The sequence below is a fragment of the Tympanuchus pallidicinctus genome, unplaced genomic scaffold (assembly GCF_026119805.1).
Source record: "Tympanuchus pallidicinctus isolate F22 unplaced genomic scaffold, pur_lepc_1.0 scaffold4, whole genome shotgun sequence".
Classification (NCBI taxonomy): domain Eukaryota; kingdom Metazoa; phylum Chordata; class Aves; order Galliformes; family Phasianidae; genus Tympanuchus; species Tympanuchus pallidicinctus.
Window position 1 is genome coordinate 36,687,025 of NW_026294758.1, and position 226,803 is coordinate 36,913,827.

General features: G+C 38.1%; 3 protein-coding genes across 6 annotated transcripts; 1 reads left to right on the top strand and 2 right to left on the bottom strand.

Moving 5' to 3' along the window:
* Nucleotides 1-2,030: 2,030 nt before the first annotated feature.
* On the bottom strand, nt 2,031-17,056 carry PSAT1 (phosphoserine aminotransferase 1). The gene is made up of 9 exons (XM_052700779.1): nt 16,940-17,056; nt 14,770-14,830; nt 13,121-13,190; nt 11,938-12,143; nt 10,275-10,447; nt 9,621-9,790; nt 6,053-6,181; nt 3,536-3,673; nt 2,031-2,921 (listed from the first exon to the last, which is right to left on the bottom strand). Exons 1-9 carry the CDS (start codon nt 16,997-16,999, stop codon nt 2,816-2,818), a joined length of 1,113 nt encoding a protein of 370 aa, XP_052556739.1. The 5' UTR covers nt 17,000-17,056; the 3' UTR covers nt 2,031-2,815.
* Nucleotides 17,057-22,219: 5,163 nt separating this feature from the next.
* CEP78 (centrosomal protein 78) lies at nt 22,220-45,685 on the bottom strand. 4 transcript variants are annotated; one of them, XM_052700770.1, is made up of 16 exons: nt 45,549-45,685; nt 43,292-43,565; nt 42,922-43,097; nt 42,282-42,354; nt 41,646-41,746; nt 40,127-40,301; nt 38,433-38,546; nt 38,094-38,158; nt 34,415-34,523; nt 32,849-32,984; nt 31,873-31,918; nt 31,104-31,247; nt 27,868-27,945; nt 25,570-25,736; nt 23,895-24,048; nt 22,220-23,039 (listed from the first exon to the last, which is right to left on the bottom strand). In XM_052700770.1, the coding sequence occupies exons 2-16, from the start codon at nt 43,542-43,544 to the stop codon at nt 22,527-22,529; spliced, it is 2,304 nt and encodes a 767-aa protein (XP_052556730.1). In that variant the 5' UTR covers nt 43,545-43,565; nt 45,549-45,685; the 3' UTR covers nt 22,220-22,526. The 4 variants fall into 4 exon arrangements, with proteins under 4 accessions (XP_052556730.1, XP_052556729.1, XP_052556731.1 ...); XM_052700769.1 differs by having other exon boundaries at nt 41,646-41,749; XM_052700771.1 differs by lacking the exon at nt 45,549-45,685 and adding an exon at nt 45,385-45,533 and having other exon boundaries at nt 41,646-41,749.
* Nucleotides 45,686-71,564: 25,879 nt separating this feature from the next.
* On the top strand, nt 71,565-184,700 carry LOC128089400 (guanine nucleotide-binding protein G(q) subunit alpha). The gene is made up of 7 exons (XM_052700781.1): nt 71,565-71,977; nt 117,674-117,858; nt 157,470-157,624; nt 164,229-164,357; nt 165,323-165,452; nt 178,468-178,621; nt 179,924-184,700. The coding sequence occupies exons 1-7, from the start codon at nt 71,842-71,844 to the stop codon at nt 180,112-180,114; spliced, it is 1,080 nt and encodes a 359-aa protein (XP_052556741.1). The 5' UTR covers nt 71,565-71,841; the 3' UTR covers nt 180,115-184,700.
* Nucleotides 184,701-226,803: the final 42,103 nt, after the last annotated feature.

Sequence of the window (226,803 nt, forward strand, 5' to 3'; positions counted from 1 at the left end):
ACAATGATAATCTAGCTCCAACCCCCTTGCTATGTGCAGGGTCGCCAACCAGCAGACCAGGCTGCCCAGAGCCACATCCAGCCTGGCCTTGAATGCCTCCAGGGATGGGGCATCCACAACATCTTAGAGCAACCTGTTCCAATGCATCACCACCTCTGTGTGAAAAACTTCCTCCTAATATCTAACCTAAACCTCCCCTGTCTCAGTTTAAAACCATTCCCCATTGTCCAATCACTATCCATGCTCATAAACAGCCGTTCCCCCTCCTGTTTATATGCTCCCTTCAAGTACTGGAAGGCCACAATGCGGTCTCTCTGGCGCTTTCTCTTTTTCCAGCTGAACAACCCCAGTTCCCTCTACCTTTCTTCATAGGAGAGGTGCTCCAGCCTCTGATCATCTTAGTGGCCCTCCTCTGGATCCACTCCAAGTGCTCCACATCCTTCTTGTATTGGAGGCTTTAGGCTTGGATGCAGTATGGGGCCTCATGATGTCCAATTCACTCAAATATTCTTACCTAGGTTCCTCTTTGGGTATCGTGTGCTTTTTTCATTTTTCCCTTTTCCCACCCACCCTCCTCCCTCCTTAGACTAGGGACTTTTATATTACAAACTAAATAGAATGCTAGCAACTCCTTTTGTGAAATCATAAACACCACATTTTGCTTTTCCACAATGTCTGCCCATGTGATTTAAAAAAAAAAAAATTGCCAAAATGTTCAACACAATTCAGAAGAAGCAAAGAGGTTCTCCTTTGGGTCAATGGATCAGCCACATACAGCCATTTTAGCCTTTCTTTTTTTCCTTTTTTTTTTTTTTTTTTGTCACCACACAGGAAACTCTACAGAATAGGAGGCTCAGAGGCTTTTGAAGCAAAGAATCATTTATTAACTTTCAAGTCACAGTTAACGTTGAAAATAAGTCTACAGAACTCTGTAGGAAACTGAATTCTAATTAAATGTTAAATAGCTTTAATATAAGACTTGAGTTAAATCTTCATGAATGGCATGAAAAGCATCCTTTAAGCCTATTGTGCAGTCTTTTTTTCCATGGTAATTGTAGGAAATATTTTCAGAAAAATAATAGGTGAGGGAAACATTAATAAGGAAAAAGGATGATACTGGAGTCTAAAATTCTAACACATACTAGGCATGGAGTTCTCACCCTTTTGCCACAAAAAGCTTCAAACACACTGTGCTTCACAGCATGCTGTGAAACGTTTTATTTTCTTCACCAACTTTATTTAATTATTTTGAGTTACATTACATTGATAAACATCTCCTAACAGCAGTCATAAAATGATGACAAGAGGAAGTCACCCCTTGCCCCTATCCCCTTATTTGCTGTGAGATTTCACAAGAAAAGGAGCAGTCCATCATTGATATTATTAGATTATTACTACTGTATTAGTGTTACATAAAACAAAAAGACTCAGTTCTTTACCAGAAACACAGCAGTCTGAAATCAGTTGCAGTAACACTGAATGTTATAATAGGATCAGAGAGCGTTTATGTAATTTAAAATAGGAAGCCAGTATCAAAATACATTAATTGGCACCAAATTCACAGGCCAAGAAGGAAAAGTAACCCAAGTAGGGTATTACATAGAAGATCTTCTGAAGATCTTTGCATTAACATAGTTCCTCCCCTACCCCAGAGTATCAAAGTCTGGAATAAGCCATAAGATTCAAGTAAGAAAAACAGACCTAAAGTGTGATGTATTGTCAGGAATAATCAGAAGTCAAGACTTACAGCAGCTGGGCAGAATCCCACATACAAAAGCTGACAGAACTGAAGCAACGAGAAGGCAAAGAAAATACTTAGAGAGGAAAGACACTTTGGACTAAGAAGTCAGTGCAGAGAAAGTCACAGATTCATAGAGTGGAATACAGCAATCCAAATTGGCACAAGGGTAGCAAATTAAAGCAGGTTTTTGGTAGGAGCAGCAATACTCACACTCCAGTATAAGAATACAAAGTTAATAAACTGAAGTTTAAAATAAGTTTCTCTTATGAAACTTATTTTATAATATGAACTCTATGCAGTTCATATTATATACTAATTTAATTCTAAGTCCATGCATCTTAGGTCTCAACCAGTAAATAGAAATACCAAAAAAAAAGACCCAGTCACTAGTGTGTACTACTGCATGGGACTGTCCTAAAAACTCATGCAGGGAAACAAAGTTTTGAACACAGTGGCCTGAAGTTCAGAAACTAGATATTGACTCCTGAAAACTATTACTGAAACAACTGATAAACTAACTAGACACCCTTAGAGAACACTTAATGTTAGTTTGCCACTCACTGTTCAGTCGTATAGTCTGTGTAAAGCTCTATAGAAAACTTGTAAGAAATTCTGCCTTTAGGAATTTACTGATAACAAGGTATATTTGAAGAAGTCATTTTCTAACTAGCAACAAGAGACAGCTGAGATTTTTTTTTCCAAAAAGCAGTACTGATTCCTATTCTGCGTTTATGTATAATTAAAGAACGACTAGTTTCAACTGAGCATTGTAGTGACATGTCTATGGTCAGAACTGAGATCCATAGCATCTCACAATGCTTTAACTATACATTAAGACTGTTGCTTTGCAAATTTTGGTTCCAATCTTGATCAGTCTAATACTCTTCATCTTCAGATAGGAGCCAAGACTGCCAAGCCCCTGGAAGGCCTTAATTCCATGCAGATAACTAAAATAGCTACTGGAAGTACAAGAATATGTAATTTGTGCGCTATGTCTGTGCACAAGCACAGTGATTTCCAAACACTTTAGCTTTTATTTGATAGACATGCAGCATGGCTCTAACACATGTGCATTTATGACTGATGCATCTGCATGAAGCTTCTCATGAATGTTGCAAGCTTCTGAACATCTTCTACAGTCACTGCATTATACAAAGAGGCACGGATTCCTCCCACAGATCTGAATTGAAAACAGGAGAGAAAAAAAAAAAAAAAGTTTTGTATATGCCAAGAAAAGACAAATATCATTTACAGTTACTTTTCCCCAACTGAACAGAAAGAAATTCATATTTTATATGAATGAGAGGCAAAATTTTACTCAAGGTAAGCAGGCAATCTAAAGCAACTTAGTATTTGTTGTTATAGCTTTACACTGTAGCCTTATGACATCAAAAAAAATCTAACTTTTTTAACTCCACAAATACCACTGTAACACGGGAAGGAATTCTTTCCATCAGCTAGATAAGTAATGTAATGGAGACTTTACGCAATGACAGAATTTGACAAAATGTCACCTTCTTTGGCATTTGAACAGAGACAAGAAAGGTTAATCAAGTTGAGAGAAGGCAGAATTAACAAGAAAGCTGTGCCCCATCACACCTAAACTACAGTTGATTCACCACCGGTTTTTAATTACAGTCTCAAGACTGCAATTCCCAGTGCTCCCAAACCAATATGAAGAACAGCTTGTAAGCAAGAAATGCTGGTAAGTCAATACACAACGCCTGCTGCTGTATCGCTGTAATAATTTTTTATTCTGCACAGCAAGGGGATTCATCTCAACGCAGCACTTACCGATGTCCTTTCAGAGATATCATGTTAAGTTCCACAGCTTTCTCAAGGAATTTCTTTTCCAGGACTTCATCACCCTTGATGCTGCCAATGCGGAAGGGGACGTTCATTCTGCTTCGGTTCTTCTTCTCCACTGGACATCTAGAAAAGTTGCAAAATTAATGATTATCCTGCTTTTTGCTAAATTTACATTTTCCATTACAAACAATTTCAGAAAGTGAATAATTGCATCCAGCTCAAAAGTCATTGCTCCGTAACTAAAGCAATCATTACTTTCTGTGAAAGAAAGCAAAAATCCTCTTTTCAAAGTATAATTATGGTAATAAGAAGTGGAAGGCCTTTCTGACATACCCAAAATTGTCTCTGACAGATATTTCTATTCTGCTGGCCACAACTGCTACTAGAATTGAGTTCGACCCATCTAAACAGAGGTAAAACAAACAAACAAACCACCACAGTATAAGGAAGCTTCCACTGGAGACTTTAATTAGTAGTTTCAGTCCCTCTTATCAATGTCTTATTTGGTGTTATTAAGAATCATGAACACAGAGAGGAGAGTGATCTCTAGAACAAATTTTACATTACATACGTGGCCACAACATTTTCCTTTAATCTAAAGCAGAAGATTTAAGATGCATTTAAAGCAAAATTACTCTTCATTTTTTTCTAATCTGTGTTTGTTTTATGGATTCTGTTTCATTTGTAATTATTGTGGACAGAAAAAACATGGCAGGGCAAAACGTAAGGGGAAAATGGAGGGAAGCATTTAATATTTAAATACTTGTCCTTAGTGCTTCTGGTTACAAAAGAGATACAAAGCCACAGTATTCTCCAAAATTGTGATGTAAATTCTTGCATACATTGCATACATTCACAAGGAAATATTTTTTATTATTCTATTTTTGACACGGTTGTGGGTTGAGTTTAGGTTGGACTGTTTTTTGTATGCAGCAGGGGTGTTGAGTTCTCCATTGGTTCCTTTGTGCAGATTAAGTAGTAACTAATCATAATATTAACATATGTAAGTTCTCTGTGCCATCTGTAACCAGGAAAGCACTCTTTCAAAAGGCCTATGCTTGTAAGGATTCTCACATTTGGATATATATATATATGCTCCATGTAAGATGACCCATTTCCATTCAGGCAATCTAACACAACTCAAGCTGTAGTGCAGAGTCTTTAGAAAGCAACAAACTGCAAATGGCACACAGCACTTTGTGGAACAGTCTCGATTCACAAAAAGCTTGTCACACCTCTTGCTCAGTGAAGCATGCCATGGATGGGTGGTACATTACAACTAGGAAGGCAGCTTCAAATTAGAATGGATAAGAATGGATCTGTGACTAAAAAAATGACTTGAACTGTGTTGCTATGCAAGATGCATACAGATCACTTAATGAAGTTTTCTTTGCTTTCCTTATTTGCCAGTTCACCATCCTACTTGCACTGGATTTGCCTATCAAGTCCCATAGGCCCACTTGCCAAAAACAAAGATTTTTTATTTGCCATAAAATGTTTTTTCAAAGCTTGATTTGCTCACCGTTTTATGAAAAAGCCCTCAGGGTTTTAATAAAGTAGGATCACAATTCTAATCATTGCAATGCCAAAGGCAAAGTTGCTCCCATCATGAAAATGGATCAGCAGAATGCATTGAATATTATGAACTATATCTTTGCCAATTAAGGTTGAGGCCAACTTAAATTTAAAATCTAAATTTAATTTCTCTATCCTAACTTTGACTCTAAAGTTATTTAGGTCCCAAATTTTGACTATATACTGAAGGCAAAGGAAAATATTTTGCAGTCTGTCATTTGACAGTTTTTGAACTTATGGGTATTGAAACCATTGTTGCTTTTTACAACACCAAGATTTAACTACACATTTTGGGTCCTGTCCAAGGAAAAAAGCCTTGCATCCATACACAAACTGTCAAATCTGTTTTTAAATAACATCAAAAACAGCTGAAAACAAAATACTTTCTTTATGCACAGATTTTTATGCACAGATTACATTCTGACTAATTCAGCAAGTGTTACAAAACTGACTACAATTAATACAGATACTCTTCCTGAGTGTACTAAAAAAAAAAAAAAAAAAGAAAGAAAAAAAAAAAAGTAGAGGTTTTGATTTCTGGAGAGATGGTTAGAAAGGAGATGATGCAGAACTCCTCTTACCAGCTTCTTACCAGCCACCTTTTCGGTTTTGGCCTGTAATTCTCAAAAATGCAGTAAGCATACTAAATAGTTGCAACCTGCTTTCAGTACACGTCTCCTAGGCTCCTGTGTTTTACTAAGGGCTTCTCAAGTGATTTGTATAGGATAATAGGAAATAACATCCTACTGGAACAAAACTCACCCTTGGAGAGTTACCAAGTGAATTATTTGCATAAATAATCTCTAGGATTTCAGGACTCCTCAATTTCAGTATATTGAAAAAGTAACTTAAAAATGAACTTGAAGTTATGCTTTAACTTTAGCTGCACAATACATTTTTAAAGCAAGGGGAAAACACACAACTTACACATAGAATCCATTAGACCTATCTATAATATCATAAATCATTTGTGATTTGATTAAACTAAGTTTGTCCATGGCTGCAGCTCCACCATTGTTCTTTATCCACTCCAGCACCAGTCCCATGATATAGATACTGCAACAAAAGAAAATATTTGTTGTTTCTTTTTATCTGACTGAAAAAACAAAAACAGTCATGAATAATAGTACATTAAAGTTTTAACTGTGAAATGTTGTATTTATTTTTAAGGTATTTGTTACAGTATGAGACCTGTACAGCTGCTCTACTCAAGACGTAAGAACAAACCTCAAATCTACATGAAGTAAGAATGCCAGAAATCTAATCATGTTTTCACAACTGTTAAGAATAAACCTACAATCCCATTTCTGTCTAAAAAGATCATTTTTCCCTCCTGAACAGTGATGTTTGACGAAACAAATAATTAATGTATTGCACTTAGTTATTCATTACCATTGAAGTTTAAGCAGGGTCCTGGAAGCCTACTGAAATCACGTCTAGAGACCAAGTATTTCAATGCCAGTTACACAGAGCAACATAAAAAAAAAAAAAAAAAAAAAAAGTCCCCAAGGCCTTTTGCCTTTGTGCTTTTGCTATAAAACTCAGCTTGTTCAAGTTCAGACATTTCCCACAACTACAACATTTTGCATTAATAAACTGTTCACAAGTTTTTATGGCACCTTTCCAACAGATTTGTTTTTATTTTATCCCTTCATTACAGATTCCAAGGGAGTACTCAGAGAACATTACCCTGCAAGTTCCCCTAACACAAGTCTAACAGGAGTTTGTTTTAAACTTCACTCCTTCCAATTTCTCAGGGGATGCTATTCTCAAATCTTAGAACACTTCAGAAAGACTGTAGAATAAATCAGGTTACAGATTGCCTTTTACAAATACACCTTATAGATTTGAGAGCACAGCCTTGCTACATTTATGACAGCAGGCTGCCAACAGCCCCATTAAATGAAGAATTGCCTAGACTCCTGACAGGTACACAGGGCCACATTCATCTCGTGCTTTCATTTCCTCAAGTGAAAATTTTGGACAAGTAATGTTTAAAGAAGTTAGGCCTGGAATCATCCACAAAGGTCAGCCAGATTAAACCCTTAATCCATGTTACATGTCAGCCAAAATAATGTTTCAGGAGCAATTTTAAATGCTAAACAAACCCTTGTAGCTTGAAATTAGTCTTTTTTTTAAATAGGAAACGCATTGCAGATTTTAGCAAAGTAGATCAGGGTCAAAGAGTTAAGCGCTGTAGCACCAAAATGTTAAATCCATTGGCATCCTTTAAATTTAACTTATCATCCTGCTGAAATAGCTGCTGTATATTCTGTTAATATTTCCTGCCTGTTTGCCACAAACCCTAAGAGAGTGCAAGGAAAAGAAGAGAGGAAAAAAAAGTTAAGAAGTTTTGCCAGTTCCTTATAAAAACTGGAACAGGCACTTAGAACCAAGCCAAATAGACAAACACCATGCCAACATTTCTGTCTGCGTTACATTTTGGATTCTGGAGCACACTCCACCTTGAGTCTGCAGCATCAAGTGAAATAAAGCAAGGCAGCAGTCAGAAAGGAGAAAGGTTGTTAGACCAACTTTATTTTCCATTCTTTTAGTTCTCCACTATTCTATTAGTGTTCTTGAAAGACACTGAATTACAGCTGAAGCTGCATTTGCTTTTCAGAATTTATTCACAGTGGTTAAAATTAAATAAAAGACTGCAAAACTTAATTTTGGTTTTTCTTTTCAAATCAGAGAAGCAGCACTGCTGAAGTGTTGAGAACTTTGTTTCTTTAAATGGAAATAGCTTTGCACTTGGAAAACATGAATGGCTGGATTTGAAACCCAGCATGTGCAATGCAAGCACACAGTGTCCAAAACGGTATGCATGACTTGGCAGTCAGAAAATAATCAATTACAAGAGAGAGGCTTTATCAGTTGTTGAAGAAAGTGCTCATACTGCCTGTGTACTGCAGAGAGGAAGAGAATAATCTGGCAAATTTAGGTTAATTTTTCTCTTAAATGCAAATCCTAATGATAGCGGCTATGCTTAGTCAGTAAGGCAGTCTTCAGATGGCTGCAGGAGCACATCATTACAGTACTACCCACTCTACAGTGGCCATATTGCTTTGGAAAATTCCAGTTATGCAACAGAATATGAAATAAACATATAGGTACAGGATTTACTTTTCCTTTTGATAAATTAAGATCAACTATACGTCTATGCCTTTCCACTAATACACACCTTACGCGCCACACTATGAGAAACATAGATTCAGTAACGTAATCTGTATCTCAAAATTCTACTGAATTTAAATTATAAAGGTATTAAGGTAGACTTTATGTGCAGGAATCATTGTAACTCATTTTGATACAGTGTACATGAAATCTGCTGGATATCATTAGGTACTGTAACTTCACAAACTATGGCTTGTACTAAATGGAGTCTAAGAACTGCAGTTAAACAATGTCAGCATGAAACAGAATTTCCTGTTGATAAGAGATGATGCAAACTTTGAAAAAAAGAAGTTATTTTTTGACATATTGCAAAAATACTTTTTAGGAAAGGAAGTTTCTAACTTAAGATTTTATTTTTTAAAAAGCAGCTGTTTTAGTTGGCATTGGTATAGTATTTTTAATTATTTCAGTTTAGAAGTGCCATATTAAGTAGGGCTAAATATTACTAATTTAATGCCTAAGCATTCCTTAGCAAGGTATCATCTAACTAGGTATCAGAAGATGAGAGACACTGCTTTTAAAAAAGCAAGCTATAGTCTGTTTTACCTCATGCGTACATGAATTCCCTGATAACATGACTACTTTATTACCTTGACTGCTACCAATAATTACAAAGATTGACCAATTTTATCTTTTAATCCCAAGCCAAGCACTGAGGTAGTACCTAAAGAAATATGGAAAGTCTTACTAGAAAAGAAGGGAAAGCAATGACTACACCACTCTTTTTAAAACTTTTCTCTGGTTTCATTTCAAAACTCATTGCAGTGAATGGTTTAGTTCAAACTAGAAATGTTCCAAGAAATTTTAAAATATATCTCAAATTTCATATTTTAAAAACATTTAGTAATGATGACACCATTTATTATTTCCTAGCATGAAGGCAGAAATGGATATGAAGGTTTAATTGCTGACAGTGGTTTCAGGTAGAAATTAAATGAAGTCTAATGAGTGCTCAAGCAGCAAGACTAAATGCCCCAGTTACCTACTCACAGTCTTAGAAGCATTAGTATTGTAGCAGCTCGAGTCATGTTTGTTTAAGCCAAAGAACTAGATCCTGAAATTCAATGATGAAATTATGGCACACAGTCTTTAATTCTAAAAATATTACATCCTTTATGTCCAAGTCCCATTCATTGGGCAGCAAGGCCTACTACAATCATTTCAAATATTTTCAGCAAAATCACATGAAATCCTTTAGCAGATCAGTTACTTGAAGACAAGCAACTCTCTGTTCTGAAACTTTTTTTTCCACTAAGCATAGCAGATGGTAATGCAGAAACTTCCTGAATAACAGATATTAAAAAGCTGGATAAGTTACCTGTAGCATGGAGGAGTGTTATATAAAGAGCCATTCGCTGCTTGTGTTTTGTAATCCATCACTACAGGGCATTCCTTCAGTGCAAATCCCAGCAAGTCCTCACGTACTATTACAACAGTAACTCCAGCACAGCCAACATTCTTCTGAGCACCAGCAAAAATCACACCAAACTGACAGAAAGAAAGGAAGGGATCACAACATACATCAATTAACTGAATAAGAAACCAGTATTTTTATATGGAATTATACAACTGAACAGTTTGGAGAACATGTCATAAGTAAGTTGGTCAAGGACATGCCAGCAGAAGTTCTAATTTCAAGGTGTGCTTCCAGCTATAATTGTTATCCCATGTATATCTTCATTCAACAGGTTTTCCAGTAATTTGCCAAATACTTAATAGTCACAAATGATTCTCAAGGCAACTTGTCCCCATTTGCACACTACTGCAAGCAAAATCTGCGAAAAACATGTAGACAAAACTATTTTCAATCAGTTTGGTATTTCATGAGAGGCATCATATAATCCACCTGCTCAAGGGAAAGCAAAACAGGAAAAAAAAAACAAAAACAGTTGAAGATGAAAGTACTAGTAAATCCCACTTCTCCTGAGTCCTACTCCTTCCATCCTTCACCCCCTCCTTAACTGCACTGTACCTTGGAAATATCCACAGGCCTCGACAGGAAATTTGATGACATATCACAAACCAAGACTGCTCCTTTGACATCGGGTACAAAGTCAAACTCCACACCATGAACAGTCTCATTAGCACAGTAGTACACATACGATGCATCTGGATTGAGATTCCAAGTGCCTGGGTCAGGAATGTCTAAGACAGACAAAAAGAATATCAAAGGTCACTACACAGATGTAATTTTCCTGGCACGCAGTTTTATTTTAAGGCTAGACCCTCAAGTATAAACCCAGAATGATTTTGCAGCCTGAAATGAAAAGCTGCATTGTAGCTTCCTGGTAAGGTATCCACAGAAGAAATATATCAGTACATCCCCAGTATTCTGTGGTGGGCCATCATCAGGCTTACAAACATTCATCTGACTTTCAGTCCTTTTTCCTTAAGGAATCTTCATCAGGCGGAATCTTCTACATGTCTTTGAAACTACTGAAGCATCCAAATTCTTACTGGTAAAGTTACTGGAATCTCTGTTTACACGAACCTCTAGAAGCATTTTTAGACCTCTCAAAGTAAGTATGTGTTCAGCTGTCTCCTATCTAAACCTTATAAGGGATCTACAAAATTAAAATTAGCCTCAGTCAATAGGCCATACACTGGCAAGCCCAAACAGAACAGATTTTGCATAGAACAAATGGGTTTCCCTCTCTTCTCCTCTTCTCCAAAAGATGCGGGGAATAAATGCTGCTATTGCCTCTCCCATTGTTTATTCCCTCTTACTTTAATTATAGCTGCCAAATACATTCCCCTATAATAAGTCATTGGTTTAAATAATTCCTGTGTCTTAGAGGATTTATTAACCTGGAAGATTATATAAATGGTAATCGGGGCACCAACTGGTTTGGGGAATATTCTTTGTCTTCCCTGCTGCCACTCTTTTGACTTTAAATTGTGTATCACAGACCAGAGAAAAGAAATAAAAGCACAATTAACAGAAGAATTTAGATATCCCTAGTCCAATAATTATTTATTTATAACCAGTGACCACTTAAAGCATACATGTAAAATGTCCTGAAACAGATTTTCTAACAAAAAAGTTACACATAACCTCTCTTCTTTGTACACAGTGGTCATTAAAATTATGTCATGTCCATACGCTCTATGAGATGAAGTTAGAAGTGCCTTTCCTATTTCAGAGCTAACTAACAAATGGTCAGGAGATGAGTGTTTGGGAACCCCTGAAAGACCATAAAAGAAAGCACCCATCACCCATCTCCTGGGCCAGTACACGTAAGATGCCAAATATATTTCTTAATTTCATAATAATTTATTACTGAATGCATAAGAAATTGAATTACTTCAGCATATACCTGCAAATACCTTAAAATCTAAGTTAAAAAATAAAATTATTCAGACAGCCCACATAATTTCCCTGTCTTCTTCCTACCGCTCAAGTTCTGGAACCCGGTCATTCTCACCTCAGAATGCTTGCCTGGTGGAGGCCACTAGGCTACCTAACCAATCTCCTAGTCATGGATGTGGAGACATGCAGCAGACAGTTTTTGAGTCCTGGCCAGTCAACCATTTAACTAGTTAATGCTCAATAACACAATAGCTGAGACAGGCCAATTTTTATAGCAATTCAGAAAAGCAAGCATTCACATCAATATGTGTAATCATCAACTTACTTGTATAGGCTGATAGTTTCGGATGAACAATATTCACTTTGGCATACTTCTCTGCTTCTTTAGCAGCTTTTGCTGACCAAGCTCCAGTAACCACATAATCCGCCTGTCTACCCTCCTTTAAGCCAATCAGGTTTAGTGGGACTGCACTGAACTGACCAGATCCACCTCCTTGGAGGAAAATAACTTTGTAGTTTTCTGGTATAATTCTGCAAGCAAGAAATTACCATATTTTATTCTCAAAAGACAAAGGACACATACCACTTACATACATTTGACTGCAAACCTACAGAGAAGGAGTACTGCTATTTCAGTAGATGTCTTTCAGAGGTTAAACCAAATCCTGCCAACTTACCTCAAAGCCGGTCGAATAAGAACCTAAACAGTAGGAACAGTGCTATATTGGATTTAAAAACGTTTACTGGAAATAAGCAAATTTTGACCCAAACTATAAGCAAATTCATTCCTGAGAAGCTTCTATCACAGCACACAGGCTCAAACAGTATTCCAGCAGAGCTAATGCTCACTTGAAGTTTTGTCTCTTAAAAGCTTCACGACATTTCTGAATTGAGATGGCTTCACAACAAAGTTCTCGAAGCACAATTCAGTTTTTAGACTCTTAATTTGCACATGCAACTGCACAGTACATTGTACATGCGGAGCATGTGGAGGAGCTATTTACATCATCACAAAAATTACTTGTTCGAACTACTCACACTGGCTGTGACAAGGAGTCAAGCTTTAAAAAACAAAGTATGGTCCTTTCATATAAAACTACTGTGAGAATAGTACACTAATTCTAATGCATGATATAAAAACATTAACCCTAATCCATGATCTAAAAATTTTCTACTTGAAACTTTTTTAAGCATTACAGCACATGTAAGAAAGGGGCTCCTGACCAGTTATTTCTTATAAATATTATGTTAGTAAAATAAGGTAATGTATGAATCAGCAATATACAGATCACCTGCATGCCATCAGAGAACATATTTCTGTTATTTCCACTTATTTCTTAAAACAGATTTCTTAAGAACTAGGCAAGTGGAAGACCGATATCCTCTCCATTACTTAATCAGATGCCTATCTAAACAAACTAGGAACCTTCAAGGAAAAGTCTCCACATTTGGCAATTTTAGTGCAACTATCACAAGTTTAATTTAAAAACAGGAAATAGTTCACTTACAGTAATTCACGCAAGAGATTTTCAGCTGTATTTAAAATTTTTGAGAAATCCGAGGTCCGATGGCTCATTTCTACGGTAGCGGAAAAAAAAGCATAGCATGGAACAAGACAGACAACTATGAATGTGATTTTACCAATTGTGCTAAGCTTTAACATTTTTACACTCACAGACCCAATACCCAAAGGCTTCCGTTCCCAGTTCCAACTCCTGTTTTTGTTGAGCCCTTCCAAATGCCCACAAAACCCTTACTTTTCAGATTGTGTTCGATTCTGTGCAAATCCTCCCCACTAATATTTGGCAGCCACATGACCTAACTACTCCTCCCCCTCTCCCCTTTCCCTCTCCCCTCAACCCCCCCCCAAAAAAAAAAAAAAAAAAAAAGCAGGCATATAAAAACTTTCCCTAGGAAGGTGTAAATTTCTTCACTCTAAAAACATCCTTAGTTATTACTTTACTCTATACCTGCTAAACCAGTACAGGGGGTTGTCTTAATATCTTATTTCACAAAAAACTTAATAATGCAGTAGTCCAAATTAGAACTTCAGGCTACTGAATTTTAATTTCTTTTATTAAACCACAGTCTTCCTTCTGTCTAGAAGAGCAAACAATTTTAACACAAATCTGTACCCCAAAGAGACTGCTGTATATGATAAATTTAGCAATGAAAAATTTCAGAGGGGGTAGTAAAATGTTGGGCATGTTTGCTCTTAAATGTTTTATGCCTCTGGGACTGAATAATGACTCAGCCATGCAAGTAACATAAAGCACCTCATCTTTCTGTCTGAATAGCACAGACTTCCTAAAGGAAAGGACACTAGACATCAAATACATCTGAACTGTTTTGCCAGGTGGTACATGAGATAACGAGTGCAGACATACAAGTGCACAGTATGTGTATATCCACATATAGCATTTTAGGTAAATAAAAACACAGGTAATTTCTTAAAGATCCAGAAATAATAGGGCTTTAATTATGATTAATTAGGTTGAGAGAGCTGGAGCTGTTCAGCCTGGAGAAGAGCAGGCTTTGAGGGACCTTATAGTAGCCTCCCAGTATCTGAAGGTTGTCTACAGGATAGCTGGGCAGGGACATTTTACAAGGGCATGTAGCAACAGGACAAGGGGAAACAATTTTAAACTGGAAGGAGGTAGATTTAGACAAGAAATCAAGAAGAAATTCTTCACTCTGAGGCTGGTAAGACAGTGGTACAGGTTGCCCAGAGAGGTTATGGATGCCCCCTCCCTGAAGGCATTCAAGGCCTGGCTTGATGGGACATTGAGCATCCTGGTCAAGTGGAGCTGCCCTGCCTAAGCACGGGGGTTGGAACAAGATGATCTTAAAGGTCCCTTCCAACCCAAACCATTCTATGATTAGTTACTTTCATCCATAGTGCTTTATGTTGGATTAGTAAACAGCAACCTGTGGATCGTTTTATGATCCCTTGAATGAATAAAAAGCAAGGAAAGAACAGCAGTTTACAAAAGGACATAACCAAACATAACCAAACAAAGTATTACAAGCTGTTACACAAGAAAATGAGGTATTCAGTTGCAAATATCAATAGCAGAAGCCTTTTTTTCTTTTTTAAGAAATTGAATTAAGAATCTACACTCCGAAAATCATACAAAAATTTGAAAGTCTTACTTACCAAGAACACTAATGCCAAGTCCTTTGTAGTCCACCAATTCTTTTTGTGCTGCTAATAATACCTAACAAAACAAACAAACAAAAAAAAAAAAATAAAAATCCACAAATAAATTGAGAATTTTCTACTATGTGGAATCCCTAATGTATCATACATATACCAGCTGCTCCATAGTGCAGTAGCCTAACACTTCTCTAAGGAAATTAACAAAATAATAGGCTCCATGTAATTTCATTTTATCTAGTAGCTGAAGGCTTGTCTTAAAATAGCATAATTAAATCCTATGCTTCATGTAGAGACTTCACATTTCAAGTCATTATTTCAATAGCTGCACTTCCAGATTACTTTAGAATGACTTTCAAGTGCTGAGTGGAACTCCTAAATGCTTATAGAAGGCTTAATGTTCAGAAACATGTTTTTTCTATTCTTATTTCCCCCATCTTGTGTTCTTTCACTCACCTCCCACAAATAGGCTAACTGAGATATCGAAAGAATAATCAAAAAAGAGCATGCAGCACTTGATACCTCACGGTGATTCAATGCCACAAGGCCTGGTTTCATAGAACAAAGTCCTGCACTTCCTAAAGATGCATGTTATCTGTTACTGAAAGTTAAGAAAAGAATTAAATGAAAACTCTGAGGCAACAAAAATCAGGTTACTTTTAGCAGCCTTGGCAAGCTGATCTGCTGCTTCAAGCTTTTAATTTGCCTTTCTCTCATAGCTCTTACATATCAACAAAGCAGAATTAGATCCTAACCATCTGTTTCATCATTACTTCTGGTTTCAGTGAATTCCTGCATGAGAGGCAAACCTTTCTTAGCCCCTCCAAATAGATGCAGGAGATGGAAATCCAGTAGAAAAACCTCCAGAGCAACTGCTGTATGTGCACATCTCGGGGTCTGCCAAGACACCACATGCTTCAGGCAGCTGCAGGAGCTTTGCTGACAGGGCATTTGTGTGATCTGTCAGCTGTAAAGCTGGTCACCTGCAGTTCAACCATGAATAGCGTGCTGCTTTTCATCTCCAAGATCACAATATTTTAACAAATGTTTTTCACGCTATGAACATACCGATGCCAAATAAGTTTAATAAGTTAGAGCGAACTTGCAGAGCATCAGAAAGGGCTTGTTAAACTGCTGTGTAGAATCCAGTTCTGTTAGTAGCTTTATCTGAGAAGCTGCACACGCCTCACTATCAACACTTAAGGCTCTTCCTAGAAGGCATGAAGAGCTCAGTCTTCAGACAGTCTGAGCACCCTGCATGCAGCATCACCTCAAAATCAAACAACATGAAACAACTGTGGCAGCACAGCCCATTCCTGCTGCTGTGTTTTTGAAGGTGCTTAAGTGACCAGCAGCTTGGAGCACAGCAGGGCCCTCCTCAAACACCCAGTTAACTGTGACAGCATGACCAAAGTTGCTGCAGTCACGGCAAGAGCTCCTTTTGGAACAAGCAGCTCTACCATATGGAGCAATCAATGTCCTTGCAGTGTGGTCTATAGGGGATGTTTCCAGGAGGAAGCTCGTAAATAAAATCGCTGTAAAGCAAGCTGATTTACCTAGTAAAACTGGTAAAGAAAAAACATAGAAAATAAGTAAGAAAACTATGGAGGAAACCAACACAAGAAGCACGAACTCTCACGGTACGGCGCCCCTACGCCGGCAGCCGGATGCCTGTGATCCAGCTGGAGACACCCTCGCTCCATATGCAACTGTGTAATCTACGGCTGCTGATGCAACTTCCCACAGAGTTGAGTCTGCACTGCACTCATTACCATTTCTTTAAACGAAGAGATGGCACCGGGTTGCTATGCCCTCTATCAGCTCATAAGCATCAAACTCGACACGAACACGCAGCGCACCGACGGGACTCCAGCGCTTCACACAGAAGCCGCCTGAGCGCCGGACAACGCCAGCACGCCGCGCTGCAGCGCCGGCGGAGCCGCTCCGGGAGAAGGGGCAGCGGCTCACGGCACGCTGACTTGTGACTGCAGCCGGGATAAAGGAACGGAGAGCTACGCGGTCGACTTTATCGCTCTTCGTCTCAGCTTCCCGGCCCTCGCTCGGCAGCGGTAGCCCCACAGGGCCACACCGGGAGCGCGGCCAAAGCGAGGTACTCCCAGCGCGCCCCCCACCTCGCCGCCAGACCTGGCGGCTCCCGGCCCCTACTCACAGAGCGCGGCAGCTTGGCCGGCCCAGCGCCGAAGTTAGCCACCTGCCTCCCCCCCTCCATGATGGCGCCGCTCGCCCACCGCCGCTCGCCGCCCCCGGGCCGCCGCGCCGGTATAAACCCCCCGCCGCCCGCTCGCCGATTGGCTGCTCTCGCTCACACCCCGTGGGAGGGGCCGCTGCCGGACCGCCCCGTCCATCGGCCGCCCGTGGGCAGCGCCCCGGCCGGCTCCTGGCGGCGCGGCCACGAGGCGGAGGCGTGATCAGCCGGGAGACGCCCCGCGCACGCCCCGCGCACGCCCCCGCGCTCCCACTGTCCCCCTCTTCCCCTCTCCCAATCCGTGCGCCCCACGCAAGGCCGAGCGTATGATTAATGTTGCGGAGCCGGGAGCAGGGCCGGGTCTGGATCTTCTAGGCCGATATGCAGCATTCTTTCCACAGATAGCTTGGTCAGAAACACGGAGTTAACACGGGATTGTTGCTGCTGAGGGAAAATCTTTTTAGCTCATTCAATTTCATCTCATAGTTTTAGTGAGAGAACAACTGCCCCACACTCCGTTTTCAGAAGTGATTTTAAAGCAAATGGCAGTAAGTCGCTTGTGACAAAACAAACTATGAAGTATGATTGAAAACAGATGGGCTCTTAAGAGCCCCATAATTTCCAAATATCTAGAAGATTTGCTGTTCTCTTGCACAGTTGCATGAAGTGCACACTCTGGACCCCCCTTTGCTCAGCAATACCCAAGAGCTCATGCTGCCTCAGCCTGTGCACGCTGATCTTCTTTCTCAGATACAATGATATTCTTGTTCCAGCACCTGAGCACTCATTCAGAGAATTATTTTTTCCTAATATCCAACCTGAACCTTCCCAGCCAATTTAAAGCCATGCTCTCCCATTCTATTGCTGTTACCTGGGAGAAGAGGCCAAACCCCACTTCATCACAACCTCCCTTCAGCTAGTTGTAGAGTGCAGTGAGGTCTCCCCTTGATCTCTTCCAGACTGAAATCCCAGCTCCCTCAGCTGCTCCTCATAAGAATTGTGCTACAGACCTCTCACCAGCTCCACTGCCCTTCTCCTCACCAGCTTCACACTACAAGGGCTCAATGTCTTCCTTGCAGCAAGGTGCCCAAAACTGAACACAGAACTCAAGGTGTGGTTCCACCAGTGCCAAGTACAGAGAAATAATTACCTCACTAATCACTATCCATTACAAATTTTTTTCAGTGAAGAAATACTCTTTAATTTGTTCATTTCCCTGTTTAACCAAGTCAATCTGGTACTATGAAAAAAATTTTCTGGCATAAAAACATTTTCATCTTGTGCATGTTAATTTGCTTAAGAAAGGTTAACAGAGATGGCAGCTTTACAGAAGAGATGACCTTCATTCTGGCCATGGACATAGTTTAAGAACTTCACCAAACTTGCATTGAGGCACCAGAGCCCTCCTTGGTTCTGAAGAACTAAAAGCAAACTTGAGAAATGTTGATCTGATACATTCTCTTCAAAACATCAGGGTATTTTTAAAGTTCTCTTTAGGCCACAAGACCCAAGACAACTAAATTGCTTCTAATTATTCAGACTAATTCTAACTGAATGGAAATCCCAGCTGAGCTGTCCAATAACAACATAAAAGGTGCCACAATATAATTGTCTTTGTTAGAGGCTCTAACAGAAGTGGGCAAAGAGGTACATGATCTTTCTACAGGCCAAAAGTACCTCTGTTTGCCTAGAGGATCAACTCTGAACTTGATGGGAACAAGGTACCCAAGGAGGGGTGGTGGAAATGATCAGAAATAATGCAGGTTGGTGGCTCACATCAACAAACTGGGCCCTACCATACCAAGCACACTGATGTCCAAACAGCATCAGTCTTGAATACTGTGTGTCACAACCCAAAATGTAAATTAAAACTTTGGAATTAAATGTTGTTCACATTTCTGGTAACTGCTGCTAGAACACAAAAGTAGAAACTATCAGCTCCGAGCACAGGGAGTAAATACCAGCTACTGTCTTCTTTCACTTCAGGAGAGCCCCATCATGACCAAGAAGATAAAAATCAGCAGCTCCCTTGAGTTTGCTGAAAGACTTGCCACCCAGTGCTTTAAAAAAATCCATTACATCCTGTGTGCTGAAAGGGAGTAAATAAAATTGATAAGGATGAATAAACCTGACAGTTACCTGAACACAGAACAGTCCATTTCTATTCACATGCAACTATTAAGCTTTTGCAATTGGAGACAATGCAGAAAAATGGTGAAGGTCACATCAAAGTTTTGTTACTTTTAAATTGAGATTTCTGTTATTTTAATATTTTGCTACCAACAATTATTATCTTTTTATTACGTCAAAATCCATACATTCATTATGCCAGTATTTATAAGCATCCTGCATAAAACATAGGCTTTAAAAATCACGTCTTACAGTACTACTTCTGGCTTCCAGTATTTGATTTGTGACCCTGTAAGTACCACAAGCCCCTGCAAATGTGAATTTGTATAATTAAAAACTTCAAATCAGTGAGTGCTGTTTTTACTCTGAGGGATACTAGAAAAAGCAAATCAAAATTTAGAGAAATTTAAATCCCGAAGTTTCCAGTGAACTTTCATTGGGTTCATCATGATTTAATATCATGCTAGAGAGAAAAACTTTCACCAGCTACTGTTGGAAAAGAATTGACTCACTCCAGGAGACTGAGTACACACGTGTTCTCTGTCTAGTCCAACTATGAGTAAACTGACGTCATTATTCAAAGGCAAATAATGCTGACTACATAGCAACCTGGCATCCATTTCAGGAGGCAGGCAGGATGTCTGGCCCAGCAAACTAGCCAGACTGGCAAATTTTGATGAGACTGAAAATAAAATGCAGGTAGTTTAGAGGGTATTTTTTGTTTTGTTTTCCTCAGAGATTTGACTTCAAATAATACAATTACAGAATGTGTGTAATAATTCCTGGGAAACTAAGAAGACGACTAAAATGCTAGAGCTTTATAGTTAACAGTAATGCATTCTCTAGCAAATAGCTGGGCTACTTATTGATTCTAGATTTTTATGTCAAACAAGAACATAGACAAGTTATGTAAAACATTAACAAATAGCAAGTGGTTGAAACAACCTAGAGCAAAACTCAGTGGTAAGGTGCTTAGGTAATCCTTTGAGATGCATACCAACAAAATACTGTAATACTTATATTACTTTCTATTAAAATACTTTATTCACATTTTTGTATACCAAAAGTTGTGTTTGTTTGTTTTTTTTCCTTAATACTTTTTAAAAATAATCTTGAAATTTCTTAAGTATTCACGATAGCCTTAAAAAAATGCTTTTCCCCCTTGCAACCATTTTCTCTACTGATTTCAGATGCAACATTCAACTGTAAAAGTATGCACACCAGATTCTGACAGTAGGGCAGTTACAAAACAGTTCCTCCGACAAGATGAAGACAAGAAAGACCATCTAAATTATGTACCACCTGATCAGTTTTGCTTTAAATGATTATTTTTGACATAAATAGACACCATTAGTATTTGCTTCTAAAGTATTAACAGTCATCACTTGTGCCGCCTGTTAATAGAGACACGATGCATAAACTGTTCGAAGGTTTTGATAGTATTCTTAGAGGCACATAAAAGCAATTCCTAATCCCACACAGGTGGACACTTCTGAAATTTTGTTATACATTATTTCATAGTAATTAGCTGTATCGTTTTTGTTTTAAAATGATCACACATAGCATTTTACTGCTGAAGAATCTGATTTCATCAACAAATGAGACAGTCATTCCAAAAATCACAAGCAGTGAATCATGACTGAAGTCACAGATTTCAAACGTTTAAGAGAATATCTAAAACCACATAGATTAATATATTACTCTGCTATTCTGAAGACTGTGTAAATAGTGCACTTTCATTGTGCAATTACTTGTGCACTGTTGCAACAGCCAAGGTGATCTGCTATTTGCTCAGAACAAAATTTGAGGATTCATGTGTATGTTCATAATTCTCACGGAAACAGAGACAGGAATTTCTACAGATCTTTTGCGTTACAGAATTCTCTCAACACATAACAGAAAGAAAAAAAAGATTACATGGTAATTTTTGCACCCCTCAGATCAGCCCAAATTATATTGCCTAATTCAAACACGTAAAAATCAGTCTTCCACTGCTCTACTTCCTTGTTCCTCCTAGCTCTCTGGAAGAAATCCCAAGGTCAAGAAAAAAATAAAAATCTTCATCACTAATTGGTAAAAGTTTTTGATGACAGAAAACATCAGCTATAAGGAATGAAATTAAGATAAAACTTCAACATTTAATCTACTTTTAAAAGAGGCAGTTTTTCAGAATCAAGACCAATGCAAGCACATGCATGTGAAAAAGCCACAGGAAAATTCACAGAATCACAAAATGGCCAGAGCTGGAAAGGACCTCAAGGATCATGAATCTTTTAAGCAAAGAAAATTGACTGGCTTATTCAAAGTGAAAACTAATTCCTATTGCTCAACAACCAAGTGACCTGGGCTGTAGTCTAATCTAGAAAAATGTAGGTTCTTCCATTCTTCCAAGTGCAAATTTCGCCTTGCTGACAAAAATTGTTCAGAGAACTTGTTTAAGTGTTCAACAACTTCATTTCTATGACCTGTCCAAAGAAGTTAACTTTACAGAACTCTGTATGAAGAAAACAATAATATATCTCCCCCCCAAAAACCCAAAACATTGTTAAAATTAGCGAAGAAAATTACAATTACAGTACAAATCATACTAGACTCTTAGATTGCCTTTTCCAAGTGTATAGATATAAAAAAAAAAAAATACTGCACTATTTTTCAGTGCCATACTGAAGTGCATCTACTGTGCAAAATGATACTTCCTGCATTGCTGCATGCAAGTGAAAGTCTGTTACTACATGCTGTAGTTGGAAGTTGCAAGGCAGCTGCCTGTGAAGAGACAGGAAGAAGTAGCAGGAGGAAAAATCCCAGGAGTTTCAAAACAATGACAACTCTTCTAGTTTTATCTTCTCATATTTCTCTAGCTTCTGAGAGCAACCTGAGTTGGAGTGCACACCCTTCTGAGGTACGTTCCACAATATATTATGTTTTGAATTGCAATCACAGCCATAATGACAGTATTTAAACATTTCAGAGATGTTTGTGTTCACTTTCATATCCATTATGCTTCCATTATGCTTGTGAGTATCATGCCCTCATAGTTAGGCATGGACTGGTGTTTCCCCCAAAAACCACTGTGTCCACTCCCACTGCAACAGACTAGAAGTAAATTAAAAAAACTAAATTTAAACTGTTTTATTAGCAGAAAACATTTACACTCTATAAAAAGATCAATGACAAAAGCATACTCCAGGAAATTCTTTTCAAGTGGTAAAAAGTGAAGGGTACCAGTACATAATGCATTTCAAAAAAACACAAACCTGTTGAAAAGTGCTGTAAACATGAAACAAAACTATTACTACATACTACTACTACTATGGAATGCTAAGTCTTCAAGTCTACATTGCTTTACAGAAAATTTCTCAACTTGCACAGAACTTCAAAACTTATTTTTAACCCTGCATATGTAATGAACAGTCCAAACATTTCAAGTGTTGGCAATGCTTTGTATACTTTCTTGTATTTCAGACACAGATTCTACAATGTCAGTTCCAGAATGGTCTACCATTTGCAGTCTACTTTGTTCTCCTCTTTCTTCATCATTAGCAATTACAGTTTCAGTCACTTTAGGAATATATTTCTTTGAGAAACAATTTTTGCTTTTTTCACCAGAAGAACTGGATGTCCCGCTACCGTTATGTTTAATATTTACGCTCGAATCAGTAAATGCATTCAGACTAGTAACCACCTGCCTTGTTGAATGATGTCCTTTTGCTTGTTCATTCTGTTTGACTCTCCTCTCAGACAATGCTGGAGTGCCATTTCGAGTTTTATCCTCTTTAGTTTGGTCAGTTGCTTGAGCTTCCTTTTCTTTCCATAAGGCTGGCTGCAGCTGTTGCACAGCAGTCTGATATTCATGCATTTCTTTAAGAGCAGAGAAGTTCACAAACATCTGAGATTGAGATGCGCCAGGAGAAAGATGGATGTTCCCATCTCTGTTCTGAAATAAGAGATTCTGGTAAAGATTGTGATAGAGAAAATCCAGCACTGCAACTGTTATATGCTAAAATCTACATAGCAAAATAAAGTATTCACATAACATAGAAAACGTTCAAAGACAAGAGCAGTCTCTTATATATTATAAGAGTTATTACCTTATAATAACCTTTATTACTTACAAAGCAATCAAGTTTCAGAAGATTGCTAAAGTGGTCATGAGAAAGTAGGTATATTTCACTGTTTCCCTATTAGCTTGAACTTTATGCTACAGAAATGAGTCAGTCACAGTACAGGAGCCAAAGCACATTCTCTACAAACGTTCTGAAATACTTGAAATTCACTATGCTATGAGTTTACAGCAGCTTGATACCAGTAACCTATCCCACAATACTTAGCTGCCAAAAGAATCTAAACCATGCAATCCTAGGAGAAAGTATGAGATAGTGTAAAAATTAATTGGAGGTTTTTGTACTCATCTTTTGCCACATATAACTTAAATACTTTCAATTCAGGCTTCTAAATGTAGTGGAATTAGGAAAATCATGGTTAGGTCTGTGAACAAGTTAACATCACAGAGAAACCACTGTTGCAAGTGGAACAACAGCTATGTGAAAGAACTATGATAGAATTACTCAATTACTCCCATTACTTTTAACATATTCCAACTGCAAATGTGGAAAATGCTGATTACTTAAAAAGCTGAAGCACTGATTTGCTATCATCTGTAAAATACAGCTACAGAAAAAAATTGTGATAATTGGATCACTGGGTAATCGTCCGGAGTGGAAAAACTGCTGGAAAATTCGTTAAAATTGCATCAAGTACACCACAGCTAGAACTCCCTCGATAGACTGACCTGGCTGTTTTGAGCATGTTCTTGTCTTCCTTCTTCAAAGGACTTCTCCTTTAGCATATTAGCAGGTTTACTGAGAGTAGAATTCATTTGTGGATGTCCCAAAAGACCAAAATCTGACTGGTCTATCCCAGCTAATACAGCAAGTTGTCCAAGTCTGTAAAACAAAGTTAAATAAGACTAAATTATTATCCATGTAAAAGATCTACAAATTTCAAACCAGAAGAAACAGTAACTATTTGAACTTTTGAAGACATTTTTCCATTTTTAAGAGGCCCAAAACAGACTACAGAAGATCAAAACAGGTGGTGAAAGCTATTTTCTCATCTTCGCACTAATTAGCTTGCATGTACTAAACTGTCAGTTTTGACTCAGTGTTACCAGGGCAAGTAATGAAGTTCTTCCAGTTAGCATTGATCTCAGAGCAGGATACTAGCAAACATTCTCCCTATCAGGCAGAACAAAGACTAAAACTGTATCATTCAAGCAGAAACTTTGTGCACATCTCCCAAACTAGCATCACCTTTAACAGCCAAATGCAATTATATGCTTCACAAATACAGTCATGTTGTTGTATCTGCCAGCTTAGTAGTCAGCCAAACCTGTCAATATGAGGTTTGCTTGCCTAAGTCTTAGTAAGTGAGAAGTTGCTGCCCCCATTTGATAACACAGCACATCAGAGAAGCTTACTGAGGAAGCCAGTCTTTTTGATTGGCATTTTATAAGTTTCAGGGCAGCTCCCTATGTGAAAGAACCTACGATGAGCATTATTCAACTACTCCCAGTAATTTTAACAAATGCTGACTGAAGGTGTGGCACATTTGAAAAACATATCTTTGATGTAAAAAAGAGAACACATTTCCCTTTCTCCAAAGTTTGACATTCATCCTAGAAGTAATGGTAACTCCACTGATTGGTTAAAAAATAGAAAATTACTTCACAGTGAAGTCTACATTGAGCTTCATTACTGTAATTTGGAGAACGGAAGGGGTGGCAGGAGGCAAGGAAGGCAAATAAAACTGTAGCCTTCTCTGAACATCTGAGTAGGCTACAGCATATTTTCATGTCTTTCCCTCGTTCTACCAGGCAAATATGCCATGGCTTGCTAAATAAACCTTACAAGAACAGGTTTAAGGACTTAAGTTTGATGAATGAGAACGGTAAACCAAACTCTGAGACACTACAAAATATGTCAGAATATTAATATAAACTTTAATCAGTGTTCTCTTGAATATTTCAAGATCTAATAAGCAATCTAAAACTTAAGTACAGAGGATATTTTCATCCATCTTCCTTTCTATCAATCAGCAGAAAGGGGCCCAAAACTTTCTGAAGCCAGATCAACTGCACTCTAAGCCTTTTGAACCACAGGAATGCTAAAAGCGACAGACAATCCAACAAAGATTGAGCAAAGATTTTTTAATAGCAGCTTTCTTGCTCTTGGAAACACGTTTCTTCAAAATCTTTGTGAGGGACAGATCCTTGAATTCAGTGGGACAGTGCTTGTGTCACTGAACAAAGGGAACGAACGCAAGAATGTACAGCAATTCGTTTTTTCCCTTAGCTCTTTACTACTACAGTTCTAGAGAGCTGAAGGAAGGCCACATAATTAATTCAGAGCATAACTATAATAAAATCTCAACAGAGACAGTTAAACTCAAGTAAAGCGAGAACTTACCCAGCATCTTTAAGGAGGTCTAAAAAAGCGTGAAACTTTTGGAAAGAGTTCTCAATGCTGCCTAGAACACCTTCATCTTCCAAAATCATGTTGGTTACCGACTGTGCATGAAGAGCTTCAGATAGAGAAGTATTTAGATTCCTCAGCCTTGCATTTTCAACTTCCAGCTAAAGAAAAAAAGTAAAGCCATTCCTATCATTCCCAGTTCAAAAAATAAGCAAACATCTTTGCAAGCTTGTAGAGATCACAAAAAGAAATACGCAAAATAACTAATGGCAAGCTTCCTGTACCAGAACTATTCAGAGCACTGCCACATGGAACAGGTTTGTTTGTCTACAGATGCAATTCTATGCTACCATATGTGAACTTGCGTCAAGAACTCAAAACTGATGATTCAGCATTATCTGCAGTATGCACTGAACAGTGCAGAGCAAGTGCAAGCAAAAAGCCATTATTTTTAAATCACATAGCTCCAGACATATAATACATTCACAAATAACTTATTTTTACTTATAAAAACCATAATGAAGGCCATCATTCTCCTATATTCATCTCTCTGTATCGTAGGGAATGCATATTATCTATCTTACCACCTCTGCGCACGTCAGAAATGGAACTAAGATAACCTACATTTTCTTCATATTCAACATGAATCACATCAGTGATTATCTAGAGCTGAATGACAGCTGTAGGATACACAGGGGTTTTTGTATGAGAGAAGCATTGTCATTCACTTATTTTAGCTATATAATCACGGCTACCACAGGCTCTCTTTCATCTTTTACAACAGAGAACAGAAAACAGAGATCTAAGTAGTATACTCTAGCTGTTAAACTAGTAAGTGAAAAACTTTAGATATTGCTGCTACTTAGATTATCCCTTCCCTTAAGGCAAGGTACAACCCCAGGCAGTCTAGCATGAGAAAGACAGACATCCTGCAGGGGATATTTAACCTAGAAAATATATAAATACAACTATCAGAGCCCACTGCACATGACAGAATAGGAATATCCACAATGAAGAACAACAATGAACCTTATAAAGCACAGATTCTTTTGGGAGAAATTTGCTCACCGTACTGGGCACCATTTATTGTTAAAGTTCAAAAAGGTACCACCACTATCAGAATCACAGAATGGCCTGGTTGAAAATGATCTCAGAGATCATCTAGTTTCAACCCCCCTGCTATATGCAGGGTCACCAACCACTAAACCTGGCTGCCCAGAGCCACATCCAGCCTGGCCTTGAATGCCTCCAGGGATGGGGCATCCACAACCTCCTTGGGCAGCCTGTTCCAGTGTGTCACCACCCTCTGGGTGAAAAACTTCCTCCTAATATCTAACCCAAAACTCCCCTGTCTCAGTTTAAAACCATTCCTCCTTGTCCTACCACTATCAACCCAAGTAAATGGTTATTCACCCTCTTGTTTGTATGTTCCTTTCAACTACTGAAATACCACAATGTGGTCTCCACGAGCCTTCTCCAAACTAAACAAGCCCAATTCCCTCAACCTTTCTTCATAGGAAAGGTGCTACAGCTCTCTGATCATCTTAGTGGCCCTCCTCTGGACTTGGTCCAAAAGCTTTCCATCTTTCTTATACTGAGGGCCCCAGGCCTGGACACAGTACTCCAGATGAGGCCTCACAGTAGAGGGGTACAATCACTTCCCTCTCCCTGCTGGCCACTCTTTTTTTATTCATCCCACTGCAGATCACATCTAAGAATAAAATCTGTTTATTTTACATTACTTTAACTCTGTGGCAAAGAATTCTGCTTAGTGATTACCCTTAAATTGAAAGGGTCTTATCTAGGTCAGCAATAGTAACTCATAACTATGGCCAACAAGCTAACTACCCATAAATGCATCTGAGATTTTCATCATCAACAGGAATGGTTAAATAAATAAAAGGAACAGCATAAGTAAAGTATATATTTACAAATACACAGCTTCTCAGTGCAAATCAAAGAACTGTAACTGTTAGAACTTTCAAGCAGAACAAATCCTTTTCTCAAGGAAAAACATGCCAAAATGCTCCTGTTTGTAACTGATAGACCTAAAGAATGAAGTACATTGGAAGTTCAGCACAGCCAGGAGTTCAAGGTTCTGGAATAGGATCAACAGAACAAACACATTACTAAATGTAGGTTTCATCATTGTCCTTAGGCTAGTGAATGATCCATATAACTTTGAACTGAAGTTCTGGAAGCTATGAGTTAGGAAGTTACTGAAAATTACTCCAAATACGTAAGTGAGTAGTTTGATTGGTGTAAAGATGGTAAATAGTTAAGAATTACTACCTCCATTATCCGTTCCTCAGCAGTGACTCTTGCTCTTTGTTCTTCCTTTAGTTTTTCCATGCATTCTTCCAGCTCCAGCTATCACAAAACAGAAGATTTATTTCCAAATGTATTACACATGAACACAACATGTAAAAGCAACAACTTTAAGATCCGCAAGTTCCCTCAACTACATTCTCATCATTAAGTAGCTCTGACAGCTCAAATTCCCTCTAGTGGAAGGAACAAGTATTTATCAAATCTTACCTTCTATTTAAGCAGAAATTAAAAGTTTGGTATGTCAAGCATTTTTTGTGAATGATGAAAACAAAACTGTATTTCAACTGAATAGAATGCTTAAATCCTTTTCTTGAGCAGAAGGATGCTAAGTTCTCAAGGTGTCGCATAATGAAGTCAAATCCTAGTCATTCAGTCACATCAAAGATGTTTGATCTTTTCTGGCATGCTAGCTGTGTAAGGAGTTTCCATCTTTTACTGTTTATTCCTATTTTGCAATCTCATCATTGTGCTACCCACACGATTGTCCCACTTCAGTAGCAGAACATGACAAATCCTGCTACAACTGAACATTTTGATTGCTTCTCAGCTAGATCAACTCCTCAAGCTAACTCTTGATCCCAGCATCAGTGTGATAACTGCTGATTAACAACCTAAGTCCAGTCACGACAGCTGAAGTGTCCATCACTTCCTGTCTCACATTATTAGCCACAGACTTCTGCCATTCGTCTTGATCTATTTCTGAAATTCAGCCAGTCACACTGGCAAGTACGAATCATCAACATGGCTGAGCACTAACCTGGAAAAACATCACTTTCTGCCAAAACAGCATGTTGAATCATCTCGCCATATGATAAACAGAAAAAGATACAAGATAGGAAAGGAAAATTAAGAAATGGAAGAATATGTAAAGATGCAGGGAAAGTAGACCTCACAATTAATTGCTGGCAAATAGTTAGTTTCATTCTCTCATGGCGTGAAACACTGCTTTTACGTCAGCATAACAAAAAGATATGGGAACTGCCCAATATTGCTTAAACAGCGCTATCAGATACATAACTATGGAACTCGGAAGTGTTTTGTTTATCAAATATAGAAAACAACACTACAATTATGTTCTTAATATAACTAAAAAACAATTCAAAACAAAATCAGGAAAATCTAGATGGTTGCATTTGGAGCCAATTTTGATATATTTCAAATATATCCCTAAAATTTGTAGTTTTCTCAGGAAACAAATTAATCACAAGTTTTCCCTTCCTAATGGATGCACTACACGTAATCAAAAGATTACTTATGTCAGTGCTTGGTTACCCTCACAGTAAGAAGTTTCTCCTGATGTTTTTGACGAAATCTCCTGTTTTCCAGTTTGTGTCCACTGCTTCTTGTACTGGCACTTGGCACTGAAGGGACTAGCTCTGTGTTCTCTGCATTCTCACTTCATAAATTTAAACATGTTAATGATTCCCCCTGAGCCTTCTCTACCTTAGACTGAACACCCTAATAAACAGCCTTTCCTAATAAGAGAGATGCTCCAGTCCCTTTGTTACTTTCATGGCTGTTCCTTGGACCCTTCACCAGGATGTCCATGGTTCTGTTGCATTGGGAAGCCCAGAACTGAACACGGCACTCTGGATATGGCCTCACCATGGCTGAGGAGGAGAAGGGCCATGTCTCTGAACTTGCTGAGAACTCTTCCTAATGGAGCCCAGAATACTACTGACCTTCTTTGCTGGCCTTCAGCATTGGCTATTGTTCAATATGACATGCACCAGGAAATTAAGGTGCTTTTATGTGAAGTTCCCTTCTATAAGGGCAGCTCCCTTTATCTACTGGTGCCTGGAGTTGTTCCTCTCCAGGAACAACAGGACTTCAAAATTCTCCTTGTTGAACTTCTTCACGCTCTAATTATTGTGTCCTGAAATTAATATTCCACCCTCTCCAAATACCGGGAACAAAAACATCAAGTAGTTCCTGAAAACAGTGAGGTTCTTGCTGCATACAAGTTTCTGGCACAATATTAATATGACATGGATTTCACAATTCCAACAATACTCTAGCTGAGAGTGTTGAAATCACTGTGCAGCACAATATCAGTGTGCTGCACATGCACAGTATTAATATGAAACCACTTACAAAGAAGAAAGCTCCTACACAACTTTAACTCAGGCCCATGGAAAACATTCCTGAATAAAATTTCCAGAGAAAAATGACAAGCCTGAAGTATACACTAGCTGAAAAAAGTCACAGTATTATTTACCCTCTATCTGTAGTCATTCTGCTTTTCCTATTAACTCTAAGCTATCCTAACTTTGCCACTGAATGCAGATCTGCAACAGCATGAAGTTTTGACTTCACTGTGGCTATCTAAAGACAGCTCTGTCATCCTCATATTTACAGACCTGAGCAGTTTGTCCACTAAATGTTGTGCACAAGACAGCCATCATGAAAACCAACTGCAGGTCTTATTTTAAGCAGTATGTACTTGGAGGCAATATAGCTTCTCCATTCAAATTTCAAATCTTAACAACACGTGAGATTATATCTCTGAGTGAGCATGTTATCTTTATAACATAACTAGAATAGGACAGTAGAGTTATGGGCTCACTTAAACATGCCCTTTGTTTTAATTTCATTAGAATGTGCCCTGGGAAGATATTTGTACTCTCACTGCTACTCTTAATTTTTTATTTATTTATAACTACCAAAGTAGCAGCTGGAATAAAGAACAAATATGCAAAAGCACACAGCTGACTTGTTAAGTTTCCCATCAGCCAGGACCCTTAAATCCTTCTTGGCAGGGCTACTCTCAAGTTCTCCCAGTTTGTATACAGATCTGGGATTATCTCGACTAAGTGCAGAACCTTGCACCCTGCTTTGTTGACCCTCTGTAGGATCACAAGGGCCCACTGTTCAAGTTTACTAAGGTCCATCCGGATGGCATCCTTTCCTTCTGCTCTGTCAACCACTCCACGCAGCCTGGTGACATCAGCAAACTTGCTGAAGGTATGCTCAATTCGATCATCTATGTCACTGGTAAAGATGTTGAACTGTATTGGTCTCAAGATGGATCCCTGAGGGACATTGCCTGTTACAGGTCTCCATTTGCACAGAGAGCCACTGACCACAATGCAATCATCTAACCAACTCCTTACCCACCTAATATTCCACCTTTCAAACATAGCTGAATTGATATCACTGGTATTCATGAAATTTAGGGCACAAAACATGCTTCTTACCTGGAATTGTTGATACTCTGTTACATTAACCTTATCTTGGGATTTTGTCAAAACAGGATGATGGATTACATCTTCTAAATCTTCAGTCTCTTCAGTTTCAGATGTTGAAGCACTTTCTACAGTCACTTTCACAGGAATACCCATCTGATCGCGTCATAAAACAAAACCACGTCCAGCAGCAGTATCAATCCATGCAATAAAATAAAAAATTGAATAGCATCAAAAGCTTTATTTAAATGTAAAACTTTCCTTAAGTCCATTAAAATGCACATTCAACCTGTCCAACTATGCAGTTTCTTCCTGATGTACAGGGAAGAAGAGAAGGCTGGGAGAGGACAACAATGGAATAGGAAGATGAAAAGGGAAGAGATTTCTTCCCTTCCTCCACCTACCTCCCCCACAATTTGGTAGTTTCAGATAGATTCAAACTCAAGTATGTAAAACTAAATAGTTCAAAAGCAGAAGGAAGAGAGGAAAGGAGAAAGCAGCATCTCCAAGAGAAAAAAATGTGAATTCTCCTTATAGCCTCAGGATGGACCAGCTTGCCAATTAGAGTAAGATAAAAAGCTAGTGATAAAGAAGTGGGAACAAACTAAGTACCAAATTTTCAACCGAATGCTGAAGAAAACTTACTCTGCACTTCTATGAGACAAAGAAACTAAGTTATAATGTTTCGTTTTCAACTGTTAGATACTAAGATTCTAATGAGCACACATCTTTTTATAGGCACTCATCTAAGAGATAAACTGCCATGAGAGTAAGAAAGTACCTGAATCTTCACTGGTAACTCTTCAGAATTGTCCACTGGCTCTCCCCTAAAAAGTCAGAAAAGAAACATTTTGAAAACAGGAATTTATCTTGTCATCATTGCTACTTCTATTTCCTAGGGTTCTAGGAGATGTGAAATTCTAGGGAAAAGTCTAACACTTAAAACAGTGTTAGACACTTTTAGCATTCCTTTAACATTCATTACATCCACAGTCTGTTCTGCTACTATTCCTACTTAATCATGATTAAGGGCAGCATTACTGGATGCTAACAACACCTTCAATAGGTAACTTGCTCAGTTTATTATAAAATCAGAAGAATTTAGTGTCCAGAACCTCTAGAAAAAAAGGTTTAATAAAAATAGTAACGATAAAGCATTAGGTAAATTTTTTTGTATGCTCATTTGAATGACCTCAACTTTGAGCATGCAATATCGAAGGATCTGTGGTTATAGTTTTTTTGTGTGCGCATTTTTTTCCCCCCATGCTGTTGGAAGAGAAGCATAACAACAAGTATAACAACTTCCAAGTGTTGTTGTAAAATTAATATTTTCTTCAACTTCATACTGTTAAGATAGTTATTAGGCAGTAATAATACTGACAGTAGGGAAACAAAGTAGAAAGAAAAGACGGGCAGACTACCTAAACAGTTTGAACTGGACCCTAGATCAATTATACATTTCCAAGCTTGCAGTAAATTACATTTTCAGCTACACAACGTTGATAAATCATGAGTAACAAACGAACAAGTCAGCAAGATTTTTGTACACTTGTTGATTCCTATGGTGTATATTTTCAAAATTTACTTGAGCAGGATTTGTAACACCCTTAAAGAATTCTCATATCTTCAGATTTTTATTTTATTTTTTTTTTAAATGTTCAACTTTCAAACATGTATTTAAGAGAAAAAAAAATGCTGTTCTCTCCTACATGCAGGTTTTTATGCTTTAGTATTCTCCCCTTGTAGTAAGGTCTCACCTGCACCTCTTTGCACGTTCTGCAGTGCGCCAGGGAAGGAAGTCTTTTGTGCCTGGTGGTTGTGGCTTTGGTGAATAACTGTCTTTCACAGATATATTCTTTTTCCCAGGACTCACAGATTTTTTAGAGGTTAATCCTGTATTGAATAGCAAGAATATGAGAAAATTCATGTTACCTAGGGATTTACATATAAAATCAGAGTTTATTATTTATAAGCAAAATCTCTGAAGTAGTAACAGGGGCTGTGGGAAATCCATCTTTCAGTCTTATTTTAATGAAGTGTTCAAGAACTAACTTTTGTTTTGTTTCTCAAAAGGAGGGCTGGCCAGCTAATGTGTTTCCAGTCTAGTATGCTTAACTGTTGTATCAGAAAAGAGTGCAAAGTTCCACACACAGAGAGTTTTATTCATATGAGTAATCTGAGTTATTCAACTAACTTCTCTGAACTTGCAGCTCAGACAGCCCAATGTTCTTTAAATAGCCCTCTAGTGGTTCAAGTGAGAAAAGTATTTTTTAACTTTTCCAAGATGGCCTAAAGCTGGGATTTGTTTTTGTCACTTCCACAGACCACCAGCAATATCACCACTTAACAGGAATAATAATGAAAATTCATATTCACTGCTTCAACCTTTTGTCATTGTTCAAGTCTTATACCGTAATGCAAAGAAATTTAGAAGGTAGAATGATCACCAAAGCATCATGTATTAGTAAAAGTAACCAATTCAAAACTGTTAAACGGGAGCGGACTGAAGTTACTCATTCTTTGAGAACATGCAGTAAAGCAACCAATTTTTTTTTAATGGTGCAGAAATACAGAACTCTACTAACTGTATTCCAAATTTCAGTTTGTTCTCAGCAAGTAAGCAAGGCAAGAGAGGTTGGCTGAGTTTGTTTATTTTTCAACATTCTTCTCCCTTCCTGGATCCTGTATTTGAGTAAGGTATTTTCTTCTCCCATTACTCTGCTCAACCAGAGTTTATTTCTACAGATTTTAAATGGAATTATGCTTATCTCTCTACTTCCAGATAACTGGAGCAAAGATGAAAATGCCAAATGTATTACAGTAAAGTTTTCAGTAACATATTCAGAAATGGTGTATTGCAACTGTATTTATAAATATTCACAACACCTATGTTATTTTAAATACACTGCTTATAATGAGCTTATATGAAGTTAAAAAAAAAAAAGAACATTTTTTGTACAACAGTAGAAGAAAAATCATTCTTGTCTGTTTTGGCAGAGGACAGTCTGCTACAGAAAGACTACAAAAATCAGAAAAAAATAGACAACTCACTACAGCAAGTGTCCTAGAAGCAAAGACTTGTGGGGAGAATGCACTCAGAATTATGTGATTCACCATATTCAAGTCAGTGTATTCTCCTGTTCTGCCAGCCATATATGTAGCAACATTAAAAGCAAGAGTAAATTCGCTATACAAATTTCTAACAGTAAGACACTATTAAGTATAAACTATTCTTTAAAAAAAAGATTTTGCAGAACACTGACGTTTAAACACAGACTGTAATGAATTTATGAAATGTTTAAAGAAAATGAAGACAAAATTACCAATACGAATAGTAGCTTTTCCTTTTCGACCACTTCCTAGAACAATAGTTCTTTTCTTTGGTCTAGCTTTCAAAGCATCCTTGGAAGACAGGGAAGACAGCCACTTATACTAGATTTATAAAGAAAGAAAAGTTATTTTAGAACCTGGTATTTAAAAAGGTGCTCATTTAAGACTAAGTGATTTTTTTGTTAGATATATGTAGGCCTCTGCTCATTACATACAACTTAATAAAAAAACTATAAAGCAAATAAAAAATCCCACAACGCCCCAACTCAGCGACAGATTCAGTGCAAGTCTGAATGCTGTATTATCAGCAAAACACTTTTCCTTTTATAGAGAAAATAAAAGCATCAACTCCATAAAAGGAAACTCTGGCTCTTGCTTTTCATTCTCTAAAGCAAGCTGTCTTACTAAGAATGACTAGCTCAGGCCAGGGTTCTCCAAAGTAATAAAAACTTAACTTACATGATTTTTTTTTTTTAAACCAAAGTCAGTAATTAAAAAAAAATATAAAGTTTAATTTTCATTGCCTCTAGAATATCCAAATTATAATTAAGGCAACAATAACCAAAAGCAGTTGTTTACTTCTTCACAACAACAGCTTTATGCTTTAAAGGTTCCTCATCTGCCAATTAGTTTTATTATTAGTTATTATTTATTATTATTCCATGTAGATAATCAAGCTACTATGTCACAAAGCTTTCAGTATGCATAATTGATACAAAATTCACTAATGAAGCAGCCATCACAGGTAACAAATACTAATGCAAATATTATTTCAGACAGCCCTAAGCCTACATCAGAGTACTATGAACAGTAAGCTGATGTCATCCCTACCTATTGCACAGGAAAGATGCACTTACTGTGTTTTAACCAAGCAATTCCAGCACAGTTTTATCACTGGTAGGACCCTTTCCTGTCCCACTGCCTTCCTCCCCACTCCCCCCTCTTTTTTTTTTTTTTCTTTTTTTTTTTAAAAAGAAAAACCTTCAGACTTAAATAAACCTTATATAAGCTATATTTTGAGCTAGCTCTTGACATAAGTAAGCTGCTCATTTCCAACTACGAAACAAAATCAACTCTAAACTTTTGAGAGTAAAAGTAACTTTGCTTCATGTTAAACAGCAGCTACTAGTATATTAAACTTGACATTCATCTGTAACTGAGAAGATAGCTACCTGCTTCTAGATGCTTCTGTTGTACAACACCCAAGAATAGAGACAGCAAACATATTAAGACTGTTGAAATATGACTAAGTTCTTAAGCTCAGGCTATGGGAATAATTTATTTTATAGGAATTTTCAGTGAATTTTTAACTTTTTCTGTCTCTCCTAGAAACTACACAAACTTTCAGTATCTGTTACATACAATATCTGCAATTGCAGTCCACAATATTAGAGTCATACAGTGCTGCTAGGATAATACAACTTCATTTGTTTTAAGGGTCCCTTTATATTTGTGGGAAAATTTCTTATGTTTAGAGGCTTTAGTTAGCAACCCACCTTGTAAAACTGAAAAAACAACACAAACAACAAGAATGTATATGCTACTGAAAGGCAAAGAAGTGATTCATCCTTTTCTTCGTAAGAAGTGAGGGACTGTTGTGACTGATAGCCAATGAGAAAGTCATAACAGTACATTAAAGGCTGTGACAGCCAGTACATCATCTTCTGTAATTAGGCTTATTATTACAATGCCATTCAAAAGTCCACAACTCCACTTTAGGAAGCAACACACCAGCACCTCATCCTTTTTTCCTGTCTGGACAAGCAGGTTAGGCAAAAATCAGATTTCACATAGTAGGCACCATGCTTATATAGTATAGAGCAGAGCTCTGTGTATATCTGAGGGGTGGCTGATTCCACATTTTCTGAATTTTACTCATGGAATTTGTAGCAGTTAGCCTGGCAAGTTAAAAAGCTGTAAGCAGAGATAGATGAATGTGGAGAACGTCCTAAGGACAGTCATTCAAGGAAAACTTTAGTTGGCTCCACACGACAGGTGAGTTAGGAAACTTATTAGAAGAACAAACCATTGACTAGTTTCAGACAAAGTTACACAGTGATAGGACAAGGGAGAATGGCTTTCAAGTAAAAGGGGAGATCTAGGTTAGATGTTACAAGCAAATTTTTTACTCAGATGATGGTAAGATGCTGGCATAGGGTGCCTAAAAAAGCTGTGGGTGCCCCATCCCTAGAGGCAGATGGAACCCTGGGTAGCCTGTCCAGTTGGATGCCAACCTTATCCACAGGAGGAGGATGGAACTGGGTGATCACTGAGCTCCTTCCAAACCAAGTCATGATGTGATATTCCTGACAACTTCTAAAGTTTATTCTTTCAGTTTTTATTGTTTAAAAAAAAAAAAAAAAAAAAAAGCACCAAATCCTATGCAAAACATAACACATCAATACTGTTGTTAGTATGTACTACATCAAGATACAAGATGATCTCTGGAGGTCCCTTCCAACCCCTATGATTCTGTGATAACATTAAGGCTTATGTAATTGAGCTTAAAAAAAAAAAAAAAAAAAAGAAATCAACTATAAAAACTGAGCTTAGGATAGTAAATGTTTCAGTTTCAAAAGAGTATCAACCACAACGTCAAATGTTTGTATTCATCTGGCTAAACAGGATTATCCAACTTTGAATGTCTCCACTGTCACCATGATAAACAGTAAATGCTACTGACAACAGACCACCCCCAGAGTTTTTGAGATAATAGTTATAGTCTGGTGTGTTGTAATTTGTGGAAGAAGCTGCTATTTAGCAAGCTGCTGATGTGTTATTTTTCATTTATATTGTTAACTGGACATGTAAGACTGTTAGCAGTGACAGTAAGACACAGTATACTGAACTATTTTGATGAATATAAAACAAATGTCTTGAGTAGAGCGATCTCAGTAAATGGGACATTCCCCAGACAATTGCTTCTTTTCATAGTTCAACTTTCCAATCACCTTGAGCTACATTCTCACTAGGCAGATACCAATTTTCATGTCATATCTGCAACATTTTTAAGTGTTGACTGCATTTGCCGAGGAGTCTTTCACAGTTATTCCAGAAAGGTAAATAAGACATTGAAATGGAAAACCATATTAATCCAAGAGATGCCAAAATGAAATTCACAGTTAGTTAAATTCTCACTGTAGAACCCATAGCTCTGACTTTCAAGCTTTTTCAAAGCCAAAATGCAGTAAGTTCCAAAACAGGATCTGTGATTGCTGCACTTCTCAGAAAACAAGAGTAAACTTATTTGCTTACTAGCTCTTTGGGCAACTAAATCAGATTTTTATGTTATGAACAAAGGATTTAGTATTTAAATGGTCTGGACATTTTATGGAAGTTACTCTAAGCACTGTACACAGTATTACATACTAAGATGGCAAAAGGTGCTGTACATCTCTAGAATTTTTTATTTTTTTTTAAGATGGTTAATACTGGAAAGAATAGTCTTGAGTAACTTAAAAATTGATTATGTAAATTATCAACAATATTAAGTATCAAAATAAATTAAGGTTTAAATTAAGCGAGTTTTTTAATGCTTAAGTGTCACTTCCCTATTTGTAACTAGAATAGCTGCCTTAGATTAAGTCTGAACAAAACCTTGCCAAAAAAAAAAACAACAAAACAATGCAAAGCCAGGTGCAAGTAAAACAAAACAAAATGCCTATCACATACCTCTGAATTAGCACTATTTCCATTCACGAGAACTCTTTCAATGATGTTTTTCACCAAAACGTGATCTAGAATGAATTAAGAGGTCTTAAGAATTCACTTTGAGAGAATTTCCTATGAGACAGGTATTTATAAAAATAGATCACTGTATAACTAATGGCTGCCCCCTCTTGTCAGCCACTTTTAAATGCTTAAACAAAGTACTGTTGCATGCTTTTTTCTTTGATTGTATTTTCCAAATACAATTGTATAAAATTGTATTTTCACCCACTCAAGTTACTAAGAAAAAAAAAAAAAAAAAAACCTACACGGAAGAGGACAGAGGCAGCTACAGATACATACCAATCAATGGATTTTTTCTTATATCAAGAATCACTAATGTTGTATTAGTTTGAAGAGCATCTAATAGTGACCTTGCTCCTTCATTGGATATTCCACACTGCTGTAAATCAAGTGCTAAAATATTTAGGGAGGTTAAAAAAAAAAGTTAGTGAGTGGCATAACTTCTAGTGAATATTTAATACAATCTAATCCATACCTTTCAAAGACCCTGTTTCACAGAACATGAATGGAGAACATTGAAATTTCTACCTTTCACTTCTGAAATTAATAATCAGTATTACAGACCAACATTAAGAAATGACTGCTAAGCAACTGCAAATGAAGGAATACAAAATCACAGTTAAGTCACTGTGATTGAAAATTCCCAGTAGATATATTTCCGGATACCAGTTAATTCAGCAGCCCAAAGTAACATAATATACACAATCTGAATAGGATGCAAGATTTGAATCTTTTTTTGAAGATTTCTAAGGAAGGAGCCTACACAACCTCAGTGGACAACCTGTACCAGTGCTCTGTCACCTTCATAGCAAAACATCTCTCTTAACATTTCTGATGGAATCTCCTGTGCTTCAGTTTGTGCCCATCGCCTCTTTTCCTGTCAATAGACATACTGAATAGAATCCAGCTCCATTTTTTTCTCTGCCTCCTCTCACACAGCTGTACATTTGAGGAAACCTGCCCTTAAGACTTCTCTCTCCATGCTGAACAGCAATAGCTCCCTCAGCCTTAGCTTTCAGGACATATTGTCCTGTCTCTTGACCATCTTCGAAGCCCTTTGCAAGACTCTATCTAGCAGATTCATCTCTCTCCTGCACAAGAGTGCACTACTCCAGGTGTGGTGGCCTTACCAGTGCTGAGCAGTGAGGATTTTTCCTCAAACTGCTACCAACACTTCTAACGTATGACAGCTTCCTTGTCACAGAGGCAAGCAGCTGGCTCACAGTCAACTGTTTACAAAAGGACACCCCCATGTACTTCACTGCTAAGCTGCTTTCCAGCCAGTCAGCCCGCAGCATGTACAGGTACATGGGATTATTCCTTCCCAGGTGCAGCACTCTGAACTCATCTTCACTGCACTGAATCTCTCCAGTTTGCTGAGGACCCTCTGGATGGCAGCACTTTTCCACCTTCCCAAAAAATCAAAATAAGGCTCACTGGCCAACAACTCCCCAGAATTCTTTCTGCCCTTCCTGAAAAAAGTAGTATCGTTTGCTTTCCTCCTGTATTCAGGCTCCTCTTCCAATCACCTAGATCAGTCAAAGATGGAGACAGAACTCAATGACATCAGGGATCTCCTACAGCATTTGTGATGTATCCCATCAGGACCCATAGTCAACCATATGTCCAGTTTACTTAAGTAATCCCTAATTCTTAAGCAATCCGTAATTCTTATACCAATATGCATGTTATCTGTACATCTGGCTCTGAGGCTTAGGTATTGAAATAGATTCCATGTACAGAATGCTTTGAATTGTACTATCACTATTAGTCATTTTATACATACGTAGTATAGAACAAAGTACTTCTCCAGTATCCTACAGGACACTTTCTCTAAGAAGACACTGCTTTCCAAAGAGATTATTCTTTCCTAGATAAATACAGAATTGTTCTACTGCTTACATTTGCTGTAATGGGTAGCAAATTTTATTTCCCATCTGTCTCTACTATATCACAATACAGTATCACAATACCTTTAAGCCACAGGTCTTCTCCCAGACAATCTGCAAAGGCACTTGCTCCTCGATCTCCAACAAGCATGTTGCAGTTGAAAGTAACACGCCTCAAGCCTGTCATATAGTCAAGGTCTGGTCTCCTGTAACGTAAACTTTCAGCCCAAGCTTCACCATGTCTTTTCATTGCCTGGTGCTTTGAAACAAAACGTTACCAAATGCAAGAAGACAAAGCCATTACAAATAACTAACAGATAAATACTAGTACTTAGTAGTTTGAGTGTAGAAGCATTTATAATACAAGTCATGCATCAAAATTACAGTTAAGTCATGTTTGTTCACATCATCCAGTTCCCAGTGAAGTTATTAAATATCAACTGAGAATTCTAAACGCCTTACCACCTTCTTTGCCCACTCACAATGCATCTTGAATAAGACATACACAGTAGGAAGTTTTGTGCTTTCATGCAAGCCAATGTTAACATTAATTAGAACATTGTGCTAGTCACAAGCTTATTAATTAGTAGTTTTTCAACAGCAAACAATTACATTATTTCTACTAAATGCTTCAGAATACTTAAAACATTTTGAAACACTTGCGACAATGATGAAAGCACTTCTCAGAACAGCTATCATTTACAGCCCTAATCCCCATCTGAAAAAAAACAAACACAGTCTAAACTGTTATTTCTTTAAGCAAGACCATATTTAATTTCCCACACCACAAATACGCTTCTTCTGAATGCAGTTTCACAAACTTCAGAAGGACTGTTCACACATTTAACATCACATATGCTTTGATGGGTTAGAGCTTGAAAGAAAAAAACAAACAAGCGCTCAATAGCACAGGTTAATTCTACACTCAGAGTTAAGGAAATACATAGCAACCAAAACAAAAAACACGCCTGCACATTCACTGCCACTTAGAATGACAACTCATTCGTTATTCAATCCTGCTATATATTAATATATTGGGAAAAACTTGGAAGAGGATGTAAAAGAACTTACTTCCAAAACATACTGCTTCCTTTGAGCTCAGTCCTATTATAACACAGTGATCAGTATGGGCTACACAGCATAGCCTATACTTTCCTTATTGTTAATCAGAACATTTTCCTTTATTATCACTTGTGTGATATACTAAGTTGTTTAAATCTACTTCAACAAAAGTAACAAATAATTCAGTCTCACTAGACAATCACTTGTAGGCTTATGAAATTCATTACAATAAAAATTAGCTCAGCATAAAAAAAAAAATAACATGGCAAAAGCCCTCTCACAATGAAACACAGTTTTCAGGATATATATATACATATATATCTTAAGAGGGCAATCTGTGACATAGCTGCCATAATCTCTCTTCCCTGAGATTTAAAGTCATGAACCGTTCCTTGAGCTCAATACAATACATGGACTAGCACTGCTTTTATGACCAAATTAAAAAATGGGACAAGGATTTGTTACAAGCTGAATTTAGTTGTTATTCTTAGTTATTTAAGTTACCGCAAAAATTTAGTTCCCAGAAATGAGATGAAATTACCTTTAATACATTTCCCATGTGTTCTGCTCCTCGCCAGGTAAGGCTACATCCTGTGAAGTTAACATATCTGATAGTAGCTGAATTCTTCACACTCTGACAGACTGCTGGAAAAAAAAAAACAAAAATACAAAAAAAAAAAAAAAAAAAAAAAAAAAAAAAAAACCAAACCAAAAAAAAAACCTTTCATACTAAGTACACACACCACAATAAGGCTATCAAAACAAACATCTTTTCACTGTCATATTAAGAAGCTGAATCAATTTTAGTGGGCAAATGCCATGTCAAAGATGCCTTTAAGTTGTTGTAAGATTATATATTTCAGTGCAGGTGCTTAGCAAAGATTATCTGAACATGCAAAAAAAAGTGTTATTTCTGTTTACTTATCTCAACATGATGACATCATCTCAAACTTACATATTACACTTACAGTTTTCTTTCTAGCAGTTGTAATTATTAAGTAGTTTAGCTATTTGCCAGTATCAAGAAAGGACATTCAAGTCTAAATAGCGTAAACTCATGAATAAAGTGTATTTTAATCACTACAAATAAGTTTAGTAAGACAAATGCTTCAAAAACTGATCTATTTGAAAACTATAAGAAAGAAGTATATTGACACATTTTTGATTCTCAACTTACTTTCTAATCCTCCATCTCCAATTGGACAGTGGGCTAAAGAAATGCTCTCTAGAGATGAAGTTGTGGCCAAGCCCTTCAGAATAAAAACAGTGTTTTTTACTGACTCAAAACTCAAAAATACAAATAAATAGAAGTCCAAGACTACAAGAAATCCTAGGGAGCTGGGAGGAAGGTCATTGTAAAGCTCACTTTAAGATGGTTCATTTTGTAACACAGGAGGAACCTAGCCTATGTGCAACAAGCAGCACTTCCTTTCCTAAAAGCCATTCAAACACAAACTAGAGGACGTATTCTAGTTAATACACCTTAGAGACCTGCTTTAATCTTGGTTTATCACTTTTCTTCTGCCATTCACATTAAATGTAGATACAGCCACATACAACACAGGAAAGTTGTTAATAACTTTCATATAAGCCTTCCTTAATCAGGGCATAGGAAATCTGTGTGATTTTGACAGGTTTTGACAAAACAAACGTTACACTAAGTATCTCAAAAGAATCATGTATACACAGTATAACACAGACATGTATAAAAATGTGCCTGTTTTAACATGATCTATTTGTCACAAATAAAGTTTAGTTGCTGCTCCTCTTAGGCTCCAAGCATTTTTTCATTTATTTGCATACTAATATAGTCTCACCTTTGTAAGAAGTATTAGATCTCTCTCCCTCAGAAGCAAACCTTGCAGTTCCAAATTTTTTAGTACATCTGAGATGCTGAGACAGCCTTTGACAGCTTTGCATAGTTGGCCAGTCAAATCTTTTGATCTAATTGCTGGAATTCTCCTTCTAAAGTAGGTTTTATATCTTTCAACACCTAGTAAACAAAAATTTATACAGTGATAACCCCCAGCCTTTACTGACTTGAAACTAAGCATAATTACAAAACATTTTGTTGCTGCTTTTAAATAAAAATAATTCCTTGGATGGTTCAATCCTTTTCAAGCACTTAATCACACAGAAGTTTTACACAATTTTAACATACATATCAGCAGAGACACTCCTACAAACCTGATTCTCCAAGACCTTGTTGATGAAAACTTCTTATTCCAACAGAAGTCAGACTCTTATCATGCCTAATAGCATCTAAAAGTGGTGTCCAGTCAGCAGCTTTGATGCTATCTACAGTTAGATCAAGGGTACCCTGAGTCAGGTTAACTTTCACAGCTTTCAGTGGGACAGAGCCTTGAACTGCACAAAGATGTTCATAGTGTGAGTAGAAATCCAGCATGCATTGTCTTCTTACTTGGACAGAATCAATCATTTTTCTACTTGATAAATGTTCCTGTAAAATAAGGAAAAAATATATCAACTTCTTTCAACAAGAAATTCATTTAGCATCAACCTCCATTCAGCATGCATACTGAATTAGTTGAATAAAACCACAAAAATCTAACATACAAGCACAAACTACTGATAAGTTCACATTTTCATTTTAAAGCTTAATTTAGTTGCATCAGGATCTGCAGATTCCTGAAAGCCTTGAAAATCTCCTGACCCAAAAATCAACAGATATAAAGGGCTATTCCTAGCAGAACTACTTGTTATTTTCTCTATCAGAACTATAGAAAAGCCTGGGTTGATAAGGACCACAATGATCACCGATTTTCAACCCCCCTGCTATGTGCAGGGTCACCAACCACTAAACCTGGCTGGCCAGAGCCACATCCAGCCTGGCCTTGAATGCCTCCAGAGATGGGGATCCACAACCTCTTTGAGCAACCTGTTCCAATGCATCACCACCTCTATGTGAAAAACTCCCTCCTAATATCTAACCTAAACCTGTCTCAGTTTAAAACCATTCCCCTTGTCCTATCACTATCCACCCTCATAAACCGTCTTCCTGCAATCATAACTCTAAATTCCCATTTGGGAAATATGTAAAGGCACCCCATGTTTTTTTTTTGTTTTTTTTTTTTTTTTTTTTTTGCCTGAGGGCTGCAAATTGACTCAAGATGGAATTAAGTATCCCACACAGAATACCAAATTTTTGTTTGTACTGTTAAAGGCTACAAAGCTTCAAGAACCTTCAGAAAAGGAGAATTAATGGATGTGTGCAAGCCTGCGACGACTGCTACTTCTGAGAATATAATTTGGGATTAAAAAAAGTTATTACTTTAATGATTGAAATTGTATAGCGCTGTTCTTAGTTCCTCTACTCCGATTTATTCACTAGTTATTATTATTTATTCCCTTTTACTTCAGCTCTCCAAGTTGCTAGCATTAGATAATTTGCACATCGTGGTCACTGGAACTGAAATGAGTGAACTGCAGTCCAATACTTCACATTCAGAAAGTGACCATCAGTTGTAAAATCATCCAGAGATCAGGAGATGAATCAGTGTACAGCACCACAGCTTTCATCTCTGGTACTTCATCACTATTCTTTCTCATGGTTCATTTTGCTCCAGCACTTGCCCATCACACCCATGGAGCTCCTGGCCCTAGCATTCAATGTAGAAAGGCCATCCAGGTTCCCAACTGAGCAACCACTATGTAAACCAGCACTCTTCTGCAGAGGGATATCAACAGATCTAACAAAACTCCAGAATGTCTTGACTGGCTTTGAGAAAGTAAGGAAAACTAATTTACATTTTTGGTACAGAAGCAAGAAGTTATCAAATATGTATATATAGCAATATGTATATTTGCTATCGGCTAGCATTAAAATAGAGCACATAACAAACCTGCGATACTCAGCTGCACAAAGCTTACAGTAAACAGAAAGTTCGTACGGATTCAAAAAAAAGACGGGGGGGGGGGGGGGGTCCCACACGAGACGCACTCACAGAAGCACGGGCTGTGCCCAGCACCCTGAGCTGCAACACGAGCTCATGTTCACCCCGCCGATACACTTCCTTAAGCACCTCCCGGTCTCCGGCAGGGCACAGCGGACTGACGCGGCCTGCACCGTCAAGCACAAGCCACGCGCTTACAACGCCCAGCACAACAGAGCCCCGCTCACAGCGCGCAGACCGGTGCGTTGCTGCTCTCACCCCGCACCCGGCCCCCGCCACCAGGGGCGCTGCCTCGCTGCCTCGCTGCCTGCCTGCCTCCCTCCCGCCCTCTGCGCCCCGCTTCCCTGACAACGCGCATCGCCCAACCTGCACAAAGCGGGGCAGAGCCCCCGCCCGACGGGTTATCGCAGCCGGGCCGCCGCCTCCTTCCACATGTCTCCTCGCAGCTGCGCCCAGCACGGGCACGGCCGCCTCCTTCCCCCGCCTGCCCAGCCCCGAGTTCCACCCGTACGAGCGGGTACGGGTCTAACCTCGCAGCTCCTCCCCAGCCTGCCAGCTCCGCCGCCGCCCGGCCCGCACGACCGCCCCTACACGCGCGGCCGTTCCCTTGGCAGCCAACCGCCCAACAGCCCGCCGCCACGTAGCGCAGCGAGCCAGCCCCAATAAGTCGCCGCGGGCACTCCTCTGCCATGGCCCCTCCATGCGTTCAAAATGGCCGCGCCCACCGCCCGTCCCGCCCAGCCCCGCCCCGCCCCGCCGGCAGTGAGGGGTTGCGCGGCTTGGGGACGCGTGCGGAGGGTTGGGTGTGCAGGCGGAGCGCGGCACCTCGGCCTTAATTGTGCGCCTTGTGAGAGGCCTGCTTGTGCTCGGGGCAAACTGCCGCCTGGAGAACGATTCGTGGAGGTTTTGCTGTTAGTATGTCACAGCTTTTCTAAAAGAGCTTTTAAGGAAAGGCCAGGAAAACAGCAATCCTGTTGCCTACCGTCCCTGTATCTGCGCTACCAGAGAGGCGTGTTGTGGGCACTGTGAACTGAGTTCATTACACCATTTTGGCTGGCAGCAGTAGCTTCCGACAGCTGGTCTGAGCGCTTGGAGAGCAAATAAACCCTTCTTCCCTAGCCACGTTTCTCATTACCTTGCTGGCTTAATTCAGAAAGACCTGATCACAGTCCCTACTGGAAAGCCCTTGTTAGCACACAGTGGAGGGCCCTAGATGTACCTGCCTTCTAACTCCACCAATTCCACGTACTCAGTGTCCCAACCCTGGAATTGCGGGTCATTCACTGAAAGGCGCACCAACCACTTAAGAAAATGCCTGCTGTAAATCGGTGTCACAGCAGTTTGCTTATTTGGCCAGTTAGTGTTTCTAGTCTGCTTGCAGACAGCAGGATTAAACTTCAAAGATAGGAAATCTAAAGAAATTAAGCAGATCAAGGCCCTTAGAACATTGTCTGAACGCTTTCTGTTCACAGAGGTGTAATACAATGTACAGCTGATGTTATCAGCATCAGAAGTAACCAAAGCAGCCCAAGTGATGCAATGAAGTGTGCTGGAACGAGAATTATTTCAGTAAGTCTCAGGTCACTGTCTGTACAAATTGTTTCATCATGACATTTTGTGAATTGAGCATAAAAGGCAAATTGTGCAGGGCCATAAGCATCCAAATGGTAACAGAAGATTCTGACTATAACACAAAATATTCCCAGCACTTCTAATGCCTCTTATGGTCAAAGACAAAACTCAAGCAAACTCAAATCTATGGCACATCTAGATAAAATGCTGCCTGTGCTGTTTTGGTAACTCACCATTAACAGAATAGGAGTTATAATACATCTTCAGTGCTAGTCTGCAAGCATTGGAAATTGTTTTTGATTAATATGTCCTTTATCACTTTTTTTTTTTTTTTTATTCACTCCTGTTAGGTTTTTGAGCTGTTTTTTCTTTCAGTCAGAAATCTGATTTTGTGGAGGGTGGTGTCTACAAATCTTAACCCTACAAATCGAAGGTATGAGATGAATTATAACCCTATCTTACCACATATGAGTTGAATGTATAATCGTTTTCCCATTTTCTTTGGGAAATTAATCTAAAGTACTTAATCTATTATTTCAGTTGTAACTTGGAATCCTGTGCATTCTAAGTCATGGAAGATAGAAAGGATCTCTGAAGATTCCAGGGGAGTGCACTTGGTATCTAAAGATATTATCTACCAGAAACACTTCAGCCTTACGTTTTGTTGTCAATTCTGGTGTCAGTTATGCTTCAGTTGTAAAGACTGGAAGTTCAAAACAGAACTTGAATCATAGCATCCCTGTCGTTGCTATATGGATGAAGAAAGAAACGTGTCTGTATGCAACTGTTACATATACAGTGTCATGTGTTTGCATCAATATTAAACCTGAAAAAATCAAGATGAGGAGTGATCGCACTGTTACAGAGCTCCTGCAATTTTCTATCATGTTCTGTCAAACAATTGCCCTAGATCTTGAAATCTGCAAGTTACTAAGGTCACAATCAAGTTATAATTAAAAGGGAATTTGTTAGTAAATAGACATATTCAGATTGGAAATTCAGAATATTGCAGAGAATCTGATGCAGGTTGCTTCTCACCAGACTTTGTTTCTTTTTTTCAAATCAGAGCTGAGTATCCATTTTGTCAACACTGATTTATTGGTGGTAGGTGGACAGCTGGGCTAGATGATCTCAAAGCTCTTTTCCCACCTCAATGATTCTGTGATTCTGTAATTCACTGGTTTTTCATTCTACTTGCTCCTTTAAAGTGTTTTTTTTCTTTTTTCTTATAATCAATTTTGGTTAATGTAGCACAGATCTGCCCAAGATCTTCCTCAGCTGCCTGGGTGCTGAGGAAGCATCAAAAATGTTCTGTGCATGTGAATCGCTGTGAAGACTTTCAGTGTGGGCTTTATGCCCTAGGCAGCAGCTATAAATATACATAACAATGAATCTGCCATTACTATCTCAGTTCCCATCACAGTTTTGCCTCCATGGTGTTTCCACAGCATACAAACTGCAAGTGATTCAAGTAACTGTAAGTAACCGAAGTAATCCTATTTTATGACCACTGTGTGCTTTGAAAATAGCATGAAGATTTGGATTTTTGGTAAGTCAGTAAAAGATTTAATAATGTAATGTCATTCAAGAACTGTTCTGGATGTCCAGGAAAATGAACACATGGGCAAGCTTTCGCTACTTCAGTCCTAACCACACAAAGATTTGACCTGAATATGTACTGTATTCTCTCTGGTTTTGCAAATAAGAAAAAAAATCCATATTATATTCCAGCCATTGAAAAGTATTCTGAAGTCTTTTGTTCTCACAGATTTCCAAGTAATTGTGCCAGCCTCCTGCATTTAATCTGGAAAGAACAAATAAAACATGAAAAATAAATGTATCAGAGCACCCAACTTTTCTGCAGAAAAAATTATCCAGGGTGTTAGAAAATAATTTTTGCATGTACCCTTAGTGGTTGACAATATTATTTTTTGTATTTTATGCCTGCATTCCTTGAGTTTGTTCATTGCTCTGTATTGCCCAACTCAGTCAGTATTGAAAAATCTCTGTTTTTATTAACGATGCGCTTAATACTATGTTTTTAGATGTATAATAAGTACGAGATGTTTGTAAAAACATATATGCACATAGGTCTTGGAGATCTAAGCCATTTTGCTGTATTGCTTTCATTCGTGTTCATTCATTGCCAGCTTAGCAATTCTGACAATATTCTGACAATGCTGTGGAAGCTATTTAGATATTTGGTTTCACGAGAGCATTAAAAAAAAAAAAATGAGACTTGGAATTTTTACTGTAGTGCTTTGTGTTTCCTCTGGCCAGATTTCTCATTTTTATGTAGAACATCCTGTATTTTCTAATTGTGAATATAACCCTTGCTTTTTCTAGGCAGAGACATTTCTGATTACTATGGAAAGTTTTAGGTCTTCAGAAGTATGAAAAGGTTTGATGAGATACTGGGTATCTCTGCTATAGAAAACAGCTCCAAAACAGATCCTGCTGAATCAGCCATCATCTTGATGAATTTGTGAAACTAATTGATTTTTCTAACTTTTCTTTTGGTGGGTTGGTTTTTTTTTGTTTTTTTTTTTTTTTTGGGGGGGGGAGGGGGGCTTGTTTGGTGTTTTTTTTCCTGTATTTTTCTAGGCTTCTTGTTTTGCTTTCTTTAGTTTTTATCATATACAAATTCTAATTTTTAATCAAATTTAACATTACAAGCAATTGTCAGTTTTACACTGGAGCTGATGTTAGTCTTTTTATTGACAACATGGAGGAAAAAAAATGTACAGTTAATCTTATCAGGTAACCTGTTTGTGCAGCAGATATTGTCATATTTTCTCTTGGCTTTATAAGGATATGTGGACTGAAAGTCAGCCTACTTGATGACTTAACATTTTGGGGTTTTTTGTTGGTTTTTTTTTTCAGTTTCTTTATCTTGCTCTCCTAAGTCTGCTTGTAAAACAAAATGGTTAACAATTTTGCCATGTTCTGCAGAAGACTATCTGGCGTTGAATTCTACTCAGCAAAACAACAAAAGCTTTGTTTCCTAAACAACGTGAAAAAGTTTTAAGAGCTGCTACTAGGACAGTTCTTTTGTCCAGAAGTGAGAGGGAAACTTTGTTGCTAGGTGGCAGTGTTCCTCAAGAAAAGATGTATTGGTGGAACTTAAGAATTTTGTTTTAAGCAAGCAGAAAATAATTAGAATCACAGAATGGTTTAGGATCTTAAAGTTCACCCAGTTCCAATCCCCTGCCTGGTTGTCTCCCACCAGCTCAGGCTGCCCAGGGCCCCATCCAGCCTGGCACCCTCAGCTTCTCTGGGCAGCTTTTACCAGTGCCTCACACCCTTGATGTAAAGAATTTCTTCCTGGTAGCTAACATGAGTTTCTCCTCTTTTATTTTAAAATCATTCCTCTGTTTCCCTATCACTATCAGGTCTTAAAAAAACTATGCCTTTCCTCCTGATTGTAGTTATTTAATTTGTGTCATCATTAGACGCTTTATCATGTTATTCTTGGAACTTCATGATTGCATGAAGACAAATGCACAGTATTATTTATTATATGCATTATACCGTAGAAGGACATGGCACTTTAACACACAGGAAATATTTTAAAGAAAGCTCAAAATCTCAGTATTTCTCTCAGGACAGTCCAAAGGCATGCCGATTAGAAAAAAAATGAACTACTGTTTGTGAATTTTCATAGTAAAGCACACTGAATGATTAAAAGAGTTTTGAAACTCTGTTTGAGTTAATTTACTACTAAGTAGTTGTACAAAAGGTCTAGAAACATGGGGTAGACATGGCTGAAGCAGTGTTAAGGAAGTAACACTCGGGACAGCCTAAAGGGAGAAGAGAGAGAAAAAGCTGGGCGAGATGGAAATATAAAATATGTATAGACTGAGGAAAAAAAAGAAATGCCGAGACCTCAAGGGTGAATATTCTTTGTTTCAGAAAACGTTGAGATGGATATAGGTCATTTAAATTCTGTTCTTTTGTCTCTGCAAATAACACCCTATCTTATTTTTATGGATAAGCTTTCATTGTAGTAGAGTATAAGACCTGGCTGAGTGCAAAAGAGTTGTTTAGTAGAAATTTTTTTCTTTTGTGTACCACTGGCTTCCTTTTCTGTTGTAAAAAGCTACGTCCTTGCAGTCTACAGTACAGTCTTGTAACTCCTTTCTGTCTCACTGTCAGGAATGTACATAAAATCTTTTTTCAGCCATCTAGGAAGAAAATTCTTAGAAAATAGAGGGCTGGAGCACCTCTCCTACGATGACAGGCTGAGGGAGCTGGGCTTGTTCAACCTGAAGAAAAGAAGGCTGCGGGGTGACCTCTTTGCAGCCTTTCAATACCTAAAGGGAGCCTACAAACAGGAGAGGAATCAACTCTTTGAAAGGGTTGATAACTGCAGGACAAGGGGAAATGGTTTTAAGTTAAAGGAGGGAAGATTTAGATTGGATGTCAGGGGAAAGTTCTTTATAGAGAGAGTGGTAAGGTGCTGGAACAGGCTGCCCAGAGAGGTTTTGGATGCCCCGTCCCTGGAAGTGTTCATGGTCAGATTGGATGGGGCCCTGGGCAGCCTGGTCTGGTATTAGATATGGAAGTTGGCAGCCCTGCCTGCAGTAGGGAGGTTGGGGCTTGATGATCCTTGGGGATGCTTCCAACCCAAGCCATTCTGTGATTCTGTGATTGATTCTGAAAGTCGTGCGTATGAGAAACCACAAGGAAAAATCATCCAAGAAATTAAATGCCCGAGAGTTAGGAAGTGACAAAATAATGAATGAAGAGGATGTAGAAGGACAGTATGAAAAAAAAAAGCTACATTCTGTATTCTATTTGCATATGTACAAAATACGTTATCCAAAATGTACTATATAGTACTTTATTGTGCATTATCTAAAACTTGCATCTGTGTACTTACATGCGGCTGTATTTATAAGGATACATATGTTAATTTTCTTTTTTTTTTTTCTTTCTGATATAGATAGTTATGTAGGTAAAATTCATGGTATAAGGAACGTATAAGACAGTAATATACTTTTATCTAACTCTTCCTATCCTCACATTTCCTCCTAGCTTAGGAACCATTTTCTAGACCTCATTGCATAGAATTAGTCATAGTATTTTGATTCAGTGCAGAGACCAGCCCAGGCTGAACTGCCACAGCGAGCTGTGGTAGCTGTACCATTAGTACGTTAATTTTGACATATACAGTAACTTTCTGCATTTCAGTACTGAAGTAGGGTGAAAAATAGTCTGTTTGCATTATGATAAGTTTCAGAAATGCTTTTTGTCTGTTGGAGGAAGATAAAGATTACAAGACTCAATCACATAGAGTTAAATGCTTGAAAGGACAAATGCTTTCTATTCTCCGTCCAGCTTGGTAATGTTCATGTGTAAGATGATATTGCAGGGGGATCTCCAATGCCTGAGGAACACTGAATTTTCCATATTAAGCATAAGGGGCATAGACAGGAACTAAGCACTGTTATTCAGCACTGCTGCTAGACATCTAACTAGATGTTCCCTCACAATGCCCATGCATCTTAGCCTGAGGAACACTAAGCAGAGTTAGCTGGCAACACAGAGTGCAGCAGGCTGTAATTCTTGTACAGCTTTCATTACCAGAGCTGTACTTAGCTATACATGGTCAAAGAGCTAAATTTATTTTGAAATGAAATTTCAAATGAAATTGGATTAATTCATCAAATATTTATTACATAATTACAATAATACATTTATTTCTTCTGCTCAGCTTTTCATCATTACTAGTTTAATCATGGCTGACATTTTACTCAATGTGTAATGACATCTTAGTTTCTGTTAATAGCATGTCCTTCTGTGACATTGAATGAGGCTCGCTTAGACTCAAAGTTCTTGCATACTTTTGTAGGTCTTTCTGTCTCTTTAAGGAATTTTCTATTAGGGCAACCCAAAGAACATTTTATATTTCTTGATATTTGTATTTCCAGAAAAAGTTCCTTTCAAAAATGGAAAATTAAAGGATAGGCAGATACTTTTGGAACTAAAAAAATATTTGGTTTTTTATAATCTGGAGTAAAAATTGTTGAAATACAGAACTCTTACACATTTTTTTTTGTAATATTTTCCCGCACGTATATCTTTTTACTAAAAATTCATGCTGAAGTACAGAAATTCAGAATTTCATTAGAAAATATTGTTTAGAGTTCTGAGACTTCATGAAAACAGTTAGAAACATATTAATCATTTTCGAGTAGTAGCCACATATTTCTATAGCTAATTTATAATTTCCCAAGAATGCACTAACGTTTCATTTTCTTTTCTTTTCCATTTTAGTTTTCTAGGTGTATGTGGTTGTCCATTAAATTTGCTTGTAAATTTTCAGAACTAGAACTTTAGATCAGTATCTTGGAAGAATTAAGCTCTTCAGAAACAAGTGCTGGTGTTACTGGTACTGCAGATGCATTCTATGCAATCCAAATTCAAAAAGTAAATAAAAAAGAGAGTGATAGGGAGGCCTCTTCTCTTACCCTGACAAAACCCAATGACTCACTCAAGATTCTGCAGTAGTTCTTGAACTTTCTCACATAGGGAATTGGAAAATTGGGTCTGCAGCAATTTATTGCAGTGTATATGTGGTTGATGGCATTTAGAAATACTAAGGAAAACACTGTGTTTGCTCAAAAAGGTATTTTTTTCAGACTTGCAGTCAAGGATGAAATTATTCTCACAACTGTGATGTATAAAGACAAAGTAACATTTGCTGGGCTCTGTAAAGTAGTTTGGCAGCCATCCAGTCTTAGGTGTATTGTTAGCAAAATGCTAAAGGAACAAAATCCAGCATCACAGTCAGGCGTGTAGAAGTAAGAGTGCAGTGGGGTGGAATGAGGAAGTAGCAGAACAGAACTGTGAGTACAGGAGGAGTATAGACTGTAATATGTAAGTATGAGCGTAGAATATGCTGTTCTAATTCTGACATATTTGTTTGATGATAGTTAAGAATTCAGTGTATGAATATTGTTGATCTACATGTAAATATTTTTTACCTGAATTTCACTGCCAGTAGCATCTCAGTCTGAAAGTAGATTGTTCTTTTCTCATGTATTTTTCCAATCTTTTCCAGAGCATCATTTCATGTAACTTACCTCTATTTGCAGCATCAATGCCATGTTTGGATTTTCTCTTTAGAAGTCATAAAATAAATTATTGTGCTGGCAGAGAAAAGAACCTCTCAAGAATGGTACTTCCATGTATTCTCTAAAATACATTAACTGCTGAAATTAAATTTGGCATATGAATATAAATGTACACTTTAATGTGTTTTACATTTCTTTATTAGTAGATCACAATGTTTACACTATTGAACACCAGCTAGGTAGTCTGCAGATCCTTGTCCACAAGGAACGCTGTAGATACAAACTATGCTTGCACTGTTTGTTATGCAGTTTGAAAAACGTATAGATGTAGTGATGCAGGAATTTTTGACCTTTATTTTAATTATTTAATTACAAATAGTGTGTGCTCATTTTATATTATCACCTAAAAAGTCAAACAGGGATATAGGTTTCGCTAAAGCAGTTGGCCTAATGCAATGTGCTATACGTGGTAAGTTGACATCAGATGGCTGAGCAATGCCTGCCCAGCCAGTCTCTCATTCCCTCTCCTTCATGGGACAGGGGCAGAAAAAGTAAGAATTAAGAGCTTAAGGGTTGAGATAAGAATAGAGAAATGATTTACCAATTAACATCAAAGGCAAAATGGATTCAACCTGGGAATAATGAATTTACTGCCAATAAACAACAGAGTAGGGTGGTAAGAAACTAAGAAAAAAAAAGACAAGCACTTTCCCCTCCACCCTGCTTTCTTCCCAGGGTCAACTTCAGTCCCTCATCCTCAATTCTTCTACCTCTTACATCTCTAATGTAGGAGTTAGTCCACAGGCCTCTGTAACAGCCTCTGCTTCTTCTTCCCAGTGTGAGGTCTCTCGACGGTGTCTGCGTAGGATACAGTCCTTTGCACCAGATGCAGCTCTTCAAGAACAGCTTTAGTCCTCTCCACAGGTTTGTCTATCAGGAACTAACTACTCCAGTGCGGATCCCCCTCGGGCTGCAGTTCCTTCTGCCATATGGTCTCTCCACGGGTTGCAGCTTCCTTCAGGACATACCTGCCACAGGGTAGAGTCCTTCAATGGCTGCAGCGTGGACCACTGCTGTGGCACAGTCCTGTGTGGGCCAGCACCATGGTTCATTGCTGTCCTATCCACAGGCAGCAGCCAAACTGCTGCTCAGTGCCTGGAGCTCATCCTGCCCTCCTGCTGCACTGGCCTTGGGGGCTGCAGGGCCATTTCTCTCATGTTTTCCCTCTCCTATCTCCCAGCTGTTACACAGCATTTTTTACCCTTAATAAATGTTTCACAGTGGCACCACCAGTGCTGCTGACAGACTTGCACATGTCCTGTGGTGAGTCCGTTGTGCATTCACTGTGTCCAACACAGTCCTACACCTTGTCTCACAGAAGCCACTTGTGCAGGCACTCTTTTCTGCCAAAATTTTGATGTGGACTCCTGGTACACCAGAATGTATTTCTTGTATCAAGAAATTAAGTGGCAAACAGCAGGTAAAATTTATACACGCAATTTTCAGGGTAATGTGAGGCAGACATCCTTCTGAGTCCTGAAAGGCTATTAGCATTTCTGAAAACAAATTAAGTGAAAATTCAAGAATATAAGTAACTTTTTTAATAGTCACAAATTCTTCAATATAATTGTTATCTGAATAACAGTAGGCAAGTGGACACTTGCAGAGACGGTGTTCCCAAAGACAATATACAATAATTGGTAATAATGTAATTTTCTCTCAAAAGAACAAGCTACTGCCTGTTGCATTTCTAGCCAGGTGAAAATAGCAAAGCAATCCTAGAAATTCAATCAATGAACAAGATTTAATGTAAGTAGAAGTAACAGTCTGATTTATGTATAAAATGTTCTTGACAGCAAGGTACATACAGCTGGCACCAAAGTTGTAAGAGAATGCACTGCTAATGACTCAGTGAGTACTGTACTCAGGAAAGTACAAGATGACCAACTACTAAATAGAAGCTCAAAGTTTTTCTAGCAGAGGTTTCATTTAAAATAAAAGCAGAGCTGTGGAACAGAGCTGTAGAGACAGCATGCTGTCCTGAGTGGAAAAGAGTAGTAATGGAGAAATGAATCAAATCTCCTAAAGCAATTCCAGCGAAATAGCTCTCTTCCTGACAAGTAGCCCAATTGCAAAGAGAAGCCTGGCCTCGTCCACTGTCAGAGCAAGAATTCCTTATGGAGACTACCTGTGATATTTGCTGATACCATGACATGAGGTGCTCAATCCAGATGTTTCCAAAACAGCTGTGGAAACCCATGAGCAGGCAAACCTATTTGGAGCCATGTTTGTGCAATGCAGTAATAGTCTTGGTTCGTACTTCAGTATTTCTTTACCATTAAACTTGCTTTCTCACCTTACATTTTACTAATCAAGTTAATTTAATTAAGAGACTAACATTTAATTCTGTGGAAAATCAACAGCTTGTTTCTGCTTATTTGTACTGGGAGTTATCCTAAGGAAAGGAACTTATTTTCAGATTGTTCTTGTCTGTCTGCTCTTTAAGGTATCCAGCGGATGTCTTCTACATGGAGACTTGTGTTTTCACATAATGGCTATCTTTGAGTTACCCTTGAGTGCCCACACCAGATGTCTGAATCTTCCAAAATCCTGACATAAGATGAACGGTATTAAGACCATATTAACCGTATTATTAAGAATGCTATTCAAGCCCTTTTACTTCAGTGTTTGGCCTTGCAGCTATACTTTGCAAAACACTTGAGAACTCAATTCACCATTCATTCATGTGTGTAGCTCTGTTGGAGCCAACAGCAATCTGCACCTGAGCACTCCGGGATTTCACGTCATATCTGATGCCTCTTACTTATCCGTAGATGAGACATAAAACATTTGAAAAAAGATGAAGAATAACAGCTTACTACAGTATCATATGCAGTAAAACATTTTGATACTTAATACAGGTACATGTATTAATATGTAAATACATATTAACTTTCAAAAATAAATGTGTATTATTATTCATTATTTATTGATACTTAGGGAGTAAAATGACTTCTAAACAGACATACTGATTAGAGTTTGCTCTTAAGAAGAGAAAAAAAAAACACTCTCTTCACGGCCCATGTTAATGTAGATTATCAGTTAGAAGCTTTTTTCTAAGCAGAATCTGTTTTGAACATTCCTGAAACTCTGGAATATTAAACTGTTCATGCTTACCATTAGCTGTTTTCCCAGTCTTCAAAATAATGTTTTAATTGCAAATGTAACCCTTGATTTCAAAAGTTGTCTCATGAAATGTAGTGCACACAAGTCTCTGTGAGGCTGCAGCCAGCAGGTATTTGAGCACACTGGAATACTCCTGGTAACTGCTGCATTTTACATCTGAGTATCACGCTGATGTCTCAAAGTTAAAAATTCACTTTGTGGCATGCACACAAAAATCTGTTTGTGACAGAAAGATCTTTCTGATCTTTACTATAATTCTTGAATAACAAATTTAAGTTAGGCATCTAGACTTTTAAAAACTCCACTGCAGAGAACATGAGACAGACTGTGTCCAGCAAATACGTTCCTTCTAAGGAGAGAGCTTTTAGGAAGTTGTGAGGGTGGTAATTGCTAAAAAGAAATCCAAAATTGGACAGACAGAAAGAAAACAGATCCTAAACACTGATCAAGGGCACGATGTCCCACATCAGACCACCAAACAAGTTGTATTGGCTTAGTAATACAGGAGTTGCTAGCTGACGGTGTGATTTCACTAACGGTGATACATTTATTGAATGTATCACTGAATGTTCTTGTAACTGCTCAATGTTCTACTCTGCATCTTTGCAGAAGGGCTGAAGATTTCTCTGAATTCAGTTTGTGCTCACACTGGGTGATATACAGTATACCTGCAGAGAGGGCTTTGCCATGGTGAAAGAAGGAAATGTATCCACTGAGAAAACTAATTTCTCTGAAATACCTACATTATCATACAGAGCTTCTCCTGTGTACTTGTATTACAGCTGATTTCAATTAGGACTGCGATAATGCTCTCTGAACACTAAATTACAGAATTACAGAAAAAAGAAAAGCTACTGTTCAACTGTTGTTTGCTGTCTGCCTGCATGCATTACAGTTCAGATCTGGAATAACTTACAAAAAGATGCAACAGATGAACAAAGCATCCAAATGAAGCAATGAAGGCAAAAACAGAGTGTAAGAGAGATTAAGCAAATGGCAATAACTAGTATCTATGATTTACAAAAGAACTCAAATGACAAGCAGTACTTTCAGCTCACAGCTAAAACAGGCAGCTCCCAGCATGGCCAGCTGTGTAAGAACTGTATTAGATGCAATCCTCACATACAAGGACTTGATAAGGCCTGGTAGAGGCTGCAGAGCTGGATTTTTTTCCATTCATAGAAGGAAAAGAGATTGAAATGGTAAACGCATATAAGAAAAGTATTAACTGGGTACTTGCAGTTTGATCCAGCAGGTGGCACAGGACTGGTCATGAGAGTCGTGGCATCAGAAGGTTTAGAATAATTGTGGGGTCTGTCGAAAAGGTCAGATCAATTGCAGGACCCGTTGCAGGGGTTGGATGAACCACAGGTTGGTCTAAGCACGGAGCACCTACTTTGGGAGGACTTTTTTTTCTCATTGCAATACTTGCAACAGCCTGTAGCAGGAGCAACTGCAGGGCTCGTCATGAGGGATGAGTCTTTTGCTTTATTATCAGACCTAATAGGTATCTCTGTTCAGTTCAGGCCCATAGGGATTCTCTTACCCTTGGGGATGCTGAATAATGTTGGACAGAGCTCAGCAGGCATGGGCCAGGCCCCCGCATGCTGCCATGATTTGTGCTTTTGTAGGATTGCCAAGGCAACAGGAGACCTTTTCCAAATATTCTCCCAGTTTTTAATAATTCTGCAGTAACGAAGAGGTGAAGTTCCAAACCACTCCCAGTTGTCTGGAACTTCAGTCCACTGCTCTACGCACCTGCCCATAGCATACAACACTCCCCGCCACTCAGAACTATCCCACCTCTGGGCAGATCTCTGCAGATCTCTGGATTATTTCCTTAAATAATTGTTTAATTTAAAACATAACTGGAAACACATTTGTGACACAGTAATAGCAGCACACTGGTTTGAACATGGATACTCAAAATTATCAAGCAGTGTTGTATAGTTCTAGAGCTCTAGGGAAAGAAGGAAAATTAGAAGGGAAGTTGAGTGTCTTCCCCTATCTCCTCCATAGCGAGGCTCCCTGAGGAGACAAGGGAAAGAGTTAATTACTAATAGTATCAACAATATGGCTTCCAAAACCCAAAGATGACTGTAATCACTAATATGCACAAAGCATTAGTTTCTTGGCAGCCAATTTTTTTATGATATAAGCCAGGGCCACACAGCATAGCAAAATAAAAACCTTAATCCAACCCCCAGAGATGATAAACAACGCAACAAGGAAAACAAGCAGTGAGTAAAATGCTACACAATATAGTTCCATGAGAAGACTCTCAAAGAGCTCCATACATAGGGAAAATATCAACATCATGAGCAGCAAATATCAAATTACCACAACACCCTGCGTTAACATGCTCCACTCAGATCAGCTGTTAACTCAAGCCTTTGAGCCCCAGATTGGGTGCTAATGTTGTGGTTTAACCCACACAGTAATTCACTTACTCTTCCCTTCCCAGTGGGGTAATGGAGAGAGTAGGAAAAAAAGAACTCATGGGTTGAGATTAAACTATTTACTAAGACAGAGAAAAGGAAAAAATAATAGTTCCGACTAACAAGTGATGCAGAAGCAATAGCTCACTGCCCCACAACTGATGCCCAGCAGTACTCCTGAGCAGTGGAAGGGAGCCAGGTGCTCTCCCACCCCCTTCAAAATTCCTTCTGCTTGGTATGAAATATCGCTTTGGTGAATGAGGTTAGAAGCAATTCCTTTGTGGATCTTGGAGCAGTATCTAATGAAGCCACAAAGTGGTAGCAAAACACAGCCTTTTGGTTTAGCAGTTTTATTTAATCAGTAAGCAGCACAATGGACAGAACATCCAACACCATCATTTTGGAAGAAATACTGGAAGATCATGTGTTGGGAGCCTTGCAGAAGACTGCATTCAGAAGCTGTTGATCTTGAATAGGACATGTCTTTTACACTGGGACCTGTGCTTAGGGCTTGAGAAGCCTGTATGTTATTAATACACTCTGTAACTTACATCTCTGGGGAAGGTAACCAGAGTGAGCAAGGGGTGAATATATTGATCCTGGCCATGTTGGTGACCGTGCCCACACTGCAGTTAACCTGGGGCGATGCAGAACCAGCTGTGCTGTGCTGCATGTGCTGGCTGCCTTTGGGCCGCACTGTGCCATGCTGTCCACATTCCAGGCTGCAGGACAAACCCCACCTCTCACGGTACAGGAGCAGCCTTGCATCCTGCTCTCACTTGGCACCAGCAATGGCCTCACCTGTGTGGCCCTACCTTTACTTAGCAGGGAGGTATGAATGGGTTCTCATGAATCTCCTTTGGGAATACAATTGTGTTCTTGTAAGGAACTTAAATGCTACCTCTTCATGGACAGAACCTACCCTGAAAAACGTGTTGTGGGAAAATCCATCAAGGCTCTATCCAGTGCTGCAGGCAGGTGGGCTGCTGAGCATCTGAAAGGACACAGGATTTAGTCACTGACTAAATTTGTCTTGTTAGTCTTTTAAAAGCAGTTGCTTCAGTAAGCCATTTGCTGTTGGGCCTTTCTTACTGGGAGCTGGGAAGATCCTGCACTGGCTTGCTCTCACTCTATAACTGCTCCAGTGCAGAACAAATGGGATTTGGGGTTATGAGCCCAAATAAATAGAGGTTTGCTGAACTATTTTAAACATGTCAGCATGACCAAAAAAACAAAAAACAAAAAAACCCAAAAAAATAGGATGGTGATTTCACTGGGGAGCTCTGAACTGAACAGAGAAACTAAACCATAAGTGCCAATATATATGGGATACTGGAGAAATTTACCTTATTTTTGTGTGTACAACCCTACCACTTCCAGGTCACCTATGAAGAGTCTGTAAGAAACTTTGTGATGTTGGCTGCGATAACAATGCTTGATGCATCCAGCACATTAGTATTTTGGATCTCTCAAATAAATGAAAATATGGCTCAGCATATATGTAAAGGTAGGCCGACGTGTCTGGCTTTTTTTCTCCTAGAAAAGTTAAGTCTTATTCAACAACAAACATGCTAATGGCTTGTGAAAATGGCTTTTGATTGTGGATGCTGATAGTGATCTTGAAGCCAGAAATTGCAGAATAAGCAAAACTGGCAATTATGGAATTAGAAAGATAAATTCTGTAAAATGTATTTGCAATGTGAACAAACATATGGATTAGGCTTTTAATTGTTACAGTACTTTTCATTTATTACTTATTGTGACAGTAAAGTAAATGACTTCCAAAACTAGATTTGATAATAGTCAATTTATTAAAAGATTACAGTCTGTGAGAGTTCCCCATCACTTGCTAAAAACAAAAAGCAATAAGTCTTGATTTTTGAAAGCTGTCTGGAAAAGTAAATTCAATTTATTACCTGTGTGAATGCACCAGTATTTACTGATTTGTATGATGCACAAATTTCAGACAAACATTATCTTTTTTTTCAGAGATCTGATTGCTGGGACTGATGGAAATTTGTTCTGAGGTAAATTAAAATGATTGAACCAAGTACTAAAAAAACCACACACAATTAGCTAACAATTAGCATTTGTTGCTTCAGAAAAAGGGGAAAATCTTGCAACGTTGTAAAAGATCTCCAATGGCATAGAAGGTTTTGTACCTCTGACTCCCTGATTGTTCAATTTTACTGCTACTTCACTGCTGAGTGAGATGTAAGGAACTGGTTATTCTGTAAATCTCTCCTAGCACATCACAAAAGCAGAATCAAACATTTTAAAGGGAAGTCTGTAAGTCATTTCTAGTCTTCCGGTCTTTATCTTTGCACCTTCCTGTACTATAACACAATAATAATGTTGTGTATCTCAGTGAACAATTTAATTATTTCTTCACCAGAGCTGCCAGAGTACTCAAATTGTCTCAGAAAGTATTTTCATTTCATTTAATGTTGTCTTGTGACAAATTCATATAATTAGAGCTCTGCTTATGAAAGTATCTTCTAGGGAGACAAATATTTCTAGTGTAATTTTTAGCTATATTTGGTCCTAATATTACAACATATTCCTAAAAAGTGTTAATGACAACACGTTTCAGCAGGAAACACAAAGCTGCCAGCTTAGGTCACGGCAATTAACGATTTAAAATATGTGCTAGCATACTCACATTAAAACATTAAATTCCGCTTTTCTAATTCAATGACTACTGAAACTTATTCAAGCCAATCCAATACAAAAGACATTGTTTGTGCTCATGCATGTACCAGAACAGGTACTCGTTTGTCTCTACAGCGGTTTTCAATATCAGCTACCATATGTGAAGAGTGTCACTCCTCTAAGTCCATGTTTGTTTCATTACAATTAACTACATTTAGGGTCTGACCATTACATTCATTTACTTAAAGCTGTTCACACATGGAAAACAAAGTGCGATGTTTTTCAAAAAGGTTTCGTGAGTCTGACAAAGAGCCTGGTATCAAGCCAAGTATATAGAATAATGGAGACAACTTTTGGCTTTAGCAGCATTTCTGTGAAATATACCAAACCTTTTTCAGAATGACCTCCATCTACTAAGTGTTGTACACTACTTGCTTAAGACACTGCACAGCACTTTTTATTTACCAAATGAAAAAGAAACTAAGTGCCTAAATATTCAATGTTTTAAAATTTGTTTTATTTATTTATTTTGTATTTCAGAAATAATTTCCAATGGCACCAGATGGTGCTTCAGATTTGAAAAGCTGCTGTAAACCTTGGTATTCCACTGCACCTTAGAACTGATGATTTTCTCAGAATTCGGTGTTGCTGGAAGAAAAGGTAAAAATTACATGACATACACGTACTATTTTCATTTAACCTGTGGATGGGCAAAATCTACAGGAAGAGGTAGTATTTTCTGCTAGAACAACAAATGCACACATAATTGAAAAAAAAGGTAAGTTTTAGGCTTAGATTCTAAGTTTTGGCAGGTTGCAGACCGTACTGTTTTAAAGAAAATATGGGGTATAGCACATACCAGAATTATTTGTGGTTCGTTCAGTAGAGCAAGTACATACTGTTCTCTTCTTTACAAAAGCTTAAAGGTTAAAAAAAGGCTGACACAACTTCACTGCTGCTTGCATTACTTCCTGTCTTACTCATAATTACACATTAGGACGTTCAATTAATAAAATGATAAGCAGTTACTAAGTTCATAAATAAAACAGAATTTTAAGTGTTTTTGTTTGAAATGAAGAATGCTATGTGGTGTCCTATATTCTCTCCCTTTTAAAGAACCAAAATTTAAGTTATCTTTGTATATTACTGAGGTAACATGTTACGTTCCTGTTTTCATGTTTCTCTGACCCATTGTTTGGTTTACTTCTAAAATAAAGAAAAACAACAACAAAACCCCACCCCAGAACTTAGTCATGACGCACAAAATCTCAAAATCGTAGGTATGCATGCCAGAACACACTTAGGGTAATTTTTCCCCATGCTGAGGCCCTTTTTCCAAGTGCCAGCTCATTTGAGGTCATTAAAAATAGAATATTTGACTTGAGAACATCAGGAAGCAAGGGGGAGGACAACCACTTATAATTACCTGAAATAGGTTAATAGCGACATCGTCACTTCTGAACAAATAATGAAGTGTGGCATTTCTTACAGACATTGAATTCATTCTTATTGTAGGACCTGTGCTTTTCCAAAGCAAACTGCAAAACACAACACAAATGCTTGCAATGAACTTTTCAACTAAGCTTTGAATGAGGAACATTAAAAGCCGTTTCTCTGATGCGTTTAGGTTTATGAGGGATATATTATCCAAGGAAAAGCACTGCTTCTTCACACATTGTGCAAAAAAAAAAAACCAACATGAGGTCTCAAATTCTGTTTTTCAGTATATTCACAGGGCTTCTCTTCTACCAGTTGCAGCTTTTTACCTGAATGCCGGGTTAGAAATGAGCTGTAAGTGAGTGCTTGCAAGATTTAACCCTCACCAAACATCCGGGAAAAGAAAGTAAGGGTCTCTATGCAGGAAAACATGCAGATGTGTTCACATAGCATTTTGTACCTCTGGAAAATAAAAAGATGATCAAATAGGACATCCTGTCCTGTTTCCACCTAAATCTTCTGGAGGATTGAAAAATCTTATCCAGCCCTAAAAACAAACCTTTCTTCTTAGTGGTTGTCTTTTTGCTCACAACACATTTAGAAATAACAGTGTTACTGGTGTAAGGTTGTCGGCTTCCTTCAGAGATCTGTGCACTTGTATTTGCTGCCACTTATACCTATCGGTCCTGAATTTTGAATGACTTTCTGCACAAACAGCAGCATATCACTACACATTCTAGCATATATTACAAAGTGCAGTTTCTTCACAAGCAGAAAAGAGGCATGTGGCTCACCAGCATTAAATCACTGCCTGGGTTTTTATTTCAACACTATGCTTGAATATAAGACTGAGTATGCAACTATTCTTATATGAGATAGACTTCTACCTCTGCCCATGAAATCTTCCCACGGAGTGTTAAGAACTGGTATTCAGCTCTCTGTTTCATTATAAATTGACCAAACATGGAGAAGGAGGGAGAGGAGAGACATGAGAGTAAGAGAACCAGGAAACTTCTGCCATATTTTTAAGAAAGAACTGTAGCTACTAAAATGAAAATTTGAATTATGCCAGAAAATTAGCAAGTCCCCAGAAGATGTCCTACCTACAGCCCTGTTTCAGGCTAGCGACAAACAAGGATCCATATAAAAATGTACATATTCATGCTAGTGCCTGTCTCTACTGAAGCACAAGCTACTTCTGAAAATCATATAATCATAATGTCACCAAGGTTGGAAAAGATCTCTAAGGTCATCAGGTCCAACTGTCCACCCATCATCAATATCTCCCACTGAGCCACGTAGCTCAGTACGTCTGCATGTTTCTTGAACACTTCCAGGGTCGGTGTCTCCACCACCTCCCTGTGCAGCCCACTCCAGTGCCTGACCACTCTCTCAGAGACAAAGCAGTTCCTGACCTCCAACCTCAATATCCCCTGTTGCAACTTGAGTCCAGGAAGAGGTCCCTAGTTAGTTACGCTCAGTGTAACATGTATTCTCTCACATACCCAATTCAGTAGCACCTTTTAGGTTTTTTTTATCTTTGTGTCTTTTGGGCTCTTATCAGTGATAATTCCACAGAGCAAAAGGAAGTCATAACAAGATGCAACTTTTTCCTTTAACTTCTAGGAGTCTCATCCGAAACAAGTAGGAGGGAGTCCTGTGAGTCCACTAAGATGATCAGAGGGCTGGAGCACCTCTTCTCTGAAGAAAGGCGGAGGGAGCTGGGCTTCTTTATTTTAGAGAAGTAGGGTAGCATGGTTAGGTTGTGGTAGGACTTGATGATCTTTAAGATCTTTTCCAACCTGAGCAATTCTATGATTTTATGATTTATCTTTGTGGACCCATCAGGACAATCCAGCTTTTCTGCCTAATTGTATATGATGCAACTGTGGCGAGGGGAGCACTATGCTTTTTCCATGTAAATCCCATAGATTAATGACTTGTTTCTCAGCACAAACAGGTACGAACGGAAAAATGTTCTCAGCATAAATATAAGGGCTTTGAATATACAATGCAATCCAAAACATAGTTAGAATTTTCTGTGTATCCAACCTAAAGTTTAACCACAAATTCTGAAAAGGTCTCAAATTTTCATTGAGAAACAGGTGCATTAAACATCTTGGAGTAAAATAAAAAATCACCTTCTGCAACATCTTTAAACATATCAGCACCAAAATAAAAGCAAGATGTCATATTATTTTTGTTAGTTCTCGTGTTCAAAGTTAACTGGCTTTGGAAGCAGACTAATGGAAGTACAGAAGCCTAAGAGTATGCTTTATTATCATACTCTGCAGTAATAAATATGCACTTAAAATAATACGTATATAAAATATCTTGCCATTCAATGCCCTGTATATGTCCAAGGCAGAATTTTCAAGTGTTCAAAAGCCTCCTTTCTCTCTTTCTTCTCATAAATTAAAGGAGTCATGTTGCCCTTTCCCCACCAGTGACTTTCTGTATTTCCCTCAAGTACTATCATATATTCACTCGTCTCCTTCCTTGAAGGAACATTATCTAAATTCAGTGTTAGGTGCCAAGGGAATTTTACTAATATACAGCAGGCACTGCACTGCCATCATTAGCCGTGCATCTCAGGCATGAGAATCTCCACGCCAGATGGGCTGAGGCAACATTCTAACTGGCTATCTGTGATAAACCAAGTTTCACAACACACCTGCATTTTTACTTTAGTACATGATGGAGTATCTCATTTCCTGCAGAAGTTCTAAATGGATGCCAATTATCTGCTTTCTGCTAACTCAGTCTTTTCCACCATTTAAAACAATGCTTGCAGAAAACATACTTTTTTCAAGTATTTGTGATGGTTTCACGTAAGACTTCAAAAATGTCTATTTTTCTTAGTATTACAAGATTTTCTGGTAGATTCACACAAGAAGATAGTAAAGTACCTTCACTGTTACTGTATTTCCACTTAGAAAAAGACCTTGATTAGTCATTGCCTCAAGTTCCTTCTCTACAGTCACTTTAAAACAACAAAGACTGGAAATACTCTCCTGATGGACACCTACTATCATCTTATAAAATCACATGTAACAATAAAAAACATTTGATCTCTCATCCAAAAACACAATTGATCAGGTCATCATTTTAATCCTTCTATCACTATCACTCAGGTATCTCTTTTTTTTTTTTTTTCTTAGATAAGTAATCGAAACATCTAATTTCATTAACATTTGCAAATCAATGCAGCAAAGCATTAGATGTCTCTGTGACAAAACCAAACAAAGCAAAAAAACCAAACAAGATATCAACACTATTGGTTAATAGGTAAGAACAATGAAAAGTCTAAGAGTAACTTACTTGGGATTTCTCAAAAAATGTTAAGTTCATAAGAATAAAACATCAGATCAGAAGTTGCATGAAAAATATGATTGAATGAGAACATAATAAAAAAGCATAAGAGGTATCTTGGCAGAAATAGAAGTATTCCCATGTTGCCAAAATACAGGTTTCATTTTAGGTGGCAGCAGTAGAGGAATGATATCGATTTCTCTCCATCCATTCTCCCACCAGAGAGAAATACATTGTGAAAGATTTTGCTGAGGAGATCTTAAGGTATGCAGTTAACAAATCCCACATCATACAAATACAGTAGTCTGATGCACAACTATCATCCATTTCTTGATAAAGACAGCTGATGAACGAGAGGACAGAAGCCATCACGTGGGTCACCGACGGTATCACCAAACACTTAACCACTTTTCTTTACTGAATTGCTTTGACAGCATGATATGGAATAGTATTCTGTCCATCTCACAAAGCTGTATTGTATTAAGTGTTATTCTTTCAATGCTGTTCTACCAGCAGTTGGCTGATGCATCCAGTCCAGGAGGTGACTGCCTCCTAAGGTGGTCCTTACCACTCTCAGCTATTTCCCAGCGCCAAAAGCCTCAATTAGCAAGGTAACTTGGAGAGATACGCAGTGTCATTCTGGGTTGAGTTCAATCAGCTGGTGAGGACCGGAGCCTATAGAAGAGAGGGCAAGGTGGGGTGGTGCAGGGGAGGGCAGGGCAGGGCAGGGGATCACAGGGTGATGGAGGGCATTGGTCTCCCTCTGCTTCTTCTGCCCCACGCGCCCACAGAGTGAGCAGCAGACGCCCTACCCGCAGCAGCCATCTCGCTCCCGGTCCCGCACTGCGGACCCCTCAGCCCGCGGCCTCAGCGCCGAGCAGGGCGCTCTGCGTGGCGGCAGTTGCCATGGTTCCCTCCTGCTCTTCAGCCTCGGCTCGGCCTCTCCCGCCATGGAAGAATAAACAGTGGAGATTGTAAGCTGCCTGGAGCCCAGTCTCGCACAGACATCAAAGAGAAACACCAAGCCGTACGGTGTGGCACGCCACGTCCAGGCGCGCTCCGTTTGGTGGCCGGGACAGGCACGGCGCTGTGAGCGCGGCCGACGGCGCGGGGACCCGTTCCCGAGGCGGCTCCGCGGAGAAACGACCCCGTAGCGCTCGGGGCTGAAAGCGAAAGGCAGCGACGCCGGCAACACCGCGGCCCTCGAGTGAGGGACGGCGGGCAAAGCCCGCCACTTCCGCTGCGGCGCAGGAAGGTGCAGGAAGCGGGAGCGGCGCCCGGCCCCCGCGGACCCCTCGATTCTCAGCGCCCCGTGCAGGGCGCTGCGCGGAAGGTGCCGGGGCGGCGGGGCGGCGCGCCTTGTTGCCGGCAGAGGGCGCCGCGGCTGCACCATACGAACTCCTGCTCCGGGGGTGTCGCCGGGGTAGCGGTGCCGGGATGGGACGGGGCTGCAGAACGTGGAGACCTCGCCCTGTGAACGCCCGAAAGCAGCCGCGTGTACAGGCGACCTGTAGACGAGAACGATTGTCGGGTACTTTAGGTTGCAAAGAGCGCTAAAAACGCTGAGCCCCGTGACCGCGTGCCGTGCGATGCTGCAACACGCGGGGCGCGCACAGCAGCGTCCCACGGGTGGTGGTAGGCAAAGACGGCGTTTGGGGAACCATAAAAGGTTGCACAGCTTTTGCACTTCCACTGAACTAAGTCATCAGTAAGAACTTCTTAATGTGCATTTAAGTAAAAGGAAATATACTGCACAAATGTACTTCATGTAAATTAAATGAAGAAATGCTTTCTTAAGCCCTACTCTGGTCACCAGTCTGACCATCAGGACTTCGGCAGACACGTGTTACCTGTCAATGGGTATACACGGGGAAATGACAGGAAGGTGGGCTGACAAAACAAGGCATACTGGAACGTTTCAGCTGAGTGTAATGGCAGATGCTGGACGTCACATGTAGAGAACCCACAGGTACTGTTTTTTCTTTTTCTTTTCTTTTTTTTCATTTCTTTTCTTTCCTTTTTTTTTTTTTTTTTTTTTTTTTTTCTAGCAAACAAACAAGCAAGCAAGAAACTCACAGCGGCAACGGATCAGGAAGGTATTCTGGAAGGGCAATTTGACCTGTGCTTACGCCGATGGTCTCTAAATTAATGGCAAGTACTCAGAAACAAGGCTGGAATGTTCTTGTACGTGGCATTTTGAAAACATCCGGATGCTCTATGGCAACAAGAAGCACCTGCGAGGCACTCCATCGCTAAGGACAGGATGCTGCTGCAGATGATTTGCTGCGGGAGCTGTGGGCTCAGGTGCTGCTGGATTCTGTCAGAACATCACAGAGAGTATGTCTCATGCAGAGAGGACAGAGAGTGACAATAAAAATCCTTACACCTATGAAAGGAAGCGATTCAAGTCTGTGATATAGAGATGTAAGGAGAGATGCGGAGATGATGAAGTGGTTAGTGGTTCCCCAGCTTCTGTTGGCTTCCGAGCAAGAGTGCTGAGGGCTCAGTGTGCTTAATGATGTGCTCTACTCCCCCTGTCCGCCTCACTTTTAATTTCCTGTGGCAGCATGTAGCACTAAAATGTCTCACAGACAATGGGTTGCTATGAGCCATGAGCTGGAGATGGCTTGCATAGAGCACTATGAAATTATTAATGTTATGGGGAAAGCTTATCGGGAAGTATCTCTGCAGGATTAGGTGGCTCTATGGATGGTGTCTATGGATCATAATTACCTGTACGGGTAATAATGGCATCTGTCATTTACTCATAATTCCTATTAAGATAAAATATTTATAAACGGTATTTCATGTTTCAAAACAAACGCTGACCATTATGAAGATGAGGACTGGAGAGAAACTTCCTCATAGGTTTATTATCATGTAATTGTCCATAATGGGGGTTCTTCTGCTTTCCACTAAGTCAGAGAGCATGGGGCAGAGCAGCTCTCAGTGACTCTCTGCTGGTGCTGGAGCCAGGCAAGAAAGCACCTCCATTAGAAACCTGAAGATACTTATCCAGTAGAGATTAAAATTCAATGATGTCAGTGGGAACTGCACATACAAATTACATTTATGGCCTCCTGGGTGTCTTTTCTCATTAAAAATGCAGAATTAAATGACAGTTTTGTGTTTGAGGTACACAGAGCACTGTGCATAGAACAGAGTTGGTTAAGAAAGTTGAGTCAGACTTCATCACCCAGGGATTGCCTGATGACTGCAGTGCCCTCAGGCCGATGGATGAACGGTTCACTTGTGGGTCACAAACTTATTGACCCATTCATTCGGATCCTTGGTGCAGCCCTGGTGCAGACGTTGCTAACCCAAACACTGTGTGCCACGTTCTATGCTGCACTGCTGCACATACAGAAAGTCTCTTGCCACCTATTTTCAGACTGTAGGTCTGGTCTTTAGAGAAGGGCTCTGATACAATTAATATTACAAAGAATTTCTTCCCCTTTGGTCTCTTGTTAACATTATGTAAAAAAAAATGCAAGTTGTATCTAAAATTCAATCTCTAGAAATCTTCACTGAATTTAACATTAAGACATTAACCCAGGGACACTGGGTAGACAGACACTGGGTAGACAGACAAATACATTGCTATACTTATGTACACATAGGTTTTGTAATAGTATCATTTCTGATTAATAACTGAGACATGTTGATTTGCAGGGACAGAGAATCATAAAACCTTTCTGAGTTGCACTGACCATTCCTATGTATCGGACATAAAATCCTACCTGAAGCTAGGTAGAAAACGTTCTTTTTCTAACGCAATGACAAACACGTTTTGGGCTCTCCAAATTAACTGACTGCATTATGGGGCGGATGATTGTGCTCTCCGCTTCCATCTCCACCGTGTCCCGCACAATGCTTGCACTGCCAGTCCGTGCGCGAAGCGTTCGGAACGCGCCCGCGGACCCACAGCCGGCGGTGGGGGTGCAAAGGGCACCGCGCGGGGAGGGTGGAGGAAGGCCTCGCAGCCGCCCCGCAGCCGGCTCGGAGCGGGCACGGTGCTGCGGCGGACAGCGCGCGGCGCGTCCCTCCGGGAGGGCCGAGGGCCGACGGCGGGGTTTTGGTGCGGGCAGTGCGCGGTGCCGCTGGTTTGCGGCTTTTCTATGCCGCAACACGACATCCATCCCCACGCTCGCGTTTCCCTGTGAAGGGGGACAGGCGGCTTCCCCCCCCCCCCCCCTTTCCCTCCCCGGGAATTTCAGCGTTTCCCCTCTCCCGAGAGCCGCAGCCGAGAAGGACGGTGGAGGATCGCGGTGGAAATGTCCGTCAGCTCCCAGCACGAGGGCGGCGATGCGCCCGAGAAACCGCGCGTCCCCACAGAACGGGCCGCAGCGGCGGCTGGCCGCCAGCAGCCGCCTTCCGCTCGCCCCCTTGTCTTTCCCCTTTCCTCCTCTTCCTACTCCTCCTCCTCCGCTGCCGCCAACGCCGCGGGGGCGCCCGGGGGCAACGGGGGGCCACCAAGCTGCCCTGCGCTCCCGGCCGCTCGCCCCCCGCGTGCGGCGGTGCGGGGGGGGGGAGTGCGTGGGAGCGGCGCTCCGCCATATTCCTGCCTCACCACGCCCGCGGAGCCGAACCATTGAAAAGCCGGGCGAGCCCGGCCCCTGCTGTCTCCTCTTCCCCTCCGCCGGCTGCTCTCCTCCCACCCCTTCTCCCGTCTTCCCTGTCAGGGCCGAGCCGAGCCGCGGTAGCTCAACGGCAGCGGCCGTCCCCGCCAGAGGGGCGGGCGAGGAAGCTCCCCCGCCGGGCGCGGCCGAGGTCGCTGAGCTCCGGCTCCAGCTCCAGGGCGAGGGCAGCGGCCGGGCGATGCCCGCGCGGAAACTCGGCGGGCGCTAGCGCTCGGCTGCGGGCGGGGTGGGCGCCGGGGAGTTCGGGGCTCGGCCGGGGAGCGCCGCTGCCGCCGCGGTGGAGGCGTCCTCGCTGTTCGGTGCACGATTGAGAGGAAAGGAGGTGTTGGGAGCGGTGGGGATCCGAGCCGCCCTGCCTCTTTCTTCGCCCGCGTGCGGCATCGAAGCGGTCTCCGCGTCTGCCCTGCGGTGCGCGGTGCGGGCTCCGGCCGGTGCGGGCGTGCGAGCGAGTGAGTGAGTGCGTGCGATTTTAGGGGGTGGGGGCTGTGGGTGAACCAGTTAGGAAGAATGACTCTGGAGTCCATCATGGCGTGCTGCCTGAGCGAGGAAGCCAAGGAAGCCCGGCGGATCAACGACGAGATCGAGCGGCAGCTGCGCCGCGACAAGCGGGACGCGCGCCGGGAGCTGAAGCTGCTGCTGCTGGGTGAGTGCGGCTTGGCGCCGGCAGGCCTGACCCGGCTTGGCGCGACGCGGGCCGTTCCCGGCTGCCTCCGGGGAGCGCACCGGGGTCCCCTCGGTCGGGCCTGGGGCGGCGGCGGGGCCGACCCGGCTCGCCCGGGCTCTCGCCTCCTCGGCCGCGGCCCTGCCAGAGAGCCGCCGGCCCTGCCCCCGTCGCCGCGGGGCGTGGGTGCCCGCCGCGGTAGGCTCGGTGCGGGAGGGAAGCGGCCTCCAACATGGAGCTGAGAGCGAGGGACGGGAGGGGCGGGAGTCGGGGTAATGGGGAGCACGGGGGGAGCTGCCCTGTGCGGCGCCGGGAACAGGCGTTCGTTTCGCGGCCGCTGGCTCGCTTGGCGCATTTTTGTTTGTTGTGATTTGTATTTAACGAGGTAAACTGGGATAAGGGGTTGTGCTGGGGTTGTAGAGCAACGTTACAAACGGAAAAGAAACCACGAAGGCTAGCGTGCAGGCGAGGAGATGGGAGCAACCTGAGGCGTGCCGAGGATGACAGGATCCTGTAGTACTTTTGGAGCCCACCCACCCGTCACGAAAGAAAATCCTTGGCGCTGTATGTCTCTCATTAGAACGGTAGCTGTTGTTTTGGAGCTCCAAGTATGCAGCTGCGATACTTATCTAGTAGGAATTTGGCTTCTGTTAAAATGAGCCTTTTAAATTAAAATGTGTTTATCCGCATCCTGTGTTCTGGCTGTGCAATCGCTGCCCGGGGCTCAAGATGTGCCCTCACCAGTGCCAGGAGTTCTGGGGGAGGGCTGCTCTCATGACCTGTACGTGCGGCAGGGAGCGGGACAGAGTTAGCCGGTGCTTCCCTGTGCAAGTGCCGTTTGCTGCTCTGTGAGATTCACTGTGTCCTCCCACACGGTGGAAGGTTTGGGGCTCCTCAAACTGACACGGACAGTGGTGGAGGTGGATATGACTGGCACTCACAGTAATGGCATTCTGTTTTCTTTCTGGGCTGGTTCTGCCTGGTGACTGTTGTGGCTGGTTGGGAATTCACAATAAGAATGAACTAGGCTAGATACCATCCATACAGTTGAACAAATGCAAGCTTAAGTATAATTACTGGGTGATGTACATTCACTACAGCAGAGGCAACTGGCATACCAGGCTTGTTAACTCAGGTCCAAACTTTTTAAGTGTTTCCATGCTTTTGTTGCAGTTTTTCTCCCAAGCTTTCAAAGCTGCGAAATGTACATTGAGTGACACCTGTTATCTGCCCAGAGAGCCCACTTACCCAATGCCACAGGATATTTGCTGACACAGGGCAGACAGGGAGCTCCCTGGGCAATAGTGGCTCACTGGGCTGCTTGCAGGAATGCTTTCTGCTGGTATAGGTATATTGTAGAACCACAGAATGGCTTAGGTTGGAAGGGACCTTAAAGCCCATCCAGTTAGAACTCTCTGCTGTGGGCAGGGCTGCCACCCACCAGCTCAGGTTGCCCAGGCTCCATCCAGCCTAGCCTTGAATACCTCCAGGGATGTGGCAGTCACAGCCTCTCTGGGCAGCCACTGTCAGTGCCTTGCCACGTCTAATCTAAATCTCCCCTTTTTTTTTAGTTTAAAGCTGTTCCCTTTTGTCCTGTCATTATCTGCCTGTGCAGAAAGTTGGCCTCCCTCCTGTTTATAAGCTCCCTTCAAGTACCGGAAGGCTGCAGTGATGTCTCTCTGAAGCATTCTCCAAGCTGAACAAGCCCAGCTCCCTCAGCCTTTCTTTGTAGAGGAGGTGGTGTAAGCCAGGTGTTCTGATGTGCCGGGAGAGATGTAAGCAAGAGGTGCCAGAGACTAGGAGGGGTGGGTTCGATGTTCCGCTGGGCAGCATCTCTGGCTGTCTTTGGGTAACAAAACTGGAACAGACATCATTACTGTGTGCACATATATTTTTTTTTTTTTTTGTGTGTGTGTGTGTCACGCTGTTGTGTTGGGCTGGAAGTGTGTGTGCCTCTGCAGCTGTGTGGATTAACACTTAATGATCTCATCTTGTGAAATGCAGATAGTGGTGAACCACTGTTGAAGTCGTGGCATTGGGTAGAGGTTCAAGCTTCAATTTATAAACAAATTTTGAGGAGAAGTTTTCTGAATAGTGGTTTATTTTAGGTGCATGACTGGACTCTTTCTAGTCACTCTCACCGCTTCCCCAGCATCAGCAGTGCCTGGCTGGTGAGAATGTGGTCTCTGTGTGAGTTATTCATAGGAGAGTGAGAGAGACGGAAATTTTATAAGTAGAAAATATTTATTAAAAGCTGTGAGACCGGCAGCATGACAGATGTCTGAAATTAAAGTTCTGTAATGAGACAGTAGAGCTCTTGCTAATTTAAAAATAAAAGGTGTCTTTCCCCCTCAAAACCAAAAGGACTAGCATGCTAATATTGCTTAATTTTGTTATATTTAAACATAAGCAAACTCTTATTTTTTCTAAAAGTTCCGACGTCTGGGTCCCTCTGTGTGGTGTGGAACTGAGAAGCCTAAGTGGGTTAAAGGCTTTTGAAAATGAGACTAAGGTGTATCCCCTGGCTCGAAGGAGAGAGCTAGCCCAGCTTACACTGAGCTGTGCTAATTGGCCACGCATGTTCTTCTTCACTTGCAATAAGCTTGTGCTAAAGCTATTAACCTAAAAGGCTTTAAGGCACAGATAAGCAAATCTGTGCTGGATTTTTGCTTCCACGCTTGAAAGTCAGATGTATGTACAATGTGAGGGGAAAAAAAGATAGCATTTTTGGATCAGAGGAGAAGTTCTGGGTTTTCTGGTGTTCTTCACACATTCTGCCCACTCACCCCTTCACCGCACTCCAGCTGTTGGCATTGCAGTGCTTCCCTGCAGAGTGAGTTAGTTTTTTCCTTTCTCTCCTGGCTGTGCAAGTTACCATTTCTGAGTGGCATGCACATACTGTGCCAGGTGTGCCCTGTGTATGTATTAATAATGATATCTTTTTTCTTTTTGTGGAGTCAGAGTTCAGTACGCTAAGTAATTTCTGGAACACTTTTACTGCATACTAAGATTATTTTTAAGTGTTAGTTTAAAAAATAAACCTCCTCTGCAATCAAACATTAAAATACGGCATCTGGGTGCTTTACTGTACATCTTTGCTTCATTTTTGGGACAGGTGGGAACAGGAAAAAGTGTTGAGTTTCTTGTTAGTTTTTTACTGTTGTAATTCTAAAGAGACAGAACTTGAAAAGTACACTGAAGAATGTTACAACAGCATCATAGTAGTTCTGCTAACAGAACTTGGCTGTAATATTTAAGGCACTTTGGAACAAAATCAGTCTTCCACTGAATTTGGTTTTAATCCCATGTATTTTTCAGATTCTTCTGGATTTCATTACTGCTGAATGCTTTGTACAACTGTATGATTGTTCTCCAGAGCTTTAAGTTGTTAATATCCATCCATTGTTTGCTGCTAGCTGTAAAAACACTTACATTAGTTTTATAAGTGGGAAGAAACGGGGTGTTTTAATGCGTTGTATTGGTATATGCCAGACAAGATGCAGAGCATTCTTCATGTTTGTGTTTTAAGTGTGCATTTACATACTTGAGCATACCTAAGCTCCATGTTTTCTGTGTATTGTTTTGACTGTCATCCATGGAAATTTTGCTGGGTCTCAGAAAGCAGCACCTGAGGCTAAATGATTGTAGCCATAAGCCTTCAGTTCTGGACATCCCTGACTGTGTGCTGCATTTGTTTACACTACATGCTGTTTTCTCAGAGCATTTTCTGAAATGTTTTTAAATGTCTAAAAAAGGTAATTCAACACTACCATATTAGCTGGCTATCCAGAAACCTCGGCCAGGTGAAGTGTTGGAGGGGCTGACAGCATATCTACTGTTTAATGTCCTATTTGCTGGCAGTGTTAAGTGCAAAACACATTTTTAAGAAGTGGTTGTCCCTTCTGTCCGAGATAACAGAGGTGCAGTGCTGAGAGCTGACTGATATTCATTGTCTGTGTGTTGGAAAGGAAGCAGGTAGAAGATAAGCCATGTGCCTTAGCATGGATGGCAGCTGGTCTGATGTGGAAAGGAGCTTCTGGGCACCTGGTGAATATCCAGTAAGCATGCAGGATATATATGTATTTGCTTTCCTAGGCCACTTTCAGCTGAATTAAAGAATCATGTGCTACTCAGTGAATTAGCAAGGGCTTCAACTTTCTTTAGATAACTCCAGGAGGAAGTGAGCCCATTAAGTCAACAATGAAGCACGCTGGTCTTATATAATCTTTTCCTCAGCTGGAGAAACAAGCAAGCTTCCTTATTTTTACTGTAGCTGAGCTGCTCTGTGTGGTTTAGTTGAGCAGGACAGGGTGGCAGTTTCTTAACAGATGTTGCAGTAAATCTCTGCTTGTGCATATATACTCAGATGTGTGTTTAGAAGTATGTGAAAATGAGAATTCTGTGAAGCCACACATAAATGAATTTCCTGTTTACATTATATACATCGACTAAATCTCAGAGGTCTGGTCACACTGTTTGACATGTTCTTTTTCCCTTTTTTCCTGAACATTTGTTGCAGATACTAAGCTGCTCAGAAACAGATTTCTGCTATGTGAAAATATGACTAGCCAACTAGAGCAAGTGACATAATAGAAATGTGAATATTTAACAGACATACTTTGTATGGCTGTAGATGTAAACCTTCTTACCATTGAGCTTGAGGACATAAATCTCAGACAGTAATTTTCCAATCACATTCATTCAAAATTCTTCGAAGAAAAAGGTCAGAGAATACACACAAGTGTAGTTTGAGGTGTTATTTTTATAAACCTCTGAAGTAATCAAAGACTTTTTGTTGTATCTGTTTCAGTGCTTTGCTCTTTGAAAGAGCATTGTACAGTAGAGAGGCTCAAGTACACCTTGAGTATGTCAAATTATGTCCTCCTGTGGTGAAGATATTAACTGTGTTTGAGAAAATGACACAAATGTACTCATTCTCTGTGTTTTTGGTAGGCTGTTTTGCAGCTACTTATCTCGATATCTTCAACAGCAAAACTGGAAAGACAGTGAACTGTGAGGTAGGTTCACACATTTGCTATTAACCTAGAACGCTGAATGTTATTAAGAATCAGTGAGGCAATGAGTTGAGATCAGTTTCAGGAGTGCACTTGTGACCAAGCATTCTGGAGAACTTTGGAGTCTCTTTTACAGTCCTGTCTTGTGTTTGGCTGCATCTTCTTTCCCTTGTACGGTCTGGAATCCTTGTGCAGGTAGGCAGTATACCCTTCTTACAGATGGGAGTCAAGTGATAACACATTTCATTCCTATTCTCAAAGGAAACAAGCACTGATATTGGGTAGTACATTCTGATTGACTACTTTCCATGCTCTGTTAAAGTATTAAAAAACAAAACAAAAAAAAGCTAGAACTGTAACCTAATTTGGCTACCTTGTATGTACTGGTCCATCCTCCCACTTGCACTGCGTACTTTGAAATTAGTTTGGTTAGGTACCACAGTACACATTTACAATAGTAAGGTGAGCAAGTACTGTATGTACACATCCTGACGTGTTGTAACTGAGTTGATAAGTACCTCTATTCAGTGTATCTTCTAATGCTATCCTGGATGCAAAACACCTTGATGTATTTTATGATATATAGTTGTGTATGCCTGTACATAAATATCATTTTTTATGTACACATATACGTATAAATATATAAAAGACATAATCTATTTTTTATTTGTATCTATTGTAGAGAGATTTTGTTTGCAGTGCTTTAAAAAGGTTTTTTGCTGCTGCTTTGGCTTTATTTTAGAAGTGATCTACACCCACTGAAACACATAAGAACTAACGTAGGGTTTTGATCGTCAGTGAATTTTATTCATAAGTCAGAGAGCCAAGAGACTCCAAATTTTTCTCTCACATTATAGAACTATATGAAATTAGTGCAGGAGTGAAAAGCATGTGCTGAGAAGAGAATCTCTGAAGAAAGTACATTTGGGTGTATGCTGCGATGTTAAAAAGTTATAATTCTGCTTTTTAGCTTCTTAACATTATTTTGCTGGTGTATAATGCCAATGCAGGTTTTATAAGGGAAAATATTTCTTTTGAAATGCTATGACAATCTGCAAAATTAATCCCAGGAAGGTGTAAAATAACTTGGTACAGTGGATGTGATTAATGATTATTAGCTTTGTTGCAGTAACAGAGAACTGTAAACACTGAACATTTTATTATCATTATTATTTTTTTGTGTGCTGAATGGTGTAACACTCAGGAAAGATCTGTTTTTGCTGTGTATGAACAGCTCTTACGGGTACAATTATGGAAGTATTTTCGCATTCGCTGCTTATTTGGTCTAATTACAAAATGTCTGACTGGCACGAACCACGAGCAGGAAAGCAGTATGAAACAGGGGGATCCTGAACATAGGAAACACTAGCAGGCCCTGTATGCAGTGTTTCTGGCATCAGAGTTGGAAGCATGAAGTAGGCTGTAAATATGGCTAAGCCCTTCTGAAGAAACTAGATGCATTAATGCCAGAATACACAAATCTAAAAGATACCACGGTTTTAGTAGTTTGAAAGTTACATAGGGAGTTCCAGGAAGATCCAAAATGTTTTTTGATCAAAATTGAAGATTAAATCTTGAGTGTTCTGGTTGCAAATTGTACCCCCAATAAGTAGTGTTAATATAGGGACTGAACTGAAGAGTTATTTTCTGAAGATGTTGTCTTTTGTGGGCTTGTGGAGGACAGATTGCATGGAATACTTAAACTGTTTAATTTGCGTGCTATGCTTAGTGTTCAGAGCTGGGTCTGGACTGCAGAGTTTTATCACAGAGCCCTTGTGTAGATGCAGTTGCCAGCAGAGAAGTGCTGTTATGCTGTTACTTTCTGTGTTTGAGAGGGTGGTGTGTGGCTGTGCCAGAGGAAGAAATGAAACACGTCAAACAAAGGTTCTGCCTTTCAGACAATCCACAGTGGTGGTTTGCCTCATCCTTCCCTGAAGGGGACGTGATGTGTAGTATGTATATAGCTTGAGTAAAGCAGCAGGACACCAGGAAGCTTCTGAAAAACTCACCCTCCTTGTGAGGAAGGTGAAAAAGATAGCAAAGGAAATACCACTGCTGCTTTTGTGCAGCTGATCTGTGGCCATGGTGTTTGAAAGATGGGTTGACCTGCCCTGCACTTGGGAGAAGTGGTTAGGAGTGGGTCTGAACAGTTTTGTATAGTGCCTGGGACTGGGCCTGATTTCATCTTAGAATAAACAGATGGGGTAAATGTTCACCCAAAGAACCATCCTCGTTGATTATGTATGCCTGTTGCTTTATGTTTTTGAAAATGAGGTGGTGGTTCTTGTCAAAATACTTCAGGATTCAATTCTAGCTATCAAAAATACATTGTCAGGGGATTTATTTGTCTTTGAAGAAAATAGTGAAAAGAACAGTTAGCATTTGAAATATATTTTATTTACCTTTTTAATTCTGAAATCTTCTACAAGAAGCCAATTCAGTTAGAACCTTAACTTTTCTAAAGCTAACTGAAAGTAGAGCTCTGATCTTGGTAATTGTCATCAAATGTTCATCAGAAGGTGTGTTTTTCCTGAATGTGCTTACCTGTCTTCAGGTTAAGTATTCTGTAGGCATTTGGTATGGTTGGACATGATAGATACCCGACCAGTTTCAGATTATTTCAGTGAACAAGAGTCAGGAGCTTAGAATTTACTATTTTAGTTATGATACAGCCATGAAATCAAGAAAATCATAGAATCACAGGGTTGGAAAGGACCTACAAGATCATCCAGTCCAACTGTCCTCCTATCACCATTGCTACCACAAGCACTACACCATACCTCGCAGCTCCTCATCCAGACACCTCTTGAACACTGCCAGGGACAGCGACCCCACCACCTCCCTGGGCAGCCATTCCAGTGCCTGACCTCTCCCTGGGAGAAAAAGTTTTTCTTAGGTTAGAAAAAGTTTTTTCTAACCTAAACCTCCTCCGGTACAACTTGCAGCCCTCAGGTCTTGTTTGTTACCTGGGAGAAGAGGCCAAATCCCTCTTCACCACAGCCTCCCTTCAGGAAGTTGTAGAGTGCAGTGAGGTCTCCCCTGAGCCTCCTCTTCTCCAGACTGAACAATCCCAGCTCCCTCACCTGCTCCTCATAAGACTTGTGCTCCAGACCCCTCACCAGTTTCGTTGCCCTTCTCTGCATACGTTCCAGGGCCTCGATGTCTTTTTTTGTAGTGAGGGGCATAAAGTCACTTTCTTACTTACAGATTAATGAACTGGTCTACCATGTAATAAAAATGTCTTAGATATGTTTTGCCATTCTCCATTAGAATAAATATTTTGGACTTGATAGTACTTAAATTTATGGCACAGAAAACTCATTACTGCATTGTCTTATTCATATGTCTGTCCCACTACCTGATCTGGTTGCTCAGTGGCTGCTGGTGTACTTCCTCATGGTTCTTCTCTAGTTCTATGCTCTACCAGCTCCAGATTCAAAACTAACAAGATAATCTTTGGTAAAAATCCTTACACCAGATGAGCACATTGATATAAGTTAAGGTAACTTGCTTTTCTTTCTTTGTTCTGTAAACCTGTCAATGGAGATTTTTTTAACTCTTAGTTTTTCTGTTAATGATAATGTTAATTATCTTGCTTAGCTCAGAGAATCTTCCAAAAGAAGGCCTAGGACTATTCTAGCCCATGCCTCTGGTTAAATGACAGTCATCTGGAAAGTCAAACAGTCTTTCTGTAGCAGCAATGGTTAACTTAGATGGAAGAAAAACTAAAATGTATATAAATAGGAAATGATGCCATAATTTCTGGTGATTTTGAGGAATTGATGGGCTTGAGAAACTTAGGATAAAGTACGAATTTTTTATTACTGTGATATTGGATTTACTGAGATGAAGTGTAGTACTTGTGTCTTAGCGAGACTATCCGTGTATGTGGCCAATTTGATTTTTCCCGTTTTGGTAAATGTCATTTAGATGGCACTGAAATCAGCATGTGGTTGATAGTGAAGACCTTTTGAAGGTGTTTAAAAAAAACAGGTTTCAGAAAAATTTTTTTTTTCAAAACCACTTTTGATGCAGGTGCAACTGGACTCAGTCTTTTAGGAGAGAAAAATAATGTGGATTTATACAGTACTTTTTACTTCTGCCTTTCCTGTTTTGTGTGTAAAAAAGGAAATAATAGTATCCTGGAAACTGAGATACTCTATAGTTGTGCTGTTGAAAAAGACCCATAAGCAAAACAAATGGAGTCTTTAAATAGCTTTGCTTAAACTTTCTTTTTCTCTTTTTTTTTTTTTTTTTTTTTTCATGCTTGCTTGTTAACAGATCGAGACACTTCAGAGAATTTTCAGACTGGCTGACGGTATTCTTGCTGTTTTGGTCTCTTCTGTCCTGAGGCTGCTTTTTCTTTTTTTTCTTTTCTTTTCTTTTTTTTTTTTTTTTTTTGCACCTGGCCGTCATTAAGGAAGAAGAGATCTTCTAATGCAGGCCACCAGATAGCTGTCAGACTGACTTCTTGAGCTTTGCAGACCTGGCCCATTGTTGAGAGAGATCAAAGTGTCTTTATCTCACTGCCGTTCTGTGTATCCTCCAAGTGGGACACTTAAGTGAACTCTCGTGGAGTTTCCATATGGGAAAAGCATTGGACATAATACCAAAAGAATTTCATGCAAATTTCCTATGACAAGCGCTTTTGATATGTAAAATATGTGTTTTTTTTATAACCCTTCGGGATGGGGAAACATCTATGGCAGCCCCAAAAAACTCAGGTTGTATTTTAGAATGTTTTAGTAATAATGAATATCCTGAAATTAAACATTTTATACTACTTTAGCACCTGATTTCTGGATATAATAGTAATTTTTTTCCCCTCTGAAACTGCGTCTAAACATACTATTTTTCTTAGTGAGAATGTAGAAAAGAAACTGAGATTTTTGATTTTTGTGCTTTTTCCTTTTGCTTTATTTATCTCAACGTTGAAATGATAAACTGAGGGAGATAATAAACATTTATTCTAATCTTTGAGAAGATGCATTTCACTTAAATGACTATTTCTCTTCACTTAGCTGATTTCATTAAAAGGCAGAGTGAGCAATGGAAGTAAATTTGTTTTTATCAACATTTATAATAGAGTATTTCCAGAAAATTGGACTGAAATTCATTGGAATTACTGAATTTGTGTATTGACCTATAGTTAGGCATGTTTGATCTAGTTTTGATGTTAGTATCAGTAACATTTTATTCTGAAAAATGTTTTGGCTTGTGATTGTCTTGATCTTGGCTGGTAATACAATCTCTGCTCATTGGAATCTAGAAACATTCTATGTCCAGAGTAATTTTTGTTCTCTTTGGGTTTATTTGCTTAACTCCATTTATTCTTGCTTCTTATCTATGAGACAAGATAATAATGAATTCTGAGTTTTGTTCTATACTGAGTTGTACTACAGAGTAACTCTACTATTAATTATTAAATTTAGCTAAGGTTAAGAACTAAACTTAGGACTATCTCTGAGGATTCTAGCCTTTGAACTGAAGCCAGATAAACACTGTGTACAGAATTTGCTAATAGCTTAATTGTGGCTGTTCTCCCCATGACAAATGCAAACCTCTGACATTTAACAGGAGATTTAATACGTATGCCATAAAGTTGTTTCTCTTAAAGAAACTTCAGACACAAGCATTCCCTGGATGATGATGTACTTGGGCTTGTGGTTTGCTTAAAATATACTACTATGTTAGTTTTGCTAGCGCAGTTTTCAGCTGGATATTCTTGCAAAAATAGGTGTGCTGAATCTTTTGATTTGTAGACTTCTTTGTGTACAGTTTCATGTAATAATGTCAGGAGTATAGTGTTAAAATTTTATATGCAATATTTTTTTTTTTTGTCTGGAGGGGGTTTCCATTAGTGTAAAGCCAGTAAAACAGGAGACATGAACTCTTTGTTGTTTAAAGAGGGAAAATATGGTGTTTATTTTTTTTTCCCCCACATGTACCCAAATACAATATATGTGAGTTATCAAGCTGGTAGGCTGTATTCTTATGTTTGAATAGCCTAAAGAAGAGGGTGGGAACATTGTGGCTATATTTTTGTAATGCGTTTGTTTTCTACTTTGGTTGTTTCTATCTCCAAGGAATGATGATATTTTCTGGAATAATCCATAGCTGGAGAAATGGGTCATCACCTTTCATGCCTGTGTGTTTTATTTGTCTTGTTTGCATGATACCAAGCTACATGGAATGCACTAATACCTTCCTGTTCCTTTACAGGGTTTTTTGTATGTGCAAAGAGAGCCAGAACTCTGGGGAGTGGCTAGAAATACAGCTATAAGCAAGATGTTTGTTTTCATTGACTTAATATAACTGGTTTCTGTTTTCTTAAACAATGTTTCAACCTACCAATCTAGACTGTAGTTTACATAAAGTGTTGTATTTTATGTAGCTTTTGGGTTTGCCTATGTGCTTGTTTTTTCCTTTGAATGATTGGTTGACTTTGGGGATGTAGTGGTATTTTTTGTTTTACTTTTGGAGCCAGAGTATAAATCTGTTCCACAAAACATTAGCAACAGTTAACCTATTTATTTATCGTGGAATGTATTGTCTGACTGTAGGTAAAACATTAGAAAACAAAAAAAGCCACTAAATAAGTCATGGTATAAATTCTTAATTTTCTTGAACCTTACACTTACTAACAACCTTAAGAACAAAAGGAAGATGTTATTAAAAGAAAACAAAAAAACAAAACAAAAAAAAAAAACCTGGAAAAGATAAGCACACAAAAAAGCCCTGTTCTTAGCTTGGCCTGTATGGCTGCAGCTCTGGGATATTAACGCTTAATCTGAACTGTAATTGTGGATTGGGTTTCCTAGTTCTTTGGTCATTAGCATCTCTTTTGATTCCTCATTAGCTCTTCACCATCAAGAATTAAACACTTGTGTGTGGTTGTTGCTTTTTTACCTTTTTTGTTTTTTTCTTCTTGTTAGTACAAATAGAGAAATAAATTTTTTTTTTCTGCTAGTTGAGATACTGCTGCTGAGATGTGCCTGAAGAATTCAACGGCCTTCCTAGCCATCGCATTAAAATAGTTGTTGTGGGGTGATAGTCTGCCATAATAGAAAAATTGTTCAAAATAATTACTTTACAGGGTTGATCCAGTCATCAGTTGACAACCTTGGATGTAACAGTATTCAGTGTATTCAGTATTCAACAGTATTCAGTATTCTATGTCTTTGCCCCATTTACTGGTTAATTACGTCTGCATCATAACCTTTCCTTAATTTACCAATCCCCTGCTGCTATGTCACATAGTTTTTGATTTTATTCTATTTCACAGTTTAAAAATCTTTCTTATACTGATGTAGTATTGCTGAGATCTTCCTTGTAAGAGAACTATGAAAGAACTTTTGTGTGTGTGATTTAATACTTACTGTTTAAAGAACTCTAATTCATTTAATGCATGCTGTGTTCGGTTGTTGTATGACACCAAGTTACTGAGCAGATACTTAGTTCCTCTACTTTGTACTCCAAACTATTGAAGCTCAGTATGCAGTCTCTCCTGACCCTCCTCTTCATTTATAATTTCTTTTTCTTTAGTGATATTTCAAAAATTACAAGGCAGGGTGACTTCCTTGATACTTATGAGATACCTGAGGTATCTAGATCTGCTGAGTAACAATGTTCTAACATTACTGAGTCCTCTGCCTTATTTGTCTTCAGTGGGTACAGTGGAGATGCTTTCATTGACATTGTAATGTTTCCCACAAGTGATTTTTTCCCTAAAGCAGAAGCAAATATTTGCTAATGATGCATGGATTTTCCTCTGGTCATACTAAGTGTTGTATTATAATTTAGTGAGGAATCAGTGCTGTTTTAAGTGCTTTATGATATAGAAATATGGGGTCTCATGTGGAACATTAGAGTTCTTGATTTACTATTTCTCCTGGAAGTTTTTGAAATTTTCTATGCTCTTGGCTTACTTATTCCAATTTTCTATTTTTACCTCCTCTCCTATCAAGACTGCTTTCATTATTTTTTTCTTGTTCTGTGGAATTTGGGTTGTCTGGCTATTCAATAAAATGTTCTGAGATGACTTTCAGTTGCATTTTATGTCTAAATCCAGCTTTCACTTGTAACTCAGTTGGTTTTCACTGAAGCAGCTCTTGTGAAAAAACATGCGTGTCACGTACCAACACTACTGGTTTTGGATTTCTTTTGTTTACATAACATAATGGAATTGAGCAGTGATCATGAGCTCTGAGTGCTACTCTTAATTGTCGCTGATGCCACAGCTTCTGTTTTTTGACAAGTATTTCTGTGTGGTGCTTTTCTTTTCTATTAAAGTGTAACTTGTAAATTAAATACCAAGGTTATTCTTTTTTAGAGTGAAATGGAAAATGTTTAAGTTTGGTATCAGGGTATTAAATGTGGGTTTTTAGATGTTTACAGTTTGCAGGATACACATCAATTTGTTTCATGGCAAATGGGAAGTGTCATCAGTAGCTACTCAGTGGTGACTCAGCAGGTGTTCAACTTCGGTATCATCATCTGTGTTACATACAGCAGAGCATGTCCCTTGTATTATTCACACCCAAATAGTTATTTGTTGCAGATACCTTTGCCTACACAGTGGGGTATCTGCAGGCTTCTCCTTTGTTCTTTTGGCTTTGGCTCATACACCTCAATCACATTATAGGATTGAATGCCAGCTCCTTTGTGTAAGGGGCAGCACTTGGTGAATGCTTGGCAACAGCTGCTTAGCTTTATTGTAAAATTTGTGTACAGCTTCAGATTGCACCTTGAGACAGATTGACTGCAGAGCTCTGTATAAAGGTTCTGCATCTCCTGTAAAGGGATGGTGCCTCCTTCAGAACTGCATGATTGTTGTTATCCTTATGGCAGTATATGAATGTGCCAGGACTTAGCTGAAGTTGGAAAGCTGGTATGTGTATGGGATACCTTCTTTCACTTATCACAGTCTTACCTTCAGCCTTTAATGGAGAAAACAATCTCACTGAAAAGAGAATTTGAGGGTGATGGGGCTAGTACTTGTGAGAGTAAGTTCTCTTGTGTGCCTGTGGAGACCAGCAGGTTTTGCAAAATTTTCAAACATAGGCTAACACAGCTGGAGCATGTTGGAGTTTGGCTCTTCTTCTCCAGTGCTGACTCATATGTAGCCTGAGTTCCTCTACCCCTGGAAAAATGTTTTCTTCATCTAGTAAAAATCTTAGGCCTCTGCTCATTCTGTCAGGTGAATAGTGAGTTTAAGATTAGGCTTTCTGTTACAAGAGAAGCATGGACATCTTGGTGAGAGTCCAGTAATGTTATGTAGATGATGAAAGGATTGGAATGTCTGTGCTTTGAGGAGGGGCTGAGAGAGCTGGGCTGCTCAGCCTGAAGAAGAGGAGGCTCAGAGGAGATTTTGTCAAGCCTGTAAATACCTGAAGGGAGGATGCAAATAAGACAGAGCCATTCTCTTTTCAGTAGTGCCCAGTGACAGGAAAAAGGCCGTGAGCACAAACTGGAATGTAGGATTCTATCTGAACACCAGACAGCACTTCTTTACTGCCTGTGTGTTATGGAGCACTGGCACTAGTTACCTGGAGGCTGTATGGTTGGTCTCTTCCTTGGAGATTTTCAAATGCTGCCTGGGCACCTTGCTCTGGGTGGCCTTGCTACAGCAGGGGTTGGGCAGAATGAGCTCTACAGACACCTGCCATCCTCAACCATTCTCTGATTCTGTGAAGTACAGTGAGTGTGCTGCAGATAGATATCACCAGTTCATCTAGACCTTTAGTGTGGGGGAATTCTGTAATATTCCCATCTCTTTGTGCTGCCTTTCACTTAACAGTTGCTCCTATGCTTACGAGCATACAGGAATTATTTTGTAGATGCTTCTGAGCTACATGGAGGAAAAGTAGTGAAAACATTGGTTGTGCAACTTGGAGGTCTTCCAGTAACATGACAGTGTTTCTTGGGGAGTAGCAGGCCATGTTGCTTAAGCTTGTCTTCTAGGGTGGGCAACAGGGTAGTTTGTTACCTTGCATTCTGGACCTGTTTTTCAACAGTCACTGAACATCTGCAGGACGGAGGCAGGTTGTAGATTCAAGGCGTTGACTGTAAGCAAAGGGTGTACAGGCCTGATCCAGTGTCAGCATCCCCAGTGGTGTCAGCATTGTTATGCAAGGTAGGACATTACAGTATAATGAATTATGAATCGTAGTCACAGCAGGGTTGAATGTGCCTGCAATTCAGGCACACGCATTAGGCAGTGCCCTAACGTGACACGAGAGATTCTCATAAGGTGGCAGCTGGGCAAGTCCAAAAACACCTTGATAAATAAACTTGAGTGTAGTCATAAGCTCAGTTGTTCTGCCCTGTGCACAGTTTCCCTGGTGGCGGGAAACTCCCATCTTATCCTGTATCAGCACTCATCACTAACAGAGGTATGCTCAAGGTGAGATCAGGAGATGATTTTCAAAGACGAGGGTCAATTGTCTACACAAAATAGGTATGTGAGGGAAAGATGCAAAATGCATCTGTCTACTGAGACATTGTGTTTCAAACAGAAGCCGATTTTAAAATACATATAAATGCTTGTTAAATTGCTAGTTTGTCCAGGGGCTATCCTGAGGTTATGTGAGAAGGATGGGAAGTGAGGAGAAATTGATATGCCAAAATGCATTGGAATAGGAATCTCGGCCTATCTGCAAGCCTCTTCTAATGTAAAACTGCTACTCAGTGTTCTTGTGGTAAGTGAGCAGTGAAACTCTTGGCAAGAGGAGAGGATTGGATCTCAGCAGAGGGTAAGCCTCCTTTATCTGTCGAGTAGTAATCTCAGTCAGCTATATGCCATTTTTTTGTAAATGTGCAGGCTGTTTGTTTTTTTCTTAATAACCTGGTGTGTTTGTGGATTTTTATTTTTGTCTTCTGAGCCGCCAGCATCTAGGATTTCTTTGCATCTTGCCCTGAAAAAGCAAATGATGTTTCCCAAGTTTTCCTTAGCTGATTCAAATAATGGTAGTTATCAGTGGAATCACTAATTTGAGGCTTTACTATTTTCCTGAATTTCTTAGTGAAGATTAAGTGAAAAGAGGGACAAATCCATTTAAATGATGGGCTGTCTTTGCCCTTTCCCAGTAGTCTGCTTCAAATGTATTGTGCCTTAGAGCTTTTGCTATGTGCTCTTCCAGCAAGCAAGTATGATGATTTTGTTAGTTTTCTGGTATATGGTGCTCTGCGATGAGGTACACAAGAATATCCAGATTTCCTCCACAGAGAAGACCATAGTGAGGAATTCTAGAAAGGAATGTTTAAATTTAGTTTTGAAGCTGTAAATGAAAATTCTTCCCTTTTTCCCATTTTTCCCTTCCCACTTAAGACTTTAACCGTTCCGTTTGTGGATGGCATAGATCAGAGCCATTCTCTCTTTTCCAGTTTGGACAGTTAAAGAGACTAAGCCTATAGGAAGGCTACTCAAAACCAGAAAGGAAATGCTTAATTGTTATCTCTACCATTTCCTCTCAGGAATAGAAGGGGAAAATTATCTTCCCTTCAAGTCTTCTTGAAACAGAACACATCCTTGACCAATTGGTAGTGCAAATTCAGAAGTTTAATTCATTCACTATAATTTTGTTTTGGACTTCAGACAGCCTTTTAAGTTTGTCAGGAAGCAAGGCTGTTTGTTTTTGTAATTTCAATTCTGTATTTGACATAAATATTACTTTAGAATATTTCCTCTTAAGCTAACAGTCGCTCTATAGTGGTAAGTGTCATAGGCTTTATTTTCTTCCCAGTAATCTCATTGTAATTATAGTTCTAAGAGTTATGTTTCAGCAAAGTGCTGGAAATGACACCAAGCTTTGTTCCTGGATCAGTTAATAATTCATACTCACCATCATTTCTCAAATGAAATGATGATTTGGGCTGATCTAGACTTTGACTTCTGGTTTTTGTTTGTTTCACCTGCTATATAGTGCTTTAGATGCTGTAAATTATCAGGGAATGACTGCATCTCACCAACTGTGCTTTTGTAATCCACTTAATTATTACAGCTTGGATCCTGTGGGATGATTAGTTACAGTGAAGCTGGTGAGGCACTGGAACAGATTGCTCAGAGAGGTGGTGGATGCCCCACTGGAGGCACTGAAGCTCAGGCTGGATGGGGCTCTGAGCACCCTGTTCTAGCTGTAGGTGTCCATGTTGATTGCAGGGATGGATGGCCTTTAAAGGTACCTTCCAACTCAATTCTATTACTCAATTTCTATGCACAAAGGAGATTGCCTTCAGTTGAAGACTTTGTGGGTCATTGTCTTCATACAAGATCTTTTCTGTTTGAAAGAGTGTCATACTGAATCTCAGTGTTCAAGTTGCAATGGAGAGAGGCATGATACGTTACTCTGATAGATTATGCTGTTCCCCTTCTAACCCATCATCCAGTCTATTGGCTGAGAGAGCAAAAAGGCTGAGGTACCAAAGCTACCCAAGACACAGATTTTAGTAGTTGCTACACTGGAAATACTTGCCTAGGCACAGTAGGATTTTCAAATCTTACTCAAGAATCTGTTAAATGTCTGACTTAAATGTGAAGTTTAGTTATCTTGGGAACATCTTCTCATAATTCTGTAAAAAAAAATCATTTATAGAAGTTCCTTTCCATTCTTTTCTACTGAGTGCAGTGATGTACAAATATTTTTTTGGTGGCACCAGTAGTTGATTTGTTCTGAAAAACCTTAATGTGAGTTGTCTACAAAGGTGCTGTTACATTCTGTCTGGATTATGGCAGTGGTTCTGTTTATTCAGAAGTAATTTTGATTTGTATTTTTGAATGTGTATATGGGAAGTCCAGTCACTCCTTTCTCTAAATGTCTATTTAAAAGCAATGAAATCCAGTAATTTATTTTTGGTACACTTGTCTTCTTTAACTATTGGCTCCTCATACCACAGTGATCAGCAAGCTTGCACACCTGACTACATCTGTTTACTGTCCTTATGCCACATCATGTAGATGAAGAATTTATTTCAAGTGACTGCAGGGTTCCTGGAGAGAATTGCAAACACTTTGCCAGCAGACACTTCAGTGCCTAGCTTGTTTCCCCAGTGACCTGGTTTAGGAGCCCAGGCAGAATAAGATTAATAAGTATGCATGTGGATACTCAGAGCTATGAGTCCATGGCAGAATTGACCTTGACTTTTTGATTGAGAGTGATAACATGATTTTTGTTCCTACTTATCTAATGGAGCTGTTTGGTTGCCCACATGTGGATAGTAGGTACACCACAGTGCATACTGATGGCTACTTTCTTGAAATGCTGAAGATGAAATTTTGACCTGAAGTGATCAAAAAAGAGAAATTAAATCCTTTCTTCATCCTACAAGACTTTGCTGAAAAATGTGGTGTTTTTAAGGATTTCTTCTCTGTCTGCATTTTGAAGCACAGAATGTCTTCACACTTCATGCCTGAGTTGCTCTGGCTGGCAAACTTGCCACAAGAACACCTCTCTGAAGAGATGTACTCTTTACATGTGCTGATGGCACTTCAGAATGAGAGACTAAACCCTTTGTTTTTGCCAGCTGCTGAAGCTTTTGAGTAAGTGAGAAGCAAAATCCTAAGCAGCTGTGGAACCTAAATGTCAAAAAGTGAGCAAGTGTAGATTTTTCTCATTAGCATCTAGAGAAAGCAGCAAAACACAGATGTAGAATTCTCACAGTTGTGGAGTTTGGCCTAGATCCCAATTCATTCTTTATTTTCATGTTGATGCGAGTTGAAATCCAGAGAGTATCTTACAGCCACTGAACTGCAAAAGACAATTATTAAAATTCTCACAAACAGCAGTCAAGTGTTGTCTGTGGCCTAAGCTAAAGCCTTAGTTAAAAGCTCTAATTTCCAAGTAGCAAGAGTGTTTGAGTCTCATACCTAATAGGTGAAGTTTTCTAGTAGCATGTGCATCTTTTGCCTTGGTTTCAGAGGCCTACAAATTTGGTTTTCAAATTCACAGTGGATCATTCCTGTACTGCCAAGTCTGTAAGGAACTCTTGGTAAGGAACTCTGGAAACCTGCATATATAGTCCTAAATAAATATTTTAAAGATATATAATAATCAAAGTGTCTGTCTCCAGAAGAGAACATCCATAAATTCCATGCACTGTCAGCACTGAAACCAAGCAAAAGTGTGGGACGGAAACAAGCATACCAGCTGGTACTTCTGCTTGTGCTGTGTGTAGTAATTACATGGAGAATGATCCAGTTAATAATTTCGTGGTCTTTCTGGATTCTGGTTGATGAACACTAAATGGCTTTTTTTTCAGATTTATAAAAGCTTTTACTATCTAAAAGAACAGCATCCTAAATAAAATCAATAAATATACTCTGAGTGAGCATGTCAGATGACTGTCAATCTGTATAAAGTAAACCTGCTGCAATCAGTTGCTTGATCAAGTGGAGCAATGTTTAGCTGCATAGAAATGGAGACTTCCAAATTAATTCTTGTTTCTATACTACTCTACTAGATACAAGAGCATTTGTAATAAGAGGAAGAGTTACACAGCACTTCCTATTTTCAAAGTGCTGTACACCCACTATCTGATCAATCTCACTGTCACCTCTGTGAGGGAGGAAGCAGTTAATTATTATTATCCTTGTGATTGTAGGTGGGAGAATGGAGACAGGCTGCATCTATGTTAGCAAATCGTGTGAACTAAAGAGTGTGTCTGTAGGGCATATCACTAGGTGCTGAGAACCTGATGTCCATGTTAAAATTTCGTTTTGTTTTGAACCAGATAAGATCTTATCCTAGGGGCTAAGTGTTTGGCTGCGGCTTGACGCAATAGGTGTGGTCCTGTAGTACTTCCATATCCTAGTTTGCTTTCATTGGTTTCATTCTAAAGAAAGAAAGCTCCTTGCTGGGAGATGTTTTGATGATAATGCAGGTGAGCACAGGGAACTTGAAAGATGAGGAGTGTGTTCCTGTACCTAATTTAAAGGCTAATGTGTGGGTACCCAAAGGGACAATCTGTCAGAGGCTTCAGGTGGGAGATCTGCCATTGCTATAGTGTAAGGAAGCCAAGTCTTCATTTTCAGCATTGCTAAGGCTGGAAGAAAGGCTGTTTGCAGACATCTCTAGGAAGTGTTTTATGTGGATGGAATAAAAACTTTGCCCTAGTGGTTGACTGCTGTGCTGCACAAAGTTGTGAAATTGACATTTCACCTTGAGGATTTTTCCTTCCCTGTTAGTGCTGAAGCTAATAAAATATTCATACTTCACATAAGTTGGTTCAGGATTAGAAACATATTTTAAATCTGATTCTCATGAAGATTATTATCTATGTATTCTTCTGTGTGTCAGTGCCATCATCGACTTGTTGAATGAAAAAACTTTAAATATCTTTGCTTTTTTCTGTTTTTAATGTTGTATATTTTAAATAGCCTGAACATTAACAGTACCTCATTTATCTTTTGCATTACTTTCGGTGTTGGACTGTTCAGGAAGCTTGAATGGTGACATCATTGATTAAGAAATGATTGCTGTTTGATTAAGCAGTGTCAAAACTCTCCAGTTATTATTTGTCTTTGTAAGCATCTAAATTGGTTGTCTTTTTATTTTATTTTATTTTATTTGGCTTTTTCTTTCAGTTATTAGTTACAGGTACTGTCTTTTCACTGAGTTCTTCAGTGGAAGCTTCGTCAAAGCAGGAGTTGATCACAGTAGAAGTTTCTGATCTTAAGAAGTCAAACTGGGAAAAATGCAAACAACCTTTTAGACTGTCTTTTTGTCAGGAACAAAGAAAGACAACTTCCATTCTGCATCTTTCTGCACGTGCAAGGATATATGGCCTTTAAAGTAACTTAGACCAATGGAATATATGTAGCTGCACAACATTACTGTAAGAGTGAGAGGTCTGAAGTCAGCTTTTTTCACACGTCAGTTCTAAGTCTTCCAATATTTTCTGTGCATTGGCTGAGCCAGATGCTCAGAACTTGATATAGAAGATCTTCTGCACATCTTTTGGAAGGGACTTATGAAGGTTACTGGCCACAAATAAGAGTAGCTTTTAGAGGGGTAGTTGCTACTCTGTGCTAATTCAGAGGAAAAAAAATCTGTCAGCTGAGTTTGTAAAGGAGCAAACTATTGCACTGTAATGTTGGAGGAGTCGGATGCTGCTCAGATAGTGATCTTGTGTGTTGATGAAGAAGCTCCTGTCCTTACTTATGCTATAACTCACCACAGTAGATCTTGTACAAGTAGCAGGGAGAAAAATGTTGACTACATAAGAGGAAGAAGACAAAGCAAAACATCTAAAAACTCTGAAACGATTGGATTTGAAACTATAGAATTTGCTAACCGAATTCATAAGATATGGAAATACAAAACGTTCACTCCCTTGTCCAACTTAATGGGCAAAGGAAATCATGATTTCTTGTCACCTGGCCTTGAAGAAAATTAAAATATCTGAAATTTGATTAGAAATATATCATTTCAAATAAGCAAATCCCGGTGTGATGCATTACTTTCTAACTAAGGTTGCTGGCACGTAAGTAAATGAAATATAAAAAGATAAATCTGTTGATACAGCATTATTAGCAAACTTTCCTAGTGAAAGCCAATACAACACTTTTGTTTGATAAACTTTTTTTTTTTTTTTGACTGTACAGTCTAAAGTCAAGTCATTGGTGTGCCTGGTTGATGTTGCTCTTAGAATGTAAAGAAGCCAGCAGGAGGCATGAAGGACTTGTCTCTTTGGTATAGAAAGTCATTTTGGTGGTTCAGTATCTGTCAGTAATGGGACACTCTTTCTGAATGAAAATACCTGATGCTGTGGTGCTTAAAACACCAACAGTGCTGGGTTGGTTAAGCCATTTACTCTTCTACAGAGTGTTTATTTATTTATTCATAGATTTCAAAGCACTTCACAAGATTATTTATTGTGCTATTCTAAAGGTAGAGAAACAGAAAGAAGGACTGGTTTGCCAAAAGCTACTTGCCAAGTAAAAACGGTGCCAGACATAGAACAGTCCAGTTCTTTTTCCAGTGAGCCATTGTGGTTCACAGTCAAAGAAAATAATTAATAGCTAGTTAACATACATAACTCCTTTGCTTGTGGACTAAGTAATGTACCTCTCACGGTAAAAAATGCCATGTAGATCCAAGTGTGAAGGGAAGGAGAAGCCCTGGAGCTTTGTTGCAGTCAAGCATTGTGTAACTTGGAGTGAGGACAGAGCACCAAGCCAGCAATCTGCTAACTAGCTATTACTTATTTTCTTTGATTGTGAACCACAATGGCTCACTGGAAAAAGAACTGGACTGTTCTATGTCTGGCACCGTTTTTACTTGGCAAGTAGCTTTTGGCAAACCAGTCCTTCTTTCTGTTTCTCTACCTTTAGAATAGCACAGTAACATACATATGTCCCTTTTACTTGCTTTAAAGTTAGTGGTTGATATTTCTACTTGTTTTGTGACATTTATACTTGTTTTGTGACATTTACCTGACATACGTGTGAGTTCCGGCCGTGGTGTGTTTTGGTCCCTGTTTGTCTGGAAAAGGCCTTTAGTGAAGGCCAGTGCCTCAAAGGAAGCTTGTAGCTCAAAAGAAGCATGATGTAGGATTATTCAATGTATGCTGAGTATAATTTTGTCCTTTCTGAAGTGCAGAACTTCAGTCCATTGGGATGTTTTAACATGGACTCCTGCATATGCAGGCCTGGAATAATCAGTGAGTCAGTTAATTGTCCTGAAAGTGATTTCTGCACATGAATGTTGTTACAGGACCCACTCATTAGTTCAGCGTGTTCAGAGTAAAAGTAGTACACGTTCTCTATTGACTATACACATGCTAAGTAAAGACAGTGTGTTCTGGGAGTGCCAGGTTTACTGCGTGCATGCCAAAAGCATGTTTGCATTGTGGTTGTGGAACAAGCACAATGACTTTATAAATGTATCAGTCATGTGGGCTGTATACAGCTCTGGTAAATAGCCTCTGGAAACTTCTCATTTGCTGCTTATTTGCTGCAGGTCCTTCCCTACCCTAGGGAATGGTCATGGCAGATAACCATATACCACCCAGGTAATAGATGGCCTTCTAACATCAAGTTTGTCTTCTGTTCCTGTGCGAGAGTAGGGATGGTTGCGTTGCAGTGCTGCCAATCTGGAGAACATCAGAAGAATATCTCAGACTCTTATCTCAGGCTTTAGACCACTGTATTTACAGCTGTAAAAAGGCAGATCTTTTTTCAAATTCCATATACATTCCAGACTTAATCACATATTAGATTGCCTGCAGTCATCTGTTTGAGACACGAAATTTGTAATTGGAAGCTGGTATACTGTGCAGAATCACTTTGTTGGAGGCTGTTGTCAGAGCATCTGTGTTTAATGGAAGATAGCTAACACACCTTCTGATGGAGGGGGTATGTCAAAAGGGAATTTGTATAGTTATGGAACTCCAACAAACAAAGCTTTAAAGAAATCCAGATGATTGTTGTGGTTTAATCTAGCAGGCAGCTCAGCACCACACAGTTGTTTGCTCATTCTCTCCTCTCAAATAGAGATGAGAGAGAGAATTGAGGGTAAAAAAGTTGAGGTAGAGAGTATTTACTAAGACTTAAAAGGAAGGGAGAAATAATGGCAATGGTCATTATGTATTTGCACACATTTACAATACAAGTAAGTAATATCCCTTTGACCAGTTTGGGTCAGCTTTCCTGGTCCTCCCAGCCTCTCATGCATCCTGATCCCCTGTACTAACAGGATAGTCAGACAAGCTGAAACGCTCTTGGCTTGCTGCAGCAACTGCTCAGCAACAACTAAAACATCGATGTGTTGTCAGCATTGTTTTTCAATTAAATTCAAAACCAGACACTATGAAGAAAAGCAAGTCTGTCCCAGCTGAAACCAGAACAATGCATTGTGCAGAGAAGTTATTTGAATATGGAATAGCTTGTCTGCCCAGAGACTGCTCTCGGTATCTGTCTTCTGTTTTTAAAAATTTATGAAAGAACTCAGGAACAGTATAGGCAACATTTTATTAACTGTGATTTGAAACCCATAGCTCAGGAAACAGATGTGTGGAATTAAGGAAAAAAAAAAATCAGTAAAATCTAGCATACAGACAGGATTGATGGAGGAATAAAAAGACTGACAACAAAAAAAGCTGTCTTTAAATTGCTTCTAATTGGTGCTTATTAATAAAGTACAGTTACCTTGAAAAGTAACACAGGAAAATGTCACTGGTATTTGATGTTCTCCTTGCTTAGAAGTAAACACCTTCTGTAATGACAAATAACAAAAATAATGTAAGTGCTTCTGTGAGCAGTATGAGAAGTGTAAAGTTACATACAAGGAGTGTGGCAACACTGGCCTCGAATATGTTACTGTTTAGTTACATTTTACTTCTGTGTTGAGAAGGAGTGGGATCATGACCTGCGCATCTAGTTTTGTGCTGTAACAAGGTACCCTGCAAAGAATAGTTTCTCAAATAAAATGAAAAAAGGCATTAGAACAGTTAATAATAAACTTGTAACAGTACAGCTGCATTAGACGGAATGTAGGGAAGTGGTGGGAAATAATTCGTTCTGCTTCTGTCACTTCATCGTTTAATTTAATAAGACAGCAGATACTAGAAAAGTGTAGAAGCAACTTTTAAACTTGCCTTTATTTCTTAGCATGCTATAGCACAACTAAGGTCACTTTTCAGGTCAGATTTTTGGAATGTTTAATATTCTTGTTAACCACTCCAGATTTACTAGAATAAAAGGGGACTAATAATTTAATTCGATTTTAAGAAATGACACACATAATTGAGGTTAGCCATGCACGAAAACATTGGAGTAGCTGTTGTGTGATATCAACTCACACCATGGTAACTTTGTTCTTCAGTTTCCCTCTCTCAGTGCCTATTTAGCTTGATCACATATAGAAAATTTCTAAACGCACTTAATGTTTTTTATTCACCATTTTTAAAAGTCATATTGGAATGTACTCTTTTTATTTCTACTCTCAATTTTCTACCCTCATGCATATTAATAAGGCTATGGTGTGCAGTAATCTATTGGGAGTATGTAAAGAGTGAGGATGGCAAAATAAAATACTTAAAGGGCTTATTTTTAACCTTTCCTGAAACATTATCTCTTTTCCTGATTTCTTTTTTCAAGCTGTTCAGTAATTTAATTTTTTTGAACTTACCGTTTTTTACTTTTTTCTTTACTATTGAAATCAGTGAAACTCACATAAGAGCATGTCACAGTTAACAACAAAAAAAAAAAGTTTGTTTTTTTAATTGCTTTTTTTTTCTCTTGAAAACAGTCTGAACATACTGATTTGCTGCAGTACGGTGTACAATTTATTGTAGCTCTAATAATATAATCCTATTTTTCTCTAAGCTACGCAGTGTAATAATGCATGTTTTTATACAAACAGCGTTCTTTTTATGTAACTTGAATTATAGAAATAACTGTACTTAACTCAGAAACCTATCTTTTCTAGAGTTTCCATATTTTGGAAGTTTTTAAAATCTAAGAAACATTTTCACTCATATTCTGACTTGACAAGTTGTTTTTTTGGAAATGTGAGTACTTGGCAGGTTGAAGTCAAGCTATATGATACCCAGCATAAGTGCTAGTGTCTGCAACACTGCTGAGTTTTGCAGAAGTCTTTAAAATTTATTTTTTGTTAGGAGGCAGGTGAAACTGTGCAGTACAAGAAGTTATGAAGGTGATGCAATGAATCTTGATTGTCAGATACTAAGACTGATCTCTGATGGCTTGATACTTATCTAGGTAGAAACATTTCTTTTAGTTATTCAGGGAATAACAGGGCATGTGGGATTCATTTGTATCTTTTAACATTTCCCCAGTTATACTTATTTACAGTTTTTATTGTTTGCTATAGTGAGAAATGAACTTAGAGCAACTTTGTTTTTTGTTTGTTCGTTTTTACTGGACTTGACTAGACTAGACATACTTCTTGCCCTTTATACTTAATAGATTTCTCAACAGCTACAAATTGAAGGCCATTCCTAAAAACACTTTATCTTTCATGGAATTGTTCCTGCAAGCCAGGGATTAGAGGACCAGCCTCTTTCCTCTGACAGTAAATGTGGATAATCTTGCAATTTTTGTAGATCGTGTTAAAAAGGGAGCATTAACTGCAGCTTCTTGACAAATGTTTTTTGAGGACGTAAGTGCTAATTGGCAAGAGGTGTTGCTTGCACTGAATGTGCATACATGAATCAGCAGCTGCTGTGTACTTATCTGGGAGGGTGCAGTGGTTAATTTTTTACTAATGGGCAAAGCTTTCGAGCGGTGTTTGAGTCTGTAGTGCTGTAGCATGGGAGCAGCTGGGATTTTTCTTGCTTTTCTTCTGTGGCAGATGAAACAGCTGCATTCAGTTAAAAGTGTCCTTAAAGTTGGCAGCCACACAGAAGAATGAGCTCTTAGTTCTGTCTAGCTATTGTATTGGCTTGTGCTGCCATCCTTCTTGAAAGTGGCAGCGTTAGGAAACATTACGTGATGCTGTCCTCAGGTGCTTGTAAGTGTAACATCTTGAATCCTTTTTCAGACACTTTCTGCTCACCAGCCATAGCTTCACATTGATAGTGTTTGACTGTTTGAGAAGGAGCTTGAAGTTAGAAATAAATTCAGCTGTGAGCCTCATAGGGAGCTTCCTGACTGCTGCTGCTTTGCCACGATAGGAGAATGGCCTCCTGCCATGTTTAACCCTTCCAGGTTTTATCCTGTGCATGCGCTTTGAAGAGTGTGCTGCTAAGGCCTTGGGCAGGCAGTGTTTGGGCTACTGTGCTCCATACAGCTTTCTTCTGCTGACTGATGTGGTGAAAGAATGTGCAGTGGGCAGACTGGGCAGTTACTGGGGAGCAAGAGGGAATTGCATCTGAAGACTGGCTGTGGATGCAACACCTCCTTTGGTGATGGGGATCTCGAAGTTACTGATTCTGCAAAATATCACTGGCTGTATGGGACACCTGTTGACCAGAAATTGTGAATGCGGTGGAGGAAATAGTGCTTATAATAATATTCTTCCTGCTCTTGAAAAATTCCAACATTTGGATTGTCTGTAAAATGAACTTCTACTATATGAAGACTGAAGACTTTTAGGATGTAGTTGTTTTGGGGTATTTTTATTTTTTTTTTTTTTTGAAACATACATATATAAATTTTAAATACATATAAAGCGACTAAGCTGTTAAGCTATCATCTGTATATTCATAGTTCATTCTTTATTCCCTTCCCTCTAGAGCAGGCTTGAGAATGATGAAAACATTCTAGCAGTTTCTGTTGTATTTCCTGAAGCTTTTCACGAAGTACTGTCAGACATTCTGCTCTTTATAAATTGCTGTCCCTAAACACTCTTTACTGATATCTGATGCAGAGGCTGCACTTCAATGAATAAAATTCTAAATTTTCAGTCTGAAAGAATTTCAGGCCAATTGTTTCTTCCATATACTCATGGATATTGGCTTCCTTGTTTCTCCTGTGGGAAGGACTTAGAGGCCTAATGCAACTCCAAATAAGCCATCCTTCTCTTTTGTTACTGTGTTCTTTCATATGAAAGAGCAGTGAAAAATAGAAGTAAATGTGGAAGTGTCAGATATAATCACTTTGTAGACTTTACTATCACAATTGCTGAAAGTAAATCCTTGTTTAACTTTTGACAACTCATGGTTTGTATTGACAGCTGCATGTGTACTTGGTTATTGGACTGGTTTTTTTTTTGTTTTTTTTTTTTGTCTTAGCTGAACTGAAACTGTAATACATAATTATGTGAAGAATGTTGACTCGTGTGAATAACACTTTAATAGCCTAAAATATAAACTAAAAATTTGGACTGGAACACTTTTCATTTGACTATTGTGCAAAGGAATGACGTGTAAAATAAATGTTTACTTCCTGGAAGTAAAAGTTTCCTCTGGAAAGAAAAAAAATGACAAACAGTAACCGGGACTCCTTCCCCCCACCCGCTCACCCCTGTGTGAGCTGTAGTTATATGAGGGCTCTCTGCTTTGACAGTAACATCAGTTTGTATTTTGGTGTACAGCATCAGAATAGGGACTGACCGTCTACTTCAGCACGTCCTTAAGTCTTGCTGCATAAGCAAGCAAGATAAATGTCTGGAAGTATATCTGAATCATCTCTGTGAAACATGGATAAAATGTAACTAGTAACAACAGAATTATGTGAACGTCTGTAGAACCGAAACTGAGCTCTGGAGAACTTAATTAGCCCCAGGCTTCAGTGAATTTGGAACTTTCTCTCAGATGCAGAGGTAATACAGGCTTGATAACGCCAGTAGCTTTGCTGCCAGTGGGCAGCATGTAGGTTTTTGTTAGGCAGGAAGCCACATGTCACTTTGAGAGGTTGCAACTATGTAGACTCTGGGATAGAATGGAGGTGGCATTTTATGAAGCATGTAGTCTCATCTATGCTGTACGTGTTAGTTGGATAAAGTTGATGCTGTACGTGTGGAACAGTAGTTGTAACTCAGTGTATGTGGTTTGTGGGTTTCCCAAAGAAGGCAGTTACTTACTAATTTAGCCCTTCTTGGTCAATATTATGTGTGTGTATACAAATTGCAAATAATACAGATATTGCAAAAAAATTCTAGAAGCTTTCTGAGGAGTTTCCAGTCTGGTACATAAGTGTTTATATATATATATATATATATTATATTAATTATATATTATATATTAATTATATATTATATATTAATTATATATTATATATTAATTATATATTATATATTAATTATATATTATATATTATATATATATAATATATATATATATTTGTTTTGTTTGAGATGCAGCCAGAAATGGATCTCCTTCAGACGGCTGAGTTGAGCTCTGTGGAGGAACTCTGCTCCAGCCTGGCAGCCCAACCAGCATATCAAGTGCACACTGCCTGTGTGCTGCTCATGGCCTTGCTCCTTCTCTGCTACTGAGGTAGTGACATGTGGAAACATCACTCTGCTTGGCCATGGGAAGCGGCTGGGCATGCCAACACTCCAGGCTGTTAATGAAAATGAAAAGTGACTGGATGCTTTGACCAATAAAATCTGCCCCTTTGTCCCTGGCATCTTCTAGTATCATATTCTTAATGAATCTTTTGGCCTTTCTTTCTCCAGAATCCTATTTATTTTTTTTTTTTCCAGTTTTTCAGTTATTTCTGTGAGCAGGTATTTAATCTGAGAAGAATTTTATGTTCCCATAATCATGTAGTAGGCATGAAAATGCCCAATGGTTGTAGAGGATATGGCTGGCAAGGATGTCCTCTCTGAACCTTGCTATTCAATTTACTTTCTATTTTTTTTCATAATAAAATGCAGGGATTTTTTTTTTTTTTTCATTTTGTGGGGAATCTAATTATAATTTTTTTAATTATAAACTTGTTCTTCGGTTCTGTTACCCTTGACCTGATTTCTTAAGCTCAGAGAGTGCCAGTGATAAATTTGTGTCTGCAGAGCCTTCATTATTGTGTGTGTGCAAGCACACAAAGTGTGCACATCAGTGTATTAAAATATGCTAGGAGCCTAGTTAAAATATGGATTTGTGCTGTGGAGGGGCTGCCTCCTGTCACCAGAGATGCCTTGGGAGTGCTCAGCACGTTATTCCATTGAGATGATGTCAAAATGCAAGGGACAGAGAAAAACAGTAATGCTGTCCAAGGGAAACTGCTGTTTACGAAAGCCCCCCAGCTTAATGACAATCTGCCATAAGCAACAGGAAGTGTGCTACAATATCTGGAACTATGCTTCCCACTGGGTGGATGTATAACGCCGCTGGCCTAGGAGCTGACATAGACTGCTGTCTGGCTGCATGTTTGGATGTACACATGTACTGGTGCAGCCAGAAGCACATAGCTGTAAGTGACACAGGCCACTTGGGGAGAAGGAGAACCTAGATTTGGAGTATCTCGTCTATTGTACATCAGAAAGTAAGTAGAGATATTTTTGTTGTATTACTGCAGTGTCAGAGCTCTTCACTCAGCTGTCAGCTATGGTGGGCACATTTGCTGGGGGAGGAGTGAGGGAATACTATTAGTTTTAAGGGACAAGTCTTTCAAGGATAGGGCCATTTCTTGATATCCAATGAGGGACAGTTCAGTTGTGTGCACAGCCCAGGAAGTGATGGCTGCCATCCAAGAAGTTGTTCAGGAGGAGCCTTGCCACTTCCCTTAGAGGAAGGGACCTCCCAGTGACTTTTTGAGGCTGCCAGTTGGAAATTAAACCTGTTGTGAATCCCACCTGCCTCAGGTAACCTCTTCTCTGTTCCTCCTGCAGAGGTGTTGATGTTCTCTAGGTCAAGGTCTCAAGACCTGTGTGGCTCCCAAATGGAGTTTCCTGCCCTTACTTGTCTTGTAGTGCAGTGTTTCCTGTTCTATCCCTATGAAATGCCTAATTCCCACACAGTTCAATCATGTACTAATTGTAATGACATTGAGGTCTGAGAGAGCAGCCAGGATGCTTGTACAGGGAAGTGAGATGAATGCTCTTTGTAGAAGTGTATATGAGTGGACTTGGAACCAGGCAGATATCTGTGTAGTTACCACTTGTGCAGCCTCCTGAAAGAATAAGGAGTGTCAGGGAGTTACCTTTGTGCTGGTATGAGGAAAAATGGTTAAATATGAGACAAGCATACTTTAGATTTCGTGTTCAACATACACCTTGAAGACAGTATTGCATTTATGGTACTCTCAGCATAAGTTTTCTCTGGAAGCTAGGAAGCGTGCAATGTGTAAAATGTAAAATTATTTTTAAAAATCATATGTTAACCAAGGAGATTCCTCACTGCTTACAAGATCCTGAACTTTATTTGGACTCATTTGTGATTTGACTGATGTAAAAATTATTTTATCGTTTTAGTACTGGTTGTGTATTTGAGGCTTGAAAATATTCCTTTCTATCATGACTTACTGAGTGAATGGATATTATGAATCAGGAAGAAGAGTAAGAGTAGAGATAACTGCATACTGACATTTGATATATTGTGTTGTGTTTCTAAAATAACATTGGACAATAATACCAATAAGTTGACTGTTGTCAAATTATGCAATCAGAAACAGCTGTCACATTAGTGTTCAGTAGTGCAGTCAACAAAAAAGTACTAGCAGATGAGGCAGCAGAGAATAGCTTCAGTATCTTTCCCATGGGTACATAACAAAATACTGTGAGATTTCAAATAGCTTCACAGGAAAAAATGTTCTTAACTTCATCATCTGTTAGAAGAAGCATCATGATCTGCATCTATCTGCATTTATTTTTCTTGTGTCTGAACTTTTGTCTAAATCTTTACGAAAAATTATTTCTGTCTGTGGCCCTCTTAGAGAGAATGCTCCATGGTATTTGGGGAAAAAAGCTTAGAATGCAAGTATCTTTTCTGAAACAATGATCAAACTTTTTGTGTTATTTTTAAGAAAAAAAAGAGCCAATAAAATGCTATGAAATGCTCTTCGTTCTTTATCTCTAATGTAGGACAGTCATACTCAGTGATACCAGAAGTGTTGCCTGCACTGCATGTTGCATTGGATGTTGCACTGTAGTGGAAGTGTGACTATTCTTGTGACTTATGTTTTCAGTGAAGACACGCTTATACAGGTTTTGTCAGAGTGACACACTTCATTTGAAAAGAGTTTTCACATTCTGAGAAACCATATGCTTTGCTGCCTCCTTTCAGCTTGTGTGGAGGTCTTCCGTGTGTGTGTAAGATCAAGTGTTTATGTTGGAGTCTGAAAACAGACCTCAGAAAGGTATAGTAGGCTAAGTATTATTGTTAAGCAACAACAACAGTGAAAGAACCAACACCCTTCTTTCAAAGTGATTGCATGCTCTTGCACCTTGATAGTTAACAGATTATTATGAAATTTGTTAATTTTTAACAATGTTTTTCTGATATATGCAGATAAGCATCAGTGTAAGTATAATCACCAGGTATTGCAGTGCATCTTTAAAATACAGCTTAGACCACAAGAAATGCTGCCTACACCTCATGAAAGTAGGGCATACAAAGTATAAGACTGTGTGAGTGGCATGTAGGACTTCTGTTTTGTAGATGTATTCGTGTACATGATAGTTAGGTTTGGTAATAGAATATACTAAAGAGATTCAGATTCTACATTTCCAGTTATAATGGCTGAAATTTCAGTTGGAGAGAAGAGCTTAAGCCTGCAGAGGGGAAACTAAAAAACACTGTTGCTATATCTTGTGCAACAACATCTTTTTATAAGAGGTTTTTTTGTTTTGTTTTTTGTAAGGAGTAAGAAGATTTACTGGCTAATATGCAAAAAATAAAGATAAAATATTGGATAATATTGGATATTAACAGTATTTGTCCTTGTTTTTGTTTAAGCGAAGTGGTTTATGCTCTCAGCAATAGCATATCTCAGAAGTTGGTAGGAATAGAAATTCTGTCCATAATCCCTTTGAATAACAGAAGATGCAAGAGACTTGAAAGGAACTTCAACAATGAACTTTCCCATAAGAATTCAGACTTCTGAAACATAAACTTGAAAAGTAGATGCTATTATTTCATTTTACAAGTGTAATCTGTACTTGCATATTATAATACATTTATGATGTCTAAATTATGTATTAACAAGTCATCTTGATACTTTTGATAGCGTTTTAGTGTAATGATCTTGGTGATTTTTTCCCTTCCCTGATTTAAAAACAAAACAAACAAACAAACAAAAAAAAAAAGCAAGAAAATAGAAACAACTAAAAACAAAAAATGGATATTTGCAATACTTAGTTTACGTTGACCAACTTATAAACTTTTTAAAAAATGTGATTCTGCTTTTTTCCCAACTTCATTCTAAACCCTTATACTAGATAGGGTTCCTTCGTTAGTGCCTTTTTCCTGTACTTCTGTCTTACTTAATGGTTTAATAAAGTTTTGAGCTGTCTCAAGCTGTTAATACCTGCAGTGCGGGAAACTGACTAAAGTCTCCATGAAATTCAGCTCCTAGAGGTCTATAGGAAGTAATGTTTGTGTTTTCAACAACAGATTCAGAGAGTGGCTGAGGCTAGCAGGGTTCTCTGGGTCACCTGGCCTGACTCCTGCTCTAGCAAGGCCACTGAAGTGAGGTGCCCAGGCCCATGTCCAGGTGGCTTCTTGCGGTTTTAAAGGGGAAGACTCAGCTGCCTCTGGGCAGCCTGTGCCAGTGCTCTGCCATCCGCACAGCACTGAAATGCCTCCTAATGTTTAGGTGGAACCTCCTATGTTTTATTTTTTTTGTCTGTTGCCTTTTGTCCTGATGCTGAAAACATCAGGTTTTTTATTCTTTATTCTTTACACCCTTTTTTATATTTATATACCCTTTTTACACCCTATTTTATATTTAATTTATATTTAATTTTTATTCTTTACACCCTTTCTTCAGGTATTTTGTGAATCGTTCTTATTAATATGTGCAGGTAAATGACCAAAAGTGAATTCTAAAAGGTATTTAGGATGTTTAACCTCCTTCTAGTCATCATTCAAATAGTAGATAAATCAGCTTGCTGAGAAAATCAACACCAGAAATGTTTGAGTATTTTAGTAATGATAATAATTGAGTTACAAAAAACATAGTTGGATGCATATGATCTTCCTCCCAAGTATATGGCAATCTAAAAGACTAGTAAGGAAAAATAAAAGGTTGTGTGAGGAAAGTGTCAGCTCACCTACCTGGATTTGTATTCTGGGTTTCTTCCTCCTGTGAAAACACAGTGGTTTTCTGTTGATCAGCTCTGATACTTTTGTGTCTTAGAGGATGCTTAAGGGACTCTGCTGTCCAAGGCTGTGTTCTAACCCCAGTTGTGGATGTCAAAACACACTAGAAAGTGATTAGACGTGAATTCATAGAGGCAGGTTTTGCTCTTCATTTGGCAAGGTTAATAAAAACATGTATCATACCTGTTCTTCCATTGGTGCTTGTCTTTGCTTCTGATTTTGTTTGTACTTTTTCCGAGGAATAGCAGCATTAAACAGACTGGTTTTCAGCCCTGCTGTCAGGTAGTGCAGTGAGAAAGATAAGGAAAATATTTTGTTTCTGGCACTTTTCTTTGTGAAGGAAAGGTGTGGGCAAATTTTGTTGAAGCTTCCTATGGTTATCTGTTTTCTTCAGAATGCATAAGCATAGTGTAGAGAGTTGTTTCAGTTCAGGTTTTTCAGAAGGATCCTTTCAAAAGCCAGGGAGAAGAAAGTCATGCAGGGTGGAGTTCTGTCCTTATTTGAACCCTTTTACAAAGCTGTGTAAAATCTTCAGGAGTTGCTTTTCCTCTGAGAAGGCAGCCAATTCTTTTCTCACTTCGTTGCTTATAAATTGTATGAAAGCCACAAGAAGATAGCTCTAGAATTTATAGCTTGAAAAGATAAGAGGTTCTGAGGAGTTCTTTTGGATGACTTTTTCTTTTTTCTTTTTTCTTTTTTTTTTAAATGTGTGGTTTTTTTGTGTTTTTTTTTTTTTCCCTTTTTCAGAATCAAAAGTAGAGGGAGGAAGACACAGACTTACTGTAATGGGTTGTGCCTGGTTGCATGATGTGGTTTTGATTATCTGGCACAAAGCTAAATTTGATCAACTAGATTTCTTCTTAAGGGAGTTTGAGAGGTTCTGTTTCAGTAAAAACCTTGAGTTAGTATTCATTTAAGAAGCTAAAGAGCATAAGCTGAATTTTAAATTTTAATTCTATCTTCACAGTTGTTGGAAGTTCACTGTCTTGTTCAGCCTTTATTGTAGTAGTTACTTGGACTGTTGAATTGTGTCACTGGTACAATAAGGATGGGTATTAGTTTTATTTCTTTGTGTTTGGTGGCTATACTTGAATGATAAGCAAAGTTTATTATCTGCTCAAGCATAGCCAGATTAAATTTTTTAAGAGGATTTCTCTGCTTTAGAGAAATGCTTTAGCATTGGGGCTGTCTACATAGTGGAAAGTTTTTTTTAACCTTTTTTAAGGAAGAGAATTAAGCTCTTGCTTTGCTCTATAGAAATTCATTAGTACAGTATATCTGTCATAGAATGGCCTGGGTTGAAAAGGACCACAGTGACCATGTAGTTTCAACCCCCCTGCTGTGTGCAACCCCCCTGCTGTGTGCCAACCAGTAGATCAGCTGCCAGAGCCACATCCAGCCTGGCCTTGAATGCCTCCAGGGATGGGGCATCCACAACCTCCTTGGGCAACCTGTTCCAGTGCTTCGCCACCCTCTGTGTGAAAAAACTTCCTCCTAATATCTAACCTAAGCCTCCCCTGTCTCAATTTAAAACCATTCCGCCTTGTCCTATGACTATCAACCCAAGTAAGTGGTCATTTACCCTCCTGTTTGTATATTCCTTTCAACTACTGGAAGACCAAAATGTGGTCTCCACAGAGCCTTTTCCAAGCTAAACAAGCCCAATTCCCTCAACCTTTCTTCATAGGAAAGGTGCTCCTGCTTTCTGATCATCTTAGTGGCCCTCCTCTGGACCTGTTCCAATAACTCTGCATCTTTCTTCTTGGGCTGGGGCCCCCAGGCCTGGACACGGTACTCCAGATGGGGCCTCACAAGAGCTGAGTAGAGTAGGGAGAGCCTCCCTCTCCCTGCCGGGCAACCCTTTTTCAATGCAGTCCAGAATACTGCTAGTCTTCCAGGCTGCAAGCGCACACTGCTGGCTCATATCCACCTTCTCATCCACCAGGACCCCCAGGTCCTTCTCTGCTGGGCTGCTCTCAAGGAGATCTTATCCCAGTTTGTATGAATACCTGGGATTGCCCCGACCCAAGTGCAGCACTCTGCTCATTAGGTTTTAGTCTATCATTTACCAGTGAGGTAATTATGTATAAGATAGCTGATACATATACAATTTTTATAATGCGTGGTAATTTTACTGATCTTCTGTAATGGGTAACATTTGTGTATTTTTTTTTTTTGTAAGCATTTAAGATATTCAGGACTATTTTTGAACCAATTCACTGTGGATTGATGTTGATGTTTGACATGGTTATTCAGTGTGATTCTTCACATTCTAAGCTGTGTTAGTAAAATTCTGTCAGTTGTTTCTTTGGAAAGAGTCTTTACTTATCTTGCCAGCCTTTTTTGTTGTTGGTACATGAGTCAGTCATAAAATAATATTTTGTTTTCTTTCAGAGAACATGGGTAGTCATCTTTACTGTGTGTTTCTAAATTACTAAGATGATACAAAGTAGGTAATTTAGTGAGCAGCCAAATGATGATGTGCTTTCTTTTTTGAAACCAGATGGAGTATGCAAATGGTGGATTATGATCAAACTAATAGAAGGATGAGTACTTACCAGGTTTTTGTCAGTGTCAGTAGAGCAATATGACAGCTCTCCCAGCTTTTTTATTAATGGGTTTTAGTTTAAACTTGTAGTGTATCAAATTGCAAAATTCACTCCAGTTGCTCTTCTGGCTTAGCTCTTTGTAGTCAATTGTACTCTTTTTATCATAAAAACCCTTGTTCTACTGTTGCAGGAAGATACATTAGGAGAACTTAGCTTGTCTTTGGTTTTGTATTCTTGCCTTGAAACTACTTTCTTGCCTCAGCCTGTTTCTTTTTTGTATCTGAAACATAACTGAAATTGCTTCCTAAGATCAAGTATCTCTGGTGAGATGTAATCCATTGAATCAGTCAAGGAGTTTGATAGCCACAGAAGAAAGAAACTGTGGTCCTACTGTTCATTTTGTAGAAAATAGAAATATTTTTTATATTCAGGAATCTTAATATTTTTCTCATAGCAATTTTATTTTTTTCTCTGGACAACTTTTCATTTTAATTATTTCATGTTTTATATCCGTTTTGTAACTAGGATGGAAATGGTCAGTTCTCAAAATTAATTTATAAATATATAAAATCGTTGAAGGCATAGAGTGATGCTTTATTATCTTTTAAGAGTACTGGTATGAAGGAGATGCAGTGTGTTGTAGAGTGATTTTTTTTTTTTTCTAGCAATGGACAAAAGAGCCAAACTCAGCTGGACAGGAGTGCTAGAAGACAGCTGCATTGTCTTCAGTCACAGTCTCATTTGACATTGGGGTCTGTGCAGTCACAGAAGTATGCATCTGTTAGTAGAGCTTCAGCACAAGGAACCTGTGACACTTCACAGTCAGCTGGGCACAGCCTTCTGTTTGCTCAGCACCCTCTTCCTTCAGCAGCTGAGAAGAGTGGCTGTGGCTCAGTTCCAGGGCTTGCAGGCTAGGAGGGTGCTTCACAGAGCTCAGCTGCAGCCCGACAGCCTTGTCCTGGCAATGGGATGGGTCAGCTGCCCTGAGGAGCTCCAGGGGTGACCTCTTGCAGTCTGTCTTAAGTTTTGTGATATTTCGGCACTTAGAGAGCCAGACCCATTCAGAGCCTGGATTCTGCATGGTTTTTGTGTTTTCATGTAGGACGTTACTTGGTTTCAGCAGAAATGTGATCCTTTTGCATTCCACCACTGGAACAGGAACAACAGAAGTAATATTTGTTTTTTTTTCTCTTCGGCTGAATTAGTAGTAGCAGAGAGGACATAAAGCTCCCTTCCAAGTGAAATACAACTTTACAGTTGAAGTCAAACGTTTTTCTTCTTGAATTTCACACATCTCTGTTATTGTTTTAGTTCTTACTCCACAAAGGAGTTAAAGAAATCAATTTACTTAAGCAGTAAGTGTGCTAATTTACTAGTTAATATCTGATGAGTTTGATTTTTACACTTCTCTTTGTGTTTGGAAGACAGCTTGCTACAGTTTGTTTTCTTCTGAGTAAATATGATGAGACTGTGTAGTTATAATAGTACCTCAAGTTGAAAACTAGTCAGCAGATAGAAGTGCCATGGTGGGTCCAGACTGCTTGGGATGGTGGTTCCATTCCTACCTGAGAATCTGCACTTCCCAAGTTCCTCTGGGCTCATCTTTGTCATGGAGTCCTAAGGTAAAAGACAGTCTTCTGTGAGTGTTTGTGTTGTGAATTCAGTGGGCTCTTAGTAAACGTTTCATGGTGACTAGCAAGGTGGCAGGTTTCAATGACTTTTTACTTTATTACATATTAAGAATCTCTTTTCTCCCCTCTAGACCTATCTAATTTTTATATAACATTTCAACCAATAAAATGTTGTTTTTTTTTTTTCCCTACTAAAGGTCAAATTTAGGAATAAACTGGATCAGTTTTTGGTTAGCAGCATTTGTTCACTTAATAGGTGCCAGGATGCCAGGGTGGATTTTGCTTTGAGAATGGTATCGCTGTGGTTTTAGTTTAATAACAGGCTTGTGTATGATCCCACAAAATATTGTACTTCAGATTTAAGTAACTTATAATGCAGAGAAATGGGAAAACAAGTATACATGTATATTTTGTGTACCCATATGTAAGAAAAGTTTGCCTGCCTACCCTTGTAGTTTGAGTTATTTTTAAATTATTCTCCTGATTCCTCCTTGGCAGCCACCACGTAAATTTTAAAGCCATTCTGCCGGGAGATGCATCACCGCTTATTAAAAATTGAATGTGCTGTATGTTTTTTCAGGAAGTCTAGCAGGGTAAAGAACACTGTTTTTCAACATTTTGTCGTTTAGTGTGCATTAGGAAAAACAGCAGTCATGTAGTAACTTGTGCACAGTGTGTGTGTAAGGGGTTACTGCTGCATTTAAGTGACTTGACTTCCTTCCTGGTTTTGCTTTTGGATAAAATACTGCTGAGAGTCTGGTAGATCTCTGGTTTTAAGAATCCTTGATGATTCAGTAGTACTTATTGCTATTATTGTTCAAAGAAAAAAGCTTCTGGGAGGTGTTTAGAGATTTGCCAGGCTGTAACATGCTAAACTTTCACAGCTCCTAAGTTCTGATAATCCTCTTTGCTGTGTTTGAGTGGGTATTCATAACTGTTTAAGATATTTACTCTGTTTTTGTTTTTGTTTTTCCAGTCACACCATAGATTTCTCTGCAAAGTGCCACATAAGAGTTATATTAAGTCATGTTTTGGGAGGAGAGTTATCCTTTTTAAGGGATGCAGAGGTGGTGGTTTTTTTTTGTTGTTTTTTTTTTTTTAAGATTTCTTACTTACTCATTTTGAAGTTTCATATATGTTGTGTGGCTTTCAGCTGTTTGTAAGACTAGCTTCAGAGAATTGATCCAAGCCTTGATTAGTTTAAATGTGCAATAGCATCAGCAGGAAATTGACCTCAGTGTAGTTTTTCCACTTTGTGCTATTCTGGTGTTCTTCTTTGTTGCCATTTATCTTTTCTGTCTCCTTATTTCATCTAGAACTGTATCAGCTCAGGTGACGGTAGACAGCAGAAGCAGTAAGGCACATTATCTAGGCACATGTGTCTTTTTCGAAACCACTTTTAAGTTTTCTGTTTTTCACCAAGCAAAACAGACCAACTAAAGAGACTTTGTTTTATGGTACAGAGATGCAGTGTGTCATGGAGATAATTAGCCTGTTATCTGTGTTGTTTTGTATAGCAAAAAGTAAGATTTTAGGCATGTGTTCTCAACTTGCTCTGTAATAGATGAAGCTGTAGAAAACACAGTTCATGTGTAATCAGACACTTCTTTGATCTTCTCGTTGTATAGATAATGAGATTTTAAAAGACTAAAAATATATTAAAAAATTAAAATCTAGATTTGACTGCAGTGCTGTAACTGTTATGCCCTCTCTTCACCAGGAACAATGCTGTAGTGATTGCAGTTTTTGCTTAACTAACTCTGGTAATTCATTAATCCCAATTTTTCCCTGTTTCCCTGTCTTGCTTGTTTTTTTCCCTAGTTATTTTGGCTTGAGTGAAATGTCTGAGCAAATCTCTGTAGACATAAAAGTGATGTTTTATCACTATTAAACAGTTTTCATATAAATAGGACTGCTTTACAGAAAGACTTGACTCAATTCTTTTTTAAAAGAAAGCTGTGCCTGACATTTCTTTGTCTGCTTTTCTTGTCAACGACAATCTTAAAAGAATAAAAGACAACTTTCTTTTCCTTGATTGTGACCATGTAAAAGAAACTATCAAGTTTTTGTCAGTTCCTGTGTATTGAAAACGGGTGTCTTCACTTTTGAGAAATTCCTGTAATTTTTATTGTTTTCTATCATTTATGCTTTAATCCTATTTCAGTGTATTCTCGGCAAGAAATTTTCCATGATTTCCTATTTCAGCAGGGCTCCTTTTCACCTGTTGCCCCTGTGTAAGCAACATGCTGTGCAGTTGAGCATTAGAAATGTTCTCATTGTTACTTAATCAAAAGATTATTTTGTTGGAGGTCACAGGACAATTTGAGCACTGACCTGAAGAAGGACAAAGTTGAAGGTATTTTTTTTAACTATCCTCAAAAAAACCAGATTTTTTGTTTTCATATGGATAGTGGTTTGCCTATTTTTTTATTGAAAAAGAATTCACACTTGTGAATGTGTTTATATATTGATATAGGTAGAAGATATAAACCAGAGCAAGTCTGTTTTGTGGCTGTGTGTGTTTATACACTACACATAATAAATATTTTTCTCATACATATACATGTATGAAATATATAAAATATATACACACCAATGAATCTTTAGGTCTCCAAGGGTAGTGTATTTCTGGTGTTCAGCTGACAAACCTAGTACAATACCACACAACTGAACAACCACGTAAAAGGATAGGTTGCATCTGACCTAGGTTTTTTAGTAGATGTTTTACGTTGTGAATAATCTGAAATACTGTCTTCCACAATGTGCTGCGGATGGCTTTATCAACATTTTTTCTTCCTGTTTGCGTGTGATACTGCACTCCTGATAAATAATTATAAGATACTTCGTCTCTTAAGGCAGTAGTACTGGAAGCATTTTCTTCCTATCTCAATGCTGAATTTGCATTTGAGGATTTGAAAGGAATCTGGGTGATCCTACAGGGAAGTGTCTGGACCAAAAATGACAGCTGCCTTTGTATTCTGTTGATTCAGAAATGTTTGATGCAAGTGGTTTTCTTATCCATTAGGGCAGAATTTGTTTAAGAGTTCATTATGTTGGAAGGGCATATCACTCACAATTCTGTGCTTTATAGGTTTAAGTCAAACAGACTTTTATATTAAAAGTATGACATTTCTCAGAAAAGCTAGAAAATTGTACCAAAATATTTTAGAATGTATAATATGGCATTTTATGTCACTTATGAAACAGAGTCATGTTCCTATGTATATGTGTCAGAAGAATAGAAAAAGTAATGTCTTCAGAGTGTAGCCTGTGCATTCTGTTGGATGAGAAGGTTGATGTAAGCTGGCAGCGTCCACTTGCAATCTGGAAAGTGAAGGCGTATCCTGGGCTGCACCAACACAGAAGTGGCCAACAAAACAAGGGACTAGAATGTCCTGCTGTCCTGCTCTGCTATGCTTCTGTGACGTCTCATCTGAAATACTACTATGTCCAGGCCTGGGACCCCCAGCACAAGAAAGATGTGGAGCTGTTGGAGCAGGATCACAGTGAGGCCACAGATGTGATCACAGGGTTGGAGCACCTCTTCTATGAAGAAAGGTTGAGGGAATTGAGCTTGTTGGACTAGGTGATCTTGTAGGTCCTTTCCAACCTTGTGATTCTATGATTGATTCAGCCTGGAAAAGAGAATGCTTTAGGGAGACATTATTGCAGCTTCCCAGTACTTAAATGGAGTTTATATTCAGGAGGGAGACCAACTTAGGAGAATGATAAGATTGCTTCTCCCAGGCTTAACAGGTCCAGCTCTCTCAGCTTCTCTTCATAAGAGGGGTGCTCTGGTCTCTTTGTCTTCCTGGTTGCCCTAGGTTGGACCCCTTCCAGTATGTCATGTGTCTCTGACTGGGGGGCCCAGAGCCGAATGTAGTACTCCAGTTGTGGCCTCACATTCTGAAAAGAGGAAAAGGATCACATCCTCCAACCTGCTGCTGTTATCCTGAGTAATACAGTCAAGAATATTCATAGCTTCTTTATGGACAAGGGTACAGTGTTTGCTTGTTTTCAAACTGGCTCCCCATAGTCTTTTCTACAAAACTGCTTTCCAGCTGGGTGGCTTCAGCATGTCTGTGTGTCTGGGCTTGCTCCTGTCTGCATGCTTCATGACTTCACATGCTTTTCCTCATTGAACTTTGTGGAGCTCCTGTCAGCCCATTTCTCTGGCTTTTTGAGGTCCCTTAGGATGACCCTCTGACTTCTCATTCCTCTCAGTTTTCAGTCATCTGTAATTTACCAGCTTGCATGGGGAGAGTTCTGCCAGGGCTATGCAGTCCCCTGAAGATGGTCAGAGCCTTTGTTGCTGGACTCTTAGGATTACTAAGGTTGGATAAGACCTCTGAGATCATGAGGTCTGACTTTGCTAGTATGCCTGCTAAACCATGTGCCTGTGTGCCACATCTACAAATTTTTTTTAGACACCTCCAAGGATTAAATCACCTCCAAGGTGATTTAATCACCTCCATGTGCAGTCTGGTTCAGTACCTCACCATTCTTTCTGAAATTTTTCCTAATACCCAGTCTGAACCTTCCTTCATGCAACTTGAGGCTATTCCCTCACGTCCTATCTCTAGTTACTTCAGAGAAGAGACTGAACCACCCGTCCCCCCCACCTCACTACAGCTTCCTTTCAGGTATTTGTAGAGAGCGATCAGGTCTCTCCTGAGCCTCCTTCATACTACACAATCCAAGTTTCCTCAGCTGCTCCTCATAAGATTTGTTCTCCAGACCCTCACTGGCTTTTTTGCCCTTCTTTGGATGTACTCTGGGCCCTCAGTGTCTTCTTGTAGTGCGGGGCCAAAAACTGAACACAGAACTTGAGGTGCGGCCTCACCAGTGCAAGTGATGATACAGAGGGACAGCAAGTCACGTCCTTAGTCCTGCTAACTGCACTATTTCTTACACAAGCCAGAATGCCATTGGCCTTTTGGTGACTCACATTCAGCTGGCAGTTGACTAATATCCCCAGATCTTTTTCCTTACTGCAGCTTTTCAGCTGCTCTGCCCTAGGCTTGTAGTATTGCTTGGGTTTGTGGCCAAAGTACAGTACTCAGCACTTGGTCTTGTTGAACTTCATCCCACTGGCCTCAGCCCAGCTATCCAGCCTGTCAGATCCCTCAGGCAGATCAACAGTTTGTACCGACTTGGTGTCATCTGCAAACTTACTGAGGGTGCACTCAATGCCCTCATCCAGGTCATCAGTGAAGTATTGAAGAGGACAGTAATGATCCCTGGGGAACACCACTCATGACTGATCACGAACTGCATTTAATTCCATTCACCACCACTCACTGTGCCTGGCCATGCAGCCAGTTTTTTCACTGTAAAGCAAAATGTACCAGCAAAATGTGTACTTTTCCAAGCAATGGACTGCCAGCTCCTCCAGGAGAATACTGGAGTAGAGAGTGTAAGAGGCTTTGCTGAAGTCTAGGTAAACTACATCCCCAGCCTTTCCCTCATCCTCAGGTGGATCATCTGGTCATAGGAGATGAGGTTGGTCAAGCAGTAGCTGCCTTGCATGAGCCCATGCTGGTTAGGCCTCATCCTGTTATCCTGTACGTGCCATGTGATCTTCCTCTGGATGATCTGCTCCATAACTTTGCTCAATACCGAAGTCAGGCTGACAGATCTCCAGATCTTCCTTCCAACCCTTCTTGTAAATGGTTGTCACATTAGCAAGTCTTCAGTTGTCTGGAATTTCCCCAGTTCACCAGGACTGCTGATAAATGATGGAAAATAGCTTAGCAATCACCCCCACCAGCTCGCTCAATACCTTTGGGTGGATTCCATCCAGCCTCATGGACTTGTGGCAGTCCAGGAAAAACAACAGGTTGCTGTTTCCTTCTGAATTATGGAGGGTTTATTCTGCTTCCCATGCTGGTCTTCCAGCTCAAGGGATAGAGTATCCTGAAGAAAACTTATGTGACTATTAGAGACAGATGTAAAAAAGGCATCGAGTATGTCCATCTCACCTTCAGAGGTAAGGTTCCCTACCACATCCAATGAAGAATGGAGATTATCCTTGGTCCTTCTCTTACTCTGTATGTGTTTGTAAAAACAGTTTTGTTACACAAAGTCTGGTGATGATATGAACTTCTTGCTGGGCTTTTATCTTTCTAATTTTCTCTCTGCTTATCCTAGCAACATCCTTATACATTCCAGTGTTATAAGCTCTCTTTTTATTTTTTCTCAGAGTCTGAGCAAAAGCTCCCCCCTCAGCCAGGCCATTCTTCCCAACTGACTTTTCTTACTGCATATGGGGGTGGCCTGTTTCCATGCCTTTAAAATTTCCTCTTGAGCAGTATCTAACCCTGCTGGACTCCTTGCCCTTCAAGACTGTCTCCCAAGGACTCTCCCAGTTGTCCTAAACTGTATTGACCACAGTGTTATCTGAGTGCTAGTAAAAGCTGTGTGTATTAGCAGGCTTGATCTCACTTTTCAATTTCGGAGCGTGTGCTTTTTCTTTACAGCGACAGTCACTTGTCTCCGCGGTGGGTGTAAAATAGGTCAGGATATAGCACTCTGCTTGCAGCTTGGGAATGTGTGTATAAGGAACACTTGGGGTAGAGGTTTGTTTTGTGGTTAAGAGTAGTGGTGCTGAAGGTTTCACGATAACGCATGTGTTTAGAGCTTTGAAGTCATGCAGTGTGCATGCATACTTAAGGGTTGCCAGTGCAGCATCATGCTTTAGTTGTGCATTACACTGCCGTGAAACACGGTTCTCTGGTAAGACACTTAAAATATCATGTAATGTATCAGATTGCCTTTGTCGTGGGATGCGAATATTGTAGTATGAGACACGAAACCTTTAGAAAATGATTAAAATGAAACCCAAGCTGGAAGGCTGAAAAGCAATGCAGCCTAGTGAATGTGTTGGGTTTCTGAGTATCCAGGCTGGCTATCTCAGTGAATGTAAGGTTCATATGGCTGTGCAACTGTTAATTTTAAATTTCAACTCCTCCTTTTAAGCAAACATAATTTAGATAAGCTCTTCTGATCACGGAGGATGAGCTCATTGAAAGGGGAAAAAAAGAGTGCGATATCCTGCATGAAATTTCCAACAAAGAGATCTTAACTTCAAATAGACAAATACTAAGGAATGTTCAATTAGAAGAAAATCACTTGTGCTTTGTCTGAAATTAAAAAAAGAAACAAAACAAACAACAACAACAAAAAAAAACAAAAAAAAAACAAAAAAACAAACAAAAAAAAACAACCAGAAAGAAATCTGAGAAATTTATGAATTTCTCTGTATGAATATGAACCAAATTTTAATTAAGATCGATTTCATATATTTCTGAGTTTGAAGTTTGCAGGACAGTGCTTACTGTAGTACATTATTGTTATTACTATTATTTTAAAATTAACTTATCTGGTGCTTTTACACTGCTGTTTATCGTAGTGTCCTGCAAGTTGGCTAAACATGATAATTTTTTTTGTGACTTCTTGAATTTTTGTGATAACAAATCTCATAGTAATTATCTGAAGTTAGTTATTTTTTAAACTATTTCTTGAAAAGCTGAAACTCATATGTTTTTAAATAATAGATCAGTAAATTTATATGAAGTTTTGTTTTAGTTACCAGTTTAGTTGGTAAGTCACCCTATTTTATCATATCTTCCAAATTCAAGTTTTAGTGTAGTTTCCTCGTTTCTTATACTGCTGTTTGGTATTCAGCTGGTCTTTGTAGATACTGTAGAAGCAGCGCTTCACCCTGTTCACCCTGTGCTGAATAAGGTGTCAGCTTTGTACTGAAAAGTCATGTTAGAGTCCTGTAACTAAAGTATATCTTTCTTACTTCTCTTACAGGTACAGGAGAGAGTGGCAAAAGCACGTTTATCAAGCAGATGAGAATCATTCATGGATCAGGTTATTCTGATGAAGACAAAAGAGGCTTTACAAAACTGGTGTACCAGAATATATTTACAGCAATGCAGGCCATGATCAGAGCCATGGATACTCTCAAAATTCCATACAAGTATGAACATAATAAGGTGAGATTTTAGTTTATTTCCATAGCTCAAGTTTTTCCTCTTTTTATTTCTGTGAATATAGTGAAAGTCTTCAAAAAATGCGTGTCACATACAAATTATACTCAAAGTTATGAAAAAGGGGTCATCCTTCAGTCTTATCTTTAGTTGTCCATTCTGTGTGCCGTTCTGACGACACAGAGTTGCTGCTGGCTCCATGAGAGCCACTCTTAAAAAGATGTTTTGGGGGGGTTCACTACAGGAAGAGTTTCAGTGGTGTTTCTTTAGAGTTTATCACTTCTTTTCTTTTCCTTCCAGTGCATACTGTGGCCAGAGCACAGTTAATTTCTCTGGTCCACACCAGCACTGCCTAATTAATATGACTAATATAACTAATTAACTGCCATTAATAAGACACATGGAAAAATAGATGAAGATAACTGGCTTTGGGCATATTTTCAAAAAAAATTTTACATGAGATCTTAAAACAGATTCTTCTGATACTGATGATACTATTGAAATTTAAAAGGACAAACTGCATTTGAAATGTAAGGTTTATCTTTGACTAGCCTAACTTCTTTTTAATCTTTTCTTTTTTTTTTAATTTAATATTTGCATTTTAAAAGAAAGATATGTAAAACATCTAAAGCATTCCTTGAAGGAGAGTTAAATGTTTAATATTTACTTGAATAGATGGATTACACTGCTTCATATCCAGCTGCTGTTGAACAGGGAATACATGATGAAATATAAACATATTTGTGTTAATACAAAAATCTTTCGTCTATGTATATGAAGTTTAATTATTATAATTTAACTGCTCTGTACGTATCAAGGCAGCAAGTTTAGAAATAGGACAGTTAAAACTCATTATCAGGTAAAAAAACCCTGAAACTTAGTTTCTCCATTTGCATCTGCCAGTCGTGTCTGGTTATCCTTTTTATTGGTGACAGAATGTTGAATTAACTCCAGAATGTTGAAGGGGTGTGGAGTTATGCAGTGGAAAACTAGAAGAATCCAGTCTGCCAAAATCCATATTGTTATCTGTCTTTAATAGGAGTTAGTGTTTTGAGCACATTGTAGAAAATTGTTCAAAATAATGAAACAGACTGTTGAACTTCCTAGTTTGACTGTGTGCTGCAGCTGTCTGGCTTTCCCTCATCTTTCAGAAACCAAAATCAAATGAGTAACTAGTATTAAAAAGAAAACTGCATTTTAGTGTGAATTATAACTTGTTGAGTGCATACTTTTGCTGTGTGCAGTATGCCTACTTTCCTAGTATTCTGACTTGAAAAGTTTGTTCATTGTGAACACAGGTATTTTTTTTCTTTAAAAAATTGATATTGGTTGTCACTTTGCTGTGTGTCTGATAGTCCTAATCATAGGTTAGTAGAAAATAAGGAAAAACAAAAGACTTCAGAGTATGTGTTCTATACTTAATGTTCCAATTTAGAGTGTTCAGTCTATATAGAGTGTTATGTATGGTTGGAGTGAATATTTCTGTAGCTGTACGTGTTCTACACGTGTCCAAATCTGTCTAATTAAAGTTGTTCACTTTCTGCAGATAAATGACTTCCCCTTAAGTGAAAATCCATCTTTGTGCTTATCTCCTTCGCAAGCATTTCTATCAGTTTTGAATAGGTCTAGATGTAAAGTAAAAGTCACCAAATGACATGGTCTTGAGGAGTTTCTTTAAAAATTCCTTCTGGAAATATAAGAGAAATGAAACTTGCTACTATGTGATGCTAGGCTAGAGAAGATGATGCGCATATACTTTGTACACTGTGTTACTATAAAGTAGTGACCACCAATCAGTTAGGTAATCTGTTCCTTTTTTCTTTTTTTTTCCTTTTTTTTTTTTTTTAAAGTCCACTGAAAACAAACCCATTAGTCTAGCAGTCTAGAAAACACAGGAAGAGTACTTCCTATTAATTTGAATATCATATCAGGAAATCCTATCTCTGGAGAGAATATCTCAAAGCTTGAGTAACAGCATATTTTTAGCACTTTAGTTCTTGTTTAGTATAGGAAACTACAGCTTGTTGATACTGATGCAGCTGGTCCTAAAGAAATGAAGGTAAAGTGCCTCTTATATCCAATTCCTCACATTCTGGGAAGCTACTGTAGATTGGGGCTACAGTATAAATGCTCTCCTCTTAGTGTAAGAATTCTATTTCCTCTAACTAAGAATTGCTAAAGTTGAGTTGTTTTGAATGTCTGCTTGTGGAATTTTGAAGTCTTTAAATCTATCTTAATACTAAAAAAAGGACAGCTAAGTAAGCACTTGGGATTATTTTAATTTAGTGTAGAAAGAAACAAGTTTTAAGTCTAGCAGTTTAATTCTTAGAAAGTGCTGTTGGCTTTATCATCTCAGATACAGCTAGAGAGACTGAAATGCATTGTCCCACACGATAGTAATCTGGACTCTTTGAGTGATTTGTTACCAGAAAAGGTGAAGGCAGTTGTAAAATGTAACTAACGGTATTAGAAGTGAAGTGTCCTGTCGCAGAACAGATGTTAGTCTGCAACATATGGGATCTATGGAGTTGAAAGACCATAGGTGATGGTGATCTCTCCTGTTAGGAGTTTGTTAGGAAATGGTGTCTTATAGAGTGTTTTCTGTTTAGGTAAATGTTACTGTGTTTCTGTTGTTTCTTATTTTAACTACAAATTGTGAAGTTATCTTCTGCCTCTTCAGTTTCAGAGTAGTTTACGAAAAATAGAAAAGCATTAGTTTTTAATGAAAGTATTCATAAGCAAATTTCAAAATTGCCTGTCTTTGCAGAACTGAGTGTACCGTATTAAGTCATGTGCAGTTACAAACATTTAAGTACACATTTCTTGACATTAAAATGTACACTGATTTTTTTAATAATCTGTTTTGACAGTAAACTGAAGCGTATATCTATGCTTCTATCGTATGTCTCAAATAATGAAGAAAATTAGCAATTTTAATCTTTTAAATTCTCAGATTTCTTAACAGTGTCTCAGAAGACTTTGTTTCAGATAGCATAGTCTCAATTTCTTCATTTCTAGCTTAAAATAAGCAATACAACAAAACATGTCTAATATTCCTAAAGGTGGGAGGGTGGGAGTATGTGGATGGCTTTCAATTTTTTCTTTGCTGTTGTTACAGAAGTTGCACAAAATATACACTGCAGCAAAAAAAAAAAAAAAAAAAAAAAACCACCAAAAAAAAACAAACAAAAGACCAGCACAAACTGTTACTGTATTGAAAACTTAATACCACTGCTACACCTTTCAATGTAACTACCAAAAGATTAGTTGCTTTTTTGTTCAGCAGACTTTTTCAGGAAAATGTCACTCGGTAGTGATTAACAGGCAGGAAATCTGGCTTGAATCCCATGTCCATAAGTTCCCGTGAAACTTCTTAAATAGTCATAACAACATAAGTGGTATGAGGAACAGTAACAAAACAGACTACAAAAAAGGGTTGTTCAACAGACTGAAAATATAACAATAATTTTTATTATAGATCTGGACAATTGCTGTTATGTTTCCTTCAAGTGAGTCTGCTGCTGGAGTTGTTTCAGTATTTATGGCTTTTGGATTTGGAGAATGCTTTACAGTGAAAATATGCAGGTATAGGAAATGTGTTTCAAGTCACGTCATCACGGACATCATCTTGAAGCCATGTTTATCTTGCTAACTTGTTTCTTCTGGGACAGACAGATGTACTGGAGCAAACATACAAAAGTGGGGACAAGAATAGATTTGGAGTCAGATTTCATACATTCTAATATTGCGTAAACACATGGGGATGTTAAATGCACTAGACCTCTTCAGTGAAAATGATATTTTATCAAAAAATAGGTTACAGAAAGTGGCCTCCCTCATGTGCTCTGCCTGATATATGAATAATGTGAAAGATTCAATCCTAAGCAGAATGAGAAGTTTGAGGTATATTGGCCCTCAGATGAGGCACGTGTGCTTTTTGTGATTTCTGACCTTTGGCCAGTGGCTTGGTATTGTTTAAGAAAAGCAGAAATTATGTTTTTGCTATATTGAAATGAAGTGCTTATTGTATTGGAACACAAGTAACAAGGTGGTTCTTCAGGCAGGAGGAGACACCAGGAATGTAGTATTGGCACAAACTGTTATTTTACATCTCCAACCTAAAGCAGAGGCCTTCAAGCAGGTTACCAGAAAAAAAAAGAATCATAGAATCATAGAATGGTTTGATTTGGAGAAGACTTCTAAGATTGTCTAGTTCCAACCCCCGTTGCTATAGACAGGGACACCTCCCACTAGACCAGCTTGCTTAGAGCCCTATGCAGCCTGGCCTTGAACATCTCCAGGATGGGGGCATTTACATTCTCTCTGTGCAGTCTGTTCCAGTGTCTCACAACGCCCACAGTAAAGAATTTCTTCCTATTATCTAGTCTAAATCTGTCCTTTTGCTGAGGGCATATTTGATCCCACTGTCCACGTCACCTACAAAGATGTTAAATAACACAGGTCCCAGCACCATTCTCTGAGGAACAAACATCATCACTGATCTCCACTTGGACATTGAGCAGTTGACTACATCTCTGGGTGTGACCATTCAACCAATTCCTTGTCCAGTGAATGGTCCATCCATCAATTCCATTTTTCTCCAATTTGGTGACCAAGATGTTGTGCAGTACACTGTTCTTTGCGTAAGTCCTGACACTGTAACTTCATCATGAAAGGCCACCAAGTTAGTTAGTCATGACTTGCCCTTAGTGAAACCATGTTGATTTCAATCAGTCACCTCATCTTTGTTTTCCATGTGCCTTAGTGTGGCCTTCAGGAGAATCTGCTCTATGAGCTTGCCAGGCACAGAGGCGACACTGACTGGCCTGTAGTTCCCTGGATCTTCTCTTCTTTTCACAAAAGCATTGGTGTGGTGTGTGATGTCCATGTCTTATCCTTCCAGGTTCACCTTTTTGCTCTTTCTGCTACTGTGGAGAACAAGCGTTAGTAATGCTTACAGATTCCTCTCTAACTTTTTGAAAATATATCCTTCCTCTAATCAACGTTTCTGGAGAACTGTGACTCATTCAGTTGTTTTCTGTTTATATTATGTAGAAATAATAAAAATCCTTGAAATTTATTGCCTTCATTGTTCATTTCAAGGTTGCTTGAAATAGGATTTACAACAATGAACTGAGGAATCTTCAGAAAAATTCCTCCCCCCCTCCTTTTTTTTTTTTTTTTTTTTTTTTTTTTTTGTAGATTTTGGCAGTCTTTCAATTTTTTATATATTACAAATGATGATGTCCAAGATAAAGAAAGTTTTATCTTATAGTAAAATTCAGCTTTGGCTGAGGGTTGAGCTAGTGTTAACAAGAGATTTAAGAAAACACTTTTTTAAAATTTCATTTGTTTTGAATTTTGAGATTTTGTGTTTGTATTCCTTTTTCTGGAAGTTCATCTGCACTTTTTTCTCCCTGATTGAAATAGGTATGAAGTCTGCACACTTTGTTACCTCAGTTGCATGTCTACCTGTTCTCAACACACGGTCCCACACTGTTTGGCTCCTAGACTTTGTATTCACTGCAGGTGATTACATAAATGTGAGTCATGAGGCAGGAGTCCGTTGATTTTTTTTTCTTCTGGATAACAAGGCTGCCAAAAGAAAACCAAAGCATGGTGTTATCTGTATCTTCTTTTATTTTGATTTTTTTTCAGTTTTCTTTTCAGAAACAAAACTCAGAGCTACTGTTTAATAATTTCAGCTTCTGTAAAAATGTGTACAGATCATGACTGTAGGTTGCTTAACAGTATGGTGGACTTAAAATTTTGGATAAGTAGGAAACATTTTGTGTGAGCAAGCCACTTTTGTGAACAGCTTTTAATCCTTGTTCAGCTTTTATGTGGCTTTCAGTTTCTTTAGTCTCTATCATGCAGGAGAGCGATGGAGTGTGTGCCCTGGCTGGAACAAGCGATACTATGGAAAAAACTGTTTTCACAGAGGGTTTTTATGCTAATTAAGGTTGTTTCAGAATGTTTCATTTTAATTTGTGTGACTTATGGGCAGAGTTAGCATTTGGTTTGTTGTTTAATTAACCTTTCTAAACCATTTTCAAGATACAGTAATAATTGTATGTATATATTTTGCTGATTTGAAGCATTATTTTATACTTTTCAAATTGTAGGTTCTGTCCTGAGTAGTCTGTTTGAAGATGCCCTCTTCTATTTTTTTTTGTCTAGCTGTAGCTGCTAGTTTGAGAGCTTATTCTCTATTGCTGGCCATACGAGCACATAAATGAGTGTGCTTGATAAATGAAGACATTCTTTGCATCTGGTTTCCAGACTCTGTCCCGCTATTAACCCTAAACCGAATGTTGCCAGTTTGACAGGCTGGATGAAAAAACGTTTGTCACTTTAGCATGAAAAAGGTTTTGGCTTCCTTTCTGGACTCCCTACAGCCATATGCTGGGTGGAGGAGTAGTAGGGATGATGCACTGCAGAGTAAAAAGTGTTGACATAATGCTTGTGTAAGCCTCATAAATCCTATTGTGGCATTTGGGGTTAGTAGTTCTACTTCTTGGCTATATATATATATATATATTGAAAATAATATATATAAAATATATATATATATATATTTTCAATTTACTCAAAAATGATAAAAAACACTGGGTTGACATTTAACGTTTAGTCAAGTTTTTCTCATCTAATCTGTATCTGTTGAGATTATACTAGATATGTTGTAGAAGAAAAGTATCAGCTTGACCTTGGAAAATCTGAATGCAGACTTGTTCTTCAAACTGTACCATTTTTAAGGACATACTGTGTCACTGTATTTGAGAATTGCTTTAGAATGAGGTAACAATTAGATTTTTATGTTCACCTTTCTATTACTGCTTGTTTTTTCAATTATGACTATTTTTGAAGTAGCCCAATAGTTTATTTTTTACTGCTTGTTCTAGGTACTTGAAATTGGAGAAACATGGTACCACCAGTTACTCAGGGCTCTTTCAAGGATCATTTAAGGCAGAAATCTGCTGAGTACTGAAGAGGTAATCAGTAGCATTTATACCTGCAGTATAAACTGAGTAATCTCTCAGACAATTCTGGCAATTTGAGCAGAAGCAGTATTTGTGCCTTATGTAAGAATTTTTAGGGGTGTTCTCATACTGTAGTATTGCTTCTAAACTGAGTATCAATGCAAGGGTAGTACCAGCTAGCAGTCCACTTTCTCAGGTACAGAAAAAAAATAGTTTGTATGGGAGAGTTGTTTTTTTTATTTTAGTGCTTTATTGAATGTGTGAATTAAAATGAAAAATTGCATTCCTGTGACTTGAACCATAGCAGCATATATTGAAATACCATTTGAGAATAAAACTCATGCCAAAATAATTCATTATACCAATGTCTGAAAGCTATGTTTATTCCTTAGAGCGCATGTTCCAATCAAATAGGAAGTATATTGTGCAATTCTAAGTTCTTGGAGTGTTGCCTGTTGCCTTTTCTTCCTTTTCTTGAACATGTTAAAGCTGCTTTCACTTAAAATTTATTTCCACTCTATTAAAGATGAAGTGGTTTGCTCTGAAGCTTTAATTACTTAATTCCCATAAAATTAAACTTTCTGGATTTCCTTTAGTTATTTCCTCCTTTCCTTTCTTTTACTTTCTTAGTCATTCTGGAGCTTTTCAATACTGCCTTGACCTTTTAACAATTAGAGACATAAAAATAAAGGATTGAAACTAAAGCCACTTGAAACAGTGCAAAAACATACTAAATATTATACATTTTCTTTCCGTCAGTCACCTGCAAATAAAAAGAAGAGCATAGAATAGTAGGAGGCGTGGTGACTTTAAAAAAATATTTGTGGGTTTTTTAATTTAGATATTTGCTAATCTAAGTGAGATTTAGATATTTGCTAATCTGAGTCAGAAAATAACTTCAATATTTATTCTCTTTTGCGAAAAAGCAGGAGTTTTTTCAATCGCTTGTTACTATATAATCCTATGGAAAAAAGATTCCTCTGAATAAAAGAAGTTAAGTGATGCTTTGATGCTAACAGTGGTGCTGTCAGTGTTAGACTGAGACATCACTAAAAGACATGTAGAGTGTTTGACCAGCACATGTGTATACTGTGACATGCAGAATTATAAAATGGATGTTATAAAGAAAATTGTAGTTGCTTACCCGACTCAAGCCTGGTCAAAGGGAATGTTTGGGATATTTAGGAGAAGGCTGAGGAAATCGTGAATGGACAGATTTTCTCAGAGGTTGAAAAGGAGACTACACAGTGACAGCAGTGAGGGGATTTCCCTGGAGGAGAACACTGACTATGCAGGTAGTTTCTCAGTTACCGACAAGAAGTTTCTTGGGGCTGTCTGTGATTCAGAGGGAGCAGGTCTATATGTGTAGGCCCATTAGTTCACAGAACGCTGTTCTTTCAGAATCTGTGTAATGGTACCTCTTTGCTTATAGTTCTTTTGCTGCTTGTGACCCAAGTCAGCTCTTGGAAAGGAATCTAAGCATCTGTTGGCATTTTTCTTAACTGAGACTTGGAATTTTTTGGATTTAATCAGTAGTAGTGCCACTGACCAGGAAAAACTGTGCAACTTTGTTATAAGGTTCATTCTGAACAGCCTCATTTCAAGCAAGAAGTTCTTCAGCAGGACAATACTTATAAATAAAATTGTCCTAATCAGAGAGGGGCATGGCAGTGCAGCCTTGTAGCTCATGTCATTCTTGTATGATAAACAATGACTTGCACTGGCTACCCTTGCTGTGGCAGGGTAGTCACTCACTGCATCGCAAAATATTTTATACAGCAACTCTCTCCTGTGAAAAATTTAATAATTTTTTCACTATTTTGGAAAATATGTTGTAAATTTATGTTTTGGGGTTCTAATTTTAATCAGAGAAGCTGTAGCTCAAAAGCTGTCTTTCTCTGTTGTTTCCTGATTCCAGTGCATACTTACTGTTATGCTTCTGACTGTCTGTCCCTTTTCGATGCCTGTCATCTTTTGTGGTCTTCCTGTAGAGCTTCCTGTGTACTGCTGTCTGATGAGACCATATGAATCAGCAGTGTGGGTGGTGTTTTTACCCTTCTGGCAAATGAGAAAAATGCAACAATATTTTTAATTTTTCATCTTTTAAGTTAGTCTTATTCAAATAATTACTTTTTAATACACATGAGGATGTATCTCAGTAGGTTTCATTGTATTTTTCTAATTTGTCATCTACTAACCACGGTATGTAGTAGAAAAGAACCTTTTATGAATGCATCCCAGCTCGATGATATAAACCTCTGTGTGCATAAAAACAGACACTGTCTACAGAATCTTTGTCAACATAAAATGCAGTCAAATTGTGTCTATTCAACACATGTTTTAATGCAGATTGTTTTTCTGTGTTGCTTTAGTGTTTGAAACTACATGAGAACGAGATTGTATAATTTCTTTTATCTTGGGAAAGAAATGACAATTAGATTTCTCATATGGAACTGTCACAATGAGAAGAAATTTAAATAAATATGTCTTGGAGAGGGCTTGTTAGAACCACATACGTTGTTATGATGGGAGAAATACAGTTGAGATATAGGCTGAATTGACAAGAACCTACTTATAATGGTTAATTCCTGAATATAGATTTGCTTAGTAACTTCAGTGTTCAGTTAGTGTCATTAAATCATTCTTCTTTGAACATGATATAGTTATTTCTCAGCAAGGTACCAAATAAGCTTTTTTTTCCCCCTCAATATATTTTTTTTTGCAATTTGATAGACCACTTTCATCATGTCAAGGCTTTTTTTTTATTATTTTTTTCACCTTTGGTATTCTACTTATCAGATATTGAGCAACTGTATTTTGCTGAAGAGTGTAAGAGAAGGATAATATGTAAGAACTGCAATGCTTCTTTTACCTGGTTGCCATTTTTCCTTTAAACTTTCGATCTTTCATAAACTTGAGATGTTTCTCAAGATAGTCTTAATTTTCTTCAGCAGTGCAAATTGTGGAGGTAATCAAGTGGGGTCATTATTTGGCGTAAGTTCATTTTATCCAGTTTCGTGAAGCTGAAATGGCATTTGAATACAGACTTCCTGATTTGGTGGCATTTCCAAACATCCTGACTTTGTGGAGTCAGGGTTATTGCAGCTGCAGAGTTCTGGAGGTGTTAATGGAAGGCTTGCTGAAAATAAATATTCCAAATGGCTGTGGAAGCAAACAATGCCATATTACCAGATCTGCAGTTGATGGTGTTGACCAAAGTACAAAATATCTCGTTTTTTAAATAATTGTAAGGAAGGGGCAGTAACTATCCCTTTATGATGAGCAAAAATGTAATGCATGCTTTTACTGTGGAGTAATTTTGTCTTAGAGATTGGAGTTCATTGACACTCTGAAACCTGGTTAAAAATGTGCGTAAGCAGAAACCTATTGCACCCAAAATACAGAAATATCCATTCATCTCCCATCTCCTCATCATGCGTGAGCAGCTGAATGTAATGAGAGAAATGAGGGTAAATCTTGACTGTTATGATATCTTATGGGTTCCAGCGTAGTTACAGTTTATAAATAAAATCAGTAACTCAGAGAAGCATTTTCCTCTGCACTTCATAGTTTTTTTTTCTCTTCACAGCTAATAACAGAATAAGGTAGAGGCTCAGACCCTTTAAAAAGTTCTTTTTTTTCTGTTTTGATGCAAGCTTGTTTGCTGTTTTGTGTGTGTCTGTTATTTCATGTTCTTTATGCAACATCTTGCTAAGCAGATGCCGGTGCAAGACCAGTAAGTAGAAAAGGTGGAATTATTTCTCTCTTCTTTCCAGCATTCTGTACTGTGGCTCCATTGTGGAGCCCAATCCACTGCATCTCTCGCTCCACTTGCAGCAGAACTCTCACAATAGAGAATAACCCCATATGTGAATTATAGTGCAGAGTCATGAATGGAAAGTGATAATATTATGCCTAGTGCATGCCACCCTGGATGATTATGAACTGTAAAATCTTCCCCTGCCTCTGTATGTCAGCTGTTTGTAGGGATCATGGCTTTGATCCCTGTCTTTTTCACTCGTGTGGCTACAAGAATATCAATCCTATCAGAAGTGAATATCAGAAATATGCTTGTTAAATTTGGATCATTTCATCTAAATGTTCTATAGCAGTGCATTAATTCATTTTATTTGCTTACTGAATTTAGTTTCAGTAACATAGCTGCCAATAAGTGAAATTGAGCTGCATACCTACACAGGCATCTTGAACTGGATTCTGCTGCAGTTAAATTAATATAAATGTTATTTGTCAATATAAAAAAAAAAAAAAACACCAATCTAAAATCGAATGAATGAATTTGAATAAGGCTATTGTCTTTTCTTTCTTTTTTTCTCTGTATAAGAGAAAACCATTTCTTCTCTTTGTAAAATCATTGTATCAAAGTGTTAATCATACTGGTATTAGCTTTCTTCAGAACATATAGTTCTGAAGTCAATACTGAGCTAATGTATTTGTGACACAGAGACCCACTGCCACCACGCAAGCAAGCAGAGGTACCTGCTCTGCAAATACAAGAACTGGTTTAGATAATGAGTTGCAATTTTTGGCTATATGTAGCCTACTGCCAACCTGTGGATTTCAGCAGTTACCTCCAGTCTCATGCATTATTCACATTAACATGCATGGAGATGTGAGCTTTGATGAAGAAGAAAAAGTGGAGTAGTACCTACCAGACCCATTAGCAGCTGGTAAGTTTGGCCAGCCCTGAGGATGTTCTGTCTTAACTTGGAGAAGTGCCTGAAGCTAAAAGCTTTAACAGTCAGAAGGGCATAAAGATGATATATTTCTACCTTATGCTCAACTCTCTTTTTTTCTTTTTTCTTTTTTTTTCCCTTTTCTTTTTCTGTCTTGCTTTTGGTATGTTGTTGAATATAGATCACTTCTCTGGATTTCTTGCTTGGCCTCATACCTCATATGCAACAATAATATATTCTAGAAAATGTCAGTTAATCAATATCTTCCCATTACCTGGGTTTATTTTTAATGTACATTATTCAGTAGTTTCTCAGATATTACAGGTAGTTAAATATGCTTTCCACTTGTTAAAAGAACAAACTATTTCTCTGGGCTAAATCAGAAAGCTAAAGTAACAACTCAGTTTTTGCTGCCAGGTCTCATTTCTTTCATAACTGATTTAAGACTTCCTTTTTTTCCTTCTGTTTTATAGAGGTCAACACTATTAATTTATCTCCAAAACCAGAATAGAAAAATAATTGTTTTTTTCCTGGTAAAAGATGACATACACTTATATCCTCATTTAGAAAGGATTGAAAGTATAAATTTTTGCCTGTCCAGTAATTTATAATGTTCTCTATACTCTGAATTGGAATTTCACACACTGTCAAGGGTTTTAATTTTTTTTTTTTATTTATTTTGGCAAAGAGATTTTGGTTTAATCACTTTAATGAAATTTCAATTTTTGGTTATGAAACAGCAGTGATTTAACTACAGTTCAATTTGTAAGGAAGGGAATTTCTAAAGAACTTTGCATATAAAATACTTCTAATATTGACTATGTAAATGCCAGTTTTTAAGAGATGTATGGCTTCTCTGAAGAATCAAGTCAACTGCCGTAACGTTTCTTTAATCTGGTGAAATAAATGTTGCCTCTTCTGGCATCAGTTCTTTTAAATATTTAGAAGGAAAATTTCAGTTCTCTGACAAAGCAGGTCTAATGGCATTTTAAAGCTTTTTTTTTTTTTTTTTTTTTTTTTTTTTTTAATGGATTGCTAATTGTACTGTTTCTGGGCCCAGGGACAGTCCTTTGATGTCTTTATTTTTAATTCCTAAGTCTGTATTCAGGAAGAGGACACCTAACTGAACTGCTATTTCCACTTTCAGTACTTCTTTAGTCCTAATTTTGGAAATTGTAAGGTTATGAATAGTTGTAAGTAAGTACTAATGCTTTTGCTCATCATATTCCTATTTTTTTCTTCCTTACCTTCTCTTTCTAATGCACTTGGTTTTTAACCTTCTACTGTCACTATTTCAATTCTCTAAAAAAGGAAGAATTCATTTTTGCAATGGAATAGATGTCAGTCTTACTTTATTACACAAGCAGCACTTCTTTCCCTTGTTTCTGACTTTTCTAATTGCGGGCTGCTAATCTGAAGTATATTTGTGCATAGTTGATGGGCAGTAAAAGTGTAGTGACTCTTGAAAGAATGCATCTTAATTGCATGACCTACCTTGCTTAAGTGGAAAGAGACTGACTCAGTTGAGCAGTATTTTCCTCCATCTCATCTGTCTTGACAGCGTCAGTATGTGATGTGTATTGTTAAGGAATATGACTTCTGTATGGTTAGTGCAATCACAGAAGCATCATTACAACTCCATAATGCAGTTAATTTGGATGTACTGACAGGGTGAGGTGTACAGGGCAGTTGCTTCTGGTAGGAAGAAAGCCTGGCTAGAGAAACACCCATTTTTTATGTCTCAAATCTGCAGTACTTACTCATTGTTTGTGGGTATTTTTAAGCAACAGCAGCCCAGACCAGTGATTTGGTTAACTGCATAGTGAAGTGGAATGAATAGTTCACCCCAGAGTTCTTTTTCCTGCGTAATATCTCTGATTATCTTTGGTAGTAGTTACTTTTTGAAGTTAAGTAAGTGAATCATCCAGGAGCCTACCCATTTATCTCAAGAAAAGAATAAAAATGAAAGATGTGGTTGAAAATGTAACCAAAAAATGAGTGCTCTTTCTGTTTGTTCATTTTGCAAGCATACTCTTGACATTTTGCATCCATCAAAGCATGCCTCATGAGTCTAGTGGTACAGGAAAGCTTTTTCATAAAACTACGTCAAATGAATATTTGAAGAAATCTTTAAATTTTGTAATATAAAGTGAACCATATTTGGCACATCATTGTTTTTATTTCTTCCTCATAGGTACTTATGACTCAGCATTAATTATGCTGAGTCCAGTGGTTGTCCTTTTAATCATGTTGAGGAGCTCTTATACAAACTAATACTGGATTAATCAAATAAGAATTCATGAACATGAATACATAATCAGGCACAGTTTATTTGAAATGCCTGAAAGATGTCTTATTGATCATCGTCCTCTTTCAAATTGTGGAACTCACTAGAGGCCCCCATAGACGTGTATTTTGTTTTTTTAAGCTTGTGTTGAGGCTAAGTCTCAACATGCTGAGTGCTGTCACTAATAAAATCTTATTTGAAGAGCTCTGTTCAATTCAAGAAACTCTTCTGTAGTATATGCTCATTATATACAACAATCAGTAAAATTTAAGCTTCTGTGCTTTAGACAGACCTCAGATAAAATGTATAAACAAAAGTCTTGAAAAGTATGAGGAAAAAATATCTAGAGAAAGATTGCCAGTAGCAAGTAATTGGAATTCATTGTGTTTCACTTAATATGTTCAATACCTTTTTACTTTAATCATTCAAATCCATGTTAGGGTCCTTAAATTTGTGCTTATTCCCTATTTTCCCTCATCGTTGCTATGTTTTAGGGCACCAAAAAGAGCATCCCGAACTGTGATACCATGATTAATTTTAGTCTTCTTTCAAGAGCATAACAGCTGAAATACTGTTTCTTTTTCCATTAAAATACAAAAGTATTTTGTATTTGACAGGGTTTGTATTTGACAGGGTTTTTGTTTGATTGGTTTGTTTGTTTGTTTTTGTTTTTAAGTAAAAGGTGTTTTTAGTCTGTACAGACATAATCTTTTTGTAGACATCCTTCCCCAGAAATAACAATAATTTGTTTCAATGTTACTTAATGCATAGATATGTTGATCCTCTCTAGTTCATGGAGTTCTTTTCATCAATTCCTTTCATTACTCTTGCATCTTCTGTGAGATGAAAGTTTATTGTATACCTTGATGGAATGAAATCAACTAATGTTGATGAGTAAACTGCATAATTTCAGCACTTTGACATCTTTTGTTTTTTAGTTTCTCTTATTGTTCCTAAGGCTTACATCTATGTAGCTAGCAGATGAAGTTTGAGGGATTTTCTGGTTATCTGGCAGTCATGCACTTTATCTTGGTTGAGTTAATTTCCATGTCAGTCGTTGACACTGCAATCAATTCTGACTCATTTTTGTTAGTTCTTCATATGTATTCCACCTAGCAGGAAGGCTGAAACTGACATAAAAGAATCAAACAAGATAATCTAAAAACACACCAACCTGCAAAGGGCAATGCTTGATAAAATCTCTGCAGCACCCACTGAAGAGCTGGGAGAAGGAAGGATGTCTTTCTTTTACTTGTCTGTGATACAACCTAATGGTGTTAGACTGGAATTTCTGGAAGTCAACTTTATATTAACCTCTGATTATAAGGTGATCAGAAGACCTGTTCGGTATTGCTTACTGTAAGAAGAGAAGGAACCTTTGTAGTTGTAAGCCCATATGTGTCCCTTGATGACTCGTTTAGGTTTTCCTTCTCCTCAAGAATGCTACTTTAGAAAAACAGCAGCTCTGCATTCCATAACTTCCCTTTACATTAGCAACATAATACAATTAACATAGTTTTTCAATTGGGTAGCTACTACTGGAAAAAAAAAACAAAAAAACAAAAAAACAAACAAACAAAAAACCAGTGGTAAGGCTAGTTGTAAATTTGTTGATTCCTTCTTTGGTGCTTGTCAGAGCTTCATACAGTAGCACAAGCATTAACTCAGGAAGAGAACTCTGTTTTAATGTGCGAGTCATGATTGTTATCTTTGTAAATACAAAAGGAGGAGGCAAGCAAAGTAATAGTACTTCATTTAGAGCTCAAGTTATTCATGAAATAGCCTTGAAAACTGAACCAGCACAAACACTTTAAGGGACTTACAGAAGTAGTTGGTGCTTGTTACAAGCCAGCTGGGTTTTTGCCATGATAAATGGACACAATTATCTAAATTGTGAGATAATATCAAGCAGGCACTTTACTTCTTGAGGGTAAAGGGCCTTTCCAAAGTTCTCTGTTCAATTCCTTTTATAGCAGAGCAAATCAGTGCTTTGTTGTCTATGTAATGTATTGCTACTGTCAGTGTCATCTTCTCTTCCTGACTGCTTTCCACTCACTGTAAATGCAGCAGACAGAGGATGCTTTGTCAGAAAGACTTACCTCCTTAATTCACAAACTCTGCCTTTGTGTGAACTCTGCTTGCACCTTGCATTAGATTCAGATGAGCCCGTTAGCTCCAGGCTCTCAAGATTCCAATTTCAAGTGGAGAATGAAAGTCAAAGCATTGTTTTGCCTCTGGTCCCTGAAACATAAAGGGCAGAAATGTGAAGAACAAAGCAGACTATGTGAACATTGTGTGATACCACATTGATGGGATTCATCACAGTGATTTGTAATTTTTCATTTCTTAGCAAGACAACAACAAAGCAGTAAGTTATTGCAAACAGATGGAGGTCAGAAAGCCCTCCGTACAGCTGACTAAGCCATCACTAGGCTATGATGACATAGCTGTTTTTTGTGGGTGAGGTGGGTTAAAATGGGTATATCTCAGTCTGCCATTCATACTGCTCCTTGATAATCCTGTTTTGCCAACACTGGAAAAGAGACTTGGAAAAACACTTTTGTATTTTTTGTCTTGGTTAGCATTACTAATCATGTGCATTTTTAAAGAAGAGTATTATCATATTGTGTTTGCATTTCTTTCTTTAAAAGTTAAAATCTCTTTTGAAAATCTTTATCAGTTACAGCATATCTACTGACAAACGATTTTCTAAGAATCATTGTTCTTTCCCATGCTGTTTAAAATATTTTGTGGTTAAAGTAATTGTTAACTTGTTTCTAAATGTGTCACTACTGCAGTAGATGAATTAACATCTCAGATGATACCAGAAAAAAAAAAAAAACACTGAGAAAGCTAGTATGCCATATGAGGAAAACAACAATGAAAATAAAATCAGGATCCAATTCAGGTAAAATAAAATAAAATGATACTGGTCTGCACAGTACCTTTGCATAAAAAAATCTTCATAATGCAGTCAGGCACTAAACCTACTCATCCTGCTCAGAACTTCGCAAAAACAAGCACAGAATAAACATTGTATTTTTCAATGCTAGCTAAAAGGAGGAAAAAGGAGGTGAAGAATGTAGTTTGAAGCCACATGGGAGACTGTGGGATTATACTGTACAGTAGTGAAGCTTACATAGCTGAATCACTAGAAGTCCTTCCTGCAGTGGAGCAGGATGACCCACGATAATAAGTTGTTTACGTCCTTTTGCTGATTGTCACATTGTTGTTCAGTGTGAGCATGCATTAAACTTATCCTCATGTTGATTTGCAGTCAAATAGGAAAGTTTTTCTGCTTACAAATAGAAGCTTATTTGACTCTTTTTAAAGCTAGAAATAAAAGTTAACTTCTTCAGAGGTTCTGTAGAAAGCACAAGGTAATATTTTTACGAACAGCCACCAGTTTTTGTTCAAGTTGTATGTTACACTGATCCACACTAGGTTTGCAGATCAAAGAAAAGTTACAGCTTGACAAGACTTTATCTAATGTTTCCATTTAACTTCATGTTGGTCTTACAGTGTTTTATCATACAGAGGCACTCTTTACATAGTTAGTGTGCAGGAAGTAGCCAGCGGGGGATGATCTTTGAAAAAGTTGCGGCAGGTGTTTTCTTTGTTCTGTTTTGCTAAATCTTAAAAAAAATGAACTGAAAAATGAAATCCATCAGCTGCTCCGTCCTACTCAGGAGTGTCCCCTTGGGAACCAGGATCTCTGCTGGCATCTCCTCTGCCAAGATTCTGGGCTCCTTTGGATGAGTTAAAGGTCTGCTGCTCTAAATGGAAAGGAAGTGTCTTATTTCCTATACCTTGATCTTACAGTGGTACAAAACATGCATACGTATGCAGCAAATTTCAAATGTAGACATCTTGAACTATGTTTCATTATTTTCCACTCCGTTGAGAATTACCCTCTGTCAACTTTAGATTTAGTAACTGTAAAGAGGTAGATATCCATTAAAACTCAAATTTAAAGTCTACGTGCCTAAACAGGATCTTACTGAATGTATAAACTGTCTTAATAAACTATCTTGAAACAAAATGGCATAGACCCAAATATATAGGTATTTTCTGTTGTTGATTCTCAGTGTTTTACCTAAAATTGGAATATGGTTGACTTAGTAGATATATCTAGTAAGCATCTGCTTTCGTATCTTTCAGAGGCAATGTAGAAGCATAGAACTTTTTTACAATTATTATTAACTTGTATTGGACACAGTTAGCATTGGAAGTCTCTTATTTGTGAGGTTCAAGTACGTGAGCAGTTGGAAAATGTAATGTAGACAACAATCATCAACACAGATGTAGATAATTTCCTTTTGCTTCTCAATTGTTTCTTTCAAGTTGAGAGATGGATCAAAGGTAGGTTTTTATAGTAAGTAAACTGTTATAATAGTGTACCACGGCAGGCTCATGTCAGTTACAGGTGCCTTAACTGTTCTGACTGTCTCCCTGGGAAACTTGATGTGACCTAACCTAGATGTTCCTACTCTGGCAGGGGGATTGAACTAGATGATCTTTCAAGGTTCCATCCAATCCCTGACATTCTGTGATTCTTCTTACGTGTGTGTGTCAACTCTGCTGACCTTTTCTTTGCTTACATCTAAAACTTTGAGTTCAGCTGATTCATAATCACTGTAGCCAAGACTGCAACAGTATTTGTGCAAGTGAATCCTGTCACATTTCGATCACTTCTGTTCTTGTGTCTGTTCTACTTTATTTAACTTCGTTTTAAGTACCTAAAGGAAAAGTTGTAGGGAGACATGTTGTGTTTTATCATTACATTCTTACTAAGGAAAACTATTTTCCAATATTTTACATAGTGGACTTCCTTTTTTCCTTTAATTTATGGAAGTCTACATCTCTAGGACACTTTCATCTGTAGCCTGCTTTTCCTGCAAGTAAGCTAATTCCATAGAAGCCCCTGTAGCACTACTGAAACAATTGAGGCATTATTAATTCTACATCTGTATTCTTAAGATTTGCATTGGATAGGTATGGATTCCAGTGTTTGCACTGAATGCACAATACCTTTACTTGTACAACTTTGTAGGACTGAGGAAAGGAGCCTGTCAGCTTTTTTGACAACTGCTCTGTGGAAACATATTCTTCCTTTCCTGGTTGAGTGGTCTACTTGGAGTAATATACTGTAAGATAAGATTACTTTGATGTAACATTACTGTGTTATAGACCATTAACTAACATAATTTTGCTCATATCATTTGTCTAATTTCAGAGTCCTGATGGAGAAAAAAAAAAGCTTTGTGTTTGCTGCCTTTACTTGGAGTAGTCTTACTATTGTATCGTGTTTCATTGTCACTGATTATTTCTGAATCATATTTTTATGCCTCTTTTAGACTAATGTGTTCTTAATAAGTAAAAGAATATATTTGAATTCCAAAGTTTGGTAGTATACAGGGAGAAAAGCACTTGTATTCTAAAGATAATTTGCAGATATTGGAAAAAAATCAGAATTTTACGAAGCTTTACAGGAATCTGTTATTCTCTTTATTTTTTTTGATCATAACACCTGTCGTGAACTCTCATCTGGTAATTACAGAACAACCTCACTCACCTTCCTGTCCCTTTCAATGTCATCTTCGTTCTCTTTCCTCCTGAAAGTGTTTCACATTCCTTGGTTATGCTTTGCTTTGTATTTTTAAATCTATTTTAGTTTTTATAATTTTCATGTGGTTGCAATTTGTCCATTAGAGTCTTCCCACTGAGAAGGTTCTCTGTGAGTCTGGTCAGTCAGTATAATTTCAGCAGTAGGACCCATACACAGCTGAGAAAGAGCTGTATGAGAATCATCACTTACATTGAAATGCTTTCTTTGGAAAAATGCACGTTGCCTTTCCAATCTTATCTAATGTTTTGAGTTGTATGCCTGAAATTTCATGGGGTTTCCATTCCTGAAGGTGCTCTAACTTTCAGACAAGGAAAAGTTGATAGTGTTGAAATGATTTTGCTGTTCTTAATGGGCAGAAACAAGAATGTGACCCATGGGAAAATTTGCTTATTTCTTTTCCTGTTTTTCACAAGTTTTATGTTCTGGTTGTATGATTCAATTACTGATGAGCAAGAATGAAAGAGATTACATTTCAGTTTTATTAACTGCTCACTGAATGTTTGCAAGCGAGATTTTGATAAAGTGAGATTATGTCTTCTGAAAGTTTAGGAATCTCCTTGAGAATCATTGGTCAGATTACAATTTAAAAAAAAAAAAAAAAAAAAAAAAAAAAAAAGATTTTGTGCAACTTCTCATGTGTTCTGATAGAGGCAAAGTTTTGTTTCAGACTTGATTAAAACTTTGTATCTTTCTGGCATTCCTTGACTAGGCTAGCAAATTTATTTTGTGTTATTTGCAAATAAGTGGGAGGGTGGATGCAGGGTACAGTTAAAATGGAAATACACCTAATGTGTACATATTGCAGTAACAGAAATTGGCACCTTTTTGCACTTTGTACCCCCTCTATTCTGTCTTTCTTTCTTCCTTTGCTTTTGCTTTCCTTCTGATTAACCTTCTTTTGAACCTGTTGTGCCCTCATTTTTAAAATGTTATTTACGTAAAGGCCAGGCTTGGCATGTGTGCATGAACATCCACAGTCAAGAGCCTGAATACGACCTGTTCTCTGAAAACTGTTCTTCTCTTCTAATAGTCTATCTCATTTACCAGGTTAGGAAGCAGAAGAGCAGAGCACTTTTTGTACTGAGAAAAATGCAGACCTTCTTCATATTGCTTTCTAGGATAGCAAAAGCTACTTTGATTTGTTTACATTTCTCATTTTAGTTGCACCTCCTCTGTAAGAGAAGCACAAAACTATTAGTGGAATAAACTGAGAAATATGTAAAGAGTTATATAAGGAAATCCAAATTGATATTATTTCCTTAACTTCCCTCTGAGAATATTTATGCTTACTTACCACATATGAGGGAGTTGTGGTAGTATAGAAACATGGCTATGTATAATTTTCTTTATGCATTTGCAGTTCTGTCATCTGAAGTACTGAAGTGCCTTCAGATTTTTTTTTTTTCAGTCCATTTAATTTATCCAAATGCACTGGGTAAGCAATATTATAATGCCTTACTGTTCTACTAGTAGTATCATAATTCCAAGTTGCTTCAATAGAAAATTTTTCTCTTGTTTCAACAGAAAATTATTGATAGCTCAGGTAATTGTTAGGTTTTGGTCATCTGCCTTTCTAGAGGGGAAAAATATGTAATTGAAAAAGACCAGAATGAAGAAAACTCCCCACACATGCTGTTTACTATTGTTCTCATAGTGAAATAATTTAAAATACATAGAAAAAAAGAATAGGTGACTTAATTCAATGTTTAAATTAAAATTCAATAGTTAATGATATTGAAAACTGAAGTTGGATATGATTTTCTTAGAGCACTGTGTATGTCCTCTGCTGATGATTTTAAATTCCATATGATTTTCAGAGTTATAATATTTCTTTAAAAATGCAGTCTGGGAAACTTTGAACTTTGAACTTTGTCTGTGAGTCTGTGATATTTATTCGTTTGCTGTTTGTAAGCTCACTGACTAAAAGAATTCATTCTTTTTGTGTTTTTCATTGTTTCATTTTCTTGGTGTACTAGCAAGAACAACACTAAACATTTGCTTTTCTGTTTAACTTTGTATCTTACCCTGAATTAATTACTTTATAAAATTGTCCAGAATCCACTCTTCTTAGTAGGAATTAATTTCCTGTATATTTCATTATATATCTTTTGATCATCTAACATAAGATCAGACTTAAAATGAAATATTAACAAGGTTGAAGACCGATTGGTATATTTTTCAATGTGGGATTTAGATCAATAGCAGTCTAGATGGCTTCAAAAAGAAACAATTTATATATAATCACTTTTCTTTAACTTTTTGTTTCAAATGTCCAGATTTTCATTTTAAAGTGCTAATTAGCATTTCCATTTCCTTTTCTGAATATATTTCACACGCAGAGTGTTTCCAGCTAACTGCTACTGTAGTACATATAAAATATTATAGCACTTCCTTTTCCTGCCAAATTAAACAACAGTGACTGAACTGTCTCATGGACTTGGTAATGCAAGGAAACAAATCACAATCTCCAGCAGAGTCTGGTTTTCTATGAATATAGTTCCAAGACCATTTTCAGTTCTGTTTTGCAGTTTTATTATCTGCTTAGTTGTTAAGTAATAAATGCTATTAAATAAATGCTAAATAAATAAATAAATAATGCATAAATAATGCCGTAAAGTCAAACTTAGAAATGTGGCAACTCTACCCATAGCAGGAGAATTTGAACTTGTTGATGGTTAAGGTTCCTTTCAACCTAAACCGTTCTATGATTATGTGATTTAGTCAGGGCTTACGAAATAGGCTGATTTGTGAGGTTAGTGTAGAGAATGCTCAAATCATCCAGCTGTGCCTTTGTTATGGAGATGTTTTTCAGCTGTATTTTATTAGATTTGACAGATCTGAATACTACCAAACGATTGCCACATGTCACTTGATGTGCTTCTTTTGTTGTTGTATGACATTCCATGAAAAATGTTGGTAGCATATATAGGGGAAGGATCTGTTTCAGTTGCAGGATTTCCTGAGAGATCCTAGTAAATACTAAGAACACTTTGACTTCATTTCCTTTGATAAAGAAGAGTAGGAAAATGGACGTAGAGTTCTTAGGACATGTACTGAGCAGATTTAAATTATGCTGTAATCTTTTAATGCAACAAACATAATAAATCTCTTTAAATTTTTAAGTTTCCAGATCTAAATACTTAGATTTTTGAAGTTTAAAAAGTACATAACTTCTGTTTATTTGGAGAGGAAGTAGCAGTAATGACATAACAATAAGTCTTATTAAAAAGCTGCAAGCACGGTAACTGAAAGATTGATTTAAGGAGTAAGTCTTTGGCATACATGAACTTTAGAGAGAGAGTTTTCATTATGATTACAAAAAAGGAAGTGTAGTCAGTCTCAATTCAAAAATTACTTTTGTTTAGATATTAGAAATTGGTAAACCTATGAAATTCAGATAAGGATTGCACATTTTAAATACAATTTCAGATTCTATGATTCTTTCAACTCAGCAGGTATGTCCCGAGAAAGACAAAACTCAGTGGGAGGTGTAGACACCACAGAAATTTGTTGGAGTTTGACTCATTGATGTTCCACACAGTTATTTTTGCATCTCTCTTTTTTTCTTGTCACTGGATTGGCAAGAGCTGTTGCAGAGGACGTGGCAGCATGGGCATACAATACACCAAACATTCCTAGTTGCCCACTCTTTCCATTATTTTCCACAACAAAACAAGTTTAAGATGCCTGGAGCTATTGGCCAGGTCTACTGGCAAACAGCCTACCTCCAGCCTCCCCTCTGGATGATTACCTTTGCAGTGAAATTAACTCAAGAGTATGTGTAGTCCAATGTGTGTTAACTTAATGACCTAATTTAGTTACAAACTCGGGAACGTTTATTCTAATGTGCTTCAGAAGTAAATCTCTTACCTTGAAAATTGCAGTAGTTCACCCTGTTCCCTAGAGGACATAAATTGCCCAAATGGCTTTTCCAGTCTTTTATTCCTGGAACATGGAATTGTAAAATATGGTAACTAACAATCTCATTAAACACTTGTCATCAGTTAAAATCTCAAATGCTTCACAGTCAGGGCTCAAACTAGGGCAGAGCTGGAAAATTAACACTGGAATGGGGTAGGGAGATACAAGCTGAGTCTAGATTTGAATACATTTTGTTTGTCTTTGTTTATTTACTTAACCTTTCAGAGAAAACATAGTTTCCAAAATGAATTTGGATGATCTGGGTGAAAGACTGTTTACTGAATGAGCATGCCTACACTTACATTAATTGTAAGCTCTCTGTTTTACGAGTTTACATATGAAGAAGCCATTGGTTTTGATAGTGAATCATCTAAGCATCTGAAATGTGGTGTAATTTAGATTATTTAATAATTCAAGAAAAATACAGGAGCCACTTCATTTATCCTTAAGGTAAAACTATACTCTGGTAATATACTTCTCATTGTTGATAAAAAAAATGTGTACAAGTACAAAAGATGATGCCAAAATAATAGTGATTAAAATCCATGAACAGTATTGTAAAGCTATATCATTTGTGTTGGGTAGCAAGATACTTATAGCATCTTTCAGAGGGATACAGGTGTGTAGTTCAGGAATGCCTTTGCTTGTTACAGACACTACTATGAGCTGTTACAGACACTGAAACCCTCAGGGTTTCAAAATTATTCTGTGAGTATAATTGCAGCAAATGTAGCAATTAACTGATTTTTTAGTTCTTATATAAAACACTGTGGACAGTATGCCACAGGGAAGCTCAAAGCGCTTATTTCTAGCCCCGTTCCTCAAGAAATATACGATAAATACATGCAGGTTTAAAATCCAACAAAGCTAGTGAGTCAGTAAAATCTCTTGTATTGCCAAAGAATGATCTCAGTTTGGATCTTTGTTTTTTATGCCCAGAAAAGAAAGTAGTTGCGCCAAATAAGCTTTGTTGTTTTTTTCTTTCGTCTTTTTTTTCTTTTTTTTAATGTGATAAACAGAATAATATGATATACAGAAAATCTAGCTGCTAGATGTCTTCCAGGCCTTCTAAAAGAGCTCAGAACAGTTTAATGTCTCAAAGGGAAATCAAGACTTACATGTCTGACTCTTGGACTGTGTTTCAATAGAAGGTGAAATAGCTTCGTCTTGCAGTGCAGCAGCAAGCGAAGTCTTTGTGAAGGGAATTGTCAAATTTATCAACTCACGCACAAGGCCTCCAGCAAATAAAAAAGTTAAAAATATCTGGGTAAGTATAAAGTGCTTAATGTGAGATAACAATAAAGAAAGCAGTGGTGGCTAACAGAAGGTTGTCATGAGGACAAAAATAATGGAGCCTGATATGTGTGAAAAATACAAATGATACTGATAGTAAAGATTCAGTGTTGAAATATACATGAATGGATTCATGGATTGTTTTTTGTTCTTTGTTGTTTTGGGGTTTTTTTTGTATGTTTTTTTTTTTTTTTTTTTTTTTGTATGAATTTCATTGTTTGTTCTCTCTGCAGCTCTTGAGTTTGGTTTTGTCTATTTAATAATTCTACTAACCTCCACAAATTTTTGTCTGGCTCCAAAGTAGCTGAAAGATTGTCATTCTCCAGCAGCCTATCATTACATTAACACAATCCCATGTGTTTTCTTGATAATTTTTTGTGGCTAGCTCTTTTTTTTTTTTTTTTTTTTTTTTTTTGCTGATTAGTAGTAATGATAGTTTAAATACTAATCTCAGTGTTAACTGTGATATAGACAAGGTGATCTGTTCTAACAGCATTAGTTCAGATGTTTAAAGGGAAGACATTTTTTTATGTTAATCAGAATTGTGAAATTGTAGATTCTACTTCTAAATAGAATGTCGGTCATCACCAGTATTGCATGATACCAAGGAAAACATTTTTTGTCAGGAAGGTTTTTGCTTAGCTCTTTTTCCTCTTTCATTTTTTTCCTAATCTTACTTTTTAGACTAAAAGTGTGCGTGTTTCTTGTGATTCAGGAAGTACAATTTATTTTAAGACCTACTTAAAGTCACTGGAGCTTATTTTGTTGTGGCCTTTTGAAAGTTGTGTAGTGCACATTCTGATACATGACATAGTCCATTGTGTTCAGTATTTGCTGTTTTCTAATATAGTTCCAAGTTTGTACTTGCACTGGGAGTTTTGAAGTATTTCCAATTACACCATTTAAAGCAGTGAAGCATATGTGCTCTACTTGGCATTTATTCTATGAACTCATGCTTTTTTCCTTCTCTTTATGTCCATTCTCTTCCTCTATTTTTACAACTTCCTGAACTCATGTTTTCTCTTCCAGTGTCACTGCTATCATATTGACCTTGGTGATGATAAAGATTGCACCAAAAAAAGTCTTCTTCAGATAAATATGGTCTGGCAAATATGGTTTCGTGATGTGTAACTCCTGAAAATTAAGATTTGTATGAACCCGAAATGACCCATTTGCTTTAAGTATGCAGAACAATCTGTAATATATAGTAGTAAAATAAATATAGTGGTAAAATACTGTAGTTGGAACACAAAGGGTGAGTTTTTATTCACTGCAGCATATCTAACATGTAGAGAATGGTTAGAATGTATGTAATCTGAATTACCTTTTAGTAAAGCACATTCCTATAATGTATTTTAAAACTCTTCTGAAATACTTTCAAGTCATATTGTGTTGTTTCCCTCTCGTTTAGTCATATTTTGGGGTATGACTTTAGCGTGTGACTATGTAACCAAATTGATAGTGTTTATGTCTTGAGGATCAGCCAAATGAAATGTTCATAAACTTTTTTTGGCAAGCAGCTTTGTATTTTTTTATTTAAATCTAAGTAAACCTTAAGTACAAAAAGTTAAGATTTAAGAGGTACAATTAGGGTTTGAGATGGAAACTGTAACAGTGATGTTTTTGTATCAGTGTTAGTCTCAGCCTTTCTTTCCCCAGTTTAAAGGAAAACTGCTTAGAACATCAGTCTAATGAGCAAGACAATGCAAGACAATGAATGCAAGAATGAGAAAAAGAGATTTTCTCTCATTCATAAGTCAGCTTTTCATATGTCAGACTGCTTTCTGGTTTCTTTTCCAGTTCTAAACTTACCAGGTTCTTCAGATGCAGCTTTTCATTTGAAGCCTGACTCGCATGACATACTTCAGTGATTGCCAAAGGTAGTCTACAGTCAAATTCAATATTCAGCAAAGGCAATTCACAATTTAATACATAAGAGCAGTGTTAGGCATTCATATCTTCTTGTTGTGAAGAACCCTTTAAGCATCTCTTACATTGTTAAAGAGCTTATGATGGGCAGATGTCTTCTACATTGTTTGATGCCATTCTGGTACCGCTCACAAGTTCATGGCAAGCTGCCACTGTGACACTTGGATGAGTAATATGCTTTCTCCCAGACTGTTTTTTTCTGCCTGTTGCTTTTCTAACATCTTTATTCACTCATGTTGGAAGGAAGAATCAGCATTTATACAGGCAAAGCTGCTAGATAAAGAGAAAAGGGCAACTTAAAACATCTTTCTTCAGTTCTTCACAGAAATAGGAACCCTTATCAGCCGTAAGGCTCAGTGCTTCAGTTTCTGTGTTGATGATGGTGCTATTGGTACATCTTTTGAACATGTAGTCCTAGAAGTGGACTTATCTGTAAAGTGCTGTGTTTTTCAGTTATTTTTATTATTCTGCATTTCACCCTTTGAGTATATGGATAATAGTAAGTTGACTAGGATAGGCACATCAGCTCTAATGTACTTCTGAAGTACTGGCTTAGGAATATTTTTGATAATTCCTTTGCTTCAAGGGAACAGCCTGCCCAGGGCAATGGGCTTGACCCCGCGCTGTTGAAGTTCAAGGAGCATTTGGACAGTACTCCCATATGTAGGGCTTGATTTTTTTGTTCTGTGTCATGCCAGGGATTGGATTTGGTGATCCTTTGTGCATCTCTTCCAACTCTGGATATTCTTTAATCCTGTGATTCATGGTCTGAATGTTTGATTCAGAGGATGTTTAAGGACAGCAGCAGTAGCATACCTAAATAGAGGGACTGTCAGGTGCTGAGCAACAGGACATCCAGTCCTTACAGCAGCCATCATTTATTAGAGTTGCTGTGTTTTTTGCAGAAACTGTAGAGATCAACTTAAAAAAAAAAAAAAAAAAAAAGTTATTTTGGTTGGCAGCATTTTAATTCCTTCCTTCCAGCTCTTCTCTGTTTAGCTTGAAAATCATGTCCTAGCCTACCTACAAACATGTATCAGAAACTCTGAAAGTGTTGTTGTTTTTTTTTTAATGAGTTCAATTTCATGAAAGCAAAGTAGTATAATGATTGAATGAGGATAAATATTCACTGTAAGAAGAATTTGTGATTAATTTTAGACCTGAATTAAATCATGTAGTTACTTTGTCCAAAAAAAGGCACTACAGACTTTTTTTGTCTTTAGAGGGAGATTCATGCTCACTGAGGGAAATAGAAATTATGATAATAAGATTGACTGGTATTGGATCAGAGCACTAGTGCTGTGCTGACTTTTTCAACATCATCCTTTCTTGTTTCTTAAGGGAAATTAATGCTATCTTCAGTTTTACAGACTAATTGCAGACCAGTTCTGTTAACTGTCAGGTTCAATATTACTGTAGTAATTTGCATTAATAGTGTAATTCCAGTTCAAAAGTAATTGCGTGGGGCAACAGTGTCCTAATTTCTTAAGTAGTTGTCTATGTCTGATAGGACATGTGAATACAGTAGATAACGCCTTTGAATGCTTTTTTTTTTTTTCCCCTGGGTAGCAAGATGTAGCACAAACAGCCTATCTGCTAATACCAATAGCTTTGCTAATTAGCTCAATAAATTTGTCTTGAAGATTTCCTGGGAATCTGCTTTAGACATTTCTGAAAGAATGACAAAGGTGCTACATCTGAAGTATTTATGGCTACACAGAACTTTTTGTCTCCAGGGGATTTGATGTGTTATGTCAGTATGTGACTTTTGACTTTGTCGCTCCAGAGCAAAGCAGAATTAGATGACTAAGTGTAGAAATCTTTCTGCATTAATAAAAACAACAGTTTTCCCCTGTATACAATGTTGCCTCTTAGCTGCCCTTCTTACTCAGTTACCAAAGCCTGTTTCAGGTACAATTTCATCAAATTGTAGAAAAAAACCCTAGGTTTTGCTTTCCTTTACATATGTTTAACTCTAACTGAAAACATGGGCTTCCATAAGCCATTTAGGTTACTAAAAACCAAACCAACTATAGACCAAAAAAACCTGTTTTCTCAAATTTAACGATTAGTTGTACAGTTATAAGGACCGTGTTCTGTTTTTGGCCAACCTCTTGGGAGGAGAATCCATTTATGCTTTGGCAGATATAAGCTGTCCCAAATGACTACTGAAAGAACTTTGTGACCTTGTTCTGTAAATATTGATTATATAGTAAACAGAATTAATCATTTTGAGATACATATTAATTATGTTAATTCAGAGTGTCAATTTTATACACACCAGATAATAATAATTAAAAAAAGCTTTTCAAGCTCTTATTTGTTCAAAATTCATTTCTGTGATTTCTCTGATGGAGTGTTGTGTTTTTATAGGCTTTTTGTCATCCTTCCGAATGGTTGAAGTTGGCACTGTGTTTCAGGAGATTGGTATTTTGCCTTGAAAGAGGAGTCAGGAGTGCTTTGCTGTCCTTCCTTAAATAAACTCTTCTTGGCATCTGATTAGAGCCAGTAGAAATATGGTGTGTTTCTAGGAACAAAAAGATCATACCTACTTTATAAAGAAGCTGTCACTTTTTTAGGTCACACATGGCACAAAACCTCTTTTCTTTTTCTTTTTTTTTTTTCTCTTTCTTCCCATTTTATTCTCCCTGACGGCATGTTTCAAATAGTTACTCATCACAAGGTTATATGTCTGTGGTTCCTCTTGAGAAAATGATGTTGGGTTGCTATCTTTAACAGCTTGGGGCAAAATTCATTCTTGTGTGACCCTATTCAAAAGAACAGCTTTTCATCTGAGATTAAATGTTGCCCCTTTCTGCAGTTTTGCCAGTTCATTACTCTAGGTATCAGGAGGTTAATGAAAGCCTCCAAAAGAAGTAAGTGATACTGCATAATGTAGCTTTGTGCCCAGAATAAGACTGAAACTCATTTCTAAAAATTTTGTGTCTAAGAAATTAGATAGTTGTTTAGAAAGACGATCTTCCTAGCTGAAGAACACACAGTTGCAACCACTTAAGTTTGTTGCAATTTTTTGCAGAGGAAAATTTCTGCTGAAGTTCTTCATTATTTTAAAAGGGACCTCCAAGTCTTCTGATACTTCTAGAAATGCTTTTGAAATTACAGTGTTCTTTGTTTTGTATTAGTCAGCAGAGGGCACTCTTTTCCTTTAAGAATAAAAGATAGTATGACCTGTTTTTCTTTTCAGTGTCACTTTATATAAAATTAGAGATTGTATGTGTGAAACTGAAAACTGATACAGTGTAATTCTGTAGAAGATGACTTTTAATGCAAATACTTTAATGTGTTACTCTTCTGAGTTGAAACGCAAGGATGAGGACTTGATTTAAAAAAATAAAAATAAAAATCTACCTTTCCCCTAAATATCAGACGGTAGAACTTTACGCAGTTCCTTCATGAAAACAACTGAACGAGATCAAAGAATTTCTAAACTGTCTGAAAAAAGTAACTGTTACCTCTATTACTTTTTTTAGTTCTAGCTACCCAAATCTGTGAAGTCAAGCAAAGTTGTTATTCTTCTGATCCTTAAGTCTCTGTGTTGTACAAGGTTCATTTAGGCTTTGCACAGGAGTGAGGCTCAAGCAATAGTTCTGTGCATGTGTATATTCTTAAGTAAAGTTCACTTGGATTAGCATTGTCATTTTTTTATGTTCTTACTCTTGCATTGCAGTGTTTGACAGAAGTAGTGAATTGTTACGGAGTTGTGAAATACAGCCAGTTATTTTTCTTGAAAATTAAATGAAAACTTTAACACACTCATCTTTGTAAAACTTATTCTATCATAGGTACTGCTACATCATGTGGAAAAATATTACTGAAGAAAAGTTTGATATTTCTTGTGGTATTATTATCGACCACCATTCTTCAAAAACACGTAGAAGGTCATGAAGACTTCTATCAAGCTCTCGTAGGGAAAGCATTAGTTAAAAATTGCAGTTATTTATCCTAGATTCTTGTGAAGTCATTTCAGAGAGACTGGCAGTTGAATTCACTAACTTGTCATGCATGATTTTTGTATCCATTAGTATTTTTATCTTTGGGCAAAGTTTGTAGGAGATGCTCCTCAGGAAGGGCTGTGAGTAAGCAGTTTTGGTTTGTTTATTACCATGTGGTCCAATTCTTCAACTATTGTTTCGTGATTAATATCATGTCAGATGCGTGTTGTTGAACTGTGTGTGTTAACAAGCTTTGGTGGACCAGAAAATACATCCCTGATTCTGGGATTGGCGCTGATCTCTGTTCAGTGTTGCTGAAAGCTATTCTATGCCTGTCCCAGTTTGTACCAGCTAAATATAACGGAACACGTTACTTGAGTTTTTTAGCTTCAAGTGTAACTGCCTTCTGCCTCTGTCACCTTATTTACTCATGTAGGCTTTATGCAGTAGTTTTACTAACATTTACCTGGAATGTTAGCTGCTGTAACACTGAAAAGCGATCCATTAGTTCCCATTTATGTTGTATATATAGGAACTGGTTTAGCTAGTTCAAGAAAAGATTGTATATTTACTAACATGTTTTTATCATAAATATTTGTGAAGTTAATGCATGATATGGATGTACAGAACTCAAAAATATTCTTCAGAAAGGTAAAGCCTATAACATGGAATTTTTTTTCTGAAAACATGACTGTATGAGCATTGTTAGGTGTTTGTGAAAACAGTTGTGCTATCTTTACATATAACAGAAATGTGGTTAATTTGTGTAAGCTAAAACTGTGGTTGAGGGGAAAGATCTTGTTGCAAGTTCTTGCTTAGATTGATTTAGATCTGAAATGTTTTTAATTTAATTTCTGTCACTGCAGATCTGAGTTAATTAGAAAATAGGTTTTACCAGTAGAAAAAAAAAATATACACACTTGGATGCACCAATTGTTAATTATGAGGGCTTCAGTAGGATGCAAATAGCTGCTGGTAGCTGCATCCAGGAAAAGAAGTTTGGATTTAGTTTTATGTTCAGATGAGCAATGTCAAAACTGATATGGCTACAATTCAGTTTTTTTCTAAACTTCAGTAAGGGATTCTTGACCAATATTTCCATTATTTCCTTGGGAAACTTATTGCTTATTTGAATTGGGAGATTCAAGAGATTGTCAGTACAAGCTGGGGTAAAAAAGAATTGCATAGCCCTGCAAAGAAGAATTTGGAGATGTAGATGGAAAGCTGGACATGTGCCAGCAGTGTGCCCTTGCAGCCCAAAATGCCAACTTTATCCTGGGCTGCATCCTGCCCCTCTGCTCTGATTAGACCTCACCTGGAGTATTGTGTCCAGATGTGTTTTACTTGCTACTCGTTTTTTTGGGTTTTTTTTGTTTTTTTTTTTTTTCCAAAGTAAAAATCCTAAACTTGCTGAATTAATGTAATAAAATGGCAGTTGACTCGATACAAGTTTCTGAAAGTAATTTTAAGTCGCTAGGGGTTTTATTCAGGGCGTAAAGCAGTTTGTTTTTCTGGAGTCCCCACACAAGAAGATGAAATCTTCAATTCATATATTAGAAAAACAGTGGTTAGCTGTGCAATTTCAGGTCAAATGTATAAAAATTTCAGCTGGTGTGGTAGGTGATTATAAAGCCTAGTTTACAAATTATCCCACTTACGCAGAGAGATTCCTGGATTGCTAGAATGTGTTAGGTCAATCATATTGTGTGTTCTAGTATAGTGACACTAAATTGTTACATGTTGTTATGGACTAGAATTCTGATTCTGTGCCAGTCTTTTGGTTATTTGTGGTGAAATAGCTTTCTGTAAATTAATCTCAGGTCCTAATGAGTTTCATTTCACCAATTTCAGATTTCACTTATACTTTGAGAAAAGAATACGCTTGTGTTATCAATACATTTATGTTGGTTTTATTCACTAGAAAAAGCTTAACAGTGAAAGCCAGGTAACCACATATTTATGTGTGGAATATGAGAGCTGGACAGTAAGTGGAAAAATGATTATGCCCTTTTGTTGTCCCATAACGTCGTTTGCATTAGCAGTAGTCTCTGTGTTCTCTGGGTCTTTAGACATCGTTGCTTTTACACAGTGCAGTGTGCTTCTGTAAATTGTATCCTCCAGTGCCTTTCCTTTCCCTAAAGAATACATTCTGCCTTATTGGAGAGCATCTCATTTTTCATAAAGGAAAACAACATAGAAGGAAATAGCCTTAGGTTGTGCTACGAGTGGTTCAGGTTGGATGTTAGGAAAAATTTCACCCAAAGAGTGGCCAGGCTCTGAAATGGGCTGCCCAGAGAGGTGATAGAGTAACTGGCACAGGAGGCGTTCAAGAAATGTTTAGCTGTTGTTCTGAGGAACATCATGTAGTGGGAAATGCTGTTAATAAGGGGGCAGTTGGACTGGATGACACTGGAGGTCTTTTCCAACGTTGGTGATTCTTTGAGTCTGTTTACTTAATTTTCTAACTCATATTTCTGATAGAGTTATTCACACAGGATAAACTGGTTTTCAGGGAGTAACACAGCATTTTACTCTTCGGCATAAAGACATCAGAAAAAAAATGGTTTTGTTGCTTATGAAGGCTTTTGTTTATAGGGAGAGGATGGGAAGTTTTAGGAGAGACTAGTAGGATAGTATCTCTCTCAGACACTTCCAGGAGAACCTTCTAGAAGGACACAAAGCTCTGTGAAACATTTGTTTCAAGGTTTGTAACAATCATACCACTTTCAAAATAAAGTTTCCAAAGGCTTAGCAATACTGTGTATGTAGAAATTCTGATACAAATCTAGATAAAATCTCACTCAAATTTTCTGTTTGAAGCCCTATAGCAGTGGCATGTTTGTCTTCCAACTCTGATGCAGCTTATCTAAAGTAAGTTAAAAAAATCAAGAAAAATCAGAGCTCTGATGGCAGTGTACAAATGAAGTTCTAATTTATTATGCTTCTTCCAGAGGCCTCTCTAAGCCTTAGTAAAAGCAAATAAATATCCTCATGTCTATGCACATGACTTTCTTTCATTATTGCAGCCTTTTAATATTTAAAATTATTACAGCTAGAGTTTAATGATGCATTTTGAATGGATTTATTTTGCAACTTAAGTCATAAGATATTTTATTTAAATTCTATTTTTTGTAGTGAGTCAGGATACATTATCTTAAGCTTTTTACAGAAAATGACCAGTGACAGAAAAGTTTTCCTGGACCAAACTGAATTTTTCAGATTCTGTTTAGTGTCCAGGGAATTCTTTTTCAACAAGCTAATGCTATTTTTAATTTTCTCAGATCAGAATGTGAAACATGAAAAGATACAACTTCTTACTTAAGTAGTTTGATACCCTATTAATCTGTTTCAGTACTTGAAGGATAGTTAAGGATGTACTAAGCCTTCAAGAGCACTTCATAGCACACTGTACTAATTTATATACAATTCTTTAGTATTAGCACATCATGAAACTTCTTCTCTGTTTAGCCTAGTTCTGTGCTCCAGAGTTGCTCAAAGGAAGCAGTGTTCTCTTTACAGTCCTCTTCCAAATTGTTTTTGTTAACGCTATGTAAACACGCTTTCCTACCCGGAAATGATTATTATTCCTGTTTTCTGGCATGGTAAGGAACATATCCCACAGGCATTTAGTTTTCAAGAGAGTGAAATAGAATAGTAGTATTATGCTTATTGAATGTTATATCTCTTTGAAATATCTAAAGGTTTACAGGATACTCTCAACTACGGCATGCCTTGCTATACAGTCCTGTAAGAGAAGAGAGGGTATTGCATACACATTTGTGTTAGCCACACTTGTAGATGACAAGTCATCAGATTCATGAGTCATAACTTACACTTCCTATTAAACTAGTATAGGTGATCATTTCGGCTTTTAAGCTGCATTATCAATACTTGTTTTGTTTGGCAAATATGTGATCATGGTTGCAGCTTTGTAAGAAGTTTGATTCAGCTTCTAGACTTCTTGGATCTGGTCACAAGCCATTGCACTCAGTGTAAACTTTAGCATTCAAATCTAACTTCTCTATGACTCATCCCTTAGTTATTGACCACCAAACACTTACAGCCACAGACTTCTTCTAATGGGGTATGAAATCCTTCTACAAAACAGAAAAATATGTTAAGATGATCTTTGCTATGTGAGATAATTCTTTAAATGAGCATCTTAGTATCAATTAGTTCTCAGAACTATCAATTAGTTCTCAGAAACTGTCAATAAAAAACAACCTTGCCTGCTGCATCTCAAGTATACTTCTTTCTCTTGTGGATGTAGAATTCCAGAGTAATTTCTTTTGAAATGGACTGCATTTCTGCTGATCCTTTGTTACATAAATTACTCATAGAGTGCCACTCTGAAAAAATTACAGGAATTATATCAAAAGGAATAAAAAGACTGAACCTTTTTCCAAGCTTACTAAAACACTGGTTGCAGTCACTGTTGAGAATACTGTGACAGTGTCAAAAGCTTTGATGAAATCTAGGTAGACTACATCCACATCCTTTCCCTCATCCATTAGGTGAATCATCTGGTCATAGAATGAGATGAGGTTGATCAAGTAGTAGTTGCCTTACATGAACCCATGCTGGTTGGACCTAATCTTGTTGTCCTTTACAAGCCATATGATCTTCCTCAAGATCTGCTCCATAACTTTCCTCAATACCAATGTCAGGCTGGCAGGCCTCTAGCTCTCCAGATCCTCATTACAATCCTTCTTGTAGGTGGGAGTCAGGTTGATAAGCCTCCAGTCTCCTGGGACCTTCTCTGATTGGCCAAGAATGCTGATAGATGGTGGAAAGCAGCTTGGCAGTCACCTTTTCCAGCTCCCTCTGCAGCCTCAGGTGGATCCCATCTGGCCCCATGGACTTGTGGCAGTCCAGGTGGAGTAGAAGGTCTCTTCATTGTTTCCAACTGAATTTATACATTTATTCTTCTCCTTATCTGAGACTCCCAAATCAGGAGGATAACTGGTCTGACTTTTGTAGGCAGACATAAAGAAGGCATTGAGAACCTCAGCCTTCTCTTTATCCTCCATTCCCCACCATTTCATAGTAAAGGCGTAAGATTCTCCTTAGCACTTCTCTCACTGTCAATATGTTTGTGAAAAAGATTTTGTTCGCTTTTACCCCAGCAGCCAAGTTAAGTTCAAGCTGGGCTTTTGCCTTTCTAATTTTCTCCTTCCACATCCTGACAACTTTTTTGTACTGTCCCCAAGTTGCCCATCCCTTCATTTGTTAAATCCTAGGGCTTAGCACCTCCATCACTGCCAGCCTGAACTATCGATAAGGGATAATAATCAGAGGTATAAATTAGACTAGGAAGTTTAGGAAGTTCCTAGAATTATCTCTGCCCTCCCTGCCCCAGGGAGACAGCACACTCCACTATGAGTAGAGTCAGACCAGCATATAGGGACCTCTGTTTCTCTCAGAAGGAAGATGCCTATGGCAGTCACCTTCTTTTCCCTCTTTATGGAAGCAATCTCAAGATGAGGAGTCAACTGCCTCACTCTAGACCCCCTCGCAGGTGGACTTCCTACTATATCCTCACATACCGCTCCCTAAAGTTCCCTCAAATCTATTATGTGGGGACAAGGACACCTGAGGAACTGAGATGGATCGAGATGGGGTTGCCTGTGGTGTTGATTAGTCCTTAGATACATTTTCTTGCAAGTAATTTGAGTGCTAAAATCAAAAATAATATTTGCAATTGGCTGCTGATGTTAGTGGAAGGAAACTAAAGCCAGTAAGTAATGATATTAACACCCCACGTTCTTCTTCTGCATTAAATTCATACTTCTCTACCTCACAAGGGTTCAGAAGGCCGAGCAACAAGGTCCTGTACTTGGGCCAAGACAATTACAGCCACAAATACAAGTTGGGTGGAGAATGGCTTGTCAGCAGACCTTAAGCAGGATTTGGAGATCTTTCTTGTTGAAAGACTCAACATGAGCTAGCAGTGTGTGCTTGCAGCCCAACAGAAGGCCAGCAGTATCCTGGATTGCATCAAAGGTAATGTGACCAGTGGGTCAAAGCAGGTGGTTCTATCCTACTCTGCTCTCATGAGACCCGGTCTGAAGTACTGAGTCCAGTTCTTGGGCTCCCAACACAAACAGGACATCAAACTGTTGGAGTGGGTCCAAAGGAGGGCCACAAAGGTGATCAGAGGACTGGAGAACCTCCACTAGGATGACAGGCTGAGAGAGTTGTGGCTATTCAGCCTGGAGACAAGAAGGTTCCTTGGGGCAACTTATGGCAGCCTTTCTGTACCTGAAGAAAGACGTACAAGAAAGCTGGGGAGGGACTTTTTATTAGGGCTTGTAGTGAAAGGACAGGAGGAAATGGCTTTAAACTCAAATAAGGTAGCTTTAGACTAGGTATTATGAAGTAATTCTTTACACACAGAAACCAAAGGAACATCATACACAAATTTGTCAGGACCTGCAGAATCAAGAGAAGGCTGAAGGTGTTCTTGGATTGCATCATTACTGGTGATTATGTTACCACTGTGAGCTGGAGTCAAAGTGACTATCCATGCAGTGACAACATATGAATTCCTTACCAAAGACACAGCTCTCAGTTTGTAAAGAGATGTGCACCATGGGGTAGGAAAGAGGCAGTTGCTGATGCTTCTGGATTTCCTGGAGCCCAAACAAATTGTCTGCTCTGAGTGCTGCATCATGACTGACTACACTGAATGCTTGAGCTTCCAGATGTAGGCCAGAGAAGAAGACAGCCTTGTAACATGATAATGCCAGGCCCCATTCCAGTTTGAAGACCATGAAGCACATTGCCAGTGTTGGCTGGACTGCCCTACCAGACTGCATAGTCTGTGTTTGGTATGTTCTGACTTGCATCTTGTCGGGCCAATGAAGGATGAACTCAATGGGCACATTCCTAGACATAGTGCTGTCACAGCAGGTGTGAAACACGTCACCTCTGTGGTGCGCTTTCTTATGAGGGTGGTATGCAGGCTTTTGCTTACTGTAAGAGTGATCTGTATAGAAGCTAGGAAAAGATACTGAATGACAAAGATTCTCAAAGTGAAAAACATTATCCACAGGAGAACATAGCACTTATGGGAACAAGAAGACACAGCTGAGGCTTAGTAAAGACTTGAAATTGGTATGAAGGGACATTACCTGTCTGGACAATGCTCTCAGACTTATGGTCTGATTTTTAGGTGGTTCTCTTTGGAGCCAGGAGCTGGACTGTGTGATCTCTGGATCCCTTCCAACTCAGGATATTCTGTGATTCTACTTTTTAAAAAGAAATAGCACTGTTGTGAAGAGCTGTGGAACAGTAGAGTACAAGCTCTCATGAGTCTACTCAAAGGAAACAGAAGCAGTGTTCACTGTGGGAGTATTTATCATTTTAAAAGCTGAATTCATTTTCTGATGGATATTACTTACTGGCATATAGCATAGTTTATTTCATAAGATTTAACTGTGGTCCCAAGTCATATTAGTTGAATGGCAGAACAAACAGAACTGATAAATGAAACAATGCAATGCCTTGGACAACTGCAGTGTAAGTCTAGGTTGGCAACTGAATACAGTAATTATTTATCATTTTCTCTGCTACCGATGTTGAGTACTTGAGTACCTTTTTGGGGAAGTACGTCAGTTATGAGAAATTTTCAAGCTAAAGAGCAGTAGTTGAATAGTTAGTCTTTCAACTCTGTTAGCATTTTGATAGCACTTGGCTATAATTTCAGAGCTCAAGTATATAGAAAAAGAATCAATATCAGAATATACTGTTCTATCAATTTGTCAGTCAGTGAGTAAATATTTGGGACATCATTCTTCTGGAAGCATCCAAAGGCCAAAGAGTACAGAATAGGCACTAACCAAGCTTGATAAGATAGAAGAAAGTTACATAAATAAATAAATCCAGCTTCACAAAAATTATGTGCTTAATTCTTCCTGTACAATTTAGAAATTGTTCTTCTTTGTCTCCATAGTGCTTAAGTAAAATTTAACAGTATTTAGGAGTGTGATGTTTTTATTAGAGGTTATTTCCTACTGGCTACTTACTTTTCAAAAATCTCTGTGATATAGTATGACCATTGTTTATAATGCAAATTGAAACTTGAGAGCTTTTCTAAGAATCTTGCTTTGCTTTACCTAATAGTAAGTTTTGTTATGCTTGTGGTAGCATGAAGAACTTTTTACAGTGAATTTCCATGAAAGAAAAGTTTCTTCCTTCCCCTCTGACCTCTTGGGCTTTTTCAGAGTCTGAATCAGACAAGTTGGCTAACTGGTTATCATTTTAAAAACAGGCATTTTATATGCCCCAAATCTGTACCTGAAAAATCAACATTGAAAATTTTATTTATAATTAGCTTAATTAAGTAATTTTTTGTTTCAAAAGACTCATATATTTCATCTAAGTAGTAGTAGCTTGGAGTAAACATATTCTGAAATAAAAACACACATTTGTTAATTCATCTTCTGTCCCAGTTTTATACCTACTGCTGTTTGTCTTGGTTCAAACGTACTTTGTCATTACTCATGTATGATTCATCATTCTTATTTGTGATCCTTCCTGCAGCATCACTAAGTTCATTCACATGAATACAGATTTTGGAAAAATATTCCTCTTTGAATATTTCGCGTTTTCACCCTTTTTTTTCTTCATGTTATCCAATAATCCTATATTCAGCTGCTAATGAGTTATTGAACTAGTACAGTAGGTGGTAGGTACTCTGTTTGACAGAGTCCGGTGACATGAAAAGAACAAAATGTCAAGATCTACAAACGTTCTAATTAAATGAACAAAATAGATAACGGTTCCTCTCTTCTTTATTTTAGAACTCCTTCTACCAGTGGTCACCTTTCCACATCTTCACAACCTTCCTCATAGTACTTCTCAAATTATGTATACACATTGGTGAGATGGCCATTATGTCAACTTTATTTCTTTCTTTGTTTCATTTAGGCTCATGCACAGTTAGTGCGGGAAGTTGATGTAGAGAAGGTGTCAACTTTTGAGAACCCCTATGTAGATGCAATAAGAAGCTTATGGAATGACCCTGGAATTCAGGAATGTTATGACCGACGACGAGAGTATCAGTTATCAGATTCAACTAAATAGTAAGTACATGATGGCTACAGCTATATCTCACTCTGTCTCTTGCAAAGTGATTTTCACTTTTTAGCTTTTTAGCTACTTGTACACATATGCAGCACAAAAGTACACTTACCTAATATAATTTAAGAGCTGCTTTTAAGTAGTGGATTGCTTCTAGTTTATTGGTAAATGTGTATTTCCCAGAATAAAATTCAGGTACCATTCAAACTCCAAAGTAAAATTCTAAGTGACAGTTTCTAAGTAGAAAGCCCTTATTGTCCTGTGTTCCTATGAGATACATTTGAAAGTACAAGCCAGGCAGAAGTACTTTTGTGTACTTTAATGCAGGAAGCGCTATCAATTTCCGTATGATTCATGAAAAACAGAGTCTTCTAGGATTTCTCTACCCTTTTTCTTTCATTATTTTTTTTCTCACAGGCTGCTTTTGCAGTAGTGGCGGTGAGGCAGGCAGTATGTTTTATTGAGCTGCTTTTCTTTTGTGGAAACAAGGCCAAAATGTAAAAGAACGTATCTGTCAGAAAGGCATAGAAATAAAAAGTAGGGTAAGAATATTTTAAAATTTACCTGTTGTAGATCAACAACAATAAAAATGCTTGTGTGAGAAGAATTAGTATCAAATGTTGAACTCTTGTTTTTGGGTGAAAAATGGATCTATGTAGTACTATTAAAATTAACAAAATTAACTAAGTACCTATAGAAGCAAATTGGTAGTATCAGTGATTTGCCAAAAGTAAACATACAAATCAGTGGGTTATTTTTAAAGCTCAAGAGACACAGCAATTTATTGTGAGGTTTGCGAGTTTGCTGGTTGTAGGTAGAAGATGGTGTAGCAAAATGTTAGAATTATGAAATATTATGTGAGACCTTACAAGATCCTTTAATATATTTATGCTTGCAAGAAAAATGTCTTCAAATAGTGAAGTCCAGTAAAATAAATTGACAGAAACAAAAAATACAGCAAATGTGTTTAGCAATAGAATACCCAAATAGAATCCGCTATTTTAGTCCCCGTATCACAAACCAGCTGAACAAGATGCTTAAAATTAACAATCGGGATTCGCAAGACAGTAAAACAGAAGTAAGCATCCAGTGCTGATTGACTTTGTGAGACAGTAGTTCCTTCTGACATGTTGTTTGAAGCATAAGCAATGATTTTTTGTCCTGTTGTATATGATCTAAGCATATGCACTGATATGTCTTATATTATTCATTCATCCCTTGCATGATTCTCTCCTCATATATTTTCTGTTTTTGCAGTAATTGTGCTTTCAATCTGTTCTCTTTGTATTTTTTCCCCAGAGTTATTATATGTTGTCTTTCTCAATCTCTTCCTCTATGTTTTGTATTTCTGTTACTGTTTCTCAGTAATGTTCTAATGTATCTTGTACTTTTCTGTACTTTCTGTTGTCCTTTGGCCTGTTTTGTCATTTTTATTGGTTTTATACCCACTGCTAGTACCATGGAAGAATGCATCATGTGCATTACCAGAAGAGAGAAGGATAAGATGTAAGAGAAAGTTTTCTGATCCTTGGCAGTTGATTTAAAATTCTTGATAGCTCAGCAAATATATTCTTTATATATATATTTTTTTACCATTGAATACTCCAAAAGTTGGATGTTCCTGTAGGTTTTATAAGTAATTTCTAGACTTACTTGCGGTAAAGTCAAGAGTACATTAGATAAATAGATTATTAACTTCTCATATACATTACTTTGTGACTTACTTATTTACCACTAAACCACTTCCCCTTATGGCTTCAGAGGTAGTGTTCACACTATGTATACCAGCATCACAGTGAAGGTAACCTTAAGCAATAGTTTTGTGAGCTGAGATCTTTCTCTGTGTGCTGTCTTGGCAATATCTTAACCAAGGTTAAGAAAGCAGGCTTTTTTAGTTTGCTGTATAAGGATATCAGAGAATGACTGTTTAGCAATTCTTTCCTAGCTGTGTTTTATAACATTCCAGAGAAATAAATATAACTCCTCCTAAATTCCTCAGTGTGTTGTCGGCACCAGTATTTAATACCCTCATTTGGTTATCTGTGCCAGATATGTAATGTTCTACTTTATTATTCATTCATATAGAGAATCCTGGAAGCTTTTTCTGTGTTTGTTGCCTTGAGCAATATAGTTTCACCTTATGGATTTATTTTTGAGAAGATGCTTCACCATCATGTTGTACTTGCAAAAAAATCTCAGGCTGGAGAATGACTGGAGTAAGGTGCTTGTTTGAAGTGTTTGTTTGCCCTGTATTTCTTCACGTTGAAGATGTTTCAGGACTCCATTCATTGAAAATAAATTAAGTAGGTTTTAATGGTCAGTTTTCATTATGTGGTGCAACTCTCCGAAGTGGTAGATGTTGAACTGGGGTATGGTGAAAGAGACCTGTACTTAAGTTCTTGGAAAAGATTATGTACACCAGAGAAGTTTTAACCAATAATAAAGTTAGAAGTCACACCTCTTTGCCTATTTTCTGTATGAGAAGGGCATGTAGTAAATACAGAGCAAGTCAGTCTACTTCTGTTATCCTATTCTTTCTGTTTACTTTGTAATACACACAAAAGGTACATTTGAAACACTTATCATTAAGTCTTATCATCAGCACCTTCATGGCCTGGCTTTCTTGGAAACTGGCTGTGGATTTGGACCTTGTCATAGGCTATGTAAAGTGCATTAAAAATAATTACTTCTCTCTCAATGCTGACTAGGAAACAAAAGGTTTCCTTTGTTTCAGGTCAGTGTGCAGATCACCAGTGTGCTACGAGGCTGTAGCAGTTTTTCTTGACGTCAAGAGAGAGCTACTGTCAGCTGCTCATTACACACAGATTACCTTGGTAATGCACCTTGTGCCTGTTGCTATAGCAACCTCCTGGAAAATTACCTCAGCAGACACTAAAATTCATTTTTATAAAACTAATTACAGGTATAATTAACTTTTAAAACTAGGTCTTCACTATAGATGTATTCAGATCTATGTGATTTGACATCTTATTTTCAAAGTAATTTTATGCAGGTTTTGTTTGTTTCAGTAATGCTTGCCAGAAAAAGTGCTGTTTGGGTGAAGAGGCCGTATAACTACAAAATGTCTCATCAAAGTAGGACATTTCTTAGCAGGTGGCAAAAATCAGTTTGGAGTGCCATGCAGTTCAGACTTCTGTGCAATTGCTGCTCACCACAGAAGTGAGTTTTCAGTTCATAACACCAGTTACTTGCTTTTGAATTAGGTCACAAAGCATTTGCCCAGCTATTTCCAGTATCCATCTCATTATCAGTTTTAAAATTTGAATTTAATAAACTAAGGAAACATCCCCCTTTGGCAAGTGCTGTCTGCACTTTTTTGGTGGAAGTTCTGAATTATGACAAGTTTCATGATTCAAGAGCGCACGTGCGTTAATTTCTAGTACATGCTGAAGTGTCATTTGTATCAGAAAGGCTGATCACAGAATTTGTGTATATGTGCATGCAGTAAAACTTTTAAGGGCTTTTTAAAAATTACTTCTTACATTTTTTTATAATACCTTGTGCACTTTTTTATGTAGGTTTTTGTTTGTTTGTTTGTTTTTGTTTTGTTTTGTTTTGTTTGTAAGTGTGCAGGATTTTTTTGCCCGTGGGTGTTTGTCATTATTTTTCTTAGGACAGCAAAAATTAGGTAAGCGCTTCAAAGCCACATTGAATCAAGCTTGTAATAAGCAGATGAGGAAATGTAGAATAAAATCCTTCTTTTCCTTTATTCATCACCTATCTGAATTCAGACACTCCTAAGATATTTCTCATAACTCTGGCTTAACAAGTTATGTCTTGTCTGTAGATAAGCCGCTGGAGGAAGTAACTCCACCCTGGCTTCCTGCTGGAGGTTATGGACTTTCTACATCCCCGTAAAATAAACTAGCTTAATTTATACAGTTTTAATAGTATTTTTTCACTGTTCAAATAATTTTGAGAGAAATGTATTACAAAGATATTGTGTAAGTGAAAAATCTGGCAACTGGGTAAGGGCAGTGTCTTCAGGGCACAGATGCAGCTGGAGTGGAGCCTGAGCCTGCACAGCTGTAGATAGAAAAGAATTTGCATTCACCAACATGTGATGTTCTTTGATGTTCTTATTTAAAATTGCTGGCTGGTGTTTTCTTTAATTGTTTAATAAGCTTGAAGATGTTTAAAGCATAGGCATACAGTTATGCCATTCCCATGTTAATCAAAGAGTTTCTTTAAGCCACAGCTTTAAATTTCCACCCCTCTTGCTATGAATAAGACTCAAAAACATAGGTCTTTATTGTGTCAAGGAACTAAACTATAATAAACTAAATAATTGCAATGAAAAAATTTCAATTTTACAGGAATAGCTGTTCCCACTATTCATGTAATGATATATGAAAATTCTGTGTGCTGGTAGTATATTTTTTTAATAACAACGGTATTTCAGTTATCTTTTTTTTTTTTTTTTTTTTTAAAGAGTGCACTTTACATACCACCTGTGTTTTGTCTCACCATTTTGAAACAGTGAAATCAATTAATGCTTGTGAAACTTAATGACAACAGTGTTAGGAAAAAAATAAATAAAAATGGTAATGTGTCACTTCAATAGCTTCAAGAAGCTCAAATGTTTATTTAATATTATCCCTTTAAATTATTGCCAATCTAGAATCAACCTGATGTATGTGACAGTATATCTTAGTAATATCCCTGCTGCAGTCATGGTTCTGACTTACAGTTACCAGGCTGAGGCTGGAGACCATGAATGAGGCTTTCCAAAGTGGTGCAACAAGGTAACTGTATAAATGGGCCAGCTACCAGTTTCTGCTGTCAGAAATATAACTATGGCATGTAGTGACTCACAGTGCTTCCCAGGAGCCTTCAAAAAATAGTAACAAAACTGGTATTGTGGATGTGGAAGGTTAAAAGAAGACAGGCAGTGTTTCAAGACCACCATCAGTTTCCTGTTCTGGTGGTTGCGGATTTCTTGTATGTTTTTCCCCCCCAGCAAGTAGATGGTGTGCTTTTTGGTTAAAGCCTCTGAGGGCAGATGAAATCCTCAAGTTCTCAAACCTTTATAATTGGCAGAAACTAATTAGTATTCTGAGAAAATATTTTTGGAGTAACAGCTTATGAATATGATAAATAATATGAGATGCATGGTTCAATACATCTTTCTAAATACAAGTAACGTTCTCACATTCAATTTTTTTTTTTCAGATTAATCTTTCATGAATAAAATCATGGTGAGGAAAATTTGTTAATGTTTTTGTCTCTCTCCCTGACCTAACTGATCAGTTCTTCAGTACTTTTGCTGTAAGTCAGAACTCAAACTGCTTTGTTTCTGTCTTTCAGAAACAAAGTTTCTGTTCAGGATGACTTGTTTCCTCTATTTAATAACAGATCATTCAGAGCATCTATAAATAGTATGGATTTTTTTTTTGTTTTTGTTTTATTTTTGAAGAGCTCCCTCAGTAGTAACCATGAGGAAAAGAACACTAGGAGTGATGTCTACATCAAGGAGTCCAATGCTGCCCTTCACTACAGAAGGATACAGAATCAGGGCATTCTTAGGTTAATTTATTGTATCAGTGGCTAGCTCTAGATCATTCTTGTGAGTAACCAGACGCCGAGAACTTCATTTACTGCAGCAGTCTTTCTCCCAGATGCCCGTAATGGGAGAATCCCTGCTGTCTGGTGCACTCAATTCATGAAATAGCCAGCTCCTATAACCGAACAGGCCATCACCATCACACATTAGTACTTTTTTTTTTGAAGCTTCTCTCTTAGGAGAGCTCCCGTACCTCCAGTATATTGCTGCTTTCTGATTGAAAGCCACCATTAAGCAGAAGAGTTTCGTGTTGTAATTAATGAACTGCTTTACAAGCAGTTTTATTGCAGTTTTGGATTACTTGCTGACTATCTGGGAAGTGTTCCATGTACGTTACTTAGACTTATTAACTTGATTAGAGGCTTCAGTGTGATTGCAGAAATTTCAGATGCTAGAGGTCCCACCGTGGGATTACTGCTGCCTTCCAGTAACAAGACAACTCTGGAGAGTTCTTTAATTTGTCAGTGGATTTTTTTCTTTTTGGTGTAATCATTATTTTTTTTTTTTTTACTTTATCTTCAAATATTGCTGTTTATCTTTCATTCATTTTGTATCTAGTAAACATACATATACACTTACTGAACTGATACACTATATCAGATTCATACTATCTGTATGTCTATGTAGATTCTGAAGTCTGAAAAGGAAGGAATAGGTTATCTTGTCAGTTAAAACTCTGCAATTTTATATTTCTTATGTATTTTATATTATTTTTATCTATAAATTGCACAGAACTGAGTAACAAAATCTGAATCTTTGGTGATTTTTGCATGTGAAAGCCAAGCAGATTTTAAAAGGACAGAATGTTTTTGTCAAATTTACTTGAAGCTATGGAGGTGTACAGGAAGGGCAAGTGTAGCACATTATACTTTGTCCCCTTTTTTATGTCAACAATTCTCCTTTTTTGTTGCACTTCTTCCTATCCAGCAGCTGACTTCTACTCCCAAATCTTCCCTTCTCTTTTCCTCAGTCAAATTATGGTGTCACTGTCTTGCATTCCTTTTGTTTCTCCCTGTTTATAGCTATCTTAATGACTTGGATCGCATAGCAGATTCCACCTATCTGCCAACTCAGCAAGACGTGCTTAGAGTTCGAGTTCCAACAACAGGAATCATTGAATATCCCTTTGACTTACAAAGCGTCATTTTCAGGTAGGAAAAAAGTTCAGCAGTCATTTATTTACTTATTTCCTTAATTATGCCACAGATAGGATATTGATTAAAAGTGCATTACAGAAATGATTCTGTGCTTTTAAAAGTAAAGCTTGTTATTTTATTTTTATGGTTAATTATTAAGCTGCTGATTTTAAACATATCAAAAACGTAAAAGACAATTTGGTTAGTCTTTTTTTTTGAAGGCACTACTGATAAAAAATCTACAGTTAATCTTTTAAAAAAAAATTAACAAAGTTTTGTTCTGAGTAATAATCTAAAAATATAATCACGTATCTAATTAATGTTAATTATGGGATGCAAAATTACCTCCTGTGTAGCTGATGATTAGCAAGAAATCACTCTTCTGAAGAGAAAGTAAACTTATTTGAGTGCAAGTACTGTTGCTTAAAAATAATTACGCATTTGCAATTGCAAGTTAGACATCCTAAGGGTTGAGCTACACTGTGACATGGCATGAAGTGGGAATACACTGCCAGCAAATTTGAGTTTTCCTGTTGGCTATTAACAGATTCAGTAAATACATGTTGTATTCTATGTGTACTCTTAAGTAGATAATCTTTGAGAAGTTTTAAATTTTGACACTTGTAATTTTTGAAGGGAAGAGGCAGATCACCTATTCTGTGCACATGTGTTTCTGCTAAATATACAGGGTATACATTCCAGAATCATGGCTCAGTATCATGAGACTTTTGCATCTCAGAAATCTAAAGATTTTGAGACCCACAATGACTTAAATATAGAAATCACATCAAAGTAAAAATCAAATATGGTTACTTGCTACTTATAATGCATTCCATTAAACTTTAATCTCAGTGGAGAGATTATTAAAAGGAGCAAACCAAGTTCTGTTTTTTTCAACTGAATTCCTTTTTGTTTTGTATGTGGCTGTGTGTTTATCTCTTATGGTATTCATGGAGTTGATGCGGTCGTTAATTTTGCAGAATGGTGGATGTAGGAGGCCAACGATCAGAAAGAAGAAAATGGATACACTGCTTTGAAAATGTCACATCTATCATGTTCCTAGTAGCTCTTAGTGAATACGATCAAGTGCTTGTGGAATCAGACAATGAGGTAAGCTATAAGCACAGAGCACCAGTTTTGAAGAAAAAATACTTCAGCCTGTCACAGGTGTTTTCCAAATCAATCTATAAGCAGTCATATACAACTACATGTAATGGAATGAGAATTACTACGGAGATCAAAAGGCTGAGCCATGTTGGGGAGGATTCAACAAAAAGGAATATTGTTGAATAAAGAAAAATATTCTTAGCTATTTGAGCTGTTAGTGTTTAGTATCAGAGACATGAAAATTGGCAGTGAAAGTGAAGACAAAATGTATAGATTCCTTTCTAGAACAGACCCAATACTAATAAATTTCACTCAGTTGACTTAAAGCATAGGCTACGTTGGCATGTTTCCTAATTGTATTTCATTTTAAAAAATAGAAGAAACAAGGAAGTATTAGTTGGTGACCTGTGAGCTGAAAGGACAAAGCATATTAGTATCCAGTATTTTTGATGCAATGATGTAGAGGAGAGAGATGATTTAATGTTTGTTTGTTTGTTTTAATTTTCTGTGGACAATTTTTGGTTACACATCAAACTTCTATGAGTTACCTGCTGTTCATGCAAGTCTATTATCATACACTTAAGAAATTTAGGTGAAAAAAAGAAAATATTTTAATTTCCCTCATGGCTTGTATACATACTGATTTCACTGTTGAAGGGAATGGCTGATATAGCAAGGTAAGTGTTCCTGGACGCATTTGTATGCTCAACTTTCTTCAGGATGAATTTTTTAATAAGTTCTGGGAGCAAGCACTGAAAGCTTTTATGCTTACAGACTTCTTCTGAGAGAAATATATGATTACATTAGTTTTACTATCAACTCTATCATTCAAAGCTGAATTTTCAATAGAAGTTGGTCTTTAAATGAGCAGCTGTCATTTTGCCATAATAATGTAATTAGCACTAACTTGGTCTCTTGTAATTTTGGAAGCTAAACATGAATGTAAAAAGATAATTCAGTCAGATTCAAGCCAAGAAGTGTCTGATTCTGTCTTTTCTCTGGTTTGTGTTATTGCTTAATAGCTGACACAGGTAACACTGAAATATTCAGCATTTCAATCATACAAGTCAAAACAAAGTATATTGAAAACGATTTAAAGAATAATTTGCTATAGTAATTTTCAAATTCTATTCTAACTTTCCAAAATAACTGAAGGAAAGGTTTAATTCTGATTTTACATTAGATGTGTCCTGTTCTAGTTAGGTGGTTTGCTGAAACTCTTGTTCTTCTGTTTGATCAGATAATATAAGCTTGTGGATCATGACTTAGAGCATCCATACTTTTAAAGGTGGAGCAATACCTTCTTGGGTTGAATCATTTGAAATTTACAATTTTGCTTTATTCTTAAAAGCTTGAGCACAGTCACGTGGCATATGCGGGACAAACAAAGGTATCAGGCCTAGCCAGCATGGTTTTGTGAAGGGCAGGCAGGTCCTGCTTGACCAGCCTGATTTCCTTCTGTAACCAGGTGACCCACCTAGTGGATGAGGGAAGGGCTGCGGGTGTAGTCTACGTAGACTTGAGTAAAGCCTTTGTCACTGTGTCCCCCAGCATTTATTTATTTATTTATTTATTTTGGAGAAGCTGGCAGTTTGTGGCTTGCTCAGATGTAGTCTCGGTAACAGCTGACTGGATGGCCAGGCCCAGGGAGTGGTGGTGAATGGAGTTAAATTCAGCTGGTGACCAGTCATGAGTTGGTGTTTTGGTGGGTCCTGCACTTTGTTTGCACAATCCCGTACAGGCAGAGTGTCTGGAAAGCTGCACAGAGAAAAAAGACAATAAAATCATACAGTCACAGAATTCTTAGAGAATTGAAGGGACCTTTATAGGTCACCTAGTCCAATTCCTGCACTGAACAAGGACCTCCACAGCTTGATCAGGTTGCTTTGAGCCCCATCCAGTCTGGCCTTGAAAGTTTCTGGGAACAGGGCATCCACCTCATCTCTGAGCAACCTGTTCCAGTGCCCCACCACTCTCACTGTGAAAGACTTCTTCCATATATTCAACTTAAATCTACCCTCTTTAAGCTTGAGAGACCATTTCTCTTTGTCTTATCACCACTGACCCAAAGAGTCTGTCCCTTCTTTCCTGTAGCTCCCCTTTAGGAAAGACCACTGTCAGGTCTCAGGTCTCCGTGGAGCCTTTTTTTTCTCCCAGTTAAACAGCCCCAGCTCTTTCAGCCTGTCTACATAGGGAAGACATTCCATCCTTTGGGTCATTTTTGTGGCCTTGCAGTGGATGCACTCCAACAGGTCTATGTCTCTTTTACAATGAAGATTCCAGACTGGACACAGTACTCCAGGTGAGGTCTTACCAGCACAGAGCAGAGAGGCAGATTCACTTCCCTTGACCTGCTGGCTATGCTTCTTTTGGTGCAGCTCGGGATACGGTTGACTTTCTGGGCTGTGAGGGCACATTGCTGACGCATGTCCGGTTTCCCATCCACCAGTACCTCAGAGTCCTTTTTGACCATATGACAAGCAGTTATCAGAGAAGATGGAGGCAAAAAAAATTGTTGAGTATCTCAGCCTTCTTGTCTGTTGATACTGGCTTGTCTGTGTCACTACTAGAGGGGTACACCCTGTTGGACTTTCCTTTTCTAATTGTCTCTGGGAGCCTTTCTTTCTCTTATCACCCCTTGCTGGGCCTTGGCTTTCCTGACCCCATCCCTAGACAACCTAGCAGCTTCCTTGTACTCTTCAGTGGTACCTGTTCCATTATGTGTGCATTTTTCACTTGCTCTCATTTTGACAAGCAGGTCACAGTTCAGCTATGCTGGTGTCATCTTCCTTTTCTACTTTCTGCACCTTGGAATGGAGAGCTCTTGTGCCCTGAGGAAAGCTTTCTTGAGGTCTGCTAGCTCTGCTAGCTCTGCTCTGCACTTTGGCCCATGAAGACAGTTTCCCAGAGCTGGACATTAGCTTTCCTAAAATTTAGTGCCCTAATTTTCCTCTTTGACTGTCTCATATCACTCAGGAGCATGAGCTCCACAGTCACTGCAGTCCGGGTAGCTTCCAATTCTGATGTCACCAATCAGTTCATTTGCGTTGGTGAACAGCAGGTACAGTAGTGATGGCCGCTGGTGAGGCCATCTGTTACCTGACTGAAGAAGTTATCCTCACTGCATTCCAAGAGCCTCCTGGATTGCCTACAGCTCTTTTCCAGGAGATGTGTGAGTGGTTGAAGTCCCCCAACAAGATGAGTGTTTACAATCGTGATGCGTCTTGTACCAGTATCTGAGACTTCTAGCCAACAGTCAGCTGAATGTGAGCCAGCAATGTGACCATGTGGCCGAGAAAGTTAATGGCATCCTGGCCTTAAGTTAGTTGAGGGGAGGTATAGGTTGGATATTATGAAAAATTTCTTCTTTGGAAGAGTAGTAAAGGGTTTGAAGAGGCTGCCCCAGGAAGTGGTGGAGTCACCGTCCTTGTTCCTTGTTCAAGAGAAGAGTAGATGAGACAATTAGGGATTGATGGTATGATAGGTTAACCTAGATTCAGGGTCTTTTCTAGCCTTACTGATTATGTGATTCTAGACTAACAGGGTTTGTCTACTGAATTGGATGGAATACACTAAAGATCACAATCATGCTTGGGCTCTCTGATGACTGAAGTGATACCTCAAGATATGGTAGTTTGTCTGTAATTACTTTATCGCTGTTAAAAAAAAATATATATATATATTATTTTACTTGTAAAGTAAGATTTTTCAAGTTTTTCTTTTACCTCGAGGAGGTAAAAAGCTGTAAAACTTCATTTTGAAAATGGTTCTTGCATCTTACTTCTAATTGAGAAACAGTGTTAAAATTTCTGTACCAAATTCTGTGTAAGTGCCCTTCTTTCTTAGTATGTATAGCATTAGTCTGATGCTATGACAGAATATAATCCTGCTTTGATCTGTGTGTCTCTTACTTTAAAGATCTATCTCAACAAGTTGCAGTGATCTGCTCTTCCATTTGCATTTCTTGTATGGCCCGGTTATACAGTATGACTTTTGTAAAGCAACCTACTTTCTTTTTCTAATTAGTCCACTGTACATTATTGCCTGGAGTCTCTTGGATGTCTTTTCAAAGAAAAGTATACTTTTAAATCTGTTGGTTTCTTTTTAGCTAATAAGTTGTTTCTTTAATCTCATTTTGGTCTATAAACATAAATCTTAAGAATTATTATTTGTTATTCAGTGCATGTGTATTTGTATAGCCCTTCAGCATTCTGAAATGGGTTTAGAGCCCTTAAGATTCAGACCTGTATTTTAAAATGTAGTAGTGCATGTGAACTTTCAGCTGTAAGTCTGTTTCTTCCATTTTTTAACCTACACAAAAGAAATACATTTGGATTATAAATCAGATGAGTGTATACTGAATTGAGAGACTTTTCTAATGTCTCTCCAGGGTTTTTTTTTCACTGGAGTTGGGCACAGTATCTGCCTTCATACCCTTGGTGGTCTTAAGTCTTCAGAGTTCTGAAGAAGAAGGTGTGAATACTCTGCAAGTGAACATCATACATAGAAAAAGAGACAGTGTTCAGACTGCCCAATTGTGAGAGCCTTATGTTGGATGGTTAATAAATACTGAAATAAGTTTCAGCTTTGTAGTAGACCCAGTAAGCATTTGCAATTATGGGAGAACTAGAGACAGCACTTTATAGTTTCAAAATCTGGATTCATACAGATGCGATTTTCATAATCTTGGGGGTTCTGGTAGACAAGAAGCTTGTCTTGAGACAGCAGTGTATGTGTGCGATCCAGTAGGCCACCTGTACCTGGGCTGCATCAAAAGAGGGCCATCCAGCACAGCGAGACATGGGATTGTCCTCTTCTGCTCTGCCCTTGTGAAGTACTGAGACAACACAAGAAAGACATGGAGCTGGTAGAATAGGTTCTGAAGAGACAATGAAGATTATCAGAAGGCTGGAGCACCTCTCCCGAAAAGAGACTGAGGGGATGGGACTTGTTCACCTGGGAAAGGCTTTAGGGAGACCTTAGTGTGACCTTTCAGTACTTGAAATGAGCTTATTAAAAAGATGGGAGAGCAACTCCATCAGTGATAGGACAAGGGGGAATGGTTTAAAAGAGTGAAGATTTTGATTAAGGACCTGGGGGTCCTAATGGACGAGAGACTGAACATGAGCCAGCAGTGCGCTCTGGCAGCTCGAAAGGCAAATGGGATCCTGGGCTCCATCAGGAGAGGGGTGGTCAGCAGGGAGAGGGAGGTGATTGTCCCTCTCTACTCGGCTCTTGTGAGGCCCCACCTGGAGTACTGTGTCCAGGTGTGGAGCCCTCAGTACAAGAAAGACACAGAGATTTTGGAAAGGGTCCAGAGGAGGGCGACTAAGATGATCAGGGGGCTGGAGCACCTCCCCTATGAGGACAGGCTGAGGGAGTTGGGCTTGTTCAGCCTGGAGAAGAGAAGGCTGCGGGGTGACCTCATTGCAGCCTATCAATACCTGAAGGGAACCTACACCCAGGAGGGGAGTAAACTCTAAAAAAGGGCTGACAACAGCAGGACTAGGGGAAATGGATCCAAGTTGAAGGAGGGAAGATTTAGGTTGGATGTTAGGGGGAAGTTCTTCACAAGGAGAGTAGTTAGGCCCTGGAACGGGCTGCCCAGGGAGGTTGTGGATGCCCCGTCCTTGGACGTGTTCAAGGCCAGGTTGGACGGGGTCCTGGGCAACCTGATCTGAATGTGTACGTTTGGTGGCCCTGCTAGGCAGGGGGGTTGGAACTACATGATCCTTGAGGTCCCTTCCAGCCCGGGTGATTCTGTGATTCTGTGTGATTCTGTGATTAGACATAAGAGAGGACAGCAGTGAGACATTAGTACAGGTTGCCCAGAGAAGCTGTGGATGCCCCATCCCTGGAGGAATTCAAGAACAGATTGGAGGGCAGGGAAAAAAAAAAGAAAAAGTTTCTTGGTGCTTGGACATATTTTTCTCCCACATTAACCTGCTAAAAGTCTGAGGAATATATAAATTTGTATAGCTTGAGCAGATCTTTAGTGATAAAGAAAGTTTGAACTTTTTATTGGTAGAGGAAAACAGAAAAGATGCTCAGTACAACTAAATTAATGTACAGAATGTTCCTAAGCTCATAATAAGCTAAATAAAATTTCAAAAATGTATGATTTTTTGAAAAGCAAAGACTGTATGTTTGAGGTGCCATTATATATTGAGAATTTACAAAGGTATTGAGTATCATGAGGTATTCACTAAAGAAAAAATAAAAGTTTGAACCATCCATTGCCCAGTAAGAACTGGGGAAGAAATATCAGTTTTGTTATATCAGATTGTTCTGGGCAAAGCTGATATAAACTGGTATGAGGAAAAAATAAAACATAGAAGTGCAGTTTTAAAATGTGAATTTTCAAAGAATTAAAGAAGAAACTGTTGCTGAAGTTTAAAATGAATGCTCTGGTCACTTCTACTTTTGAGTAAGGAGTTTCACTAATATGCAGGTTTGTATATACATAATGTTAATTCTGTCTGTACCAAAAGTAATACCTCCTATTTTAAATGTTGACCCATGACATCAGAGGCAGGTGTTGGCAGGATGGTGGTAGAGAATGAACTTTCCCACCAGCATTCCATTAAATGTTGTTGCCATGTGACAGATTGCAGCAGAGGGGCAGGATGACAGAATGGCATCTGACATTAAAGTGCCATTAAATATGAAGGTGTAGAATTGAATTCATTTAAGTGGAAAAAATGGGACCCTTGTTCTTTGACAGTTGCTGAATTTTTACGGTTACCAGACAGTGAATGTGAGCACAGTGAGGCTATGGGTGGTGTGTTTCAGCAGTAGTAACAATGACAGTGAGTCAGCTCTAGTGCTGATTGTTATGAGCATAGTATGCAGGCTCTTGTTTATCACTGGTGAAAATGTACAGTTAATGATAGTGACTGTGCTGAAAAACAGCATTCTGTAATTTATACTTTGCTCTATCAAACAGTGTTGTTGTGCTTTTTATGTCTTTTTTAATTTCCATGGAAATGAATAGGAGGCATTACTTTTGGAGCTACCTAGACAGGTGTACACAAAATGTCCATTTCTTAGCAAAACAGTGATTTCTCTCTTTTTTTTTTCTTTTTTTTTTTTTCGGTCTTTTCAAGGAATTTGTTTTCATTGATAAATGAAACCACACACAAATGAATTGAAATACTATTGTCTTTGTTAAAGCATTAACATTGATATTACTTTCAAAATCTGTGTTTTGTAGGAGGTTTACTTATAGGGTTTTCACTAACCTTGAGTAACGAAGCAAATAGAACAAACCATCTTTACTTTTGACATCTAATTCCTTTATATTTGCTATCCAGATTCTTAATTTATAACTTGAGAAGGATTATGTACATCATTGTACTTTCAATTAAAAAAGAAGTATCTTTTCAAGTAGAGAACTGCACTTTTTAAAGCTTTTTTTTTTTTTCTTCCTAAACTTACACCATTTCTTAATTTTGTTGTACATCAATAGAAAATTGTGACTGGAACATTGTACCAATTCATCATTCGTTAACAGATCACACTGATTAACACTATAGAAGTTCCATCCTAGTCTTTGGGTACTCATCCATGTACAATCTAGAGACGTACTGAAGAGAGCAGAATATGTCAATCTTAGTTGTTTAATGTAGTTGCAGCTAAGATTATTACCTTTAAAATAGTAACGTGTGACTTAATCTCTCTTAAACTAGTGTTTCCTTCCAGTGCCTTTAATTATCACATAGGTGTCAACAAGTTTTCAATTAAATTTTATAGAAAGTACCACCTCCTTGTAATAGATGCATTCACAGTTTTGATCCAACATTTCAGTTCTTCACTGTACTTAATTTACATTGGAGAACTGTTTTGTGAGTCTATTGGAAGTAATACTTCTTTGAAGGCAGAACAGGATGTTCAGAAGATTAGGGCTTCTGTGCCTCTGCCATAAGTACAAATTAAAACTAAAGGAACAGAGGCTTTAAGTGACATTTCTGTACTGAACCAAGTCACTGTACAAGGATGTCAGTTGTTCTGGTTGATGGAAAACCTTATTGTTCCTTGTCTGAAGTAGTCAATGTTTCTCGGTTTGTTAAAAAAATATTTCAGTTAATGTCTAGTGTATTAAAAGTCCGAAACCCAGGACAGATATTTTTTTGTGTGAATTCATCTGTGCAGATTCAGTCTGTAAAAGTAAGGAGTATCCAAACTCTCTCTGTAATGTTCATCAGTGTGGTCTGTTAATGGGTGACAAATGAGAACAGTGTTCCAGTCAGACTTACTTTTAATGTAAGCCAAAAATAAGAATGACATGAGGACATGGAGTTTAGAATACTTCCACTCTTCACAGAGGTAATTATCTGAAGAACGTGTTGCATTCTTACATCAGAACAATCTTTGAGTTCACATCTGGGCATGTTTCCACTTTTCTTTGAGCACTTTGTGTTCCTTACTCACAGGCTGGTCCTGCATGGCTTAGCACGAAGACTGAAAGAAAACAATGTTGAGATCAGAGCACTTTTTCTACATTACAAATAAACAATTCTTCAGTTGCCTCTTTTTCCAACATTCAGCAATTCAGAACAATTGAGCATAGGACAGAGGGATAATGCAAACTCCCAGATAGAATTAAAATCCTCAAATGGTCTTCATAATTGCCTAACAATATTAACAGTAAATAAAATCTCCAGAACTCATTGTTTATTTGGAAACTAGAGAAAATAACACATTAATCTTCTGTGCCAAAACTATCTAATGGGTGTACTGTATTTCATATTCTCTTTTTGGTTTATGGATAAAGAACCCTTTAAACGTGAAGTGTAAAGTATTGAGCATTTGTGTATGGAAGAGCTGGGGCCTTTTTCTTTTTGTTAGAGTAGGTGGATAATAATGGAACTGAGCGGTTGAATGTTCATGAACTCATTTGCAAAGCTGACAGAAGTGCTGCTGGTAAATGTTGCTGTTGGCAGCAATCACTGGCAAAGAAATTGCCATTTCTTTTGTTCAATAACCAATGTAAAAACTGAGTAGAGAACAGCATCTTTCAACAACAGTTTTATTTTAGATACATTTTCTCTGTTTTTATTTTCTATCAGAAGGATGTGGATATTGATGACGATTTTATTAATACAGCATTCATATCATTTCATTCCAATCAATAGAATATTCTTTTTTTCATATAAAGATATAGTGGTAGCAATGTTTATATCACTTTTCAGACTATTTCTGTTTTGTCGGTGTTTTTGTGAATTGCTGGTTTCTGAATATGTCGATTTTTATGGATTTCAGTCATTATATCATTTATTTCTACCTTTGCTACGTGCATAAAATTGCGATGTATTTTCAGCATCAGTGCTGCAACTCCACATTGTTGAAGTGGTTAGACGTCTTCTTCCAGGTGATTTGGAAATACAAGTCTCAGCAATGGATTTGACTTCCAGTCTTCTGTCAGTAGCATTTTTTTGTTGTTGTTTTTTGTCTGTTTTGTGAGGTTTATTTGCAGAAAGATTCAAGACAAAGCAAACCAAATAGAGGAATTATTTCTGAGCGCTGTGTTTGAAGTAGTCTCTTTTTGAATTATTCATAAACATGTTTTTGTGGCCCTTAAGTCCTTTCTCACAGTGGCCAGTTACAGCAGTATGGCTTCAAGATTATATTGCATACTGATGGTAAAAATCAGAAGCACAGTTTTGATGCTGTATTTACTCTTTTTCATGGCAGAGAAATCTCCCCTTACTTCCCACCTCTCATTTCCTTTGTTGTTTCCCAACTTTTCATTTAGCAGCCCCATTAGCCAAGGAATACACTCCAGGGTCTTCTCTGCAGCCAGGCGGTTCTGTCTGAATAATTGCTGGAAGTCCGTTTTGTATATTGGAGACATTCCTAATTAATGCAGACTTTCCGACAAAAACCATTCACACCATGTCATGTAAAATAATATACTGTATTACTTGATGCTAAGCAACTTCAGGAATATTGCGATCTGTAAGGGCTTTTTTTATGAAGCTCTCATGCCAGTACCTCCTGTTCTGCAGTTATCATCTCTGAATGTCCTCTCACTTGGATAAACATTTGTTACCAGCATAAACAATTACCTATACTATGGAAGCTGTTAATTTAAGAACGCTTGTCTGCTTCACCACATTTTCTCCCAACACTTCAGTGACATTCATTCCCTAAAAATTTGTGAATTCCTAATTTTGTTAACAGATGCTACTTAGGTTATTAAGAGTTTATAAGAAGAATGTTGATAGCAGAATTTTTTCAATATGTAACTTACATTCTGCCCACTAGATGACACTCTAGACAATTATATTTTTGAGTGAATCTCCATCACTTCTGTTTTGTTTCAGATTAATGTTGAACCCAGAATTTTCTGGTCTATCAAAGCCCTGTTTGTTTTATTCAGCTGGGAATTTCTGTTTTTGCTAGGTGTCAGCAGATAGGTCTTTTAGATGTTATTTTATTATTGTTATGTTCTTTGTATCTATTGTCACACTTTCAGAGTGACTTGTGTATTTTGCTGAATCTAGGTTATTAACTTGTTAACAAGATAAGAAATAATGGTCATAATTTTCATGTTTGGGGTATTTTTCAGCTACTTCCACAAATATCAATTCCACTTCCTCTTCATTTTAACTACGCTATGTTGTTTAGTGACATATTTAACAAAAACAACAACAACAAAAAAACAACCAAACAACCGTAAATTCAAAATGCAAATGGCAATGTTTTCCTAGAAAGTCCATCACTTTCCATCCAGTAAAATAGCACTGTAGCAATTATTTAGTAATATACACAATGCGGTGTGTATAATGCAGTGAACTGAACTGAAATTTTCTTAATTTATACTTGAATGAGACTTTACAAGACTCTTATTATCTGTGTAAGTGATGTGAAATCTGCATCGAATCCCTGGAATTGTCTAATCTGATCTCATGACATTCTAGCAGTACTATCTTATCACATACATATTTCTTGAGGACGTATATGTCTATGGAACATTACAGTGTGACGCATATTTAGAAAATATTTCTGCAGTCCTCTTGATACCTTAGTTGCTACTGTTTGCTTCAATCTGTACATGAAGATGCTGTAAGTGCTGTTCTGTAGTGATGTACCCACAGTGAAATAGTTACCATTGCCCAGAGATACCAGTTAGTATGCAGGACTTTATTTCACCTTTGCAATATCCTCAGCTCTTACTACTGTACAGGGCAAGGTCCTTGTATCATTAGAGTTAATTCTATATCAGTGAGCTCTGTCAACAAATTCCTTTTGATTTTGTTTAGAATTGGATAACTTCATTTAAAATTAGCGGGACCATCAGTCCACTGTTGCCTCTTTAAAGCTTACTTTCCAAGATTCGGGAATAGACTCATATTTAGCACTGCGCATCCTGGAAATGTAGTTGAAGATGAACTTTGGAAGAGAGTGACTTCTTTAGAAACAGAACTTGTAGTTTTATTAGTGAATACAGTGAAGTGAGGGAGTCTGCAATAATCTAGTAGTATTTTATTGACTTGCAGCTCAGTCCTTCTTTCAGTTATCTAGACTGAAATTATTGATTGACCATGTCTACAAATTGTTTCTCAAAGCTCAATTTCCTTTGATAGGACTTTTTCCTAAAGCAGCTCCTTTACACTGCTTTTTTATTAGGAAGTCTGCTTTATGGGGATTTTAGATTGCCTTTGAATTAATGGAAGTCTCTGAAATCATAGAGACCCGCTTGGTCTCCGATTTGTTTGTTTGTTACCTCTCTAAAAGTAGACAAAAAATCTTTACAGAACATAGAGAAGTCTGATTATCTGTTTATCCAATGACTTAGGTTTTATGCTTAACTCTGTTGATGTTTCAGTTTTTCTTGTTTCTAAATGAAATCCTGACAACATTGAAATCAGTGTGAGTCATATGAATTGAATTGGATAAGAAGTCAATAAGAAGTGACTAGAAGACAAAAAAGATTTTACTCTGTGCATTAGCTTCTCAACCTATAATTTGGCTTTCTATTTTCATCCACACTTCAACATGCTGTCAAGTTTTATGAATCACTTGAAATTGTGTTCTGTAAAGGATGACCATCAAATCATGGGTTTCTACAAAATGATTTTTTTTTTCTTAGTTCATCCTGTTGGTCTCTTTAAAATGCAAATCAATGCAAGTAAAGATACACTTATTGCATAACTGTCTGAGTCTTCTACCACTGATTTACTAAACAACAGCAACATCTGCAGGATTCAATTCCTTCCTGTTGGTGGTGAAACTGTTCTTTTGAGGAGGCAGTTCCTTTAATCGTAATAAAAGAGAGGAATATAATTTCTGGGTTTGAACTCAATTTGTTCCAGCGCTCTGTTAACCACATGCCAATCTAACAGTTCTTCAGAATTTTATCAAATCATAATGCAATTTCACTATGTCAAAAACGATAAATAGCAATATAAGCTTTGCTTTTCAGCTGTAATGAAAAGAGCAGTTAAGGAGCATTTAAGCAATAAATTAAAGGCTAACCTACTGATGTCAGGAACAAATTTAACAATTTGCATTCTTAAAAGTTTTTGTTATAAGTCTTTGACACTGAGGAAGCATTCTCAGGTACCAAATTTATTTGCTACCATTTTAAGGCTGATCTTTCCATGAATTATATAATTCTGTATTTAGAATTCAAGAAAGGCCTGTAAAATAACTAACATTCTTCAACCTTGAATTGTTCCTTAGGTATTTTCCTGTTATAGTTGTCCCTTCCATTAATCAAATGCATCTCAGTAGCCACAAGTTTGGTGGCTGGTCATAACTCTGTATAGTCTGACTTTATATTTGTATCACTTCTAGCATTCATTTTCATGACCTGTATTTTAAAGAATACTTGTGTTTTAAGTTTGCAAAAGGAAAATAGCTGCATATTTACCTAACTGCTTATGTATTAGTTGTAGTTGAATTGAAGTTGCAAAACATAAAATGGTCCTGTTTGCCAACTAAAGTAAGATTGCTTAAATTGATTGTATGTATTTCTTTAAATATTTAACTACTTTCTCTTTTTTTATTCCAGAATCGAATGGAAGAGAGCAAAGCACTCTTTAGAACAATTATCACATATCCATGGTTCCAGAACTCTTCAGTCATTCTGTTCTTAAATAAAAAGGATCTCTTAGAAGAGAAAATTATGTACTCCCATCTAGTTGATTATTTTCCAGAGTATGATGGTAAGTATACTTACATTAGAGCTTGTTCTCTGTTTACACTGCAGTACCGACAAAATGTAGTAATAATTAAAGAAAAAAAAAATTAAAAAAAAAACAAAACAGGAAAAAACCTTTGCAATTTATAATCATCTCATCTTTTAAAAATGAGATTGAAGTCTTTGTACAATTTTTAGATTGCTGTGATTTCATTTTCTGCTGTCTGTAGGGGGACAGTACACTTCATAACTTCATGGGAAATAGTTAATTTTTAGATGACTATTATTTTGTTGACAGTGACTGGATTCTGTTTATTTTCATAAGTTGGAGTGAGTGTTGGAACTGAAGTGTAAAAGCTAAAAATAAATGAAAATACATTCCTTGTTTTACACATTGTCTTACATACTCTTTACTTGAGGTTCAGTTTTATTTAAGGCTGTGTGTCTGAGAGTTGTTACAAGCAGTGAACAGGCTGCAGGATTAGACTGTATTAATAATAAGTGAATTTAGTTTGATAGGGTGGGAGAAAACTGGCAGTTGAATAGAGAAGAATCTTGTTCTTTCTAGTTTATTTCCTATGACAGATTCCTTAGATGACATCCTAAAGGTGAGAAGACTCTACAAGACAATGTGTTATCAACACTGAAATTGAGATAACACCTGTGTTAATGCTTGTCTAGAAAAATACAGGCAATATTCAATCACTCTGTTCAGGGAAACCCTATTTCTCTTGCCATCTGCCATGGTGAGGGGAAAAAAAAAAGATTCAGGAGTGTTAAAGCTGTTGGAGTTCAGACGTGGAAGTCCCTGTGTCTTGATTCTACAGTTCTTCCTGACTTAATTCTGCAGACAAGATTATGTTTTGATTATGGTTTGATTTGATTTCTTCTGGTAGGAAGGTGGAGTTTCAGTCTGCGGCTTGCACAGGTCATGATGTGATGTCCTTCACTGTTCCAGTTTACTAGCAATGTGAGAGGTGTGCAGATGTGGGAAAGTGGATCACTTCTCCTTTCTGTTTTCCTATTTCACAGCTCAGTGGAGAAGGTAGCATAAGGATGAGAACTGCAAGCCAGGGTGACAAATTGGGGTGCTTTAAATTACTCTAAGCAGCTCTGTTGCAAAGTGTTAAAAACCATGGGAAGAAGGGCTAAGGTATGCTCAAAGAATAGTGTATCACATGGAGGCATTCTTCCATGGTTAGTACTAGAAGACTTGACACACACTGGAATGAAGAGCTGGGAGAGGGGACAAAGGCATTTCACTGTTTACGAAGTTCAAATATTGAATTGCCTGTAAGAAAACAGATTTTATCTTTTTAATTGCCAGGACCACAGCGGGATGCACAAGCGGCCCGAGAGTTCATCCTGAAGATGTTCGTGGACCTGAATCCAGACAGTGACAAAATTATCTACTCCCACTTCACGTGCGCTACAGACACAGAGAATATCCGCTTCGTCTTTGCTGCTGTCAAGGACACAATCTTACAGTTAAACCTGAAGGAGTACAACCTGGTCTAACTGTGCCAAGGAGGCCCTCCAGAGCCACCTTTGTGTGATTGAAGATATACAGGAGGGACTGTATTATCTGTGAAAACAATTTGCATAATACTAATTTATTGCCGGCCTAGGCTCTGTGAAACTCCACAGAGTTTGTAGTTAATATTATGATTTTATTTAAACTACATGGAGGAAAACCAAAAGATGCTGAAGTACATTCACAGCAAATTTCCTCATTTTTTAGGCAAAACCTTGTGACTCAATGTATTTGAAATTCTCAGTCATACACTTATAAAGGATAGCAGATTTCTGCTATCAGAGCAAAATCAAGCTTGTTTCCCTAACCCTTTCCCTTTCCCACCTTCCTCTTCTTCTTTATCTTTTTAAAGGTACAATGGCCTTTTTTTCCCAGTTACATTCCCGAGTAAGAACATTTTCTGTTGACCGATTTGGTCAGGAAAATACTGTCATCAGAATTCATCAGACAATTATAACTTCACAGTATGTAATTCTCTGGTGGATCAAAAGTCTGGATACTGTGATTTTTAAATTCTTGACATGAGTGTTTTCATTCTGTCTTTTGCGACTAGAATACTGAGATCACAAAGTAGAATTACAGTTTTGTATGAATACTAAACTATTTTCATTGTTTGGAAAGGTGCGTTGAAGACAGTAATGAAATAATTAAAACACAGCTTAGGATGTACACTGAATATGACAGAATCTCTTTTAAATTGCCATGTGCCGTTTTTTTCTTTCTTCTTTCATTCACAAATGCCAAACAGAAATGTCACAGACACTACATTTTCCCCAGTGGCTACAGCCTGAAACAGTGTTCTTTTTTCCTTCTTTGGTTGTGGTTTTTTTTTTTGTTTTTACTTAGCTCTTTTTAAGCATCGTTTTCTTTTTTTGTTTTGTTTTGTTGTTAGTGGTTGTTTTTTTTTTTCACATTAGAAAAACTATTTTTGTTGTATCAAAATAATGTTGCCAAATCTGGCTTTTATAAAATGAATAGTCTTGAAACATAAGATACTAATTGAAATGCCAAACTGATGAGTTGGGAACTGACCTGATTGAGTCAACTGCCAAAAGATATACAAACAATATCAGCTCCTATGTTCCCTTTATCAGAAAGTGTTCAGTTCAAATACCAAAAACAACAGTGTGCGTGAGTCTGCTACAAGGTTACAAGGTGCACCACGCACATGCATATGGTCTGCTAATTTACAGACAGTTCAAGTCTCTCCTTATGTCAGATACGGCATGAGATTGTTTTCTGTGATAGTATCAAGGCACATTTAGTTGTACAACAAAAAAAAATATTGATGGGGGATCACATACAGGAACCTTTCTTGATAAGGTTGCTTGTTAACTCATTCACAGACATTTGATAGGCTTTCATGCAAAATAGCCTCTCTCGATGTTCTTTAGAAAAGATGTAGTAGTGTAAATGATACAGTGAAAAAAATCATTCTTGAAATTTTAACGTGCAATTTTTTTAACAACAAAAACGCAGCACACATTGATGAGCCTTTATTCTGCAGCTTAGGTTAAAAGGTGTTTTCTGATCAGGTGCATGATTGCTAGCAAGCTACAGAAGACTCAGAGATCAGGCATGTAATTAGATTGATTATCTGCATTGCCAAGTAGCACTAGAATGCACTTAACACAGAAATTTCTGCCTCGTAGCAGCAAGTGGGAGGTGGAAAAAAAAATGGCTTGATTTTGATTACCAAAGTTAACAATAAATACTAATGAGACGTTTTTCATCCTTAACCCTCCCAAGTCCAAAACAACATTAATAAGAACAATTACTATTTTTTGGTCCCTCATGATACACCTTGTAATTTAAAACTGGTTGTAGGTATAGTGCAATTATGAATGCTATAATCATTGTACATACATCTATATATATATATGGCAGCATCCATATTGGCTTTGTAATCATTAATTTTTGGCAAATTGAATGTGCTGTATTGATATGTATCTATGTAATTGTATTGTATGTCTTATAGCTAATTCACATTTTAAATAATGTTATTTTATTTACTTTTTTTTTAAGAGAGAAGAATGTAAATTTTGTCAGTTTATTTCTGACTAGGGATTTGTTGTTGTTTTTTATTTACAAAACAAAAAAATTACTATAGTACAGAGCGGTACTAGCATCGTGCTGTATAAAATCATTTGCACATTCCTGAGTAGAAGTAAATTGGAGACACCCAGACAGAGGCCATTCACATCTGAATCTGCTTAAAGCTTATCAGGGCTTTGTACAGATGTGGAAACCAGTTTTGTGAGGAGAATGTAAGCTGTTAGATCTGGGATTGGAACATAAGCTCTTTATATTTGACAGATTTGCATTAGGTTACTTTTACTTTCTGAGAACCTTTTATTAGAAAAGTGAGTTTAAAGATGATTCAAGCCACTGCACATAAATACTTGTGGGTATATGCTGTTTCCCTAAAAAAAAAACAAAAAACAAACAAACAAAAATAACCCAGAACGTCAGATGAATTAAACAATAGTGTAGAAATTCCAGAAACTTTAGATAACAACAACCAAAACATCACTTCACTATTGTTAACAACTGTAAAATGTTAAAGCTTTTTGTTTAATAAAGATAAAACAGATGAGTGTAGGTTATAAAAAGTGACACTGGCATTCTAAATAGGTGATCAGAGCAGTTAGTGTAATATACAGCATTACAGAATTGGTCCTGATATTGCTATAAATGCAACAGAGCTTCTTGTTTTACAGTTCCACAGCTGATAATATCCCTTCTTTTAACCTGGGAATGCATTGGGTGTGCTGGACATAGTGATATAAATCTGTGGCCAGAGAGAGAGGGGGAAAAAAAGCCAGTGGTGTCTAACTGAGGTTTGATTTGGTGGTTTTTTGTTTTATTTTGATTTTTGTTGTGGAATATTAGGTCTGGGAGAAGCACATGTTGTTTCAAGTTTTGTATAAAAGCAAAACAAAAGTTTACTCATGCTTTGTAGTTATATTGTGATTGCAAAAGTTTTAAAGAGTGTGTGCCACTGGTCTTCTTCTGGTGTATTTTAAGTAAGTTGAACCTGTGGCAATGTTTAGATCATTTGAGCATGTTGTGGAAAAAAAAAAAAAAAGTAGTCAGCATGCCAAGGCAAGCTTTACACAAATCACCTAACACAGCATTGCAGTGTGACAGTTTACAAAAACATTTCCTTTTTAAATGACACAGCTGTTCCCACTTGCAATATACTGTTGTTGTTGTTGTTGTTGTTGTGTTGTTGTCGTTGCTGTTGTTTTAACTGGTGATTTCTACTATGCCTTATAGTACTTGAGTCCAGGAGTTTGTGCCTCTAACATGAAGCTGAAGGCAAAAATAAGACAGAAACCCTTTTAACTTTGCCAAAATTATGTGATTTCTTTGAATGTCATGAATGGGTGAGGAGGGAAGGAAAACGTCTTGGTAACCTGTGTATTCTAGATGTTCGCTAGCACAAGAAAGCTGTTATATGTGTTTTACAGAAACCTTAAACTTGCCTTTTTCACTAATTATCTGGCACTGTCCTTGCATATGTAGGATGATGCAGCTATAAGGGCAGTTTACTTTTTATATTTATGACTCTTTTGATTGTCAAGGTGTATGAACTGTAACTTTTAATCATACTGCCACATGATTGTGAATCAGTTTTTTAAGTTTGAAAATGGAGGAGACTTTTTATGCTGGATATCAGTCAGAATTGACTGCATGAGTTGCAAAAACTTAAATGGGGGGAAAAGGGCTGCATATAAAGACATTGCTAGGCTCCCAGCCTTTGGTTGTAAGGGTCAGAAGATTTTCAGATTACTCATAAGGACCCTCTCCTTGTTATACATTCTTCACAAAAGAATGACATATTAGGAGAAGACATGTTAACCCACATGAAAAAATAAAATTTACCCAAATTATTTATTATATGTGCTGCTGTTCTTGAAGCTCTGTGCATGGTTATCCTGCATACTGTAAACTAATGAAGTGTGCACAGCACATTAACAAGGCCTACAAATGACCTACCTCTAGCTAAGAGACCAGTAAAATAAATACGTTTTGAAGAGACCATCAGAAGATAGGAAATTAAAATGGACATGATTTATGTAGTCAACTACTGTAATTTAGAAATTCATGCTTTTGTAAATACAGTCCCTCTTTTGACATAAACCATACATTCTAAAATTTAGTATGCATTAAAAAACTAAAGCCATCTGTCCTTGTCTAATTTGTTAGTTTAGTAGAGGTCTTGCAAAACTGTATGTTTTGTGTGAGGAGTTACTGATATTTCCTCTTTTTTGTCTTATATTTACCCATAACACTTTGAGTTGTATCAGTCAAAACAGAAACATTTCCATGTAATCAGTAATCCAGTCATTATCTAGTTAAGGGGATATTGCTGTAAGTTTCACTCAAGCTTTTTCACAGTAGCCATGCTGCAGGGAAAAAAAAGAAAAAAAGAAAAAAAGAAAAAAAAAAAAAAAAAAGAGGAATGAAGGGGAATTTTGAAGGCAGTGTAAAAATACAAGATAAATCAGATCAATCTTACTGTAAAGCTGTGGGTTTGTTGTGTTTTTTTTTTTTTTTTTTTTTTTCTTGAAATACAGTCTAAGCTGAAGCCTGTTGCTGGTTTCCTCATTTACCATGCTGTAGGAAATCCTTATTTGACCAATTTTTTTAATTATTATAATGGGGGTGGGGGTGGGGATATCAGATACATTTTTAAACTTGCAGTATTTAAAAATAAAGATCATATTTGCTGTTCTTAACGTGTCGTTTAAATGCATGTATTGCCTGTTTTTTCAGGGACAGAAATTCTTGGGTTGTTGGGGTTTTTTTGTTGTCTTTATTTTTGGTGGGTTACACAATTACTGCCCCTCAGAAATGTTCCTGGTCAAAAAGTATTTTTGGCCATAACTTTGTACTACAGCATCCTAATTCCTGGAAATCTAGCTTTTCTTTTATATTGTTTGGAATTATTGTTCTCCCAAAATGTTTCTTATTATGATAAGTGTTGGATGGATGTATTGTGGTGTGATTACTTTTTAATTACATATACTTTGTCTTCAATATCCAAATCTTGAAATTTCCAGAATATTACAGCCAGAAAGTTTGAAACACTTAAGATTTGATGAAACTGTAGGTAGTTATTACTAAAAGTGCCACAAAGGGCTTTTTTGGCTTGTGTAGAATGGAAACATTAACAGAAAACTTTAAGAATTTTCACGTTTTTTGAGCATTTGGCTGACGCTGATTCCACTGCAAGAGTAGAGTTTCTTTGATCGTTTTGTTTGCCTAAGTAATTATAGGAATAGTGGAAAGATGCCTACATGTTGCATTTCAGGTCTCTGGCTTGTATCTGTTCAGCAGTCAGAGGATCTCAGCCTTTGGTCGCTGAAGAAGTATAATTCCAGGCCACTTGCAAAAATGAGCTTATTCTCTACTATGTGATGACAGCAGTTTGAATAACGTTCTTGGAATTCGATTAACTTTTATAAGTAAAGACTTCAGAGAATTGCTATTGATTTCTCTTTCCTGTTGCACAATATAAGGGAGAAGGAGCTGTAAGGAAGAATTTATTTTACCTCAGTGAAGGTAACATCTCTTACATGATGTTACATTATGTAACATCAGTGCCTGCATCTGAGCTGCGTGATCCTTTACGTCTCCTTTGTATCAGCCTGGTCGAAAAACAAACCAAAAACCACTCTTTTTTGCTCATCACTCTTGTCTGTTTTAGCAGCCTTGTTTCCAGGGTTTTGAGCAGACAAATTCTAACCCGGGTAAGTGGAAAGAGGTAGAATTGTGTCCCCAGAAGCTGGGGAAAAATGGGGAAAGACTTCCCTCCTTTTAAAACCTAAGCATGATATTTACATGAGCAGTGAGTAGCATACTTATTTTATGCAAACCAGGGGTGACTGGCTGCTCTGGTTGGGAAAGATCTCAGTTAGAAAGCTCTTCATTGCATTTTCATCCAGGAAAAAGAACTTTAAAGAGGTGGTAGGAAAAGGAAAACCTCTTTGTAATTTACTCTCATTTAAGATGCTTCTGTACATGCATTCAAAATCCAACTGTAAGTCAGACCGAAGCCAGCAAGTCATACTTGCTCTTAGGCAAGTATAAGAAGTGGGCTTTCAACGGTTCCCAATAGACTACAAACTAATTAATTAAATTCCTTCTTAACATATTCTGAATGCCACCTTGCAGTTTGTGGCATTCAGAGCCTTGTCTAAGATGTTCCTTCTCTGCTCCCATTCCCACTTCTCCATCACACTCACTGCTTCCTGACTTCCAAAGAAAATATTTCCATGGTGCTGCTTTTTGTATGTACTTTCCAGAATATTTTCCAATCCTTCTGAATTAGGTGTGAATTGCTCTGCTTATACTGAATAATTGAAGAAGTGTGGATAACACAGCAGAAGGCCTGTGCTTCTTGCTTACTACACATTCCTCCTGCCATTTTGTTCTGATTATTCTTTTGTATCTTATTTTTATCCTCTTTGTCATAAAGGGGTTGGATGAAGTATCAGATTGAATTTTGGCAATGATCACAGAATTGAGTGTACTGTCTAAATTGAAGGTGAACTGCTAATAAGAATAACTTCAGAAAGTTCCCATGGTCAGTGGAAGAGCCAATTAACCTTCTGGACATAGATTGTAAAAAGCAAAACTATACTTACAATACAGCTGAAGGACTTAGTAGGTTAACGTGGGCCAAAGTGGGAGAAAATTACCCATTTTAATATGAAATTTCACATTGTCAGTGGAGAATTGTATTTCTCTCTGAAAATTCATTTTTTTCCTGCAGTCCTCTGTGAGGTGGTTGACGCAGTGACCAGACTGGCACTGAAGTGAAGAGATGCATTAACTTTGACTATAAGCTCAAATGTATTCCTGCAGAAATAAGCTATTACATGTGATTACTTTATACGATGCTAACAGAAAAGGATGACTTGCATGCAGTAAATAACAGTAAATAATATTGCCCTTTTATACGTTTATGATAAAGAGAAATCACTCTCCCTAAAAATAAAATTCCATTTATCTCAAGATGAAGTATTTGAAGTCTCTTAACAACTGTCAGTTAAATGTGCAGACAGTTTTGATTATTGTGTGCAAGAGGCTAATATGTCAGCACATGCTGTAGAATGTTTGCTTTATTCTGAGTGCTGCTTTTGGAACGCCAGAACAATGTTGTACATCAAAATCCTAATTTCTCCTTTTCTCAGGAGAATATGGAAGGCACAGACATTGATGTCTTCACAGTTACTAATAGGACTTGATTTATTCTGTGTTAAGAAACTGCAGTGTTAAAAGTGTAATTAATATATATCTTCAAGTCCTTTATAATTTCTTTTTTTTAATAGACCTTAACTACGATTAGCAACCTGAGTATAGTGGTAAGGCAATTGTTAACTTCATCAAATTTGATAACTTCCCTTGCCTAGTGATCTTTTGACACTCTCTCTAAGAGATTTCTGTAACATCATCTAATTTATCACCAAAAAAAAAATAAAAATCCCAAAGTAGGCATGTTAGCAGCTTTTTATTCATTGCTTTCCTGTTTAAGAGTTCAGTAAGAGATACAATAGCTGGATGCTCAAAAAAACAGTGCCTTGAAAGAACAACAGAGGAATAATTTAATGCTGCAAGGCATGGAAGGCAAATCTTGCATCGCTGGTCAAATAAGCGAAACTGATTTCACTAGCAGACCTTCAAAATATGTATAAATCATTTACTTTGTCTAAACATTAGAAAATGGCTGCTGTAGTGTAGTAGATGATCTTCTTAATTCTCAATTATGAAAGAGGTTCTTGTATGCTAGGCTATAAAAATGTAAGGCAAATAAATGACTTTCTATATCTCTCCAGCACATAATGTCTGGATATGCTGTTATAGAAGCCACAAGTATATTCTCTATTTATTCTTCTATTGCACTGCAGGTGAAAACCGGTCTCATTCACTAGAAATGTAATACAATGGCATACAAGCTTCACTGCTGCAGACTTCATTTTCTGCAATCTATTCATATTCATTCAGCTTTTCCTTTAAATAATCCTGTGCTCAATCCATTGCTAAACCCACAGAATGAAAATAGATTCATTTCTTGTTCTGGTGAACTTCACAGAGGCAATGAAAAACAAATCTCCTTAGAGGAGGCTTTTTTAGTGCTGATCACCTGAAATTTCTCAGAAATTTCTTCATTACTTGCTAGTTCACATACTATAAATCACAGAGGTTGAAGAATTTGTGTGAGGAAAGCAGAGAAATCACAGACACGGAACTCTATCTTGAGTAGACTGGCTCAAGCCCATTAGCATGATCTACAATGCTAGCAACTACTTGGAAATTCCTACGTTATATACTGTGACTTTCTGTGCTAGCTGTGAACCCAAGTTCCCCAAGGGTAAAAAGTTGATCAGGAATTATTTGCATGTGATGCAGAGCAAGAGTAGTTCTGCTCTCATAGCGGAGCAGAATTTCTTCACAACAGATAGCTTCTTCATTTTCTTCCATTCTCATTTTCACAAATAAAAACAAAACCAAACAAAAAAAAAAAAAAAAAAAAAAGGCTTCAGAAAGAACTAAGAAGGCTAATAACTTAGTACACACACAATACAGGCAATAGAATCCTAGAATCATAGAATGGTTTGGGTTGGAAGGGACCTTTAAGATCATCTAGTTCCCTACTATAGGCAGGAAACTTCCACTACACCAGGTTGCTCAAAGCCACACCCAGGCTGGCCTTGAATGCTTCCAGGGAGAGAACATCCACATCTTATCTGGGCAACCTGTTCCAATGTCTCACCACCCTCACAGTAAAGAATTTCTTCCTAATATCAAGTCTAAATCTGCCCTCTTCAGGTTTAAAAACGTTTCTCCTTGTCCTGTCACTACCTACTCTTCTAAAACTTCCTTCCCAGTTCTCCTGCAGACTCATTGGGCTGCCAGGGCACACTGCTGGCTCATGTTCATCAGCCAGAGATCCCAAACTCTTTCCATGGAGCTGCACTCCAGCCTCTTTCCCCACGCCGTACATAGATTCAGAACTGTCCTTGTCCATTCTCAGCTGCAGAATCTTGCCCTTGTTGAACTTCATCAGATTTGCCCTGTTAAACTTTGCATTCTCCTAAATTTATTCTGATTTACATATAGAATCATAGAAACATTGAGTTTGGGAAAGGCCTACAAGATCATCCAGTGCAACTGTCCACCTATCACCAATATTTCCCACTAAACCATGTGCTAAGTAAAACACCTAAACATTTCTTGAAAACCTCCAGGAACAGACTCCACCACTTCCTTGGGCAGCCCATTCCAGTGCCTGATCACTCTCTCAGAGAAGCATTTCCTAACATCCAACCTGAATCTCCTCTGACACAACTTGAGGCCATTCCCTCTAGTCCTATTTCTGGCTACATGGAAGAAGAGGCTGACCCTCATCTCACCACAGCCTCCTTTCGGGTAGTTGTAGAAAGGGATAAGGTCTCCCCTGAGTCTCCTCCAGACTAAACAATCCCTGTCCCCTCAGCTGGTCCTCATAAGGCCTGTGCTCTAAACACCCCAACAGCTTCGTTGCCCTTCTCTGAACACACTCCAGGGTCTCAATGTCTTTCTTGAAGTGAGGAACTCAAAACTTAACGCAGTAATCATAGTGCAGCCTCACCAGGGCTGAGTAGAGAAGGATGATCACTAAGCTGCTCCTGCTGGCAACACTATTTCTGGTACAAGCCAGGATGCCATTGACCTTCTTGGCCACCTGAGCACACTGCATGTTCAACCAAGTACTGACCAATATCCCTAAGTCAGTTTTGTCTACACAGTCTTCCAGCCACTCTTCCCCAAGCCTCTTGTATTGCCTGGGATTGTTGTGGCCAAAGCGTGGGACCTGGCTCTTGGATTGAACCTCATCCCATTGGCTTCAGCCCATCCATCCAGCCTGTCCAGATCTGTCATTAGGACCTTACTACCTCCAGGCAGATCAACACTTCTTCCCAACTTGGTGTAATCTGCAAACTTATCGAGGGTTTTATCTTTTAAATTTTATTTCCAGCAATATATATGCATATCCTCCAATGCAGGAAGGTTGTGGAGCTGTTGAAGCAGGTCCAGAGGAAGGCTACTAAGATGATCAGAGGGCTAGAGCACCCCTCCCATAAGGAAAGGATGGGAGAACTGGGCTTGTTTAGCTTGGAGAAGAAAAGGGTCCGGGGAGACCTCATTGTGGCCTTCCAGTACTTGCAGGGAGCTTACAAACAGGAGTGGGACTGGCTTTTTACGTGGTCTGATAGGACAAGGGGGAATGCCTTAAATTAAAAGGGGGGAGATTTAGGTCAGATCTTAGGAAGAAATTCTTTACTCAGATGGCAATGAGGCACTGGCAGAAACTGCCCAGAGAAGCTGTGAGTGCCCCATCCCTGGAAGTCTTCAAGGCCAGGTTGGTTGGGGGCCCTGGGCAGTCTGAGCTGCCCCAGCCCATGGCAAGGGTTTGTAACTGGATAATCTTTAAGGTCTTTCCACCCTAAGCCATTCTATATTTCTGTGATTCTATGAATTTATGATTCTATGTTTCTGATCTATATCTCACTATCAAAATACATGTCTGCTTTTAGTCTGAGGCTCCTGAACGAGTACTGTGATATCTGTCAGAGTAGTATCAGAGCTTCCTTGAATCTCTTCCCAGATAGGATCACAATTTGTAAAATGACTTTTGGACTGTCAGAGTAAATTAAAACAAAAGTCAAGGAAGAAACACTGTGCTTGTTATTCTATTATCTTATGAAACATGATGGCCATAATCAGATCTTGTTTTAATCAGATTTACATTTGGGAAAAAAAATCATCTTAAATAAGGCTAACATTTATTTTACATGTCACTTACACTACTAATCCTATTCACTATGGTATTTAGCTATTTCAAAATGGTGTGTGCAGAACTTAGCATCACTTGGCATTGTTATTTTGTCAATCATCACTCTTTCTAGTACTTTCCTCCCGCTTTGGCTGCCACTTTTGATAATCCAGTTCCATAACAGATTAATATCTATCTATTTATTTAGTTCTTTTTTTTTTTTTTCCTTTTTTTTTTAGCTAAATGAGCCTTTTTTCACCTTGAAATACATAATCGACAGAACTTGTCATTCATGCTGAGACACTGCATCAGCAGCTCTACTATTTCCCACTGTACAAGATAATTAACCATGTATTTTAATCACTGTTGCTTATGTATTATAATCTTGAGTGAATGTCATTCACATGTCATATCTGAATCTTTTTGAATATTTTCTTCAATTATTTTCAGAAACTGTTACAAATTTCTGGTATTTTTTCTATTCTTCACTTTTTTCATCTCTATTAATTTAAAAGCCTTGCTTCATTAGCGTTTCTTAGTCTTGTGGGAATTAAAAAGGATAGATAATCATCTATTCTACTGTCACTGCTTGGTTTGCAGACTTTCACATATTCAATCATGAAATGCTTAATCTTACATGCACCAACAGTATTGTCTTTTAGAGACCAGGCTGTAAATTGATAAAAGGCAGCATTCATTTCTGACAAATCTTGATGGCTGTTGAACAGCGCTGTGAAGTTCTACACCTTTTTCTTTCATCTTTATACTTTTAATTACATTAAATCATCCTCACCCCTTTCCAAAAACAGGATTTTTTTCTCCATTATTTTATGTTGTTCTCATTCAGTGGGCATACAAAAATTTAGTTCTGTTGTGTTTCTAACCTGCTCCTTCTAAGTCTTTGAAAATGCTATTAAGTATCTTCAAATTCCAGTAGTTAGTATTATAGAATTTAAATCCCACTACTGCATAAAATTTCAGTTTTTCACAGAATCATAGAATGGCCTGAGTCGAAAAGGACCACAGTGATTATGTACTTTCAACCCCTCTGCTATGTGCAGGGTCACCAACCACCAGACCAGCTGCCAGAGCCACATCCATCCTGGCCTTGAATGCCTCCAGGGATGGGGCATCCACAACCTCCTTGGGCAACCTGTTCCAGTGCCTCACCACTCTTTGAGAAAAACTTCCTCCTAATATCTAACCTAAACCTGTCTTAGTTTAAAACCATTCTTCCTTGTCCTATCACTATCAGACCATGTAAACTGTCATACCCCCTCTTTTTTATACGCTTCCTTCAAGTACTGCAAGGCCACAGTCCTCATCTGGGAATGAGGCTTCCCCAGAGCCTTCTCTTTTCCAAGTTAAACAAGTCCAGTTTCCTCAACCTTTCTTCAGAAGAGAAGTGCTCCAGCCCTCTGATCGTCTCAGAGGCCCTCCCCTGGACCCATTCCAAGAGCTCCATGCTTTTCTTGACCGGGGGCCCAGGCCTGGACACAGTACTCCTGATGGGGTTCACAGCAGCTGAGTAGAAGGGGACAATCACCTGCTTCTCCCTGCTGGCCACACCTTTTTTAATCTGAATCTGATCACAGCTTAGATTGTGCTCAAAATTAAATCACTCAAAAATTCAGACTTTATTTCTGCTATCCCTAAAAGACTCATTTAAGTGTTCTCCATTAACCTTATCCATAAACCCAATACTAAGTTTTAACACTAGCTCTCAAAGCTCTTCATTAATATGGCTTGCAACATACCTACAGTGATTTTTGTGTTGACTACAACTACTACATTAGGAAGACTGCATAAAGCAGACTGATTGGCATTCATAGTAAAATGGACTTTTTCTTAGTATTTAGTTCCTGGTAGCTCAAAATTGTGAGAGTATTAAATACATGTGAGCCCATGAATTAACTAAAAAGCTAAAGCTAGTGGTATTACAAAGGAAGAGAGGAAGAATATTGTGAACTACTGAATTAAGCAAGAATATAACTAATTACTCCTAAGTATTCTTAATTATTCCTGCCTGTACTGTGTTAGAAACTTTTGTTTTGGAGAATACAAATCTAGCCAGTATTTAACAGTTACACACAGGAGCTTTTTAAACAAAGTTTTTGCACAAAACCTGAGGCAGACTTTTAAAAAAGTAAGTTATGATCAAAAAGCCAGCTACTGCAAGGAAATAGTAATTCAAATCAACAACTATTATGGGCAAAAAGAGGAGAGTTCCTGGAATTAATCCATGTACCTGAGACTTCAAAACTGCCGATTTACAAATCTGGGAAAATATGAGTGAGTTCTGCAAGAAGAATAAGCACAGTGGAGTATAAGGAAAAGAGAATTTTTAAAAGATTTATTAAATAATAATAATAAAGAAAAGACAATTTCTGCCAAGACAATTTGGCAGAAACTTCATCTTGATTTAGTTACTAGGGAAAGGGAAAATATGCAACATACAGAAGAAAAGGTAAGTATACAAAATGGAAGTATACAAAATGATAAAGGGAAAGTTAAATAACTACTGCTTTAAGAATAAGTTGGTGCTAAAAAGCCAGATGTGTCGAAGCATACCAGGAACAAAATACATCAGCAATGTTGCTAGGCCAATGTGGAAATGTTAAATGAAATGTTAAAACACAAGGATGAAGAAATGGTGAAACTGGCGTGACAGATCTGGGAGGTGTGATTGAACCCATTCTGATCTGTCAATAACTAGAGATTGTTGTGAATAATACTGAGCAGAAACTAAATCAAGCCCAGATAAATTGCTGCCAGAAATTCAAAGGAGATTTTGTTCTGTTTGATATGAAATTTTAATACATCATTAAGTCCTAAAGAAACACCAGAAGATTGGAACAGTGTGGCTGTGGTGCATTACCTGCTGCAGCTTAATTAATGGAACACTGCCATCGGTCAGCAGAAGCAAACACTGTGACAAGTATTTGCCTGAATGTTACAGACTGCTTCAATGATAAACTGAAGAGCAGGAGTGGAAGTGATACGATCAGTCTTTCAATCCCAGCTCTGCCATAATACGAATGTACAACATTGTGCAAGTGGATTCTGGCTCTCCTCCCTTTCTGATAGGACCAGTGGAGCTGTGAGAGTGAAAACAGTGCATCCAAACCAGCTCTGGTGATGCTTCATGCTAGTGAAGTTTAGACTACATGATGGAAGATAAAATAAAAATGCAAAACTTTATGGTATCTGCCAGCAACTGAAACATTTATTTTTTCCAAAACATCTCCTAAGCCAATATGTTCCTACATCTCTCTTTGAACCTGAAGTTATTTATTACCACCTCAAAACACATTAATAACTCTAATGAGAGCACATGCATGTGGAGTTACTGAAGAAAATTTCCGTACATGGTAAATCTTTAGAATTTAAGAGAGAATTCTTTCTTTACCCTTCCTCTACATGAAAACGATTATCTGACAATTCCTTTGATTCACCATTGATCATTTTCCTCTTTGATCCCTCTCACAATATTCATTACGTGAACAGTTCTATATGGCTTTCACTGCCTTTTTTCCTCGTTTACTGTTTTAGGGTATAAACTCACATTGCAAATATGACTTTACATACTACCATACAATAAAATTAGCAAAATTTTTGCAATGGTAACTTTCAGACATCAGTCAGAAGGAAACCTGAGCTTGTTTTCAAAGTACACACTGCAAGGACCAGATTTCCCTTTTAATCATTTTGTGATTTTATCTAATTAATTGTTCACTTTCTAATTTAATTGGTACCTTTCAGGCATTAGCATTGTAGAGCAAGAGCACAGTAAATAACACACACTTGGAGGACAGCTGAATCTGGGATATTTTTCACCTCACCAGTGTTTGGGATCATTAAACATGTCAGACTTGTTTGGACCAGGAAGAAGGCTTCTCTGAGTCTATTCCTTTTAAGGAGTGCAGCTACTGTGAGTTACAGAGCAATGAAATGCACAAAGTACACAAAGTGCCAAAGAAAATAAAGAAGTCAGCTGGACTGAAACTTTATCACTGTGTAAAATAACAAAACAAACAGAAATTCAACCACCCACCTAAAGAGAAAGCCACATGATCGTTAGAGCGTTTAGTTTATTTTAATCTCCCAATTTTGATATGTGCATAACATCTGCAGTCTGTTTCTCGTTAAATCTCTGTATCTTGTATAACTGTTTACTCCTCAGAAAAGTGGACATAAACCACTACCAAATAAAAATCCTTTATCCATTTTTCACAGGTTAAAATGACCATGAGTGCCTACAGCAACAGATTCTTGAGTGAATGACAAGGCTCTTCTAGTACCTCTCTTGCTCATGTATCTAGGAATATGGCCTTAGCTAGGAGTAGAAGGAACACCATATACATAAACAAGGATTAAAACTGAAATATTATTGATATCAGGTATTGAGCACAGAAGTTCTCTCTCCATAACAACATTACCCAAAAGACCACTTTCAGATATTGAAAAAAAATACAAAATGGCAAAAATGAAGTAATGTCCTTTGCTGCTCCTACACTGAGAATTTCTGCTCATGGTTTTGCTAAAGTGTGATCTGTCACACACTCCTACATTCAATTCCCTTTTTTAATTCAGCCAGTTGTTTTTGTGAAGAGCACACAATACAACATGAGCTCATGAAACAGCAGAACTTCATTCTTCTGCAGCTGTTCCTCAGGTTCCGACCTCCACCCAAACTCACAGCACACAGTCTTTTCCTTGTGTCTTTTTAGTGAAAGAAAGGTGAAGGTTCCAATCACTGTTGCTGGTTTAGGATTTTTTTTTTTTTACAAGATACTGGAAAAGACTTCAGTCTGTCCTTCACAAGATCAAACAGAACTACAACTTCACTTTAAGAAAAAAAGAGTGATTTGAAACACCTTTTCTCAACTGCACACAAACACAAGGTTTTTTGTTTGTTTGTTTGTTTGTTTGTTTTTCCTGTTAAAAATGTGAGGAAATAAGGAAATAGAATCACAAAATCACTTGAGTTGAGAGGGACACTTAGAGGTCACCTAGTCCAACTCCCACAGTGAACAGGGACACCTCCAGCTCAATCAGATGCTCAGAGCCCCACCCAGTCTGACTTCCAATGTGTCTCCAGGGATGGGACACACACCATGTCTGTGGGAAACCTGCTCCAGTGCCTCACCCCTCACTTCTTCCTTATATCCCGTCTCTTCCTTATAAGCAGATGTTGGAACTGAAGCATTTTTAGATCACACCAGATTTTTAACAGAATCTCAAGTTACCCTTAGCAAAACACGTGCTTTGTTTAACAGAGGGCATGGTTTCACCACTGATGTTTATTGACACCAACTCGGAACTGAATCCTGCTTCTGATCTCCTCAGAAATACTGTGTGACAATACATCTCTTACTGATCCTTTAGCTTTTGGCAGCCACTGTACGCTAAGCATTAAAACTCTTTGGAGTTTTAATGTGTTGCATCTGTGGAAGTGGGCATGTCCGGTTAATGGCAGATTAGCCATAGGAGTTAATGGTAAGTATCACTGGCTACTTACTCCAGGTCTACAAAACATGACTAAACCTTAATGTTCTGTGTAACTCATGATAAAGCCCCTGGAGGCTGTTACAGACAGGAGCGGCTGCCAGGTTCTGTGGTGTTTATATTTCTATCCAACTGTGCTGAGAGACACAGCAGCGTTTTGGATAAACAAAGCCTTCAGCAGAAATTATCGACGGCCTTATTATAATCTACACAGACCTACTGCTCAACTACAGGATAATCAAAAGGTAAGCAGTAAGCAGTGCTAGTTTGTGCCAAACAGCAAAAGATCAGCAGACAAAAGAACACTGATGATTCGGAGAAAGCTAAGTATATTACATAAATAAATGCTAGTTCAAGGAATAAGTTGCTTAAATAACTTCCTGCGATGTACTAACTTGTTCTTAGGTGGAAAAGTAGATGAAAAACAGTATATTATGTCAGGAAGAGTTCTTCAGCCTAACCAGTAAAAAATGTACGGATGAGGAAGTTCACACTCTCTGGGATACTGGCACCGAGCAGTGCTATGGCATGGAAACACCCACAGTTGAAGCCCAGCCCAATAAAGGAAAAGAACCTGTGTGGCTTCTGTTTTCCTCTCCCTTCCTTTTTCCTGCCTGTGGCTGTGGTATCGTAGTGCTTTTATTTTGCTGATATTGAAGAACAACAGATGAGAGAACTGGGAACTTTTCCTTTTGAGAAGGGAATGTTTTTTATGCTTCTTCAGAAGTGGGCTGATGGACTTAGGTGGAACGATGAAGAAAAGCTCACCTGGTACAACCCTGAAAACTCTTCTGTAAATGTTAATTTCTTGCTTTAGAGTAATGCCAATCAGGGTAAGAGATATTCGAGTCTAAATGCAGGTTGCACACACTCTGTATTTCCTTTGGAAACCCAACCATAATGTGGGAACAGTGACAGGATCTGAATCTGCAAAGTTGTCTGTGCAGTGGTAATTGTAGTACTGTGTGCTCCTGTGTTTCGCCAAGAAACTTTAATTCTGGCACTTATCTCACACTTTGTGTACTGCTCAACAAATGCTGTGAGACAGGGCAAATATTTACCTGTTTATCAGTGAATGACATTATTTGGAGAACAGCCGTATTCGCAAAGAAACTCCGCTATCGAGGGACTCAGAAGGTCCCAACTCCTCCAAAACCTGCCTGCACTGTTTTTTAAGTCAGGAACGCGTCCTGAAGAGTAAAAAGAGTAAAAGAAAAAAACCCAATGAAATATTTACCCTTCAAATTATGAAGCAATTTCTTTGTAACTGCTTGCTCCCACATGTGTAACTGGTGAGGTGATTATGTTGCACCTGGACCTGGACATAGTGAGCTTTGTTTTAAAAATATGTTACATTCACAATATATGCAACTGCTGTTGTTACTTCGTGGCAAATCAACCAGTTATACTCATATAAATATTTTTTTATCTTCCCATTTCCATGTGGTTTCCCCTGTAATTGTTGCATGGACTCTGAGTCAGAACCCTGCTGCTCTTTATCAAATCCATCTGAAGGTTCAAGAGTCATTATCAGACCAGAATGCATGGGCCCTGGGCAGCCTGGTCTAGCATTAAATGGGGAGGTTGGCGGCCCTGCATGCGGCAGGGGTTGGAGATTCATGATCCTTGAGGTCCCTTCCAACCCTGCCATTCTGTGACTGTGGGGTAAGCCACAACAGTGTGAGTAAACTAGTAGGGAAGGAACACGTCAGGAGAAAAACAGACTAATGCATCAGAATTGAGGGAGATTCAAAAAACAGACAAATTGAAATGGAGAAAATCAGTGGCATGATTTCAGCATATAATCAGTGTTACTATAAATCAGAGGTTTGGCTTTTGTGCAATAAACATTTCTTCCCCATTAATATTCCCCCCCTACAAAAAAAATCCCTCAGCTAACTAGGCAGATCTACCTGCGGTCAAGTTGAAAAGAGATCAAATATTGATTTTGCAGATCTGCAATAGGGCGAAAGAGTCCCATATAATATACCGTATGTATGATATCGTGTGTATCAAGAAAGTCATAAATGTCACGCTCTCCGCTATCTGTGAACGCGTGAATGAGTCTCTCAAGCCTGGGACGTGCAGTGCGACACAGTGTTACGGAGTGAGACCACCCTGGGCCGCACACGGAAGGAGCCGAGGTGAGCAGAGCCCCCGGACGCACGGAGTGTCCCACGGAGTGTCCACGCGGCGCCGGCGCTCAGCGCAGCCGCTCTCTCCCTGGTACGCCCGTAGCCCAGAAGCTGGTTTGCAGCTTCCCGTCCTCCGAGGGGCCGATTACAGCGGTCCTGCACTCAGTGGTGTTTCCCACTTTTAGAGGCGGCGGATGCCCTGGCGACAGTGCCGCTCATTGCCGCTGCAGTGGTCTGGGGGGGTAGGCGGGGCGGTACGGCAAGTAAACTTCTGGATGTAAGGACCTCCCGAGTCTGCACTCCTTACAAAACATGGGCCGGTATCTGTAAGCCAAACTCAAGGTTCGGCAGGGAGAGAAGTGCAGCTGATTGCACAAGACCCCACAACAAAAAGGGATAGTCCTTAACCAGCCAGCAGCTCCCAGCCTGGCCCGAAGGCAGAGGTACCGCCAGCAGAGGGACGGACACCATCCCGCCCGGCAGCCGCAGCACCGAGCGGGCGGAGGCACCTGCCGCCGGCGGGCCATAGCCGGCTGCTGCCTGTCGGCCGACCAGAAAAAATCGCGCGGAGCGCCATCAGCGCGGAGATCGAGCTGCAGCTGCGCCGCAACAAGCGGGACGCGCGGCGGGAGCTGAAGCTGCCGCTGCTGGGTGAGTGCGGCTCGGCGCGGGCGCGGGGCGGCGCGGCGGCGGGGCGGCGGGGCACGGCGCGGTCCTGGGACGGGCGGTGCCAAAAGAAAAGCCGTAGCGCTGACGTACCGCAGTGCCACGTGCCTGGCTGGCCGTCGCCGGTTGGCGGCCTGGAGGTGTGCGGTTGGCTGACGCAGCCGTCAGAGGGAAGGGCTGCTTGTTTTCTGCAAGGTCTTTGGGGAAGACTGATAAATTTTGAACCTTGCTGTGAACATTTGTAAGGAATAGGATTCGGCTGCCAGAAAGTTCCACCACAGGAGTGGAGTCCTGTTTTTTGGGAGCATCTGCGAAGTCTGTGAGTGACCTTCTTTCCAGTTCGCACGCTCCCTGTACGCTGTGCAGTGCTCACCAGTTTCAGACTTTTTCCTCTTCTTGCATTTGGGATATCACACTAACTCAAAACATAGAGGGAGTTCTTTTGCATAATTCCGCTGTTTTAACCAGAAACACTGGTGTGTGTGCTCAAGTTGGTGAAAAAAACTCAGAGTAACAAAAGTACTTCCCCTAACAACAGAAATGCACCAGCTCTTCATTTGTATTTTCTGCAGTTGAAATCACTGTAAGACACACGTTCTCCAGCTACATGCAGCACTGAACAGCTGTGAATGTTGTATGTTTCACCCAACGGCTGGAAGAATTTTTTATTAGTTGGCTTCTCCACTTGAAAGTTGTGCAGGAAACACAAGTGTAATTTGTTAGATCCAGATGTATCAGATTCTCAGTCTAATGAGAGTTACAGGAAAGACAGAACCAGGAGGCAAAACTGGGGTAGCTGCTGCATCTAGAGGTGGTGTTTGTATGCCTTTGTGGTGGGATGAAGTGAAGTTGTTGGCGAGAATGATGCCCTTAGGCAGGTGCCTGGCCAGCATGCCAACGTGGTCTGTGGGGGTGAGCAGTGCCGAGGGGCTTGGCTGTGCAGTCTGGAACGTATGTAACGTGGCTGATTCCTTTATGCTGGTAATTATGATGCTTGTGTAGAACATCGATGTAACCATATTTGGACAGATATTTTATGTATTTGGCAGAAAGCATAATTTAAGTGTGTAGATCCATTCAGTGAAAAGTAAATGATCATCTTGTCTGGCAAATATAGCAGTACCTTATTTCTTTTACAGGAAAAGGAAAAAAAAAAACATTCTGAATGACTGTTAATCCTACAATCTTTTGTCTTCTGAAAGCAATTCTTCAGGAGTGAGAATGGCATAAAATAACTTCCCTCCTTCCAGTAACCAGCTCTCAGCATCCACCTCTTTCAGTCTCAGAAGCTTCCTGAGCCACCTGAAGTTCCTGACTTTTCAGTAGTTCTCACTGTATTCTTCTTCCATGAGCTTATCTAACATTTTTGGCCATCTACTGCATTTTCTGGCAGAAGATGTTCATTTTACCTGTGCTTTGTGTGAGAAAATTCTACCATTTGTTTTTCATTTCCTCATATTCATGGGAGGACCAGGTGGAGGTTAGGGGCAGGTTCTGCACCACAGGGCGGTGGGCATGGAACAGTCAGCCCAGGACAGTGGGCATGGCCCTGAGCTGGTGGAGTTCAAGAAATGTTTGGACAGTGCTCTAAGACATTGCATTGATTTTTGGTCAGTCCTGTATGGAGCCGGGATCTGGGCTCAGTAATCCTTGTGGACCCCTTCCAACTCAGGATATCTTCTATGATTCTTATTCAAAAACTCGTAACATTAGTTTAGAAAGAAGCAGAATACTGCCAATGCCAATCCAGTCTTCTCCATGTCTCTTGGTTACGCATACTTACTACATCTCTTTTCAGTCATCTGTCTGACAAGATGAAGCACATAAATTTTCTTCACTGTGCCCAGGTGTGTGCATGACAGCAGTGTGCTAATAAAGGGGGATGTAATGTACTTTCAAAGCTTAATTCTTGAGACATTCACTGGGGAATGGCAGTTTTTATTTTATTTTATTTTATTTTATTTTATTTTATTTTATTTTATTTTATTTTATTTTATTTTATTTTATTTTATTTTATTTTATTTTATTTTATTTTATTTTATTTTATTTTATTTTATTTTTTCACACACCGGTTTTTATTATAGCCCATAAGCATCTGCTTCCTACCTCATCCCTCTTCCTGCTCTGCTTCCCTGCTCTAGGCTTCTCTGGAGTGAGAGAGCAGACTTTGGAAAGAACTCATCTTGCTCCATAGCACTGAACCCACTTACAGAACGGACCTGCCTGAAGGCAGCACTATGTGTTCCCAAGTATGTGTCTTAATACCACAGTCAGCATTACAAAGCTTTGCTGTCTGTGTCAGATTAGGATATGAAAAATTCTCACCCTTATCTGATAGCAATAGGTGCACTTCTGATAATAAAGAGATCCCAGCAAAAATTTGTGATTGAAGGGGTTTGTTGCCAGAGGAAGTGTGCACGTGCTGAAAAACAACTTTATATCTGAGAGGAGAGATGGTATATTCTTGTCCAGAAAGCTTACTGAAGTACACAGAAGTTTATAAAAGGAATACTTAAATTGTCATTGCAAATGAACCTTTGATAAAAAGTCTCTATGGATGAGAAAGATAGTCCTGCTTATGAGTAAGCAGCGTACTGTGAATGGTGGCAGTTGGTGCAGTCAGTCCTTCAGAATACTCCTCATGGCCACTTCAAGTGGATTTTCCTACAGCCTGCATTGTTATAATGGGGCCAAGTGTGGAGAAGGCCATGCTGGACAGTCAGAGTCATTAGTTTTTCATGAGAAGAGATGTCTTTGGGGGCTATTTCAAAGATAGCTGGCAGTCAGTACATTGACTTCTGTTTGGAAGCAGAAAGATCTCCCAACTAGCAGTGTCGTGACAGATTTCACTGAAACAATACTGCACATCTGAGATACCAGCTGTTGTAGACCTTTATTTTCTGGAAGCATCTGGAAAGTGTCTGGAAAGTATCACATGGGTGAACCACTTTTTTTCTTTCTCGCCCCCCCCTCCCTCCCCATACACACTTATTTTAGACCATTCTTTGGCATGAAGAAAGAAAACCAAATGAAGCTTTAATGAAAGTTCTAGAGATATCTGTCATGGCTATTGTGCATTGCTGTAGTTGTTTAGAAATCTTCCCATTTCAAACAAACGTTAACGGAAGAGGTCATGACACTTAAGACTGAATAATTAATTTTGGAGCTCCTGATGTAGTGAGGGACCTGCACTGATTTTTGCATTTGCTCAGAGAATATACAAAAGATATGCACAGAGAGAACAGATTTTGACTGTCTTCTGAATATGAGAAGCCCTGGGAGAAATCCCAGTCTAAGCATGTAGCAGAATCTTTCTGTGAGATCTTGCTTCACTGCTACTATAAAATGAACAAAAGAAAGAGTTTCTAAGCATATTCAGATGCAACCTGGTATGAATCAGTCTAGTTTAAAGTCTTTTCTTGTAATTGGGCGTCTGGAAAGAAAGGTATTACACTAAACAGGAACTTCTGTATGGGCAGATAAAGCACTTGATAACATAACAGCAGCAAGAAACCACCTTAGGCCTCCTGTTTTCCTAAAAGAAATAATTGCATTTCTGCAGAAAGCATGAATTTAACTTCCTTACTATAGGAAAATTCTAGATTCATCATCATGGTTAATTTTTTTCTTTTTCCAAAGCACTGGAGAACACTTGGCTGATGTCTACAAATGTATTAAAATTGACTATTTTTGAGTGATGGTGTAGGAATAAGGAACTTCTCCATGACTAAGTGATTTGAATTTACTTGAGGTAGAAAGTCATGTAGAAAGGAAATTCTCAATCTGGTGGTGATAAAGTCCTTAGCAGATCTGTCCTTGTACTTGCTAATTTATACTGCATAAACTAGTCTGATATCAACATCTTCTCATCTGAATTTAAAATAAGAGGCAAAATCAAGCATTTAGAATGAGTCCTGAACTGCTTCAAAAGAAGTACATCCAGCAGGTGGGGGGAGGTAGTCCTGCCCTTCTACTCTGCACTGTGGTGAGACCTCGCCTGGAATACTGCGTCTCAGTACAGGAGAGATGTGGACCTGCTGGACTGCATCCAGAGCAGGACCACAGAAATGATCCAAGGGATGAAACACCTCTCCTACAAGGACAGGCTGAGAGAGCTAAAGCTGTTCAGCCTGGAGAACAGAAGGCTCTGAGGTGATTTGATTGTGGCCTTTCAGTATCTAAAGGGGGCTATAGGAAGGAAGGGAACAGGCTCTTTAGCAGGATTTGCTGTGACTGGACAAGGGGAAATGATTTCAAACTTAAAGAGGGGATATTTATATTAGATGTAAGAAAGAAGTTTTTTACAGTGAGGGTGGTGAGGGACTAGGACATGTTGCCCAGAGATGTAGTGGATGCCTTGTCCCTGGGGACACTGAAGGACGTGGATGAGGCTCTGAGCAGTCTGATTTAGCTGTAGGTGTCCCTGTTCATTGCAGGAGTTGGACTACATGGTCTCCAGGTGTCCCTTCCAACTCAAATTCTATGATTCAGTGATTTTGTTTTAGTGGTTTGCAAAAAGAGAAGTTGGAAATTTGGCTCTAGAGAAAGCTGATGCATGAACAAGTGCTTGTTATCAATTGAAATTCTGATTGTGTAATACAGTTTCTGAGAATAAACAATATAATTCTTTAGAAGCTAACTTGAACAGATAATTCATGGAATCACAGAATGTCAAAGATTTGATCATCTAGTTCCAAACCTCCTGCTGTAGGCAGAGTTGCCAATGACATCATGTCACCAAGGGCCCCATGCACAAGCTTTGGTACTGTAGACAGTTGTAGAATATTTATCAGCTGTATGAGTTGCATGTGGCTGATCTGCATTGTGAAGAACGAAGTCCAGTGATCATGTGTGGATATCTAAGAGTAGCTCACTGTGCAAATAGTCAGTGTACAAATGCATCTTTCTTCTCAAATATTTCTGAATTACATTTCAGGCAGCTGGATTAAGGTGGAAAAGAAAAACTCAATGTGCTTTAATACTGAGAATGTGATTGTGTAGGGCTGTAGGTAACAGCTTCCTGGGTAAACGTCCTGAGTGATAAAGCCAGGTGCCTAGTTTACAGTGACTATCTGAAACCTTTGCTCAGATCTCGGTCCATTATGATGTGTTGTCAAGATTAATTTTGGTCAAATTGAATTTTATTTTTGAGGAACTTCTGTTCAAGATATCAAATGATAATTCATGAATTCTCCCCACATACATTGGGATTAAAACAACTTTCCTGCTCTTTTAATAAAACAGCACATTTCATTATGCAGTCATGAATGCTTGAAATAATACATGAAAATACCATTCCTTTGCTTGACAGTGCAGCAGAAGAATTACTAAACGCTAATGTTTTGCATGAAAAACCTTTTCTGCCTTCACTGTGCACTGAAATCATGTTATTTTCCTGCTTTGGGTTGCACTGTGCTTCATTTTGGGGGAATATGTCTTGTGTTTCTAAACTGACGCCATCACTATCAAAACATGAAAGAATATTTAAAAAAAATGCTCAAAGGGGTGACAGTTCCTAAAGAACTAGAAAGGGTTGTTTTAAAATTAAAACAAGAAGAGTATTTTGTGGAGGAAAAAAGATTACAGAGCTTTGTTTCCTTTGATTCTCTATTACTTGATTTAAAAAATCCTTATGTTGGTTTGGAAGGGGAGAGATGAGGAGTGAGGAGAGGAAGACATTTTGTTGAGAATGTTTCTTAATTGCCTGGTCCCAAAAAGGTAATCAACACTGAAAGAAGTAAAGTATTTGCCATTCCCTCATTTTGTAAAAGTACAGTGTATATTTAATCTTTTTAATTTGTATAATCATCCAGGCATGTTACTTCATTTGCAAACATCAAAAAGAAATCAGAAGGTATTTGGATGTACATTTTTTCCAAAGGATATAAATATATCCAAGGGACATAGACATAAATCATCTGATGGTAAGATACCTTACGAGTCCTTAAAACTCTTGTTAATACAATTGCTTATAAACAGAAACATTGGAAAAGGGCACATGAAACAGGCTTTTAAAAGGAGATTGTATTGAACGGTTAACTTTTAGCTGATAGGATTTTTAATGTTGTGTGGGTTGCTATTTTCAATATGCTAAAACAAAAGTTCACATTTGATTCAAGCAAGTAATATTTGGCTCTAAATTAAAGTCAAATTGCAATAAAATGCATGGAAATCAGAGGAAAAGAACTACTGGTAATTATCAGGGATCTACCATTTTGCCCAAGTACTTACCCATCTGCAGTCAGTAAAATGATCTGGCTTGTGATTTACAAGGCTGTGATGAAAGATTCCTTTGATAAGCAGATAGAAAAATGAAATGAAATAACAATAAAATAAAATAAAATCAGGTCCTATAAACTTCTGTCATTGAAATTTCCATTCTCTGTAATACTTAATTCCTGAAACTTAACACTAGCTCACAAATTTTTTAGAGCATTTGTGTTGAACTTTGAGTTAAGCAGCCTGTGATCTCTCTCTGGTATCGTGGTGCTTTTTTCTGTGCCTGGCCTCAACACTATTGTATGTACAAATTGCTGTGTGAATATAGATGAAGATTTTGCAGACACAACCTTATTTGCAGTATATCAGTAGGGCTAGCTGAGGGTCAGCTGTTACCCTTACCCTTTTCTGCTTCTCAGATACATTCATTACTTGATGTTTGGCTGTTAACTGAATCTCATTTTCTTTCTTTCTTTAAAAAATAGGTATTTTAAAAAAAAAATCAGTATTTTTCTCTAACCTGTTGTATCTTCTGAAATCTTCCTCTAGTGTCTGTGGAAATCAGTTTGAGAAGTCAGAGCTAAACATACTGTAAGATATGGTTGAAAAATGAGAGCGACGGCTTATGGTACCCTGCTATGAAAAAGATGTAAAGTCTGAGTTTAGAATTATAGGTTAGAATGAAAGAATGATATTATAAATCCTTCAACATTTGGTTTGCATTGTGTAGGCAACACAGAATGAAAATTACAGCATGAGAAATTTTGAAATGAATTTCAGCCACTTCCATTTGCAGTTTTCTTACTGAACTGGATATTGAAAGCACAGCATGGAGTGGAAGCCCTTCCCACTGAAAGCTTTCAACTTAAAGCCAGTATTATGAAAAGCAGTGTGAAAAGAATTGGTAAAAAGGTGACTTGTTCAGTTTGCTTTGTTCTGTTTGTCACAGTGATGTTCATGTTTCAGTTATGTTACTTTGTGTGTGTGCGTCTGAAAAGGTAGGCAAAAGGGAACAAAATTTGATCTTGTGTTTGGGGTCTAGTTTCTCTTAAGTATAATTTTAGAAAAGCTAAATTTGAGACCCTTAAAGCTCAAGTACAAATTAGGCATGCATGCTTGTAAACAAAAAATCAAAACACGAAGGAAAACTTCTTTAGATGTGATTTTGCTGCTGTTTCCTCCAGTGTGCTCTTAAAAAGGTGACCTTTTCCAATTGTCCAAATAGTCCATAATCGAATATTTATGCTCTTCTAATGTTCTGGGAAGATTAATATTCTGTAAATGGTTTTGTTGTGCTGTGTTTAATTAATATATTTATTTTACTACGCAGAGGAAAATACTCTGCCTGGAAGTAATTTGCTACTTTCATTTTCTTGGTGGCTGGAGAGAGTAGGCTTTACTGTCTTGTAGTAGCTGGTGATTGAAATATATGTATATTTAAAATTGAATGAAAATTAAACTGCTTAAAATCTATTTACACTTCTTCAATTTGCCAGAAACTGTACTGGTCCAAGCCTATACTTACGAAAAACCTGTAATAGGTGTGAAGTTCTGCAGCTTTAGTGTGAATGAGTTGATGCTATTGGGAAACACTTCCCATGTTTTCCATTGAACTAGAAGCAAAAATTTTGTGATTGATCATGTGGGAGATGATGCTGTCTATCATATTGCGTATTTCCTTACTTTCAGGCTTTTCAGCACTGATGCTCCTTCCGCAGACAGAGGTCTCAGCACGTAGTGCTGAGTTCTCTCTTGAATTGTATCCTTTCCATAGGACTAGTTTTGTACAAGAGTACTGGTTTTTCTACAGTAGTAGCACAGGTAAGGAGATCTTTCCACAGCCTTTGTGCATAGCAATGCTGATGTTCTTTGTAGGTGTTTTCTCTGATCACTGTGGAATTGTAGTGTGATTATGTATGTCAGGAAGTTGCAGTGAGCTTAGAGATAATTTTTCAGACAGTTTTCCAACTTCTGAAGAAATGAGTGTGTTTGTGGTGTCCATTGATTTAATTAAACTTTAGTAATAGATTGAGCTATTTAACACTGTTAAGTAGTCCTGTATAGTTCTGTTGTATTCCCCAGTAATAATGCTCCTCATTATCTCTGCAATTGAAGTACTGGAATCACAGTGAGACCTTTTTTAATTTCTGTATTGACCTAAAGCTGAAATGGCTTATTGGAAGTAAAGATTGCCATCATTTATTATGTTACACTGAAGGTAGTCCATGGAGGAAGCAATTCTTGGAAAAAACAATATTTGAATGAAAAAAAATAATGGGTTTCCAGATGTATTACATAACTGTAATGTGTTGTTTATTTCACTGTAAGTCCAATAGAATTGTTTTCCATTAAGCTTGTACTTGTGCCTGTCTTTTGCTGAAAAGCATTATGGCTTCCTAAGAGCAGTAAGGCGTTGGCACAGATAGCCAGAGAAGCAGTGGATGCCAAATCCTTGGAGCTGTTCAAGGCCAGGTTGGATGGGGCCCTGGGCAGCCCTGCCCACGGCAGAGAGTTGGAACTGTGTGATTTTTAAGATCCCTTCAAACCTAAGCTATTCTATGATTCTATGATTCATGCAGAGTACCTTAGAAATATCTGTCAATAGCCACTGTATGAAAATTTAAATGAGAAACAAAATACTTCAAGTAAATAAAGATCTATGCACAAAATGTGGAAGTAAATTACAACTTAACTCTTTTTTTTTTTTTTTACTGAAATATTTCTGAGGTAATTGTGCCAAGCGTTCACCTATAATCATAAATATGTTTTAAAAGCAAATAAGTTCTCAGCCTGTTATATTTTTTCATAGGAAGGGCTAAACAATTCATTTAGCCCCTAGGAAATATCTGTTTCATAATTTCTAGCTTTGTGTTTGAAATGAAAATGTGTTTCATATAAAAACCTGGCATTCCTTCTCCAGGCAGGAAGCTTTTATACTTCATTCTTTGTTTCATTGTTACTTTGCAATCTTAAAGGTGGGTGTCAGCCTATATTTTTAATCAGGAAGCACCTGTCATGGCACTGAGGCCTCAGCAGAAAGCCCTTACTGGTAAAACACATAGAGGATCCTAATTTCTAATTGAAATTGTTTAGTGCCAACATTATGGATCTGAAAATGGAAAACTTGCAGACCAGTTTTTGTGAAAAGTTCCTACCAGCCTTGTACTGGTTAGCTGCCAGACCTCAGCTATGCATACATGTATTGCAGTTTTGCCTTTTCTCCCTCTCGACTCAATATGAAAACTGTGAATATGAAGCTAAAGTTTATTTTGCTGAAAGTTTTCACTTGTTATTAAACTCGAACTGTGGTCCTGTAAAATCCTGAGATGGCAGTGCATTTGTAGAGAGAGCAATTCTCTCTTGTTAAAATATGACTCAGTGAGATTTCAAACCTCTGCACTTTCTAAAAAGTTATTTACATGTGGAATTCCAAAGAGAAGAGGTAAGCAGTTGTGATAGGTACAGAAATCTGTTGTCTAAATAACTCCAGTAGGCCCAGAGAAACTTAGGGGAATTTGAATATGACATGAGAGCTTTCTGAAAATGGCATCTAAGTTCTTCAGATCACCTCAAGAGAACAACTTTGCTTAAGCGTGTGCTTAAAAACTGAAACAAAATTCTGCCAATATATGAATTACATGGTTATGTTTTTGAAGGGCAGCAATTTCTTACAAAATTGTATTTCATTTTAACACAGAATAGCCCCTTTCTGTCATTGGTGGAAAGCACACCATTTTGTTTTTTTAAATTCTGCTCAGTAGAAATTTGTTCTTGTGAGATATACTTATCTTTGAAAAAACACAAATGTTTCGTTTTAATTTTTGTGTTGTTTTATTTTGCACTGTTATTTCTTTTTGCTTTAACTTTTTTTCGTTACAGCCTTCAACAATGTTTAATTTCTTCACCTCTCCTACTTTAAATCCCCCTGATCTTATAAGCTTACTGTTTTTAATAGCTAGATGTTAGAAAATAATAGCTGAAGTACAAGGGATATAGACAAAGGAAATTTTGGGAATTGCATGTTACACAAACTTTTTTTGGGGTATGTGAAGAAAAATAGCTGGTGCTCTGTGAAACGTAGATTGAACAAAAGAACATGTTTAGTATTTGTAGTCTTTATACTGCATTTAATACTTGTGAGCTTTCAGTGTATGTAGATTTACCGACCTTAACAAGACAATATTTGTGGTGTACTTAGAATTGATAGAAGTATGAAGAAAATGATGAGGGATTGGTGGCACAGTATTCCAGCAGCATGTTTCAACTCTTAATTCAAATGCTACTGAATTATAAGCTATGAAACTGAATGTGGTGGGGAGATTGTGTAGCAATACTGTGTGCATTTTGCATAAAGAACATAAAATAGTGTAATTGCAGAAGTCAGGACTTTGATGCTATGCAATAGATCAGAACACAGTTTGACTATTCCCAAATTTTTCAGAAAATACTGTATTTGTGAACAGGTATACTGCTGTGTGACTCCAGTTTAAGATACTGTTTTCTGGAAGAGCCACTTGAATGTTTTAGAGATTAACACTTCTCTGTTGGTAATAGTTGCTGTAGTTAAATTCTGGTTGGTGCTGTGTGGGGCCAAGTGTTAAACTTGATGACCCCTGTGGGTCCCCACCAACTAGATGAGATATTTTATGATACTGTGAAATTATAACAGTGGAATGGCTTCCACTGTACTGAGTATACTTTGGACTTCGAGTACAATGCCCAACCAATATCTGTTTTCATACTGCTAGGAGTATCATAGAACCATAAAATCACAGAATCACCAAGGTTGGGAAAGACCTACAAGGTCACCCAGTCCAACCATCCACTCATCACCAATAGTTTCTACTAAACTATGTCCCTGAACAAAACGTCCAAACATTCGTTGAACAAGTCCAGGTTTGGTGACTCCAACACAATGCTGTGCAGCTCATTCCAGCACCTGACCACTCTTTCAGAGAAGTAGTATTTCCTAACATCCAACCAGAATCTCCCCTGGCACAACTTAAGTCGTTCACTCTAGTCCAATCACTAGTTACACGAGAGAAGAGGCTGACTGCCAGCTCACTACAACCTCTCTTCAGGTAGTTGTAGGGAGTGATAAGGTCTCCCCTGAACCTTCTCTATAATTGCATGTGTGGCTATATTTTGTAGAAGAATGCATATTTTCTAGATTTTTTCTTCGTAGAATCATTCCAAGAATCAGCTTCACTTGTGTTTGCATGTAATTCAGGGACATGCATGGAGATATTTTTCATGACCCTATATTACAAATATAGTCAATTCAAGAATTGTTTATTATCAAAAAGACAATAGCAGCAGTAGAATTATTCTGAAACTCCAATCAAGACTGCTTTGATTAAATAAAATAATCATCATTCAGGCTGTTTAGAAGCAGCGAAGATCTTCTGCCTTTGATTTTAGTACTAGTGTGATGTTTTGCAGAACAATTTTTTCTTGAACTAAATATTTTTCTGTTGCTGCTCTTTTTAGAATGGTCATCCGTTTAACTATATCTCCTTGGCAAATGATTTCTGGAGTAATCTTTACCAAATTTATTTTGTCTCTTAAATTGTTCTTCAACTATCTACCTTTTACTTCTGGTTTTGGGTTAGGACATTGTAATGGGATTGTAAGGATTTTGGATGATGTATTTTGAAAATAGTCATTACTAGCTTGTTATCTGTAGCCCTGAGCATATCTATGTATCTGGAAGCTGTATTTTTATTCAGTGCAAATTATATATTCTAAAGATGAGTAATAGCTCTTTGCTTATGAGGTTTAAATTGTAGCATTTTGTGACTATTGATTTACTTTCCTTTTTATTTCCTTGATAAGTTCCATCCAGCTATGTTAAGTTTAATATAACAGCCACAGGAAAGCAAAATATTAACAGGCTAATATATGCTCATATATTATCTGGGAGACTGTTCATAAAATAAAGTTCTTGGAGCTTGTTCTCATCTCTTGATTGAACTAAAAATGTTGGAATACCTAATTCAAGAAACCATTTTCAGGCACAAAAAGAAAAAGAAAAAAAACATCAGGAATAGTCCATGTGAATTTAATATGGAGAAATCATTGCTTTACCAAACTGATAAGTTTCTACAGTGAAATGACCAATTTGACAGATGAGGGGGAGCAGTGAGTATTCTCTTTCTGAACTTCATTAAGGTCTTAGATACTGTCCCCCATAAAGTCATCATAGAGAAACAAGCTGGATGGGCAAGCAGTGAGGTAAATAAAAAACTGGCTGAATGGTATGTCCACAAGGCAGTGATCAGTAGAGGTTAGTGATGAATAGAGTACTCCACAGGATAATAGTGGTCTAGCCCTGTTTAACATCTTTGCCAATGACTTAGATAATGAGGCAGAGTGTAATCTCAGCAAGTTTGCATATGATACAAAACTGGATGGAAGTGGATGATTCGCCAGGTCACTGAGAGTGAAAACAGCAGACTGGAGAGATGTTCTGTTATGTACTTCATGCAGAAGGAATGTCTTAAACCTGGTGAGGAAGAACTCTTTGTTACAGACAGTGGACTGTCTGGAAAGCATCTTTACAGAAAAAGCACTGGAGGTCCTGTTTGGACACGAGTCAGCAATGTGCCCTTGCAGTATGAAGGCTAACAGTTCTTGGCTGCACTAGGTAAAGTGTTGCCAGCAGATCAAGGGAAGTCATTCTTCCCCTCTACTCAGCCCTGGTGAGGTCATACCTGGATGTCTAGTTTGGGTTCCTTTAACCCAACAGTAAGAGAAATAAGGACATACATGGACATACTAAAAGGAGTCCAGTGCAGAGCCAACAGGATGCTCAGTGGTCTGTAGCACTTCACCTATGAGGACAAGTTGAGAGCGCTGTGACTGTTTAGTCTGTAGAAGGAGAGGCATCTGTTTTTCAGTGTTGATAAATATCTGAAGGGAGAATACAGAAGGAGTGGAACTGGGTTCTTTTGATTGGTGTTTAGCAGCAGAACAAGAAGCAATAGGCACAGACTGGAACACAGGGTGTTCTACCTGATCTTCAGGATTCACTTCTTTACAGGTAGTTTGTGAAACACTGTCGGAGAATACCCAGAGAGATTGTTTTTCCTTCTTGGATATCTTTAAAATTTATCTGTACGTGATCCTGTCTGCTCTGGGTGGCTCTGTTTGAGCAGGAGGTGTTAGAGTGGATGACATCCAGACATTAGTACTGTTAGCTTTCTTTTAATCATTACTAATTAAATAATAATGCTAATAAAAATATCCAAATTGCAATAATAGAAAATTTGTAAACTTTGGTCCAAAACTCCACACCAGTTTGTTCAGTCACTTTCATAGTAACGTTTGCGGCAATAGGACAAGGGGAAATGGCCAGAAACTGCAGCATAGGAATTTCTGCACAAATACGCGTAAGAACTTCTTTACAGTAAGGGTGATGGACCACTGGAACAAGCTGCCCAGAGAGGTTGTGGATTCTCCATCTCTGGAGATATTCAAGACCCTCATGGATGCCTACCTGTGCAGCCAGCTGTAGGGGGCCTGCTTTGCAAGGCTGTTGGACTCGATGATCTCTGGAGGTCCCTTTCTAGCAGTTACAATTTTGTGATTCTGTGATTTTTTCCATGTTTAAACAGAATTTTTTATGTTCCAATCCATGTCATTTGCTTGTTGGGCACAACAAGAAAAGTCTAAATTTTTTTCTTTTACTCTCATCATAGGTATTAAGGCACATAGATAAGATTTCCCTTTAATTTTTCTATTCCAGGATGAAAGTCCCAGCTCTCTCAGCCTTTCCTTATATGAGAAATGCTCTAGTCCATTAATCATCTTCCTGGCGATTTGTTTTCTCTCCAGTGTCTGTATGTACTGGGGAGTCCAGCATTTCAGATGTGGCCTCGTCAGTGCCTGAGTAGAGGGGAAGAAGGAGGTCTGTGTCATCCCATATTATACTGGTGAATATAACAATCTAGAGATGCTTTTCCCTTTTGTTATAGCTCTTTTTCTTGTTGTCACCAGTGCCAATACTTGGGGCAATACATGACAATGTACCGTTACTAAAAGATTTAAAATGCCTTCAGGAAGAATGATAGTTGCAAGGAACCTTGCCAACTGTTTACTTTTAAAATAAAATAACAGACAAAGAAACTGCATTGCACATAGTACCAACATGTCTTTTCCATTCTAGAAAGTTTCTGGTAGAAATGCATCCTCAGTTGTTACACTCACTCAAGCCAGAATTTGCAACTACCTTCTAAATTCAATGGTCTACAATTTTTAAACTTCTGAAGTTTCAGCTAGACATGCTGGAGCAAAAATTTAAGATAATAAGCAAAGTAAATTCTTCAGTCTTACTTGGATGAAAACTGGGGGCTCAGCCAGCAAGACTACAATTTGTGCCATGTACCCAAGCATCATGGTGCAGGAAACATCACGGCGTTCATTTTTAAAAAAAGAAATGTATTGAAAATGTCTTTCACTGATGGAAAATTTTCCATGAACACTAAAATGAACGCTTACAGTGGAAGCATGAAAAAAGACTTGCTGTTTGGTGGGTTTTATTCCAAACGACAGCAAATGGTTTCTAGCTAGTTCATTCTGAGGAACTTCCACAGGAAATCTTTGTTTTGATGGTTTCAATTTAAATAAAGAACAGAAGTGTTTCTGTTTTGTCATTTACTCTTAAAGTTAGGATATTAGTCAGTGTCATTCTCAGTGTTTGGACTACTTTTTGTTGATCTGATTTCCTGTTCTGTCTGCTTTGAAGTCAGAATTCCAAACTTTGCATGACCAAAAAAAAACCCCGGACAAAACAAAACAAAACAAAAAAACAGCAAATATGTCACAGTTGTGCCCTTTTCATATCATGCCACTACTCTGAACATAAAATCTTGCTCTATTGATTTATGTAGTTCTTGTGTCTGAAACATGGAAGGTTTTGATTATGCGTGTGGCGTCATGGTATTTCTTATAGGACATTGTGATATCTTGGATACTAGTGAAGCATAGAATATGGAAAACAGTGAAAATACAAGATACAGACTCATGAAATTTCCTCACAAAGTGGATTTCTTAGTTCAAAATGCATTATTTTGTTATTTACCAGCAAGAAGAAGAATAAGAATCAAAACTGTATTCAGTTTCAATTAGTTTTCAATTGGTTGAGTTCTATAACAGTGTGAGAAAAAATGCATATCATTTTAGGAAAGTTTTTTTTATAAAACATTCAATCAAAAACTCCAAAGCCTCTTTAAGAATTCTATTAGATAATCATCATCACATTTGAATAATTTACTTAGCATGTTTGTTTATTGCAGATGAAATATGAGTGTAATTATCTTCTATAAACTTTCCTTGTCCTTTTGAAAACTTACATTGTAATGAATTTTCTACTCTTGCTAGTTTTCTGCAGTCAACAACTTTCACTGGTAGATATCAAGGTTTTATAGATTTGGTGCCAGCTTCCATCTGTTTGGGCTAATGAAAGATGGACTGCATGGGCAACATTTTCCTAGCAATGATGCCATTATATTAGCTGTGAAACAGTGAGTTATTTCCACTGGTGCTTATTTTTATGAGTGCAGTGTTCATCACTAGTGAAAATGTATATCTAATGGTGGTGATTATGTTAAGAAAGCATTTTATAGCTGAGAATTTTCTCTATTAAATAGTGTCATTGTGCTCTTTGTGTTTCTTGTAGTTTCCATGAAAGTACGTATGAAGCATTACTTTCAAAGTGACCTACACATTTGAACTCAGAATTTGTATTATATTTGAATACACAACAGATGTATTTTCAGTAAAACAAACACAGAAAAATAAAACTGGATATTCTAGCATTGTGTTGCACACTCAAATGATCACTTCTTTAAGTAATGAAGTTTGAAATCATATCCTCTATTCTGAAGCCATACTACAATAATGTTTTCATTAATAACTTATAAGTCAGCAGCAAAAATATTTTCAAAAATTATCCAGGGCTGTTTGAACTTTGACGGTACACATTTAAGCATTCACTGCTCATCTCTGACAGTGCTTATTCATCTGCTATTTGGCTATGTTAGTGCTGTTATCTGTATAAAGCATCATCTGAAGCTTAGAAAGTAAAAGGAAACGAAAATGGATTTTGCTATCTTATCTGTATGGCAAAGTATATTACCAAAAGTGGTCATTTCTTTAAGATTTACAGTGAATTACCTGAAAATGTTTTTATTCTGCGTATAATCTTTTGTGCATGCTGATTTTCAGTGGACAGATGGACAGCCACAGTGATGTTCTTGAGGTCTTCTGTTACAAAGAACATACAGGTATGCCTATTTTGAGGTGTTTGATAATACGCACACTTATAGAATCATGGAATCATAGAATCCTTAGAGTTGAAAGGGACCTTTAAAGTCCATCTAGTCCAACTCCTCTGCAGTTAACAGGTACATCCACAGCTAGGTCAGGTTGCCCAGGGCCTGATCCAGCCTTACCTTGGAAGTTTCCAGGGATGGGGATCAACCACATCTCTGTGCAGCTGCTCCAGTGCCTTACCACCTTCACTGTTGACTGGAAGAAGTTGTTGCATTCTTTCTACTTCCTCAACAGCAGAGATCCCAGAAAAATTGGAGATAATTTGAACTGGATGTGAAGTTAGAGTAGGGTTTTACTGCTGGTGGTGCGCAGATAATAAAATTGGAACTTAAAACACTACATCTGGAATTTAAGTGTAGTTTCAGTGGCTTTCAGATTAACATTTCTGATGACAGTTCTTTCATTTATTAGCAGTTTGGCAGGGAATCTTAGAAAATTCATTGGGTTTTGTAATAACTTAAGTACTCTCTTTTTGAAATGAAAACATAAAATCATAGAATCATTTAGGTTGCAAAAGGCCTCTAAGGTCAAGTCCAACCATTAACCTAGCACTTTCAAAACTACCTCTAAATCGTGTTCATAAGCACCACATCTACACATCTTTTAAATACATCCAGGGATGGTACTCAGCTACTTCCCAAGGAAGCCCTTTCCACAACCCTCTCTATTGGCTGTATATTCTGCCAGGTGTCAATCAATACCTACAAATCATGTCTATTCTCAATATTCTATATAACTATTCAGAGTCCTATGTTCTCTGCACGGGTTCGTGATGGAAAGTGAAATTGTTTTTTCTCTCTGGCAGAAAAAAAGAAAAGAGAAATGTGGCAAGAGCAGATAAGCCTCCTTCTGCCCTGCAACAAAAAGTGCTAACGTGACATCTGACTAATTAGAGATTACATAAGGAAATATTTTTTACAAGTCCCACAGCTTGCTATTTGTGCTTAAGCAGTGTATATTGGATCATAATGTGTTTACTAATTGTAAACTGGAGGCAAGTAGTACCATGAGTAGTTCATGGTAGATTTTTTTTGAAAGTATTCAGTCAAGAATATTAGAGTACTAAAATGTTTGGATTCATTAGAAGAATTCAGTCTTCATCCTCCATTAAAAGAAAATTGAAAAGTGTCCTGATAGTTACATTTTAGTAGGAAACTTCTTTTAGTCAAGTGTATAAGATGACCTGGCAAAACTTTATGTAATTCTGAGTGAGTGTTACAGAGCTTAGGCCTCAAACTGATCTTCCCCTTCTGCTTTCCCGGCTTAACTTGTGTTTTGGCTTCTGTCCCACACATCACAGGACTTACCCAGATAATACCACACCTTCCCTCATTATTTTTGCCAAGTACATATGCATAAATCACATATTCAGCTGTATGGGCATCATTCTCAGGTTGCTGTGCCAGCACTGATGTCCCCTGATTAAATGCTTCTGAAAGTCATAGACGTTCTAACTGTTGTTCTAAGAGAATAAATGTGCCCACTGTTCCTGAACCTTCATTTTCCTTACATAGCAACTGTATTGCAGTTTCTGATTTCAAATTTAGTTTCCAAGTTCTGTCCTTCTTAATTAATTTAACAAATGCAGACTATCTAAGCAGTGAACATGTGTGAGTGTCTTCGTTGCATTTCACCTTGTCTTCTAGAAGATCAGTATCCAGTAGAGTTGGAAGGACACAGAGGAGCACTTTTGACAAATCTATTCTTCTTATGGGTACAAAGTGTTTAGCTGTTGCCTACAAAAAGGTTTCTTTCAGATTCTGGGTAGATTTCTTGATGTATTTGTTGATTTGTTTTGTGGTAGATTTTTCTTTTATAATTATCACTATTGTTATTTTGTGGAAGAGTTTCACTTTTAGAATTCTGCCGTGTATTTCTTAGTTGATTTCCGGGATTATGCTAACAGTATTTTTTTTTCCTGCTAAAACTGAAAATGAGGATGCAGAAGTCTGGGGATTTTCTGATTAATTTACAGTCAGCTCCAGTGTGATGGTATGTGTACTTGTGAAGAAAAGATTTGCCCTGCCACTGAATGTGAGTGGTAGTTGCCCTCATAACAGTTATTAAGGTTAATTTGGTATACAATATAGAAAAGAGAAAATGCAAAGGATGACTCCTGTTGGCATTTTCTTCTTTATAGTAAAGGAGAGGCTTTGCTAATTTGTTTTGGCAGTCACACGTACACTGACCCCATCCTTCTGCTAACAACAAACAGGCAATAATCCAGTGAAATAGAAGTACTTTTTTTGGAGTTCTTGTTGTTTTACAGATTTAGTCAGTTTTAAGCAGGCTTTTTCTTGTGTTTAATTTTTGTTACCACTTGTTACAGTGCTTCCTATTACATACTCAACACCATAAATTGTTACTGACATCATCTGGGACATCCTATCGCAGCAGATTTTCCATTAGGAAGTTGCTTCATTGTTTCCTTCTATTTAATACCAAGAAAAAGGGGAATTTTTAATAAATTGAAAAACAAAACAAAGTTTAAATGTAAAGAATGCATTTCTACTGCTGGTTACCTAATGTGAGGTTTGAAATAATGAAGGCAATAGGGAAATTCAGTTCAAGAAGATTTGAGTGCCCTGTTTGCTCATATTCCATAAACACAATTTTGTTCTGTCAGATACCAGTCTAAATTTAGCATGATGAAATGTGAACTCTGGATTATATCTGAAACTCTTGTAATCCACAGAGGTTGGTAGCACTGTTACCAGTGCTAGCTATTTCTTTATTGCCAGTTGAGGGCCATGGAATGTATAGGACCTATGAAAATGGAGAACATAAGTTGTGGACATGTTTAATTTTTTTAATTTTAATTTTATTTTTATTTTATTTTGCTTTTTCTCTCCTTGCCTGCTTTCCTGCTTAAAGGGAAGAAAGAAAATAGTGTTTGAGAGGAAGATTGGGCAGGATTAGGAATCTGATTTGCAATGTAGGACTCCTATGCAAGTTCTTGTAGACTATGCTCATGTTATAACAGTTAAAAGACATTTATTTAGTCTGATAAAGTAAAAAAAAACCAAAAAACCAAAAAAACAGAATTTTCTGACTTTTTAAGGTAGATTACATTTTCTATTAGTATTTTAGGTGAAAGTAACTACCAGACACATCTCTTTGAAGATTTCTGCTTGAAATATAATGTACATCTTCAAACAACAAACATAATAATTTCCATCTTGTAGTGGTTGAAAAGCAGAACTTAGCAGTTATTGAAAAAGTGAGAAGAAAGAGAGGTGGAGAAAGGCTTGAAAAACTTCAGGATGTGCAATTATTACTAGCTCATTGCTATTATTTATCTTAATTATTCAGTAATTTTTTAAGTCATAAAGGAATTTCAAAACAATCAAGACTCTTGAAAAGCAGAGGAACACTGCTGTGTTACATTATACACTTTGTCACTGCCTACACATTCTCTGCATGTACATGTCAGTCTTCCTGTGCAAGTCCTTTAACTATTGACTACTGAAGATCTATTTTAATTTGCATTTTCATTAATCTATTAAATAACAGATTAGAAGCTGCTTAGATTCTGTCATTCATGAATGAGCTTTCCGTTCTTTAGAAACTGCAGGGAACCTTTAAAAATTAGAACTGATTATTAATCTCCTTATATTAGAACTGCTTTAATCGTGGCTGTTATTTTACTTTTTGACCAGCTTTTATGTATTGCATAGGTAATTATTCTATTGCGGTATAACTGCCAACATCATTGGCCATGTAAAGTGTTGTTTCTTTTCCTTGTGACTAAAGCCAGCTGTAGACTATCCAAAAAAGAGTGAGAGAGTTTTTGCAATTCTGTTCTGAGGCTAGGCACAGGCTGTTTCTCTACTCTCACCATAATTTTTATCTCAGAAATGTTTTTTGTCTGGGTTATTTTTTTTACTCCATTTTCCTATTTAGAGTGCAGATGGTGAGAATCATAAACACACAGAAAAAATAAATGCCCAGTTGTTTTCCTAGCCTACAACTCTGCTGAACCTGCTGTGCACAAATGCCTGAGGCTTTTCAGCAGAGATTACTGGGTACCAAAATATATAAATATTATATATATATATATATATATATATATATATAAAATATGTTTTATATATATACATATAAATGTGTTCTTCTGAGCTAGGTGACTAGGCTTTTCTTTTGGTCCCCCATTGGAAGTAAGGAAACTTCAGGAGTGAGAGCAGACTTCCCAAGAGCAAGTTTTGAAGATCTGAATATCTCCAGTTACAGCAGAGTTCGCTTTCTGCTTCAATGATTAATCTTAGAGGACTAAGCTGAATGGAATCAAAGCCAATTTACTTCTCAATACCAGCATCCTATATAAAGATGTAGTGTATTTTAAAATCATTTCATATCAATTCTCTTGTAATTATTCTTTGTGCACTGGTAATTTAATTCCCACGAATTCATTTCTTACACAAGAGGCATTCTCTTCACTGTGGAGAACACCTGGGCTTTGCAGGAAGTACTCAGCATGTGGGAAATAATCAAAGAAAGCAGCACAAGAATGAGTGTTGAGCCTTAAAGGGTGGTGTCTAAGCATCACTTATGTGCCGGAAATTTTAGTTTACAGTTTTTAACTGCCCACAAGAATATTAGAATCTGGATACTTTTGTTTGCTTGGCAGTACCAAAAATGCATTACACTGTAGAGAGCTATTATTATAATAAGGAATAATTATTTCAAAGAAATAATAATGAATTATTATTTCTTTGAAAATTGCAGGAAAGGAAGTTGTCCCTCCATGTTTTTTTCCATTTAACACTGTTGAAATAGTTTTTTTTTGGAACTGCATAAAAGTATACAAAGATTTTGATTATTAGTGTTTTTTTTCCCCTGGAATGATGTAGAGAAAATACAATTTTACTTGGTGCTGCTGTATTCAGTGCGGAATTGATTGAGGAAAGGGATCAGCTGTGATAGGATGTAAAAGAAAGTCAGAACTGAGCTGAAAGTTTTCAATTATGTTCTTGTTGTACAAGAAGCTTGACACATTTTCCTCTGGAAGGTTTCAGGTGTTACAGTTTAAGAGTCAGCTTTGCATCTGTTGGATATATAACTTCTTAAAAGCGTCAGAAGCTTTCCAGTGCTTTGCTTAATTTCTTTCTCACTGGCTGAGTTTTATATGCTTTTGTCTTTCATTTCGTGTAAATGAGTTGTATGCTTTGAGTGGCATCTCTTTATGTAAATCAACATATAAATCTTGAAGTGTAAATAAAACACTTTGATTTATTATAGGAATTATGTAAAATGAAGAATCTTATTGTGAGAACATTAATCTAAGTATAATTAAAGGACAGATAGAAGAAACCTCATGTCCTGATTCTTCGTGGGGCCTTCAACCACAATGACATCTGCTAGAGGATGGTAGAGCAGGATGTGAACAATCCAGTTTTTGGAGAGAATCAGTGACAACTTTCTGACTTAAATGAATCAAGTTTTCCTGTATTGGGTTTTTTTTAACTTTTTTAACTTACTTGTAATAACAGCATTCATACGTCTTGGAGGTAAATAGTCACATTGTAAAATCTCCCTTTATCTAGTGCTTCTTTAGTGGATGGCATTAAGCAGTGATTATATGCCTCCAAAGTATATAATCACATCATCTTTTATTGCTTTATTATCTATACTCTCCAGAATACGTGCATTTATTAATCCTATTACTGCTTTTGTTATTTATAGCCTAAATCATGTTCTCCATTTTCTTAATTCCCACTACCTGAAGCTTTAACAAACAAGTCCCAAGTTGTGAGTATCCATTTGTTTTCCAATTATTTTAATTAAAAATATATTCAATCAAAATCTTGTTTATGCAATTCCATCCTTAAATGATATTCTGTTTAGCTTAATTTTTCCAAGAATGCATATTGGTATGACTGCTTCATATTGAAGCTCTTTTTGAAAGCCTACCATTTTCTCACATGCTGTGTTGAAATGTGCTTCAAAAGACTTGTTTCGTTTTAAGCTAATGACCCCTGAAGATTTTTTTAGATAGCTTATTAGAATGGAGAAACAAAAAGCATGTGTTGTTGGATTTGCACAGAGATATTGTATTCTGTGCTTATAACAAGAGGCAGGGTTCACAAAAAAGGAGTTGCTGGAAGGAAGAATAGAGAAGGAAGACTGTGCACTCTACTTAAGGTCAGGGTAGGGAGCAAAAAGCTTTTAAATTAACTTGTGTTTTGCATTATGAAACGTCGAATGGTAAAATTGAATGTCTGTGTTTTCTACTTACATACCAATTTGATAAGCTTTTAATGCAGGCTAACTGGATTGCATCAAATAGAACAACGATGAAGAGCTAACTTAAAATTTCTTAAAAAATTAAAAAGATATACATGCTAGAAAGAACTTAGAATGTAGATGACACTTCAAACCAGACTTAATGGTGGTTTTGGTGCTCATAAAAATGGATACTTGCTTAGCAGTTTTAATTCGTATATAGGCTATAATTTTCCTGTTTAAACTTAATTTGCATAGTGTATAGTTATATATGCCTGATGTTGTGCTTTAATCTAAGGTAAATCAATTTACTTGAAATTTTCTTTAAAAACATTCATAGAGAGCATTGCTGTAATGTAATGAGACTGTTTATTCTGACCTCTGTACACATTTAGGCCAGCAGTTCAACCTGGATTTATCAGTGCATTTTTCCCATCAAAAATAGTTTTGCAGGCAGTGGAATGGGCTCTGTGTTTTTGTGTTGTGGGTGTTTTTTTATTTGTTTGTTTGTTTGTTTGTTTCTTCTGTTGTTCTTTTTCCAGATGAGTTGTATCTGAGTTGTATTTACCTTAAAATTGGCCTGCCAGGGCTGCTTCACTGATGACTGTGGAATGTAACATAACATCAGCATTTTATTAAAACAAATTCATTTGAGAATTTGTGTTTCACCTTTATTCCATCATGTCTCTATATGTCCCGTCTCTCTCAATTAAACCAATAAAATGCCAAAATTAGAACAATCCCATTTTTCTTTAAAAAAATAGATATGTTAATCTTCTCACAGAAAAAAATATTAAATATTTTTTATTGATTATTGATTGATAGAAAAGAGTGAAACTACTCTTTTCTACAGCCTTCTTCTGATGAGCACTATAGGTAGTGTAGAATAGTGCTGTGCTAGCAGTGTCATAGAGACTGTTGAATGTTACGTTGTGCACGGGAAAGGTACATCTTTGAAAGAATGTCCACAATGGATAATGAAAAAATGGGGATAAGGTCCTAGATTAAGAACTGTTTTCAGTGGTATATGTTTTAGAGAAAATGGCTATGATGTACAAGTAATAATTGATAACATATTCTACTCTCTTGGATTATCTGGTTTTTACTGTTATTGTTAATGGTTGAAGTCCTGGAGTCACATGCTGTTTCACTATGGAAACAGCATTTTACTGAAATATAATGTGATGAAATGGGGACTTGGAATATTTTTCTGTTTTGTTAAATCTGAACATGTGATTTTTATAGAGGAAATTCTTCCACTGTGTGCTACTGATGTATTTTCGACACCTAGTGGTACTGCATGTAAATTACTTTAAGCTTTTTACTGGATATGTTATCTTACTGGCCAATCCTAAAGCTCACCTGGAATGTATTTTATTGTTTAACTACTGAAAATTTACAGGAAAGGTTTTTAAAAGCTTCAGCTCTGTGCCTGAGTAGATCATGGAGCAGATAGCTCCTTCTGGAAGCTATTTTAAGGTACATGCAAGACAAGGAAGTGTTCTGAAACAGCCAGCATCTTCTCCAATGGCAAATTGTACCTGACCAGTCTGGTGACTTCTACAGTGGAAAGATTGCATCAGTTTATCTAAGCTATCTAGCTGACATCCTTATCTCCACGTTGGAGAGATACCCATTTGAAGCATGGACTATATGGTGGATAAGAAATAACAGCATCACAGAATCACAGGATCGTAGGGGTTGGAAGAGACCTCTGGAGATCATTTAGTTGCTAAGTAACCCCCTTCTAAAGCAGAAAGCGTCCATGTAGGTTTTGAAAATCTCCAGAGAAGGAAACTCTACAACCTCATTGGGCAGTCTAGATCAGTGCTCTGTCACCCTCACAGTAAAAAAGTTCTTCCTCATGCTTAGATGGAATTTTCTGTATTTATACCTGTTGCTCCTCATCCTAATGTTGGACAAAAAAGTGCCTGGCACCATCCTCTTTACAGCTACTCTTTATATATTTAAAAATGCTGATAAAATCCCCTCTCAGTCTTCACCAGGCTAAACAGCACCAATCTTTCCTCCTGAAAGAGTTATTCCTCCAGGCCCTTCAACATCTCTGTAGTCCTCTGTTGGACTATCTCCAGCAGTTCCCTGACTTTCTTGAACCAAGGAGTCCAGAGCTAGGTATAGGACTCCAGATTTGGCCTCAACATGGCAGAATAGAGAGGGAGAATAACTTTCCCAGATGTAGGATTCTATACTTGCCCTTGTTGAACTTCATAAGCTTCCTCTTTGCACAACCGTGCAACCTGTTCAGGTCTCACTGAATGGCAGCACAGGCGTTGTTCTAGTCACATGAGCTGTTCCACCATGTTTCCATGATCACAATGAGATTATGTCCCTGCAACAACACACAGATCTCTAGTTGCTTTTGTTTATTCCCCATGCTGTATGCAGACACTTCAGAGAAGAAAAGGGAGCAGAGGATGCAGGTTTCCCTTAGAGCATACAGAAGAGTCCCCCAAATCTGTACACATGCTTGAAATATCTGGCCTTCTGGCTCATGTCATGGGAGGCAGCTAAGGAACGTTCATCACTGTTCTGGTTGTCCTGATTCTTTACCCAGTCAGTTGCAATGATGTGTATTGCCATTTTTGACCTTATTCCACAAGCCCTACAGTTTAATGCCAGCCTCACAAAGTTGTGTAGCCTCCTGCCACAATTGCCCTGTTTCTTCTACATAGTTGGATCCCATCCCTCCCTGGCAGGTTATAAAATTCATAGAAAGTCCCACTGTTGTAAAAGCCAAAACTCTAATGTTGGCACCAGCCATGTAGCCAGGAATTGATATGTCCATTTCTGTCTTCCGTCTTTCCTCCAACTGGCAAATTGTACTGTGCACCAGTTTTCTTCAGTTGTGCTCCCAGAGCTTTACACTATTCTTAGATTCTGCCCACATTGAATCTTCCAGCTTCATGCTATCATGAAAGAGCAATAGTGGATTGTAGTCCATTATCTTGATAAGCTGCAGCACTCTCTTGGCAATGTCCCTGATCTTGGCTCCCAGGAGGCAGCAAACCTCTTGTGACTCATTGTCAGGTTGGGAAAAGGGATCCTCAGTGTCTTTTATTGGGGTGTCACCTACTATAAGCATGGGGCATTTAGTTTTACAATATACGCTGCAGGCTGTCTGAATGGTTTCTTCTTGTAGATCTGAGGTTGCAGAAAGAGAATTGTGGTCGGCGGCTTAATGTTTAAGTGGAGGTTTGTGATGAGTGGTGTCCCATAGGCATTCATCTTGGGATCAGTGCAGTTTAATATATTTTTCAGTGGACAGTGGAATCAGGTGCACCCTTGGCAAGTTTGCAGATAAGACGAAGGGATCTGCAGGTTTATGTGAACATAATGAGGGTTGATAAGGCCAAGTGCAAGGTGTAGCGCCTGTGTGAGGACAATACTGTACATGAGTACAGACTGGGAGAGGAACTCTCTGGAAACAGCCCTGCAGAGGACTTCAGGAATCTGGTGGACAAAAAGCTAGACATGAGGTAGTAGTGTGCACCTGCAGCCTGGAAGGCCAACGGTATCCTGGGCTGCATCAAAAGAAGGGTGGCTCGCAGGAAGAGTGAAGCTATTGACCACCTCTGCCCTTGTGAGGCCTTATCTGGAGTACTACATCTAGATCTGCTGCCTCCAGCAAAAGAAAGGGATGGAGCTGTTATAATGGGCCCAGAAAAGGCCAGAAAGATAATCAGAGGCAGAGAAGGCTCAAGGGAGACCTCATGGTAGCCTTTCAGTACTTAAGCAGAGCTTATACATAAAATGGAAATTGACTTTTTATATGGTTTGATAGTGATAGGACAAGGGGAATGGTTTTAAACTAAAGGAAGGGAGATTTAGGTTAGCTGTTAGGAAGGTTGGTGAGTCACAGGCACAGACTGCCCAAAGAAGTTGTGGATGCCTGGAGGCATTTAAGGGCAGATTGGATGGGTCTCTGGGCAACCTGATCAAGAGATGAGCTTCAAGGTCCATACCATTTAATAAAACCAAGCTGTAGCAGCATACTCCTGTTTAGAGTTTTGTTGCTCTCAGTGTACATGCAGGTATAGAACTGCGGAAGCCTCAACAAGAATCAAAGGGAAGATCAAACTAGAGAGCATTATCCATATAAGAACTGAAATGAGGTGGTGATAACACTTCAGTCTAGAAAAGCTGTAGCTGAAGGGGAGTATGATAAGAGATTAATAAAACCAACAGGGTGTAGAGAAGGTTGATGGGGAAATTTATTAACTATGAAAAGCATGTATGAAGGTGGAAGGATCCAGGCTCCAAATAAACGTTACAGTTTTAGAGCTCTGAAAGCCCTTACTGAAACATTTTGAGGATGAAAAATGTTTCCGTGACTTTAAAGACTTGCCAAGTACTTGAGATACAGTAGAGTTGGTTAGCAAATAGATAACATTACCAAGCTCAAAGTTTTAAGACATAGGGAGGGTTTTGTGGGAGAAATATTGTATATTCTTTCCATGTTTTTACTGCAAGAGTAAAACATGGCCACCACTTACAGACTCTGAAATACAAGCCATTACCTGAATGACAGTAGATGTGAGTCTGTACAGACATTTTCCTGTTGTAAGTCTAAGAGGAGAGAGCTGAGGAACAAGGCTTTCATCCAGAATAATATTACAGTACTGCTTAAAGCAATATGTAAATACAAAAAAAACTATATGAAAGACGTAAGTTCCCCAATGACTTTATAATATCTGCTTGTTAATCTTTTTTTTAATAGTATCATTATTTCATATAGTAGT

What these genes read in the sequence shown, in the direction of transcription:
- LOC128089400 (XM_052700781.1), top strand. Translation starts at nt 71,842, where the DNA reads ATGACTCTGGAGTCCATCATGGCGTGCTGCCTGAGCGAGGAAGCCAAG. An exon ending in GCTGAAGCTGCTGCTGCTGG is followed by an intron (nt 71,978 to 117,673) that starts GTGAGTGCGGCT and finishes CTTCTCTTACAG; the next exon opens with GTACAGGAGAGAGTGGCAAA. An exon ending in TTATTTTCCAGAGTATGATG is followed by an intron (nt 178,622 to 179,923) that starts GTAAGTATACTT and finishes TTTAATTGCCAG; the next exon opens with GACCACAGCGGGATGCACAA.
- CEP78 (XM_052700769.1), bottom strand. Translation starts at nt 43,544, where the DNA reads ATGATTGATTCTGTCCAAGTAAGAAGACAATGCATGCTGGATTTCTAC. An exon ending in AAGAAAAAATCCATTGATTG is followed by an intron (nt 38,159 to 38,432) that starts GTATGTATCTGT and finishes AATTCATTCTAG; the next exon opens with ATCACGTTTTGGTGAAAAAC. An exon ending in AGTTACCAGTGAAGATTCAG is followed by an intron (nt 31,248 to 31,872) that starts GTACTTTCTTAC and finishes TGACGCGATCAG; the next exon opens with ATGGGTATTCCTGTGAAAGT.
- PSAT1 (XM_052700779.1), bottom strand. Translation starts at nt 16,999, where the DNA reads ATGGAGGGGGGGAGGCAGGTGGCTAACTTCGGCGCTGGGCCGGCCAAG. An exon ending in ACTTGGCATTAGTGTTCTTG is followed by an intron (nt 13,191 to 14,769) that starts GTAAGTAAGACT and finishes CCGCTACCGTAG; the next exon opens with AAATGAGCCATCGGACCTCG. An exon ending in AACACTCCTCCATGCTACAG is followed by an intron (nt 6,182 to 9,620) that starts GTAACTTATCCA and finishes CTTTTGTTGCAG; the next exon opens with TATCTATATCATGGGACTGG.